This window comes from Morchella importuna (genome assembly GCF_003444635.1).
Source record: "Morchella importuna strain M04M26 chromosome Unknown Morimp01GS049, whole genome shotgun sequence".
In the NCBI taxonomy this organism is placed as follows: domain Eukaryota; kingdom Fungi; phylum Ascomycota; class Pezizomycetes; order Pezizales; family Morchellaceae; genus Morchella; species Morchella importuna.
Genome location: NW_025763446.1, coordinates 1,562 through 283,204, shown reverse-complemented (window position 1 = coordinate 283,204; position 281,643 = coordinate 1,562). Strand labels below are relative to the sequence as shown.

The following is a 281,643-nucleotide window of genomic DNA, read 5'->3' as shown; positions in this document are numbered from 1 at the left end:
CTCCAGAGTAATCCTGGAACTAGTCTCGTACCCAGCCCGTTACTTGCAGCAAGCTCCTGGAAGCATGGAAGTAGAGTAGACGGGTTTGGGACGAGCCTATCCTGGAACCCCTTCCGGAAGCTTCTGTTCCCGCCTGGATATAGATCCGAATAGGGTTATTATTACCCGAGACATGCAGAAGGAAGCCCAGGCCAGATGACTTGGTGTGAGTTGAAGAAATTGGGATAACGGTGATCTGATCTGATGACTGCGCCTGTACTGGTATGTGGAGGGTTGTAAACTTTCTCATAGACGCGTCAGCAAGTCATGAACTCTGCTGTTTGGCTCTGGAAGGGGTACGGTGCCTTTCGGAGGTGCGTGCAGTTAGGTGTTCTGTGCATGGCTGGTTCTGGGGTAATGTTTGGACTGGAGAGCCACTTATTGTGTGGCGCTCTACTCTCTCGGTTATAATTAAGAAAAAATGATTATAAACAACCCGATAGAAGTCTAGGAGGGTTAAATAGGTATTTCTGTTGAGGTTGAGACATCGTTGTCTGGTTTTAGGTCATGATAGTCTGGCTCAGAACGTTGGGATATATTGTGCTTGAGCCTCACACCGCATAATAAATAGCCCTAACCCACGAACAGGGTCAATGATTGAACCTGTTGTGTTAATGTCGCTCAGCGCAGACACCCATGGGGACAGTATTATCTAATACTCGGGGGGTAGACCTGGGGAACGTCGTATCAGTAATGCTGCCCTAAACAAAGTTAATGCGAAAAAAGACATGTGAACACGTCGTGTGGGGAGAATCTGCACCTTAGTTTTTGTAACGATGTAGTTCCATCTGCCTTCCCCTTCTGGATTGTACCCTTAAACAACCATACACTCCCCCCGTCATACCCACCATGCAGTTCACCTCCACCGCAAAAACCCACACCCCCCCCAAAAAAGCCAAACGCCGCCCCCCGTCATGCCGCCTCCCCGCCCCCACCAACGACCCCCCAGTACGTACAACATCGCCCCACCACCACCTTCCTACTACCTCCTCCACACCTTCCCAGCACGCCGCTTAACCCCACCCCCATCATAGAGACCCCACTAAGTCACTTCTGGCCCATCATGCTGGTGAGGTGGACGGGTCTTACGGACATTCTGCCACCGAGCTGGTTCCGCCCGTCGCATAAGGCGCATGCGGAGCTCGTTGAGCAGTTTGGCCTTCTAAGGGGGTGCCTTTTTGCTAGTTGGGGCATGTTGCGGGTGCTGAGTGATGGGAGAGTGAGGGGTGAGATCGGGGCGGTAGTGGTTGCGGCGGTGGGGAGTGTTGAGCTGGGGTTAGGTTAGTTCCCTCGGTATGAGCTCGTAGTAGAGCAGCGGGGAATGAAAGAGTGAAGTACACTAACGGTGATATGATTGGCCAGATTGTGGGATTCCAGGAGGAGTGCGGGATTGCAGACGAAGACCTACTGGGCACGATGATGAAAAAGAGCTTTCTGTAGAGGTAGGATGTGCAGGTGATGATTGAGCGCGTTGTTCCGGTGGAGGAGAGAGAGCGGGGTGCGGTGGATCATACTTGCTTTGTGGCTATGATTAGGCTGCTGAGGCGTATGGTGGATTGTGCGGGGTATGATAGGGCTGGAAAGGTGCGAGCACTAGGTGCTTGAGGTGGAGATTGGTTGTTGGAGGGATTGGTTGGTTAATGAGAGTTATTTGACGGCCACGGCGGTCACGGCGGTCATGACGGGCGCCATGGCTGCGATTTGTGTTTGAGTTATGGTTTCTGGTTGAGAATGATTTGAGTATCGAGAGTCCGGTTAAATGTCTCTCCAAGAAGACAGGAACCGCTGATGATAGTATAACATAAAAAAATTGGAGTTGAGCTTCCAACTCAGAACTGCATTTTAATGAAGCCGAGCAGGCCCAGTGAAATATTCTTCTTTCGGCGGGGAATAACAGAGATTGCATGAATATGGTGTGTAAAGACGGGCATGGGTGGCCACTGTACTCGTCGTTGAATAGGTTCTCCGTCTTCTGACTGAAATTGATTCTGCACGCTTCATATTGTTAATAAGATTTCTGGACGCTTGCTTGTTATGCTGAATAGACCTACATAAATCTGGAAAAATGATCGAGTACTTGAGCGTTGGCTTTACCGTCAAGAGTTAAATTTAGCTTTATCATAGTAGTGATAAACCTTAGATCCAGAAGACACATCTCCACATCCGATGTTCATTCTGCTTTTATGGCGGGTGAACTTTCGTGATGTCAAAGTCACTAGATGATCGATTTATTTCTTGGTTACGGAGGTGTGTAAAATGTGTTAGTGGAACGTGGCTGAAGCCTTGAATAACCGAATCAATATCGTCGATTCCATGTACTAGAGTATTTCGTAGCTAGAAGAAATCATCGAAAAAGAAAACTCGAACCATAAAGCTGCCAATATGACATGACATAATCTGGCCAAATATCATTTGGCTGTATGTGAAATAGTTCTCTGGAATCAAATGTGGTACCAAGCGCGATTTCTCAAGGTGGCTTCTCTTGAAATAGGACGCTCGGCACGTTTCATAGTTCTGGAAGATTCTCATCATTTCATAATAGTATTTGTCATCGGCGTATGACTCACTTTCCTATTAGTCATTCTATTACTCACACGTCTATGACTCATTGTATTTCTTTTGTACTACCTTTCATTAGTATAAAAGCGGGGCATTCCCCCTTAGCTAGAACAATAACACGATCAATTACTTTACTTCTCCTACATACTTTCTCTAGGTTATGAGCCCGGAGACCACTCACGCTTATACACTCTTCACCATTTTTACCACAAAGTACACTTTCTCGTTTCACTTTCAATCATGTCTGAGAGGAGCATCAAAATTCCCGCACTCCCATGCAAGCTGGATGGTCAAGGGCATTACACTGTATGAAGGGACCTTGCTACCCGCATGTTGAAAGTTCACGATCTGTGGAACTTGGTCAATGGTTCGAGCAAGCGTCCCGTGTTGACAACCACCACTACTGTACCTACCACGGCACCACAAGCATCAGGAAGCACTGCTGAGGCTGAAGAAGACGAAGAAGAAACCTCCGACAATGCCGAAGAAATCAGCGATTGGGACAAAAAGGATAACCTTGCGGTCGTATTCCTCCAATCTAACATCGAATTTGAAGTTATTCTCACGCTGACACCGGCCGACACTGCTCATCACCTCTGGACTCAACTTGAGGACAGATTCGATCGGAAAACCGTCGCCTCCCTCCACTCGCTCCTCGCAAATGTCGTCACACTACAATACACACCCGACAAGGGCATCAAGGAACATCTAACCCAGTTCAACACTCTTTGGTCATCTCTCCTCACTAGGACTAGTAACTCTACGGACAAGACCAAGGATCCACTCGGTTACCACCTTCACCAACTCGCATCTGTCTCAGAAGCGAAGGCATCCTTCCTACTCCTCTCACTCCGGCACGAATCCCTCGAATCAGTCGTTGACAACCTGCAAACCAAGCCCAACGTCACCTTCGATGACGTCTACGAAAAGCTGTTGGATCTGGACTCACGGCGCAGCAACGATGGACAGGCGGCTGGAGAAGCCTACACAATCAGGCGAGGAAACCCAGGACACGGAAACAACAACAGAGTCAGGAGGCCACGTAACAACGAAACAGGAAATCGGGACGTCACATGCACCTGGTGCACCAAGAATGGAGAATATGCAAAAGGCCACACGCACAAAAATTGCCGGAAACTCAAAGCTTTCAGAGACAAGGAGAAGTCCGCTGCATCTGGCAACCTCAACGTCGCATCTGGTACTGCATTTCACACAAAACTCGAGCTCTCTTGGATCCCCGATCTTTCTGGCCTTCCCGCACTCGAAGAAACCGATGTATTCACAATGCCGGTTGACTTCGACCTCACCAACTTCTCAGATGACACCTCGGATATTACCATGGAAGACTACTTTGGCTTCATTGCAGGACCTTCCACCACCGACAACAAGGCATGGATCTTCGACCCTGTTGCAACCAACCACATGACCGGAACGCTGGTTACCGACTGTTACGAACTCCTACCGCAACACGAAGGAAGCCTGAGTCATCGGAAAGTGCCGGAAGTTTCTGCGAAGGATTAGTAATCGGGTTGTTTCCTTTTCTTATATATAGGGGGCTTGCCCCCTCACTGTCTACTTCTTTCCTTACGCAACATCTTGTATTTTACTTTGAGTTATTACTTTGGGGGATTTACTTCGCTTCAATACACTTCTTTACTCTCAGTCCCCGTTACGTCTGCTGCCCATCATGCTCTTCGCATCCGCCGTTATGTTCCTCATCGTCGCCCTCGTGGCCCTCTGCTCGCCTACCCCGCTGTTCCCCTCGGCCCCCTCGCCGACCGCTGTCTCCTCCGTCCTAGTACGGACCATTGTCCCTGCCCTCGGGCACATCGCTGACTCCACCCTCGTCATCGTGCGAGCCTACTTTCTCCTTCCCAGGAGCCCCCTAGTGTCCTTCGACCCCATTACCAAGCCTTCGCACACGGTCTCTTACACCGACCCAACTCCCCACACTGGAACAGTTACTGTTGGAGGAGGTCGCAAACTCCAGATAACCGGAATTGGCAACGTCACCATCAACGGATCACATGGCCTGATCACTCTGCAGAACGTATTCTTGATCCCCGAACTAGGCAATACCAACCTGATGTCTTGGTCTTGCATCGCTAAAAAGGGATTTACAACAACTGGGACGGAAGACGGCTTTACCATCTACAAACCGAATAGCAAGGAAATCATCGGGATCGCTAACGCAAATAGTACTGGTCTTTACATCTTTGAAACCAAGGAACCCTGCGCACACCTCTCTGCCGCCACCAGCTTCTATGACTGGCACCAACGGCTCGGACATCTCCCCGCTTCCTCGCTCTCACGGCTTCGCACCATGGTCGCCGACCCCAAGTCTCTCCCCACATCTGGTCACATGGAAACCTGCAACACATGTGAACTCGCTAAATCAACCAAGTCTCACCTCGCTCCTCTCACCGAACCACAATCCAAACAACCACTGGAATTGATACACTCAGATCTGAGCGGCAAATTCTCGACTCCTTCTCTGGGCGGCTTCAGTTACTACATCACTTTCATCGACGATTACTCCAGGTACGCTTACCTCTACTTCCTCAAAAAGAAGTCAGATGCAGCAGCTGCCACAGAACGATACATCGCATACATGGAAAATCAATTGGACAAAACGGTTAAACGGTTTCGAAGCGACAACGGTGGCGAGTACATCTCCAATGACCTTCAACAATTTTTCACCTCTAAAGGCATAAAGCATGAATTCACTGTACCTTACTCCCATGAGTCAAATGGAACAGCAGAACGCTTTAATAGAACTATATCAACAATGGCACGATCCGCCTTGCTCGACCACAATCTCCCAAAAAATCTATGGGCAGAAGCGATCAACACCATGGTACACGTCAAAAATCGCCTCCCGCACAAATCACTCCCGAATATGACACCATACGAAGCACTTACCGGAAAGAAACCCTTTATTGGGCACCTCTGATCCTTCGGTGAAACAATGTTCATACACATACCCGTCGAAGCACGACCAGCTGGAACAAAACTGGATGCAAGGGCTATAACGGGACAATTCTGCGGATATGGAGACTCTGAAAAAATCTGTCGCGTTTACATACCATCACAAAGAAAAGTAGTTCTCTCTCGTCATTTTAGGTTTAAAGGTACATCCGTAGGGGAAGAAATCGAAGTCAAAACAAAAACCGATACACCCCCTAAACCAAAACAAATCGAGATCAAACAAGAACCACCCTCACGTCCTTCAACACCAAAAAAATACAGGACATACGACGACGACCCAAGTGACGACGACATGATCAACCAACAGATAATGCGTGAAACCATGGAACATTTCTCCGACACCGATTCGGAGGACCACGCAAGTATAGTGGGGGCCGGCTATACGAGGCCCGCCACTGAACGTACCCCGCATGATGATAATGAAACAGATACTGATCAACCGAGACGTAACCCAGTACGGGAACGGAAACCTCCGGTCAGATACGGACACAACATTCAGCATGACACTACCCTAACAGAACCAACAAACTACCACCAAGCGATCAACAGTCCTGACTCCGAAAAATGGCAGAATGCTATGAAAGTTGAACTCGACTCACTCGCAAGGAATAACACATGGAATCTGGTCAACACACCGGATCACCGTAAACTGGTCGACTGCAAATGGGTATACAAAATCAAACTCGGGCCCGATGGCAACCCCATACGGTACAAAACCCGACTAGTCGCAAAAGGCTTCTCACAGGTCCCTGGTCAAGATTTCGATCAAACCTATGCCCCTATCACCCGATACGAATCCATCAGACTACTCCTCGCTCGCTGCCTTCAAACCGGCGGCCAATGCGATCCGATGGACGTCACAAGTGCATTTCTATACGGCGAACTCAAGGAAGAAATCTACATGAAACCTCCTCCAGGATATCCTACTCCCGGCAAAGCATGCAAACTAATCAAATGCATCTACGGCCTCAAACAATCATCAAGGGAATGGTATGCCCGCCTCTCAAAAGCGCTAATCAAAATAGGATTCAGAAAAGCAGACTTCGACCCTTGTGTCTTCATACACAAAACAGGGGAAGTTGTCATCGCAATATACGTAGACGATATCCTCATCTTCTACTGGTCCGTTGAACGCAAAAACCGCGTCAGCCTCCTCCTCCACTCTGAATTCGAAATGACTGAAACTGGCACAGCCAACTGGGCACTCGGAATCCACTTGATCCACACTAAGACAGGCATCATCCTATCACAGGAAGCCTATCTCAAGCGTGTACTTATCAAATACGGCTTCGACGAATCAAGACCTGTGGCAACACCTATCAACAACAACGTCCACCTCCAAAAAGGAACGGAAGCTGAGAAAATCGACGATCCAACAATTTACCAGTCAATGATCGGTTCACTCATGTACGCAGTAATCGGCACTAGACCCGACCTCGCCTACACCGTCACCATGCTCTCGCAATTTTCCTCCTGTCCTACTAAGGCCCATCTAGCTGCAGTCCATCGCGTCCTCCGCTACCTCAAAGGTACCCTCGATTGGTCACTCTTTTACGCCAAAACGCGACCAACTGCACTCATCGGCTACAGCGACGCAAGCTATGCCTCCGACATCGACGATCGCCGCTCATTCACTGGCCACTGCTTCATGCTAGGGGAAGCTCTCATCTCCTGGCGCTCTTATAAGCAACGATCTGTCGCCACTTCTACAACTGAAGCGGAATACATGGCCCTTTCGGACACCAGTCGACAACTGATCTGGTTAAGGAATGCAATCCACGAGCTGGAACGAAAACCGAATCTCTCTTTCATTCTTCGAGGCGACAACAACGGCTCTCTCTCTTTGGTTAAAAATCCTGTCTTTCATAAAAGGTCTAAACATATTGACGTACATTTTCATTTTGTTCGGGAACGGTTTGAGGATGAATTATTTGAACTGGAATATATTTCTACGAACGAGAACGTGGCGGATTTACTTACAAAGGGATTGGATAAAGGCAAACATGTTTTATTTTCTTCTACTATTCACTGTGGCTCACGAGGGGAAGTCTTGAAATAGGACGCTCGGCACGTTTCATAGTTCTGGAAGATTCTCATCATTTCATAATAGTATTTGTCATCGGCGTATGACTCACTTTCCTATTAGTCATTCTATTACTCACACGTCTATGACTCATTGTATTTCTTTTGTACTACCTTTCATTAGTATAAAAGCGGGGCATTCCCCCTTAGCTAGAACAATAACACGATCAATTACTTTACTTCTCCTACATACTTTCTCTAGCTTCTTTCCGGCCATTGTTGATGACCTGGAAGCTGGCAAGGGTGCACTACAAAGGCACTAAACATGTCCTTTCCACCAATTCAACTCGTTCACAACAACCTTACAACCGCTCTCGATGCGAGAACCAGGGCTTTTTGAGAAGCCTAAGTCTCTCTTGTAGGGCGAGTGTACTGCGATAGGTGATGAAATGATACTTCTCTTGATCACCCATATTCGACATCCTGCACAACGTACTTCTCATAGGGTGCTTGTACTGTTCGAGCTGTATCAAGCATCCTCTGTGTCTGTTTGGCTTCTTTACTCGGTTTGATACTTCTTCGATTGTTAGTTGTTGATTCTTGCCTGCTAATATATATTTCTTCTTGGGGAATTAATGCAAGCGACATGTTATGGCCAGCTCTAAAGATGGGGATACCACTGTGGGGCTGCCGGTTCTGGCCCCTGACTGGCGAGGATAACGCCAATATATCTCAATCACAAATAAACATATCGCGATTATGTCCTAATTACATAATATAACGATGAAAAGAAACGATAAACTCTAAAATACCCTTTCTTTTTAGCTGACTCACCCCAGTCGGTAGCTTAGGGGAAGAAATCCTTCAAAATCAACTTGAACTCGGTATATCTATATCCTAATTAGATGTTTATTTGCGGGGTGTCTTATCTGGTATGTTGATATCATCCATATTCTTCTCAATCGGGCATTTATAGCTAACTAACCCACTTACAGAGGTGCCCAAAGAGAGCTCGCATCATCATGCGCCTCGATCGCCCTCCTTCGACTCGCGGTGGGTATTAGGCAGGGGAAACCCATGGGATACACATTCCTATGTATATCATCCCCACTATGGTCATAGTCTATACACATATGTGGTTTGGGAGGTCTAACCTCCGGAGGGGTGACTTGCGGCTCTAGATCAATCTAACCAAATGAGCAATGTCCGTTGTAGCAATTTTGTAAGTTTGGGTTCTGCCTTCGATCCACAAGTTGCAATTCCGTTTCATTAATACGGAGTACAGATTCATAGGATTGCGTCCCCTCCTTCTTTGATGCCCAAAGAGGTCTCGAGAGGATCCGGAACAACCCTGAAAACACAATTGGTAGACATTCGAAACATCAACGTCAGAACCGGCTTGCGGGTTCTGGGTGCCACTTTATTGTATAAATCGCAAAGGGTGTTGATGAATGACGTTTGTCAGACCAATTGAGCAAATAAAGTCAATATTAGGCTTGTAATTGAAAATAGGACTTTTTTTCTGTGCCGTTTTATGTTTCCTCTCTTTCTGTTTATCATGCGCCGCCTCCATCTTGTAAGCATAAATATTCCTTGAGTAACTCCCTGGCAACAGACAAGCATCATCTTACTCTTTCTCTACGTAGCTACGTGAACACAAGCCCACGATGCCAAAAACAACCGGGCACAATAACAACAAATAATAATTAGCTTGACAACAAAAGGTGAATCAAACTGGTTTTCCAACTCTCTGTATCTGAGCTACGGCAAAGATTAAGATTACAAGACACTCCTCACTTTAAGTCTTGCTTTCAGCTCTGGTTTAGTGTAAACTACATGTAGTGTTATTAATCTTCACCAATCCACCCAATCGAAGTCATCCCATTATGTAACTTATTGATATATTACCCACTGATAAGTCTATAACAGTTGAAGTACTTATCCCGACTGATTAATTTATACAGCCACTCTGCAAAAGTGTTCGTGATTCCGATATCGGAGTGAGACATTTCTCCATATGTAACCGCGGTGGGTCATCAAGAACCCCCAAGAGAAGACCTTCCCAGTGACCAATGGCGCCCAAGTTAATGAAGAACAAGACCAACGACCTACCCTCTTTTTATATATAGTCACGAACTATATTATATATTTCTCGTTGTTTTGAATCTCAACTTTAATAACATCAGTATTACGAGCGCGCCACACTGCCCACCGACATTAAAACTATATCACGAACACTTTTGCTGAGTGGCTGTATATAAACTTGAAAAGAAATAAGCTAACTGGGGCTAAACCTGTTCGTTGAATACATAGTAGCTACCAAATCAGAACTACAAGTAGCTAAGTCGTAGCAGACGAGCATGTATGCTTACACCTCGGCCTCGTCGATCGAGGCGCATACATCCCCGAAGGATCAACCCAAGCTATTATAACTCTGTAGCTGATATCACGACCCAAGTATATCGGCTCGGGTATCTCGATTTCGGTGACCTACTCGCGGTTTTCGTATATTTACGTATAACAACCAGTGATGATGGTTCGTGGCTATTACGAGAACGTAGAGCACAAATAGCGTTTATACCTGTGCCCCTATTCGTATCATATCAGGCAGCGTAAAGCGCTTTCGTATTAAATGATAGTATGTAAAGGCCATCACCTCACCAAAGATTACAGATTTTCTTCAAAAAGTGATGACAGTCGAGTAATGGCAAGTGATTGATGATTGATTCTTTTCGTGTACACGACACTCTAGCTACCAAATCCATCTCAAAGATTACCACTTATTATCGCTTCGCACAGATAAGCATTAAGGTAGCAAAGTTAGCCATAGTATTTGGAAAACTATCAACAATTATATCCTTGTCCACATGCATTCCATCGATGACGTGACCTTTGTAGACATTTTTTCTCCCCAACGCATTTCTAACTAAACGCATTTTAGTCATGAAATTTCCTCCTGTTAACACTACCTTAGTAGCGTCTATATCATTCAAAGCAAAAGAAGAAAGAGAAAAGAAAAAAATAACGGTGAGAGGGGGGGGGGGGGGGGAAGAAGGAAGAAAGAAGGGCCATGTCAAGCTATCTAAATTGAGGTATACTCAATTATGTCCTCCATTTCTTATATCATCCATAGCTCGCCATTTTACTCATCTCCGCCAATATTCAACTTTTTATTCTCACCGTTGGCCGAGCTAGCGCGCTTATTATCCTCGCCTTGAAGAGTGTTTACCTCATTGGTACGCTGATCATGTTCTCCAACTGAAGTAGTTTCAACGGTAGAACTGTTGTCACTTGGAGTGGCTTCCAATGCGCTCTGCAAGTTCATCATATTGAACCTCTCCAACCTCTGTCTCATTTCTTGACGTGAGATGCCCCTGTAATATCTGATCGGGGTGAGTGAAAGCTATCGATATTTTCTATTAGAATCGTTTTTCAAAGGTTTCACAGATCTGAATACATACGTTAGGAACGAACTCTTGGAAGTGGTACTCCACGTTCGGGTCCCTTGATCTGTCTGTCAAATGACGAACAAAGCCATCGAGGTGTTCAACAAACGCCTCAATGCGGCGTACTTCCTCCTCTAAAGCTTGCAGGGCTGCTTCATCGAGAAGAATAGGGGGTCCATGAAGAATAGGAGGACCATTGACAATGGGATCCTCCGAGCTTTCGGAAGTGGTACTACCCTGAGAAGTACTCTGAGAAGTGTTGTGAGAGGTAGCCTGAGAAGAAACCTGAGAGGTAACCTCAGAAGTACCCGGTGAGGAAGGCTGAGAGATACCCTGATGTGTACCCTGAGAATCATGCATGGGTGGAATATCATCGTCAAAGAGATGAGTGGTGCTCATTTGGCTATTGCCACTAGCAGAAGGTAGGTTTTCGACACTGCCAACGGAATCATTCTCATTAAGAGGGTAGCGGATACCGCCAACGTATAATTCGTCATCGCGAGCCCCTTCGGGGTGAGCGTTTTCGGGAAATTCATCCCAGGCAGGGCCGGCAATAACGGGGCCCTGCTCCTAATTATATTTTAGTAAAGAACTAAGATGAAAGAAGGGATAACCTACCTCACGCATTTCAAGACGGGCATGCATGGCGGACAAGTCTGAGATGGAGTCTCTGGGAGCTCTACCAGGTTGGATAGATTGATGCATTATGTTTTTGATCGAGAAAGTCTTTAGATTATAAGGAATTGATTCGTGATGAAGAAATCAAGGAATAGCAGTGGGTTTTAGGTAGAAGAGATGATGAAGATGAGAGGTCAAGGTTCTTCACTGAGATACGAGCAGTGAGGACTGAAGAGGGAGATGATGAGGGTGATAGAGATGGAGAAGGAGACGAGAGGAGGAGAAGGAGAAGAAGAAGAAGAGGGGGAGAGAGAGGCTAGTTATACTCAAACACGACAGGGTCCAGGCGACCTGTCAAGTAAGAGCTTAAACTGCTCCTCCTGGCGTATACGCTCGATTGAGGCCAGAAATGCAGAGTCTATTATTCTCCCCCATTTAGCTGCATACATATATATGCTAAAAATTGATCAAATATCTCAAAACTCACTCGTCCCATCACAAGAACACTATAACTCAATGATAAAAGGATAATTTCATGTATATCCTTTCTCCCCCCTCGACATGTTCAAACTTATCAACGAAAATCTATGGAGTATCGAACGCCGATAGGGCCCGAGTGATATATCATGAAGGGCTGTACTGCGCAACCACAGGAGGTGTGCGAATGTCCGGGACGCTAGTGAATACTTGGTACAACCTATATCGGTTAATCCCTCTAACTGACTTCGAGTAAGTTGATTACGTACTTACGTACTTAGCACCCTGACATTTACAGTATTTTCTATCATTGACTGACCTTTGATTGCAATAGTATGTAAGTACAAGCGGAGTGCGGCCTTCGGCCACCCAAATGTACTGAGGAAATGAGGTGTGAGCGGTACTACGATAGTAATTTCTTAGATTATTGCTGTCATTCTGGATTGTTGGGTCATCCAAACGTACAGGCATGCACTAAACCTCATCTCCATCTCTCCTTATATGTAATCTATGATATATTAGCTCTAGTATGCACTCTAAGCCATTCAATGAGTAGCGTTAGTATGTACATGTAGTTCATGATAAAATGGTATCAGGGAAATTCGACCTTCATATATAAAAATATAGCTGTATTTATGTCAGTGTTTGTTCTTTTATATCCATCAATTGCAATAGCTACATACCTTTTAATGCCAGTTTCCTTCCGTCTCGGGAGTAGTTCTTTGTCGAGTCATGATATGCAATCAATATTAGAAATACATGTAGTGCGCTGTAACCAATAGGAGACGTTCCTGATGACGATGGGGAAGACTATATAGTTTAGATACGTCTTGCAAATCGAAACCACATATGCACAAAAGAGCCACGTATATTTAGATTAGACCACGTACATATGTTTATGCTACAATGTGATGTTTGCGCGTCTGGGAAATTCTCGTCTTATCATCAGACTCCGACACATGCCCCGTTCGGAGAATTCCCAGGCCATGGTGTGCTGAGAGTTAGTACATAAGTGTGTACATTTATGCACTCTACACTCTCTATCAAAACATCGGAAATCCCATGAACAAGTGTCCGAGAAACCTTAGTTTTCACTTCGCCCGAGATACCAAAAAAAGAGAAGAAGACTCGGCGAGTACATAACAGCATGTTACTAAGCAAAGCCAAGGATTGTCGGGTGAGAGCTACGCTCATTCGTGAAACCGTTTACAGTTTTCGCCGAAAGCCACCAGGGCAACAGATCATACTAGATCGCTAGGCGCGTCGTCCCGACTCTTTTAGGTGACTTCCAAGTTCCAACCTCAGTGTGGCCTGGCAAAAGGAATAGAGCGGCCTCCAGCAAAAAGAATGCGACAAACCCGGATTGAACGGGTGACCTCCAGATGGCACCCCGGATAAGAGACTTCAGTCTGGCGCTCTCCCAACTGAGCTATTATCGCAGTACAGATGAAGGTGGTCAAGCGTGGCCCCACACAAATCGTACTAGAGTTCTAATGTAGGCATGGGTGTATGGGTGTGAGGTGCGATCAGGAAAAGCGTGTGGTCCCGAGGCAGTGAATAAAGGTTGAGAATCTGGCAGATGTCAATTCTTGCTCCTCACTTGTGCCTTCGCCGTATTTTACGATTTCAAAACCGTGAGTGAGTGCAGCAACGGCGGTAAAAGCGCTGGTCCAAACCCAGCCCTCATCAGAAACGCTATACGTCAGGGTTTTCCACACGGAACTCAGGGCTTCGGCTGTAACGGTCTTGCTGCGGATGCTAAAAAGTCTGCGTCTTGGCAGAGGTCTTGAAAATTTGGTTGTTACATACAAAAATCTTGGCATAGAACCATCTCTCACCCCACCACAAGTTCCGACTCCTTCAACATCGCCGGCCATCTTACCACCATCATACAAGTAATAGGTTGACCTCTGCATTTCCATCCATGGCTATTAAACTCGTATCTATTAAAAACATTTTAACGTCCTTGGCCTCCCCCAATTGAAACCGCGACCAAAATGTAGCCAGCAGCAGCAAGCGTTCTCACGTCTTCCAAGTAAGGAAGATTTCAATGGAACCTCGGTTCTCCGTGGCGCAATTGGCTAGCGCGTTCGACTGTTATATTACTATGGCATCGAGAGGTTGACAGTTAAAGCCTGTCCGGGGAAGTAAATCATATACTTTTGCCTATTAAACAACAGCGCAGTTTTTCGAAATCACAAACCTTATGCAATCTTTTCTGATTCCTTATTTTTGCTCTAAGAGAAGAAAATCTCACAGCTATCTTGATGTAATCACAAGAAACTGAAATTAGATTTATTAACACCTAAAGAACAAGGAAAACAATGTGCTAGAGAAGCGCGTGCCCACTTGTCCAGAGTGAAACTATATGTACCTCTTATGCACTCTTCATGCCGATATTTCTTCGTTAAAAGTTCTTCCCGTTCGACGGCATCACCTATAAACTCCAGGGTTAGGGTAGAATGCAGTTTTCCATAGCAAAAGGCAAATGAACTTCACCAACAAAAAGAGGTTAAAAGTAATCGTATTAACGACCCCGACGGGACTCGAACCCACAATCTTTGCCAATCACAGCTGTTAACCGGAAAGCAATGCGTTAGCCATTACGCTACGGAGCCATGAAAGAAAATTTACTATTTGCTCTATATATTCATTTTGTACCTTGATTTGTTAACCATTCGGACTTTATTTTAGGAAATCTGGGATTATTTGAGTGCATGTCAACCTTTAGACTGGCAATTATTTGAAACGGGTATTGTGCGCGCAGTCACCCTTCGTTCAGGTGTTGACCATGAGGCAAGAATGCCAAGCCTACCGAAAACGAGTGATCGCCCATGATGGCAACCGGACTCAGACTGAGGCTGTTTTGACGTCAAGCGTGCTTCAAACTTAATTGAGTTAACCCACCTTATCCGTCCAAAGCCCCTATCATCATCATTGTCGACTCCCTCTGACTTCGGTGGTTCTTCCGATCGATTTTCTTTGTCCACTTGAAACTCTAGGTACAATATTCGCTCTTGCATGCAGACTACGAATTCTGTATTCCAGGCTGACGGACTATTCAGCACAAATGACACGGTGTTGACACACGAATTTTAGACGGACCAGATGAATTCGATAGACCTTGGGAGTACACGGTGCAACAGGACATTCAGCCTTCAGTAGCACTACTTCATCAAGTTACGATCCGAAATTACGCACAACCTACGCATCCATCACCGAGTCATTAAAGAGTTCGGCACGATCCCAAGATGTACAGTCAAAGCATAGGAGCATTCAAGAAGCCCAAAAGCTCTCGAGGACAGTTTAGGCAAAACACATTATTCAATTCCTTCATCTTGACTGTAGTTCAACAGGTACAAGGAGAAACTAAAAAGGTCACAATGATGTAATGCACTCCGACTCTTTATACTTAAGGCTCGTATGTCAACTCCTCCAGTAGCCATAGAGACGGCCTGATAGCTTTGCTCCAATACTTTCGCTCCCGTGCTTTCAAAACGTTCGCTTTCTTCCCCGTATCTTGACCATGGGGCGGTTTCTCCTTGAGATGCTTGTCAATGCGACTATCCCCCGCGATTATTTTCTCTTTTGGTTTGTTTACGCGTTCCCTGTCAGATAACAGAGTCATATTGAAATGCTCTATGCGTATGAGTTCTTCATACCCCAGTTCTTCACGGGCAACTCGGACAGCTTTCCACAACACCAACTCCTCAACACACCATCTAATTCTTCTTATCATGGCTTCGGTCAGAAATGTGTAATCTGGATCAACTAGAGATGCTCTAATTCCGAAGTTTTGGTTTCTGAGGCGCCAGTGATGCTGGGCAAACATTCCCGGATGAAGATGAGCAATGAAGTCATCAGAAGGAGTCACTAGTGGGGTTGTGACAGGTGGATGAGAGGACACCCTACTGAGATGGGTTTTGGATAATGGAAGTCGCCCCCCTGTAAGCTCCGATATATCGTAGGGGTAACTAGCAAGAACCTGTCTAGGTATTGGCGGGTGCATCGGGAGAGCAGGAACTGTGTTTAAAAGTGCCGGTAAAGTTGAAACCCTGGACGGTAGGATCAAGAGTACAATTGAATGCTTAAGCGGTGTGCTAATTACCGCGGTTGTCAAGCCAAATTGCTTAAGCAAGTACTTTTGTGTCTATAAAGAGTTAGGAGGAGGAGGAAATCAGAATCGGGTTCCTAAGAAAAATGAACACAAGATGTGGAATCACGTACCTCTCTACCGCTAACCTCAGCCATCACCTTCTCTCGACATCTCATAACATCCATTGTTTCCTCGTATCGTTCACCGCAGACACAGATACGCCTCCATCCCGGGAGACTGGAGTGGGCTTGGCGGCCCTCGGAAGGCGCGCTTTGATCCATTGCGTCGACCAAAGTCCTCGGTACATCTTCTTCATGCGCACTCAATATAACCTCTGTTTCAATCAGATTTAGTATCTCCATTGGAACAGAGGAAATTCCTTTCCTGTTAGAGTCAAAATCTTTCCCAGACTTGACAGTAGGAGACACCGCCGTGAAGGCTAGATCTTCAACCACTGTCTTGGGGTCTTCTATAATAAGAGGGGTAGACCCTCCTGATGCCTTATCTCGAGTTATAGTCTCGCCATGAGACAGGACACCGCAACCAGCAGCAGCATCTGGCACTGAGGAAGTAGCGAGCTCACAAGACGATAAATGGGTAGGGGAAATGACACGAGGAGGATTAGGGGCGAAGCAATGGCATCCACGCAATGCTCTCATGATGGGGAGGAGTCGTTGATGGGTTTTTATTGCTCGCAGCAGGTGTGTCGGATGTACAGGAATTCCCCAGACAAGTGAAGTTGAAGATCTTGCACAACGAGGCATGGTAAACGCAAAGTCAATTTAGAATCAATAATTAGAAGATAATTTCCTGGACAAAGAGTAGCCACAATTAGCTAAGCCGAGTGTGATTGGAGAGTCTTGGAGTCTATGGAGGAATTGTGGAAGAGAAAGGCGGTTGGATTCGTGTATTTAAGGTGTCGCGACGTAAAAGAAACACGTTGCCAATCATGAAGGGTCACTCGTGTGATGTAGACATCTTCACCAGATTTTTTTTTGACACCATCCCTTAGTATATGTGTCCCATTATTTGAGAAGTGTTCCGAAATGATATGTTTTGAGGATTTTATATGGTAGAATTAATAATAACGTTTTTGACCTGGTACCGTGTCAGACTAGGCATCTAGTCGTGTTAATTGCCGAGCCTTTTCGTCTTCAAAATTTGTCATATTGCCTATGAAACGATTCTAGGTCTGGCACTGTACTCTGTCAAGAACGTGACAAAGAGAAGTATTATTTAGCTAGAAGCGAATTTTAAATGTAGAGAATTGTGATGTTCTACTGCCCGATTGTCCTATAAAATCCGGCCTTGGACTTAGGTTGCCGGGACGGTTGTACAAGAAGGCTTGGCAAGACTGAACCTCTAAAAGATCGGCTTGAAAGCCGCACCAATCAAAAGCTGTTAATCACCACAAGATAGAGAGGAAAAAGAAGAACTCTCTGGCGGGGAATTGAACCCCGGTCACTCGCGGACAATGTTAATGACAAGCGAGTATACTAACCACTATACTACCAAAGATTGCTTCCTACACAAAACATAAAAGACAAAAACCAGTATTTCTTGGCATTGACAACTGTAGTTTACTGATCGCCGAACTTCACTCGGGGTGTACTATCTGCTGGGAGGCTCAAGGCTGCTGTGAGTTTTGATGGGCAGACTGATTTCGTAGCGAAGGCCAACTCGATGCATGGCACGAGCGTCAACCGGCCCGGTAGTGGGCAGCTAAATTCTGCTAATGAATTAAGCATATCTTAAGGATTAACTACCTGTAAGGATGAAACAAGAATCGAAGGAAGATTTATGTGGTAAGGAAGCTTGTAATGTTGTGGTCCTAAAGGGTTAGGTGATCATGAAGCTACATGTAAGTACATGTACCTAATCCGTTGTGCCTGCATCGGCAGTGGTCCTACTAGCCCCAGCTTCCATGCAACCACCGTCCACAATGAATTATGAAGTATCGTAGTAGAAGGGCATAGATTCATGTCCCTACTACACGAACACAGCGTACGTTCTTGGATTGCTTAAGCCTGCATGTTACCCGAGTAGGCTGTTTCGCGATTAGGATTTAACAATTGATACATGCAAGTTGGCGCTAGTGTGGCCTTCCATGGGGACTACTACATGTACCGCCACTCAGCAAAGTGTTCGTGATATAGTTTTAATGTCAGTGCGCAGTGTGGCGTGCCCGTAATACTTATGTTATTAAAGTTGAGATTCAAAACAACGAAAAAATATATAATATAGTTTGTGACTATATATAAAAAGAAGATAGGTCATTGATCTTATTCTTCATTAATTTAGGCGCCATTGGTCACTGGGAAAGTCTTCTCTTGGGGGGTTCTTGGTGGTCCGCCACGGTTACATATAGAGAAATGTCTCACTCCGAAATCGGAATCACGAACACTTTTGCAGAGTGGCTGTACATACATATATTTGTGGCATAGAAACAGCGCTCAACTACAAATATATGTGGCCACCAGAGCACCCACTTCTGTACATCTCGCCTAACCGCCTAAAGAATACGTATACACTTGTTGACCCGGCCCAGGTATAAATAGAAGCCCTTCTGAGCCATCCCTCCACCCCACATTCCTTCACCCACTATCTCGCTACCTTAAAATTCAAATATCCTACTAGTACTTCCACTTAATAACAACGACATCGTATCTCATCAAAGAATTTGACTAATACCCCCAAGTACAAAGTTCCATCCTGGAATCAATGAGTCAGGGGTAGAACTAATTAATAGAGGAATATAGAATATTCGATGACTAGTACCGGAGGCCCTAGTACTAGCACCAGTGGGTTGAAATCTGGGACAGGCTCCGGATCTACCTCTGCGAGGAGCGGAAATGCTGAAAACATGGACATCGATACCCCCTCCAGGAGAGATCTTCTTGCTCCCTTGGCCCCTCTCTACGAAACTGCAAGGAAATATCGAGCGGCCACCATGCCCACACTTGGTGGCAAACGGACCGTTGCTGCTGAAATGAAGGGTCTTCAGGAGGACCTTGAATATACTACCAAGTTCAATCAGAAGTACCTTGAAATGATCGTGAAGTTAAGGAGAGAAAATATCGAACTGGAAGTCGACCTCGCACTCTGTAAGGAGGACTTGGATGCTTGCAGGAAGGAAATTAGAACCCTCAAGGCTCAGACTGATTGGATGGAGGGCTTGTTCAAGAAGCCGTGAATCAAGAGACCCTAATTTATGTTTGCGGCTCACTATCCTTCCTCTGTCAGTATAATGTTATCCAAACAAAAACAAATCTGGTGTGGCTTTACTAACAGATCGCGTATATACTCTTACACAACAACAGATCTCCCATACGACTTCAATTACAGGGTGGCAGAATTGATAGACGAAGGAATAGCATTGATATCTCAAAAGATTACATCAAGAAGAGCCTTTGACGGAGAATGTATCCTGGGGCTTTTTTTCGTCTAGCATGAAATTTTTTCATACAGATTTGGCACTTTAAATAGCTTTTTCGGTAATAAAATGCTATTGGCAGTACTTGGTTCTCTACTCTAAGGCACCTCTTATTAGATATGTGACCATAGGAATGCATGCATTAAAGCCTAGTGTTTGATTATTATTGCGTGATTAATGAAAACATAAATATTATATAAAACTCATTTAGCTTAATCATACATACATTTATGTAACTTCTATCTGTCAAGTTAGGTGAGTTTCAGATCGAAGTAGGAATTTCAGTATCGATTGGCTGGAATATGACTACGTATATGCTTAAAATCATGATACGTACTTTATACACCATATACTCTCATCATATATGCATTTATGGGAGTTTTATTATATCCGTTCTATCATTAGTAGTAGTGACGTTATTATGTACATTTTCTGGTACATCCACCCCACAACCTTGATTGAACTAATTAATAGTGTAACTCCCCGACTTTGCGAGAATCTTTCTCTCATCGCTTTCTTACTACATCCCCCCTAGCTTCAAATGGGCCAATAAACTATAATATCAATTTCGTGTGAAATATGCACTACATAAACTACATCTATTAATGAGATTTACCCGATCCTGCAACATGAAATAAATGTGAGCCTGCGCACCATACAATATGATTATGAAGAGCTAGAGCTTTAGTTCGTCCCTTCGTATCATGCCTGCCGGAACTTGCACAACCTGATTGCATATAGACCTAACACTACGTGAGGCCAAGTAGTACAAGACATATATTCCGGTGCACCTCTTTGATAGCCGATCCCACAGCTTTACACAGGAGCCATGAGAGATTTTCAAGCATGAGAAGGCTTTCAGAATGTAACTTCTTCCTGCCTATTATAATGCCTTCCCAAGATCACCAGCAGCACAATATTCGTTCCACTCGAGCTCATTATATTAGGATTGCCGAATTTCGAGAGATGTCAGACACCAAATTCTGGTTTGATTCTTCGAGAGGATATTTCCTCGGCCCGGAATAGTAGTCTCTGAATTTATATGGAGTGCAAATGTATCCTTAATGGGATATTGAAGTAATTAAGACGTATATGGAAATGCGTCGAGGATTGGATTGGCTTCTGTATCGTGGGAAGTCCATAGAACTCTCGTTCCGTTCGTAGGGTCGATATGCTTTGGCTCTAACTGCGCAGCTGATCAGCTTCAATCCTCTTCAGTAGTGAGTCCGATGGCATACTGACACCCTCCGCATCGTCCACTGCGAGCGGCCCCGCCCAGGGCTTCGGACTGGGCTGTGATTCTGTTATGTGCAGGTTTCCTGGTGGTTTTATCGCCATCGACATCGTACTCCCAGTAGCTAGGCTGCTACAGTAAATTATAAAAGGTAAAGCCATGTTGTGTGCATCTTTTCGGGAGCTAGGTTTTTGCACTGGTTCAGCCTTAAGCTTATTGAATCCTCCTTTGATCCTGATGGTGCGAGTTGTTGCGCATGTCATCTGTTCAGTGCTCTGCATAGTACTTTAATGGATTCTCCGAGAACTAAATGTATTGAAAATGTACCTACGTGTGTAATAGTTGATGACAGGGATTAGACATCCTTCATGAAATATCTCTCGATGTTTATAATCGACAAAGTAATCATTACCAACGGTTCCCGGAATGAACCTTCGGAACTATGCAAATTCTATTTAGAGGCATCTGAGATAGAGTGACAGAATAGATTTGGTTTGTGTAAGGCTGGAGCTACTACTACTATGTAAGTGTATACTATGGGGTAGTAATGGCCGCGGACGAGATGAGTCTGGTGATTTCCCATCTCGTCCTACTGCTTGTAGGCGATGTGAAGTCCAGGGATCAAGTACTCGGGAATTTCAGATTTTAGACTTGAGATATATCTCGTCCTATGGAATCGAACCTCGGTCTCGCCAAGTCCCAGGATTCCGTACTCTTGGGGCTCCCGAGACGTCTCCTTTCGCGCCCCTCACTAATCAGAGATGCCTCTACCAGCTCTTTTTTACTCCGGCCAATACGTTTGACGGAATTCTTGTTTGCAACTTTCCCTGGCAGGTTCCCCACCCCGCGATCGATATCACCCCACAATATCACTCTGATCGACCGTTAATGTATATCTATCCTAGGCAAAACATATGACATATATTCTGGACCTGAATTATGTTTGATTTGATTGGGGGTGATGTATCCTCCCCTCTTCATCCTTCTTTAGAGCCCAGCTAAAACGCCCTCTCCAGCTCTCCTGATGATGTTCGTCCCGATTCCTCTACGTACATCACGTACATGGGCACCCGACAGAATAATCTGTGGCATAATCTCATACGAAATGAAACGCCTGGTAAAGGCTGTCATCGCAAAACAGCAAAAGAGCGCGCTCTCAAATTAATTCGACATATCCGGAATCGTGTGACTCCCGAGTATATATACAACAATCTCAATCTTCCACGCATTTGATACGATATCGTTATTCTGTCCGGCCGTTATTGCCGCTAGTCTCAAGAAGCTTCACCAGCATTGCGAAAGAACTTGATGAAATCTCGGCGGTGTCATATTACGAGTAGTTCGTATCGTCTTTAAAACAATATTATGCAGAACGTTTGTCACCACTCCAAGAATGGGATTTATGAGTGATACTATGATATCAATGCTAACTTTACTTATAATTCGTAGAATGGGTCCTTACGAAGAGCTGGGGACACCGAATTCAAATCACTTCCATTGCCATTCAGGGCACGTTAGGATTGGCACCTGGGCTATTGTGATTGTTAAAAGTTGGATTATTCACTGGCCGACTCGTTAGGGCAGGACTCATCTCAGATACAGCACAGCACCGACTTTCCGGCCGGGACAGACGGACAAGAATGGTTGGGATGAAAGATATCAAAACACGAGCTTGAAATCGATCTCGGGGCAGAGGGCCCTATATATCCAACTCTTTTCCCACCGGTGACATGAACTTTTATCGTTCACCTGGTTTGGCATTTATTTTCAAAAATACCAAAGTGCCATTTCTCACTGAATATAACGCAACAGCCAGAAGCCCCGGGGACCCACCTTACTGGGGCGCGGTATTCTATGGTATTGATACATTTACTTCCACTCTGCACTATGAGTACTGAACCTGGAGTCACTACTGGTCAGACGGAGAACTGGAGCAAACACGGACTACAATATGTCATGTAGACTAATTAAGAGCACCTTCAATTTTAGAAGAATAGTTAAGAACATATTGAAGACTGCTGAATAAAACTAGAAACTCACCTATGCATATTTATACAAGGCCACCTGAATTATAGAGGCATTTAATCCTCAAGTGACTAATAGAAATCAAAACCCGAGGAAGGCATTCACAAAGTTTACAAAGAGAAAGAACCGTAAGTTCATTTGCCTTTATTCTTACAAGGCTCACAGGTAACGAGATCGCAATACTTGCATTGCCAGATGACATAATGCGGTCCGGAGTAGCACAAGTGACACCTCCACAGCATTAGAGTGTTGGTACTCTTTTTCACCTCGAAATCGTGATCGCATGTAACGGCCTTCATGGCGTAGAGCGTTAATACAATAGGGAGGTTGTGAAGTGATTTTGGTGATTGTCAGCGATGGTACAGGTTATGGATTAGAGAGTTAGGGAATACTGCGTTGATCTGTGCGCCGGGGTTTATAAGGACATGGGCTAGGGACTTTCCATACATGGAAGGCGGAAGGGCGTTCAAGTGAATAATTTAGGTAGGCGATAGAGCGTTGTTTGATTGCCGATCGGTAATACTAAAATCCTCTTAATTCTATATCGATAGAAATGGGTAGCTTCCCGTGGGATTAATCACAAGTACTAAAATTCCATCACAATGTATGTATTCATCAGTGTACGCACTACTCTACCACGGCAGGAAATGCATCAATTGATGCATTTCCCATACGAAAGCGGCTTGCAAATGCATCAGTTGATGCATAAGCTTGTCGAGGCCTCAATAAATGCATCAGGCTACACATTTGCTGACGATTTTACCTACACCTTTCCCTACTAAGTACATACTATCGACGATTTTACCAGCACCTTTCCCTACTAAGTGTATACTGTCGACGATTTTACCTACACCTTTCCCTACTGTCGACGATTTTACCATCACCTTTCCTGGCCTATTGTCGACGATTTTACCTACACTTTACCTACGACTTTCCTGGTGAACATTGTCAATCAGTAGGGAAAGTTGTAGGTACTAGGTAATGGTGCAGGGAAAATCGTCGACAGTAGGGAAAGGTGTAGGTAAAATCGTCGACAGTATGCACTTAGTAGGGAAAGGTGCTGGTAAAATCGTCGATAGTATGTACTTAGTAGGGAAAGGTGTAGGTAAAATCGTCGACAGTAGGGAAAGGTGTAGGTAAAATCGTCGACGGTATGTACTTAGTAGGGAAAGGTGTAGGTAAAATCGTCGACAGTAGGGAAAAGTGTAGGTAAAATCGTCGGCAGTAGGTAAAAGTGTAGTAGGGAAAATCGTCGGTCCGCGAATACTACTGTTCTTGGTATTTCTTGTGTCTACTGATTATTGACTTAGATATTTTTGGATCTCCACTTCGGCTACATATACCTATTGAGTCAGCTTATACGTATTGGTTGTACTAGTAAGTGCTATATATTGAAAAGATATGATGGTACAGGTGGTAAGCTCCGAGTCTAACTTGAACCTAGATCATAATCGGAATGATTCAGGTTCAATCCCTCCACATTCATTTGTTTTGCATCGGGGCACTGTCAGGAGTGTTCTTCAGTATGATGCATTTACCAATCTCTTTACCGATGCCTTTACCGATGCCTTTACTGATGCCTTTACTGATGCATTTCAGCCCGTGATTCAGAAATCCGGCACTGTTTGCATTTCTATTTTCCTAATATAAGTATTTCCCAAACTCTTGGCAAAACGAGACTGTGATGCATTAATGATGCATTAGTTGATGCATTAATTGATGCATTATCCATACGTTTTAGGAAAAAGGCTTGATAAATTGACTGACGACTTTCACTGATGCATTTATGATGCATTTACTGATGCATTTTGTACCATGGTAGAGTGTGTATTGCATGCAATATACATGTATATGGACCCGTACCATGACTGGCCAGTCCAAGCCATGTAATACACCGAATGGAAATGAACATATGTAATTGAAGATATCGGGGATAGAATCACGTATACGTAAGCCCTAGACTCTAGTTCACCTAGCTCAAGGCCATAGAGAGTCCTCATAGCCACGGGTATATAGGCGCTGTTGCCAGAATCTACGGCATCGCATTGGGGTGACTACATATAGCCTGAGAGGAGCGGCGAAACACCCACCCATGCCTAGGTTAAGCCCAACCCATTATTGTCGTAAATATTACCTTATGAACCGATCGGTTAGTCCATCCTCGATCGTTCATAACTTAGTGATTTCTCTGTATCTTCCTGGGGTGCTTCTTTCCTACTTCTCATGTACACAGGTGCCTGTATACTAGTTCTTACACCTCCGCTCTTCGGGGACGTAACCTTACTTCCTCCCCTTCCCTCTTTTGGAGTGCAAACTGGAGTTATTTCCTTCTCCCCTCTATGGGAGGAGAGTCGTGGTCCTTTGGTCTCTTCCTTTTATTAGAAAGGGTGTGTGCTTTTGTTGCGCCCTATGAAGGGGCCAGGGGTTACCATTTTTTTCTGCGCTCAATCCTTCTGGATCCTCCCTTCGTTTGTAGGGGAGAATGGGTGGCCTTTTTGTGTTAATTCCCTAGGTCTGTGTCCCCACTTCTGCTATCCTCTCATCTTCATATGAAGCGGAGAGGGTTTATTCTCGAGTTAATTCGTCGTGATATTTCTCTTGTAGACTAGAGGAAAGATTTTATTTTATTGGAGAAACTCGTAGACTACTGGAAGTCATCCCACGGACACCTTTGAAGGTTTGTAGGCGTTTGAATGTGGTCTGCAGATCCCCCATGGGTGTCTACAGAGTTGTTGTGAGCTGTTTCTACGCAAGATCTGTAGTTTATCTTCAAGGCTTCAAGTTTGAACACCTTCAGAATATCTACGGGATGACTCCCACCTAAGCTTCAAATATACGATTTGGAAAGGGTTGAATAAACCTCTGTAAGATGGTTCTACACTTTGGCGGTGAGCTGTATGTGGGACTTTATGTGAAATCGTACATATAAAGTGAAATCAATGCCCTTCATTCGATATTCAGTAATATTTAATCGCGCATGTATAGATAATCGACTTCTATCATGTGACCTTTCAATTATGGAGACTCAATTGAATTGAATAATGTTTAGTAGGCCGCAAATCATGACCTGATAGATCTAATCTCAATCATCTAGCTAGTGGTGAGTAAATACTGGAAAGTGGCATTGAGAGGGGAATACATGTACATATTGAATGTTCACGTCTACGTCCCCAATACATGTAACCATATGGAGCGGCACAAAAATTAGATATTGTCCAATCCCCTCACTCCCTCAATCGCTACCCAGCCAAGTTCTCCTTACATCCCATCTTTTCACATGTGTTTCCACGACTCTTCCATACTCTCCACCACACCGGCTTCTTCTCTATCCTAGGTTCACTGTCAACCATATAATCTGCCTGGTTATGTTCCTCCACCTCCTCTTCATCGTCCGTCGTGATTTCCTCCTCCCAGTGACACCCCACATAGCAATGGGGGAACATATCCTCGGCGCTTTCCATCCAATCATCGTTGTCTATATTATCCCACCGTTGACCACAACACTGCCATTCGCTCACGTCTTCATCAATCGGCTTGCACTCACGAATGAAGTGCTCAACGACACAGTTCCCTAGAGGATTATCAGATGCATGGAATGTTTTATGACAATACACGCAATGGCGTAGTTCTGAAGTAGCCTGGTTGTAATGGACAATCAGTTTCGACAACCTCTGTTTAGTATCAAAGCCTATCTAAGTTAGCCGGTAGCTGCAATTGGCATACCTCAGGAAATGCGCCCGAAAGTATCAGCGCCTCCAGAGCAGAGCGGGATAGAGATTTTATGTGCTCCTCCAATTTCTCAACAGTGGGGTACCTTGCCGAGAGGTCGTCAATCACGGGATTCCGTGGCTTTGAAGGGCCTGGGCTTGTAGCTGGGGTTGAGTTAGTTGTTGCTCTCTTCTTGGCCAATGGGGCATCAGAATCCGATTCAGTTGATGCGTGCTTTTCAGCTGGAGCCATTGTTGAAAGCTAGAGAGAGTGTATTAACGATTGAGACGATGGATCGTGAACAGGAGGAGATAGGAGTATTTGTTACCCCATGGCCGTGCACACTGACCTCTTGCGTGTCAACCTGATGACGCCAGCCAAGAGTGTCCTTACGGTATTTTCCGGGTCAATGAGAAGCCTTGATAGTTGATGATATAAACAGCCTTGGCGTTATAAGGTTGAGCCCACTGGAGTCTCAGCCTGCTGTTCTTTCATTTGTTCAACTTGAAAAGCTCAAGCTTTCTAGTTGTTATTTTTCTACAAATTACCTTGAAACCGTACTAGTAGAAAGGTCGATAATATGCTTCAGTCATTTGGTTTAAAAAATCTTGGATATCAAACCCTAACCCTAACCAAGTCTAATTGCGGATAGACCAGTTTGCCGTTGGCCCTAGGGTGGATTCATAATGTTTTCAGTCCCATATAGCTCAAATTGTACTCGCCCTAATCAATACGAGTTTTTACGGTCTTTCACTATCTCTTGACGAATACCATATACTTGACGAACAGAGGTTTGGAACAGTTAATTCAGCAACAGCTAGTCACGCTACGATCTCCAGCTCTTTAATTTTATTAGAGAGGTTTTGTGCTCTCCGACTAGATAAATAGAGAGCTGGCTCTCAATGCTACATGCATGATTGGTTGATGGAGGATCAGCGCCAATCAGGTGACCGGAATTTGGAGTTGGACTGTTTTGCGCAAGTGTGAATTCAACAAAAACCTCGATTTTATCCGCCAGCAACTGATTGGGCTATGTATTATACAGAGTATTACATGCACAGTACCCCCCCTCTCTTTAAGAGCCTCCAAACCCGAAACACTATCACACCTTTGGCAAAATAAAATTTTATAACCTCAATATAGTTAGAAATGGAAGGTTTAGGTGCGGCGGCGAGCGTTATTGCGGTTCTCCAGATTACCACGCAGGTGGCATCGTTAGCATACGTATACGGGTACACCACGGGTGTCAAACGGGCCCCAACAAATCTCCAAGGGCTCATTGACGAGTTGAAATCTCTAGTCAAAATCCTCAGCTCTTTACAAAGCACCGCACAACATTCAAGTTCAGCTGTTCTGGGTCAATTATTCACCCCACTCCTAAACTACAGCATGGAGATGAAGAGTTTGAATGACAAGTTGGAGGCAAAACAGAAGAAACTGCAATCGAGTTGGTGGGGTGCCTCGTTCGTAAGACTTCAGTGGCCGCTCACAGAGTCAGAAACCGTTGCTCTCATTCTCGAGACCGAGAGATTTAAGCAGAGTTTGAATCTTGCCCTTAATATCGACTAGACGTAGGTGCCTCAGAGGTCAAAGACTAGTAGTGATAAAGAGCATTCCTAGTTGTAAGAGCTAACGAAAACTAAGTTCTTTCTTGAGAATAATTGAGGATACCACGCGAGAGACAAATGTAACTATGAAAGCGTAGGACATGGAGCGATCTGGTAGGATTTATCGATAGGCCATTTATCTACTTTATGAGCTAAGGGGTGGAAATATTTGAGCAGTTCAAAAACGAAACGCTATTCTCAATTGGATATCACCACAACCCTATGATGAGAGACATTTTGAGATCAGTAGTCGGAGAAAGCCAAACACAGGCCATTGGATTCTTAAGTCTCCGAAGGTACAAGAGTGGCGAAGAGGTTCTGGTTTACTTTGGGGCTATGGCATTCGTAAGTTCAACATTCTCAACTGAGGTTTCTCTCTGGCAGAATTCTGATTATACTTTGAGCTCACAGATGGTGCTGGAAAGACATTTTTGAGGTATTTGCCCCTAACATTATGTGCTATCTGCAAGCCTAACATAACCAATCAGTTCTCTTTTGATTGATAGTCTAAGAGCTGAGGCAAAGAGAAAAGGATACAGCGTAGCGCATATCTACTTCAATTATAAGGAGCAATAACAGACACCAGCAAGGCCCTTGCTAGCCTAGTCAAACAACTGGCCTGCCAAGCTTGCTACGTTCCCGACGCTCTTGAGCAGCATCATGATGAGCGCCAAGGGGGGCCACTTACAATTTAAGAGCTATATACATCACTCCTCGATATCTCAGAAAGATTTACGAAAACATTCCTCATATTCGACGCATTGGACGAGTGTGACCAAGTCAATCAGCGGAGAGAACTCCTACCGTTGTTTCATCGGATTTATGCTCATGGGCCTAAGATACACATGTTTATAACAGGACATGCGTATTCGGAGGATATTCAATCTTCCTTTGAGAAATCGTCAAAAATAAAACTCTGGGCAAAAGATTATGATATCGAAAGCTATGTGGACCAAACGATATCGGAGCATCCTAGAGCACAGCGCCTTATAAAGCAAGGACCCGTGGTTTATAGAAGCAAGATAATTCCTGATCTGATTGACTGCGCGAAGGGAATCTAAGTTTTACATCCCTGTAAACAAATAAACATAAAGGTTTATCATTAATCATAGGTTTCTTCTTGTTCACTTCCACGTCGAACATTTGTGCCAACAAACAACTATTCGCGAGATCTTGGAAGAGCTTGAAAGGTTTAAACGCTCAGTATTAAATGCAAGATGCCCACTCCGCCTAACATACGATAGAGCTATGAATATTATCAACTCTCAATCACCAAACTGCATTGAGCTAGCGATCAGGATTCTCTCATGGCTTGTCAGGGCTAGGAAGGTACTTACGGTCCATGCCCTTCAATTAGCCGTGGCGGTTGATCGTGACGGTGTTTGGGGAAATAGCCAGTGCTAAGCGATAATTCTGTAGCGTTTAAACTGATGATATTGTAAACCGGATTCCCTTGACTTGATGGTTGATGATACCCTCAAGTCTTCGCAGAATCAAGCCCTATTTATACATGTTGGAACCTATGCCGAGGCCCGCTTTCTAATACTAACTGATACAATGATAATAGAATGAGATAATGCTCCCGAAGATAACCCAGATAGAAAAGCGCCCCCGCATAGTTCCGTCCTCCCTTCTAATTCCGACACGTAACCATGAACCTTGCAATTGCCAGTCATCAGGCTGTACCATACTATTATCCTAGACCTACTTCCCTAAGTAGAACAGCCTACAGCCGTAAGCCCCGCTTCCTATTCTATTCCGGGTGAGACACCCAATAGTAAGCGTGCCGTCATAATAGTATAACACTAGTGTGGTAACACCGCGTGCCCCCACACTACCCGATACCTTTCTATGCTTGTCCTTGTTACCCGACCGTCCTCGCATCACAACCCGTCACTCGTATTCCTTATTGTCCTAAGCCTCTAGGACAGTATTCCGTAGTTCCTGTAACAGACGGTATTGGATTTGACGAGCTGGATCTGCATGACCTGACAACAATGCTGGATGTGTGCGCAAGCTTGGTTACCTACGATGAGAATATCTCCTCAATTACCCTACGATACGCCAGCATTCAGACCTAAAGGTCACAATTTCTTGCATACGATTTCTCTCAGATAAAAGATTTATGAAGCATTGGAAATATGATGTGTTACAAGAGAAATATCCTTTTTGGCACTATGCCCGCGATAATCTAATGTTCCATATTAGTCAGTGTGAGGAAAGCCTGACGATGGATCCAGTATTGGAATTTCTTAACAAACGAGGCTGTGTTGGCCTATACCTATACTACTCCGATGCGACTGGCGTTGGTTCGAGCCCATTAGCTGTAGCGTGTATGCTCAACCATAGTTTAGCCGCCTGGTCACTAATCGAAAAGGGTGAACACCTCCAATACCGTGGTGGGTATCGGCGCACTTTATTGCATTTTACGTTTTCGAATAAATTAGACAGATCCAAAGATTTTATCAAATATTACCGTGTGGAACGTAAGGCCGAGATCGTGTCTTTACTTTTCAACGCTGGTCTCGATATCTCTACACCTGATGAGGATGGCAAACAGTATTTCACCTTGCAGCCTGCACTGCGGGGTGCCGGTTTATATTAGGGTCTCTCGTTGAAAAAGGCGCAAGTATCTCAGTAGCGGACAACGATTGGAAGACAGCAATACACTACGCATCAGAAATTGGAGACTACGACTCCGTAATATACTTGATCGAGCAAGGTGCCGAAATCAACATTGGCTGTTCTTCCGGCTGGACACCCCTCCATCATGCAGCAGATCGTGGCCATTATGACATAGTTAGAGTCTTGGTGGAGAAGGGCGCTGGTATCAACAAGGCCGAGAAGTCCGACCGGACAGCCCCTTCTTATGCGGCCGCCAAAGCCTATCATGACGCAATTATATTTTTATTGGAGAACGGGGTCGATATACAGATTGCCGATTATAATGGGCATACACCACTTTTTCAAGCGGTACGCAACGACAACAATGACCTAGTTAGAACTTTAATATAGAACGACGCCGGTATAAATACCACTGATCGTCTTGGTCGGACAGCACTCCATTATGGAGTATGCAATGATAACCACGGGTCGGTAAAAATCTTAGTGGAGAACGGCGCCGATATAAACCTTACGGATCATCGTGGTTGGGCAGCAGTTCATCTTGCTGTATACGTAGTTGGAAGGGACTGTCATGATTCAGCTGGATTTTCAATGGAAAATGGTGCCGATATCAGCATCAATCCAGCAGCGTGCTGTGACAATTATGACAGAGTTAAATCCTTAGTGTGGATCTACGACTACATCAAACGTATCGACTATACAAGCCAAACAGCACTTCATTGTGCTGTGAATTCTATACGGGAAAATGAACATGCTCTTGCATACTTGCTTAGACAAGGAACCGATTTCTCGACCGGGGACCAGTCTGGTCAGACAGCCCTCCATATCGCAGCATACACTGCGCATTATCCCTCTCTTCACTCCTTACTGAGCAATGGTCCCAGTCCCTCTTCAGTGGATATCGAAGGCTGCAACGCACTTCATTATGCGATTAAAGGCCTTAGATGCTCGGAATACATCGCCTACTAATGTATTATGGCACGAGCCCCTATGTACCAAATAAAGAAGGGAAAACCCCACTTGATTACATTTATGAACTAGAAATGACTAAAACGCGCTCAAACTATGACATTAAGGCTTTAACCAAAGAGCCCGATAAGAAAATATCGATCCATCTCCTCGAGGTTTCTTAACAAGACAAACAGTATTCTGAACGGGGAAACATGTACGTGTATATTACTCCTCTGATCTTTACGAGCCGGAACCTGACATAATTGTCCAAAAGCTCTAGTAGTTTGAGTTATACGATCGAATGGCAGCCAGGTGTTAGGAGAAGGATAGCGGTTTCCTTTTAAGTTTTCTTCTGTTATATATATATATATCGTCAATCAATGTGGCTGTTGGGTAATATTGCCGTAGGCGGGTGTGGGGTTAACTACCTCACGGGCGGATCTCAACTCAGTGTAAGGCAATATCTAGACAAATACTGGTTAGACAGAAGGGGTATTTGCTGAAGATAAATTGAACCGCAAGAAGCAACATAACCATATTTTTTTTTTTTTGTTTAATTCATTAATTGCATGCAACTTTACAGTTATGGCAATACCCCTGAACTGCCCCTTCTCCTCCGCCTCCTCTCACATATTCTTGACATAGGAAAACAATGCCCACGAAGCCCTTTTCTTATTCTATTCCTCATTCCCTGCATCTTTCAGCATCCCCCACCCATATCCTAGTTCTCTTCTCTCCTCTTCTTCGTTCTCTTCTTGTCCGTTTCTCTCACATCTCCACTTAACAAATTGTTTCCAAATTTTTGTAGCCGCTTCGATACCACTTGCCTTCCAGAGGAGTTTGACAACCGTATTATGCTCTTTAAAGGTTTTACGGGTTTCGGCCGTCGCATCGCATTCGGTGAGTATATGGGTCACACTTTGCTCTCCTTTGCCGCATTCGCATTCAGCACTTTCGATCTTTCCTATTCTTTTGAGGTATCTGTTGATGGCTATATGACCTGTTCTGAACCGGCTGATGATAACTCTATCCATTCGGTCCGTATCGTCGAATTTGATAGTGTTTCGCTGCGATGGTTTGAACAGCGCCTTTTCCTTGTTCGCTCTTGTCTCCCACTCTGCCTCCCATTCTCTTATTGTTTTCTCTCGAGATTCTCTTTCTAGGAATGCAAAAGAAAGCAACATAACCATATCATTACCATGCATAATATTATAAACACAAGGACTTACTAACAAACCCACCGCCGCACCACCACGATTAATAGCCTTCCAGTTTTATACACATCCATGGCCACCAACGGTATACAAGAGGAAACGTCTGGTAATGTACCCCTGAGGTTAATATACGACCTTTTACATAGTTTAGTCCAGCTACTATCGCAAATTATCGATATATTATATAGAAGCTGCGGCAGATCTCAGACTGAAGCAAATTTTTCTAGCCTTTAATCATCAGAAAGCTTCAGATGATTGCCCCAAATATTTGGTATTGAGGCACAGCGTTTGTAATGGTGTTCAAATATAGCCAGCGGTTGCGGATATCGTTTTTAGATTTGGGTTCTGTTATTCTTGAAGCTTCTGTAGCAAGGCATGCTCTAGACAAGTACTTTATATCGAATCTAGGTTGGTTAGCATAAAATATACAATCAGCATCGCTCGCTCAAGAAAAATAGGACGGCTTCAGGTATTATTTCAGCGAGGTAGGTTAAGGATTATAGGTGGGGAGCTCGGTGTCACTGGCGAATGATCCGTTCCGGCATTTGAAACACCCCCCCGTTTTTGATCCTATAGGTTTCGGAACTAATCGAAGGCCCGATCGAGCCAGCTAGTACATGTAGCGTATGTCAGCGCTACATGTTGTTGGGGCTAGCTTCCATCATGACAAAGGTGAACACGTTACTACATGTATGTTATCAACCTCCCTATGTCCACTTTTCAGTGATTGATTCCCGCAGTACACAGGCAAGAACGATCAATCGTCCATATATTGCTTCTTCCAAATTTCTAAACCCAAAGATCCTGCGTGCAATTCTACCGGCAGTACATGAGTATTTCGCAGTCATACCTGAAAAATGCTTAACATGGCCCACTACTGGCGGCTTCTAGGGATTTTACTAGCCTCTCTTCCTATGGGATCCGTCCACATCAATGCCGTCCCCTTGGACTATTCCGGTGAAGAGAGGGACCATGACTCATTGGATAGCCCAGTTGCCCAAACCTCTCTACTTCACGATACAATCAGTATCAGTCTGAAGGATCAGAAGTTGTACTTTTCGGTACGACAGAAAGATTGGCAGAAGGTGGAAAATATGGATTGGCAAAAGGTGGAGAATTTCGACTGGCCTAGGGAGGAGTACATTGATCGACTAGAGGTGGATAAGATGGATCTCAAGTACCACCCAAGCACCACAACAACGACAAGGGTGAGGGTGGTAACCGTAGTAGTTCCCCCACCGGAGGATCACTCGGTTCTACCAACAACACAACCCGAAATCACAAGCGAAGTACCTAGTGTTGATGGTATAAAAATAGTTGAGAACACTTGGGTACCTACAAAAACACCGACAGTTGGCAGCACAATTGTAGATGACAAATTATTCGTACCGTGGGGCACAAAAAAGCAAACCTCCACTTCAACTTTGGTGACTCGAACTTCTATCCTCTATGTTATATGCTTCATCATGGCTGTTTCTGTTCTCTACGTCATCGGCTATGGCCTCTACACTGCCTTTACAAGGTGCAAATCCTGGTTTACGTCTTGTTTTAGGGCGAATCTTGATGAACTTTCCCCCGTACGGCTGGAAGAGAGTGCCGGCGTTAGTTGGACCGATGGGAGTAATCTAAGTTCCCCCCAACCGGGTGTCCAAGAACTGGAGGAGCGGGGAGAGTCTTGGGCAGAAACTAGGGTCGATACGAATAGGTTAGGTATTGTAGAGGCTTCCGGCACTGCGGCGATGTTGGCATCGGCTACGGGAACAATTAGGAGACATAATATAAGGAGTACTAGTCGAGGGGACGAGGTCCTCCATGAGAAGGAATAATCAACTCGAGGAGCACCACGTTGAAGGCTTTGTGTATTGGTGATAAACCAATGTCAACAACTCCCCCGAAAGACATCATTCCACCTACCGAACGCACTGGCTTTCATACATAAAAATAAGTGTCTATGATCAAACTCTTCACCGGACTTCAGTACATCAGTGTTACATGGACTTCTATTCTGCCGTTCATTCAACTGTAATTAAACTTATCATTTTTTGGAGAGAGTCCCGCTCACAACTACATGTACTACTTCATCAAGATTAATACTACGCTTGAGAATTCACTTCCCATGGCGCTTATCTATTCAACGTTGTATCATGTTTTGCAATGCAACCGAAACATGTGGGATCGAAAATCAGTTTTAGGAGCGAACAACCAAAACCATGGTTTGATTCGACATCGTGACGCACGCCACCTGATAGATTGGATGACTAATCAGACCGACCGCAAATTTCAATGGAGGGACATAGTCGAAAGGTAGGCGGAATTACGTAGCCGGAAGAGCTGGTTTATAGCGTAGCTTCCCGCTTCATATAGTAGTTGCAAGTGTTATCACAATCACGCACACAGGTTTATTCCTCCAATTATTTACTTTTGCATCAGCTCATCCAAAGTGAATGAGGATAAAGCGCAGCAAACAGTGTCTAAAGTCAAACGAAATTGAACTATAACATAAGTCTTTTCGACTAAATTTGTGGTCAAAGCACGCGGCGCACACTCAGCGGAACAAGTTCAATTGATCAAAACTCGGTGTTATATGGGGGCCAAGAGGGGTGCCTGGATAGGTACTGTTAAACGGCACTGTTGAACGGCACTGCACAACGGTATGTATGTACCCATGATGATCATGCATGTCATGCATGAATTACCTGTATTTACACGCCGAGACTCTAATGGACATCGCAGTAGTTTCTAAATATCACACAGATACTGGGGATCGGTGCCAACCCCCGCGCGCCCGTCTAGTGTGGTGTGGTACCAAGTGCATGCGAGAAGCTGAAACGTTCACTGGTCAAGTAGAGTCTTACTGGTAACCGCTGCACACGCAATATGGGGTTCTCGCACAATACATCACTCGTCGGGTTCGTAAGACTATGCCCGATGGAGATAGCATACTTGGCATTCACGAGACATCACTCGGCCACCTGTATCTCCGAGCGCATAAAAGCGCGCCTGCCATACCCATTTGATATCATTCTAGTTTACAGAAGTAAGGTTGGGAGTATTACAGTCATTTTAAGGCCACAACCCTTCCATACGGGCCACTTTGTGGACGAGTGATCGTTTATGAAGCTAAAATGCGGCCATGATTTCGTGGGGGTGCTTGTTAGATGTGGGTGTGCTGTCAAATATTCTGGCCTTTTGTTGTACCTACTTTAGTTGACAGGGACCGATATTCCTCAAATCTCTCCGCACGTGGTCCTACTTGTTGATATGGATCTATGGTATTCAGTCAGCTTATCTCTTGGACACGTTGGCATATATTACCGGCGCTCAGAGAAGTTCACGGGATTGCTAAATCTGTTCATATTTACGTACACGCCCCAGCCTGTCCTCGTGCGCCCAGGCCCCTAAATTAATTAACTTTGTAACTCGTATCGTGTTATTATCCATCTAAGTCAAGTGTCAGTCTCGTGTTCATCCCCTACTGACAGCTCAAGAACGAGCCTAGTTAGTATAAAAAACTGCTAGGTGCAGTGTAGTGCCAGAGGGTGGAGATATCGTTATGAGCACTGAGACACATTCTGACTCTAACTAGTCCTGATTATGGGCTAAAGTTACGATCATGGCCATCCCTAATATTAAGTCAACGTCCCGCATTTATAATTTATGAGGAGAGTTAAATAGAGATTGGACCACGTATAAAGCCAACTTATTCCTTTGCGTTTGAATTCGAATCTGAATATCACAATATTGAGCTCCAGCGAACATTTTCGCACCTAGAAACTTCTACCGGTACTGTTAGACTGAGGTGTTGATCACTGTAGTCTGAATTCTGTCGTGCTTTCCCAAACTGCGCTGCGTAGATACAATTTCTACTGATTGATTGGTCCATCTAGGCCGTACAGCAAGCATACAGAGAGCGTGGCAAGGCCGGAATCTGTTTCTTTTATGTGATTTATTTAAAACGTCACGCCAGTTGCAACTCAGTGAACGAAACACGGCGTCGGCCGGGATTCCAAAAGTATCTAAGGAATCGAAGAACGGCACCGGGAAGTAAACAATACGCGATAATAGGCCTCGGGCAAGCGCGAGTGGAAGAAAATGATTGGTCTAGACCCATTCGAAGTCATATGTACATGGAATCTACGTGTACCTAATCTCTTTGTTTCAAGGGTAAGGAAATGTGCATGACTGGGCTACAGGCTGTGATTGGCTAGGACCCCACGACCAACTTTTATCTCCAAGGTTCGGGATATTTTCTAATTGGCTTTGCTGTCATAACAAGCTTTGCATATATGACGTCGGGGGAATATATAGGAGCCCTGATCGCCCGCCGCAATGGCCACAGCGGCGAAATGGCTGCAATCGGCCGAAGTAAACACCCTATCTTAAATCTACATAAATACCTACCATGTTCACCGTCATTTCCAGACAATATCTTCTCGGCCGCTACCCTCGCAATAGGGTGTGATTATCTGGGGGCAGCCGAAGGACTTCCTGTGTTCTTGTGCTTTGCTTCCATCGCTAATTCATAGTCTTTATCATCTGGCTTCCGTATCGCTTGTCACTCTGCGATCAACGACCGAGTGGTCAATTCGAACGGAGAAAATTAGCCGCATTCCGTCAAATCATCACCTAGATTATTTCTTCAATATACCATTGATATTTCTCGTTCACTGCTGGTATCGGATAGGTGCAGAGGTTATGTTGAGAATTTGTGGGCCCAGGGGGGCAAGTGGCCGCAGTCATGCATTGCGCACTAGACTGCGCACACATTCCATGCATACATGTGTCAAGCGGTATCCCAACACCTTAAAAAATTGATAGGTACGGATTCGTTTGATTGATGGGGCCCCTCCAGATATAGAGTCTATTTCAAGAAAGGTGCTAATATTGGTTTGGGAAAGAAAACAACCAACGTACTAAAAGCCTTACAGTACCAGCTAGGCACTCCCGCAAAAACGTGGTAGAATACGTGTAACGAATGAATTCATATTGCAGATCTCAACCCTGTATGTAACCGAAACATTCTCTGAATAACAGGGGCTCACCGTTTTCATACCATAGGATGCAGTTTTCTATCGACTTAGACATGCATACTCTGGTGTTACAGAAGATTCCTCTTGTACGAGTGAGATTCCAGGAGAAAAAACCCATTCTAGGCCAAATAGTCCTCCATCTCGATGTATTGGTCACACTATCTCCAGATATTACGAGGTTAAATAGTAGATTTGATTCTCAGGTATTAACCTGGTAAAGCACGTCGTCCACCTGAGTGTGCTGGAAAAGATAGAGTACGTGTTCAAGTTCCATTTACTGCCTTGATTAACTCTAAAATATTAGGTCCTTTGTCTGGAGGGGGAATCTGCGCGCACATATATACACGATTGCAGAGCTCATGATCTAATGGTTCATGCGTCCAATCTACTCATAGATCTCATCTTGAAAGCAGGGAGACTATGTGCGCTCAGAGCACCAAAACAACATGATTAGTACGTCTCATGGGTGATTACTTTTTTTCCCCTCGAACTTGGGGAGATCAAGATCGTAATCTCGGCATAAAAAATGAGCGCCGGGGATATTGCTTCTCCTACACCATGCGCTAAAGCTTATGTTAGGCACAATCTAGCTGTGCAAGGCGGATCTTTAGCTACTAGCACCTACACATTTCATATCGCAAAACCTTTGAAACTTTCACGATCCAATTCAGAGACCGGTCAAGTCGAGTGACCAGTCAAATCGATCCATTTCAATTGATGATGCAATATTGGCTACCTAACGACATAAAGAAGAAGCCACGAAGCCTACATAGTGTGGAGGAGAAGCAGAGCTTCTTTCTCTCCGAGTTCAGCCTAGGATCAGATAGGTGTCTAATACATGACTTCTCACTGCTACGTGTAGTTAAGAATCTAAATCGGAGCTAGATTTTCAAGGGAATATTGATTTCGTGGGGGTTATCAGGGCGAACATGTGAGTCTTGTGCGCCCCCCGTGAGATGTCGGCCACGTTTTCAGAACTTTGGGATACATCAAAACCCCCGCCGACAAATGAGATATGATATGATCACTCTTTGAATTCAACTCAGGTGTCTATTGGATTATTATACATCTTCAATGTTGAACGGACATTATCGGGCGATTTGTGCTCCTATTCGAGGAATCTTCACTCAGTTCTACAGCTTCCATGGGCCAATTAATGTTCGGGTGTGAGCAATATCATGTAACGTATTCTACCGTGGAAATGATCAACACCGGGAAAGTGACTAAGCAGGACCCGATGTTATTATACTATGATTGCGCCTATAATTGCTACTTATGTGCTCTCAGCTTCCTCCCAGACCTCGTACTAATACTACTTTCTATACTAGGGACTTCTAAACTTCTTCTACTTGTAGTTCTATCTATATATGCAGGTGAGACCTCAAATTCTTGACCACCCTCGCTAGCTGCACCCTCATCAGTAGAGAAACCGTCCCCCTCCTCAAAATGCACAATAGGAGTTCGCTGAGATGCCTGTTTGGCCGGGTTTTTCTTCTTTTGAATTCGGGGTTTGTTCTCTTCCTGTTCCTCCTTTTCTTTTTTCTTGAGAGCGGCCCTGACCTTTTTCTCATTTGCGGCCCTATCCTTCTCTTCCTGTTGTGCGCGCAACTTGAGAACACAATCTACAGTTACTACTAGTGCTTTTGAGAGTACTTTACGGCTTTTAACCTTTGTCATATCTGTTTGTCCCCGCTCCCGTAACCTCTTGAGCTCCTCCCGCAAAATGACATTTTCAGCACTTGATTGCGCTGCCGCATTGGCCAGTTTTTCAACCATAATTTGACGGTATGCAGATTGAGGTGTCACGCTATGAAAGAGTGACATTGTTCGCCTAATATGAGTGTGTACGCTCTTTCCATGTTGAGGAGTACGGGGTGCTGTAGTTGGGTTGTTGCCATTTAAATTATTGGTTTTGATTTTAGTGTATGCGGGTGAGTTAGATTTCGCAACGAGTACTTCGGAAATGATATTCAATGGACGTCTATGATTGAGTGGGTAGATGCCAGTAGCTTCAAAAGCACTTTTAATATTCTTTTGTGTGTAAGTAAGTTCCCGTGCTTTCATCAAAAGACTGTCCGTATGTTAATATTTTTCTTCCCTATAGGGTCGGAAATGGGGAGACTCAACGGGAAGAAAGTTCCTTTATGTATGCCACAGTTCTCACGTTCTATAAAATCATCTAGCAATCTTGAATAGTTGCCTTGTAAAGGACCAAACAATCCAACATCCAATGGTTGTAAGAGGTGTGTCGAGTGTGCCGGCAAGCAGAGAGGAATAATATCATGCTCCAAACAGAAATCGAAAAACTCCCAAGCGACGTGTGAGGTATGCCCATCAATTATCAGTAACCGTTTGTTTCCTCCTGCTCTATATAATTTAATTAGGAAATACTTTAAAAGCACTTCAGTAGTAATTTGATAGTACTTACCTGTCTCTTGTATTCGGTTCAAAATTGTTGTGAAGATATGATAATCCTATCTCCCGATTGGACCAACCAGTAGTCGAAAAGCTGAAATAGGCTTTGTCACCTGCTTTCACCAAAGCATGCCATCCTTCATATTGTGCTACTCCTTTATATACAATCGTTGGTGGTAGGTAATCACCAACTGCCGATACCGTCTCCAGGACAGTTATGAGACTACGGTCGCCATCATGAACTTTGAAATTTCGCTTCTTTCCTTTCTGACAGATAACTCTGGTAGCTCTCCCCTGTCCCATTAAAAACCCTTTTTCGTCCATATTATATGTGTTTTCTGGTAAAATATGGTGCTTTCGGATCAGTTCATGGAGCTGCAGTAACGTTGTTAGTCGCTTATAGGCTAAATTTCTGATTACACCACCGGTTAAAGCTTTACCTTTTTGAAAAAGTCCTTAATCACTTTGGGATTATTAGCGAAGCCCCTTTGCTTGTCTAGCCGAATTGCGAATTTTGACTCCAATTCTGGGTGGCGAGTAAGGAATCTAGTGGTCCAATTAACCCCTAAATTCGGATTTTTGACACCATGGCTGCGGACATAATTGGTGGCCAAGTCTTTAACATATTTCATACGGGGTGGGAATCCCCATATATCTAGTTGAACAATCCAAGCCACTATCGCCTTCTCTTCTGCAGGAGTGAGAGCTTGCTGATCTATATGCGAATGAGTTTTAGACTGGACACCGGCAAGGCGGTTCCGGAGTTTCCCATAGGTGATATCGTGAGCCATAGCTGCATCTCTGATATTTTTGAACTTTCCGCTTCTATAGGCTTTGACCGCGGCCAGAACCCGCTCTTCATCATCAAGTTTCTTTTTGGTGCCTTTCCGGGCCATTTTTGGTTACTGTAGGTTGCGATACTGAGATTTTCTTCCCCGCATTCACATATTTTAAGGTGGGGTTTGCTTAGTCACTTTCACGGTGTTGATCATTTCCCCAGTGGAATACGTTATAGGTTGCCTTGTTTGATCTTCTCAGAGGAGAATTCCCCCCGCCTGGTGCAGTTGGATTTGAGTAATTGGTGGATGTTGCTAAATACGTGACTCTTATGGAAAAATCAATTTTGCGGCTCATGAGGCTATTTGTGGACAACAAGATGCATCAATGACTGCAAATACAAACAGATCTGTGTCAGGTTCGTATGATTTGGGAGTTTATTGGGTTCGTGATTTGAGGCATGAATGCATTGCATCCGCAATCAGAAAAGGGAGGTATATCCGGAGATGCTGCTGGGGACTCTTATATATAAACAGAGTGGTGTCCGCCGTCCTTAAACAGGAAAATCTATATCTATCAATCAATACTTACTCCAAGGAAATATTTCGTATTCTCTCCAGTAAGAGCTACCACCATATCTATGTCTAGCGATTCCCTCTTCCAGAGTTTCGACAGCTACTACAGCCTTGTCCGGGGTTCCCCCCATAGCAGTATTCACAGCAACGATACGGCGATGAGCGATGACCACAACATTCCAGACTACAGCTTAAATCAACCTCTCGCACCTGCTAACTTCGATTCCCCCCCACTTTACTTATACGACACCCCTACCGGTGTAGCTTCGTCCCCAGTTGTGGATTTGTTAGACTGTCAGCCAGGCAATCAACAATTCGTCGGCCAGGCGGCAATGTTTCCCGAACTTCACATAGGTCAACAGTCAATCTACAACCACAACAACTATTATCGGCTTTCGAATGTCGTTAGCCCCAGCTTATGGCCTCCGGGAGAAGCACAATCGATTGCACCTGTGCCCACCTTACAAGCCATGAGTTTGGCCACCACGACACCAAGGAGGAATAATAGATGTGGAGACGATTGCGTCGAGGGATGGTTCGAGTAAGTATATCTAGGCGTCTATTCTTATTGCAGAATCTGACTAGATATCACAGAGGACAACATAAATGCACTATGGATGAGAAAATGAAACTCTCCATTCAATGTCGCGCAAATGGCTGCGAATCATCTCTCACCACCCGAGGCCGCTTTAATAGACATTGGAACACCAAACATCGGAATGGGGGAATTTATGCAAGGCAGAAGATTTCTTGCCCGTTCATCGGCTGCGCGAGAACTGGTGATAATGGTTTTGCACGCCAGGATAATCTTCGCCAGCATCGTCGGAATGTTCATAGTGAAAATATTCCGAAAGAACGCCGTAGATGCACCGGAATCGTTACTATTCGTTGATATTCCTTTTACTAACCGTTGAAGTTTGGAGTATTTAAGGGAGGTTTATTTTGTCTGTAACTAGGTATCTAGGTTAGAACTTTAGCGCAAGAAAATTGGACTTGGTTTAATGCTGGTCAAATGAAGTTCAGGAATCCTTGATTGATTGATGAAGTTCGAAGTTGATCCCACTGTGTCAAATTAGCATTGTATAATTGATTAGCTAACTGTAGGTGTGATATCCTCGACCAGAACTCACCTCGACCCCACTTGAATGAATTGAGTTCTCTATCAGATTTGTCATTACCTCCGCTCTCACTCGGCATACCCGAAATTTTGTGAGGAGCACCGCCACACAGCTAATAAAAAACCGGAGCTCATTATTCTACGAGAATACAGCGAGAGGGAAAATTATTGTAGAAACAGGGGTCTAAAAACAGGGTTTCTATGGCTGGGCAAGCCAATAGGACTCTTCCCATACTTCTACAATAATTTTATCTCACGCTGTATAGACTCGAGGGAGAGAAAAAACTGAAACCTAGACACCCTCGCAGTGTAGAATTGCCTCGTGATAGGTCAGCCTTGGTTTCAAAAACCTTTGTTTGCATATATTATCCAGCGCCACACAACTGCCGGTATGTAGTTGTGTTCAGAATCGGCCTAGCATTTAATGAAACAACACAACGTCAGTAAAAAGACGTCAGATGCAGGCACAACGTCGCTAATCAACCTGGCGCTCATTAAATAAAAATTCTGCGCAGCTCGAATCTGCCTCAAGACAGCAAACTCTCTGTGTGAGCGCCGTTCCTGGTAGACATGACGTATTCCGGGGCCATGGTCGGGGTACATATCTTCCAACCTAGGAAAAGAAGGCGCTGAAGATGTAATACTACCCGCGAATATTGGTAAGATCAGACAGCTACCCCGGCCGGCCGCTACGTGCTCTAGATGGCCGTGGAGGGTGTGTGTGGGAGGAATAAGAAAATCAGCCGTAGGTGGGACTGGTCTCCAATCTATATTGTGTAGGGCGTATACTCGCATATCAAGTATGTATTTGCGCAACCAGCAAAACACACACAGAATCCAGAGAGCTTTCCCATCTCCCCTGAAATTATGTGTCTTCTATCTAGACACCTGAAAGACTCTACAGGCCACCTTTAGGCCATATCTACAAAGAACAAGCCCTGAAGGTGAAATGTATCTAAAAGGGTCCTTTTATGGCACCTTTACCAGTATCTCAATGGGACCAAGAATTTGAAGCATGGACCGCCTTTATCAAAATTATACTATACTTGGTCATTGATATTTTGGTTTAGGTGTGGGACTTTTTATGAGTTGTTGAAAACCTCGATTTTTGGTGTGTTTTGCTAGTTGGGCAAATACATAATTGACGTGCGAGTAGATGTAGATACACTTGATCTGCCTCCATATAAGCAGTGATAGGCTGATAGCTTTAAGCCTCACAGAGCCTCAACCTTATTTTCACGTCATCGGTTCGTCTTAATTCTGCGTTGCTGGGTCGAGAAAGAATTAGCGGAGGAAGCCTGGCTGCAGCATTGTATAGGTAGATCTATTGGCAAAGATCAGTCCCAATTTCTTAGAAAGGGGAAAAATCCTTATACTCGCGCTCGCCCTCCTATGTCTTGATATAGTATGAGTCTTCCTTCATATATAGAAGCTCTGTTATTAGAAACCTAACCCTGATCACAAGAGATAATTCCGTAAGATCGTCTAATCTTTTCTATCTCGAATATCCGTCAGTGACTTCGTATTCTTCTAGGGTTTGTCGATTAAAAGAGGCATATACGGACGAATCGCCTGGTCGATATACCCAGGAGTCAGTTCACCGTCTTCTAGGGCGTCGAGTGATAGCAGATGATTTGAATATCCGAATTACTATTATGAGCGTCAGGTGTTCCTAATCCCGGGCCAGAAACGCTTGGATTATGTATGTATTGATCTTATTCGAACTCGCTGTGAGGCATCGAAAGACCTCGAAACACGAACGGGAGATGATCATATGCACATAGTGCGAGATTTTGTATGACAATTCTAGCCTAGAAAATAAGCTAGTCAGAACGGCTAGTTAATTCAGAGAGCGCCGTAGCGAGACATAAACTAACCTCGAATACAACCTATCTCTGCGTATAATAAATGAATCATCTCTGTTCTTTTCTGATCTATAACACAATCCAGGGGGTCTTGATCGGTTCCGGTATTTTCGGTCGAGCGGATTCTGTCACCAGCGCGGGATAGACTACTCATATTGAAAACAATTAACCATAACTTTTTAAATATTAAGACATATTCTCATATATATGATCAGAGTGTTAAAATACACACCTTCGGTCATTAGTAGACCTCTAACTTATACGGGTGCCTGAAATTTACCAAGAGAATGACTCGATTCAAATGACAGGCGCCAAACGAGTAAGAACATGTAGTGCCCGATGAACTATCTGTTCGTATAAGATATCCAGTCAGGGAGCCAAGATAAAGTAGAAGTTCACAAATTTGTGGTGAAGGTAGGATGAAATGGAGTTGGGGAAAGGTGTGAGGGTGCTTTGTGTGTACTGATTACAATTAAGCCAGATTGATAACGTAAGGATGTGTACTAGCTTCATGCATATATGTACATGCGTGTCTTCTAGAATTCTTGTTCTTGCCTTGTCACCGCCTCCCGTCCCCACAACTCGCCAAGTAATTAAGCTCACCCCGCCATTCCCGGCTTCTTCTTCGCCTAATTGACCAGCCTTCTCGACTGCAAGCTCACTTCTTCTTGGGATACATAGCTTTCGGTGATTGCGCCTATACTCTGCATGAATCGATACTTACAACAGTGGCTTTGATATCACCTGCCGATATGTCTCATCCTATATGAGTAGGAGATTATACAGGTTACCATAAGTCATCTCTACTTACAGCAAATCAACTCTAGTGGAGCGTATCACCGTCAGGAATTTTCTCACCAAGGGGCAGATATGTTCCCTAGCGACTATATGTGCAGAAGTAGTAGGGCTCAAATGGCTTGAGGATCGAGGGAGTTCCAGGCGAGCTCGGCGATATATGATGGTGAGTGAAACCCCCCCTCCACGCTAGCATACCTCAATGCTAGGAGACCTTAAAAAAACTCAGAAGATGTTCACAAAGTCTAAATTACCAGATTGCTAGCCCACATGATCTATCAGATTGTTGCACGCTGGGAGGACCCCGACCAGTTAGGAAGCTAGTGCCTTACACCACTCGATATCGCAAACAAAACACCAGCGACACAAACAGCCTGCCCATCACCCAGGCAGCAGTGCACGCTACTAAATTTCCTTAGACACAAGTATCTCACCTCTCTACTCCCCTTTTGACCGCTCTAATTCTTGACCCGCGTACTAATAAACAGCCTCAGAGTCGATATACTCAGTAGGATTTGGTTTAGTCACCGTACTGACCTACCAAGCCTCAATCTTCAGTATTGTTATACAAGGGAAATCGAACTGGGCTGGAGTTCTACAAAAGTTAAGATCTGGACTAGTTTGATTGGCCAATCCCAGGGAAATACTGCCCGGCCCAGTTGCTTGGTATTGGGATTTTGCGGCACCTACAATTATATATGCGTCCAAGCACGGCTAGCCGATAGTGATCAGATCAGCATACCGTGCTTTCGGTTCGTAAAGTGCACTTTCTAATTAACCCGGCCGGCCGGACAGCTGCCTATGAAAAAGCCTGACTCTCCTCCTCCGGCATAGGATGGGATACTTCGCCGTAGTGGCGGAGCAAGTGAGAAAAAAAGTACTTAGGTCGAAGCAGACACTGTCGGCATTACTTCGGTGTTATCTATCTGCACAAATTCCGATCGAGAAGAACACAAGTCAAGTGTCGATTTTACCGTCTTGCGGTGTAACCACTCTATTCTGAAATTGTATTGTGAGAGGATGAATTTCTACCTTCGGAAATCTAACACGGTCGCATAAGAATGTCTGCTCGTATTTGTTGGGAAAATGGTTCTTGTAAAATATAAGCGAGTTTGATGTCAAGTCGGTGTAGTATAGTGGTTAGTACTTCTCGTTGTGGTCACACATCTCCGAGAGGACCCATGTTCGATTCATGGCACCGACAATACCCAATTTCATTTTTCTTTTTATCTCTTCCACCTCTCACTCTTAACTGGTTTTACAGAAATAATATAACATAATTTTGCCGTCTTCATTTTTGCCCATGAAGCTGTTCTATCAACACTCCTCGCGACCGAAGTAGTAAGCGCCAGAAATCACCCATAAATTAACAATCAAACGAGAAAAGCCGACAAAAAAGGTTCTAATAAGAGAGTATAAGTCCATCGAGCTAAACCACCAAACGTTCCATCGCATTGCACCAGGAGATGGAAGGGGGTATAGGCGATACAATCAGCGCCACACGCTGCACCGCTACAACCACAATAATCATTGACCCTTCACACAACAGTGCTCTGATGGCTAGATGGAGGTTACTCTTCGCCGTTAGTTTATAATTGGTTTTTTAACTAGTCCACCTTCTTTCCCCCGTTCTTGTACTGGGGCAGACTGGGGATGGAGTAACTGGCTGGCTGCGCAGGGTGGGGGATATTGTGGGAAACCAGATTGGCTTGAAATTTGTGGGGTGTTGGTCTGTTCTCCTAGAAATAGAGGTTGTGATTGGATGTAATATAATAGCTATTTTAGAAATCATGTGTATTAGGTGGTATGTGGATGGGTACGTAGTTGCTCACCATGGAGCCAACCCTAACCCTTGGTATATGCGCATGGTCCAATTAAACTCCTCTTGTTCCCCAAATGCTCATTGGTGGGCTCCGATGATGCATGCAGAATAATGACGAGCTATTATGGTGCCCTTAGCTTGGTGTCTTACCATGTATTAATAGCATCACATATTATCATTCTTGTGGACTGTGGCTTGAATCTTAAGGTATCATGATTATTTCAACATGAAGTGCGTGTCCGCACAACCTAAAGATAACGATGAAAACATACTGCATTTCCGCATCAATTTTTTGCTCAGAACAGTAACTGCAAGTAACAAAAATAATGAACAAGGATGCGATAGCACAATACAAGTGCTTGGCCAATAATCTCAGCTGCCCCCGCACCAATATTTGTAACAGCTCTACTACCCGCTCATATTACCCCAATCTCTTCGTCCACGACACCCCTCATCGCAACTTTCTTCCTTTTAATTGTATCTCCGCCTTCATCCACTGGTTGACTCCCTGTACTTGCCATGGATAGCCGCCTGATCTCCATCAAAGCTGCACTTATCGGGGCACTCGCTCCGCTCCCAATGTGATAAACATTATCACTAGAAATGTATGCCGGCGCTGGGTGGTTTGGGCTTTGATCCAGATTGGTTTCTTCCACTGCTGAGCCCCTGCTCTTTGAACCATATTGCCTATCTTTCCATTCTTTGAGAGCATCAAAGGCATCTTGCAGAGTGAGGAAGAGATTGCTTGCGACTAGAAACATGATTAATGCGAAGAGAATGAGTAAAGTAAAAAACCCAATATAAGCAAGAGTGTCTCCCATCTTGCCGAAGGCTGGACGTGTGCTAGGCAGTGCTAGTGGTGCAGCGTGGGGTGGGGTATTAGGTGTAGTCAACGATGATGCTACTCGAAGTGTATCGGTAGCAAAGGGTGTATTTTGGCTCAAAACTGATAGTGAAGGCGTCTCAAGGTCCGTAGGGGTTGCTAAGATACCGCTAAGTGGTGGTGTGATCACACCCCTTCTTACGAGGGGATCTTTGTAACCTCCAGTTGAATCTTGCCCAACATCTCCAACATATTCAGGGTGAGGTGTAAGTGGACATGCCATGTAATACTTTGCACCGTGCCGACCAAATTTACAATTTTTCCATAACCTCGGTGGACCTGCAGAAAAGTGTGCTGGGGATTCCTGCCCGACTTGAAACTTATCATCAGTTTGACGGCTTTTCAGAATCTTGTTGTGCCTTTTAGCACGGAGTCTCTCCACATTTTCCTGGCCATGGTGGTACCAATCAGGAATCTCACATAACACTTTCGAGCCTAAGCCGTCGAAGCAACGGAACCAGTGGTCGATAACAATACCAGATTGAGGATCTGCAATATCCTCATATTTACTTTCCATATGCGAAGTATCCCTTTTCTGGCTGCTCCAGATAAGTTGCCGTCGAACATGCTCCTCATTCTTCTTATCGTAACTAAAAAATCCAATGTGGCCATCTGTAGTTTCGGTAGAGATACCCTGGAAGTCTTGATCGTCTGGAAATGAGAAATTCCCCGAGTAAAGCTCGAGGTAGTGTCCGAGTAACATTTCGAAAAGTACTATTGAGCTCATGTTCTCCGATCCATTCTTTTTTTTTGCTGCCTCGCGCAAATTAGACATTACGCCTTTTACGACGGGTTTCCAGTCGAAACTGGAAATGTCAAAACCCGTATCCCCAATGAGTTCCGATAACCTGACGACCATCAACCTTGCAGCACCCTTTGGTACTTGGAGCCATGCTTCTTCTGACCCCTCTTCCGAATTATAAAGTGCAATCAGTGGAGGAATTGTCAACGAATAAAGATATTTGACAAGCTGGTCTTGATAAGAGTCCTGCTGCGCGCGAGCTGAAGAGGTTTCAGGATCATCATCGTTATCATTATCATCATCATCATCATCATCATCATCAGAGACAGCGATAAGGGCTTCAGCCTCAACTTCAATTCCACAGTTAAGCTCAACTTCCGTATAATACTTATTCTCGTGATACCAGCAATATAATACTCCTTTAATATCCAAGGCGAGTAGCCCATCCATCCGCTTCTGGACGGAGTTTTGAACTTCAGAAGCGGGGTGCATATTTTGATTCTGCTCCCTAGATTTGAGCAAGAAGTGTGATGAGAGAATGGATCGGGGAGAAATTGGTTGGGTCCCAGTTTCAGGTTCTGGCTCCGGTTGTGTTGACGTAGATAATAGACGGAGATCATAATTGTTGTCGACAGGATACATTTGAACAAAATAATCAACAGTATCGAGTCCAGGATTTGGAGTCATGTTGGGGCCCACAGATATTGGTAGGCCATTTAGTAACTCTGAAATGAGCAATTCGTAGGTTGAATCATCTAAAACTTTTCTAGACGCTCGATTCGCCCTTCCACATCTGAGCCTTCTAGCCCCAGATGTATTTCTTATTCTGCATGGATATAGAGTCGCAGCTGGGCTCTCTGTATCAAGGGGCTCGTCGACATTGGTATGATGCAAATGAGAATCCCGGCCAAGTAAGATAGCCGATCTCCGGCGAACCGGTGTATCATGACTGACGAGGGTGCAGCCCAGGTCTGTGACGCCATTAGCGGTAGCTGGTTCACAGCTTATCCACGTTGTTTCAACATCAGGTTGGTATGGTGTGAAAGGGGAATGGCCCTCCCGATTTGAGATTGATTTATGTAAGCCATGAGATTGCGGCAGTGCGCGAGCGGAGGTATCTAAAACCGAATATACAAGGATAGGAAGCAAGATCTTTCGCCAACCAACAAAGAGGTCCATCTGTTGATGAAAAAAAAACCAGGTGCGTTTAGCGACATGAGACAAGTAGGAGATATATCAGCTAACTAGGATTATACGCACTTTCACGCGGAAAACGTTGTCCAACGAGACACAGGTAGCAACCGGACGGTGATGGAAATTATAGCAATTCAGCGGGTAGTGTTCAGAGCTTTGCATAAAAAGGATAGATGATTAGATGAAGAAACAAGTATCGTGCGAGGACGTCGAGAAAAGTCCTCGTAGGACTTGACACGTTGCATGCGAGAAAGAAGCCAGGACCACATTTTGAACCTGGCCTTATATAATTATACCGGACGTCAAATTCTAAGTTTATCTAAACGTCACCGCGAAGGTAAAAGGCCGCGTGCGTGCACACACCCACACGTACTTACCGAGGATCTCGATCTCTTCATCAGATACCCTCTCAGATAGCGGTAAATACATGTACTTATAATATGCACCTTAAGCTTTATAAAGGTGATCCGAGGATGCCTATTGATAATGATGAGTACAACAAGTACTCTCGTTAATATTTCAAGTTACTATATGTACGTGACTTGTCGGCGGAAGTCATTAAAAGCGGCCAGGATAGTGATATTTGGGCGCTGTTCGTGTCGCTAATAATACTTTGAAGTATTTGATTTCTAGTTATGTCATGATAGATCACCCGGGAAAGAGCTTTTTATGAGTCCGGTGCTAATACTTAGATTTGGACGAAAAGTCCCGGCACCCGGACATGTCCGATACAGAAAAACAAACTACATTTTTATAACGGATGGCTAATATACTAGACCAAGAATAAAGAAGAGATACCTCTATATACGAAATACAAAGTATATTTTGATTTCCATGATTTATGAGCATTTACGCTCCGTTTTACACGAGTATGTCACCCCTGTGAGTCTTTTCTATTATGACAAGGTTGATTAGAAAAGTGCTAAAATCCACCACAAACTCCTGACGGGTGTGCCCGACCGTATACAAGGCTCGAAAATCGAGACTATAAAATCAACAAAAAACGCCGGCGGGAGTGAAAAAAGTGAAAGAATGATCTACTACATGTAGTTAAGCTTCCCTATATACTCTGCCACATGCGGGAAAGGGAGTGAGATATCTGTCTGTCAGGAACAAACATTGCATGTGCCGTAGTACCAAGAGCTAGATTCTGTGCGAAGATAAAAAGAATAAAACCGAAGAGACCCCGTGGATGATAACGGGGAATTGGGCCCGCATATGCACGAGCGCGCGCCTGGTAAACTCACAATGACTATGTACTGTACTACATATTCGATTTCGTACCATAAGTGGAAGGTTAGACGCACAAATGAACTCTAATTGATACAACACCGTGAACCAATAGGGCTAGGGCCCCTGTAACCAACCGATCACCCTTTTTTTTCGAGACATTCCTCGCCGTAGGTGGGAGTTACTCTCAAGCGCTCATGTGTAATTAGATGTATTATGAGATGAAAAGAACAATTAATTGTGATACCGGGATCATGAAGCAATTTCTCTTATGTAATAAAAACTGGTCTGTCGAGTGATATTTGATGACGCCGACCTACGAAACTCTGTCGAGTGATATTACATGATTTGAGACCCAATGGACAATGATCAATTCGATAGATATAGTGTTGTCGGTACTGGGGGAATACAACTGTGGTCAGGCTAGTCAAAAGCTCTGCATTAATTTTAGAAAAAATACGTATTGTTAGATAAGCTACAGGATATTTGGGCAAGATAAAATCTTCCTCTAGGTTTACATATTAGCAAAGGTTTAGTGCTAGTGGGATATTCAGGAATATCAACTGAAGAAAGAAGTGGATAATCAATGATACGAATCAAAATGTATAACCCTCCTACTTGATGATCAGGTACTCTGAGTGATAGTTTGTGATTTATCATATAAACAACTCAACGGACCACAATTACTTCAGGAAATCAAAGTTTCATAGTTAGTTGATGATTTACTCATCTCTAGTATCTGGCGGTCAACCCTGTATATCGGTGCGTTGAGAAGCCCGGTAGACTAAGTAAAATTGAGCCCGAAGAGGGGGGGGGGGGGGGGGAACCTAATTGATAATGCTGGTGTATTGAAACTCACAGGCTCATGACGGTCACTGGTTTAAAGGTACGACAGCTGTGTGTACTCGAGGTCCTTCCGGGTCGCTTTCTGGTTGACTACATCTAGACGGAGCCACCCCTCAACATACGTGCATGTGAAAGTATCTACCAATGTCCCACGGCCCTCTTCCTTTGCTCGAGAAAGGGTATAGACGGGAAGATCCCGAACTATATATCCTGAGCAGAGGCCAATCTTCCTCCTTCTCCTTCCCCGTCTTCTCTTCCTCTCCCCTATGCTTTCCCTCCTTCTCCTCCCTCTCCATCAAAATCATTGTTGAAGATGCCTTTTTAGTATTTATACATACATCTATTTACTAAAAGCCCATCACTCTCTTTTAATTTTCATCCCCTTTCTTTATTCTTATCGCATGACCCATCACTGGGCTGCGTCAATCCAAACCACTTTGAGAAGGTGCAGCGCCGCTTGGCCACTCGTCCGCTGATGGCTTTCCCATTATGAATTGGCCTCCAGCCTTTCCATCGAAGAGGAGGAGGCGAACTTGTTCCTCACTATGGGAGTGCGGAGTGGGAGGTGATTAAACAAAAGTCGGTATGTATATCGATCCATGACTTTTTCTTCTCTGAGCTTAACAGATCTGTTAATATAAATTAGTAGCATTTAGGTGGGTTACTCTGCTGGGGGTGTGGAGCAAGAGACGAATTGAATCTAGTATTTATATTCATTAACTTCTTTTCTCCCGTTGGGCTCAATGGCTAACGAAAATAATAAGAGATCAATGGAATCATCATCCTGAAGGTATGGGGGAGGACCTGAATAATAGGTATTGATATCCATTGACCACTTTCTTCTCTGGCATCAACAGATCTATCTACTCACGCAAATGATCAGAAATTGAACCGCAAACATTCCCCTTTTAAACTAGTAGTGCGCCGGGGTTGGGGGTGTACCAAAGGTATGAAACCTAGGATCCTCTTAATCTCGGGTGTCAGCTAAGTATTTTTGTCCATCTAGAGAATAAGGAGCGGGGAGCAGAAATGCACCTATTACCTCTGGGTTGGGTGGCAGAGGTAACCGATTACCCCCAGCTTTATCATTTCCGGTTTCAACAGATATACTAATCCATACTATCAGCGACTACTATTTGAGGGGGGTGTCGGTGTTACACTTTGTGTGTAGCGCGGATCGCGGACGTAGAGAAGAAATCTACGGTATTTATCTCCATTATTTTTTTCTTTCTCTCTACGCTCAACTGGCTAATTAAAAGAGCTTATCAAGACAATCAAGGGTCGAGGAACAGGCTTGTGGATCACCTCGATCGGACCGCGGAGGAGTATTGTAAAATCGGGAACCACTCGCCAGGTATTTATCTCCGACAACTACTAACCCTCTAAAATTTACTAATTTAGCCAAAGTTGCAGGTATTACCCAGTGTAGGTGGGGCCGGTTCCAGGTGTCAAGGGGCTACTGGGAAGGTCCAAGGGAAATCTGTGTGCGATTGTCCAGAATGGAAGTTGGAAGGGTGCCAAAGGTAATTATCTCCTGCAGTATAGGCTCCTACTTTCCTCGCGCAACGAGCTTGTAGAATCTAAGAGTCAAATGAGCTAATGAATATATCTAGCTTTAACACCAAAGCTCCATAAGAGCGGCTGTTTTCTGCTTGTTAAACAAGCAAACCGAATCGGCCTCTGGTGGGACAAGGACGATATCTGGTCAGTAATGGGATCCACCTCCGTGAAAAGATGAAAATTGGCTAATGATTTAACAGGGTAAGAGAGATATCGTACCTTCACATCGTGCCTAGGTAATGTGGGCCGGGAAAATATCAATCTCCCGAGGTTAGTAATGTAATGGATTAATGTCGAGGAAGAAAGTTAAGCTAAAAATCCGTTTGACAGGTCTCTGTACCTCACAACAGACATATATGTCCAGGAAAGGACCGAGAGTACATTAGTACGTGTAGGTTAGTAAATAAAAATTGAATCGAGTATATTAATGCGAAGGAAGGGCCGTTCTCAAGCTAATCATCCAATAGGGAATGATTTTCTACCCAGCGTTGAATTTGGGCTGGGGCCAATAGCACTTCCGATGGAGCTATGTGGCGAATATGTTGACATGTTCATTCCCATAGCTGAGGAACACTATTGGCCAGTCGCGCCCATATCCTTTGTGAGAGAGACCTGGTTGTCTATACACCGGTAGGACTTCCAGAGAAGGTGGGCGGGGAATATACCGGGATGCATGATCCCTGAAAATGGTGGGGCGGGCACGCATCATGACAGAGCCCCTCTCTCCCGGAGGGAGGGCTTAGCTGAGTTGTGGGTGCTGTAAGAGAGAACCGATTGTCTATGGCCATAGCCGATAAGGGCGGTCCCTGGACCGACTGTGGTCTTGTGGGCTTCGTTTTGAGTTGTTCCCGGGCGGCGTCCTTTTCAGGGCCGGTCTCCGGGAAGTCTCACTCGACCCAATTACATCTGGTCGACCGAAAATATCACGGGCATCGATATATTTTTAGAAAGAAAAAGATCTCTTCATGTGAGTTCATGTCTTCCAATCCACATTTTGATATAAGTCTAACATTTTAAGCTGCTGGTTGGGGCAAAAATAGCGCAATTATCGTCGGTGATGCTCAATTGGAGGTCTTATTACCATCTCGGCGTACCTTCTATTTTCGTGGCTTGGGGATAAGGTCGAAGACCTATGGATGGGGGTTGGCGGTCTCGGGGGCCAGTGGAAGATTTGGTGGCCTGTGTGGGAGCAATGATCCTTGTATTTTTACATAGCATTGGGGGGTGCTAGTAATGTGGATGATTTTGGGGTGTTTTGAAACTCACTTGGTGACCTTTGATAGGAATAGATGATTTCGAATATTGGTGACTGGTAAATTGGTAAATATATTGTGAAGACCCGGATTTAAGAAACCTAGACAGGTGTAACCTCCTTAACCACTTGAGCTAGTGGACAGCACTCGAGTTCCGATGGGAAGCTATTAATAATCGTAGTTTTAATATCATCTCATAGTAAAATCTGCTGCGTATAAAGAAATCGATAATCGCTTTATTCTCACTCGTCCTAATTCACGCATGATGGATATTTGACATGCCAAAAAATGTGCCACCAAGCCAATGTGCACACAGACATCGCACAACGTATGCCCATGTGCGCCCACCCCATGGTCCACGCACTGTTTAACCACCAGAAACAATACCGTCACCCTTATCCACAATGTTCAAATATCAAAGCATTCAAACTACACCAACTTGTGTTCCAACCAGCCACAGAGTCGCATCACCGCGGCTCCATTTATCTCCCGGGATGTGTTCCGGAATCGGGGGCTCTGCTTGCAGGAAATAATACAGCTGAGTGCGTAGACTCACCGGAAAGAACAGTTATGGGGAACATAGCTATAGTCGATTGCGAAATATATCTAGACGGAGTAGCACCATTGCTAAACTTAATTACTAATCTACACTATTCCGACTCTTTCTCCTAAGGAGGAAGATGGCAACCTACAATCATCAATCAACTTGAGACGGAACCATAGGCACGTGCATATGGCTCTATGATCTTAGTTTAACTACTTCTCCGGTGGGTATGGACCTTCATGATGGAAATTTATCTCTGTGCAATAGGATACGGAAGCTGGTGCGAGAATCGATTCCATTCCACCGGTATAAGCCGTTATCAAGGTCGTACCGCCGAAGGGCTTGATTGAGCCAGAACTGAAGATATTTCATCAAAAACACCAACATCTCCATGGGGCCGGGAATTTTGACATGGAAGGTTCAGCTCCCGGTGTCGGTGCCGGAATACGCTCGTTACTTAGCGATATCAGGTAGCCAGAGTATAAGGTTTATGGGGAACAAAGCGTCCCTGATGGTGGTGTTGACATACGCCAACAAAGAGGGACATCAGGAACAAAGAAATGTCCTCCAATACCCTGTTCTGAAAAACAAAGGGCCCATTATTCGACCTGTAGCTTTATATCAAATCACCAACACTAGTATTATCACTACCAGTCTCGCCATATGGAAAAAAATACTAAGGGAAAAAAATAAACACCAACTATTAACATCCACATACACTTGGAATTCTTCTACACCCTAGATATCCTGCTCACGATAATACATTATGCCCCCAGCACCACCGCCAGCACCAGCACTAGCACCAGCACCAGCACCAGCACCGGCACCGGCACCGGCAGGCTTCCAAGAACTCAGATTCAACTCCGACATCGCGCAAATCAACCTCCGCCGCACCCCCGCCAACGCACTCTTCCACAAAGACCCCGGCTTCTACGCGCGCTCGCAAGCCACCATCGCCCTGATCGAGCGCGCCCTCACCACCCTGAGCGCGTCCCACTCCGCCAATGAGTTCCTCCTCAATGAGTACTACCGCTACACCTACGACATGCAGACGTCACCGCACCACGCGGCCTGGCGCGCCTGGATCGACCCCCCGTGGACCGCCGGAACACGCGCTTTCCTCAACATGCAGAGGGATATGGCGCTGCCGGTGGCGGTGGGGGTGGTGAATGCGGCGAATATCGAGGTGAGGGGGTGGCTGGCGATGGTGTTGGCGTATCCGCCGGGGGATGTGGAGTATTTGCAAGCATGGAGGATGGCGACGTTGGCGGCGGGGTTGAAGGATAGGGAGTTGGTGTTTGAGGCTCAGGTGCTGGCGGAGTTGCAAAAGGAGGAAACGGTACTGTGGAGTAATAACTATGATATTAGGATGGGGGATGAGTGAAAGCTTTGTAGAGGTGGTGGTGGCGGACTTGGAGTGGGGGCTTAGGGGTTTGGATATGCAAGCACATAATATATTGGGTTTTGGAACCCGCTTTTGATGTTTGTGTTCGATTCTTGAAGTAGAGATTTTCTATTTATGCTCCAGGATTCATCCTAAAAACACCTAATATACCAAAAACCTACACCTCCACTCCCCGAGAGGTAGGGCTATTTGATCAAGTTCCTATCTTTCTCCATGTGACCTTTGAGCCAAAACCTTTGAGTAAATATTCACTCTATAAAGTCATATTGTGGGCCCGGCAGAAATCCACCATGACTTCGAATCTCATCTAAACAGTTCCTCCTCCGCCGGCAATACCTGTGCTACGCGTAAGCTAGAGGTGATCTAATTGTCAAATAGAGCGCTGCGTATGGCACATCAGCTATGGTTTATATTTTGCCATGTGCGAAGTATGAGAAGGTACTTTACTGCTCTAGGTTGGTCTGGTTGAACTCCTATCGAACACCAGTAAACATTTGAGTTACAGCGCTCTAACCCCCAGGCCCCTAGTATGGGTAAAGACTGGTTCTGAAGATACATCAGGTTTGCTGCACCGACGAGCAGTAGATTCCAGGCACTGACCTACGGCGGAGTAGGTGTTGTGTAGTGTATTCCGAGTTCCGAATGATAGTGTCGCTATCTGCCATGTGAGAGGAGCAATAGCATTTCGTGAAAGAAGGCCCCCTTCGCATGTGAGCTAGGGCTGGTGTTGTCTTTTCTCTGCGGTTGTCTTGTGTCTGCGGTTGTCTTTGCATGCGCGGTTACTCGCGCGTTAATTAAATGGTCGGATATCGTTGCAACCAAATGCTTACTAAAATTTCCGACCTTTTAATTAACGACTGGGTATGCATGTCAACGTCGATCGTACCTGGGAGATAGAAACTGCAGGCAACCGCACTGGTTACTTGCTTGGGGCTACTGGAAGTGTGGCCCCGAGATTCAGAGAAATAATAGGATATGAAAGTGATTTGTTGGTCTCTGAATTTGTACAAGCGAACGGGGCCGCGCGTTCCTGGGTCGGCATCATGAGATATCACTCGGGCTCGACCGCTTGGCGGCTGTTGGTATGCCCCACATCTCCCATCTCTGAATCAACCACGGCCACACACCGAAGTTTTGACCCATGCCCCCCAACCAGTGCCGTCTGCTTTCTTCTTTTTAGGTTGCGGTGCGAGAGATGGATTGGATGAGTATGTAGGTGGCCGCTAAGGTTCCAAACTTGCTTAACACTAACGTACATGTACAGTGCACTGCACGTCAAACACCCTAGATATCCACCGAACGGATCCACGATCAAGACACATCTGTGAACTACGAGATAGCGATTCAAACATTCCCGCTGGATCACCGAAGTTACACCAGGTCAAAGCCCGCCTACGGGGAAAATACACCACCTACAACATCCAAAGGCTCAAAAATGCCCCGAACCTCGTTTTAAACCACGGTTTCAGTAAGGCAGCCTCAGTGGGTGGCCTACACACGCAACAAATGTCAGGAGTGGCCCCAGGTACCTGCCTGTGCGCTGCCATATCCCTCTGATGGCGGGCTAGGCGGGATATTAATCTATCCTCTCGGACACCACCATTTCACTTCAGACGGTTTATGCTTCCGCTCAACCCTCCTCACCGACGGAAGCAACACCGCGCTCGCGGACACACACCAGCATGCCGCGGTGTAGCATATGCCGCACAGGACTCCTTTGTCCCTGCGTACATTTGGAGCTTCGGAGCTCGTGAGATCCTTCTCCGGCATTTCCTACACACCAAGTCACCGGCTTTGTTCGTGCCCTAGCCCCACCGCCCCTTGGATCAGCTTGTCAGTTGCCGCCACCTCAGTAAAAAAAGCTAGCCAGTGAAGGAACATGGGTGAAGTGCATCTGGAAACCCTAGTTGCTAGAGCCGGAGAGGATATATGGGCAAACAAGTCCCGACCCATCCAAGAGCGCCAACCAGGCGCAGTCTCACTACATAAGAAAAAGTCACAATGATAAAGATACGGACTTGAGCGGTATACTAACCAAGTGGCTATAGGTGCAGGCTGAGGGCGTTAAGAATGAGAGTGTCGTGCTCTCTGTGCTGACAAGCCTCACGTGCTTTGAGCTTGGTGGGGTGGAGTTTGGTTTGTTTGGGGAGGTCATATCTGTAGGGACTCGACTGGGGCATTACGTATGATGGCCGTAATGGAGCCAGTGGCTGGAAAAGAAATCTGGGAGTGGAGCGCTATATGTCCATATGTAGGAGGGAGAGTATTGTTATGGAAGCTGAGAAAAATACAAGGACTGTGTGTTGTAACAAGTAAGTACGGTCCCTTGTCATGGCTACCTGCATTCGTAATGTCACTCACATGTTGTCTCCTCTTGTAGGTTTAATGTTGGAGATGTTCAGGCTCAACCACCAACTGAGTGCAGTCCTAATGTCACGACAGCGAACTCGTTCACCCACAAAGACACATTCATCGCAGAAGTGCTTGAGGTTTGTGGGAAGCGGATAACCTTTGCCTTGCATCTGGTAATCGCTCAGGTTACAGGATTGATGCTCTTCTCTCGAGTCATCTTTCTTCAGCAGGCGTGGGATTTGGGTCTTAGTTCACAGAGTAATATTCTCACAAGATTACTGCCCTAGAAGTGTGGGGCTGTGACTATTTTCTCAACACCCGGAATATGTTTAGGTGAGTAGGTACAAGATCCACTTCGCACGAGGATAATTTACTCACAAGGTAATAAGGCGCAGAGATAGGGCGAATTTTGCTACTTTCGAGGTGGGTCAGAACCATCACTGGCATAAGAAGTCAACAAGCGGCGGGTCTAGGGGGTGATTCGTGGAGTGTGGAAACTACGAGACGGTCTCACTCTCGGGGCTGAGGTCACTGGTGTGATGCTGACAAAAATGCTTCAAGAGGGTGCTATAGCCAGACAAAAGGATAGAAACGGTGAGAACATGCTGTCCCAATAGGAAGGGGATGGTTTGAGAAGATTAAAGAGGTGCATCTCAGGTAAGAGGGTATCACAGGAATCTCATGAGGTGGAATAAACCCCCAATGGCCCAGGGGATAGGGGCCAGGTTCAGAGATATGAATTGACGCTGAGTGGAATTTGGTTCCACGTAGAACGATCAAACTTGGCCTGGGTGGAGGGTGGAGAGGGTTACTGGCTGGAGATCTGTAGGCTCATGTCTCTGTCACTATGTTACTCTATTACTCTGCTGCTCTGCTATTATGTGCCATGTCTACCTGTCATAGTCCCGTCGAGCGTTCATAAGCCTTTAGTTGCCCGCAACAAAATGTGGGCGAAGAGCTATAAAAAGCTTACTTCATCTACACCGCTCTATGGAGCCTCTTCGGCACCAGGTCAGCCATGTAAATAAAGACGTGGAGTTGAATCTGGGAGAAAACTGGTACCAGAAGTAAATAGTTCGTATATAGCTTGCTAATCGACTTTGTACCGCTCTGATCATGTAAGGAGCATTGCATGAGACCTTTCAAAACGAACCTTCACTCCATAACTGTGGTATGAACAGAATGATTTCCGCCGTTGCTGGAAGATGCTGCGTGCCATGGTCCAACAATGTTCAGTAAACCTGCCTCCCTATGTATTTCATCGAAGAAGCAGACACAAAACATGGAAATGCAGAGAAATTTAGGAAATTATTGAAGCCTATCTTTGTAGGGAAGAAGTCAGAGACAGACCCCCATTGCCGCTGATTAGCTAATATCGAGTACAGATTTCCTACGGCCCAGAGGGAGAGATTTATGTGTGAACTGCTCGTTGCTAGCTGGTTGCTAGCTGGTTGCTGTGCCAACAACCTTTGTTGTTTTTCTGGTTGTTCGTTGCTAACTGCAAAATGCCAAGACCTGACGATATTTTTTTAGTATTTAAGCACAGAATCCCCCCGTCCCTTCTTCTCCCCTCATTGTGCTTATACGATCCAAAATCTGCCACAATGAGATCCTCATACATTCAAAAGATTTACTCTACTTTCTCCACCATGGTTGCCCCTTATGTCAACCTTGGTAAAGATAGGCTCAGCGCTCGTATTAGCCCTTGGGTTAATGCGGGCAAAAACATGATTGCCAATACTGTCATGACAGTTCCAGCAGTCACTGATACTTGCACTTCGTGCAATGTCCCTCTCGTCTCCTACTGCTGTGCTGCAGAAGGAACGAAGAGGGAAAACATTAATACTGACCGTGCACAGGAAACTGCTTTCTTTGATTTCGTCAACATCCCACAGCTTAACATTCTTGCTAACTATGCACATGTATTCTGTGCCATCGACATCGACTCTTTCCGGTAAGTCTTCTAATCCGTTGCACTAGACAGAATGTATATGTGAGATAGGACTCACTTTGAACGCAATATTAACATTTCTCTCTAGCCTTGCCATGACCCAAAGGATCGTTACTCCTTGCCCCCACAGAGAGAGGGACCCTGAGGTTACTGTGTGGAAAAGAATGGCACCACCAAAGCACCGGCCCAGTGAACTTTCCAAAGGAGACCAGGACACCAAGGTTAGGATTTCTGGCATGGGTATCGGCCAGTGGTTCCATGCACCGGATAAATGGCCAGGTGGGTACCGTGGAAACGATGATCCCAAACCGTATAAACCTCGCACGACACGATTCGAGGGGCATGGTAGGGACGGTAGGTTTATAAGATGGATCTATGGTAAGGAGACCCAAGTCGCGGTTTTGAAGAGACTGCACGACAGGAAGAGCTTCGACCCGAGGTACAAGTATCTCTCAAAGCAGATCAACTACAACTATGCAATGAGACCAGGAACACCACATATTCCATACCCTGAAGATGAAGGCCAACTCCAACGCGTCCAAAAGCCAAAGTGGTACCGTCAGATGAGACTCCCCTTCATGAACTGGGCGTGCTGGAGCGAAGGCATCAGGATCCGCCCTCAGCGCAACGGAAAGGTCGACAGAGTAACCGGAAACATGGAGTACAACGATGCGTTCCTCATGGAGGGCTCAGACACCGCGTACCCCCGCTCTCTCAACTTCCGCAAGGACCACCCACTTGCGCCCACCGACAAGGAGGTTCTATGGGCGAAACCTGCCGACCCAAGAACACCACTTTGCCACCCAAGTGTGAAGCCAAGAAACTGCCATCATAGGGCCTTTTAAATAGACAAGTGTCCTCGTGTGGCACTTGGTCTTTCATTCATGTTTAACATTTCCAAAACCTTTTGTATAGCTGAGCTTTTGTAAATGTTGCAATTGCATGTAGGGAGGGTGCAGCCAAACTACATGCAATTGCATAACTACTGACGTGAAAATTCTAGGCTTTTTTTTGACTGTTGCAATTGCATGTAGGGAGGGTGCAGCCAAACTATATGCAATTGAACAACAACTAACGTGAACATTCTAGGCATTTTTTTTTTGACTGTTGCTCTTGCATGTAGAGAGGGTGCAGCCAAACCACATGCAAGAGCACAAATACTAACCTGCCACCTCGTTCTCAAACATTTTCTAACCGTTTGTCTTTAGGACCCTGAGCAATGGACAGTACCTTGACGTGGTGCTTGGGCTTTCAAACCAAACCTGTCCTTTCCCAATCATTCCTCCTGTTTTCAGAATCCTTCGCCTCTTTCTAGTCTAGAAAGGTGGTAGATAACAGCGTAAGCCCACCTTCCCCATCATATCAAGCACACATGTATGTCACTTTAGTAGACAAGTCACGATAGATAGAATTTACATAAAAGATCTTTTTCTCTACCCCTCATTCTTCTCTACTTTTTCGTAATTATATCCGTGAGTCCACCATTAAACCTCCGCTCGTCTCCCTTCCAAGAGCAGCGGACCGAGAATGTTGTGCAGGTTCATGCGTATGGGCCTTCTGAACAGTGACCATATTCGTGGAGAGATGTACCTCTCTCTTTCCACCAGTCTATGTCAGAAATCACACAGCGATCGCTAGCTCATCTCATTGAAACAAACATCCACAGTGGCCATCATACGAGAAAGAAGAAGAGAATACCAAGGCAATCGAGTAGTTGATCGCTCACAAGCTCGAACTCCAAGAGGAGGTAACATGGGAGCAACAATTTCTATCCTGTCCTAATCCTTTTCCAGCTACATCTACGCTCTTCTGACGGCATTGACACACAGTCTCCCTGTTTCACGCAGAAATCGAGTTTGGTCTCTTGGACGCTGAGCGCTTCCTAGCTAATAAGGAGTCTCATCACAATCTCATGCACCATACCCTTCCTTCCAAACATCATCTCCCCACCGAATATAGCAGAGAGAGAACCCCAACGACACACCTACCCTCTCCTCGCTCCCAACCTCCCAATCACCCCCTTCCCCATCGCCACCCACGTCCCCCTCCTTGTCAGCGGCTTCACCCCCTCCCCCTCTTCCTCAACAACAAGCTGCAACGGCGCAACACTCATCACCGGCCACTTCGCCCAGTACCTCAGTATCTCCCACATCCACTTCTCGTCCGCCACCGTACGCCCATTCGGGTGCGGCCACGGTCTCGACAGGGCAATGTTCGCCCGAGCGGAATCAAGAGGATGCACCAGTCCCGGCACCACTGGCAGATCAACGAGCGTGAGGAGCACCTCACGGTACGCACGCTCCTTCTCGAGCCGGACGCTGCGCTCAGCTGTGTGTTCAGGCGTGGCGGAAGGCGTGCGCGTAGGCGGTTGGGAGGTCCCGTGTGCGGCGAGAGAGACGGAGCGCATTTCCAGGTCGAAGAGGGAGATGTCGCCGGCGGAGGCCGCGTCATGAAGGCGGGTGCGTTGGGCGTGCTCGAAGGCTTGCGCGGAGGAGTGGGTGAGCATGAGGGAGGTGTTGGAGATGTTTGACCGGATGGACATTGTTCTGCTTAGGCTTCTTTGGTGGGTGTGAGCTGTGCTGTTCGCTTCTTGAGTTACAATTCTGGACAATTTGGATGTGGGGGGTGTTGAAGGTGTCGGGGTGGAAGGTGGAGGGTGATTCTTTTATGTTCTGGGAGGTTGGAGGGTTTCATCTGTGGACTGCGGATCTTGAAACTGGTGAGTTGATTCAAGAAAGATCTTTCTGTGGACGCTCAAGGCTAACTTGTAAGTCGTTGAATGCAGACATAGGAATATCAAAGTCCATCCTTGAGCCATGCCGGCGCTTTCGGCCTCCACGGCAGCGCTGGCAGGAACATAGCCATGTGAACGGATCTCACTATCTGTGCGCTCAGTGGTCTGACATAGTCTTGCTGCATATGTCGTTCTCCTCCAGTTCTATAGCGGAACCAATTTTCGGAAACAGCCTCTAGACCAGACACCTTGACAATTTCAACTGGTTATTTGGGCAGACAGTACCTCTGCGCAACTATCTCACAGAGTCTTTGGAATGAGCACTTCTTTGATGTATTCGGAAAGATCGTTCGGAAGAGGTCTCTATGAGATGCCCTTTGTCGTCCAGTATATGTTCAGGTTCATTGAAATTTCAAGTGCACTTTGGATGAAGGAGAACTAATGACTTTAACAGATTTTCGAGTTGCACTGAACTGTAGCATGCAGCCAGGATAGGAACTGGTGGGGTGGTGGAATGAAGAATGTTAGGAACTAGAAACGGCGCTCCACATGGCGATACGTTGCCAACAAAAAAAATTTCCCTGGCCAAATATACCTGATTGGCGGGTACTGCAGTTGGATTATTTCAGAGTCAATGGCTAGATGTGCCCAGATATTGAGATGTTTGCTTCTACAAGAGGACATTTTTCGCAAAGCTTGGGTAAAATACAGACCCTAACACATTCTTCCTTCTCCATAGGACTAGGCTTCCCAGCGACGGGTTTAGATGGTTTTATGCCTGTGGTTCTCTTCCAGCCTGCGTGCCACCCGGAGCTTCGAGAAACACCAGACAGAGGCCATACCCACGACGGGTAGGTTTTAAACCAGAACCCTGGCTATTCTTGAGTATAAAACCTTCTTTCATTTGCAAGTGGGTGTTTTACGGGTAGGTGATGTGGAACATAATCAATTCAGCAATAGCTCGCGCTGACGTCACGCAAAGGTGATTTAATTCGATAATTCTTTCATTTTAAGGCTCAAACCAAGGTCCAACGCAACCTATCCTCCTAAAGCGACCCAACGGTAATCAACGCAATCTATCTTTAAATATCGCTTCACCGATATCAACCCTCCCTATCGACGTTTTGCAAACCCCTCATGCTCTGGCACTAATCCACTCCCCACAGCTTCCCCCACGCGAACACTCCTTACAAACCTTTTTATGTGCAAAGTACATCTTCCTCCGCCAACCACGGCACCTTTCACATGTAGGAAATCCACAAATCCTTTTGTGCGCCTCAAACTCTCTCGCCTGTTCTTCCCTCTCCCACTCTTGCTGCTTCTTCCCCTGCTTTCGCTGCTCCCGGAACTCCCTATAGGCAGTTCTAAGCATAATCAAAACCTTCTCCATCGTTCTTGGTATATTCGAAGCTCTGAGCATCCTCGCCTCCTTCCTAACCACCGATTTGTTCTTCGGTAAACTCGACATTACACACCAGTCCTCGTACCACGACATAACCTCCAGCCGCCACCACATGTCCATCTGCGAGGTCGCCTCAATATGCGGCCATGGGCGCGACAACGCCATCCTGCACCTCTCAAGATCGAACGGATGCGGGAGGTCAGCATTTTCATGCTCACTGTTTATCATAACGTCAGAAAGGTGTCTGCGCCGGCTGTCTTGGTTCTTGATGCGCGTTACTACGTCTTCCGGTATTGAGCAGTCAGAGGTACTAGGCGGCTTGCCGTAGCGCCGCAGGGAGAGGGCTGACATCAAGGTGTCGAATTCGAGGTAGTAGGTGGGGTCCTCGGGAGGGCCCGCGAATGCGGTGGCGGTCTGTCGGAGCTCTAACAGAAGGTTGTAGGAAAGTTCGTTCCAGGGCTTGTTCCCGAGTTCAGGGTAGATGGGTTCTGCCATGGGGGGTTTTTTTTTGAGGGGTTTCTGGGTGGATTTTGGGATTCGTCTTTCGGTTGTGGAAAGGTGATAGTATGTCTTTCATAGGTAGGTAGCTTCTGAATTGATGATGAGCATAGAAGAGAGTTGAGATATCCGTTATATACGGAAGGCAATATTCAAGAGGCGATATAATGTCATCATGATTCCGACGGATGCACGTTGTGCGGTTGGTTATTGACCTGTGTATGGCGAATTCATGATCCTAGATGTGTTCTTGAAACCTTGGTTGTTGCCCGAGAAAAGGACAATGTTTATCGTCCAGAAGGGCCCCGGGTGGTGTTGTATCTCGCCTATGCCAAGCCGCGGTTCTTCATCCTTGTATTGGTGTTGTGGGCATGGAATATCACTCAGCCATGACTCATCACTCGACTACTACCCGGGTGTCGGATGGCTTTTTGGCTGCTTGATTAGTCATTTTTGTACGGCAGAGATAGGTTGGAAGGTATTATAACACACGTATGAACTATAACAGCCGCGCTGCCGGTACAATGGCCAGTTATAGACATGAAATCCTTCTGGAAAACTTACCACTATCCTTTGCGCCAGGCAACGGAACATTAAGTAAAAAAATTGAGGGCAAAGAGCTGCTATATACATAGATGCAAGGTGCTGGATGGATGAAAGGGTGGGTGCGAATGACGAGTAGATGGGAAATAGTATTGCCTGTTAGGATCAAACCTGTTTAGGCTGGCGGGTTCGGGGCGGCTGTGTAATCGGTACTTCATTTACTCCTGGTTGTGAATGTGTATGATGTTAGATTCATTGGGTGGTGAGGGGTAGGGTAGAGTATTGCTTTGTATTTCAGTAATTTGTCTGTTGTGGCTGATGGAGAGTGAATTTTAGAATTGGGGGGTGGAAAGAATTCAATATACATCGAAGAGGCGACCACATTGGCGCCCGAATTAAGACCTTTGACTGCCAGTGCCATACCCCGCGGGACTAGAGAGAATAGTTAACATCTTCGAGAAACCTAAGGACATATTATATTCCAAATGAAACAATGCTTGGTTAACGTCAGGGTCCTTAGTCTTAGTTTACACAAGGGCGGTATTAGAGGACAATAATATGTAGCAATGAGCCAATAGAATCAAAGACGCATTTTATTTCTATGATGGTTCTACAAACGGTGGCGCTGTTATAAATTTCGGAGACATTCACGCGCTCACCGATCATTCAACAAATCTCACACCCAATGCCGCCCACCCAAAAACACAAAGCCGCAAAACAGACCAAATGGGCAAAGAACCGGTCAAGAAAAGCAATGAGCTTGCTTCAAATGATTGATAAGCTTGAACAATACTTGACTTATAAGCCTTGTGAGTTGGGTATGCCTGATGACGCGACATGGCCGTCGGTATGTACCACGTGGAACTCCAACTGTAAGATACAATTTCTGCCTACGATGGACCAAGATTTCTACCCGGTAATGAAGGTCCGACGGCACCGGGTTGTTCGTAAAATCCCGTGCTTCACAGGCCGACACATTTACGGTATTCTGCGTAACGAGAGTAAGCTTTATGCCACTCTGCACCGCTTATGTCCTGCAAAATCTGCCGCCATCGAGTCAAACAGAAATACGGCTCAGAAACTCATCGCTGACTGTTTATTTTTCCTTGCGGAAGGATGTTTGTACTCTGCTTACGAGAATGCTTGTTGTGAATCACTAGGCTTTATCTGGCAAGGCCAGTACAACGGGAGCCAACATCGTAATCAGTGTAACAAGCCGATGTGGGAGACAGAAGAGCAGAGCCAGGAATCATAGTGTAGTGAGCACGGTTCATATACGGGTGATAGGTATCCCTCTAATATCACCACCGTAGTGGCGGGAGTGTGGAGAATGTACTTCACACGTAATCATTCAGCATATAAATCATCCAGCCCCTTGGCTTGACGATAAAGAAATCAAATCATCACGGTTAGTAGATTACCGTTTGGTATCCAGGAGTTGGGAAGAGTTTGGGATTGATATTTAAATATATATTGGTATTTAAATTTTATTAGAGTGACAAATGAATAGATATGGCGCGCCCGCTCTTAAATGTAACCGAAAATGAGGCAAAGTCGATTGGCTAAAAGCCTTTCAACAAAAAAAGTTAAAAAAAATCGGGTCATATAGATTTAGTACTAGTGATAAACTTTAACTTGTATGACCAGATTCTTGATATCTATTCTAGTTGTGAAGCCTTAGGAGTTTGAAATTCTGCATTTTTGTGATGTAAAATGCGCTAAGCAAGCGCCGAGTGAAACAGTATTATACCCATTTATACCCCTCAAAAGTGAATTGCGGCAGGAATGCAGCAAAGTGGCCCTCTCATTGGCCTTGGGGTTCACCTTGCAGCCACGATTGTTCCACTGCCAGATACCGCCGTCACCTTTAGTCACCTTCAAGAGTGTGCGCACCATATGTATCGGAATACAGCAAGCTTAAAATAATTCCCTTTTCAAATTATCCCTGCATACTACGGAAACAAGGAATGAACAACTTGGTAATATGCATAGATACCTGTTGAATTGTATCTGGAAGGAACGCTTTGGAATTACATTGAACAACAAATCCAATAGAATAGGACGTTGTTAACACGATATCTATATAAGTGGCGTAGTCTAATCGTTTACATTTACTTTACCTGATATTACTTGCGGTTTTCCATTCACTCGAGCATCAAATTTTTTTTTTAACTATACTACTATCCCCCTATATATTTTACACTGAAATTCTATAACGCAACCGTCCCGATTATAATTATCACCTATCAAAAAATCACCCTAGCTCAGTTCCTGTTCTTGGGAGAAATAAAAGATGATACGTATACAGCCACTGTTATATATCGATAAGGAAGCATTCTACGCATACGGGAGTGACATTCCTCTCAAGGTTTATGGCACCAATCGTTTATTGCATTCGCTAAATCTTTTAAAGATCCTGGAGGATTTGGAACTGTATTTGACATTTACAGATCGCGATTTGGGCTTAATAGGATGTGATTACCACCGTCCTTTCGATTCATATCACCACTCCCACAAGGCACCCGTACAATCCCGCAGCAATCAAGACTTTTCAAAGATTCTCCTTCCCGGTCGACATGACATAATCGCTGGGAAACAATGTTTCTCAATCGATTATGCAGATAGGATTGTAGAAACCGAGGTATCCGTGTTAACAAATTCTCATCATCCATTTGATACTATTTCATATCGGAGAAATAAAAAGAGGAAGACTTGTATTTCAATCATGAAGAAGGTCAAAGAGGTCTTCTACCAACGTTTTAATGATATATACGAGATGGGATTTTTTTTGAACTACAAATATGAACGCTGGCCAGTAAGTACCATAATCGGACCAGATAACCGGCCTTGTTGGGATTCAGAGGACGAAAAGCTTGAGTTGTTGTTCTCAAGCGATGGAACAATTGGAAGTGGGATATTGACAGCAAACATATCAACCGTAGTTTTGAAGGTTTGGAGAATGTATTTTACGCTCCTCGAGCATATGAATCATCCTTCATGTCAACTTACAGATGCTAGCACAAATTTTGAGAAGGAAGAGAAAGGGTTACCGTTGCGATCTCATTATATCCCGGTAGCGAAAGACTGGGCGCGACTTGGCATAAATATTTAATTGTAGTCAAGTACATGTAACAAGCCTTTGATTTGTATCTTCATTAACAAGCTTTCCCGCTTCGTTCAAAATATTTACTCTTATTCTGCTGAGAACCCTGACACTCTCCAAGTGAGGTGCCTCACAAGATGCAATTAGCGCAGCACGCTTTTTTTCTTTATTTACCCTTCGCCGTATGAGACTATTCAAACGTTTTGTGAGGGGCCACCCGAAAGAAAAATACGCGCGAGTCAGTCCATGAACCTCACCTTTTATACACCCCACGCATAGAAAACCTTGCCGGAACCATAACTGGAGTACAGTCTTTTACCGTCTCTTGCCGAATACTGCCACTTGACGAACAGGGATTCCAAGTATGGAAAGAAACAGTCAAGCAACAGCCAAGCTACGAGATCTCCGGTCCTTTTAATTTCTATCGGCCCAAAGTCCCCTGTTCGTCAACTGGCAGTATTCGTCAAGAGACGGTAAAAGTCTGTAGTTCACAAGGTGATTCGCGGCATTCCGCTTAGTGCACTCAAGGGCGACTGGCGACGAGGCCGGGGAAGCCACTCGCATTAAGTCCATGACGTCATTCGCTGCCAAGCATGAGGTATTCGGAGCAAGTATGAAATGCGTAGCATACAGAGAACTTACGAATGAATATGGAGACACATACAAGTACCCATGGCGATACGCCCGTCCATGTTTGTTCGCCCTATATCGTTTCTGAGCCACGAATCCTAAAGTCTGAGGCCTAGAAATGTTCGTGTAAGAAACATGGGAAAGGTTCCAATGGTATTCGCGGATTGGTTGTGGTATGAGGGAAAATCGCACCGACCACTAAATTGACAAGATCAAACAGTATCAACTGTACTAACTATTTTCTTGGGATTTTGAACCTGCCCGACCGCCCAAACTTATCTCGAACCAGACTTCGGGTCACGTGCATGAATAATGTTGGAGTTGCGAATGTACCCAGCGCCAAGCCGATGGGTTTGGTGCGAGACAACTACTAAACTGTGGTCATATGTCTTGGCATATAGATCATGATAATATTGTGTTCATGGTTTTCTCGAACAGGGTCTCGAGCTTGGAAATCAGGTATTCGATCTCATGAACAGGACTTATATAACCATTCAAACCAGGCATCTAAGAAGGTACTGCACCAACTGTTAACTTAAACGGTTCTGTTGAACCAGATACGTATCCCGGGCGCGGTTTAAAGGATTCCTTAGAAGCGTATCGACTTCTCCTCGGCGGACCGCAGTACCACAACGACAATGACACCATCAAATATCGGGCTACCAGCTAGTCGGGTGAGCGGAAGTAATCGTGATCCCCCTTTCTTAGCTAATTAGCCCTTATCGCCGTAGGGCTCCGACACGTCTGGAAATTCGAACTCTACACGCCCCTCCCCTTCGTTAGGAGTAGAACGTGCGCTATTAATCTCTAGCGGCTAGTTGCGGTGGATAGGGGTGCGTCTCGCCAGTTGCCTTGGCACTCCCTACCAGCAATATTGCGGCTCATGCGCGGTAGGTGGTTGGCTAATGCCGATCGACCGCAGGTACATGATGGGGATTGAATTGGGTCGGTGATCGCTTTTGATCTTAGTTGTGGTACGCCGGGTGCTCGGGCCAGTTGCTCTTCAGTGGGGGCCGGCTAGCCGTTTAATCCAGGTTGTGCTACTAGTGCCTGAGCATACACAAATTAGCTTGGCGAGGGAACACGCGCAGCCTTGTGCTCTACTCACCCCCTAGAGTGCAGGACGTTCAGAGAATTCCTGGACTCGCCGACTTCAAATTCAAGATTAATCCGTTCTGTCACACGATTGTATGTGTTTACGAACACAGCAACCTCGATGTCTCTTACTACTGTTTCTACCTGCGCAGCGAACGGCAGCTCTCGTTAAATATCCCAGCTTACGAGGAGGATCCCTCTTTAGCCATCCTCCTCAAGACTTGGTGTATATCTATATCCTATAATATTCATTAACTGTTGTCGAGATAGGCTTCTGTGGTTTTTCTTCCTTACCTATTTCATTGTTTTGCGGTCCCTCTCCCCACTCAACTACCAAATATTCTTTCTTAGAAACATTCTGTGTTTTAGTACCGAGTTGATGTGACGCTAAACTCCCCGCTCTAGGTAGGGTATTCGACGTGAATAGGTGTAGGTTTTGTTTGAAAGATGGATGCGGATACCAAGGCTAATTCCGAACTTTAATGTATGGAGATGAACGATCCTCGGTAGTGCACTGTGCATTCCCAAGTTGGTGGAATGTGAACACCTCTAGGTTAATAAAGAATAGAGCTCGTATTTTCAGGGGTTGGAATTTGATTCATAGTGCAGATTTGACATCGCTGTGCTGCTTGAGCAGTGTTTTGAAGTCACGTTCGGTGGAAGGGCGATGTGCTCGTTCTTGGCTACGCTCAGGTTGGGTTCATGTACTGATTAAGCAAGATAAGGTTTGTAGTATTTAATATAGGGTGTAAAAACACGTGGTGTGCTCTGCCAAATCTGCACGCCACATTGCCTGAACCTTTAAGGATTCCAAGTTAACCGTAATCGGACACAAACTCAAGAACTCCTTTTCCCCCAAACCCCTGCTAAACCGGTCTTTCACCGCTTTGATGACACATATCTCAACCCCGAAAGTCCCAATTCCTACGTATATGTACTGCCCCTGAGTACGGTTACTATATGACCAATGAGTTACACATCTTTCTTGATCAATGATATCACCGCATTGGTGGCCCGGACAGACGCCTGCCTTCCATCTTCATAAGCCAAGATACTCACGAGAATTCCTTTTCTCACTCAGTCTCACAGGTAGTAGCAATGACAAGGGGGTAGTAGCAACGACAATGCTGACCCATGATCGATCCTTAACGAGTCACAGCGTCCTGCCTCACTATTTCGCACCAATTACAGTAGCCAATCCATGGTACATAAATCTGTAAACTCACAATAAACACTCGATCACGATCATGCTAACAACCGGGATACCTTCCTAAAAGTAGACTTATTTATTCATCCACAAACTTTAATCACACGGTCTCACTCGAATCAAGCCGTCCAACACGGGTTATGACCACATCCGATTCGCACAAATGTGCGCTTGAGCACAACACGCTCTTCAAGCACATATTCTCAAGTGCCTGCGCATGCGCCTTTGCAGCAACCATCCCTCCATGACCCACAACACTACACAATATATTCTGTCCATCTCACCCTCGACTCTCCTAAGATGAAGCCCCTCCCAACCCGCTCCGGCCCCAAGGAAATGAATAACAACCCGACTGACGCCAACCGCTCCCTGGCCATGGCTCTCGAGGAGGCTATCACCTTGACGACCCAGATATCCGCACGCGAACCGGTCTCCCTTTCCCGCATCACCAAGCTCACCTTCCGCAACGCCGCACCCTCTGAACCAGGACCCCCGGAGGCTCCGCCGTCCCCACAATTACCCATCAACAGGAAGCCATTCCATACCATGCCGCACAACGTCTACACGCAGCTCGACCAGCTTATCATCCAGGTCTGCTTCACACGCAACGGCATCATGGACGCAAGCGCGGCGGCCACCATGAAGCTCACAAAGTTCTATCTTGCCGCCAAGACGGCGGCTCAGGATAATAGAGATATAGTGTGGGCGAAGGAACTGCAGTCGGAGGTTGCGGTGATGAACGGAATGGTGAATGAGGATAGCATGGCACTGGATAGACTAGAGAGGATGAGGGAGAGGCTGCTACAGAGGTGGAAGGCGGTGACGGAGAAGGAATGTGCGGCGGAGCCGGACGTGTGGGCGCAAGATTTGAATGAGGGTGCGCTGAGGGAACCATTTGGGATGGAGTAAAGCGCTGGGAGCGTGCTCAAGTAGTTATGTGCACTATCATCTGAAGGTCTTGGCGGGAGGGGAGGTTTAATGAAGGTTCCATCATGCAAAGCTTTTTTCTTTTTTCTTTTTCTATCTTTTCTTTTTTTGGGAGGCCTTTGTTTTCTTTTTGGCTTCTCGTTTTGGACAGCCTACACCCCTGCCATACGCCGTTGCTTCTTGTATTATTGGTTGGGGCGGAAAATAGGAGAATAAGGCGACGAAGGGGTGGTAATGATAATTAATAGAGTGTCCATATCAGCGCCCGGAGCAGACTGAGCCGCGCGTGAATATAGAAAGAGGCAAACCAGACAAACGCATGATACTTGCCTCCACAAAGGGTAGAGAATGGGTCTTGAGATGTTTTTGTATTCTGGAAAGGTAGCTAGCTATTTGTATTTGATCAACACCTAGGAGAAACACAGTCTCATAAGGACTTGGATCGTGGGTAAAAGTGAGCGACTTTGATCCATAGTAAGGCCTCCGCAGGAAGGAAGCTGAGGATGTTTAATGAGATGCTGTTCTTATATTGCTATCTCCGAATATTATCGAGGAATGTTCGATGAGGGAAGACGCTTTGTATTACCTGGTTCTGAAGCGAGGAGGGAGTTGATGAGAGGCTAAGTGATTAAACGGCCGTACGGGGGGTACCAGTGTACCTCTTTTATAATCTACACCTATAGCTAACACTCTCTTTCCGGAACATATTCATTGACGTGACTGTAACGCGTATAATTATAAAGAGCCCCAGTAGGCGGGCATAAATGGCAGCTGCAGGTGAATACAATCGCGGTTCCCATGTGCATTCTCGAAAGGTAGATCAGAGTCCTTTTACAAAAGCGAGCTAGAGAATGCGTTGCTAGGAATATATAGAAGTGGTGTTTGCAGCGTAGATAAACCTTGTATTGTTCAAGCCCACCGGTATCGATAGGGCTCAAATTGTCTATGGAGTAGTGGAGTAGGTAGGCTGGAGTAGTTAAGTATATAGCTAGAGAGCTAGTTAGAGCTTGTATTTTGTGGGCGGTTTGTAGCACGGAAGGTATTCTTATAAATTCACATACGTATATATTATGGAGAGAGAGCAGCATAATACTTGATGAGTTACTACATATAATAAGAGGGTTCAATTCTCAGTATGAGCATCCTAGACTAACGCTATAGTAAAAAACAACCATCTTACTCAGTACGCACGTCCATGATCTAAGGTTTCTTAATAGTAAAATCCAAATTCCTCCCAGTATACGTATTCACTTCTCAATCGATAAGGGCGCGGAAAGGGACACTTTTGAAATTCAAAATCACTAAGTGTCGACACCGGATGGTTCATATGATTAAGGAGAGCGAAATAGGATTTCTACATCTTCAATAGAGTTGTAGTCATGCTGTACGGTACTTTGGTCTTTGCAGGTGAGAAATCGTTCGAGCGGAATAGCTCAGGTTGTTCCTTTAAGCCTTCCTAGGGAGGTCGATTGAGCTCGCAATAGTCTACAAAAATGATCTCTGATTAGCTGCAGATCCCAGCCTCCGAGTATGTCGACTGAAATGCCTCGCGCTCAAGTTGAATGCAGTTTCGAATAAGTTCGACAACAATCTTCCTGGTATCCTATGCAGCCAGCGAGGTTGTTGGATATGCTTCGAAGTAGTGTTTCAAAATCCGCAATTCATATTGAATCAAGATACTAGTCCTGAAGGTGGTTAAGATCGCTGTTTCGGGCTTGTTCCAACAGATGGGGATTAATAATCTTCTCAAACATTCCCCATTTGGAAAAGATATTTTGTCATCAGATATATCTGAATCTCGAAGCTTGATAGGGTTTCCAGCACCATCGGTGATTTTTAAATCCAAATCTTCATCGGTATAGTCGAGATAGGTTTCAAGGCTTTCAACCAACTCGAGTAGACGCTTAAGTCGTAATGGCCGGTTTTCCGCCAAGCGAGGCAGTCCTGTTCTGTATAAAACCGAACCATTGCCATACTCAACCCGGTTTCGGATTTTTTAATATGTTTATCAATCGATTGATATACTAAGAATATATTTCACTTGGAAATAAGTTTCGACGAGTTTGTCAGGAATGAGTTGAGAGACAATAATATTCCGACTGCAGAATAGAATCGAGGCTATTATTACTTACCTCTGAAATTAAAGAGAAGAGAAAACAGAAAGCAGTCAAAGATATCTTTTTCCACAAGTTGTATTTGAGGTTTAGAACGTACATGCAATACCGTACCTACATAGCCAGCCTTGGGTATGTATACTTTAATCCTGTTATCTCACGATGACTGTTTCAAATTTGATGGTTTGTTCGTTGAAAATACTTATATGGTGGGGAGAGCATATAATACTATTGGACTTAAATTTTAACTGTATTCATCGACAAATAGTTTTGGTTTTCAATTACACGGTAACCTATATATATATAGGATGTAAATAAGTTGATCAGAGGTGGGCAACGTTTTTCCATTAAGATCACCAAAAAATGAGGTCTTGCGGCACCCGGGATCCCCGGGCTTCTGGTCACATGTACCCAAAGGATCTCAGAGGTTTTCTTAACTGTGGTAAGGCGCTCGGGGGTCAACGAAATCAACTCGTTTCTTGGCACAAAGACTCCGATTTGCGATGTATCTTGAGCATAGTTAATGAGTTTTGTCATTATTTTTGGTAGGAGATTGAAATCGTTGACCATTGATTATGGCGGGGTTTCGGAGCCTATCTGACCACGACTTGGCCCTCATTACTGGGCCAATTGGTGGTGAGTTGGTGCTGATTTACGACGATTTGGCCCAAGAATCTGTCAATTTGGTGTGGTAATCTAGTGATTTAGTAAAACGCCTGAGAAGTCGGGGTAGATTTGGGCATGGTATAAACGCGGCATTGCTTTGCTGTAATTAATTACCTGCGATGCGGTGCCAACTTAAAATCGATTTATGCATAGTGTTGGGCACGAGCATGTTCGAGACGAGCTTGAGTTAGAGCTCGAGTTGGCTCGGATTGTGCAAACGAATGCTTGGGATGTTCGAGCTTGTGAGTATGGCTCGAGCTTAGGCTCGAGCTCCAATTAAAGAGCTAAAAATGGTCATCTCGATATAAGTTTCACTTTTAAAGACGGACTCAAGGGGTTTATCTTCGTTATATTTTCCAATTTTGCCATTACTGATAGTCCAAAAAGCTCGAGCCTAAGCTCGAATCTTTCTAATACTAGTTCGAGCTGGCTTGCGCTCGTAAGAAGGAGAGCTTGAGGTGTCCGAGCCCAAAGCTCGAGTCCAAAGCTCGAGCCAGCTCGGCTCGTGCCCAACACTATTTGTGCATCGATTTGACGCTGATCCGGGAATCTATTTAGTACTGATTCGATGTTCATTTAGTGGCGATCTCTTGCTGATGAGGACCTTGCATCAGTGTCACGTCAGTACATGTGTCAAAACACAGAACTAGCTAAATACATACCCAGGTATTGAGGTAAGTGGGAGATAGTTAGATAGACAGCAGGGTACGTGTAGGTGGTAAATAGAATCATTTCTTTTTTGAAACATGACATGAATATAAAGGACGTGCATATATGTACATATAGTCACGCGCATGTGCGTTGAACTGAGATCAATCATCAAATCCGTCGCTCCAATTCACGAGCCCGTCCCTGACAGCCGGCATGCGCGCATCGCAGGCACGCACCCCGGGCAGTGGTCCTGTCTGTCGACGCCCGTGGATGGCATATTTAGCTGCATGTAGGCGTGATATATCTATTCCGTTAACCAACTAGCTGACGTTTCGCGAATTCTGCTTAATTTCGTTTTATGAACAAAAAGGGTCGATCCCGAGAGCTACGAGCAATTAAGCCGGCGGGAAACACCCACGATCACTCAGTCTACTCGAATTCAACCTTTATCTTGGAAGGTTCAATCAGGTCACCATGCACCCGATGCGATACGCCAATTGCACTTAGTTACAGCCTAGTTCATCAGAGAGAACCAAATCCAGTTATCTATCACCACCAAACCCGTCATAGATCCAAGAGAGACTTGTTGCATTAGAGACATCTTCACCCTTCTTCACCATATTGCACTTCAAAGACCAAGGTATCCAGCGCAGCGCCATCCAGCAAGCGATTCAAAGGCCATCAAGTTCCTCATCATGACCGCCCGCGGCCACTAACGAAAAAAGGACAAAAATAGAAATACACACTACTCAACACTCACAACTCACGACTAAAGCTCCAATACCATCGTCACCACCACCTCACAACCGGAGATGTCATCGCCGCACCGGTACCGGCGCGCAGAGCGTAGAAGGTGACGAGAACATCAAAATCGACCGCGCCACAATGGGTATATATTCTATTCTCCCCCTCCCCTCACTCCTGGGCCCGTATCCAAGTCTTACGGATAGTCCCCCCCCCTCTCTTCTTCTAGTTACACTCTTTTCACCTCACCTCTCCCGCGGTGTTCGAATACACAATCATTTCCTCCTGGTCAGCATACTCATTTGCGCCTGCTCAGCACGATCATTCCCTCCCCCACCACAAATACACCGGATACTACCCTAAAGCGCCATATACAACCCTTCCTCTCTCCTCCGAAACCCGAATAATGTGCGAAGTAACACGTATCCACTACGTGGACTGCCGTAACCCCCCCCCCCCTTCTCTCCCGCATCACAAACCCGAAAACTAACAACCCCACCACAGCCCACACCTCCAAGAAATGGCACAAACTCTGCACCCCTTACCTCATCGGCCCGCAGGATCGCTCTTGCCCAAACCGCAGGTACATCGATACCAAGACACGCTCTGGCAGCTGTAAGCACACCCCTGCCCAGCTTCACAACCTTATATTGCGTGTGTAGGAAAGTAGGAAGGTTGGCTGATGTTTAAATTTGTTGGGCGATACGCATAGGCAAGGTTTGTAAACCGAGGCCAGTGAAGACGATGTGGGTTGAGCCGGGCACGTTTGTGGCGGATGACAGGTACCCGGTTATTCGGTCGATGAGGGAGCTGAGGACTGCGATCAGGAGGAAGCCGGCTTCGGGTGCGGAAGGGGCGGGAGGGGCGGGAGGGGCGGCGAAGTGATGGTGGGATTAATGTTAGAGGTCGTTGTGTTAGATCAACTGCTCGGTGTGTTCACTCTTTTGCAAGCTGCGCGCACCGAAACTACCTTCGTGAACGACTGTCTTTCGGTATATTGTTGACCACAATAGAAGTGAGCGCTGCTTCTCCCATAATTAAAACAGACTGAATCCACTCGTTTCAGCTTAATTCTGGTTGAACCACACGATATCTAACCTTCAAAGGATAAAAAAAAACGAGAGGTTCATACTCAACGGCAAACGGCAAGTAGGCTGGTCTGGTCCCTCGCCCTAATTGGGCGTACCAAACTTGGTCGTGCGCATCCTTACACAAAGGTCCTTCCAGTAGGTGATTGATGCCCTCGAATTCGGGCCAGCTTGTTAGGGGGCACTTTTAAACCCTTACCTTCAGATACCTACTTAGGAAATATGAATTATCTGTCTGGTAAAAGCTTAAAGAATAGCCGAAATTCCTCCGACCTTCCAACACCCCACCCCACATACTCCACCCCAAATCCCTCTGCCTCTTGGGGTAAATATCAGCATACTTCTCCCCGTGTTTTCCTTCTTCTCCCAATCCTCTGAAAACTCTTCTTTCTCTTTGCTCTGCAATTAATGTCTGGCAAAGACCACGCCTGTGTCTATTGTAAACTCAGTACAGTATAATTATAAGTATATATGAAGCTCAAGATGTATTTCATTCGTTCTATCATACAGTATTTTATGGTTCTAATCGACAGGCACGTATGGCTCTGGTATTGCTTTCTTAATAACCTACGTTGTCTCATTTGAGAGCGTACTGCTCTCTCCATTTGCGCAGCAGTGCCCACCATTGGCTGCTACCTTTCTCTTATGCTGGTGCTGGTGATTATCTGTTACATTACATTACCGGAACACTCATTCCTTGGATGATAAACATCCCTCCCACCCACTCTACACAAAATGCCATTCGCACTCATGGAAAAGGGAGAGAGGAAAGGAACGCAGCAAGCTATGACCAGATGACAGAAACTATAATAAGACCATGTTTTCTATCTTTCGTACCTCAATGTCAGGAGTTCCACCTAGTCCCACATGGAGCCCTCAAGTACATCTTGGACGGTTCTGCCTGTTTTCTGTAGTCCTCTAGAGTCTAGTCCGGAACTATCAGAAACGACGATCTATCAAAACTAATATACACTGAAGTAGAGACAGAACATGTACTGATAGTAGTCTATGAGGTACAGAAACATTAATATAAGTGATCTTTTCCCTTACGTCTCCGGCCAAATCGTGCTTATTTGACTAATGCTCAGCCTCATTCAACGCCATGTTGTGTGGCGTTCTGTTCTCTCAGGTCACACTAAAGACTCAAACTGTGGACGAAGAGAGGATGGAGGTCTAGTATAGTTATATAGTCTAGATGTAATACGAAAATCCGTAAAGGATAAAACAGAGTATTACGTGAAGAAAATTAAACGACAAAAAGTGATTTTAAAGCATAATCAGTGCCAAGACTGATTATGTCACTGGACACTGTTGGCCGGTTTGCTGTGATCAGTCTCTTTTCGACGACGATACGAATTTAAAGACAAATCAAAACTTTTCGACTAAAACCTGCAGGAGCAGGTATATTGATGATGATGTAGACTAAGAGAGAGAGCGAGAACAAGATCAAGGAAACTAGCTAGAGGTTGCCACCTAAACCAAATAGCGCCAGCGCTAGAACTACGTTTCCTCCTCAGGGCGCCTATCCAGGCTAACCCGCGCGTATTTGTATTACAAATGTCTGACAAATAATCTGCCCAACAACACGCATACTTTGGATGACACTAGATCTGACTTAAGTCAGGATAACAGGTTGAGTTGAACCATTAGCCTAACCCAGACTGTCATCTAGCAGTAACCACAAGATCCTGCATCCCCAGGAAGGGACTTCACAACTTTGTCCCAAAAGCTAGAGTGAGTAGCCCTCAGGTATGGGCTAGAGTATTGTTGAGCTTTGGAATATAACTATCGTCAGAGGTCAGAAGATATGAAATTGTTTTAGACAGAGAGCAATCGGCTACTCCACCAATTACCCACCGTCATGTGGACACCTACCTGAGTGTAAATATTTATTACAATTATAGAGGCCTTGATTTCCGTGTTCCGGGAGAAGCGAGACTTATGCAGGGCTCAGTCTCACTCTTCGCTTGCTGTATACGAGTAGGAGGAGCACCGCTGGGGTCCTCTCTGCTCCACAGTAACACCAAGCACCAGCCCCTAGGCAAGGTGAGGATAGAGAAGCACAATTATTATCTAGAAATGGTCTTCCTTCGTCGGCCAGAGCGATGAAGTCTCGGAATACCACATAGAAAAAACCTACCACTATTGACAACATTCAAGATCAACCATAGCTCAAGCTTCCTGCTTGCAAGACAAGGTGCAAAGAGATCCGTCCAGAGCACGCCGCAGTAACACCAAGCACCAGCCTCTATCCAAGGGGATGATAGCAAAGCATAAGTATTATCTAAAATAGTCTTCCTTCGTCAGCCAGAGCGATGAAGTTCGGAATACCGCATAGAAAAAAACCTACCACTATTGACAACATTCCAGATCCATCATACCTCAAGCTTCCTGCTTACAAGACAAGACGCAAAGAGATCCGCCCACAGCAGGCCGCAGCAATCAGTATCTCCTGTCTCCGAACCCTCCGGTATTAGTTGTATCCCCAACAGGTGCCTGAACCGGATCAGTGCTAGGCCCCCGAAGTCTCCGAGCGTTTTCAGACTGTTCGGGTTCGTGGTCTTTGCTCGATAGGTTGTACTCGAGTACTAGATGGATGAGATGATGATTTTTCGATTAGCTACGGAGACAAAGCCTGGTTTTATGCAGGTCACAGTACTACGAGACAGGTATGCTGGACCCGGCTTAGCTACGTAACTTCTGAACCCCTGACACGATTACGCCAAGCACGACAACGCCCCAACTCAGGGCCGCTTAAGGATTTCGAAATGCTTTGAGTTGATGCGGCCAGCTGGTTGAGTGAAAACGGGCTGATGGGGACATGTAAGACAAAGGGAAATTTCTTGAGTAGATCATAGACTTGGCCTAAGCATTGCTTGAAGGAGGATTGATAGTCAGGCTGATGAGTGTATTAAGGATGTGCGGGAAGTGCCTAGTTTTATAGTCATTTGAGGGGTCGAGAAAGGTTTCGTTGTCCGGATACGTTGTCTTTACACCCTTCTGCAACGCTGTGGGGTACCGACGCAGGCTTCTATGTCGTATACAAATCTGAATGTGATAATATACCAGTCCGACAGTAGTATCCGCCATGCGAGTGATAGTTTGTGATTAAGTCGGGTTGTTGCAAGGTGGTTTCGCCCGCCGCTCTAACATACATATATGAAGGTTCAGGCAGCTACAGGGCTAGGGTTCATTGCTGAATGCTCTGGAGGAGGCCCAAAAAGGCCCGCACCAGAAACTACTCCGCCATTTACCATCCTTCAAGAGCACTACGTCAGCAGCTCTGGGATCTATCTCATCACCTACAGCCCACCCAACCGACCCTGACTGCATCCCTCCAGCACTGTCTCTGGTTGCGTTCCCGAACCCAGAAAAAAAACGCTCCAAATTCACACAAGTACTGCGGGCCTTAGACCCCGAGAGGAAATACAGCCACTAGATGAACAGTGTGTAACGAGATAGGAAGAGCGCCATACATTTCATTTCATCAGCAAGTTTATCCTCAGCGTGACGCAGGTAAGCCGTCAGTCACTTGAAGAGCGCTCTAAATTTTCATCGCTTGTTTAGACTGTTTCGGCGATCGACTACTTCGGTGGTACGTTGTATGCTGAGCACACATCACTGATACTAGTCTGGAGGTGGTTATTCTGCTCGAAGTATGTTGCGTTACAAAGTCGGGAGTGACACTCCCCGACTGGTGTCATGCCGACTTAGGTGCATACATCGTAGATGGGCGTAGTGGACACGGCACGAGTCCATTATTCGAGCACAGTTGTTGTATACGTGTATTCATGGTGACTCTGTGGTCAATCTGGCTAAACTGCTGTGTTGTTAAAACCACCAACGATCTCTTCTCAAACCTTCTACGATTACTCACCTCCAGATACAAACTCTAACGCATATATCGGCACCATTCTATCCACCGTTCTCGGGCTCTACGCTCTCCGCTATGATTTCATCGTCAGCTGTAAAACCTCTCAGCCAGTGCAGCCCCGGGGTCCCGAGCCATACCCACTCTGCCACCATGACAGGTCCGATTCACACGTTTGATCACTAACGGCACTACTCATATATTTATTGTGTATGCAGGCAAAAACAAGCTTCTTGTAAGTTCTTTGTGACAGAATACCTTTGTTCCCAGAATGTTTAGTGGTGTGGTGCTGATAGTCGACGATTTTGGAAGGTGCCGACGAAGGCTCATCACGCCGCGAATCTACCTTGAACGTACTCTGTCTTCACTGCCTAATGAAATCTATATCATCAAGCACTTTCCAACCGGCCCCCGGCTTTAATGCCACAAGCTTTTAATTAAGCTACACCTTACATTGCAAGTGGTATCAACACCAATTATCGCAGCATGCAATTTATAGACCTCTCACTTTACAACTCGAACCAACAGCTGTGAGCTGGATAAACTATTTACGCCAAAGAATTTTCTGGCTTTATCAAGCTTGAAGATACCACGACTGCCATCAGTGGATACGAACTTAAGAATGTTCGAATGAGTTATTGACTCGGGTGCCTGAAATATAAGTCCACTTTGATCAGTGTAGTGTGCGTATAACCTTCTATCGCAATACCTTTTACCCCCAAAATAATAATTACCATGATCTGCAAGATCGATTTGTTGCAAGGCATTATGATCATATTCGGAGTCGACCCCAGGAAACTTTTAGATATATTATAAACAGTCGTTGATCAAACCCCCTCTCCCTCACAGTCATTCATTGAACCATTCAAAAATTATACAGAGCATTGTGTCCTTTGTTCTCGAAAATCGTCCAAACAGTTCTTTGTTTCCAAACCTCTCATAACCCACCACTGCGCCATCAACGAGCTACGCCTCATCAATCCCCCCATCAAGATTTTATCGATGACACGCATTGTACAATCGAAATTCAACAATTGCAATCGGGCAGAAAGAACAGAAATAATGGCTTGCAACCCCGTACGAATGCGCAGGAAACAGCACCGCCGAACGATACATGTATCCACCAAAACAAAACCTACCTTCTATCCATTGACACTCTCCCTCCGCGGCGGTGGCCCCGCCCCCGCCCCCGCCCCAGGAGTTCCTCCAGGCCCTCCCCCAGCCCCCGCTCTCGTCCCTCCCCCACTCTCATCCCTGCCCCTGTCCGCTACCTGGACCAACTCGTCGTCCCCGCCATCGCCCCCCACCGCATGCTCAACAGCACCCGCTACATTCTCAACCGCCAAATGCGCAGCACCGTCGAAGACCTCGTCACGCTGCACCGATCCCTCTACTTCCTCCAATTCATGCTACGCAGCCTCTACCGCCGCGTCGCGCGCACCATGACTACCAACATCGCAGCCCCCAACCGTGTCCGGCTCGCAAAGCGCGCAGTCTCGCAACGCGATACCCACACCTCACTCCGCGCACACTTCTCCCTACACGAAGCACGCGGCCTCATCATGCTCGACTTTGCCGCCAACGCCATACGCTCATGGAACCAGATGCCCGGCGTGACGGTGGACGGCGCGGGGGTGCGGTCGTTTCCGCGGGTTTTTGGGCGCAGCGAGAGGCGGATGTATATTCTTGTGCAGAGGCTGATGGATCAGCATGAAGCTATGTATAGCAGCGTTGGCCTGATGCTGAGGGACTTTTATGCGTTTACTAGTCCGTTTTATTGTGGGATGCAGTAGTGTTTTGCCGTTGTTGCTACTGTTGTTGATGATATTGTGAGGTTGGAGATAGATCTGCTATGGATTTATTCTCTTTTTATATTGGTTGGGGATTAATTGGGGGTTGTAGTTTGTTATATGTCGCTGTAGCGGGTTTTTAATACATGGACAGAATCTATTACTTCTCCTTTTACTCGGGGCTTTTGCTATTTAAAATTGCAGGTGCGATTATGATATCCATTTAAAAGACACACACACAGGAGCTCTTGCTCAGAAAAGAACGAGCAATATTTCCATTTAAATCCGCAGCTCTACTTTTATCGGCACATATATCATTGCCAGGGTTAGGGTTCCAACTACATAACGACACCACGACCAGAACCAACTCGACCCAACCCATCGTACATCTCCAACTCTACTTCAACATCACAGACAAACAGAAAAAAGCACAAAATCTATTGTTCCCTCCCAAAAACACACCACCAATCCCCCACGTGACCCCCTTTGTCTCCTCCACCACACGCTGACCACATCCTTTGTTCCCCTCCCCCCAGCACCTACAAACCTAAACCTCCAACGCCCTCAGCACCTCCGCCGGAAACACCTGCACACTAAAATACCCCCTCACGGCGGCCCTCATATCACCCACCTGCGCCACCACCTCCTTGAGGCGCTTCTCCAGCGCACCCGGATTCGCCACCGCGCGCTGGACCTCCGCCATCTCTTTCGCAAGGGCAGCTTCGCGGGTGAAGATGGACTTTCTGGAGTAGTTTGCGAGGCCGACGCGGATGTGGAGCTTCTTCTCTGCGAAGAGGTCGTCGCGTGCTGCGTGGCGCTCGTAGCGGGCCACCGTCTCGGTGTTGTAGGTTGTGAGGTCGTCTAGGTCGCGGAGGAGGCGGGCGGTGCGGGTGGAGAGGGAGGTGAGTGTTGCGGGGAGGATGGAGGGGTGGTGGTGGGTGGGCATGATGGGTTTGTTTGTGGTTTTTATTATTTATTCACGATTTGTTTGAATGAATTAGGTACTGGGGCAGCTTGGTATGTATGTTGTGCGAGAGTGCAGTGGTGGTTAAAGTCGGTGTTGAATTTTTGAGATAAAGGGTGTGCGTGTGGGTCTCACTTATATACACACAACCACAGCATTCATAGCAATAATGCACCCCCCACCCACTTGAAACCCATGAACCACAACCTCCCTCCCACTCCCCAGGTAACTCCCATCGCGATCGCCGCCCCACCTCCCCTTCAAACCTCCCCCTCACATCCCCCCTACACGATACAAACATTCCCCCTCCCTCCCCTCCCCCCCGCCCTCCCACCTCCCCTCCCCGCCCACCTCAACGTCGCCAACAAGCACCCCACCACCTCCCTCGTCGCCTCCAGCAGCTTCATCAGCCTATCCTCCTTATCCTCGACCTGCGCCACCAGCGGCATAAACTCTGCCACGGTGCCAAACCACTCGCGCAGCACCCCATGCGTCAGTTCCATCGCGCCGCCGAGGCCCGTGTCGTCGCCGTGGGCAAGGTACGACTTGAGCGTGCTCTGCAGCTGGTTGAGCTGGTTGTCGCAGTCCTGGAGCGTGCGGCGCGTGCGGATTATGGTGGTGTGCAGGTCGTCGATTATCTCGGTGGGGACGGTGGGCGGGGGAGGGGGGCTGTGCTTGGGTGGGAGGTTAGTAAACCGAGCTAATACGTATAAAGAGATGGGGTAGAGGATCTTACGGAATGCCCCATTGCTGCTGAAAATCGTAATCCATATCCATTTTGTCGAACGTGCTTTGTAATAGCAAGTTTACAGGCTTAGGTGAAGAGCGAAGTGGAGGGAAGAAACCGCGGGTATATATACCACCAGAACTCAACATATACGTGGCATCGCAATATTATATATATCTGGACTTGCCTCTGGTTTACTTAAATGTCATTACTTTACAGAAGACACCACCGCAAACCGGCACTAGTAAACATGGCATACCCACAATCACACAATATCACTCGCCTCATTAATCCTCCGTCAACATCCCCCATTCCAATTATCTGGACCGCCATATAAGGCAGACACACCCCATAAACAATAACTCCCCACTCCGACTACCTCTACAATAATCTCGGGATGCAAGTATTCAAGAGGAAGTAACTACCATAATCTTCATTAGTAGAGACATATAAAACAACTTCCCTAATCACCTTCATCCAACCCTATATATCCAAGTTACGTGTACTCATTCCAGAGCGTGTTCCTGCGTCACGCCCTACAGTACCTAAGCTTTCGCTACACCTACGTATCGCCAAACCCTCCCACACATCGATTTCCGAGTGACCACCAATGACCAACACCCCACTCCACGTCAAACCGACAGAACTCTCCAATTCTCCTCTTCACGACGCACCATCTCATTAACACATAGCCACCTCACACAACGGACGATACTTCACTCATTATTTAAAGGTCCCCTAACCTACATATATATCCCCCCCCCACAACACTGCCAAAATCTACACCACACCACACATCACCACCGCCACAAAAAAAATAAGAACACGCACAAAAAAAACATTTCAGCATTCCTCTTCCCCCTCCCCGTATATCATCCTCATTACATACAACCCCCCACCAAATCAAACCATCAAACCCATCAAACATCCATGATATTACGTACGCAAAACTCTAACCATAAACAACACAACAATGCACAAATGCAATCCAACAATCACGCTCACAAGCTAACAAAACAAAAAAATACAAAAAATTCATACATCAAGATTTAATATCCATACGGCGTACTCCCATACGGCGAACTACCCCCCGCGCCCGTATTCCTCATCTTCGCCCTCTCTAACGGCGTCATCCCCACCTTCCCCTGCCCCTGCCCCTGCCCTTGCCCCACCACCGGCGACCCAACTCTCCCCCCCGCAACAGCCGGCGACCCAACTCTCCCCCCCGCAACAGCCGGCGACCCAACTCTCCCCCCCGCAACCGCCGGCGACCCAACTCTCCCCCCCGCAACCGCCGGCGACCCCACCCTCCCCGCCGGCGTCGCAATCCTTCCAATCGCCACACCACCCCCCACACTCACACTCCCACTCGCACCCCCACTCGCCCCCTCCATCTCCGCCTGCTCCTCCAGCTTCCCATACGCCTCCTTCACCGCCCTATCCACAATCTCAAAGTCGCCCTCCACCACCGCAATCCTCTCCGCCAACTCCTTATCCGTCTCCGCATCCGCCGTCGCCTTCTCGCCCGCAGCAGCCTCAACAACCTCCTTCGGCGAGCCGGCAAGATGCGCCTCTGCGAGATTGACTTGATTCAACGACTCGTTGATAAGCAGGGAGGCGGCGTGGAAGACCTTCATGAACTTGATTGACGTCTCCTTGAGGTCCTTGAGCGTGTCGTATGCGCAGGCGATCTCGCGCTTGATAAGGGCGGCGTCGCTGCCGGGGGAGGGGAGGGTGTTGACGAGTGCGGTGACGGCGGCGGTGATCTCTTCGGTGTAGTTTAGTTCTGCGTCGAGGCCGCGCTCGATGCTTTCCTCGATGGTGTTCATGAGCTGTTGTGTGCGCTCGTGTTTTGCCTGTGCCGCCTCCAGAACACTAGATATCACATCCAGGAATCAGCATCGACCACTTACACTACCGACCAACCCAAGGCCGAAAGGGAATACATACGCCTTCTTCTCACTCTCCTCGAAATGCTTCTCCATACTCTTCATCTTACCGATATTCCCACTCACATACAACGGCTGAATCACCGTCTTCTTAAACTTCTTATCCCTCTCCAGAATCGCCACCTGGACCTTCCCATGCCTCGTCTCAATAAACTTACTCAACTCCAACAAGCCCTCCATCAGCTCCGTCAGCTCCGCACTCTCCGACGCCACCCACCTATCCTTACCCGCGACCGTCACCGGGACCCTCGCCTGGATCTCATAATACTTCTCCATAAGACCCGTGATCCCCTCCTGGATCTTATCATACACCTTCGAGAAGACCTCCGTGCAGTAGATCTCATACTCGTCCTCCTCCTCCTTCGCCTCCTTCCTCGCCTCCTTCGCCTTAAACTCGCCCTCCATCTCCTTGATATCGCCATAACCAATCTGCTGATCCGCAAACAGCTCGTCCGTGTACTGCTCATGCTGCTCCTGTCTCGCGCGCCGCTCCTCATCGAGCTTTCTGCGCCGCTTCTTCGCAGACTCGGCGTAGGCGCGGTTGATGTCCTCGATGAAGCTAAAGTCCTCACCGATGCTATCGATAGTCTTCCTCACATCATCCATGACCTTCGTCTCCTTGCTCCTCGGCGCACGGCTCGCCGGTAACACCGCCGAAAGCGTATCCAACGCAGGATTTGGTGCGGGCGCAGTAGGGAAATAGCTCTGTTTCTTCTTATCCAGCGCCTCGTCTCCACCGCCGGGAGTCGAAAAGATAGTCGAGCTCCCACCAGAGCTAGGTGGATACGCATCCTGAGAGTACGGCTGGTATCCATCGACATAGGTCTTCGCACCCTTCAACGGACCGAATGGATGAGAGCCCCCTTGGCTAGTAGGACTATCCACCATCGTCTCAGACCTCGACAAAGGATACCCAGGACCCAGAGAATTGCGCTTCGACTGCTGCTGTCCCGGACCCCCGGCCATGAAAGTCGACGCCCTCTTCGGATCATACGCGACAAACTCGCCTCCTCCCGGAGCCGGCGACGCGTTCCTGCCACCCTGCGTAACCGGATTATACGGCTTATAAGCCCCCGTCGACTCCTGCGCCGCAGTTTCAGTGCCGTTGAAAGGAGCATACTGGCTCTCGCCCGCCCCAGCCGAGAACCTAGTCGGCGAAGTCGGCGACGCAGGATTCAACGCCTTGTACTCACCCTTCTGCGCCGACGGCGGCGAAACCGGCTCTTCATTAAACGCAGCATGTCCCTTATTCAGACTCTGCGCCACCACCGACTCGGGCCGCTTCCGAATAACCAGCGGCTCCGGCGATAGCGGCGGATCCTCCAAGCTTACCGGCTTATGCGCCGGTTTCGGGGACGGCGGCTTTGTTTCCACGTATGACACAGGTGTCTTTGGCTTTTCCGGCGCCCACTGGGTATGTGGTGGTGCGGCCACCTCGATATGCTCCGACGGGACAGGAAGTATAACCTCCGCCGGCGGCACAGCAGCGGAATTGCTTCTCGACCTCTCCTTCGGCCCAAGCGCGCCTTCTGGCAACAATCCAAGTTTCTCCTTCGAGTCCTTTTCCTCCTCTCGTCCGCCATACTGTGGTAACCTTCCATACACGCTACTCTGCCGACTGGGCGGCTCGCCAAGGGCGAGAGGATACCGCTGACCACGGACATAGTACTCGTGTTCCATGAAGTCTGTAAAGACCTTCAGCTTCTCCTCGTCCGTCGTTGCGGCCGCCTCTGCCCGGATCATGACAATGTAGCGCTGAACCGAGTCCTGATAGAACGGATCCAAATTCCGAACCGGGTCGGAGTCTTGCTGTTCGTGGCTAGGCGGTGGCTGAGTCATTGTCACCGAAGTCGCGGGGGTGAGGACCGTAGCCTCCGACAGTGCTGGTGTCCCCCCTCCCACCGTTCGAGGTGGACCTGAGGCCTCGGAGTGCTCCTGGGACTGGAGTGGTAGTTGTGGCTGGTGCTGTTCCTCTGTTAGCTGCGGCCAGCCTCCAGGAACATTCGCTTCCTCTTCGCCGGGAGTATACGACTGAGGCCACCCCCCCGGGACATTAATACTAACTTTAGGATCATCAATTTTCAAATGCTGAGGCTTGTGGCCCTGCGAGACAGTAGTAGTAGTAGCAGTAGCAGGAGTGTGGTTTTGTGCCGCCGCCCATTGTTGATTATCACCCTGCTTTTGTTGCGCCTGATTATCTTGAGGCCAGTGCTGCCCATTTCCTCCATTCTGCGCGTGCTGATACTGCTCTTGAGGCGGCTGCTGCTCTTGAGTCCATTTCTGGGTATCTTGATGCTGTACCTGCTGCTGCTGCTGCTGTTGTTGCGACCACGCCTGAGTATCATGCGACTGCTGTTGCGGCCAACTCTGCTTCTGCTCCAACTCTTTCAACTTCTCAAACGCCGGCAGCGGCGCCCCGCCCGCCGGAGACTCCGACCAGCCCGCCTTCGAGTCCTTATACGCATACTCCGCCGTCTGTGTCGGGGGCGGCACAACACTCGCCTTATGCGCACTAGGTGTCCCAGTACCCTTCCTCCCCCCCGCCCCACTCGACGGCCTCTGGAACCCACCATGTCCCTGAAAGCCACTGCCCGGCCTACTCCCAGGCCTGCTACCAAACAGCTGTGCATGCTGAAACGCGTTTCCAGGACCCTGCGGATGCTTCGCGTCAGAGCCCATAGTATACGATTTCGCCGGCGGCGGTGGTGGTGGCGGCGTAGAACTATACGCCCCCTCGGCATGGTTCCATCTACCGCCGCCCGTCGCCATCTCCACCGGACTGTGCGGCTTCACCGGCTTCGGGTGGTGCACATCGACAGGCGAGATCGGCCTGCTGACCACAATGTTTGCATCTTCAGTGTTGCTGTTACCACCGTAATGCTCCCAGCTGCCCGACGCGCCCGCGAATGTCTTCGTCTTCCCCGGCGGCTTGGGCTTCGTAAACAGCGGCTCCGGCTGGATGCCGTGGAAGGTGTCTTTCCTCTTCGCCGACGCCGGCGAGCCCGCGACGGGTGCCGCTTGATTCTGTTGTTGCTGCTGCTGGTTTAGATGCTCCAGATACGCAGATGCGCCAGGCTGTGCCGGGGCAGCAGCGGGCGGTGGTGTGGTGTTTGAGAGCGGCTGGTTATACTGTGATCCGCTGGTCCAGCTAGACCCCGATTGTGTGTTCTGAAATTGCTGAGACTGTTGCTGGGGTTGCTGGTATTCGCCTTGGTTTTGGGGCCAGTAGTTTCCTTGGTCGTTTTGGGTCGAGGCTTGCGCTGGTCGTTGCGTGTTATGGTCTTGTTGGTACTGCTGCTGGTGATCGTTGGAATTGTACTGCTGCGTATCTTGGTACCCGTACTGGTGTTGTTGCTGCGGCTGCTGCTGCTGCTGCTGCTGCGTATCTGTATACTGGCCAGTGGTAGGGACTGCATAATCTGGATGGAGAACCGGGGGTGTATAAGTGAACGGCTTCTTCTGCTCCGGTTCCTGTGTCGCACCCCATGCCGGAATCGTAGTCGAAGCAGGATAGGCGCCAGCCGTAGGGTTTATATTTCCCGCCTGGTAACTACTCGACGTGTTCGCCGGTGCAACATAACTACCACCCAACTTCCAGTCAGCCCTTGCTTAACACGACACACAACATACAAAACCCCAAATACTAACCCTGAATGATCACCCGCCGGGCTCGACGTATCACCCTGCCCATAACCACCGGGTGTGACCCCGCCATCGTAGTATCCATGATGGCCCTGATTCTGCGGCTGCGAATACTGCTGCTGAGGCGTAGAACCCCAGCTATGACCTTGGCTCTGATGAACCTGCCCCGTCGCCGACGACGGATACGTGCTCTCACCCTGATACTGCTGCTGCCCGTACGCCGTATCCACCGGTGGCGGCGGCGGCGGCGGTGGTGGTGGTGGTGGCGGAGGCGGCGGCGGGGGAGCCTGTTGCGGAGTTGACGATTGCCCGTATGGAGTGGGACTATAGGACGATCCGGGGTTGCTGTTGTAGTTGTTATTCATGGGATTATAGACCACGCTCGACGGTCTCGGCGGGACCGGGGGGCCCTGCGGCTGCCATTGCTGCTGGGGCTGCTGTCCCCAGCTTTGTGGGGGTGGGGGGGGCGGCGGTGGGGGCTGGTGGTGCTGCTGCTGGTATGGCGAGTGCTGCTGGGTGTAGGGTTGTTGCGGGGGGTACTGCTGGTACTGAGAGTTGTGGTAGGGGGTCTGTTGCGGGGGGTATCCACCTAAACAAGACAAGCCAAGCTTCTGTCAGAGAATCCAAGCCAACCAAAACCCGGCTCACAGCACCAGTGTGAAGATTTCGCGGTCGTCTGGGGGGAAGTGTACTCCTGTGTCACTCGAGAGCAACAAAAACAGCCAGCACAAACAATCCCTCATTGCTTCTCACCGCGCACCAGAATGGGATGGGATGAGCAGATGAGATAAGACTTACTACCATAGCTCTGCTGCACCCCGGTTGCCGTTCCCGGCTGAATCCCGCCCATCTGGCCCTGGCCCTGCCCCAGGTACTGCTGGTGCTGCTGCTGCTGCTGGCCGTACATATTATGCTGTGGTTGCTGCTGCTGCTGGGTTGTGGTGTCAACTCTGTGTCCAGGCCACGGCGGTGGTACTTTGTAGATATGGTTGTTCGAAGTCATGGGAGAGCACACGGAATATTTTAGCACCAGCTCGCTCTCTCTCTCACTCCTTACTGTGGTGTGGTTGTGTTTGTTGATGCGGTGGGTGGGTGGGTGGGTGGTGGGTTGGTTGGTTGGCTTGGCTTGGCTTGGCTTGGCTTGGCTTGGGTCGGGTTCAGCCGCAGCCTTGGCCGTAACTGATACGGAGAGGGGTTAGCCTGCAGGACGACAACGCGACGTAGCTAGCTCTGGGTGAGTCTTCAACGCAAAGACCGGCTGCGAGAAGAGCTTCCTTCCTTCGATCGATGAGAAGACGATGGATGCCCCGCCCGACTTTTTTTTCTTCCCCGCTGACAGGAAGGAAGGATAATAATCAGGGTCCAGGTTCTGTCTGGTCCACGTGGTTTGGGGTCGGAGAAGAAGAAGGTAGGTCAGGTCAGGCAGCAGGTAAAGCACCTACTCTACCTAAGGATATAAGGATAAGGCAGGCCAGGTAGGTAGGGGTGTCGTTAGAATAAGGTAAGGAAGGACGCTTCCAAGGAACGGACAACTTGCAAGGGTCGTTCGATTCGTGTTGACGTGTGGCGGGTATGGAGTGGCTGGGGGTGGTTAAAGCCACTCTTTATGGCGAACTAGGGTGCCTGGTGTTACCACGGCGGGGTTACTGTTACTGTGTAAGATTGAGAAATCGATCATTGGCATAAATACTTGGCCGTGAATAAATTTGGCTCGACGGCCAAAGTCTGACATCGCTGGAGGAGACGTGTACCGCACTGGTCCATTGCAAGTATATAAACAAATCTCAGAAGGACTGCTTCCTCAGCTCAGCTCAGCCAACCCAACCACCGAGTTACACAACACGCAGGATCCTTTCATCCCTTTCATCCATCCCCGCCTAAGCAAGCTTAATTAACACCCAGAGCTCGAGAACCACGATACATATAGGAATCAGAAAACTGTAGAAACTACATCATTTTTAAAAGGAAGAAAATTTAACGGATTCAAAGCAAGGCATCGATGGATCCAGATTCAGGATGTCATCCCGCAAGGCCACAGCTTCAAAGTCCAGTGCGCATACCGATAATAAAAAAATCCAATAAATCACAACCATTGGCATTATTATTCTCCCCCACACGATATATATACACATCCCCTTCCACAGGACCGTCCCCTAGTTGATACGGGGCGAGTTCAACGGCGACGCCACACATCTATATCCGCTCCCAAAACCCACCACGCCCCGTCCCCTCAACCCCACCACAACCCTCAATCCTCCTCCCCCTCCTCTCCCGGGCCCGCCAGGAACGCCTGCCCCATCTCCCACACCCTATCAACCCCCGCCTCCTCCATAACCTTCCAAGCCTCCCATTCACCCCTCCCCCACTCATCCAACCTCCTCTCTCCGCCGCGTCCCCCCACATCAAACACCCTCACAACCTTCCCTCCCTCCTCATCATACGCCCCCCACGGCGCCTCGCCATACACATACCTACACCACGCCGCCGCCACCTCCCCCTCCAACTCACGGTACCCCCCCGTCTCCGGTAGCTCATCATGCTGGTTCAAGAACGAGAAGACGACATCCACGCCATGGTGCGCGCGGCCCCTATTCGGCCCCTCCAGCGGCGTCGGCACCGCAAACTGCGCGAAATATGCCTCCTTCTGCGGGTGCCCGGTCCAGTACCGGGTGAACATGTATGCCGGGAGGCGAAAGCCGTAGTCGGCGATGAGGACGTAGAGCTTCTCGATCGTTGTGTCGCGCGGGTCGCTGGGCGAGAGGCGGAAGTGGGAGAGGAGCGACGAGGTCTGCTCGGGGGTGAGCTGGCGGGAGATGCGGCGCTTGAAGGTGCGGAGGGGGTTGGAGTAGTCCTTGATGGCCCCGCCTTGCTGCATCACGCCCCACTATCTTGTGTTAGCTCTGCCTAGCTACCTGGAGAAACGGAGAGAGGGCGGATGGGGGTGTGAGACTTCGTCTTTGCAGGAGCCAATCACGAGGCTGTCACACCAGTCCGGGAGAGGCTTGAAGTTCTCGTGGCGGATCCAGTCCTTGGTGGGGATAAACTCGCCGTCACTAGTCGGGCATATCTCGACCTCGAACGCGATCTTTGCGAGCTCGACAGCTGGGATGGTGAGCATACGCTCCGCCCGCTGCAGCGGCGGGAGATTGGCAAAGTCGAGCTTCTCGCAGGTCTTGAGGTATATCAGCTCCTGTGCGTCCAGCGGCCGCGGCGGAAGCAGTCCAGCGAGACCTGAGAGCAGGATGGCCCGCTTGAACAGCGGCACTTTGGAGTATAGGTGCAGTGACCCAGCGACTAGCTGGGGGTATCAGTGCTGCTCCTGCGAGGATTATAAGTAGTTGCAGACGGAAAACTTACTCCCGCCGGCGCTCTCGCCCATGAAGGTGATATTATCGGGGTCACCGCCAAACTGCTGGATATGTTCCTTAACCTACACACCATCAGCAGACCGCTCATCTCCCCCCCCCCCCCCCCACCACCAAACCAAACAACGCACCCATCTCAACCCCACCACCTGATCCTTCAACCCATAATTCCCCCCCGCCCCCACCTCCCCACACGCCAAATACCCCAACGTGCCCAGTCTATAATTCAGACTCACCACCACCACCGGCCTCCCCACCACATCGATACTGTGCTTCACAAACCGCCTCATATCATACCCCACAAAGTTCGCACTCCCAATGCGGTTCGCCCCGCCATGCACCCACACAATCGTCGGCAACAGCACCGTCGTCGGCGACAGGTTATCCTTCTCCCGCTCCTCCGCGTGCACGGACGTGTATGGCGTTACAACCACCAGGTTCGCGCATTCAAGCTCAGACATGGTCTTCCGCTCTGCCGGCATTGGCGTGAGTTTGTGGTTCAGCACGCGTGCGTCGACTTCTTCTGCGTCGGGCTGCTGCACCGCCATCGGCCTATCGCCCACCCAGCGACATTAGCAATCGCATCGCAGAGACGGGCTGTGGAACAAACGTACCCCCATTTCGTCGCGTCGAAATCGCCAAGATGCGTCACGGGCCCCACGGGGTCCTTGAAGCGCCCGGGGATGCGCGCGTATGGGATGCCGCGGTATTGGACGACGTTGTCGAGGACGGCGCCGGTGATGCGGCCGAGCTTTGTGGTGAGGATGCGGGTTTTCTCCATTTTTTTTTTTTTTTTTGGGGGGGGGCGAGTTTGGGATTTCTGCGGTTGGGAGAGGAAGGGGGGGGGGGGGGGGGAGGAGGAGTTTGGTTGTTGCGGTGGCGGCGGCGGGTTAGTAACTATAGAGAGGGTGATGTATGACGTCTTCGGAGATGTGGTGGTGGTGAGGACGTTAACGGTATATGCCGTCATAGCTAAGGAATTAGATGGTTCTCCCCACAATCGAGTGGTCTTGGGGCGTTAGATATGGGGCTTGATGGATGGATGGGGGGGATAGCTATAGCTAGAGAACCTGGTGGGGGTGGTGAGAATCACCAGATATCACTCGACTAGAGCGGCGGTGAGGTTTGGGTACCGGTACTTCTTATGGACTCCTGGGGCAGCAGATGAGTTGAATAATTCCTCCTCCCTTGTGGTCTTTTGTTGATGCATGAAGATAATAACTATCTCTAGCTCAATTGATTACTAGGGTAGCATCTCCTCGTGTAAGCTTGAATGCTTCACCCGCCCTATATAACCTTAACCCGCGCGCGGAGAGGACCATGAATCTCCATATCCGCCCCCCCCCCCCCCCCCACATCCCCATTCCCGCCGGGGAAGCTCTCTGTTTTGCGGCAAACCACTCTGTTGGATTTGACATATATTCGTCTGAACCTGATTCACATTCTACGTTCCCCGGGCTACTGCAGCGGCCGGTGGTGGCACACTAAAACCCATCTCACATCAGCGCCGTTTGCTTGGTGGAGATGCATCTTTTGGATTAATTGTGAGCTGACGTTAATTAAACCGATGATGTTTGCATCTGCTCCCGGTCTCACAAGACGGGGAATTGTCATACGCAGCTTTGTAAAGTGCCGGGTTGTGGAAACATAAAGGAAGCTACCGGGAACTACATGTAGTGGATATCCGCAAATACATACTGTAGCTATATTAGCTGTGAACGACTTATCCAAGAAACAAACCTTTTAATTGCATGTATATAAGCAGGTGGAACTATACCAGCAGCGAGCGGGGCGGGTCCATACATGTAGTTGTAGCCGCATATATAGCGAGGCCATATGATCCGGGGAACGTTCCTGGGACAAATAGCATGATCAAACACTGCATAAACAAACATTCAAATGAGTCTAAGCGGGAAGGGAAGAGAAGGGCGGTTGTACGCTGTGGGGATGTGTATAAAAGAGAGGAAATAATCTCACTGGAGTTCTCTTTTAAATTTACCATACGCACTATTACTTCATGAATGAATCATGTCAATCAATCAATCAGTCAATGAATAAATCAATGAGTCAATCGATGAATCAATCAACCAACCACCAACCAACCAACTAACCAAAAACACCCACCACGATCATGACCACTCACTCACAACCACTATCCCCCAACCAGAAAACTCCCCCCTCCAGCCAACCCATCAACGACTAATAGCCGTAACTACACCACCTCTAACCGCACACCGCATCTACCCACAGTGAGGAGGCAGAATCCGAAGCCGCCTAAACTCTAGTATAAACTCAGTTCGATCCACCGGCGCACACCACAACCCCATCCATGCCAGATATGCTTGCAGAAATCTAAACCCCCGAGAGCCCGCCCGTCTTCCCAACCCCCACCAGGACCCAACCCTACTACACCTCCGGCACCTATTCTACCCACACCCCGCCAGCTGGCCCTAAGGCAATAGCTCTGTAAACCGCATTCATAATGCGATCCAATAACCCTAGCCGTTACTCTATCCCGTACCTCCATGTACATGTACACGCCTTCTGTACAAGGCGTACCAAACGAACGTTATTTCACCTTCTTTTCCTTCTTCTGCTTCTTTGCCCCCCCCCCCCCCCCCCCCACGCGCTCAGCATTACCACACTGCATCCTGCTGCCAGTATATCTCGAACCCAAAGGTTCCTGGTTGTGATGGCGGAGGACAGTGTGGAATTGATAATGTTGCCGCACCAGGATTTATGAGGGAATAGTCCCCGGCCTGGCCGAGGACACAGACCATCACCACCATGGATCAGTCGGTCAATCAACCAATTCAGTGGCGAAGAGTGTGTACAGGAAGGGGAAGGGATGAACAACAACAACAGCCAATTAATCAATCAATCAATCAATCAATCAACGCATCAAAGCAAGGCACAGAGCTAATCAGCTATCACTCAAGACGAAGATTGTCATAACCTTCATTCTTCAAATATTTAATCGGCCAATCAATAAAACAAGCTGAGGACAAAGACGAGTGATATCTCATGGCGGAATATTATAACGCCACGGCGGTCCTGATGACAATGCTGTCAATCCGGATTCCGATTGACCAGGAGCTTTGTTCGTTTCTCTAGTAGTTAGAGCGATTTGCCCCCGGCGGAAGGGTTAGGAATATCACGGGGAGCGGTCCCCGCGTCACCCTATGTGGTGATAAAGCTTCAAATACCTAAAATGACTCGGAAACTGTCAGTAGGCCGGTTTGTGGAGATTTTCTATGTATATAGCACGACAGCCGTGTCCGTAGAAGAGAGCCATAGGTTGGAGGGGACGGAATTTGGCGTGGGGTTGGCCCTTCTCCGAGCTCTCATTGAATGCTCTCAGCTGCTTTAAAGAATAAAAGTGGAGGTCTCCGATCGTTCTAAGCTTCCCACGCCATATTCAGGCAGGAAAACACCATACCATTGAATACATATACCCAAGCTTACCGCAACCCAAAAACACACAATGAGCATCACCGAAACCCGCCTCCCCGCCTTCCCGCACCCCCACCGCCCCCACCACCCCACCAAAGAACTTCTCAACGAAATCGTCGCCCCCTCCACCACCGACTTCCTCGCAAATCAGCCTTGCCCCTCAATCTACTCCTGCCGCCTGCGCACGCTCGAAAAGACGTGGCGTCAGGCCACCGCCGCGATGCGCGAGATCACGCGCAACCACCGCCAGGTTTTCGAGCCTGGCTACAACCCTAGCTCCTTCGGCGTCCGCCAGAACCTCCTCTGCTTTGGAAACGTCATAATGAGCACCAAGCATTTCCTGCGGCAGGTTGAGAGCGACGTGACGTCTATCCAGAATGAATCGCCCGGGTGCTATGGCCTCCCCGGGATGGTGGTTGAACGTCGTAGTATTAGCCTTCTAGAGATTGATGTGTTATACCATATGTACCTATGCATGGAGAAGGCGTGGTATAGGTTGCTGCGAGTGATGGAGAGATATTATCATGCAAATATGATCCAGGATCTGCTTGGAGGGGCGACGAGGAGGAGGGAGGGTAATTGGGAAAGTGATGAGGCCTATCAGACGTGGATGTATGATACCTTATCCCGGTACCATGTAGGGGTTGTGGTGGGAATGTAAGGTATTGAGAGAGTGTTGTGATTGGTGGTGTCTAACTATGGCCATCTAAGTATAGGAAATAGAAGGCAGATCTTTTATTCTTTCGTTTATTGTTTCGTTGGCTTTTTGCGATGAATTTCTATCGTTTTCCTCACTTGTACCTTATACATACATGTAATAACATCTTCTCTCGGGGGGTCGTCATATACCGATGCTCATAATATAATAAAAATAGACCTAAAACACACAATCACATTCTCAGCGTAGTGTCCCGTGCGCAATTAACAAATCGGGCAATATGTACCCATCAATCCATCACCTACCTAAGAGTATCAAATGCGACATTTCGTAGTCCAAGAATTGACCGAAGCCAATATCTGGGTGGTATATATAGGCCTACATTGGCCCAGTTTTTCTTTAGGCAAGGTTATGTACAGCCACTCAGCAAAAGTGTTTGTGATATAGTTTTAATGTCAGTGCGCAGTGTGGCGCACCCGTAATACTGATGTTATTAAAGTTGAGATTCAAAATAACGAAAAATATACAATATAGTTTGTGACTATATATAAAAAGAAGATAGGCCATTGGTCTTATTCTTCATTAATTTGGGGCCATTGGTCACTGGGAAAGTCTTCTCTTTGGGGGTTCTTAATGGTCCGCCGCGGTTACATATGGAGAAATGTCTCACTCCGAAATCGGAATCACGAACACTTTTGCAGAGTGGCTGTATATAGAGCTACTACATATCACACTCCGGTGATTTCCTCTGAAATAAACTGTCAGATATATATACTCTGGTGGGGAAAGAAAAAGCTTATGGATTTCAAGTATTTGATATCTAGCGTAGCTGATTTGAATTTAATTACCCACCATGCTACATTACTCCGGGGAAGACATATAGCTTGCAATATTGACTTTGAGTCTCGATCAGGTCTGCAGGCCTAAAATGAAGCGTTAACGATGTCATTCGATACTCCATGTATATATTTGCAGATTGGTTGTCACTTCTTCTTCTTCAATGTATCCAGGGTGTTGGAAAGTGATGTATATTTTTTGGTTTGACGCCATTTTGGGACAACACAACACGACCCCTACATTCAAGTAACGAGTGCAGAAGGTCTGTGTAACGCTAGGTAGGGATTCTGACGCTATTCAAATATGAAATAACCATTCATCAGGAAAGAAGTCGCCGGTAGGTAGCCAAAATCTGTGGTGAATAACCCAGAAGGTTATTGATGACATGTACCCTGTTTTTTTTTCATTACGAATTGAATTTCCACAACCAGATTAAATATATACTTGTGTGAAGACCTGTCCCTTTATCATTGAGATATAGTTAACCTAATGTGTACATTTCCCGACAACCTAGCCTAGTCACACCAGGTCCAGGACGTATAGCCAGTCTTCAGCTTATGTCCATATGCAAGTACTTCGACGAGTAAAGTTGGGAAATAATTAGTTCCAGGGTACGCTCCGAGATTACTAGCCAGGCTGATTGATTGATTGTTGTATCAACCATGAATTATGGGGAGCTCTATTCTAATTCTTTGATATGAAAATAGAGTAAATAAGTTAATTTTTTGATTGGTTGGTTTATGAAGCGGCTTGACGTCGGGCATTAAAGACAGGTTGTTGTACAACGTCAACTGTGATCCAAGCTAATTATATATACAGTAATGCCATGTGTTTTAACGGGACATCTGCATGTTGTACAATTGTGAGAGGCGATGCATGCCGATGTTCGGTGGTGGAGGATCGAAGCCATTCTTGGTTCACCAAGTAATCCCAGGGGGAACAGGAAAACCCCCGAAACGAATCGAGGTGGTACTGCGGTTCCAATATTTGTGATAGATAAACGCATAATACAGTACGTTCTCCTCGAAAATACCGTCTTTCTGCGGTTTTAAGTCCTACTATGCACATAATGGAGACATGGTTTGTTAGTAGACTTCCTAATTAGATATATCTATAGAGAACTGCGCATACTTTCTATAAAAATACCCACCAATGGAAGAAATGCAAATCCCGTATATTGAACTTGAACTCCCCAGATATATAATTTCTGACCAGGTCATAGAAATTCCGTTTCGCCTCTGTGATTTTATGCGCATCCCTAGATCGCCCAATGCCATATCTAATATTTCTCTTTACTGCATGCAAGTTGGCGAGGCGTGTATCTAAGATTTAATTAGCATCGGCGGTCGACACATCCATCCCCAAATTCCATTGAGACTATGTACCTTCGTTCTCTGTAGTCTTAATTAGTCTCCTCGATATGTCTCTTCTCTTGCATGCCGCCTGGACAATGACAATCTTTGGTCTCACATGACATCCGGAAAATTTATAAAGCTCTGGTTCTTTCGGATAAGCCCACCTAGCTTCGAGACTGGTGTTAGCTAGACGTACGTACCTCTTTTCAACCTCCCAGGTCCCCGGCGTGTTAGTTGATGGTATAGACAATCCAGTCGAAGGGTACTCGAGTTCGTGAGCTGCTCTGCAATCGTTGTCTGTTTTGTTCGGCAAGTATATTGAGAGATAATCAAGGAGGACAGATGCATATGTACACTACATGTAGTAGTCCGGAAAGCGGGTAACTGCGTACCCATGGGATATATAGGACTACCTAGCTTTCCCGCTGACGTGACGTCTTAACTTGTATCGTAACCAGCTTTTACTGAACCAGCTGCAGACGTGATACCGAACTCCGCCAGAGAAAGGACAGTTCTCAAGTTTCCCTAACATTATGAATTCATTACATGATAATTTGTCTTTGTAAGTGTGCTGGCCAGTAAGTCAGCAATCATTCGTCGGACTACTTTCGATTCTCAAATGAAAATCTGCTGGCGATTTTTGCTACCCACATTACTATCGTGCACAGATACGTACATAGGCCCACAAATCCATATCTACATATAGCCGCTCAAGCCGGGTCGCGGAGATGAGCAAGATCAATCCAACGAAGCCATGCCTTATCAATTTGGATACTCGACGGAGGAGTCAAAGGACTAGGCAGGATGTTTAAGTCAAAACAGTGTATCTCTGTTGGTATCTAGGCATGTTCTGGCAAACCCTCCAGTGGTCCATTTATGCGAGCGTTAACTCACACTTCATCTTATGAAGATGGGATATTTAAACATTGAAATATTCTATCTGGCTTTATCGAGCACGCCCTAGCTAGGTGGGGATCCTAATGAAGCTTTTAATTCCTCGACATGTCTTTCCCCCCACTATGAGGTAACAACTAACTAACATAGTTTCCAGTTGAGCAACTTACGTGGGTAGGGTGGGGGTGGGCGTTTGGGTTCGGTTGGGGCTCGAAAGCTAGTGTCTTTCCCGCTTTTGGGGCATTGGTGACTACTCAATGCTCTAGTACGGCCTCCCATTTGGATTGCTATCTATCTTTATCCGGAAAAAACCCGCAAGAACAGAATTTTAAATTATAAAACAGGTACGGCCTGCGAAAAGATATTACAATACGCTACTAGGTAGCTACACATACACAGTCGATCACAAGGAGATATAACTGACACCTGATTAGGAGAAGAAATCCTAATCCCGTTGAGAGGACTGGGCTCGGCAGTACACACAACTAGATCATATACATATTACGCGTTTAGCGGCTCTTGCATACAATTAATGAAGTGGTCAATCAGTGCGTCTAGCAGCTCGAATTACTTCCGAGTGAGATCCCATGATCACCACTAGTGACACGGCACATGGATACATGTAGTCTTACTATCGCATATTATAAGCGCACAGTGAATTAAATCCATGCACATAGACAGCTTAATCGATCAGGACGTCCTCAGACCAGTTTTTTTGAATATCAACGCTGTCGCGGGCCTAACATCTCTCCGATCCCTTCGTTCGTTTTCAAGATAGTGGAAATTAACCTGTTCGGGCAATTCCCGTTGTAATTCACCTAACCCTCCCTCCGCGAACCTCTTTAGGCTTCAAGTCACCGTTTGTGACCTCTTTTTCAACAGATCTTTCTCCTCCTGGAGGGTATCCACTACCTGTTACAGCTACGGTTTTGGGTATCACCACGCCGTCTCTCGGTTCACTAATGTGAAAGCCGGGCACGAACGTAGGAATTTTGCTCTGACGAACGAAGGATAGGGGGGACTTACGCTATGAGACGAGCTAAATCAATTCAGAGATGCGTTTACCTCCAATGTTATTAATGCCATTAATCTGCCTACAAGTTGCTACTTGATACGTTTATTGGCAACTTTAACTCTACAAGACTCGTAGGTAAATGTCGTATTGTGTGGGGTAAAGTCGTCGACAAAACCACCCCCGGGAATGTGACTAGAAGAAATAGAAATTTACGACATCTATAACCTCCCTGCAAAACGACACTAAATCATCTAGACAGCGGCCTTCTATATATTTATGATCTCGTTACTCATAGTGGATATTTTATTTCTCGGTCAGTTAACGCTTTGTACAGATGATTAGTACATGTATGTATATTACAAATTACGGAAAAGGTCTAAAATGACAGTTTTCGGTAGACGTGCTCTAAAATAACACGTGAATGCAAGATGACATAGTTCGGTATAATCTAAACGAATACATCATTTAGTATATGTAGTGGCTGAGCAATGATAATATCGAAGGATCGGGTTCAAGTTCGATCTTCATCTTGGCACACTGCCAAGCTAGCTCAAGTATCACTTCGGGCACAGCATCCACTATGGGCGGGTGGTCTAGTGGATAGACTGCTCGTCAACACCGAGTGTACCCAGGATACAACCACACACACATAAGGTCCTGGGTTCAAACCAGGGGTGGGGGTAGCAGTCGCAAATGTCTTAATAAGTCGCTGCAGTACCTTTTGTAGTTTTATAGAACGCTTTGTTCTTTTTTCTTGTAGTGATAGCGAACTGTCTTTTTGCATCATGTGTTATTTTGGAGCACGTATACCGAACATTGTGTCATTTTAGGCCTTTTCCGTACAAATTAACGCCCAACACCGAATTTCTCCAAACCCATGAACTATGACTTTACTGCTACATTTCCATACAGAGGTGCGTATACTATGTATACGAAGCGCCCTACAAACAAATTTTCTTCATTTCTTGCGCACACCATGGCTGCCTACTCGCCGTCCTTTGTACCCCCAAACAGCGAGCGAGTGATAGCCTATGATTATGCCGCCATTCAGTAATTGCTGACTGATTAATTGAGACATTGGCGGACCGGCACAAAATCACCCTACACACTACATTTCCTACAGCTCAGTCCACCAATGCAGCGGCATATACTCCACCATGGCCCCGCAGACCCCCCCACCGCCGCCGCCGCCGGCCCCACTACCTCCAAAACCGGCTCCTCCTGCAGTACCCTCAACCTCAGAAACTCGTCCTTTTCATCGTCGCTGACCTCTCCATCAATCTCCACCACGATAAGGCTAGACCAGCGCAAGCTTCTCCCTACGAACCTCTCGACATCGGTAAAGACATCGACATCTGCATCCGCGTCCTCCTCCCCCGGAGTCACGCGCCACGGCCACCCATCGCCGGCGTCCATTTCCTCTGTCAAGGCAATCTGGCACGGCGCCTGCATCTGCCGCTTCTCGACCTCCTGGATCCGCCCCCCCAGGCGCCGCCGCAGCGATAGTCTCGGGAATGTCAGGAGGTCCCCGTAGTCGCTCCAGGGGTCCCTCTCGGTGTCCCCGACCCGGAACGGCCAGGTCGTCTTGTCGAAGATGCGGTAGTCCCAGTAGCACAGCTGACGGTCGTGGGTGGGCAGGAACTTGATCTGTAGCTTCTGGACGCACCAGATCTCCATGGATGCGCATTGGAGCAGGCGCAGGAAGCCGTCGCTGCTGATGCCGGTGAGGTAGATCTCTCGAAGGAAGGTGTTGTCGATAGAGTAGCTGGGCCGTTGTTGGCACCATTTGTCGGTGAAGGGCGAGTCTTGCGCCTTCAGCAGGTGGAAGCCCATAACAAGTGGTCGCGCATGACGGCAGAGCTGCCCAAAGATCCAGGGTATGTCAACGATGGTGGCATCGTCGGTCCAGTGGTTGATGGTCAAGTCCACTCTGCCCATTGCGATGGGGATTTTCAGGGAGGGGACGAACTCACTTGATGATGTGAGAGTGATCCGGCCGTCCCAGACGATGATACTAATATCGTTGTCTGGGTCGACTCTCCTCCGAGAGGCAAGGTATTCTAGGTGTAAGCTTTCGATGAGGGTTATGTAGGGGGTCTTGAAATGTTGGAATATTCCCCGGATATCAACGGTTCGGCCATCAGTGATGACAATGTTTAGTTTCTTTGGGGTTGCCAGTGGATTTAAAATGGTCATGGTGTCAGGTGGGGTGGGATCATCTATCTGCCTGCAGACAATCGTGAGCGTCTGGTAGCTCAAGAGCACCGGGAGCTCGAGCCGGTCTACTTGATCGGGGGCCAACATATATTTGCACGAACAGTCTTCAGAAAGTAGCCTGAAGAACTGCTGGTCGCTAAGTTGGACCTCGTGGAATGGCCGCGCCGGGACCATCCCGGCGTCGACAGCATTCTTCCATAAACGGCAAACGCGGCCAAGGTTTCTTGAGCCAGATGCATGATCGATGGAAAGGTAGCTTTCCCCGTCGCTGGAGCTAAACTTTTCTCGCACAACATCATGAGTTTGGTGGCAGTGGGAGAGGATGATATACAGAAGCTCTCGAGGCAAAATACTGATAGGTGATGCAATTGATAGCTTCACATAGCTGCTGGTGACAGATTCCATTAATTCCGCCATAAGGCTATATGTTTGTTCTAGGTTAGAAGAAGGGCGGGTTCGTAGTGTACTCAACTCATCTACTACTTTTATGGAGAAAATTATTACCGCCACCCCAAAATGACGTGGCGGAAAAAAGATCCTAAGTTTAAGCACCAAGGAACTTTAGTCATTAGTGGGGTGATTAGTTCGCCTTTCGCGTGGCTCCTTTCAGCACCGGCCAGAAGATGTTTTCCTCGGGACCTTTGGTGGTTAGAGATTTCTTAGGTAAGCGGGGGAAATGATCATGGTGCAACATTTTGGATTGGGGGGGTAAGCCCTGCATAAACTGACAGCTGTGCTATGAAGATTACCACGCGATGCCCGGGTTTAGACGAACACACCAAGACTCGCACCGCCTTGGATAGCTGAAGCGACGGCGGCGCCCACCCAGCTGGGACTCCTCCGCCTTTATGTTTTTCTCCATTAGTTTTCATTAGGTAAGAAAAGAAAGATCGGCGAAAAAAACGATCACCCTCTACTAGCCGGAGGTAGTAGGTATGATATTATGAACGCTGCTCACAGAGGCTACAGGTATGGTATCAGGGCTATCTAGGCTTATCGCTTGTCGAAGGGACCTCCCCGTTGTGTTGTTGCGAGTGCGTGAAGATCCCATACGAAAGAAGATAGCGTGATTCAAGAATGGGGGTTAGAGTCTTCTTATCTCGTCAACAAGCACTACTCTTGTATTCATCTCGAACTCCAGCAAAATTATGGGGTGTGGAGGACATTACAACTTCATAGATGGTGAGCACTTGCGTCGATTGCGGCGTCGCGGGCTCTTTGGAGGCCGCCAGTTTTGTGGAATAGAGGGTTCGCGGACTAGCATAGTTGGTTTGGAATATGGCCGGTCGGACGGGGATCACAATTTAGAATGGTAGCGAAACACTACAATACTGCTCAACGGAGCTGGCGATTTAATTTATGGCTTGTGACTAGCTTGTGACCCGTGCCCTATTGCCTGTGTCCCGTGTGACCGTGTCCTCTTCCCATGCGCCACAGTAACTGCCACCTATTGCATGAAGTGATGAATTCTAAGCGAGCTTTCTAGTAGAGCTTTGTGGAGCCGTGCACATGTAGGAATCTCGAAAGAAACGGCGAGCTAGGTGTCTCAGGCCCAGTGGGTTGAGCTATGATATATTCCCCATGTTTAGCGGTAGCTACTTCAAACGAGTGATATTGTATGATTCCAATCACACAATACACATAAAATATATGAGTTGACATAGACCTTCATGTGGGCCGTGTCTCCCCGTCCGATCTACCAATGCTGCCTGCCTACAATGGAGGGTCGTAGTTTGGTGAAAAATCAGTTGATCGATAAGATAAAGAGATCTGTGAGCAAAGGTCACTCGTACTCCCTTGGCACCAACCCTTAAGTGCGACGGGATCGATAGTGTCCACATGCTGGTTTATGCTTATTATGTTAGTCTGAAACCTCAGGGCCCGGCGCTGTAAGCCATGGCCATGGCCAAGAAAAGCTTATTTGTCACCCCGCCCAGAGTCGACACATATGACATCGCCCCAGGGATATGTCTCACATTAACCGTTTCTTAGGGCTATCTGGCTTAAGGTTTACCATATTTCAACCCGGGTCTCTCTCCTCTTCCCTTTCCATCTCCTCGTTAATTACAAATATCATCATGATCATCGTCGTCACCGCTGTCTTTAATGTCAGCGCATACATATGCAGATCAACCAAGCAAGATACATCCGTAGGTCCGCCAAACCGAGCGGAAACTTTTAAAAAGGGCTCAACAGAAAAACAATCAATAGCCCTTGTTTATGACTCACTCACTACCTAGGAGACTCGCCTATTGTCCATAGAGCTGAGCGAATTAGAAGAATCGTTTCCAAGTACACAGTCATTACGAGTGATATACGATGACGCCCACACTCACATCTGCAAGTAAATTATATCCTCCTATAGTAGTTCATATGACCTTCGACCCTTCATTTATCTAATGTTTAAGCCCACATCCCCGGGCGGATAGCTAAACCGAAACAATCATCTCAATCATGCTCATGGGCCACATACACGAAACAATTCGACCTTCCCGAACCCACGTCCGGCCAAGGGGGCAATCCGCCGGTTCGGAGGCCCTTCGTACCCACGGCCTCGAATCCCGACTCACACCCTAAAAACAGGGCAATTAAAGACGCCGATCACGTGTACCACCTCCCCTTTTCACCCAACCCTGGGGAAAGGCGAAAATAATTCTCCGCAAGCCCGCCGATCACCATTTTCCAGTTGTCAGGGATAAAACTCTCCAGTAGTGCACTGGTGGTGGGGTAACTAGGGCGTTCGGGTGGCTTATCCCGAGCAAGCGAAGAAGGACTACCAGTAGCTCTTGGTACCTGGTACGGGATGGTCGGGGTATCAGTCCGAGCATGGATTGGCCCAAGCTTTGATGGGGAGGGTATTTTATCCGGGATTAGGGTATATGCCGACTCTACTTTAAACGCTGTGGGGACCCCACCAATGTGTGAGTATTTTCTAGGGCATAGCGCGCGGGTGCTAATATCAGTGAAAAAGTACGCAAGTGCAGAGTTACAATTTTTTCCGAGCCGGCCGACATTCCCCGGGTGCGGGGTGGAACTGGTGATGGTTATGCGGCGAGTGTGGGGACAAATACTGCTTCCAGTTTCCCACAGTAGCGCACGCAGCTGAGGAAAATTATAAGAACTGACAAAGCTGTTCAATACATGGAAAAATTGACAGAAAGGGCTAGGTATCCGGTGGTACGTAGGCTACGAGAGTCTAGCTAGCTGCCCGAGGTATCAAGGTGAAGGGACAATATGTATGTCTGGCGTCGACAACATGTTTAGCCTTTCATTTTCTCTATGAAAACCGGGGAGAACTCCGCATTATGGTTTCGGCCATTTAGGTTCACCCTTCATGGCAGGTGAGGGTGGGGTATTTTAGTATTTTTAAGCCACAAAATAATTGACCCGGCTTGGTTCAAGGGCTGGGGAAATAGTAGATTACTGATCGTTACCTCCTGGTGTATGTGGATATCGGTCCGTTACCAATTTAAAACCTAGAATTGCTGTACCAATTGTTGTCCCTACATCCTTGCACAACGGTATTGCATATGGGCATGGGGTTATTGCGCTATGGTGCTGGTAAGTATGGACACACGTTATTCGTTTTTTGGAATACAATTAATTACATAGATACTTACAAGCGCATGTTTGGCAGAGTTTCCGCTGAAAGTTCTATAGGTTTAGCTCAGCCAGGGGGAGAAAATGTCACTGCCACAAAACACAACTCCATGGATCCAGTCATTCCCGAATGAAATTACCTCCCCAAGTAGTACTTTGGAGAGCTAGATTGAAAATTCTCTGGAACAAAACCGGTCAATAAGATATCGATCAGATCTTCCCCATCGTTGGAATTACTGCTGATCATATTTCTCTGCAAAATTGAGATTTTACCCTCAACAGGCCCCCCGCTCCTAAAGAACGATGACGCAAACTTTATTCACAATATAAACTACCTTTCGCACATCATTTTACCGGGAAGCGGCGTGACCTGTTTTTTTACTTATATCATTAACTTTCGGCAATGCCGCCGTCGCCGCGTGCGCTGGGGTACAACCTCAGGTACTAGAGTACATACGTTTCCACCCATGGTTTAAATTCTTCGCCAATATTATGGGGATGACTTCCTGGTCGTGCATAAGGCTGTATCACCTAAACCACGAGATTATCTGGTGCATGAATATTGGTATCCAAGCTTGAACCGCCGGTTTTATTATAAGCGGGAACTGAAGATTAGTTTCCCCGAATATACCCTATCAATGTACCACTAAAGAGACTCATCCCACGCGAGAGGAAGGGGGCAGAGTTGATACTTTCGATAGAAAGTTGGAGCGCCCCAGATCTGCAGACCATTGCAGAACCAGCAGCTGGGATCGAGGCTATTATGAAAATTGATGTTATGTATGTACTCTACCTACATAATGTCTAATCATGAATTCGCTTATAATTATTAACTGACTGACTTGAAAAAGTAGAAAAGTCGATCTGTGGAGTTGATAACTGAGTAAGACAATCTCAGTCAGTACTTTGCATGCACCTGTCTACTCTGGAGCACTCATAATCACACTGCATACTCGTACTCTACATAGAGCATTTCATATTTCCCGTTAGACCGAAATAAAGATGGGTATTTTCTACCTCATGATCAGTTGTGGGTGTGTTTAGATTGGGAGAATATTAAAAGACTTACCTCAATTCAAGTATCTCTGTGCTCTATGTATGTACCCTGTCCGTAAATAGGTACTATTCTTCTGGGCTGTCTTGTGAGGCTGACGATATTCTATCAAATAAGCAAGTACAAGCACAATGTATGTAAATACCTTACCAACCAGCCGCAGTGGGATAAGTCACTAGTTGTACCAGACATGTACCTATATACTGATCATTGTCTATAATGTGATGGTATCGCCAACGCACTCGCCCCATTATGAACCTGAGGCCCTGAAACATTGAGACGAGAAGGCTATTTTTATCGCTTTGGTTTCTTTTCATTGGATGCCCCAGGCCGTAGACGCTTCAGAGAATGCGGGGTTAGGGTTCGGGAATTTAAGCTTTGGGAAACGCTGACGAGAAGGGAGATTTTAGTGTCGATCACATAATCTCATGTTCAGCCGCAAATGTGGCACACTCTAGCTCCCGCAGTCTGAGACAGATGCAAGTTAGCTTACCGATAGTACTTACACCACCTGGTCAAATTATTTGCGCATGCTCTTTACAGCATCAGGTAAAGTACAAACATCGACCCTTACTCTAAACCCTCTTCCCCGTTAACAAATTACTTCCCTGGGTGCAGACAGACAGTGCTAGTACTGATCCCGGGCCTACTGTTTCTGCGGGGAGAAATGTACTGTCGGGTAAAGAGCCAGAACCAGGCCCTATAGTCCGTTGATAGCTGGTAACTTCCGGTGGCTAAAATAGGTAGGTATTCTTTCTCCCAAACGGCCTGCACGGTCCGTACCCCTGTTTGCTACTCTAGAGCAGAAGAAAGAAGTCGCGTTGACGTTGACGTTGGGCGACCCCGCCTATTATCGGCTAGGCAGGGTACATAGGCTTCACAATTGATAGAGATAGTAAACTACAATACCTACTGCTCCAGGTCTATTCACTTCCATCCCTCCACCATGGTTCCCTCAAAAGCTGAAACCGCAGGGCAGAGACAGCACTTCCTGGCCTATAGCATGGCCGTAGTATGCAAGCCATTCAGGACACCTCAGCGCTACAAACGTGGCGGTTATCTGCTATTGGTTCTTACGTTTTTGGCCTTTTGCTACCACACCTCCTGTCTCATTCAAAAACACCAAAGCTCTGGAGGAATGAACTATTTTGAAGATGGTGGGTGGGTCCCTGCAGGTACCGGTATACTGAACGTGTTTAAGGACACCAGCCCCTTCCTTATGTTACTTATAAATACCGTTTCCCTTCTATTCGTCCCTCAGCCATCAGATTTAAATACATAAAGCCTCACTCCCCAGTATCCTGTGTACATTTACATCAACTACAACTAACAACACTCACAACAGTATCAATCATGAAATACTCAACTCCCGCCGCAATCTCTCAAGCCATGTGCGCTCTACTCTTTGGCTCATCGGTGATGGGCAAAACACTCTACGTCGGTACCGGTGTAGCTGAGATCCTCTCCTACTCCTTCGATGGCACCTCGTTCGCACCCATCTCTTCCACAAACGACTCCTTCCCTTCGCCCACATGGCAGACATTCGACGGTGATATCATGTACTCCGTTTCTGAGTCTGGCGGAACCACCCCAGGAGCTATCACCTCATATCATGTCGAAAATGGGACATTCACAAAGATCAGTCAATCCGCTGGACTGCCGGGCCCAGTACACATTGCATTGACAAAGAACAAGAAGGGTCTCATTACTGCCGCATAGTATGTTACCTTCCCCTTTCCCCATTCCGTCCATACTAACGTCTCTCCAGCGGCGGCCAAGGAACCAACTCCTTCGTAACCAACAACGGGTATCTCCAGAAGAACCAGCAATTCACCTACGACGTGAGCTCCATCGTCGAGGGCCGCCAGGGCGAGTCACACCCTCACGGAGTGTTTATCGACCCCACTGGCGCCTTCGCCGTGATCCCTGATCTCGGCGGCGATGTCCTCCATGTCTACTTCATCGCCGGCTCTAGCTACACGAACAACATGACTCCACTCCCCGACGTCGCAGCCACCGTAGGAAGCGGTCCCCGCCACGGCGCCTTCTGGCCCAACAAGGAGGGCCAGAAGGCCACCCACTTCTTTGTGGTTGCGGAGCTCAACAATGAGATCACGGCGTACTCGCTCACCTATGGAACCGGCACATTGACCATGACACCGATCACCACGTACAGCACCTTCGGCTCTAAGGACAAGGTCCCCGTCGTCACTGGCGGACCTGCCGCTGGCGAAATCGCTATCTCTGTAAGCACCTTCCCAACCCCCCCCCCCCCCCCATATTAACCCCACACGTAGACTAACAACCCGCGCACAGTCTGACAACAAATTCCTCTACGTCTCCAACCGCATCGATCGTTCCTTCCCCAACGTCGGCTCCTCCGGCAATGGTAGCGACTCGCTTGCGCAGTGGAACATCAAAACCGATGGCACCCTCGAATTCGTCGGCCTTACTCCCGCGGGTGGGCTCAACCCGAGACATTTCTCGTTTGTGACGCTGGGCGGAAAGGACTATGTTACGGTCGCGAACCCCGCGAGTGGCGATGTTCAGTTGATTGAGAGGGATCCGGTGACCGGGAAGCTGGCGGAGGTGTCCACGGCGTTCATTTCAATCCCCGGCGCGAGCGCTGCTACGTGGAATTAGGCGGCAGTGGTGGGTGTTTTTTGGTGGTTTTTTATTTTTTTGGCGTTCTTTTTTAGGGAGTCATTTTTGGGTTTATTTTTTTGTTTATTTCTGTTCTCTGACTGGTTTACCACGAATCTTTACGATTGCATTTTGTTTGTTTGTCGCTGTCTGTTTTGGAACGTTTGGGGCGCGTGTTAGAATCGATACATACTTGTCCAAACGCGCTTTTTACGAGGCTGCTTGATCTATCGCTTCTTGATGTTTCTCTTCTCTTTACATCTCAGGAAACAAAAGTAAATGATTTTTTGTTATCTTGTCCGTCGCTCTTTTTTTACCATTCAATTCAATGTAGATAAATAAAGTACATGAGGTTTAAGCTTTCAGGGTTTTACTTCGCCGCATTCCTGCCTTCCACGCCTTACTTCATCTCTACTGTGGACTAAGCGAATCTCGTTCCACCCCGCTGCAAGATTGCGGCGGGATTACTACAGAGTTTGGTGATTTTAGCTTTCTGTGGGGTGATTGTACAATATAGAGTTAGACTAGAGAGCATGTACTCCACATGAAAGTACATTCCTGGCCGGTGTTGTACGTACTAACACACGATCCCAGGTTAGTGTGGCAGTAAGCTTTGGGATCCGGAGGCTTAGGACGAGTGATACATTGTGCACACCGTACTCGAGCCTATAATATTATGCTAGCAATTAATATATTATCGTCTGATTGAATTGCTCATCTACCTGAGGCTGGCCGTTATTGTTTTTAGGGTAAGCGCGCGCGATTCTTATTTCCACCCACCTGCTCACCTACCTACCTGCTCAGACTCCCTCCAGGCACAACACAGAAATAAATAATTGTGTATTTCCGACAAGGCTTCATATCGAAATGTCAACACCGTACTGTGAAGGATTCTCCACCCAGGATCGACAGGGGCATGAGCAATGAATATCGAAATTTCGAGGCCCAATAGGTAAGCATGGTATATCCCCGTTCATTCGATCGCCTTCAGCGCTGCTGGATTCAGCGCGAACCTGAAACGGCTGGGAGCCAAGCCAAGGCGGATACTATGGACTGAATGTGCTTCCAGAAGGATTGGCGATCGTGTCTTGTTGAGATGTGATATCTTTGCCAGGCTGAAGATATCCCGAGTTCTTGGTACTTGGTAGATTCTCGCTCGGTTGCTGAGACTTTGAACGTTGCAAGGGATCGCGTGACATCGCGTGATGTCAACTGTTTCATGGATGGGAATCTCTATTGACCACAGTATTTCCGGAGAGAGTCCTGGTGCGGCTGCGGCGAAGTGCTGTTTTGTGTCTTTGGCAACATCCGAGCCTTATGATACAAGGCGTGCAATTCCTAACTATTACATGATATTCGACGTCTCGGTGGTGATAGAAATAAAGGTGTCATATTGTCCGGCCGCAGGCTCCACAGTAATCAACCTAAATTGAAACTCAAGCGGGCTGGGTGTCCTGGAGCTAAGCACCCTGATAAGTGCACATTTGAACACGCCTAGAATATGCGTACCTGCATATTTCTTACATGTGGTTGACATGTAAGTTACCTCTCTCTTCCAGTCAGGTGCTGCAGCACACCGCATGCCCACAAATAGAAGCACTGCCCTGAATTTGCGACACTTGCACTTTTATCTACCCCAGGTGTGACACTGGAATGATAAACCATTCGGTCTGCCAGGCTGCGATAAACGTATTTGGTGTGAAATGTGGAGCATGGGGTCGAGCAGCGCTGACTTTTTCCCATATACGTTTGAAGATTCCTCGAGCGAATGACCGATCGCACCCTGGAATGCTGTAAAAATACCCGGTGAATATGTGTCTATGTTTAATATCCGAATTTGCTGTCGTTGACACCTTCCAGAAATGTTTCTTCACCCCCACATGATGTCAGTTACGGGAAGACGCTGAGGTAGGAACATGATCATTATATTCAGGGGGGTGATAGCCAATTTATCATGAGAGAATATAAGATAACTTGAGGTCTTTGTACATGATGCAATCATGGCCTATCACTCGGGTAGTCAACCGTACCCAAACAACATTCGAATATGTATAGAATAAGAGTCCGTTACCCATGCAAATATTTCTTGAAGAACAACTCCAATCCAAGCTGAGTGCTCTCCGAGATTCCGGGAATGCCGCCCGGACATGAATCAGTCAAGTGATGTAGCAGGTTCGAGATCTTTGTTTGTGCCTCTGTACTTCAATCCTTGTCTTTATAATTCAAATAATCTGCACCCACACTTTCACCAAATTTATGTCAGCTGAGAAATTAGTTATAAAAGTCATCTTGCACAAAAGCAAATGGAAGGGAGGCCTGACGTCTTCCGTGTTAGGAGAGAGCAATTCTCCCGCCGATCGCGAAGCACTAGCAGGTACTTCTATCCTGGAAGGAACGATCTCCGTCTTGGGAATAATAATTCAGCCCTGATCTTAAGTCTCGTGTCAGGAGCGTACATCTCAGGGTGTTAATTTTCCGGGATTCAACCCACGCTTCCGAGATGGGCAGAACTAGATGGAGTTGAGAACATTAGGAATTAGCAATGAACATAGCAAGAAGGACATATGTCGGGAGCAGCAAGCGGGAACGACGTGTAGGAAGAGTGTGGGTGGAGAGAGAATAGTGTGAGAAGATAAAGGTGCTTTAGGTGATGGCCTTGGTGGTGGCAAGGGGGGTTTGGTTACTGGAGCTGGGGGTGTCGAGACAAAGTATACATATACTAGTCGATAATTAGCGCCAATTGGCCGATCGCGCAACATAAACGTTGGGCAGAAGTTTGCCACGTCATTGTAAACCTGTAATGAATTGATTGATGGATTCATCAAGTTACATGAATGAATATGTGTACGCTTATGCTGTCTTCACATTCCCAAACTTTCATGCACAACGTCTACACACAGCATCCTGTCTCTGGCCAACCCTCGTATATTTCTGGTATTCTAGGATTAATGCAAGTTGAACCATATCCAGTACTCGACATATTCACGAGATAAGATGCCATAACTTAGTGGAAATCTTCTTTGGTTAACTAGTATGGCTCTGATTTCGACCTTACATGCCATTGGCCTTAAGATATCTCCCAAGTACAAACTATCTAGAGACATCTCTGGCCGTATAGAGATAAGAGTGTCTAAGCTCAAATAATTCGCCCGGGGGTGATCTAGAGGCTATAACTTACTAAAGAGACAGCCAGGATCGTAACCCAGGGCCCCTTTCGCTACACATGCATCTACACTGGTTCATAGATGACCCGAATACCCACATTGTATGTAACGGATACCGATATGTAGGTTCCGTATAACTGAGAACGAATTCGAAAACCCCCCCCTGATTCACTCCCGGGACCTAGGGGAAATACAACCGACTACTTCGAGGGCTCGAGATATCTTTTATCAACGCGGCGAATCCAATTGACCAGTACCACGGATTACAGGTAAGCTGTTCATGGTGCAATAGTAGTTTACATACTCTAACAGTATTCTACGTTTTGGTAAAGATCTTCATAGGATATCACTCGTAATCCGTGAATCAGCCAAACTAAGATACCCTCTCAAGGGTCCAATTTGCACTCACCTCACTATCTGAGAGCGTGGGGAGAACGATTAGAATTATGGTAAATACCATGATTTCGGTAAATCCTGGCTACTCATCTGGGTATCCCTTGATGAATCTAGACACGTTGGTACGTAGAGTGGAGATGAAGGAAAAACAGTATAGTTCGACCTACATATGTTTCCAAAGTTAATTTAACAGTAACTAACATAATAAATAAACCCTTGAACACCGGGAAAGATAAAATCTTGCTAGTTACCAAGTAATCACAAACAAATGACAAATTAAGGAGAAGTAACTGAATCAGCCAACATAGAAAGTTTTGCTGTTCATAATCTCTGAGACGGTACAAATCGAGATACAGCAAAAGATTTAATAATTAAACTCTTACAGAAAGAACTAGATTCATGCAAATGCCAGGTAAGTGACACTAGCTGAGTGCATTGAATTAGAAGAAGCACTTATACACCACGATAATCCCTTCTCTGTTACATCTGAAACAACCGTCTCAACCTCTAGTCCGGAATTGTTCGGCGCATCGATATCCAGCGAGTCAAACCCCATAAAAATGCGAGGTGGAGAAGTGAATCCGTAGTCATGGAATTCCTGATACCACGTTCGGATGAAAACATTTTCTGACCGACTTTTGTGGTACTAAAGGTACCCTTAAAGACATCCTTTCTAGTTGCGGGATAAGCAAGCCACGTAATAATGGGTTCCAAGAAGTATTCGGTTTTGGGTTCCAGAACATTAATCACAAAACCTGTCGTAGTGACGTTGGTCGCACGCGCATGGACTTTTACTTCAAACCGCTCGCCATTATTTTCCTCGTGGGTGAAGTCAGAGAACCACACCGCGACGTGCGGTATTGCGGGATACGGGGACTTGAAGGTGACGTGAATTTCCTTAGTAGATCGTGTTTCATTCCAGGGGTAGCAATTGTAACATCTGGTATCGACTCTCCCGTGCTGAAAACCTTGTTCGCTGCCGATTTCTATCCAGTTGATCGCTACCTTTAGCGACCCCGAGCCCGAGGAGTACGATTCTGTTTGAACAGGAACGTGTATGTGATGGTCGCTGCTTGAGAAGCTGTGCTTGCGTGATACGGGAGTATTGAGCTTCAGTTTTGTGAATGTCACCGGTAAAGTTATATTATGTATTGCAGACGAATACCCGCCGGATTCCAACGGTATTTTAAAGCCCTTGAACTGGTAGAACCCGCCGTCGCAATATACACCTTTTAAAGTGGCGCTATACTTCCCAACAAACGGGTCTTTACGCAGTGCTGGCTTTGCGGCAGAATCAGCGTCGGATTTAACTCCCGTACCTATAGCCACTGAGTCTAGATATAAACTGACGATTAGACAGTGATCCAGTAGACGCTTTCCCTAGCCACCAAAACACCTGCGTCACTCGAAGTCTCGGTACAATCGGTGGCAGGTATATAGTCAATAGACCAAAAATGGCTTCTTTCTTCATTTTCGTGGACTACCCTCTCGGGTGAGGGGGTGGATATGGAGGAGTTTTGACGGGACCTGTCGGGGGAGAGGGGGGGAGAACCTTTAACGTCCGAATCATTCACCTCTTTCACTCCCTCCTCCCCGCTCTCATTCAACGCATCCTTCAACTACCCCCTCACCACCCCGTCTCAGCATTAACTATGCTGGGAGCAATTAACAAAAAATAGACTACATACGCTTGCAACCAGACGCTCAAACACCATCTCAGGCGCGGTAGACACATATTTCAAGCTCTTTACGAACTCTTGCGGCAAGCTGTCAGTAAGCGCAATAGCATTCGACTGCACTGGTAATTTGGGGGTTTAACCTTGATACTCCACCGCCAGCTGCTGCGGCGTCAAGAAGGAGCCTGTGGAGAGATGTTTCGGGGGTGTGTATGGCGTAGTGGATATCGAGCTTTTTTTTAGTATGGAGTGGTTGGGGGAGGCCATGCCGAAGATTGGTAGATGCGGTGGGGGGGGTGGGTCGGATGTTGGAGATGTTTAGATGGCCGGTGCGGAGAGCTAGAGAGGTATGTGTTGTTTATTGTTTTTACGAGTGGGCGGGCGCAAGGCCAAAGATATTTATTTCCCCCAAAACCGGCGCTTAGTCTTGCGCGGGAAGAGGTGGGTTGGATGCCTGACTGACGTAGGTAGAGTGTTTATGTTTAGTATGCATGTGAAGATATGATATTTGACGTTAGGCGCGCACTCTTGATTGGGTTGCCTGCATTGCTTTGGTGGGGTGATCATATATACATGTTCCGCTCGATTGTTCTACTCACTAGGAGTGCCATACAAAATTTGAACAGGTCGAACTAGCGTTTGTCAAGGCAGGTGTTAGGTAGGAACGTGTCAAGACGACTTTTTTGATATTTTGTGGTTTTTCTACATTGCTTCTCTTAATTCTATAGCTGTGAAAACATTTCATCAGACTACTAGAGAAGAATCTAGAAACCGAAATATAACCAGCCATTCTCAAAAAAACAAGGAAAATCTACCTTGCATGAAGTGACCGAAATAAAGGAACGAAAAAGAACAAGGAAAAATCAAATGAAATAAAGAAATGGTCCCGGATTTCCGGAAGGGAATAAGCAATTTCCCGAAATGAAGAAAAGAAAATAACGGAAAATCAGACTGGTGGGTCAGGTTTATTCCGTCGGGAACCCTGTCCCAGCAGTGTCCAGCAAATTAACAGAGCTGTCCTATTCAGAATATTAATTTACATAAATAACATCCGTACGTACTCAATTACTCTTTTGTCCATCAAGGTGAATTCGTCCGTGCCTTTGACCTCACATTGATTACCGTTAAACCTCGAATAATCCACTATCCCCGTATTTATATGTGGTAAGGCGAATTGGCGTATCAAACTTCACGGAATCGTGCAGATACACACTTTTTCTCACCCGGGGTTAGGGTTTGGCCCATTGATGTCAGATACCATTTAATGACCCCATCGAAATATTCTATTTGGGGACTCAACTATCTCGAGATATAGAGGAGAGGCGTCAATGGGAAAACATTGATTTTCCGGCGGAAAACAGGAAACCCCGGAAACAGTCAGTAAAGTCGTATTTTATCGCCTTTAACATGCCTTTAACATGCCTTTAACTGGGAATGTCGTCAGTAAAGTCGCATCTTATTGCCTCTAACATGCCTTTAACAGCTAAATGCATCAGTAAATGTGTCGGCAAACCTTTAACATAAAGTAATGCGGTTATTGCATCAAATAATGTGTATCTCGCAACTTTTTGTATGGGAAACGTCAAAATTGATACATTTCCACGGCTACTAGAGGGTCAGCCATTAATATGAGATAATCAATCAAATCAATCAATAAGATCAGCTATTAAAATTATGGCACAGTTAGTTCATGGATTATCACTCGCTATCGGTGTGAAATCACTTCATGATCAAACCATTTTTGTTTGTTCCGGTACTTTACTTTTATTTTGGTGATGGCTGCTGTCGCTGCAAAGATGGTATTCTCTAGTAAGTTGTAACTAACCCGTTGATGTCAAGTCACACTGTCTGCAAAAAAATAAAACCATCTGTTCTTTGCGAAACCATACAAGACAGGTCTGCACTACATAGTAGACATCAACTGTATTTGTCAATTCGACTGAAACCAGTTACCGTCACTTGAAGAATACTACCAGCCGACGAACAAGAGACTCTGGGCTAATATAATAGGAATGAAAAGAACCGGTGTCGGTGATCTCGCTGCTTGGCTGTTGCTTGCCCTGCTTACTTGGAATCATCTCTGTTCGTCAAGTGGTAGTATACATGCGTCAAGAGACGGTGAACAACTGTATAAGTCTCACGAGCTGGATGCCCGGGTGTTCGGTCATATCTGGTTTCTGACTTATTTAGCATCCATCATGCATATATGAATATCTCAATAATGATAAGGGGCAGGCGCGGGGGATTAAATTATATGAGCTTTCCGCGAATTACTTCTACTACCTCCATTCACAAAAAAAGAGAGACGGGATCCGACCCTGAGCATAAACACCGTGAGCCACAAGTGCAATCTGTATACAGTGTAGTGCAGTCTAATGTAGTGGCTTAGGTAAATACAAACTCCGCTCTGGCAAGATAGCAGCAGTACAAGCACCCCCCCCCCCCCCACCCACAACGAACGCCCTTAATTGATACACAGATACTCGAAAGAAAAAAGCTATTCCCAGAATCCTCTGAGGTGGCCACCCATGGGAATACCGCCCGCCACGAAGCCAGGATAGCCGCGCCGCCCAGTCACAGCGGCGGCTACCATATTAGCCAGTGCGGGAACGGTGGGAATGGCGGGAACATATGCGGATGACCGCCCATCCCCAATGGGTTGTCTGTGGTAAATACTTGGACGTGGTCCGCCTCAAACACGAGGTTCATCTTAGGCGTGTGGTCTGTCTTGGGCGTTTCATCTATCTTGGGCATGTCGTCTATTGGGGGGGTTGGCGGCGGCGGCGGTGGGGGAGGGTGTGGCGGGCACTGAACGGGTTCGCAAACGCAACGACCTACAGCGTTGGTGGTTGTGTGAGTGTTTTTCTTTCTCTCAGTAGTTCGGGGGGGGGGGGGGGGGGGGCGAGGGAGGGAGGGAAGGAGGGGCTAGGTTGGTTTGGATTGGGTTGGCTAATAGCCATGGCACAACGCACGAGTGGATCCGACTGGCCGCCCGCCGCTGTTCATGCTCGCTGCCCTAGAAGCGCCTCTTACATTCTCGGTTTGTGAACGCCAGGTTCCTGTACCCAGCAGTAAACCTCGTCGCCCCCTCGCCCACTGCCTCCGCCACTCCCGTCCCCGCCATCCCCACCGTCCCAGCACCCAACGTCCCCGTCCACAGCTGCACAATGCCAACCATGGCCGCCAGCAGTAGCAGCACGTCGGTGGCGCGCCCTCCGGCGCGCACGGCCACTGTTGCGGCGGCGCCAAAGACGGTGAAGAAGAGGGTGGTGTAGACGGTGGTATGGAGGAGAGGCGTGTTGGTGATGCGGGACTGGATGATAGTGAAGAGGACGAGGCCGAGGGTCCACCAGAGGAGGAGGCAGGGAGTGTTGGGGGTGGTGGAGGTTGTGGTTGGGGTTTGCGGTGTCTTGGAGGGGGTGGGCTTGGCTGTTGGTTTGGGTATTGTGGTTGGCTTTGGAGTCGGAGGTGCCATGGTGGGAGTTAGGGGTGCTGGTGTTGGTGCAGGTGCGGGTGCGGGTGCGGATGGCTCTGGGGGTGCCGTGGGGGGACGCAGCTGCGGGTTTGGGGTTGGATTTGGGGTGACTTGGCGCATGGCTGATCACTCGGTTGCTGCAAGGGAGTGGATTTGTAGTTGGAGACAGCAGTTGGAATCTTGACTGGTGGGTGAGATGGGGAGAGCTATAGCTGAATATATACTGCGAAGTATGTGGCAAGGACGGTACGTTTGTACTGCGTCATTCAAACAACTGGCCTCGGGAGATGGCCCTAGCTGGTAGATATAAATAAAAGTGTATCCTAGGAAATAACCCTTGGGAGTGTTCAGTCGAAGCCTATCCGTTAATAATCTTGGGAGAAACACTTTCCCCCAGACTTGGAGACCAGAAATAAGTAACTTGATATATTTGCAACCCATATTCTGACTGTTAATGGCGGAATATTCTGTCTTTCCGGCTTCTCTACTAATATGTAGCTTGTCCACCAGAGAGCACTGTAATTAAGGCAGTGCGTGTTCTGATGGCTGTAGAAAGCAAGCCATTAGATGAGAGAAGAGATGATGATGATGATGAGTGTAATGGGAATAGGACTACCAGCTTAGTTTCTAACTTATGTGGTGTAGTTGAGGACAGGTTGTCAGGCCACCAATTCCCCAGAAGTCCACAGTTGTGGAATGAGAGTGTGGAAGTCATGCATCCTTTATCTGGCCGGACAAGAAGAATAGAACTGCTTGACTGGCAGTATCTTCGTTGAAGAATCTTCCTCCCTGGTCTGTGTCTGTCGAGGTATCGGTGTACATGATGTTGGGCGTTGTGGGGTGTCGAAACACGTTGCGGAGGTTACGTGGTTGCGAGCAGTTAGGGATAGCTGTTAGGTTTGTGACCTATAAATATATGTAATGGGGGACTTCCCGTAAGCAATAGAGCACGTTCTATCGCAATAGCAGGTGGTTCTTAGATAGATCCAGTTCCCATATGTTTCTATTCGCCGGACTTGTTCCATTCATTTACTAAGGCAGATAGGGTATAGTAGCAGTGGACGTTTCCTAGTGAGTTCTGTATCCTAACAGAAAAAGGAAGGTGAAAGTACACAAAGTTCTATTCAAGCGGATAGAAAATGTTCTATCCAATAGAACTCCCCTCGAAGATGGTGCTCTATCCAGTTTCTTAGACACCAGTGTTCTATTCGACAGAAAGACAAAACAAGGTCTATTGCGCGATAGAACGTGCTCTATTGCTTATGGGAAGTCCTCCAATAAGCTAGCTGCGGCAACCGAAAAAACAACCATCACCATCATCACCGAAACCGTTTCATCCTTCCATCAACCTTCCCCATCATCATGATATCTTCCCCCCAGAGCAAATGGAGCAGGGAATGACCCCATGAATCAGAGCACAAAGTTTACCCGGTCGTTTGATACAGCGCTGTCTTTATCTCTTAATTCAAGACTGCCTTGAGCTTTGCTTTCTCGCCCTCCCGCCTGGTTATACGGTTCAATATCGGCGAGGTTCCCGGAAGAGAGCTGTACTGATGCTGAGGATGACCTGGAATTTCGGGCCTTTACAGCTGGCAGGCCGACCTCAAGTCCGGACGACAATCTATTCTGGAATATTATAAAGGAAATTAATTGAATTTAGGAGAATCTATAGAGTATTACGCCATCTATCCCATTAAAGCCATCCACTCCACTCTAGATCTATCCCCCCCCCCCCCCCCCCCCTACACTAAACGAACCCGCCCACCCCCATTCCCACCGCACCATACGTGGTCTCGACACTCCCGAAAGCTCCCCTCCCCATCCCAATTAACACTCCGGGGTTATACACTATCGGCACTGGCTCACTAATCCACTTTCCATACTCCACCGCAGGCCTCATCATGATATCCTGCAGGTCGAAGCTCAGCAGCATGCAGTACCGGTCCAGATCCAGGTTGTTCGGACCAGTTCCCCACGGATTCTCAATCTCGAGGCCAACCTCGCTCAGAGCCATCAACACATACGCCGTCACCATCGTCACCGGCACTGTCAGCCACCCGAGCGTGCGGAAGAGCTGGCTGGGCAGCACAAGGATGAACATCCACACGGCCCTCGAGATGGCAATGTTGTAGCCAAGGGGAATGGGCGTGCGCAGGAGACGCTCACACGAGGAGATGCAGGAGGTGAGCGAGTCCATGTACAGAAGCAGATGTGTAAAGACCTGGGTGTCTACGGGGCGGGTCTGCCGGAGGTGCTCGAGGTATGCTGAGATGTGGAGCGTGATCTGGATTGGGTGGTTTGCGGTATCATGGTGGAGATGGAGTTGGTGGTAAGCTGGAAGCCCCTTCAGTAGCTCCTTCAGCTCCCCAAGCTGTTCCCAGTCGCGCTCACCGCGAAGATGGTACTTGAGCGCGACAGCAAATGCGTGCAAGAGCTCAATGGCCTCTTTTTTTACCTCAAGATCGGATTTTGCCGACGGGTCGTGGTCCGCGGGGGTCTTGAGCGTTGGGATGTGCAGCCATATTGTACGCGCGATGTTGCGGGTGAGAGCCGAGATCTTGTCCCATTCCGTGCGACCCTCCCACCAGCGGGAGTAGGCGGACGTCATGCGGAAGCTGATTGACAGCGCGACGATGAACCTGTCGCTTTGTTAATATGGAGAAGATTGGGGCGAGCGAAATGGCAAGGGAAACATACCCCCATACGGGAAGAGAATTGGCGTGTGTAGAGAATATTTCTCGTTGACATCCGACGAGAGGTAGCAGATGAGCGCTGCAAAGAGGCCTGCTCCAAGAATCTATCCCTCGCACAAGATATTAGCAACTCTCCGTTATCAATCCCCCGGTCGGCGCATGCCCGGGTAGTTGCCGATGTACAACATACCTGGGGAAGATGGATTCCGCCGCCATGGACCCGTAACGAGTAGGGTACCCAGGTGGTCTTGTTCTTGCGGTCCTGCTGCAGCTTCATGCCGCGCCAGTTTGCGTCATGGAACGATCTGCGGGGTGGTGGTGGTGGGACCGCATGGCTTCAATGCTTTATTTATATGAAAAACCTTTTTTTATGATTTTACTTTGGCGTGACAAGTTGGTGTAGCTGGATTGGGATCGGATGGAACGAGCAGATAAAATGAAAAACAGACGATATCCGCATATGCCGAAACTCCTTCTTCTCTGATCGTACGGTACTGTGGACCATAACAAGCAGCAGAAAAGGAATGGAAGGATTACTACAGCCAGCATTGTGGGTGGGCTGGGTGGGTGGACGGGTTGCAGGCAAGTTATAGGCATCCATGGGCTCCCTATTCCAGCCGAAAAAATCGGGTGATTTTTTGTGTTTTTTATTTTTTCGACCTGTAACTATTCCGGGTCGTTGATATTTGAGGGGGACAGACCCCTACTCTAGGGATTCCTCGGGCCGGCATTGGAATTGTGAGGGGCGCAGTTGGGCGCTCTGGCTAGCTTTTGAGGGAATTTTTTGTACTGGACACTGGCACTTTATGGTATGGCTGGTAATATAGCTGGCTGTACTGGGCGGTTTTGTGGGGGATCAGTGATCTGAGATTTTTGAGGGTTTTTGTGTGTAGGTACACACATAGGGTACTCTACAGGGGGGGGGGGGGGGGGTTGCTTACCTAGTTTGAAGGAGGTTTGAAGGAGAAAGGAGAGAGTCGAGCGTGGGTGCGTGGGTTTGCGGGTACATACGTGGGGTTTGGGGGGGGGGGGGGCTGTTATGTATGGTACTATAGGGCGAAGTATTAAAGGCAAGGTGATGTCACATTTCGTCTTGGGCTCTGTTGGAGAATGGAGAGATATGAATGGTGCGGTTATGAGAAGCAGTCAGCTGGTGAAGGAAGAGCTTTCTGTAACTCCCTCAATCCTTCAACTCCTTCACTAGCGGCTCTCGAAATAAGTACGGACGTAACCCCAATGCAGAGAGACATGGCCAATCCTCGCGTGTTTGCTCGATATTCCCCAGCACAGATCCTCGAAACAGCGGGGGGCCGAGAAACAAAATCTCCTCCTTTCCTTCCTTGCTTCCTTCCTGCTTGCAATCAATAAGGATATTCCGAATTACATATAATCCCAAATTAATTAATCCGCAGTGGCCATCCCTCCAACCCATCCTTCCTTCCTTACTCAACCCTACAGGCTACCACAGTAAAAATTCCACCCTAGCCAGTAACAGTCAGCTGGCATGTGACAGCCCCAAACCCCTGCACCTCGCGGCTGAAAAATAACACCCTAACCCGGTTCGGCACTAGCGTACCGGTCGTGCATTATCTCCCGACGCGGCTGCTTCGCTACGTTCTGCATACAGAACCTGGTTGACTGGGCTACTCGTAACGACATACAGATTCTGCATCGTGGGGAGGTGTTCAGGCGGTACACTACATAGAGTAGAGGAGAGGAGAGGAGTGCTGGAGGGGGATATGCGTGCCGGCGCGGATTGAGGCCAGGGCTTCACGATGCTCTAGCTCTGCTGTGCTGAGGCTGCTGAGGCTGCTGAGACTGCCAATTGGTAGAGTATGGTAGGTGGAAGAGGACTGCGGTATGGGATGGGCTGGCGTTGAGGTGCTGTTGTTGTACTCTAGGTAGGAAAAGGTCAGCGAGCTCGGGCGCCACCGTGCACCGGATAATTGCATATAAGCATTTGCACTTGTAACTGTCACGCGCGAGAGAAGTTGGACCGCTCTAGCTCTCGAATTATATAGAGTAGAGGATGGGGGGACACATGTAGGATACATGTAGCTAGGACAGGTTGGAAAGCGATAGATCGAGATAGAGCACAAATGGTAGGGAAGCGAGCGTAGCTCATCCAATCGGGTTCTCTCCAGCTAGATAGGGAACCTTCTATCAGCATCATGTACAATAGAGTATGGACCCGGATTGAGGGATTGTGCTTCACAAAGTTGGTAGAGTAGAGCTGGATGGAGTTGCTAGTTGTGAGGTTGTGACTCGTAGAGTACAGCGTGAGGTAAAATTATTGTAGAAGTATGAGAAGAGTCCTATTGGCCTGTTTCTACAATAATTTTCCCTCTCGCTGTAGAGTTCTGGGAATCAAGCGCCACCGGACGGATAAGCAGTGCAGTTGCATTTATATTATTTACACTGTCACGAGATCGAGAGCAGCATTGAACAACTTCATCCCACTGTGACCTTTATCGATCCAGATTGTTAGTAAAAGGCCGTGAGAATACTGACTGTATTCCGAACTAACTGTCCCGGCATAAGATAACCGCCCCTGAGACTTCTATCAAAGAACTCGCAGATGTCTTTTATACAGGACAGCAGGATGGAACACATATTGGAGGACACATAACTAGGACACATATATGCGCCCTGTTAGGATACGTTGTGACCTATATGTAGCTGTTACCAAAAGGAAGTGTGGCTCAACTCGCGATACAAATAGAGCTCGAGAGGAAAGAGCATTTGTCCCCCCCTCTCAATAAACTTGTTTCATCCAACCAGGTTCTCTCCAAGTAAGAAAGCTTCACTTCCAGTTCCCCGGGAAATTCTTCAGGTCCTAGGATGGTGGATTGAGGCATTAGGAGTTCACGATACGTAACGTCGCTGGTAGATACTAGATCTAGAGTGAAGATATGAGCCGGAGTTGTTGCTAAGAACGCCACGCGGGGAGCAACCCAAGCCAACAACAACTTACTCTAACAACCTAACAACCTAACAAGCTTTCTTCCAACTGCCTTCTCTCTCTCCCTCCTTCCCCCCTTCCCCTTCCCCTTCCCCTTCCCCTTCCCCTTCCCCCCTCCCCTTCCCCCCTCATCCCTCCTAGTCCCTCCCTTTCCCCCGCGCACCACTGCCGTCCAACGGGTGTTAGACTGTTATGTAGTTGTGGAGCGGCTCTCGATCTCTCTTATACCGCCTTCAATTCCTACTGGCTTTTTCTTCTTTCCTTTTTGGCTCGATCACCTTGTTGGCTAGCTTGGTAGTATATTTTTCTTTTTCTTCTTCTCTCTTTCTACTGACGCTATGACCTTCTCGTAGGTTCTGCGCAGGAAGGGATCCGGAAGAGGAGGGAGGAATGGAGGGAGGGAGGGAGGGAGGATAATAGGGAGGCGCTTCAGGGCTGTCTTTCTCTTCTTCTTTCCTTTTCTCTTCTCTTCTCTTCACCATCACCATCACCATCTCTGTGCTCGGTCGGGGCTCCTTAATTGAAGCAGGTGAGTGAAGACCGTAAGTATCATATATCGTGTATCGCGATTGTGCTTGTGTACCCGTCCGAACATCACATCACATCACATCCATCCTCACATCCCTTACTTGCACGCATCCCACGTTACTTCCCGCGCCCTGCGTCTCATCTCCGGGTTTTTCTGCCCTCTCCCCCCTCCACCAACAGGATCTGCACCGCGCGGAGCAAAGGAAGTGAGGAAGTGAAACAAAAACGTCTTTTTCGACAAGACAATGGAGGATGTTGGACATATGCACGATGAGACAACGCGGCTGCTGGACGTTAATACCCCATGGCGGACGGGGTATTTTGCAATTGGAGAAGAGAGAATGGAAACAGGAATTGCAGACATGACAAGATCAGTAGCAGCAGAGGGAGAGGAAGAGAGGTTTCCGACAGCACAGCTGTGTGTTCTCGGTATGTTATTCCACTATCTCCCTATATATATCCTCTCAATCGTCCATCACTATAAAAATCAACAGCTAACAACCCCCCAGCATTCGTCCGAATCATCGAACCTATAACCTTCACCTCCGTACTCCCCTACATCTACAGCCAAACTCGCTATCTTCTCACCACCCCCTCTGACCCCCATCCCACGGGCTCGATAGCGCTCTACTCCGCGCTCCTCATCTCCTCCTTTGCCTTCAGCGAGACGCTCACCTCCCATCTCTGGGGCACTCTCTCCGACAAATATGGCCGCAAACCCATCATCCTTATCGGTCTTGCCGGCTCCCTACTCTCCCTCCTCCTCTATGGTCTCGCCCCCAACATCGCCCTCGCCATGACCGCCCGCATCCTCGGTGGCCTCCTCAACGGCAATGTCGGCGTCCTGCAGACAGCCGTTATGGAGCTGACTGGGGCGCGCGAGGACTGGCGCGCGAAGGGGCAGCTAGTGCTGCCGTTTGTTTGGTGTCTGGGGAGTATCATAGGCCCTGCGATTGGTGGGGGGTTGGGCCCTAGCGGGCGTGAAGGTGAAACCGGCAGCGGAGACAGCGTGGAGATGGGGGTGTATCAGCTCAGTGCGGGGGTCCCATTGATAATGAGGTTCCCGTACTTATTACCCAACATTGTGTGTGCGCTCGTGGCGCTGATGGGGATTGTGGTCGGGTGGCTGTGGATGGAAGAGACGAATAAGGCGGCCACTAAGGACGATACGGGTCTTGCTGTCGGCCGCTACATTCTCGAGGGCCCTAAAGCGCTGTTGGCACAGCTGCTGAAGCGTGCTGATACCACACCGCCGCCCGCAGACGTCGGGGATGAGAGCAATGGTACGAAGGAGGGAGACGACGACGAGGCGGACAGAGTAAGTGTATATGAGTCCAGCGCACTCACTACCGCGAACCCGTCGTCGTCCACATCGCTATACGCCTCTCTCTCCGCCCTCGACTCCACTACAAGCACCCTAACCGGCTCCACCTCCACTCTCCATACCTCAGCAGACAAACCCGCAGCAGCAGCAGCAGGGAAGAAATCAATCTACACTCCCCGCTTTTACTTACTCATGGCCGGCTTCTTTATCCTCTACTACCATACGACGGCGGCCGAGCACCTCCTCGCCATCTTCCTCCAGTCCTCCCCGCTGCCGCCTCTCTTCCCCGGCACCGACATCGGCCTGCTACCCGAGGGCTTCGGCTTCAACACTCACTCCATGGGCGTTCTATTCCTCATCCAAGGCGTCTTCCAGATGACTCTGCAGTTCACCGCCTTCCCCTTCCTCGCGCGGAGGTGGAGCAACATGACGATCTACATCGCAACACTGTGTCTGTATCCTCTTTTCTACGCCTTGATGCCACTGCTGGTACTGTTGACGCCGGGGTCAACAGTGTTTTATAGCTGCCTGGCGGGGCTGCTGGCAATGAAGGTGGTGCTGGAGATTACATGTTATCCGGCGCTGTTCCTGGTGCTGTATGAGACCGCCGTTACGGGGCCAGGGGGTGCGGCCGCGATGGGCAGCGTGTATGGGTTGAGTGCTGCTGTGGCGGGGGCGGCGAAGGGGGTTGGACCAGTAGTGACGGGGTGTGTGTGGAAGTTGGGGGTTGGCGGAGGCGGGGTGGGGTGTGCGTGGTGGGCGTTGGCGGGGATGGGGGGGTTGGGATTGGTAGGTGCTGTGGGGCTGGTTGTTGGTGGTGAGGGGAAGGGGGGAAGGGCGTGGAGGAGGAGGTGGGGGTGGAGGTCTAGAGGGTGTTTTTGTAGATAGGGTGTTTTTTTTATGGTGTTAGCGTGGTGTATTGGTAGTTTGTTTCTTTCTTTATTAGGTTTATGTAGTTTAGGTTGGGTTAGGACATGTATTTTCAGGCACGGTATTAGGTAGTTCGTAGTAATATACAGATTCGCGCGTGCTACTGATAATTGTCCTTTACTCCAAACACTTATCTGATGCTTGTTACTATTTGACCACCATTTGGGCGCTTGTTACTATTCTTCTACTATTCTTCTACTAATTTGTGGAAGGGCTAGGGTTGGACTACTAATCGCCATGTGGCACTGGTTTATTACTGCTTTTTCGACAGACATGGGGTGTCACTCGTCCAGTTCATCTACCCATCCTTTTCATCCCATCCCATCCCATCCAATGGTCCCCCCGTACGACTCATTTCTGTGGTGTCAGGTACAGCGCATTGGTCTAATCCTCTCATCCGTACATCTAGTCTATCTAATCTATCTCATCTATCTAATCCGTCCATTCATCAATCCATCGAACCCATCATCCATCCATCCATCTATCCAATCCATCCATCTATCCAATCCATCCATCTATCCAATCCATCCGTCCATCTATCAATCCGACTAATCCATCGTGCCATTCATCTCATCCTGTCAAACTCCACGTTCCATCTCCATACAGACTACATGTAAGGCTACACACACAGCCACAAGTTCTACCGACACAGCCATCCATCTCATTCATCCATCAACCACCACTCATCCCACGTAACACCACTCGAGCCTGTACCATCTCTACCCAAAATATCCCCGCCGTATGCCTCATCAGCGGCGACAAACTGAAAATATCGAATCCACGCGCATTTCCCCACCGCCGCAAAAAAAAAAAAAAAAAAAACGAGCACGCACAAACCACTACCATTTCGAGGAGACAAGCTATGAGTAGCAAAAGAAAAAAGAAGGAATTGCTCCAGTAGAGATTTGAACTCCAGATCTTCGCATTACAAGTGCGACGCCTTACCCCTTGGCCACAAGAGCGGTGACAACCGGATCGTCAGCGGCGGTTGTAACAAGCAACAAGCTTCCTGCAGCAGCAGAGGCCGGGATTAACCCGAGAACGGAATAGCCGGTTTTGGGGGGGAAATGTGTTCAAGCAGAACATCTTGAAAAAACCTCACAGGAATTCGAGATGCCCGCGATGGGAAAGATGAATATTTGCAGTAAATAAGGGTGGTATAAAATAGCGCCGTTGGAGGTGCGGAGGTTTCTTTTCGGAAAATTAGTAACCACTCACAGCTTATCACCCGCCTGCAAACTAACCGCTCACAGTTTATCACTCACCATCACAGCGTTAGTAGGTACTTTAGAGTATCAATCATCACCACCACCCGCACCCGCTAAACAACCAATATGCCATCCAAACCCCAAACACTCTGCAAATGCACCCTCACCGCCACCACCACACCCACCTACACCGCGACCTTCTCTCCCGGCTGCACACACTGCGCAGCCTGCATCTGCGTGCCGTACACAGCACCACCCGGAACAGAAGACCCGTGGCTGGAGTACCATGCGCTGAATGCGAAATGTAGGTTTTGTTATCCTGTGGATGCGGCGGGGAGGAAGAGGGATCGGGTGAGGAGTTTGTTGGCGAGGTTGGGGATTGGGGGGAGGGAGAAGGGGGTGAAGGAGTTTATTTATGATTTTTGAGAGGTGGGGGGGGGGGGGGTTTGTGTGTGTCTGCGGGTGCGTGGGAAGATGGAGGATGGAGATAGTTGGAGTAGACTTAAGTCGAATTGAATCTAATTAAACTTCATCGAGTTGATTAAACTCCTTGAACTACGACGTAATTAAAATACGTACGCTTCTCTAACCTGAAGCTCGCAGCCAGCCCTCCTGTAAACCTCCAATAGAGGACAGGTACTAGTACAAGTATAGGGCCAACACTTTCCCCCTATTTAATTCCAGGAAGAAGCACGTACAAGTGGCTTTTTATTCATTCCCCGTGGCGCAATGGTTAGCGCGTTCGACTGTTATCGTTTCATCTTCTAATTCTTGGTTTCAACCATCGAAGTCTTTGAAGGAAATGCAATCGAGAGGTTGACAGTTCAACCCTGTCCGGGGAAATTTGAGTCTTTTTTGTTTTGTACCATACTCTGGAGGGTGAAAGAACTTGTTCTGTGTGGGTTTGTGGTGTCGGATTGTCTTTCTTTACTCTTTGTTTAGGGCGGCGAGGAGTATTATTGAGTGCTTAAGACTTCATGCACGTACTCCAGAAATCAATCAATCAATTAGCTTACACTGGGTTTGGTTAGCGGACGAGTTATTTAGTGTGACTACTCCGCAAAGTTTCTCCGATATTGCGAGCTATAATTCCTCCTTAGTGTGGTCCACGAGGACGCTCGAGGCGCGCGAGGTTTGGGGGTGTTCTCGAGGTGCCTCGTCCTCGTTGACCTCTGTCCTTGTCTGTCCTCGAGGTCCGGGACTGTGCTCCTCGAGGTGCCTCGAGGTACCTCGAGGACGATAAAGCGATGACCCGGTAAACCAAAAAGGTGATATTTCTCAAAATGAAGGTAGACTTTATTCATGACCTCATCTGATTAGGGCATAGTAAGTGTGTATTATAGCCAGGAATTGTCCTTGAAAGTTCTCGAGGCGAGGTCAGATATTGTCCTCGAGGTTCCTTGTCCTTTTGGACCACTGTCCTTGTGTGTCATCGAGGACCTGTCCTCGTGAACCACACTGTTCCTCCTGATAGAGGCAACTTTTCCACTTATTCTAAGTCTTGAATACCTATAAACTGAGTGCGGGATGCATCTACAGAGGCCCTCGAGAAGGTTTCGTCAAAATACATAGAGATACAAACCTGACCCAGAGGTTGTACAGCCTGTATCCGGAAGAGGGTGTTATATAGATTATCTCGGCATACAAGTATCTACTCTAATAATCTGGCTGCAGGTATATTTTAATGGTTAAAATATTAACAGTGTTTTCGTTCTACTAATTAAGTATCATCTCTTCCAGATGGGATTCATGGGATTTTTGTTTTCGTTTAATTCATTAATTGCATGCAACCTTACAGTTATGGCAATATCCCCAGAACTACCCTACTGCATCCACCACCACTTACAAAGAAATAAATGGGAATCATGGGATCTGTATGTGTTTTTCCTCTCATGACCTTGAAAAAGGCAGAACATGTAGCTAGACTAAGATCATTTTATTTAATAACGTCACGGTGTGAATATTGAATATATGGATACTTCGACTTCTCTTTTCGACTCTGGTATGAGCAAACCGGTTGGTGCCTTCGAGTGTTGTGTTTCCCGTGAGTTTCAACAGGGGAACTTCCATGGCTCTGATGAAACAAGTAGGACAGTTGCACGGATTACACTTCAATCACACCCTAGGGTGTTATTTTAATATGTACTCATTTTCAGGTGAGGCTTCGAGCGGCCGAGTGATTTGGCGTGATTAGGCCGATTTCCCCCCGCCCGAAAAGCGATATTCTTTGTGTAAGGTATCATCTGGTCTGTGAGTTATCACTACTCCTTCCAATCACAAATGTAACACAGTTGTAATCATTGTTCTCAAAGTAGGGCTGGAGTAAAGTGGAGGGTAGTAGGCCGAGGTTTAGGTGGCCGACTCGACGATCAAATTTAAAAATATAATTCTTCTCCAAACACTTTTGGATATGAATATCCGAATAAAAAAGATAATTGGGGCCTGACAGTCCTGAACTGATACATGGCCAACCAACGATTTAAGTCGAACTGAGAATATGATATACAGGGATACCGACATTATTAGTTTAGGCTGCTTATACAGTCGACCCATACATAAATAATATATTGGCAGAACCGTCCAGCAAATCCTCTTTGCGATCAATTCTCTATCAATGTCTAGGTCACGAAAATCCCACCAGCTCACAGTGGCATCCGACTCTAACCAGGCCTCAATCGCATGTCTCGAGTGTAGAAGCCGTGCAGAAAATCAATACCTTCCTGTTTAAACTTGTCTAATATGACTTGGTATGATAAATGACACATACTATAGCTACCGTAAGTTAGAAGTAGGGGTTCCTTGCGTATATCTAAACAAGGCGGAACATCCACCGGGAAGTGCGACACCTATCCTAGAGCAGCAAGTAGAGAGGACAGTACCGCTATAACTCGAGAAATTGGCTGTGCATATGAGATCAGGGTTACTATAAGCGGACCTGATCTACACCCTTCAACCAATCGTTAAGGGGATAATCCCTGGCCGGAGATAGCCAATCCACCGAGTTTTTGCGGTACTCCCACAGACATTTGACCTTAACTTTGGTACTATACTTGTATCTTCCCGCAGATGGCAAGAACATTCATATTAATATCCCTATAGCAGGTGCAATCAGTACATGCTGTCCACTCGGCTCGGAGATCCCAAAGTGATTCTATCATGATCTACACAGCCTAATTAAACTCTTTTCTCACCAGTGCCAGCTAATACTTGTATATATAATGTTCCAATTAACTTTGGATTGCTTGGCCGCGCACAAACCGCCTTGACTAATATGTTCTGTATCAGGCTAAAGCCCGAATTTCAATCTGGACTGGCTATCAGGGAATAATAAACGCCGAGAGTCGCTTCCTGAGGCTACTTTCACAGGTGGCGTGGCCGAGTGGTCTAAGGCGCTACGTTTAGGACATTCGTGTCAAAACCGTAGTTCGAAAGAGCGCGAGTTCGAATCTCGCCGCCATCAATCAATTAGATAGGGGATCAACCCTCTTCAACTTTTTATTATTTAGTACAGGGAATGGTGGGGGATTTTTTCCCGCTATTTTACTCACAAGGTATCACTCGATTGACCGCGAGGCGGTCTAGCAAGTGGTCCATCTGCGAACCCCCAGGAATGTTTAACTTACCGGAAAAAAGAATTCTTAGAATCTTGAACAGACACGACGGAACACCGTCGGAGATGTCGGCTGTATTTTCCTATAAGCATCTAGGTTCGTACGGTCTCTCTCTGCGCAGCAGTCGTATCCAGATTTTATTAAAATCCCATGATATATTTCCAATTCCCTCATCAAGTATCTGCGTTCATGCCATCTCAAATACACCTCGCAACCACAAAGCATAAAATAACCTCGAATTAATGGTAAAAAGAAAAGAGGAAAGTTATCTAACATAACCGGTTGCTACTTACTTTTGCTTGTGGCCGGTTGAGGTGTCGTTCTCGCCTGGAGCTACTGGACTGGTTGGTCTGTCCGTCTACTTGTAAAGGCACATATATGTAAACCGCGCACAGATCACGGATGGAAGCATTGGAGTTAAAGAAAGAATCGGGCTCGGGACCTATAAGATACATATAACATGCCTATTCGGAGCTGAACGGGACCTCCCGTCCCACATTCATTCCAAAGTTCGAGTGATATTCCATGACCACAACAACAGCTCCTAGAACTCACATCTCATATTCTTGTATTAACAGAATTTGGAATACGAGCTGCGCAGTAAGCCACAAAAGTGGGCTTTTTGACTTGATATGAAAAACTCGCGCACCGAGTCTTGTTAAAAAGGCCTCCACTATAGACCGTAAAGGTACTCATGTCTTAGGCGCCATTCGCCGGTAACCTATATAGAAAAAATATTAGCAGTGTATAAAAGAAGTTAGACATATCGGCAGGAGCGCCTGCAACACCCGGAACCAACCACCCATATCCCACGCCGGTCAAACCAATAAGCACTAGCCAGCCCAACTAGCGCACTTGCGCACATCCAGTACCAACCCACCCGCGTGCGCACGCCATAGCCGGGGCAGTAATGACTCGTGCTCTAACTTCCTTCTATCCGAAAGACACCAATAATCTCAGCCCCTGGCCCGGCCCCGGGCCTAAATTCTGATTCTGACCGCCGATAAGCGCTGGAGCGGCTATCAGACACATTTCGCCATCTGGGGGTCCAGCGACCGCGATGTTGGTTGGTGTTTGAGCACAAATTGGGGGCTAGCTAGGTGCTGACATGATGTGCGTTAGCCGTGTGTCACGTAATCATGAATGGCGGTTGGTTGCGGCGTGTTCATGGGGTATCACTCGTTGGTGTTTGGGAGGGATATGGATAACCCTTATCCATGCTGACGTTGTGGGTTGAATGTAGAAAGTACAGAAGAGCATCAAGATGAGAGGTTTTCTGCAAGTACTTTATCAAGTATACTCACTTGTGTGATGAAAATGGGGTGCTCTGTAGCGGTTCTTGAAAATATTTGTGCCTGATAAAAGCGGTGCGGGCTGCTCCACTGTTAGTCTTCACCATCGATTGATTAAGCCTTATTAAACACACAGTATTTATACCAAAGACTAAACTGCTGACTAGAAAAATATCAATTAACAAGAAAGACTCTAAATACTTACAACTAACCACCATGACTAGGCCCCGCTCCCCCACACAGTCCGAGATCGAACACATCCTCCATGCGAACGATATTGAATTCACCAACTTCATCGACTACCACTTCTCCGTCTATCCCACCTCCGAAGATGAAGCCGAAATCAAAGCCGCATACAACATCACCACCGCCGGCAATGACAACACCACATCAACTCCAGCGCCACCTTCCGGTGCCTCAGCCACTTCCACGGACACTTGGGTCGACCGCACAATTTACATGTACTTCCACCCCGTGGGTCAAATCTGGCTGCCATATCCTCCAGAGGGGGTACCGCTGGCAGAAGATCTGTATGCCGTTGAGAAATATAGAGAAGGTAGGGACGGGGTTCAGAGCTCGAAGAATCTTTTTGATAGACTGGTAGACCTGGGGATTCGGGCCCTGGTAAGTGCTAAGAGGCGGAGGTTTGAGACGAGGGGTGAAAGTGCGGGAGAGCCGAAGAGGGTAGGGAGGAAGTTGACAAAGAGGAGGCCAGAAGGTGGAGACGGGAGGACGATGTGAGGTGGTGCAAGATAAGTTAGTGGTGTGTTTTGAGGTGAGATGATAGGAACGATCAAGTATTTGGAGAATGGAGAGATTATTCGTTTAGATGATATCGTGATGGACCTACTCTAGTATGTCTGTTACACCGAAATTTTAACCAGAAACCTTAAAACCAACCGTTAAACCGTGTATCGTGGATATCCTCCACACAATGGCGCAGGCCACATAAAATAACACGAACCCGAAAAACTAAAATATCAGAGCTCAATATGATATACTATAAGTCCATTAGCAAACAAAGCTTATATCCCGCATTGCGATAATACATCCCCGGCGGGGACAGATGAAGGACTCTTAAGATCCAGATATACTCCCCGGTTTTGCATCGAGCGGCCTTGAAGAGGTGATCCTCATTTTAGGTTGTTCGACGTTATTTTTATGTCGCAGATGGTACCCCAGTTTTAAACGGGGTATCCCATTATTCCCAGCTGTTGCTCCTTTCGGTGTTGCCGCCAAGTTTTCGCACCACGTTCCTGCATAATTATGTCCCGGTACTACGTATGTAGCCTTATCGCCGCTACCTTGGTGGACAAGGCATAACAACCAGGAATTGCTCGGCTGACAGACAACATGCTGTGACCGCGAGTCTGTATAACGCTATCCGTCTCGAAAAGAACCATTCCAAACAACCACTGAAGTACGAAACATTCCCAGTCCATGCGGACTTCCGTGGGGCTCATCATCATGGGGAAAGAGCTACTTCGCATGCGCGATTGTAGTTATTGGCAATGATCATATAACCTACTTAATTCAAAACATTACCAACCCTCGCCAGCAAATGATGAGGCTCCAGCTGAAAGAATCCCTGGCGACATGTATGCACTGCGCCTTCCCGGTGTCTTCTTTAAAGTTCTTATATTTAGCCGACCCAGCCGCATAGAAGAATTCGCGATCTTTAAGCCCACGTTGCCTTGTATATGGAGATGCAGGACCATGCGCGATCAACAGATCGACCCTGACATAGCCCTACAATGGACACCAGCTATGCAACTACGCAAGGTACTGGCAGGTATAAATACTTATCGTCCCCCCGCGCTCGCGCTCGCGCTCGCGCCCACAAAGTAACCATTCCCCAGAAAACCTCACCAACCCCCTCCCCCTAAAATGCCAAAACTCGTCCGGCTCCTCCCACTCTCCCTACTAATAGGCGTAACCATCGCAAAATCCCTCTCACTCACCTACTGGGAATATGGCCCAGCATATCAGATCGGGCTCCAACTCTCGCTCGGCACCCCCAGCCAGATTGTATATCTCATACCCTCCGTGAACGACAACGAGATCTTCCTTGTCGGTCCCGATGCCTGCGCCCCCGGCTGCGAAACTCAGTTAGGCGGTCAATTCAGCACCTCCAATAGCAGCACATGGCGTCCAACCACAAACGTAACGATCGGCAATGCTGGCGCTCTCGACTGGTGGAATGGAAGCCAGGTGGAATATACGCTAGGGTATGAGCGGGGCCAGTTTGATTACTTGCCGGAAACAAGTTTCTCAAATCTAGGCCTCGAGATCGCGGTGCTGAACAACCGTTCGCAGGATGACTGGATTCCGCTTCAGAATACACTGGGGCTTGGAAGCAACTCGACTTTTCTGAACAGCCTAATGAGGAACGGTGTTATTGAGTCGCGATCATTTGGATTGCACGAGATGAATGTCGACCTCGGCAGCTTTGACGAGTCGCGTATCGTAGGGCAGCGATACTCGTCGCCCATCCTCCAGAATACGGGCTACCTCGGCGGCCTCCAGGTCACAGTGACAGATATGTCAATAAACGGGAGGTCCCTCATGAATCGGACAAGTGGGCCTTTTAACGCGACCCTGGGATTGTCGACAACGAGGCGGAGTTATGTTCCACAGGTTGTGGCGGAGGATTTTTATAATATAACTGCCGCAGATGCTCCCACGAACTGGAGTAAATTCGATGAGCCTGTGTGGAACCAGGCTAGGTCCTCGTCGACGGAGCCGTTTATGCTGGTAGTGAAACTATCAAATGGGGCGACTTTGAATGTAGACAGTTCCTCATTAAAGCGCGCGATTTTTGAGGAGAAGGATACGGAAATGTATGGTTATGTAAATGAGTATTATACGTATGGGGGTAGTAGAACTCAGTATACGAAGAGCAATATGGTAGGGATTGATTTGCTGGATGCGGAGGTAAAGGCAGATAATCCGGGTATTGAAGCGCTCTTTGGGATGGATTTCGTGTCATACCAAACTTATCTTTATGTGGATTGGGATAAGCAGGAGTTTGAGTTGGCAGCGACGAAGGATCTTAATGGTTCTGCAGGTGTAGTTCAGATCAGTTGGCGTACAACCTGGGCGGTAGTATTTCTTTCAGTGGCAATGGTCATAATGTTTTAGGCCTAATCCTCTGCCGGCGCTTTCGGCAAATGGGCTTCATGTGTGACGAAACATCGAACATTTAGCGGAGTTTTTATTTTGAATCCCTATAGAATTATTAATTTTGAGTGATATCACCGAGAACCATAACAAAATAAACAATAGTGAGAAAGATCAAAAAAGGGTACGAGCTTTCGGGGTACCGTGGCGTTGAAGCATCTCTTTCTGTTTGCCAATTTTATCATCCTATGCTGACTTTCAGCTTTTGTCAAAAAGAGATGCTATTGAGGATAGGCCTAGTCGCATTGTGAGCTCGGCCCCGACACCAGGAAGGGGGGAAGGTGTAGAATGAAGTAGTTGCTCACTGATTCTGAGCTGGGGCCTTGGGATAAGTGTATTGTGGTCTGCATTTGCAACAAGATGAGCATGTCTTCCCCAAGGACTACACTCCAAAAGAATGAGCTCATAAGTTCTACTCTCTGTCGCAGATAAAACTAGGTAATGATCATCCTCTGAAGCCAAGTGTTGGAAAATTGATCACAAAACCTCACCCGACCCCGATTCCCGACCCAACTCCCTCCACCGTATCCACCCCACCCCGTTCCCCCCGTTCCACACCCGGACAGCTCTTACTCCTCCAACAATCTAGAACATCTCCGGCTCTGTCACCTACCAATAAACATTGATTTGTTTCCACTAGCCCGCTCTCGCCTACTACGGGGATGTTCGGAAGCCAGTATTGAAGCCTTATTCGGGCTTGGTGATCTACTACAAATTATATCAAGTTAGATCAATAGTTGCACAGCTGCGGTAATTAACCCCCCTTGACGTCGATCATAGGGGGCAACCGGCCGCTCAATACGTACAATACCTAGGGGGTGTGACAACAACGACCAGGTACCAAACCGAGCTGAGAGTTGTTGTTTCCTTCGCAATTAATATCACGATGCGATACGTATCAACCACCGGAGCATACTCTCGCTGTGGAAACCCTAGATGTCTCAACAGATTCAAACCCACAGACCGCTTCCTTCGTCTAGACATGGCTCAATTCGTGCAGGACTGTTCCGACAGATTGGGTATATATCTGGATCTGAACCCAGGATGTTAACGACAGGCTATAACAGGTGGATAGAACTTCCGGAGAACAGAGCTTCGTGCTCTGGTAAGACCATGCAAAGTAGATGAACCCTGGAAGGTCTGTGTTCGATGAATTTTTCTTTCCCCTAGCTCTGCAGCAGAGTCTCTCACGGGCGGTTTTAGAAGGATTCCCGTGTTCGGAAGATAAGGAAACGCTTCTACAGGCGGAGAAGGATGGAGATCGATCGGGCGTTGCTGAGAAATGAATAATCGATCTGGCCCTTGGCGATTAGTGATGGATGTGCGTGAGTAAAATTCTTTAAACAGAGCAGGTACACATCTAATAAGTATATAATTATAACCTGCATATGCAATGTGCTTTTATAGTCTTCTGATTGGTTCATTGAGAGATGTTTTTGTTTCACTTGAAACATGTTGTGTTGGATATTAACATAGGGTATTGTGCTGAGTGGTGTTAGAGTGTTAATATAGTTTCTACTGGTTCTGGGAATCGATAGTGGTTCGATTTTAGCGGTTTGGTAGCTGTTAAAGGGATATACCTGTAGCCCTAACCGGAGAAATTGTCTGACTTATCCGTTGATATATGGGGATAATATATCAGAAGAGTCACATATTGACCAGATCAGATCTAGATATAGTGATGGACTTTGCCTGCCAGGAGGGGTCGAGCCCCGACTGACAGGCAAATAGACAAATAAGCCTGTATATTGGACTAATTGATATACATATAGTACCGGCCGAAGGCTGGAAACTACTTGTAGTGTGTAACATGATGTACTCTAGACTAGGGCGCTTAGACTAACCGACTTTGAGATATAATGTAGGTCTTTAAAAACGGTAGAACTTTAGAATTAGGAATTACGCTTCAAGAAGAGAAGATACCCCACAAACCTCGTGAGAACACGTACATGTTAGTTATGCACCACCTCGTATAATTGTAATCATTTTACTTGGTGCATCGAATCAAAATCAGATGGCTGCGACTTCAATATCAGTATCACCATCCTTCTTCGGTTCATAATCCTGGCATAAAGTGTCTAGCTCGAACGATACCGAACAATACGAACCTGCAGTAATGGTCAGAGCCAATCGAAAGCAACAGACGCTCGGGATCTTCAAAATACGATTGACAGCTTAACCGTTCCTTACCGTCCCTATCCATGTTTATAATCAAAGCTAGTAAGCCCGGGGCACCAGTGTTTGGCTTTATCCCGTTGTGCCTGTTTGCTGATGGTGTTCATCCCATCAAAGCCGTGAATTAATCAGAACAAAGTGCTACACACAAGTCAGAATCAACGGTACACAAATCCATCACACCGGCACGGAGGAGCAGTCATGAATTAAGCCAGGGGGCCCGGGAATGCCCAGGGCCCAACACCGTGGTCGGCCTGCATGCCCGTCCGTGGTTTGAAACCTTTGAAGTTTGTATGCGAGTGGACACTTTTTGTTTTGTTTATCGATCCAGGGTCCTGGGACAGGTGACAATGTTGTTGAGTTGATAGATCATAAATGGGGCTGCTAATTGGCATACACTTGGCGTTGGTAGATCCTTTGAAACCCAGGTTCATCTCTGGGGTGAGTGGTATGTACTCTAGAGCATCGTGGGGTACCCCAGCCAGAGCAGATTTGGGATTGCATCTTACCGAGCACGAAATTCGAGGTTACGCACATAAGAAAAGCGCTCATCATCTTTCAGCCTCACTTCGTCAGCTGATACCCTTCCTACATACATGTAGAGTGGCTACTCTAGAGTACATGCAACTCCACACGCACCCTCTGTTCTAGGTATTTTACCTACCCTAGCTTGCTGTACTCTATGTACCTGAGGTAAAGCATCGTCTTGGTACTCGTTTACCACGAAAAGAACCAGTTGCTCAGGGCAAGGATTATTTGTATGTGGTGGCGGTGATCTCTCATACAAATCATTACTGTTTCCGTCACTTGCAATTTTTGGCTCTTACCCTGGTATATGGTGGGCGTTGTTGGGCACATTAGGTGTCACGGATTAGGCAGCGTTCACGTGACGACACAGACAATGCTTTTGTAAGGTGTCCACAGCAGGACTACCTCATAGTTAGATTTGTAACTTACTCTTCTCCTCTCATCCATCATCATTCATTTTGTCGTCGTCGATAGCGCAAAATGAAATTCTCCCTCTGTCTATAGAACTAAGAAATTATTTATTTCATCGTTCGGATCGTCGTGAATCTAAACACAAAAGAGAGTGAACACAATAGCCGGCCAACAACGTGGTGACCCCTTCGTTCTCTGCACTCCTCAAAAAAAAAAAAGAAAAGAAGGGTGGTTGGCGTTTTGTCGTTTGCAGTCTCATCACAGTACCTGCATACAACCCCTCATCGCCCGCATCCCCGAAGCAAACGGAATCGGCCTCACCGCTCACCGCATCATCAAAAGCAAACGAAACCTCCGGATCTCGCTCAAAATTACCAAAAGTGTCATCAACCAAACGAATCCCCGCACCTACGTCGTCAAGGGCGAACCGACGGAGGCATCATACCCGAACAACTATACGTAATATCAGGCAGATGGTCCATCCACAGACGGACTCTATTGAAGCCACTGCCTTACCAAGCACGAACAGCACCCCCTCCCGAAGAGCTCATAAGCCAGGGAATTCCCTCTTAGACAGACCTTTCTTTACTACAAACCAAGCACCCTCCTCCTCTAGTTCTGAAAACGAAATGGCCTCTATCTTCGTCGAATCAGTGCCCGCCAGGACCTTCAGTGGGCGCCCTGGAGAAAGAGTCGAAGCCTTCATCGAATCCGTGATCCTCAATTTTGAGCCCAAAGAAAAGCTCTATGCCGCCGGAAGAAGAGACGCCGCCAGGGTGGCAATCCTCAGTGCGAATCTCCGCGGAAAGGCGGCCAGATGGCTGGAAAGACAAAACGAAGAGGTAGCCTCCTCGTGGAGCGAACTCACCGAAGCCCTCAAGAAGAGATTCAACAACAAGAGCAAGAGGGATGAAAGGCAAAGACGTGCCGAGAACGCAGTCACCAATCTCAAGCAAGGGAAGCTCACGCTAAAACAATACATACGCAAGGCGGAGAGGGTTAACATGGACCTCCCGATGGCGTCTGACCTCCACAAGTCCGCCGGTAGAAGGTTCTACGTGGGCCTGGCCCGCGAGCAGACCCGGTGTAACTTCCTCAGCCTTGGGAAGTTCGACATCAACGACGACTACACCCTATCACAAGCCATTGAGGCGGCGAAGAAGGTGCTCGCCACCGGCACCAGGGAGCTAAGCGGGCGTCGCAGTGGCAGCGAGAGTAGTGATGACGACACGAGCGACAGCGAAGAGGGCTCAGACTCGGAGGAATTCAGTGAAGTGGGGAAGGAGAGCAAGAGGAGGGTAGGAGGCAGCAAGATTAGGGAGGCATTAGAGAAGGAGAGGAAGGCAAATAAGGCCCTCGTGGAAGAGAAGAAGGCGCAAGAGATGGCGGAGAAAGAGCGTAAGGAGAAAGAAGATGCACTCACCGGCGAGGTTGCCAACCTGCGAAGATTAGTAGAGAGACTCTCTACCCAGCAGCAATACAATAACCCCTACGATATCCCACCCGCAACCCGAGAGACGGAGGTCTTTGCGGTAAACCGCGGATATTACGGTCACCCGAGGCAGCCGAACAACCAAGCGCCAGGTATGGGCAGCACCCAGTACCCGGGCGGCTATGGGAATTCGATGGCCGCGTTTAATCAAGCGCAACTCCCGAACCCACATGCAATGGGACCCCCGCACTATGCGGCGACGGGACAGCAAAGCTACCCGCCCACGGGGTACATGCCGAGGAGGCACACGATTCAGAACGACGCCAGACCAGTCGTCACGTGCTTCCGGTGTGGGCAGACAGGACACTACAGCCCCGAATGCGTAAACCCGCCCCTATCAATCATGGAACAGCAGGAGGTTAGACGCCGAGTAGGCGAGGACCAAATCGAGAAGATACGCGCACAGTTGGGGCTTCAGTCGGGCCCCCAGGGGCTACCCCCAAATCAAACCGCCGGTGGGCAATACACAGTAGCGCAGGGCGCAAACCTGGTACCGCTTGGGATCAGGCCCAGAGGCGCCCCAGGCGGAGATGTGCGCGCAGCGCAACAGGGAAACGCGGCATCGGCGGGTGCAAATGCGGTAGAGGTGTGTGCGGGAGACAGAGAGGTTGGCGGCATCAGGGTGCCTGAGGCGAGCTTGGTTGAGTGGTTTGACGCTGATGCGGCGGAGAAGAGGGATAGTGAGGAAGCGTTTGGGAGGTGGAGCAGTAGAGCGGAAGGACCCGCGAGCAAGAGGAAGGTGAGGGTCGAAGAGGAAGATGAGGAGATGGGTGATGCTGCTGCCGCTCCTGACAAGGGCAAAGGCAAAGCTAAGGCGTACCAAGCCCCCGGCACGAGCTCTAGGCAGGCACCAAAACCAGCCGAGTCTAAGCGGCCCATTCGGATGATGAAAGGGGTGATCCCCGAAGACGTGGTCCAGAGGTTGAGAGATACTAAAATCGAAGGGCTCACGTGGGGTGCGCTATTCGACCTTGCCCCGGCTGCCCGCAGAGACGTGGCAAAAGGCCTAGTACTAGAACGTGTTGCTAGAGCCCCGAAGGAGAAGACTACACAGCCGGACGAAACCCACGCAGTCGAAGCAGTAAACAGAGCACGTGAGGACGAGGGCCCGGTCGTAAACTTCTACACCGACGGGAAGGTTAGAGTACCGGGGATGCCCGCCGGCTTCTTCACGGTAAAGAAAATACTCGTCGACGCCGGCTCCGTCGTGAATCTCATGCCCGAGAGCATCGCGGACGAGATGAGGCTACGCAAAGAGCGCGGGCCGGGATTCAATATCAAGACCGCCGACGGGGGACTAGCTCCAATTTCGTCCATGGTGTCCTTCGACCTCAATGTGGCGGGGGTGACTGCACGAATTACCTGCCACCTAGTACCAGGGCCGAGAACGCCATCTTACTCGATTCTGCTAAGTAGGCGATGGCTCCGTCAGTGCCAAGCGCGGGGAGACTACCGCTCGGACACGTATGTCATCAAAGATAAGGAAGGCAACGAATTCCTGGTGCCCGCAGTCAGAGGCGGGCATGAGGAGTCCCCGAGGATCTTCATCAGCGCTGAGTCCACGAGGATCGAGATCGACGACGAGATGGCGGAAGATATCGAAGAGGGAGACGACACCATGTCTGCCATCGTCGAGAGGATATCAAGAGAAAGTGATGAACAAGAAAGGTGGGAGTTGGAGCTCGAGAGGAGAGAGTTTGAGGAGAAGGGTGCGAAGCGGGGAGAGAACGAGGAAGAGCTGTGGGCGGCCAAATGGAATGAAGGGTTTCGGGACTCCTGGAGAAGCTCACTGCAATTAGGTGAGGCTTTAAAAGGGCCCCACTGCTAGTCGCCCGGGGGCCTAGCAGTGACGTGGAAAACGAACCCGGAGGAGAAGAAGAAGGAGAATGTTGGGGCGGAGGCGGGTGCGGGGAAGGATGTGAAGCAATGTGGGCTGAGCGTGAGGAGAGAGAGGCACAAGACGAGACGATGCGGCTAGCGCAGGTTCACGATCGCCGCCAGGTCAAGAATCACCAGGGCGAAATGTACGACCTGATCAATGAGGACGACCGCGTATACGGCATAAATACGATAGGGTACCCGACGAAAGAGAGGCCCGCGAGCTACCACAGGGAGGTAGACTCACACACGACCGATGCGGAGATAGAAGCGTGGTTTGAAGAATGCCGCACTACAATAGGCAATGCCGCGGAAACCGAGGTCGAAAGAACAAGCGCTAAGAGGTTAATCTACACCTGGCGTGACATCTTCGGGGACGACTTGGGCAGTGTACCGGAATGCCGAATAGCTGTGCACTACATCCCGACATACCCTGGTTCAATACCACACAAGGCGACTAACCCGCTCTACACGGCGGAGGAAATGGCCTGGATGCGGGAAAACCTGCCGAAGATGTGCGATTCGGGCATACTGACGGTATCGAATTCGCAATGGTCGAGCAAGCCCAAGTTTGTACGCCGGAAGAATGGTAGTCTGAGGATGGTCCATGTCTTCTGTAGGCTGAACAAGGCGACTATTAAGTTCAACACCCCGATGAAAAGAATTGAACCAATATTGCACAATCTCATGCAAAGTCGATTCAAATGCTACTGGCAGGCCGACGCGTCAGTAGGGTACTGGGGCGTACCCCTCGCAAGGGAGCACGCCTACAAAACTGCGTTTAACACCCCGCTGGGTCAGTTTTGTTATCTGCGCATGGGCATGGGACTATCGGGTGCAGCGCATACATACGCAAGAATGAAAGACATCCTAACGGGGCCGATACCATCCCCGCTCGCTGAGGCGGCGATCTCGGGCTCGGGGGATGACTCCGCATTCGAATACTTCATGGACGACGACTACGGTGCCCATACGTCATTCGATAGTCAGTACCGTTTTCTCCATGAGAAATACTTCCCCCGCATCGCCTGGTCGGGGTTGAAGCTCAACCCTGCGAAGAGCCACTTCTGGTCGAGGAACCTTAAACTATTGGGGTTTGCGGGCAGCGGAGAAGGCGGACTCCGCCCGTCGATCGATAAGGTGGCGGCAATAAGGGACTATCCAGTCCCAAGCGATGTGGCTGCGCTTGAGCGCTTCTTGCACATCAGCACGTACCTGAGGCAGTGGGTACCGGGAAGATCTGATCACGCAAAGATTCTAAAGACGGCAATACTGTGCAATATCAATAGCATAGGCGCGCGCAGAGATTTAGTGCTGCATTGGAAGCCGGAGCACGAGGCGTCATTCAAACACATCAAGGAGTGCATCGTCAACAACGTCGTTTGGGGAGGCGACCCCACCATGCAGTACCACCTTTCCACAGACGCATCAAACCTAGGCATAGGCGCGGTGCTGTTTCAGCTGGAAGGCGCACCTCCAGGCACCATCGCGGGTCCTCGGCACAGGGAAAGCGAGCGAATCGTCCTCTTCATTTCCAAAGCATTCGCGCCTGCGGAAACGCGCTACCACACCACGGAGCGTGAAGCGCTTGCGGTAGTGAGGGCGCTAAGCGAGGTACGCTGGTTGGTTTTGGGGTCGCCATACCCTATAAAGGTGTACACGGACCACCAAGCGCTTCTGTCGGTTCTGAAAGGTGACGAGGCAAAAGGACGCATAGCGCGGTGGCAAATGCAGCTGGCAGAATATGATATGGAGATCTATCACGTGCCGGGATCGCAAAATGTGATAGCGGACGGGATGTCGAGGCTTAGCACGAGGCGGGGAGACGGAGAGGTAGGGGTAGAGGTGGCGGTGGTGGATATAGAAGGGTGGAAGGACTGGTTGGAAGATGATTGGTATGGCGTGATGGTAGAGTACAAGCTGACGGGGATGTTGCCGGCGGGTAAGATCGCGGGTAAGGCGGGGAAGGAAGGAAACGAGCTGTCAGAAACGGATAAAGCGAGGTGGTTGCGAAGGCTGAAACACCAATCGGCGCGTTTTGTGATAGTCGATCCCGAATCGCCGGGCCGACCGCACGGACTCCTATACCGAGAGAAGAACGGAGAATTGGCAATCTGCATCAGAAAAAGGAACATCAAGGAAATCCTATGCTGGGCGCATGACGTACATGGACACTTTGCGGAATCAATCACGCTGAAGAAGCTAATCGGCAAATATTACTGGCCGACACGCCACCGCGATACCTCATACTACTGCCGATCTTGCGATTCATGTCAGCGGGTAGGCCCGTTGAAACCTTCGCAAGCGCTGCTACCCATATTCCAGTTGCAGCCAATGGACTTGTGGGGCATGGACTTCATCGGGCCGATCGCTCCGATATCAAGATCGGGTAACAGATACATCTTGATCGTCGTCGATTACTTTACCCGCTACCTCTTCACAAGCGCGGTAGCGAGAGCGGATAGCGCGGCAGTCGTAGCGCTAATCTCGGAAATCGGAAAGTACATCGGATGGCCGCGCGCCATATACAACGACAATGGCTCGCACTTCATAAACGCGAGCGTCAAACAACTACTAGATGGACGAGGGGTCAAACAATTCCCGGCGCCTAAGTCGCACCCCCAATCAGTGGGCCTGGCTGAGCGCTATGTACAGCTGGTAGTAGTGGGGCTACGCACTCTAATGGCGACCTCAATCGCCAATCGATACGTCTGGGACGAGATGTTACCCGGGGTAACCCATGCCATAAACACGCGCGTGATACGCGCACATGGATATACCCCTAGCCAACTTCTCTTTGGGTTTAACCTCCGGAGGAGCCGCCTAGACGCCACGCCGAGGGATCAACTAGCCTCTGCGGTAATATCGGAAGCGATAGTCGAGATAGTCGAGCGGTACACTGACAGCGTGGGTGAAGATGCTGCACCTGCTAGTGCTAGCGTTGAAGAACCAACGGAGCTATGGGCATACCACCAAAGACTATCAAAGTTGGAGGAGATACGGGAGGCCGTAAGAACCAAAACCCTGGAGAAGTGCTCGCAAAAGCAAAGAAAAGCGAGATGGAAGGCGCCTCAGGTGGGAGACCTCGTTTTGCTCCGCAGGTTCGAGATCGACAGGCAGCACGGCCGCAAGTTTGAAGCCAAATGGGAAGGCCCGTACAAGCTCGACAAAATATCGTGGCATGGAAGGACCGGAAGGGTATTCGACCTAATCACCGGCGAGGAAGCAAGGGTCAAGAAGACGGGGCTTCACGAGAGGGTGCACCTCGACGACTTGAAGATATTCGTCCCTCGAGAAGATCAATGGCTGGGATTCGAGGAGGATAGGCAAGAGCGGGGGAACTTGAGGTTCGTGGGACTGTGTGAGGCATTGGGGAAGGACGAAGAGGAAGGAGTTAGAGAATGGGGCAGTAGGACGGTGATATTCCCTGGCGGGGAGGATAGGGTGGCAGAGGAGGAGTAGAGCGCCGAGAAACGTTTAAATCATACGCCGAGAAGCGTTTCGTTTCGTTTCGGGTCCTGCGGGCTTCACGGTATCATTCATTTCTTATCCGCGATGGAGGGGAAACAAGCGCCGGGAGGGCATATCAATTGAGAAAAAGGGGGGGTGGCTGAAAGCGGGTTTCTTTCTTATCTCTTATTTTTTTTGCTTACTGCGTATTGATTACTGCGTCTATCGTGCTTATGATTTGCTTACTATGCTTGCGCGCCTGTGCACAAGACATCTCCCTGATGCGGATTGCTGCTTATTTCCTTTGTTTCATTTGATTTTGCTGCGTGCGGTAGTAGGGATAAATGACGGTGTACTGAGGCAGGTGGGAAGAGAAGGCTGGGGAAGAAAGAGGGGTTTTCGTTGTTGGGCACATTAGGTGTCACGGATTAGGCAGCGTTCACGTGACGACACAGACAATGCTTTTGTAAGGTGTCCACAGCAGGACTACCTCATAGTTAGATTTGTAACTTACTCTTCTCCTCTCATCCATCATCATTCATTTTGTCGTCGTCGATAGCGCAAAATGAAATTCTCCCTCTGTCTATAGAACTAAGAAATTATTTATTTCATCGTTCGGATCGTCGTGAATCTAAACACAAAAGAGAGTGAACACAATAGCCGGCCAACAGCGTCACGATATCGGGGTCGGTCTTGGCACATGTAAAAATCTCCATCAGGTAAATCATCACCTATTTAGGTGTTTTTGAGCTCACAGATGGCAGATCAACGCCCTTTTGGTAATAAACCGAGTGCTTTATCCCTTGGACGGATGAAACTCTCAAATTCGCGACATCCCTCTTTCAGCTATCACTAGCCTTATGTGGTAACTGTAGCTGATTTTTCATTGGCTCAATTATTGTTATCACCTGCAAAAAGAAGGACAACTGCCTTACTAAGTGCGTGCACGGTCCATGTCGCGAATTTGAGAGTTTCATCCGTCCAAGGGATAGTGATGGACAGGGGTATTTTTAGTGGATTTTGATCTGGCCTTAACAATTTGTATGGGTAAAAATTGACATGTCTCCCTACCAAACTCACCCAACTTCAAAGTCTATCTTCTCAACCACAACACAAGATAATTAAAATTAAAGGCGGTAGAATGATTATTTTCTTGATTCTCTGTCATTCTACAGCCTCTAATCAAAAATATATTGTGTTGTAGTTGAGGAGATAGGTTTGGCGTTCATGTACTTTTACCGGCCCCGATATCGTGACGCCCATCATACGAGTAAATTGTCGTGATGTGTAACACAGCAGGTGCGCGCATGGATAGCACTCCAAGATACCGGAACACCACCCAGCGGACTGGGTGGGATGGGATAGAGTTGGAAAGATCATAAAAAAGAAAAGGGACCCTTTACCAGAAATGGAGGGAGTGCCAAGTGTGCTGTCAGTGCGGGGTCGGGACCTCGGGAGATGCCGCTGGATTGGATTCTAGAGAGTACTAGGGCCTCACAGGGTTTGGTGGCCATAAAGGATTGAGAGGGCGACTACATGTACCCTAGAATAGATATACCTAGATACATGTATGCATAAGGTCTTGGATACGGCTGTATTTGGATGTAGGTAATAATATTATATACTGCCCACGGACTACAGATAGAAACTCAGGCAGAAAAGGCATCTGGATATATGGATATTAGAAGAGCAGAGCTGCACTGCTTGGTTGGTTTGTATTGTCTAGCCCGCATACCTAGACTCTTTACCTGAGCTAGATCGTGAACTGAAAGATAGGGTATTTATTTGGTTGAGGTGTGCACTCTCTTTTCCCTATCGGCTATCGCGCTGACCTGAATTAAATCCTGGTCTATCAATCCCTGTCTCCCTAGCTGGACCGCTGATAGTTTATTGTCTTTGGTTAGAAAAATCTGGCGAGCCATACAAACTAACGCTATAGCGGCAACACCACCCTGAAGAAAACACCCGCCAGCCAGCTTGATTTGATTTGATCTGCTCCCCCTCACCTACGTACATTTCTTCTTTTGTCTCTTCCTCTTCTTCTTATTCTCTACCTTATTCATTCTCGAGCTTGGCCTGTAACCGGAACTAAGTCATCTCAGTACTGACCCAATTCCTACGGAGGACTAAAAGAAGCGACAAGAAAAGTCTAAAAAGAAAGAAGAAAAAAGGCACTTCTTGCCTTATATCTTGGAGTTGGTCGGCTCATCCACCACACATCAACCAACCAACCCCAGGAACCAAAAATTAACTTTAAAGTTGCACCAAAGGACAACGGAGGAGAAAATGGCAAGGCACCACCACTCACTCCACTCCCCCGCCTAATCACTAGTTGCCTCACTGGGAGTATTAATGCTGACGAAGATTTTTGTTTCAATTAACAGTCTGGAGACTCGGGAATCTCTGGAGTTTTCCCTAGAGATAACGCGAATGAAAGGTGTGTTTATTACCACCTCATGGGGGAGGGATTCTGGCTGACATTTACAGATACATCGCAACCGATGACGAAACCTTTTCGATAACCTCGTCTATATTTAATTACCAGTATGAAAATGGAAGACGCTATCACGCGTTCAGAGAGGGTGCGTTGGAATCCTTCCTAGCTCTTGTATCTAAATACTAACTCTGTGCACTGCAGGTGCTTATTATGCACCAAATGACGATGTCTGTGAATATTTACCCAGCTAGCTAGCTATGTAACTAGCTTAGACTCCCGCTTGATCAAACTAGAAGCTTGAACTCACTTACTGACACCAAATCAAATAGTATCAAAATAATCAATTAGACATATTGTATGGAACCTCAACACCTCCTCTCCCATCCCTTCCGCGCGATTCTAACGTAAGAAAAACCAATGTAGCCATCACATCTTCCTCCTTATGCTCGGCGGGGATCTTTACACTGCACCACTGGAATCACCAAAGGTATTCTACCCTCTGCCCTCCACTAATTCTTAGTTGCCCTGCTAAATGCGATTAGAGAATTCTCGATGTCGGTACCGGGACAGGCATGTAAGTAGTAGAGGCGGCCCCCCTAACCAAAGAAATGGGACGGAACGCAAACTAATGGCAAGAAAAGATGGGCAATGGACATCGCCGACAAGTTCCCCAACGCTGAGGTTCGTCGCATCCCCTCTCCATTCAATCCCACCCTCGCTCTGCAGCATCGATTAAACGTCCGTCAATAAAATAGGTTATTGGAACCGATCTCTCTCCCATACAACCTGAATGGTACTACTCCTTATCTTTATCACACCCACACAACAAACAAAGAAACTAACACACCCCTGACAGGGTTCCACCGAACGTCCACTTTGAAATCGACGACGCAGAGAGCGAGTGGACATATGGAGAAAACTATTTCGACTATATTCACATCCGCTGTCTTTTCGGCGCCATTTCCGACTGGCCCACGCTGATTGAACAAGCCTACAAGTCGGCCTACCCCTCCGTCACATCCTCCCTACGTACACCAGACATCACTAACAGTTCCCCCCCCCCCCCCAGACACCTTGCACCAGGAGGCTGGATCGAAGTCTCAGAGGCCAAACTACCCTACGACTGCGACGATGGAACGTTACCGGAGAATAGTTATCTGAATCGGTGGGCGCAGTTGGCGATTGAGGCCGGGGAAGAGATGGGAAGGTCGTTCGACATCACGGACAAGATTGGACGCTGGCTGGAGGAGAGTGGGTTTGAGAATATCACGGAGAAGTACTATAAGACGCCAATTGGGCCCTGGGAGAGAGACCCCCACTTGAGGGAGATTGGAAAATACAACCTGTTAAATTTGTTGGAGGGGATGGTATGGTTTTCACCCGTTTAGATCGCTGTGGGCATAGGGCTTATGAAACCTCATTTGGATTGTAGGATGGATTTACGACGGCATTGTTTACAAGATACCTTGGAGTGAGTTCATCCCTGTTAGGCCGGCGTTATATCTGTTTTTGTTTTTATTTTGTCGAGGGTCTAGAGGCTGACACCGTTGTAGTGGAATCGAACCGAAGTTCAGGCGTATTATGGAAATCTCCGCCAGGAGATCACAAATCCAGAAATCCACTCCTACTTCAAAACGTACACTTCCCTGCTCCGGCCCCCACTTCGCACCCGTTCTAACATTTCGATTTCTTACAGATTCTACTGGATTGGACAAAAGCCAACCACTAATCACCACGGAAGGACATAATCGTTACTGCGCTAATTGGACGTACGGATGGAAAAGAAAGAAAGTTATTATAACAACTTCTGGATCGCCTCCACCCCCCGCCTTATAATTTATATTTTTGAGAGGGCTTCTGGAATATATATATATATGGATATACTTATATATATGCCGAGGAAATGTATATATCAAGCTTTGTGTACAGCTGTCTGTTTTGTCTATCTTTTTTTTCTCCTTTTCCGCCGTGGTTTCCTTTTCTCTATAATATTTCGTACTTTTCAGCCCTTTCTTGATGAATGAGATGACTAGGAGGCCTGCTACTGCATGCCAAGATCTTGATACATACATCTGGCCCCCACAGCATGTACCGAGATAACTATAGTCGCAACTCGCTATGCCGGATGGTCAAGATTCTGAGGGATTCGTCCGGGATAGCAAGTGATCCGGGACAGCAAAAAAGGGAAAAAGTAAATATAGGGGAGCGTATATTTATGGTACTATAGCTACAGTATGCTATGACCATGTATCGTGAACTCTTGCCGGCTTTCTATCATCCAAATCCAAAATACCTCCTATCCAGCGCAGACAGCACATTGCCGGTTTTACTCCACTAGAGAAATGCAAATTGTGTAAATCGAGAGAGCGATTTCCAAACTTAAAATTATCCTTATTTGCACTTTTGGAAGAGTGCCCAAGACGCCTAGATGGGCGGCCCCTTGCAACATCTAGTCTCTCGGATCATTTGAAGGAATGGGAAAAGAGGGCAAAAGAAGACCCATCAAGCGGTATGAGAAAACCCAATCTATATGTTTTTAGCTTATCTAACAAAATATTAGGTCCAGATTCAAAGAAGAAAAAATCCAGGACCGCCCAATATCCATTTTTGAGCATTTTCTTGCACTTTGTATAGATGCGGCAGAATCAGAGCGGATCGCAGTTACAGATAACATAATCTGTTCGCAGTCAAAGACAATTCAGAAAGAGCTTCTAAATGCAGGCGTTCTTAAAAACTATGACTCTTTTGAGTTGACAGGGCAAACTTTAATGCGAGATACAATATCGGCCATTTAAAACGACATGGAGAAGCTGGTCAAATCAACGAAGCCATGTTACCTGTACACAGAGAGCGACTAGCAGAGCAATTAGCACCGTTTGCCCCGTCTGACAGATATAATTGCGATGAAAGTGGTTTAGTCTACAATAAACAACCACAGAGCTCAAACATTAGAACGGACAGAGGGAAACAGATCAGCGGTTTGAAGGATTCAAAAACGCGTATTTCAACATTTCACGTTGTTAATTCTACAGGAACTGATAAAGAAAGCTATGGGTGATCTCGAGAGCAAAAGAGCCACACGCTTTCAAGAAAAACCGCGTTAACATTGCCAATTTGCCTGTTGTTTATCGATATAATAAAAAAGCTTGGATGTTGACTGGGTTGTGGTATGAATTCGTACAGACATTCAACCATCAAATGCGGATTGAAAATCATAGCATAGCTTAGGCTCTTGTTACTTATTATTGTCCGACCCATCCGCACCCGCTTCACCCTCCCCAAAACTACAATGGCCCAACTCCACCTGTTCTAACGAACATAACCATAATTTACCTTCCACTAAACATTACATCAAGACTGCAACCACTAGATCAAGGAATCATAAAAGCGTTCAAATCTGCTTACTAGTATCGGCGTCAATATGCAGATAATATGGTTCAGTACTTCAACAACCATGGGGTTGCTCCTGAGAAAATCAATATATTACAAGCGGTGCATCTAATATCAAGCGCGTGGGATGCGGTAACCCCACAAACGATAGTCAACTGCTGGCGGAAAGCGGACATTTGTGGTGGAAGCGCAATTCAAAATGCCGACTCCAACTCCAACTCTTCACCTGAACAGCGACCCGAAGACCAAGTGCAACATTTTGTTGCTTCCCAACGTACACGTTGTCAGATTGCTACTATGCGCCGCATTTTTGACCCTCTATCAGATTTCCAAGTATCCGACCCTACATGGGGAGAAAGATTTGAGGAGTTTTTTTCCTTCGACGAAGATACTGTTCAAGAGAGTACAAATTCAGAAAGTGGAGAGAATGCACTACCAAGCGCATCGCAACTTCTAAAAGCAGGAATTGCATCAGGCATTCTCCTGCAACTTGAAGACCCGTCCCAGCTTGACCAATATGATAGAATAGATAATGAAGAATCCGAAACCATGAGCATACAGACAGAAAGCGACAACATCCCAGCTCCTTTAGCAATTGTTACAACTGAAGGTGCAATCTATTATGCATCAGAGCTTTTCCACTACCTCCAGTCTCTTAAAACGACAGAGCTGTATAGTAACGGGGGTTAAGACTCTCGGTGTTGATGATTTGGTCAAGCATCTGAGCTGAAAGTTGCTCTTGTCCGGTAAGTGTCCACTACATTTTGGACTAGAATTAATAGCTAATGTTGAGGATAGTCACAAGCATACCGCGTAGGCCCATCAAACCAAAATTAGTAGGTATTTTACGGGCGCGCCCCGCGAACACAGGGAGAATCCAGCAGCGGGACCGTCTGTTGTTATAAGAGAACGGGCATTGGTAGGGGACGATATACCATTAAGATACTCCATGTCTTCCAGTGATATGGAGGAGGACGAGCACCTTTACTCACCTTCTCTGGTTGTCTGGAGTGGGCGTGGTATTGATGCAGCGTACGAAAGGCTTGCAAATTGAAAATTGCATATAGCTTAACAACCAGCCATCGTGGGCTCAAGCCAATAGCACCATTAGATTCGCCGTGAAAACTGATCTATACACATTATTAGCCTGTATTCATCTTTAATATGCATGTCATAATATCCAATTTTGAAAATTCTCGATCTCAAATTACTTTCCATACCGAATTTTGATATAGCTCAACAACCAGAGATCGCACGCCTAAGGCAATAGAACGGTTAGAATCTTCGCTAAATTCTATCCTATACAAAGTATTAGCATATATCCATTCCTAATACACAAATTGTAATGTCCAATTATGGAAATAATCGATATTGTTGAACTTTATCAGCAAGAATTTGAATATATCTCCACAACAAAGGGCCGCGGGAAGAAACCGATAGCATGGCTAGCTTCGTCGCAAAATTCTACCTTAGAAGCACTATTAGTATGTCTTTATCCCATATGTTGGAAAGGATTTGAAGAAAAAAATGAATCTCCTCGAGTATCACCACTCTGTGATCTTCCTCGCAACCTAACTTTAACCTATATGCTAAGCCTAACTATCCGGGATAGCAGATCTTGTTTCTGTAGGAACAGGGGTTCACTCTCCTGTGAATTCCCATCCGGTCCGAACAGGCCAATATCCGGGATAGCAAATGCATTTTGATGATAAAAAGTAGTGTCCACCAACCTCATATCCGGGACAGCAAGGGATCCGGCACGGCGGGTTCCGGCATATCGAGTTGCGACTGTACTTAACCTCGTATCAACAACCCACAGGGTCTTTTACCGTATTGGTCCCTTTTACCAGCGGGCACATCCCCCCAATCCCCCGGTTTTTTCTTTTGGATATTATGTGTATGTAGGGTGTTCGACTTCATGATTTCAATGCACCCCAACGGTTAAAATCAATTCCTAATCCTAGTATATTTTCGTCTCATTCCGTAATAGCGGTAGGTGCACTTCCTGAACACACATCCGAGGATTGTTGATTTCCACTATTGGGAGTCCACTAGACTACCATTACCATTATCCTCCCCTTCACCATCGCCGCCGACACGTCAGTTTTGGTCTCTGTGTGTCCTACCATGAACGAGGCGTTTCGTTAGAAGTTTCTTTCGCCACTTGTCTAGGATGTTCCCTGACGCCCCGTCCTGCGGGTGTTTCTGTCTGTGCTCCAATACATACCGACTTGTGTACTCTAGGTACTCTATGTACCTCTAGGGTACTTTATCTACGTGTCAGTGTACCTCCCACTATGTGTGCGCCTGTACCTTCCTTGAAGCAGGCATTGAGCTGTTCTAGACTTGGGATGGCTTTGTCAGTACTTTACAGTTGAAACCACAGTGTCGGGATCGCTTAGAGCACGAAGGAGGCGACCCCCACAGCTAGATAGCAATTACTTCTTTTTTTCTTCCCCCCGCTTTCAGACCAGCGGTGACTCCGTGAGTAGGGTACCGGTGGGCTGGGTCGGTAGGTGGGTGGTGTGAGTGATTTCTGGTGATTTGGGAGATGGGTAGGTACATACATCTCGGTTTGGAGGTTGGGCTGGGTAGCAGTATATACAGATACTCCCGGGATGATGGGGGAATTGGGAGAGCGGTGAGGAAAGAGGAAACAGCCAATATCTGGTAGTTTGGTTGGCCTAAACCTACCTTTTCGTCCGTTCCATGTTCGTCGTTGTCCCTGAGGTGACTGTATGCCAGTAAAGGTAAACGGCGGTCGTAGATATAAGCTACAGGCAGGGCTTTCGATGCGGATAGAGATCTCATCCCAACCCCCCGTTTCATGCTATGGATAGTTTATGTTACTGATTATAAGATCGAGTGAGCTGTGGTCCGAGAGGGGAAGATCTATTGAATTCCGGGGATTCATACATGTTCGATCCTGGGAGTCGGAGCTCTAATCCCGTATAATGCCTGCATGAGCGGTTGAATAGTAATCGCTGAGAGTGTGGAGATAAGTAAGTCAAGAACAAAATAAAGATCCCCATCTGTTTGACCCGTTAATATAACCTTCGTACCGCCATCCGCCGTTCTGTCGATTACCTTGCCGTTGATGTGTTCTTGGAACCCCGCGGAGCTACAGTGAATCGCTAGCTTCCATCACAATTCTCACTAACCCCAATGATCTTCGAGTACTTTACTATCTTTACATCCCTCCGGATGTACCCCCACGAGTCGACGATGTATGGTTGGGGACACCTTGAGCCGGAGTGTCAAAGTTGCCGAACTTCGAGTCCTAATGGCCAACCACCACAACACATTAAAATTAAAATAGCTCTGTAGGGTGGTAGAGAAGGAGATAGATAACACTGTAACAGAGCCCAATTAATTTTATCTGTTGTGGTTGTTGAGCTATTGAATTTTTAAAAGTTGGGTTTTTGGTGAGAGGCTGACCGAATGTCGCACTTCCACACCAATAATTACCTGATTAGGAAGTACTTTAGTACATAATTACCCGATTGGGAACATATCACTGGTGGCAGGCCAATAGCTTGGCATAAATCTTCTGTCTTGGCATTTTGGAGCGATTTCGTGCTACGTAATTACTAGATTAGGAAGGTGATCTTCACTGGGGACCAATGTCGCACCCTTCCGTCTCTAGGTGTCCCCAACCATAGCATTCACAAAACCTCGACGACTCCGCGATTAATTCGCCAAAAGCATACCTTTCCAAGCAGATATCCAGATCCAGACGCGTAGGCAATTCCTAGTCTCCAGATCCCAGGAGGAAAAATACTTGCCTCACGATCCTTGATCCGCGCAAGGATCTCGGTCTTACCAGTGCTTTTATCGACGCCACGTCTACCCCTACATTCCCAACAACACCGGAGGGTGGAGAGAGGTTCAATCTCGGTTACCCATACTTTTGTGCAAGCAGTAAGAGTGACGTTTTTAATCTTATTGACCGTGCGTGTAGACACTTGTGCACGGGTGCGCTGTAGTGTTTCTCGGCCTTAGTTAAAAAGAGTGTTGGAGGAGGTGTAGTTGAATAATATAATCTAAGAGGCCCCTCTTCCTGCTTGCTGCACAGGTTATTGATATCCAGAAGAGACTTGAGTTACCTCTATTGCCTGATAGAGGCCCAAGCTGATGCGTGTTTTCTCGTTAATACACGGTCATTTGATTTTTGGTTGGAGTGATAGGCGGATCTACTTTAGTTGATTTGTTGTAACCATGTCGGATTTCCGAAGGTGATTTGGGGACGATACTGATATCTGACGCCTAGCTCTTTCGTTCATGCCGTATCACTCGTCCTTGGATGAGTATAGGTTGTTGTTGTTCCTGTTAACTCATTAATCATGAATATAGGTTGCCTAGGCCGAGATGAGGTGAAGTTAATTCATGTCTTGGGAAGAAAAAGAGAAGATCTGATACTTGATATATTTGGAAGGCGTGTCACCCTAACAGGGAAGAGAACCATGCTAACATGCATGCATACTTCGATTGAAATAGGAACGGTCTTTGCGCTAATAAGTGTGGTTTTTAACGTTCAAACCCCACTAATTAAAGTGGCGTCTAGAGATTTTGGAGACTTTAGAACGAGCTGGCCAATAAGAGGCCTCAACTGATTCGCACCTCCGGCGACCGTGATTTGATCGCTCGAATCAAGCTCTAAATGGCTGGATCCACCTGACTCTGAGCGCACCGAAATCATGTGCGTTCACTTAGTACTCGGGGCAGGTAAGAAGAACCTGAAAATGACTTTTAATGGTAACAACCTCTGATTCGCGGCTGGCGAAAAGCTACACCAAATTGAGCACCTGCTTGCAGCTTGCATTTTCAGGTTCTTATTGCCTGCCCCGAGTATCGAGCACTGTGCATGCGGCTGGGGGTGTCGTTCTCAGGGACAGATCGAAAATATTTATGTACACTCCCGAGGTAAGTTGGCCCGAGAGTTCCAGGGCACAATCCGTTCTTTCGGGAGCAACGTGATTCAGCTCATATCCGCCACATAGGAGTTGAGAGCGAGGGTAGGATGCCCATGCCTTTGGGATGACCTTGTCATGATATCAACCTTAGTATCTTCTAACCCGGTTCGTGTCTTCTAAAACGCCGAGATAGCCTTTGATATATCAGCCCACGACCTATTAATTAGTTGTTTCATCCATACCAAGGAGCAGATTTATGAAGCAGTGATTGTGGCAAATGCGGAAAGAGATCTTTGGTCTCGCGCTGGGCCAAGGGAATGGGTATTGAGTGTGTAATGAGAGATCAAGAAGATAGAAACGAAGAAGAGGGGAAACATGTCAAAGCGGGGTATTATGTAAAGTTTAATGTCTGATATAGGTATTTACATATAGGTATGTAATCGCTACGTATACGCAACTGGCTGCGTGTGCGTGGGCATAATGTAGAATCAAGTACTCGTACTTTCCTAACGTTTGTAAAAGGGACCACTATTGCATACCATACTAAAATTTGGACTTGGCACGTATTTGTATGGTATGCAATAGCGGTTCCTTTTACAAACGTCAGGAAAATACGAGTACTCGGGGCAGGCAAAAAGTACCGGACAATGCAAGCAGTAGTTCACGCCTAGCACGCGTGCCCATTGGTGAACCAAAAATCTGCATTGTCCGGTACTTTTTACCTGCCCCGAGTATGTGTATGTGGCCTGTTCTCCCATAGACACAGTTCCATTGAGGCCGCATATTAGAAAAAGATGATAAAGTCCATGTTCGTGCGTGTATGGTGAAAGTGAAACTGGCGCCCCTCTGTGCCGCACAGTGGAGATCTGTGTTTGGAGAGCATGGAGATCGAAAACCATCAAGGTCTGATTAGGCTTGGTCACGTGAAACCCAGTTTTTGGACATGCCCAAATTAGATAGAACTAGAAATTTGGTTGTCTTAGAAGGTCTCAATATTCACATCGCAAGAATTGCTGTCGTGTCTACTTAAATGCTAAAACAGACACCACCGCTGTGGGTACAGATACTATGCATCACGTTTCAATAACAGCACACGTATCAAATGTCACTTCCACAACACGAAGAGAACCCCTGTTTCTGCTGGTACTGGGTTAATAATTAACCTAAATCGAATTGCTCTAGGTCTAAGGAACGGGGATCTGAGTATGTTTTCCATCTATTACTGCCTGGGGATGGGCTATTTCCCGGTATTATATAATTATGCGACAAGCCGAGATTAGTGATATCGAACAGGGTAAACCGCTGCCTGTTTCTGATACAGACCAGCAGGTCGATATTGTAGGAGTTAAATTTGATTAGGGCCATGCAAAGTTCGATCACATACATGTATGCATCCTCCTGACCTGGGCGAGCCATGGCGCCGCCAGACCCTATTAATTGCATAAGTGGCCATAATTCTCCAATTTAACTAAACCTTAACGTCCCTAGAATCATCATCTAGATCTCTGCCATTAACATTCACGTTCATGATGAGCTCCCGTCTTTTTTTTTTTTTTTAATTCATGTAGTTTTATTTGATTCTAGGTACAAAACTCTGCATGCAGTCTTAGACTATGGCATAAAAGTACCTCTCCCCAGCGTGAAATACAGAAGCACAACCCTAGAAGAACAAATGAGATACTAAGGAAAAGTACTGCGCTAATATAATAAAATAGTTACAAGGAAAGTTAACACTCTTTGGTGGCCCATATCCGGCATAAGGTGTCGACCTCCATGGTTTTGAGTTTTAATAACCTGTTGTCTATAGGGAACTTGTGGGTGTGTGGATTCGCGAATGACTCGGAAGAAGGTCTTGCATTGGCTAGGTGAAGGAAGGGGGGGAGCTGAGTGAGCTTGATGACTCAGACCCTGACAGGAGTGGGGAGATTTGGTTTTTCTTTGGGAAGTTCATCCTGATGGAAGTGATGATGTAGTACGCCACTAGGGCTTATAACGGGGCTATTATCAGGCTGTTATAATAATACCTGTTCTACCAGTCAAAGCCATACGACCCTAGGGTAACCGCAGCTTGTTCTTCATCGACGGGTGAAGACAAGGACAGGTGAGCCCCTACCTCTATTGGTATGGAGGGTAGGGATCTTAGCGAGCAATGAGCCACATGAGTCAAGCCAGGCGATTGGGTAAAAAATTAGAACAGAAGGACAAGCATGCCAAACAGGAAGGGTAACCTCTAACATAAGTTACCCTACCTTGGTGGTCGACCTCTGAGGTGCAATAACTTTGCAACCGATGACCGAAAAATATGCTTTAGCGCGTTAGAAAGGATCCTGGCGGCGCTCCGGTTAATCTGGGCTAATCTAATGAACGCGTTGCGGAGTTGAGGAAACGCTGCAAAATAAACACGTTTTAGACCCCAAAAATAACCCCCGGAGCGTCGAACCGCGGGAACCCTCCTGTTTCAGCCCGGTGCATCTTTGGGGAGTAATAGTACAACCCAAGCTACTAAAAGCAAACCTCGCTTTACAAAACACCAAATCTATTTTAAAAGCAAATTGAATAAGTAATTGCTATCTGGTCGGTTGTTTCCGCTAGTTCTTAGGATCCCGACCAGCTCTTGGCAGAGATTGCGTGATTTGACTCGGGCGGAAGTTCGTCCGAGATGTGGTAGCTACTCCTCTCGCCCCTCATAGGAAATAGTCGATGTGCCCCCCGACTATTGACAGGCAGTTTGCCATCAGAAACAAAGAACCTGAACAAGGGCATCGAACTTCTATGAAGAACTCGGTAATGCCCCAGGTTGGCCTCTCATAATCATCGGATCTTTACTAGCGAGAAGACCCCTTAAAGTTATTAAGTTCTAAGACTACAAATAACGATCAAACAAAACAAACTCTATCCTTCTGTCGAACGAGCCCATCGTAACTCGTTCGCTTCCTTTATCATTCCTACCTGATCGAAGTCACGGTCGTGCCCCATCATAGCACCCCCGTTACAGGGCTAGTGTGTTGGTTGCCAGTGGGTTGTGCCAGATTTCGTCAAGCATGTTGATACCAGGTAAATATTGAGAATGTTAGTCTACCTTTACTTAGCATATAAGGATGGCATGTTCTGTGGTTTCTGAGCACAAGCTGCACCTGTTATACGTATCGGGGAGGTGGAGGTTGAGCCAGGATTTGTGGCCTTTGAGGTAGCTTTTTTGGGCTATCATTTGGTGGATTCGAGTAGCCGTGAGTTTGTGTAGGTCCATGAAGGGCTCAAGGGTTGTGGTGAGAAGGAGAGAGTAGTATGAGGGGGTTGGGAAGTTGTGTGCCTAATTATTTAGCATCTGTTCTTTTGCTAGTTTTGGAAGGAGCTTGTAGTTAGTTCCTCTCGCGATCGGGTTGTGCAGGAGGGAACAAATGTATTCGATTGAGAGATATGCTACTCCGTTTATCACTGTTGAGTTCCATTTCTTAGGTGGGTTTGATCTGCCGTGCAGGAGTCGTGTGTGGGAGGGGACCCTATCAGGGATGATGTGTAACGGAGCCATTCTAACTGTCTGGTGTATGAGTACACACAGAGCCCGGTTACATACTGAAAATTGTTGATTGAAGCCAGTTGCACAGTGACATGCAATTACCGGTAGTGTGGTTAGCTACCAGCTGTCAGAGTAACTACATTCTGAGCGCTAGGAAAGGGAATTTATTCATGAGGGTAATAACTGACGGGTCTATGCCTTGCCAATGATTAGAAGGCCAGCCAGAGTGAAGCTTTGAGTGCTCAGCGATCCTCTAAATCCTCTGAGCATGATAAGTCTGCCGGTAGTGGCAGGGACCTTGCCTGGGAAGTCTACAATAGGCGAAGAGCTCTACAGCAACGATTAAGCTTACACCTAAGCGGTAGCTCATTCATGCAGGTTCCAGTTGCGCGACAACCAAGACTGCAGGTGTTACAAAGGCTTTCACTAAGGGTGGTTGCATTCGGAACCAGAAGCACCCACTAACGCTTAGAGAAAAGTGGGGTAGCGGTGGTATTGCTTCCCTTCCGTTAAAAGGCATCACCGGAACTTAGTTAGGAAGTAGGAGCAGGGGAACAGAACCCTTTGGAGTATAAGTACTCAGGATCCTCCCCGCCCAACTATGCAGATTTGTAAGGGACCGTGCGCGATGGCTTGGCAATGGGGTCGAAGGACACTAGGGGGCTCCTGGGAAGGAGGAAGTAGGCTCGCACGATGACGAGGATGGAGTCAGCGGTGTGCCCGAGGGCAGGGACGATGGTCCGTACTAAGACGGAGGAGACAGCGGTCGGCGAGGGGGCCGAGGGGAGCAGCGGGGTAAGCGAGCAGAGGGCCACGAGGGCGACGACGAGGAACATAACGGCGGATGCGAAGAGCATGATGGGCAGCAGACGTAACGGGGACTGAGAGTAAAGAAGTGTATTGAAGCGAAGTAAATCCCCCAAAGTAGTAACTCCAAGTAAAATACAAGATGTTGCGTAAGGAAAAGAAGTAGACAGTGAGGGGGCGAGCACCCCTATATATATAAGAAAGAGAAACAACCCGATTACTAATCCTTCGCAGAACTTCCGGCACCTTCCGATGACTCATGCTTCCTCCGTGTTGCGGTAGTGGTTCGTAACAGTTTAGCCCCTCCTCTCGAAGAGCGAGCTCCTGCGAGCAGGTAGGCGGTAGGCGAGGTAAGGTAAGTACGTAGTAAGTTAGCAAATGGTTGTAGGCGAAACACCAGGGAACGTAACATAGAGCGGTTTCATTTGCGAAAGAAACCGTAACAAACTATACTTTCCTACGCAAGGTCCTCTTAAGGTTTGCCGCGGGCTTGTTGGGTATAAGGAGCGGAAGCGTTGCAGTGCCCCTAATTCCGCATCGAGGTTCCGAGCCGGTTCCCAGGTGGGCTGTTCGTAGCCGGTCCATTTGACTAGGTATTGTAACTGCCGATGCCGTATTCGGGAGTCCAGTACTTCCTGTACTTCAAACTCTTCCTCCCCTTCAACGATTACCGGGGGCGGTGGTGGTTGTATGTGGCCTGGCAAAGGTTGGGTCCGAGCAGGTTCTAGCAATGAAACGTGGAATACTGGGTGGGACTTCATCGAGGCGGGGAGTTCCAAGCGGTAGGCATGTGATCCGATGCGTTCGAGTATTTTGAACTTCCCTAGCCGTTTGTGATCTAGTTTGTCCGATGGCCTAGTGGTGCGTATGTGTTTTCTCGATAGCCATACCATATCTCCCACTTCGAATCGGGGCTCTGGAAGTCGGGCGGCGTTTGCATTCTCGGCGGCGGCGGCTTGTGCGTACAGGATCTCTGATCGCAGGGCAACCTGTAAAGTGGAGATTGCGTTTGCAAATTCCAGTACCTCCTTCGGTGTGACTTTGCGCGTTTCTTCAGCAGGGAGGACGTCTAGTTGGGGATTATACCCATAGTTGGCAAAGAACGGGCTGACTCCCAACGGTTCCGTAGAAGCATTGTTGTGCGCGAATTCTGCCAGGGGAAGGAACTCTGCCCAGTTGTCCTGTTGGTAGTTGACGTAGCCCCGTAAGTATTGCTCCATAATGGCGTTTACCCTTTCGGTCTGTCCGTCTGTTTGTGGGTGGAAGGCTGTGCTGAATCGGGGCTTGATGTCCAGTTGGCCGCAGAGTGACTTCCAAAACTGCGAGGTAAAGGTTGTGCCCCTGTCTGATACTATGTCTTTCGGCAGCCCGTGTGCTTTCCAGATGTGTTGTAGGAATAGTCGGGCCAGTTCCGGGGCGTCGGCGGTGTCTCTCGTGGGGATGTAGTGGGCCATTTTGGTGAGCCGGTCGACCACTACTAAGATGGCGTTAGATCCTTGGGACTCGGGTAGGCCTGTAACATGGTCCATGGATAACGAAGACCAAGGTTTGACTGGGGGAGCCAGTGGTTTGAGGAGACCATACGGGGCGTGTCGGGCCGGCTTAATTCGGGAGCAGGTATCGCAGTGGTCCACATAACGGGCAACGTACTTCCGCATTTGGGGCCAGTAGAAGTTCCGGGACAGTAGTTCCAGCGTGCGTGCCCGTCCTGGGTGTCCGGCCGAAGGTGCGTCATGGTGGGTGCGGAGGATCTCCAACTTGATAGCGGCGTCGTCAGGGATGTATAGTAGGCCCTGATAGTACAGTAATCCTTCTTTAACTGTGCATTCGCCTATGGGTAAGAAGCGGGAGTGTTTCTTCTTGGCCGCGATATCCTTCATGAGTTGTTTGGATAGAGGGTCTTTGGCCAGTGCGGTCTCTAGTTCCCTTTGGCGGGATGGTGCCACTTTGGAGGGTGTGGGGATCTGTAGTGCGGCCGCCAGACGAAGGTTCTTTGGTTTTAGTACAACCTGGTGCTGCTGGGTCAATCTTTCATCCCCTTCCTTAGGGAGATCTCCAGATCGACGTGTGAGGGCATCAGGTTTCCCATTCTTTGTACCCGGGCGGTAGGTGACTACGAAGTTGAAGGAGGACAGCGTTAAGGACCACCGGGCTTGACGACGGTTAAGGATCTTTGTGGACATGAAGTGCTCCAGGTTCTTATGATCGCAGTACACCGTGGTTTCTTGGTTGTTGGGTTCCAGGTACTTTCGCCATTCTTCAAACGCGCGTACGATCGCTAGCAACTCTTTGTCATAAATGTCGTAGTTGCACTCGGCTGGCGTCATCTTGTGGGAGTAGAACGCCACGGGGTGGAGGATTCCCTGGTCGTCCTTCTGGGAGAGTACAGCTGCCGCTACAAAGTCAGAGGCATCGGTTTCCACTATGCACGCTCGTTCGGGGTCATAGTGCCTTAGTACCGGGGCGGTGGTGAAAGCTTCTTTCAGTTAGGCCAAAGCGTGTTCCGCCGCGGTTGTCCATATGAACGGGGCGTCCTTCTTCAACAGATTCGTCATGGGGGATACTACCTTGGAGTAATCGCGGATGAACCTTCGGTAGAAGTTGGCGAACCCTAAAAAGACCTGTACGTCGTGGACCGAGGTGGGTGTCTTCCACTCCTGGATCGCCTTTGTTTTGTCGGTTGCCATGGTGACCCCTTCACCGGATATGATGTACCCCAGGTACTCGGTACGATCCACGTGGAACTCACATTTCTCTGGCTTGCAGTGGAGGCCCGCGGCTTGTAGTTTGTCCAGGACAATGCGGACATGCTGCTGGTGTTCTTCGGGTGTGTTGGAGTAGATCAGGATATCATCGAGGTACGCCGTGCAGAAGTCGTCCAAGTGGGTTCGGAGGGTGTCGTTCATGAAGGCCTGGAAGGTGGCGGGGCGTTGGTGAGTCCGAACGGCATGACCAGGTATTCGAACAGCCTGTACCGGGTTCGGAAGGCTGTTTTCCATTCTTCCCCTTCCTTGATTCGGATTTGGTTGTAGCCCTGGCGGAGGTCCAACTTGGTGTATATCTTGGCGTCTTTTAATCGGTCCAAGGTGTCGTTGATCAACGGCAGTGGGTAGCGGTTCTTGATGGTGACTGCGTTGAGGGCGCGGTAATCCACACATAGCCTTAGGGATCCGTCCTTCTTTTTGATGAACAGGACGGGGGCTCCTGCAGGGGACGAAGATGAACGGATGTACCCTCGGGCTAGCTGGTCATCCAGGTATTCCCGCAGGGTTTTTAATTCCTCCGAGGACATGCCGTACAGGGGGCCAAAGGGTGGTTGCTTGCCTTCCATCAACGGGATTTCGTGATCGATATACCGGTGGTTGGGGAGCACTTGGGCCTCGGATTCCTGGAACAGGTGGAGGTATTGGTGGTAAGCGGCAGGGACCAGTTCATCGGTTGATTGGGACGGCGATGAGTTTGGTTTTGGGGCTCGGGCTGCGAGGAGGAAAAGCTGGTTGTCCGGTTGTTGTGCTTCTCTGCGGAATCGGGCGGCGGACAAAGTAATCGTGCGGCGAGGGGTGGCTGGCCTTGGGGGTATCGGCGGCGGGCGCGAGGGGATGGCGGTGCTTGGTCTCGGGGGTATTGGCGGGGGTGGCAGGGTGGCGGCGGAGGCGATCAATGGGTGACAGGTGAGGGTGGAGGTCCAGAGAGTTGCAGTGTGCTGTTGGCAGCGTTCGGCGTGGAAGGAGATGGATCGGTCGGCGAACCGTATTTCGGCAGCGTGGTGTTGTAGCCAGGGGAGTCCGAGGACCACTTTCGCGTCACCGAGCTTGGTGACGTATAAGGAGGCCCCTTCCACATGATCATTCATCTCGAGGCGGAGTTTGCAACAGTGGGTGATGGCTCCGGAGGCGATGGCTCGTCCATCGATCACTTGCAAATGTCTTGGGGTCGCGAGTTCTTCGAGGGGATATCCGCGGGCCTTGGCGAAGGAAGCGTCGATGAATCCGTATCCGGTGGCCCCGGTGTCCACCAGCGCCCGGAGCGCGTCCTTGTTCCGAGATAGTCGTATTGGTACTTCGAAGGGTTCGCAGTCGCCGGGGTGGTGTAGTTGTCCGATCTTGAGTTTGGCTCCTACCCTTCTCGTCCGTAATAGTCGTGTGGCCGTGTGGACGCCGGGGGCGTTGGTGACGTGGGCTGTGCCCCCATGACGGGTGACCAGGGCAGGGAGTAGTGGTGCTCCTAACCGATGAAGGGTATTCAAGACCTTGACAGGCGATGGGTATGGTCCGATCCCGATGAGGTAGGGGTGGAAGTCCCTGGAGGTTAGTGTTAGGAAACACCAACCCGGGTCGTTTCCTGTAGGGTTTCCAAAATGGGCGGCACGTTGGAGGAGGAGGCGTTGTAGTCGTCGAGTGCGTCGGGGTGTCAATAGTGGGGGGGTTTGGTCGGCGAGTGGTTCCTCCCTAGCTCGGGGGAGAAGTTTACCGAGTAGGTAGGCTGTTGTCCAGGCTAGGAGGAAGAGGGCGGCGTAAGCGAATGGTAGCAGTGTGTTGGTGTTCTCCGGAGAGAGGGTGTCGGTCGACCATAAGACACGCAACATAGTGTAAGGGACCGTGCGCGATGGCTTGGCAATGGGGTCGAAGGACACTAGGGGGCTCCTGGGAAGGAGGAAGTAGGCTCGCACGATGACGAGGATGGAGTCAGCGGTGTGCCCGAGGGCAGGGACGATGGTCCGTACTAAGACGGAGGAGACAGCGGTCGGCGAGGGGGCCGAGGGGAGCAGCGGGGTAAGCGAGCAGAGGGCCACGAGGGCGACGACGAGGAACATAACGGCGGATGCGAAGAGCATGATGGGCAGCAGACGTAACGGGGACTGAGAGTAAAGAAGTGTATTGAAGCGAAGTAAATCCCCCAAAGTAGTAACTCCAAGTAAAATACAAGATGTTGCGTAAGGAAAAGAAGTAGACAGTGAGGGGGCGAGCACCCCTATATATATAAGAAAGAGAAACAACCCGATTACTAATCCTTCGCAGAACTTCCGGCACCTTCCGATGACTCATGCTTCCTCCGTGTTGCGGTAGTGGTTCGTAACAAGATTTCTCCAGTCTTCATGAGAGCTATTAAGTATTTTCTACTCGGTAGCAGGGCCCTTAAAGATTATTGAGTTTTTAGCGAAAGAATCTTTGAATAATCTAAACCTGATTTCTATCTTGCACGGCCACATCTTTCTATCGGATTCTAGCGATACGTGGAAGGACTGTCCCAATTACATGATGAGTTCCCGTCACTTGGCAGTTATGTATATGGTGAGGTCTGCCTCTCCGATGCCCTTGCGCCCCTTATAATAACATGAACTGTTATGATGAGTAATTACGTAATAATTCAAGATCTCGCCCCCTTTGGCCGTATTAGGGTACTGAAAGGGGTGATTCTACGGACAGCGCAATCTGTGTAATCTTCGAGTATCACTCGTTGATTTGTTGAGGGTTTGATTGATTGGTTAGGCCAACAATGGGTTAGGGGTGTATAAATGATACGTGAGGGTTTAGAGAGGAAATTGCTGAGTATTAGGCGGTAAAGTAAGGTATTTTGAAGCGTATATTATATATTAACATTCCTCGGCTTGCCAAATCTACATGTAGTGTATTGAAAACAGCAAGTGCCCAGCTAGATCGATCTAGGAACCAAGAACCTCCCCTCTATATATATTAAGATCACTCCTTTCCATAACTGATCTCTTTACGCCATAGTTTATACTGCATGCGAACATTCTGTACCTAGAAACTAGAAATGAAATGACTTCACACACACACACACACTTTCCATAACTGATCAGATCGGCGAGGTTTCCGCAGCTAACCGACTCGGGGGAGGTTCGGTCCCATTGAACTGTGGCGAACCGAAACCAGGTGTGGGTTAGGTTTGATTCACAGGTTATCACTCGAATTTACTTCAAAGGATATATGTTGGGGTGATTATTCTTCATTTCGAGGCAGCCTCTCGAGATTATTTGTGTCCATAAATGCTTTATTATTTGACGACGCCATGGCATCTCCTATCTTGATGGTGCAGTATTACAGAGCTAGAGATGGCGGTGCGTGCTGGGGGTCCTTAGTATAGAGAGTGGTTGATTCAGCATGCACCACAGCGAAATTTGTTACTTTACATTATCATATGTGATTAAGCTTTAAATTGGGCGCCTGGGTAAGGCCTTAGGGCTTTAAAAATCCGCGCGCGGAGGGTTTATACCTACTAAATCTGGGGTGGTTCGGTATTTTGTGCTGCGTGATCCTGGGTGGGTGCTCAAAGGGAAGATTGCTATAGAGAGATAGTGCTAAATAGAGCGATTTGGCCAATCCCTGTGTTTCAAATTTTGAGCTCAAATTTTGAGGTCTTGGCGGGATTTTCACACCAAAAACTGTCGCCAAGAACTAGATGTTTAGGTTCAGAAGTGGTTGGCCAAATCGCTCTAATGTGAGCGATAGCTATAGTTTAGTTAAATGGGGGATACATATTGCATAGCTTCCTGAGATCGAAACGGTCAAAACGATGATTCTGGAATAGAAACCTACGTCAAACCTGAAACAGAGCCAAACCACAGGTTCTACTATCAACCCATGAACTTCATACCAATGTCTCTTTGATACACTGTATGTATCACGTCGATAGTATCCCTCTCTCGCTCTTAGTGGTGGATCGATTACTAAAACGCATAGGTTTAAATCTGGCGTTTGGGGCGTGCATTATCACTCGATACTACAAATATTGCGCCCTAAGATAAACAAGTATATCTGTCTCTCTCATAATTGCTTTGCAGCTGGTTATCACCATTAAAACGTGTTCCTGTATTCATTACAACGACTTAACGTTAGTGTATCTCGAACTTCGCTTCTACGCTTTACACCAGTGACGCATGCTCCAATAAAATCTGGTTCAACCCCTCCCTCTGCACCACCCTCTCAAACGCAAAGCTTTTTGCCATATCCCCTAGCTCCTCCATTCCCATACCCTCAAAATATCTCGCAAACTCTGCAGACAGCGTCTCGCTCAGAAAACATTCCTTTAAAAGCCTCGACACATGGCGTTTTACGTCCCAGTGATCGGGATACTTCTGCGCTGCCTCTGGCGCGTTTTTCGAGATCCATTCTATGAGGGGCTGTTCTTTATCAGCATTGACAGCGCACAAAAGGAATAGAGTTAAAAGGGACTAACGCCAAAGATTCCGTCAACCTCGTCCGAAGGCCAATACCCCCACGCATCTGCCTGAACCTTCTTCTTCTTCTCGATAAAGGGCTGGAGTGTTTTCATCCATTTCCCCTTCGGATCTGCGTACACCATCCCCTGCATACCGATATCCTTGTATGTCCAGATGCTCCAGCCGATGTTGTACTTCTCGTAGATGCGCAGCTGTGCCCCGAGAAGGTTGTAGCGCTGCGTGTTTACTGTATCTGCATCGGGAGAGGAGGGCGGAGCATAGACTGGTCCGAACTCGCCGTTCCAGATGGGGACCTTGTGCTTCCGCATAAACTCGGTCTTTCGGAGGAGTTGGGATTCGAGTTTTTGGTCCTGGGAGGGGGTGGACGTATATGGGGAACCAGTAGGGAAACCCATCAGCTGAACGACAGTTAGCAGGGACGGAAAAAGCGGAGAGCGCTAACTCTATGAAGTAGGGACTGGGACAGACTTACGGAGTAATCATGGATGGCGTAGACAGTGTTGGGTAGCACACTGTCGAACGCCTTGAAGTCCATTGCAAATGTGTTTCCATCGAGCCAAAGAATATGGTTCGCATCAACCTTTCGAATCGCCTTCTCGATGCGGTCATAGAACTTCGGGAGTCGTACATGTTCTGCTCGCTACATTAGAAAACCATGTCCTCACATGAAGGGCATACATAGAAGAACATACTAGGGTCTGCAGGCTCATTCAAAGGGTTATACCCCGCGATACACTTGCGGTCCTTGTAATGCTCTGCCAACTCCTCCCACAGCCATACCACCCTGTCCTGAAAATCTTTATACTCCCAAAATAATGCCGCATTCGTCGGATTATCCGAGTGCCTATAGTCATCTCTATATTAGCTTCGCACTCCGCAGCTGTAGCCCCCAACACCCAGCACAACACCTACCAATCCGGATTTTGTCCCCCGGGCACCGCATGCAAGTCCAACACTGTCCAGATTCCATGTTTCTCGCAGAGATCCACTACACGGTCGAGGTGCTTGAACCCGGAGGTCTTGAGCACGCGTGGGTTCATGTCATCCTCGAAGTGGTGGTAGTTGAAAGGGATGCGGAGGCAGTTGAGTCCCAGTGAGGCGAAGAACGCGGCGTCGGCATCATTGAAGAAATGTGTGAGGAATTGGTCGAAAAAGTATTCATATTTTTCTTGTCCGAGAACTGCAAGCATTGCTTCGCGGTGTTGGTGCTCGTGGCCGGGGTAGCCTGTGATGAAGTTTTCCATACTGAGATGGGGGGTGTTGGTTAGCTCTAGTGAGCTCTGGCTAGGAGCCGGAGTGGGTGGGATATGAACGGAGGATCAATCGGGAAATACAGTGTACTGAATCATAGGAAGGCTTTTAAGCTGTGGAAAGGAAGGAAACATACTTCATCCACCCTCCCAAACCCGCACCTTTCAAGATCACATTGTTGCCATTCTCATCAACAATCTTCTCGCCGTCAACCTTCAGGAATGAGAACTTTGTTTCTGTCATTTTCGAGAATCGCATTGTAATTGCAGTATATTTCGTACTCCATCTCAACTGCTGTCACTAGCGCTATATATACCCATTCACCCCTCCTCCCCAGCTCATTATAACCACCCCACATTTTAATATCCAAGCTCGACCCCAAACTCATCGAAGCTCATCGCGTCTCACCCCGACGCTCCCCGACCAGCACCTTGCGGGGAAGCTTGATGTGCACTTCAACTTCAGGCTGAATTCCCCCACATTTCTCGGCTATTAACCGAATGTGCAGAACCTGGGTCTATCCTGCGGGGAATTATTATGGTTACAGCACGGAACGCAGAAAAATACTTTTGGCGTGCTTTCGGCCCATTGCGCCCTGTTTATGAGATATTTTCTTCACAGCACTCCTCACTCTTGGTAGGCAACATGGCCTTAGGCACTTGGCTCCGATTACTGATTATGGCATGGGGTATTGCTACGTAGGGCACTGTTGTGTTTTGGATTAGAAATCTACGGAGGAGATCTTTGATTTCGGGGAGTGTAGGCAAGTGAAGTTATCGATTCTAACTAGTGCACATAGATTTTGGTGCTAATTTCGTCATTACATATCACTCGGCGAACGGGTTAGGGTTTATTATTAACTTTAGGCTGATTATATTACCACTGAGAGGAAGAGAATGAATGTTGGCTCTCGGTCAGGGGAGACGGTTCATTCTACGCCTTTCACCAAGTAGTACTGTGATAAGGACGGCGCACCCTCAGGGAACAAAGGATACTTGCTGTTACTTTCATTTTTATTAGTTGTATTTCAGCTTCTATCAGCAATCTAATCAAATCAATAAATGAATCACCCTAAATTGTTTACTAATTGAAGCTCATAGTATATGAATCTTTTTCTATGCGAAATGAATCATTAAATGAATCCTTAGTGGCATTTGACACTTTTTGATAGACATTAAATTATGTTTTTTCTAGGTATACTTATATATAAGATGAAAAGCAAAAAGTTGGACTATTAGGTAAATTGAACCTGGGTATATCTAAAGACGAAGAAGAAAGGGAAGCAAAGCGAGGATGGGGCGGACTCAGAGAAGAAGAAGGGGAAGAATAGAATGAATGTATGCGTTTGTCGTGTGGTGTTAATTCAATGTTCGCAGGCGTCCGGGGCCCCCGCCGGGCGCCCGGTAGGGCTCTGAAAAGAGGTGGGGACTGGACGGATGGCGCTCTATAGTCCGTCCGGGGGTGGAATCCGAGGGACCGCAAAGGACCCTCGGGCCCGTAGGGCCCTGCAGGCCTCTTTAACTTTCGGGTAACGGCCGTCCCCCGCCGTCCCCCGCAGGCATATGAAGTCATATGCAGTCATATGCAGTCATTGGCAGGTAATAGCCGTCTGCCGCCGTTGACGGTAAGTAATTTCCTTCACTAGAATCATGAGAAGTCATTCGTAATTACAGCTTCCTTTATACTGTTGAGAATCAAAAGCTCACATATTTTACATTAGGTCACTTAATGCCAAGCCCCCGGCGGGCACAACGGCCGTCTTCAGTCCTCTAACTTCGCGGCTTTGTCGGTCCCGGGCTACCTTCAAGGACGGACGACTCTTGCGCTCCGTTTCGGTTCGAGGCTGAAAGCGGATGGGCTGCCCCGTTGAGAACACTGCAGGCTGAGTAGCCATCAGGGATCACTCGGTCCCATTTGATCATAATAGGCGTTATGGCACCGACCATATTTTTAATTTGGGTTCGACTTTGGAGCTCTTAGTGGGCTACTCACAATAAAATATTGTTGCAAAGAACTGGAATATTTGGACCCAAGTCGGTTACTAAAACGCTCTAATAGATCGATCGCCAACATGGGTAGAATACATAAAAACGAAAGGGGGAAAAGGGGGGGGGGGGGGGGACTCGCTCTAGCATGGGCAAGCCGGTCTATTTAAAAGCGGTTACCGAAACTGCCAACTCTGGCGGCGATGGATATAGAATACGCCTGGGGATTTCACATCCTGTCCGCGTATTTCACAGAAAGCTTGAGTCTGTGTAATATCTGCAATCATACCTTCCTCGTGGGGTTAATAGGCAACTGAGGAGGACTGTCAATTTTGCCTCCCGAAATCGTCATTTTTGAAGTGTAAACCCCCGCATTTGACACTTGGTAAATACTCTTTATTATTCCATTGGAAGAGACCACTCGCTTCGTGGCGTAAGCCTCGAGTGATCTCCCACGATTAACTGTGCGGGGTTATGGGATGGATTGTAGTCCCCGCATACTGGTCTTTGGGTAATGACTGGAGTAAAACAGTGAGGTACGGTCTTCATTTTGCGGAGAGTCAGGTCTACCCAACCCTAACCCTAACTAATCCGAAAGGCCCTTCCCTTTTTTTTTTTCTGTTTAACTCATTAAGAAAGGCCCTTCCCTTGTCCTAGAGAATCGATCAAGTATCTACATTTGTAGGGTTACAAAAATAACCAATCACCTACCTAATGGCACTTCATATCAGAATAACTCAAGAGCCGGGAGAACAATTGAATAATTTTAAGTGTCCTAAACGGAGTTAGATGCTTGGAAAGGATTGACTTATCCTTCTGACCTAGAAGGTCTCGATGTAAGGTTTCTTCGCTGGACAGTTTTGGTTGCTATGAGTCTCAGGAAGGTGCAAGTGATCGGTTGTTCTTGTAACCCTACAATATCTATCTACAAGTCACTTCAACCGCCCCATGCGCTGGCGACATATCTTCCGATTCAGGCTCCGAGTCCTCCACCAGCTCCCTCTCTGGCGCTGGCCCTTCTCCCTCCGCAGGGCTAACTGAGCCTCTCCATGCCTCGACCAGCTCCGTTTTCAAGACCTGCGACACCCCGATCAGCTTGCGCTGTAGGCTCTCCAGCGCCCCTCCTTCCACTGGGTCGTGGTCCTCGAGGTGATGGCACACGGTTACTCCGTCGCTCTCATCGCTCGCTGTCACTGTCAGCGGGTACCCCGCGCTGGCCCGCAGGAAAATGATGCGTGAGCAGATGCTGTGGAGCTGCAGGAGCAGTGGGTGCGGGAATGGTAGCTTCGCCGGGTTGGGCGTCGTGAGCGTGACGAGGTGTCCATCGGTGATGTTGCCGTTGTGCTGTGTGCCAGCGGAAGCCTGGATTAGCTGCTGAGGCTAATAAGTCTCTTGCCGAGGAGGCCCACGCGGGCTTTGTACTGGGATTGTCAGCGGCGTTGTGAGGGGTACGGATAATTGAGTGGAAAAGTGGGAAATTGGGGATTACCTCTGAGCAGGTGTTGGAGTTATACGGAAGCATCTCCAACACCGGGACAAGCTCCCATTTATGTGTGTCAAAGGCTTGGTGTTCTGTGGAACTCAATAACATTACATTCCTCAAATGATCGGTGGTCCCTTGCGGCCCCAGGACAAGACCCTTCAACGCTGTCACCCCATCCTTTTTTAAGAACATCTCGATGAAGGGCCAGAACATATCCGCCTTCTCTCCGCTGGCCGAGTACGGAATGATGTGTGCGACCTGTAACCCCTCCTCCTCCATAAACTGACTCAGCACGGACCTATTCCCATCACGGTTACGGCAGTCCTTCTTCACGTTAGCGGAACGCCCGTGAGGCTTCGTGCGGCCCACCAAAACAGAGGACGAAGATGCGGATGCGGATGTCGTCGAGGGTGTTCTGCCCCCGCCGGCCGAGAAAACGTGTAGGCCACCATGCACCTGGTCATACAGCTCGAGGATGCGCGTTGCGGTCGTGTCTGCGTTCCCAAGCTCCTCAAGTAGCGGGCAGACCGTCGTGGTGTCGGTCTGGTGGGTCTGCAGGACCTTGACCGCGTAGTCTAGGGTCTTGAACTGCATGTCGTCGATGGTCCCGACGCGAGCACTCCATCTTTGGAGAAGCTCCTTAGTCGTGGGAGGGAGCACTTCCAAGAGGGCTTCGAGGTGGACGGCGAGGGGCGCTGTGTCGTGAGTGATGGTGTAGAAGCCGCTGGTGGGGAGAGGGGTTGGAGGGGGTAGCATGAGGGTGGTGGTGTTGAGAGTCCGGTGGTGGCGTTTGTTGCTGGAGGTATTGCTTGTGGGCTATTGTGGCTGGGGGGTAGTGGCTTGTACGTCGTTGCTGTCGGGGCACATCGGGTTAGGATTGCCGAAAGAAGGATCAGGATCGGTTATTGGAATTCCTTATTTTGGTCTTCGTGCGTATATGGGATTACCGCCATAACTCGATCAAAATTACTTGTATGGGAAACTTCTGATGCAGATCGATGCCATTCAACCAATCACTCGGGTGATAATCCCTGGCCAGAGATAGCCAATTTTTTGAGTTTTGGCGGTACTATAACTTTGGGTCATCCTCACAAGTTTAAGGAAGCATATTCGTAATATAGTCCAGATAATACTGGGGCGAGTCCAGAGCACCGGGGGCGGGTGCAGGAAATATCACTCGGTTTGTAGGAAAAAACTGCATCGGCTTCCGCCAACTGTTTATTCTTTTCGCGACCCCACTTATGTGTAGTGTGGGGTTGGGCTAATTTGGATAAACAGCTGGAGTCTTACGCCCTACCTCCAGAGGAATAAAGTCATGGCACAGTAATCGGTCAACCCTCTTCCTCTGTGGCAAGGCGTTTATCCATTCTGTGTGGACAATATGCATTCTGTGTGGACAATATGACGTACCTTTGAGGCCCTCAATTGTGTATCGTGTGCCGCTGACCCGTTACAGGTCGGAGTTGAACCCCAGACACCCCGACATATGTCAGATGTTTACACTACTACACTAGGTAGCTGTAGCTGTCTTTATATCCCGGAAGTTGATGGTAAAGGTTGGACTAAACCTTAATTATACCATGCAAACCATAATTCTAATTACGAGTGATACCTTGGGAAGCGTTCTCCCGAACCTATTCCCTAAACGACCTTAGTCTCTTCAACGAGCTTAGTCCCTACTTTACTTTAGGGTCAAAACGGGTATTTCTATAAGACTGATTTACAGAAGGTAATCCTTATTTAAGCCTTATGTCTCAAACAAGCCCAAATTTGGCCTGTTTTGGGCATAATCGTGACCGTTGCTCGGTATTATCGTCGAATAAAGCTCTTTTAAGACTTTCACTAGGACTGTCCTGGCTTCCGAATACCTAAGGATTAGGGAAATCTGTAAGGTAGATTGTAATAGACTAAGCTTGGGTCGTAGAAACTTTTTGCCTTGGTCTCTTCTCCCACTTCTTTCGGAGACATATTACTCTTTCGCTGGCCTGATACCGATATGATTCAAGAGCGCCATTATATATACGGAAGATGAGGAATCGAGTGAGGATAAACAATATCGTGTAATTACGGTTGATAATGAGAATTCCCATAGTATTTACTAAGCCACAACTAGACTGCAAACAGAGTGGTGGAGGTTCTTATTTTTCTTCTCATTCTGTGGCTCATCATCTCCTTTCTAGTACATTCGCGGGAGACCTCCGAGCACTGTCGCTTACGTGCAGTGAGAACTGTCGAAAGCCTTACTCACATTAGGGGAACGTATGAAAATGTATACAGGTCGGTGCTCCCAGTTTCACTTTGCCTCGAAAAAGCTTTTCTAAATACATATTCCGGTCTAAGCAGCGGGTATAATGCTACACGTATGTCAATGCTCAGAAACAGAAACAAAAACAAAGAAAGTACGAAAAAATCTCGTTCAAAGAGAAGGAAATCCATATTGAGTGGTCAAGAGGCTTAGGTCAAAAAGTGCCGTGTAAACACAAACCAGTCTTCCGCGCTAAGACGCCACTTGCCGCCTGCTGTTTGTTGCTTGCTGAGATTGAGATTAGATTAGATACGATTGTAGGCTAAAACAATTGCATGTAAGTGTCCATTGGAGTCGACACCTGCATGTAACGTCCCTCCCCAGGTTCAGTTTCGTCTCTCAACTTGTATCCGTCAACTGTCCTTTCGCTCCCCGCTGTTTAATTCTATCTATCCATCGATCAGCGCTCCCATTCCCTTACTCCCTCGATCTCCGCTTTATAATCTACATGCAGTTTCTATTCCCTTCACAGCTGCCCCTAATGTCGTTTCCTTCCCTCTTCCCCGGCCGAAAGTTCTTTGTATCATCATCATCTACCTCAGATTCTATCCATCCAATCTCATCTTCTCCTCCGTCTCCCCCTTTTATCTATCAATCATCATCATAATCATCAACTAATTCGATGGAGCCACAGACAAATGTGACAAGCATATTGCTTGATTTACAGAAGAAAGGACAACATAACCATGGATACCACAAGATTAGAACGCAGAGTTGCAACGCTGCAGTTGACTCTAAATAAACAATTTAACATCTATTTTTCTTCTTCTGCAGATATGGGGAACAATCCACAAAGCTCAACTCTAGGGCATCATTTAAAAGGCGAAGCACCGGATATAAGCAACCCTGAAAGGAAAAAGAAAATTCGTCCCGCCGCCCTTTCTCCGACTATTACGACCTTGACATAAGTGAAAATATATCTGGTCGAGAAATAATGCGATCTGGGCGGCCGGTCTTCTAATTCTACACAAACTACTTTCCTTATGGAATATCATAATATAATACTAATACCTGGTTCTCCGGATGATATCAAGAGTTATACATCACTGCCAACATCCAGATCAATCACTGACCGATATATATAGATAAATAGTGAAAATTAAAGCTAGATAACCCTAACCCTGGGAAGTTAGCGATGGGCTCTGGTTTTATTAGATTCTTTGCCCAATTGCATATTGGGTGGCGATCGACTCAGAGCTATCAGCATTTGTCTAACTATATACAGCATAACGAAACAAAAAATAAAGTAATAGAATAAATAGATCACCACATGTACTACGCCTGTGACGGTAAGTCTGTAGACAGGTGGCGGTGCATTGGGGGACGATCTCTGAACATTTGCTTGTGTGTCACCGCCACCTGTCTACAGACTTACCCCGGCACCCGTAGTACAACTAAGCCTTACGATTTTATTTCGTTAAGAAGCACTTAAGCCCTGCATGATACCAAGGATCTATAGAGACGAGAATTCTAGGCAAATAGAAGCTTTAGGCCAACGATCAATTTTGAAAAATGCTATTCGCCATCCAGCAAGATAATCCCTACAACCATCAATTTTGACCAAAATTGATGCTGGAGCTACGACTGAATCTCGCAGAAACGGAACAACAGGTTATTGACCAAAATGGACTAAAGAAAAAGGCGCCCCATCTACTAGCTCTGAGAGTACATGAATTGTAGCAATTGACTAAGGGTGTCGCTGGACAGTGAGGTAATCAAAAAATAAGCGCAACGTTCCTTGTTTTTTGCACACCTCAATTATAAAGTACTGGCTGGGACTGATCGTCGGCTTTGCCATCATTGATCACTGGTTGATCGCTGACATGAGATCCATTATTTCACTATCCGGCCTTTGATTCGGAGGTCTTGCAATATCGGCTTTTGGGAGAAAATGGGGACGGATAAGGTGGGTGGGGTGGCGGGTGGGCGTACGGTGTGTGGTGCTGGGTAGGGGACTACCCCTAAAAGCAACCGGATTCGGTGAGGTTTTGGATGGACATTACTAGAAATGTTGGACCCGCGCATCTATGCTCATCAATTTCTGAATAGTTCGACTCCTCCGCGACGGTCGATATCCGTTGAATGTCGCGGGAGCCTATATAGGAGGTGACTTGCTTTCGACTGAGCCCCAGGGTGGAAAGTAACGTTCAAACAGTTACTCATACCGGTACATCCGTTTCTTGGTGGGTGTTCATATTCGTATAGGTTTTGATTTTCCACGTGGCTTCTATTACTAGGCTCTAAAAGGTTGGAGATACCTGCGCCGATACTTGTATGGTAATTAGTAGCACTAAGCTGTCTCCCTAGGGTATGGGTGATACCGGACCTGAGTGGAGTATCTGATCGATGACTGTCCAAGGACATATGTACGGATAGATAAAGGTGACTACATGAATGGTTTCAGAAAGTGACCGAGAAAGGTCCGATTGGAGTCTTTCTGGCTATGAATAACGGCGACGATAAACAAGGATAAGAATTAATGTGAAATTCAAGAAAAGCCCTATATATATGAGTAGTTTACTCACCCTGCTTACATGTGGGGTGACTACAGTTTCCGGTAGAATTATTGCGGAAACCAGGGTTAGCGAGCAGGGGTGTAAGACAGGGTGGCGAATATCAAAAAATCAATTATCAGAAGCCATCGAGTACGAGTTCTACCAGCGGGTATGACCACCAGCCACTTTTATTACATCTTGTATCCGCTCTGGCATATTATCTACATGTTTTAAGATCTCTTCCTCTGTAATTTTCTCCCATTACTGTAGTACAGCAACCTTGACCTCTGCCTTACCCTTTGGCCTCGGCTGCCTCTGACTAAGTCTATTTTTGAGATTATTCCATATATTCTCAATAGGATTCGGATCTGGAGATGATTGTAACGGCAATATTGTATTTCGGCTAAGGTGATAGATTGGATTGTGAAGAGGAGGTATTGCGCGGTTGAACTATGATTTGTAATGGGTCTTCTGTTATGTTCTTTCGGTTTCCGTTACGCGGGGTATTAGTCATCAACGGACTAGGAGTTGGATATATAAGGGGGTGTTGTCTCATGCCTTTTGATGTTTCCCTTCCTTTCCTCTTCTCTTTACGGAACTTTTGTATCTACTCCACGAATATTACTTTTGTTCTACGCCTCGATATAGGGTTCAACTAGTTTGTCATACTAGGTAGAGCCACTCCATAGCCCATAGTCTTGAATACCTATTGCCACGTCCTCGCCTCAGTTGTATTTCTTAGTACCATAGTCCCTACGCCCATAGACCCCCGTTACAATGATGGTGGTCAGGGGAGTGATGATATTCTATAATAATTCAGGTACTCCTAAATAGTTTTAGTATAATTCAAGTTGTATCGGCTTTGGAGTGAATAGGAGATATTTACCTTTGTCAAAGTAGCCGTATGGGCTGATACGTCATCCTCCATAACCCAAAGTGGATAACCATTACCTTGCTATTGACTTTCCCAATACCACATAGGCCAAATTATGGGACACAAAATGTGATTTACATATCTCTCTGCTGTGATGGTACCGCAAGTTTTCCGTTCCCAAACTACGATTGATTTTTTACCCCCTAACCCCAAAATACCTCCCCCAAATGATTACAGAGTTTTCTTTTTTAAATTTCGATACAAGACATTCATCAAACCGCTTCTGCCCTTCTGCTCTCGGAAATTAGATTTTTCTATGAACACCTTCAAGCTAGATATAGCATTCGCCGGTTCAAATCATGCATCTCCAATCATGCTTAGTCCAATGCTGATGTGCAAGCGCGAACCATAGTCTTTTCTCTTTTTTGATTTCATTCAGAAATGGTTTTTTCCGAGCAGTCCTATGGTAGTAGCCCTCTTTTGCAAAAGCTTACCTCAAAGTTTTTTCTGATAAATCAATTCCGAGGTCACATAGCTGTGCAATTTCTGACATAATTTTCTGGAGGTTCTTGGCATTCAGGATTGCGGTAAATACTAGTCGACGGCGGGTAGGAGTATCAATTTTCACTTTGCGACTGCATTTATTCTTTCTCTGTGGAGTAGCAAGAGTTGTACAAATTTGGGCCACAGTTGAGCGGGGCATTAATTGATCTTTTACAATTTTCTCATAGGTCCATCCGGTCTTTCGCAGGTCTTGTATGTAGCAGCGCTTCCCATAGCTAACATCGGCTGTTCTGACTGTCATCATTGTGTGCGCAACTAAAGTCTTTTGTCCATGTGAACTATCTATTGATCCCTACTTTCTCATTTGAATCTCTACCTTCTACTCTCAACTCTCAACTCACCCAAACTATTCTGGAAGTTTCGTGTGCTTTCAGTCACGGTGTAGTGAATATCAACCAATCGGAGCACCCACTTCGCTGTCGCCACCAGTGCGCTCGCTTCCCACTGTTTCCGCAATAATAGAGACTTTATGCTGGATGCATCAAGCTTCCCTATAGCTTGGCATTATATGGATTTTCGTTGATCTGGGGTGGTCAAAAATGGAGCCAGATGTTGGTTGCCACTGATTGGCGTTACCCACTTTTTGGTGAGAGAGAAAATTCAACCTCAAAGTAAATAATTCTTTTCTACAACTAATACTTTAGCTAAATTGTTGAGGATTTAATAGAAGGTGTAGTTGCATCTGAATTTTATCATAAAAGAATCCTCATAAGAAAAGGCCACCATTTAGTCATTCTACAAAGGATAGAAGGAGTGGAGGTCTAATTTCGCGATCAGCCCTCTCTCTGGGAGTCAAATGCAAGGCTGGATCTATAATTCCTTGGCTAATTAATGCCAAGTCTGTCAAAAAAGACTCCGGATCCCTCAGCGCAAAGTCTCAAATTCTACCGGAAACTGTATGGCTGGTGGCGGTTCCGAAGATTTTTCCTGACGAACAAAGCTTAAGCATGTACTTTGTCCAATCCACGAGGTGCGTTCAAGTGAGTCTTGAGAGTTTAATATAATTACCTGTCTGGATGACGTATGGCCTATCAACCTACATAATACCCTGTTGCAGAGCGGAGATATCAGGTTATCCCTAACGATCTCATATTGGCCATGCATGGGACGTAGGAGAAAGGCTTGGTTGGAAAGCGACTAAAACGTATCAAGGCTTCCATTGCTTATGTCATTTGGAAATATTACCCCGACCAAAGCGGAAGAGGCGTGGTTGACCACCAATCACAGTTAGCCAAGAGATATGAGCAAGACTAGTAGCTCATCCAAAGGGATTCGACACGATCGTGCAACTTCACAAAATAGTTCGGTGTTGGGCTGGTTAGCGGGGTCCTCCTTGGGGTTCCCAGGCTACACCGATAGATCCGAGATGTTCAACAAAGGACAGAAATGCACTACCAAAAAGAAATAGTTTTATTTATATTTCAACAACTGTCAAGGCTCTATAATACCCAAACGCTTTCACCATCCTTGCTCACCCATCTCTCCCCCAACTCATCATCCTCCTCTTCTTCATCACTCCCATCATCCGACAGGTCATCCCCTTCTAACCCGCCTAAGCTCGCCTCTACGATATCACTACTATTAGAGTCATTCCTATCCGCTGATCCCCGTCCAGCATACACCCTCCACTGATTCTCCTTCAGCGTCGCCTTCTCAATCTTCTTACTACTAAACCACCTAAACACAACCTTCCGATACTGTAACGCATACACCTGCTCCCCCGGCGCCTCAAAGGTCCTCGCAAACCCGCGACACAACTTATGAGTCGTGTCCAACCCCGCCGTCATATCCATCCCCTGCACACCCGGCAACCCCGTCGCATCGATCGGCATACTAACCTGCTGGCGATCCATGCTCGTGCTGCTCACCCCCGTGCCGAACCGCGCATCAACAACCGTGTGGTACCCCGTCACCAAATACACGCTGTCGCCGTCCTCAATCGCGCCCTGCAGCCACTGCCGGATAGAGTGGTGCGCGCACGCGGCCTCGAACCATGTGCGGCTGTTGCACAGTGCGTAGGTGTATGCGATCTTTGCGGAGAGGTCGATCTGGTGCTTCGACTCGTGCTCGTAGGAGGCGCTGAGGAGCTGTGTGAGCCGCCCGCGCAGCTTGAAGGCGTTGGAGGAGGTGCGGAGCTCGGTGAAGTTGTGTTGCGGGTTTTTGGTGATTTCTGGGGGGCTGGGGGTGGGGGGATCGACGTATTCTTCGTGCGGGGCTTTGATGTTGACGATTAGGCGGCCGAGTTGGACAGCACTGAGGGGGAGGAGGGAGGCTTGGAAGACGGAGGTTGTGGATGCGGACATTATGGGGGGTTTGAGAGATTTGGTGTTTTTTTTTGATGTGAGTTCTTTGTGGGGGTTGTAGATATTATGGGTTTTTAGAGCTTTAGGGCGGAGCTTGTGAGTTTTGGTTTATGAGGAATGGTGGGCCGCTTTAGGTGCGGGTGCGGCATATATACGACGTGGGAGGATTCATCATCGGTACCCATACCTGGTGCATGCACGCATATGTCATATCACCTTCTGGCCACTACTCGTATTTCTCTGACGCGACTGATATTGCATGCCATACAAAAATACCATGATTTTGGGTGAGAAATACAGCTATCGGTAGAATTATTGCGTTGGAAAATCGCCCTGCTCTCGGCGTGATCGTCGGTCCCTGTTTTCGCAATAATTCTATCGATAGCTGTAGATACGAGTAGCTTGGCTGTCGCTCCAGAAATAACATGGGTGGTGGCTCGGGTGGGGCTGTGCCGCTGGTCGTGGCTGGAGTGTTTATCCGCTACATACTCTTGCTATGATGGATCAGAGGGAAAAGAGACTAGAATGATGTACCTAAACCCGTACTCGCAAGACGTGATTCTGTTGCTGCTATTCATATCTACAATATCTAACTCTGCCACAGACGGAAACGAGTCTCTGCAGAACTGTTCACAGGCTGTAAAAGTATGTACTCGGTTATACATTAATGCTCTAGGTAGACGACCTTTCAGCTGGCCATGGTACTCTCTACATCTGCCTCTGCCTCTAACCCTTACCGTAATAAATTACTAACCAAATATAACTACAATCTATCTCCTTCAAGTGGTACATACTCTGGAACACCGTGTTAGGTACATGTATTCAAGCTGACCTAGGCTGCAACGCAACCAGAGATTGCTAGCTTGTACCACCTGCTTACTCCCCGCATTCAATGGCAAACCACACGTTTTCCATCTCCGCCGATATGGTATTCTCTTCATGCACTATCTATGTAGTTCCTGGATCATCGATCTACCACACCGCCCCACGCTCACCGGAGGTCCATCGACTAGTGCATCCCTGCATGAAGCTGCGATATTGGGGTGGTTACTAATAGGGCCGAAATGGCATGGTGATGGGTGACTAACGGCTGGTTAGTAGGGCAGATGGGGTGGCGGCGGCTTTGTCCCGCAAATACCTACATGTGTGTGCACCCGCGGGAAGAAAGTGAGGAAACAGCGGGTGCAACCCGTCCGAACCCCAATGCAAAATTGGGGATAAAAATGAAAAGAAGTAATATAACTAAACAATAAAATACAGAATAGATACTATGGCCTCTAAACTATATTCACCACCCCCTATGATCCCCCTAGTCCTTTACTACTGCTGCAATTCTCTTTGGCATGGTGTCAATGATTTTTATATACATTTCTCCCAATCCGGCCTTTCCTACTCTTCCCTAGCTTGGGCTTCAATAACTTTTATGTCTTCATTCGGAGTAGACTCTATCCACTTTCCAGGCTTGTCAAAAGGCATGGCCACGGAATACTCGTGGGTTGTATTGCGGGTGTGGGGATGTCAAGTTGGAGGCACCTGTTGTCACGCTACTCGCTGTTTCCTCACTTTTTTCCTGCGGGTGTATATACCTGACCCTGGATCCTCGCCGGGCGGAAGATAGATTGGAATTTCGCTATTGGACCGGGCATGTATGGGTATGGATATGGGGAGAAATAACTCACGATAGGTATTTGGAATTGTTTTTATGATATTACTCTTCCTCTTGCTCTTCGGAGGTCACTGTGTGTGTGTGTGTGCCGTGGGGGCTGAATAACAGGTAGGTAGCCATCTACATGTATCTATCTAGCTCCTTTACCTGTGGGACGATAAGGCGGCGGGACGGGACGAACTTTGTGCACTCATGCATATGTTCTGGAAGACAGTAGTTGTCTCGCGCTTCGTGGAGCGATCCAGATCAGATGTATGTTCTAGATCTGCTACCTTACGAGATAAGTATAACACTCGCAGTAGTTTGGTTTCGGAACCAGTGTGCTGACTGTGTTGATGATCGACATTAAGTATGTATTAGTTCAGCCTCATGCTCAGATCTCAAGCCTATGAAGCAAGAACAGTATAAACGTTTTCAACGCGCTGTTTCTAATTGGCCGTCGGAGGTGTTCGGAGGAGCAGTCTACTCTAGTGATCAGCCCGACCTTCTCTATATAGCGCTGGCACGGAATTAGAGTAGCTAGCTACGCACTTCGCACAACGGACGGCGTTGCACTTCCCCGCGTGCCCGCTGTCACTTCGCTTCGGCGGACGGACCAATCGTATGACATACCGAGAGTTGTGGAGTACCGCAAAAACTCACGAACTTTGCTAGCGGATCTGACCAAAAACTAACTTGTAGAGGAAATATCTGAAGCTGATCTCTGCCTTTCAGCCAATCATCAATGAAGAAATCCCTGCACGGAGATAATCAAGTTGGCGAGTTTCTGCGGTACTCTGGACTGGGCTGAACCCTCCCTAGAGCATAAAGAACCAAGTGACGAAACAGGGATTATTTATATAGAGTGGCGCTGATCTACCATATAAAATACGCATTTGCATTTTCTGGTTCTTTCCCCTACACGCGAGTACTCTACTCTGCAGCGCTGACCAGCTAGCAGATCAGCGTGGGCTAGCGCTGATATATGTGCATGTGTCGATCGTTACCACCCCGGCGGCTATCGATAGCGGCCCGGCGAGCATGAACATGAGTTCTAGCTCACGACACCTGGCCAGTTCGGTGGCCTACTAATCTGCTATTTGGAAAGCCCTACAAAGGCATGGACACAGGAAGAATATCATCGCAAAAGGACACGCAGAGGGAACGAGAATGGAGAGGGAATTAACAGGTACATATCGTGGTTGAAATCGTTGGATGGCTGCCGTTTCCGACCGACATTTTCCGGGGTTTGGAATATATATCGCTGCACGACTCTGTCATTTATATCTGGCCAATCGATAGTGTTCAGTCCACCTCCTGCCCCCTACATATGTATGTATGTACTCTACATACCCCATTATCCTAGTCCGTGAGGTGACAGGGCGGTGATGGGAAGCGCTGCACAGCCACAATATATAGCCAGAGCCTCACAACTACTACGGTTTACAATATCTACATATCTACATGTATATTTATAGGTTAGGAAATGAGAGGCAGTGCGGTTGCGGAGAGGCATTGATGTAAAAGGAGCCAGTTTCCCATGCTTCTTCTCTTTTGGCCTTTCTTGCTTTGCTTGTATCTGATTCCTGTTTTCAGAGTTTGCGAATACATCTGGCTATCGGCATAAAAAGGCTACTTAATACTTATTCAACGGACCGACTGAACAAACCTCTACTCGGAATACCTATAAACCAAAATCACCAGTCAATCAATCACTGACACCAACCATGGTAACCCCCGACGACTCACCCACGGGCGAACGACCGGGCGTCTCTCCCTCCACACCCACCACCTCTTCCTCAGCACCACCAATGTCTCGCTCCTCCTCCTCCTCCTCCTCCTCCAGCATCTCCGGGGAAGTGGTGCGCGGCACCCTCACAGCCCGGCGCCTCCCGCCGCACACGGACGATGACCCCTCGCGCTACATACCGCCGATGGAGCATCTCGAGGCGCCCGACAACGAGTTGGCCAAAATGATGCGCACCAAGGACATGGCTGAGCGGGGAAGGGCGGAGGTGTTGCTTTCGCTAATGATGGAGAGCGCGAATATCAGGCAGGCAACGGCCCTGCAGGACCTTCCTGAGCTGCAGAACGCGACGATTGCGTATAGGATGCCGACGAGTTTGGCGCTTCGGCGGAGAGGGGGGAGGGGGAGGTGGTTGGGGAGGAGGAGGAGGAGGAGGAAGAAAAGAGGGTGCAGAAGTGGAAGAAGAAGAAGTTTGAGTTGAAAGTGGTATGTTGCAATATGGATCTAGTCTTGATGGCCCCCTTTTTTTTCCCTTGAATCGTGTGTAATGCCAGCTCCATTTCCCAGCACCCTGCTCAGCCACCGATTGCGGGGCTGGATAATGGAGCTCGCTCTAGGTCAGACTCGAGGCCGCTATAATGCCCTTGGAATTTCCAAAGGTATTCGTATAATAAATTGAATCCTACTAATACACCCACTCTTACCATAGCAAGAAGAAACAATGACCCCCGAAGCTGCACAGGCAGCTGCCGACAAAGCTATCGCTGAGCTTGGTAATCTTGACTTTGGTGCTGAGATTTCAAAGTTACCAGAAGAAATAGAAGGCACAGGTAAATGGAAAGGAAAGGGTAAAGAAGTGGCCACAGACAGCGGGGACGCGGGCGCGGTAGGTTTGGATATGGATATGGACGTAGATGCAGGTGCAGATGCAGATGCAGAAGATGAGGTGGTGGAAATGGACCTAAGTAGAGGCGTGGAAGAGTCACGGAAAAGGGCGAGGGATGCGAACGCCGGTGAGTCTTCGGGCTCTAGCAAAACTGCTGCAAAATCATTGGTCCAGGGGGAAGAGGAGGAGGAAGAGATACCCACACATGAGCTCGGTCCTGGCCCCGACCTCTGGCCGGCGCCCATCTCTGAAGAAGAAGCTCACGCCCTCGACGAGGAGGACATGACTGGCGGCGTTTACACCTTCGAATCCATGTCACTTACCCCCGCTATCGCCCTCGGAGTGCTGGAATCCGTGCCTACCGAATCTCCACAGCGCCCCGTGGCCCACCACATCCTCTCGAATGCCTACCAACAGGAGTTTCGCACCACTGGACACACTCCCACCCTCAACTCGGCCCTCCACCACGCGCAAATCGCCGTCTCCTTACTCGCCCCCCCGCGGCGCATGCGCGCCATCGCAGTTATGAACCTCTGTGAGATCTTTAACCTCCGTTATATCCATACGAACGATGTCAGCAATCTTTCTGCTGCTATCAAGATGCTATCACGGACAGTAGAAGCCGGGTATGACGGCCCCTTACGTCCCCTCGTCTTCCGTTTCCTCTCCCGCCTTCACGGCTACCGCTACGACGCCCTCCACGGCACCGACGACCTCGACCGGTGCATCGCGGTCGCCGGGGAACTTATATCCGTCATGGAACGCTCGAACCGCAGAGTGCCCGGTTTAAACATCGCACAGCTTCACTTTGATCTGGGCGAGCGCCTCCGCGATCATGGTGACCTCGACAAGGCAATCGAGCGATTCGAGCTTGCGGCAGCCCTCAGCGAGGACAACATCAACCTGCGCGCGGAGGCGCTGGGCGCCCGGGTGGACACCATGTTTTTGCGCGACAAGAATGATACGGTGGCTGTTATCGCTGCGCTGCAGAGCGGGGTTGAGGCGCTGCCAGCGTCGCACCCTCAGGCGGCCAACATGAGAAAAAACCTAGAGAGCCTTCTCAGCGTCAGAAAGGGTGATGATATCTCTGATCTGCAGGCTCAGGTTGAGGAGGGCGGCGGCGATATAGAGACACTATGCAAGTTGTCCCGGAGCCTGCTGACGCGGTATTATCGTCTCAGGGATATCAAGGATTTGAATAATGCGGTGGAGCCTGCGGAGATTGCGATGGCGGCGACAGAGCGCGAGGATAAGGAGTATGCAAACCGTGTGGGCTTGTTCGCGCATGTACTACACACACGGTATGAAAGGCTAGGGGAAAGGGCCGATTTAGATAGATCGATCGAGCTGTGGGAGCTGGCCGTGGAGGCGACAGAGGGGGAGGATCAGCGCACGGCGAGGACCAATATGAGCCAGTCGCTGTATCTAAGACATAAGCATGAATCCGGGGGCGTAGTTGACTTGGAACGGGCATTGCTTCTTGCACAGCAGGCGTTTGAAGGGATGGAGAAGGGGGAGCAAGAGTATGCCGGGCGGCTACTGAACCTGGCGAATTGCTATACGGGTAGATTCAGGCTGCACGGAACAAAGGGGGACATTGATACGGGAATCTCCAGGATGAGGCAGGCACTGGAGGCGTCGGCAGAGGAAGGGAGCAGTGCCAACAGGCCGGGCATAATGGGGAATCTGAGTGCGCAGCTGCTCCTACGGTGGCAAACATTTCGTGAGTCCAAGGACATTACTGAGTGCATAGAATACGCGGAGAGATCGTTGAAGGAAACCTCAGACCGTTCACCACATTTTGCAGAGCGGCTTCTGAACCTCGCGGCGATGCTGGATAATCGGGGCCGTCCTGAAGATCTCGAACGCGCCGTTCGCCTCGCCCGAGTTGCTCTGAACGGTATTCCACAAGGGCATAGGATCGAGGCGGGGACAAGGGCAGTGCTGGCCCGGTATGTCCAGAAGCTCTACAGCGGTGCGGAGGGACTCAACGCGGCGGTCGAAGCGGGCGAGAAGGCGGTGGCGGCGGCCGAGGCCGGGCATCCGGACCGTGCACCTATATTCGGGAACCTCGCGGCCACATACCGTGAGCGATACGAGCGTCTGGGAAACGTGCTGGACCTGCATCGCGCGGTCGAGACTGGATATGTAGCGGCGGCGCACTGCAAGGAGTCGACGGCAATGAAGGGTAGGTTTCTCAGCGAGTTGAGCGAGTCGCTGAGCACCCGGTTTAGGCGCATCGGGGGCAAGGACGATATGGCCATGGCGGTCAAGACGGCGAGGGAGGCGCTCGACTGCACGCCCGTCAATCATCAAGAGCGGGCGGAGCGGTTGATTGAGCTCTGCCAGCGGTTTGTTGAGCGCTTCAAGGCCGAGGGCGTGGAGGAGGATCTCCTCAATGCCATCACGCTGGGGAATCTCTGCCTCGATAAGACCCCCAAAGAGGATCCTGACCACTCTCGCCGCCTCCTCGTCGTCGCCGATGCCCTCCATCTCCGCCACACCACATACGGGATCTTCTGGAACGACCTCGACCGGGCATTGATCATGACCCAAAATGCGTTGATTCTGTACCGCGGCGGGCGCATAACGCCGCCAGAGATCAGGCACCGCATGGGCAAACTCCTGCGCAGCCTCTACCGCCGCAGCCGTGAGATTTCCGACATCAGCAAAGCAATCGGCTGGCTGGAGGCCGCAGCAACGGAGATTGACGATGAGCTGCCTGTGCGCGCCGACATCCTCGATGACCTCGCCCGCTGCTACCTTATCCGCTACCAGGCCCTGAATAACAAGGGCCCTGATGGCGAGTACTCATTTGTCACCTTCCGCGACCTGTGGGAGATGACCCTCGCGCCACCGCTCGCACGGATCCGCGCAGGAAGGCGCCTCTGCGATGTCCTCGAAAAGTCGGGCAAGTGGAGCGAGGCTGCAGACATATTCGAGAAGTGTGTGGAGCTCATGCCGCGGGTCTCACCGCCGTCACTGGCGCGGGAGGATCAACAGGCGCAGCTCAAGCTACTCTTTGGAATCCCGACGCGTGCTGCAAACGCGGTGCTTACGGCTGGTTATGGCGCGGAGAGAGCGCTGAGAGTGCTGGAGATGGGCCGCGGCATCATGATGGCGTTTATCATCAACTGCCGCAGCGAAACGACTGATCTGCAGGCTGCACACCCGGAACTGTACGCAGAGTTCAATTCATTGAGACGCGAGCTCGACAGCACGGCAGGACTCTCGGCAAAGAGGACAAACCTGGCAGATGGGCTCGAGCTCGAGGAGCTTGGGGCAGGGAGTGTGTCGGCGAGGCGGAAGCGTGCAGCGGAGCAGCTCGACGAGGCACTGGCAAAGATCCGCAGCCTGGAAGGGTTTGACAACTTCTTGCTACTGCCAACAGGGGCGGAGATGAGGAAGATGGCGGAGAAGGGGCCGATAGTGGTGTATGCAAGTGGGATCCGCCGGTGCGACGCCATCATTGTCACGACGGACGAGATCAAGAGTGTCAATCTCCCAAAGTGGGAGATCAAGGAGGCAGTTGAGAAGACGGTGGGCTTGGGCGAGGACGTTGTGCGCGGGACAGTGAACACCTATGCGCAGAGGAACAAGAAGATGAACAATGCTCTGAAGTGGCTCTGGGATGTCGCCGTGGAGCCCGTGCTGGCGGCGTTGGGGATTGATGGCACCGAGACCGTCATGCCGCACGTGTGGTGGGTGGGCAGCGGGCCTCTCAGTTTCTCCGCTTTCCACGCCGCCGGCACACACACCGCGGGCTCAACACAGAACACAATCAGCAGGGTCATCTCCTCATACACCCCGACCATCAAGGCACTCACCTATGCCCGCGGCATGCGGCCCCCGACTCTTCCCCATGGCTCACCAAACGTCCTCCTCGTCACGATGCCGACAACACCCGACGAGAGCGACCTATATGGCGTCGAGCAGGAGGCCTCCTGCATCACCGAAATTGCGGGTGCAGACTCTACCACAAGGCTCACGCACCCCACCGCCAATGAGGTCCTGGACCAGCTCGCGTCCCACTCCGTTATCCACTTTGCCTGCCATGGCATCAGCAGCCCTTCCAACCCCTCCGCCAGCGCGCTGCTTCTCCGCGCGAAGGACGGCACGCAGGACAAACTGACTGTGCAGACTATCTCCGACGCCAACACGACCAACGCCCAGGTTGCGTATCTTAGTGCCTGCAGCACGGCTGAGAACTCGGCGGTGCAGCTGGCCGACGAGAACATCCATCTGGCGGCGGCGTTTATTCTCGCGGGCTTCAGGAACGTGCTGGGCACACTGTGGGAGAGCAATGATGAGGCGTGTGTGGATGTTGCGGGACGGTTCTATTCTGGGCTGTTTGTGGAGGGGGTGGACTCGGGGGTTGCGATGCATAGAGCGGTGGTGGAGCTGAGGAAGCGGAAGCCGCAGAAGGTGTTGATGTGGGCGCCGTTTATACATACGGGGGCTTAAGAAGTACGGTCTTGGTGCAGGTGTTTTTTTTTTTTTTTGGTTCTGTTTTGGGCGGAGAATGGTTTGTTTTTGTGGTGGGGTGTTTGGTCGTGGGTGCTGGTTTTTGGGTTGACGAACTTCTTGGGCCTTTTTTTTTCTTTCTTTTCTTTTCTTTTGCCCTTAGGTAGATTCTCTTTTTGTATGTTCTGTATATGTAGGATTATCATCATCATGTTACTCTCCGTTTTAAATCACGATAGCCGGTGGTGCAATATTATGTGGAACAGCGCAGCCTGGGACTTGGGTCTTTGGATGGTGGCCGCCCTTTCAGCAGTGTCGATAGTAGTATCCCTCTACTACATTGAGCATAGTCACGGAAGTGAATAGCTCTGGTGCCTACATGTATCTCCTCATTCCAAGGACATTCTTGATATTGCAGGGTTAGGGTTCATACGAAGAACCAGTATTAAGAATATTTTACGAATCTACGTGCAGCTCGCCATTTCTACATTTCTACTTCGCCTCGTAATCTATCGCTGTGTATTATGAGATCACTTCTAACGGGCCGAGGGCAACTTGGGCTGTAATTGGCCGGAACAGGATCCGCGTCATGGATTCTCACTCGGTATTCTATACCAGGCGATTTCGATCCTATTTTTGGTTTAATTCATTAATTTTCGATCGTACCAGCTTATAACGTACCCAGTGCCTACCGCTGAAATTATTAATAAGAGAATTGAAGATCATGACCCATCTGTTAGACGTTGTAGTTTTTACAGCCTTATCCTGTCCACAAGATTCTATCCTGCAGGATCGTTAGCCAAGCTGCAGGGTCAAAACAGAAGTATAGAAATATCATAAAGTGCTCGTTGTATTTATTATGTATATAATATGATACACTCAATCTATTTCTATATAATTACATGCTCTGATCGGATTTAGACTCGTGATATACAGAGCAAACACAAAACACGAATACATGTATAGAGCTTAGGAGTGAATTCGTATTTAAACGCAAACTCAAGCTCCCCCCTAGCGGGAAAAGCTTTCTAGAGGCAAAAAAGTCTTTGTACAAAGCTAAGTAATAAACGTCTATCGTCGCGGCGAAAATATGGAAACAGTTCGCGAGATGGAGACATGAGAGAGGCGGACAAGACGGAAGCGCGGAAGAAGAGGGGAGAGAACTAGGGTACGGATGGGGAACGCTGAAAGACAATGGAGACGAAGAATAGGACAAAAGATGATTTGCCAGTGTTTTATATTTCCTATGTCAGATATACGTGAGGAGGTGGAAGAGAGCGGGCAGTTCAGGGGTTATTGCCATAACTGTAAGGTTGCATGCAATTAATGAATTAAACAAACAAAAAAAAAAAAAACGTCTATCGTCTATTTAATCTGTAAGCGTTGGACCATATCGCGCGACATGAGGATAAGTTCCTGCGCCGCTGGCTCCCTCCTTCCATCTTCCCACGCCGTGATCTTAGAAATATGATCCACTCTGTCTATGAGCGTCTTTCTAAGGGGAGGAGGTGAACTTCGATGAAGTGATTTTGGTAGGACGCATGGGCGCCGGCTAGTCGTGGATAATCGAGCACCAGGCGGGAGAAATCTTGTAGTTCATGTTGGGCCACGATGATCTTTTCCGAAACACATAGAGGCGCGGTTAGTTTTGGACCTACGGTTACCAGACGGAGCATGATATCCTCGAAACGGTGGTAGCCCCTGTAGTCGTTGCTTGTCGTGCTCCGGATCTGTGATAGTACGCCTTCGTTTGTTTGTTGCTGTACTGGACTGCCGCTCCTTGGGCCTGCTGCGTCCAAGAGATGTCCATGTAGCCTGACGAGCTGCTCACTTGCGGGGAATACAACCTGCTCTAATATCTGCATATCTTGTGTTGACTGCCTTTCCGCGCTCAACGGTATACCCCCATACAGGCCGAGGATCTGCTCACAGGCCAGCAGGTGATGGTTCAACCTGTGCAGCCTCTGCGAAAAGCGGAGCATCCCGGTTTCTTCCTCGAGTCTCGCCCAGATCTTGAAAACGTCATTGAGCCCAAGTTTCACCCTTTTCCGCTCCGTCATCCCTTCGAAAATGGCCTTGGAGGCGCGGGCGATGGTGGCCCATAAAGCGTCGGCTTCTCGGAGTTTCGGTTCGTCGTGTTGGGTGTCTTCGGGGGGGTTGAGGCCGGGTATGTATTTGTCGTGGAGTGCGCTGAGCTCGCCGGAGGGGTGAGGGCGCTTTGGAGGTTTTTGAAGACGGCTTCGTCGAAGGGGTGGGGGCTCTGGGTCATGCATGCTTTTAGGATGTTGAATGCTGTGCCTTGGAGATAGAGTTCTTGCATGGTTGGGGTGTGTTGTGTGTGGTTTGCTGTGTATGGTTCTTTGTGTAGTGGTGGCTTTCTTGGAGGGGATATGTTCGGCCTAGTGGCACCGAATTTATAACACGCTTGTCAGTATTCTGTAATATAATGAACGAACAACACCTGGAATAACACCTTTCTGTACGTTTTATTGCAGAATAATAACTGATATAAAGTGGCATATTTCTACGGCAGAAAATGTCACATATAGTACGAAGCTCCAGCGGAAGAGTACGTGAGGATATGGATTAGCGCCAGCCATTCTACTGAACCATAGATTAATAAAATAATGCCAGTTTCCGACCCGGAATCATGAGTTCAGAGAGATTCTTCTTGAGCGTCGCATTTTAGAGATCGAGCCCAGTCCTAGAGCTAAATGGACATTAGCGCCAGCTTTAATCCCACAATGGAAATCGAAATAGATACCGAGGATTATTTGCAGTACCAGGTCTTGAAGTTTGAAATGTGGGAGAAAATGACTTGAATGTGGTTTGAACACGTGACCTTGAGGGAGGATGTGTTTGTAGTGCGAAGAAGATACTATTGCGCCGCTGAAGTTCCAGCGATAATGTGGGTGTTTGAGCGCTCTATATATACAGATATTCTAATACCACGTGATCCCCTGATTACATAATCCCTGACACTAAGCCTTGTCTGAATCCCTGTTCCTTCTATGAGTCATCCCTTATACATGAGTAATTCCATACATAACCGATGTCGCAATGCCCTATTTCTACACTTCCCCTCACTTGCCACATCGTATCAATTCTGACAATTTTTGGTGAGCTGGTTTCGGTAGTCCTTTGGTCATTATGTCTGCAACATTGTCTTCGGTTGGGACATAGAGGAGTTTGAAGGTTTCGGCTTCGAGTTGTTCACGTGTGTAGTGATAGTGAACGTCGATGTGTTTGGACCGGTCGTGGATACGTGGGTTCCGACAGAGTTCGATGGACCCTGTGTTGTCGGCGTGGATGTTGTATTGGTATTGTTGTTGGAGTTCGCATAAGGCGTTGCGAATCCATACCAGTTGTCGAGCTGTTAGGGACAGAGCCATATATTCGGCTTCTGTTGTTGAGACTGCGACTGATTTCTGCTTCCGGCTTCTCCAGCTTATGGCTGATTTTCCTAGTCTGAACACGTATCCTGAGAACGATTTTCTGTCATCTAAGTCTGAAGCGTAGGAACTGTCTGAGAAACCATCGAGTGTTCTAGTGTTTCCTTTCGGGTAGAACAGGTTCCAGTCTTTGGTTCCGTTGAGGTATCGGAGAGTTCGTTTGGCTGCTCGTAGGTGGTCCTCAGTTGGGCATGAGGAGTACTGAAAGAGGGCAGTAACGGTATGGGTGATATCAGGTCTGGTTGCTATGCTGGCGTACATGAGTGATCCAATTATGGATTGATACTCAGTTGGTTTCTCGATTTGATCTTCTGGTTCTCCTTTACGAAGACTCAGATTTGGTTCGAGTGGTGTCCCAACTGGTTTGCAGTTATTCATTCCAAATTTGTCTAGGATTTTGTTGATGTATGCTAGTTGTGACAACGTGATACCGTTCTTTGTTACCGTTATTTCTATTCCCAGTAGGAATTTCGCATTACCGAGATCCGTACATTCGAAATCTGCCTTAAGTAGTTGTCTGATTTCGTTTCTGAATGGGGAGTCGGGTCCGAATATCATGATGTCGTCAACATACACCGATATGTATAGTTGGTGTTTCTTATGTATGAAGACACATGGGTCGAATTTGGCTGGGACAAATCCTTTCCGTTGAAGGGAGTCTGCTAGGCAAGCGTACCATTCACGGGGTGATTGTTTTAGTCCATATATGCATTTTCGAAGTTTACAAACCTTGTGGTCCTGCCTGTAGCCTTCAGGTAGTTCCATGTAGATTTCCTCCTTAAGTATACCATATAGGAAGGCTGACTTGACGTCCATTTGTTGTGGTATCCAACCGTTGTGTGCGGCTAGTGCAAATAGGAGTCTTAGGGAATCGTATCGGGCAACGGGGGCGAAGGTTTCATCATAGTCTTGATACTGTACTTGGGTGAAGCCCTTGGCGACGTATCTAGCTTTGTATCTTTCGATTGTTCCGTCCGCGTTGTGTTTTACCTTAAATACCCATTTTCCTCTGACTACTGCTCGGTTGGTTGGTCTGTCGACAATGTCCCAGGTGTGGGCCTTGTCGAGGGCGTCTTTCTCTGTCTGTATTGCCTTCTTCCATAGGTGTTGATCATCGCTTTTCATTGCTTGATTGAAGGTGGTAGGTTCAGTTACTAGGTGTACCCGATGTATGGTGGAATCCAGGTTGTCGTACTGGCTTTGGAGCTTTGCTTTGTCCTTTTTGTGGTCTAGACTGACTGCTTCCATTGCTAGTTGCTTGGTTTGTTCGTCCATATCTTCATCGGCTAGTATCTCTGATACCTCCTTGTCATAGGTGGTTCCTAATTCCGATATTTTCAGTCGGATTTCCTTCCTTTTCCCTTCGATATCAAGTGCTGCTTGTTTCTCCGTTCTTTCACGGATGCGATTCGATCTTCTTGTTGTGACAGGATGCGGGACTTCAGATTCTTTCTCCTTTTCGGTTGTTGGTTTCCAAGGTTTCGATTTCCTTGGTGGTTCCGGGGGAGGTGTTTCTGTATTTTCCTGATTAGCTTCCTGTTTATTACTTAGTTCGAGGTGACGTCCAGGAGTGGGCCTCGTAAGCCCGGCCCCCAGTCTACTTGCGTCTGTTTCAAGGTCTTCTTCGAGTGCTGACGATTCGGGTTCTTGATCAGGCCTGTCTTCTGATTCATATCCGTCGTCTGTCGGTGCAGGTGCCGCTTCTGGTTTCAGGATAGGGGTGTAGTCGAGTTCCACGGAGACTTCCCCTGATTCAGGAGGGGGGAATGTGACATCTCGACTTACAACTAACCTATTTTGTGATCCTATCCAGGTGCGGTAATGTTTGGTACTGTCTGAGTATCCGACGATGATTCCTTCGTGTGCTCGGGGTGCTAGTTTGCTTCCTGCTGGCCTAGAGTTTTCTGGGATGTGGACATAGCATTTCTTTCCGAATGGTTGAAGGTGTTGGATACTCGGCTTTGAACCTTTCAGGGCTTCGAAGGGGGTCTTTCCCTTTAGCGTACTGTGGGGTAGCCTATTTTTGAGGTAGACAGCTGTTGAGTATGCTTCACCCCATAACGATTTAGGATGGTCCATGATCATGCACCTGACCATTGTTGTTATCGTCCTGTTGAATCGTTCTGCAACTCCATTTGATTCAGGAGTGTATGGGGGAGTCTGTTCGTGGACTATTCCTTGTAGGTTGAAGTAATCCATTGTGTCTTTGCTGACGTATTCACCACCACCGTCCGTTCTAAATCTCAGTATTGTTGTATTGTACTGTTTCTCGATTTTCGTGACGTAGTCTTTGATGGCTTGTATCGCATCGTCTTTCTGTTTTAGCAGATATATCCAGGCGAAGCGGGTATAGTCGTCAATGAAGGACATATAGTACAGGGCTTTTCCTTGCGATTGTGTGCCGAATTTTCCAGATAGGTCAGAGTGGATTAGTTCGAATGCTCGCTGGGATCTTGTACTAATTGGTGCAGGTTTCTTGTGCACACTTTTTGATAGTGCGCATTGACTGCAATGGAATGTTTCTGGTTTGGGGGGTAGCTTATGGATGTCTTCGTACAAGTTTTCTAGTGTCGCAGGGTGGCCTAGTGCTTGATGCCATTCAGAGTAAGTGGTCAAGCGAACTGTATTGCTAACTACTTGTACATTCCAAAGTCCCTTATCCAATTTCGCCCAAATTATTCCTTTCTTTTCTTTCGTGACCAATTTGTTTCCTCCTCCTGACTCTGTTCTAAACCCCTTTTCGTCGAGTATTGTTTCTGAGACCAATCCCACATTTCCCATGGTTGGGACCAGCAGCACGTCGGTGAGGACAACGGTGGATCTATCTCCATTGGGAAGGTAGCATTCGAAACTAGCGCTTCCCAATCCGGTGACAGCGTGGATGGTGCCGTCGGCTGTTCGGACTGTGCTGGTGTGAGAACGGATGTTGAAGAGTTGATCTTTGAAAGGTGTTACGTGAGAAGTAGCTCCAGAATCAAGGATCCAGGTAAGGGGCAGAGAGGGTGAAGTATCGGTGCGTACCATGCATACTGTTGTGGATGATTCGTTGATAACTACAGACGCTGAGTTATCTCTGCCTGGTCTCCTTCTGTTTGAATCCCTTGTCTTGTTCTGTTCTTTGAGCTTTCTACACTCCTTGTACTCGTGGCCCTGGTACGGGTTATTCCGTTTCTTGCACCAGGTGCATTCCTTGCCGTTTGGTGTTGGGGTACTCCTGGTATGAAGTACCCTGTTGTTGCCAGTGAGAGGGGTTTCCTCTTGTAGGTTTTGTAGCCATTGGCGTACATCTTCGTATGTAACATCCTGTTTAGTCTGGATGTTATCGACGACGTTGCTCATCGACTTCGGCAGTGAGGCAAGTAGGAATGCTGCCATTGCTTCGTTGGATTTGGTGAGGGGTAGCAGGGCCTGAGCGAGTTTGTGGTCGCCGCTCTGACACCTGGTTTTGAGAGTGTTCCAGTTCGTGTTGAAGGTCTCGAGATGCTCGGTTAAGTTACCGTTGTCTTGCATCTTCGTGTCTAGAACACGGCTGAGGAGGGTGATCGTCGTGTTTGGTGATACGCGATCGTAGAGGTCTTTGAGCGCCTTCCATGCGTGGTATGCATTTTCGGCGGAGACGACTGTTGGTTGTATGTCTTCGGCTACAGCTCCGATGAGAAGGCTGTGCATTTGTTTTCGGGCCTTTTTGATTTCGGCCTTGGTGAGGTCTGTGTCATCTTCTGAGGGGTTTTCGATGCTCAATGCTTCCCACCAGTCTGCTGCATCGAATGTAATCCTCCAGGCAGACGCCCAAGTTTGGTAGTTGGATTGTCCCTTTAATTTTGGGAGTCCATCAAACTTGATGCGAATGTTACTGGGACTCGTGTTGTCTGAGGACTTAACCTCCACGGCCTTGGATGATTCACCAGCGTCAGACATGATGTTGTATGAAGTGTAATTGAGTTAACCGAATGTGGCGAGTGTTGTGCGGATTTTATTTGGCAAAACCCGGGCTCATAACCTGAAGTTTGAAATGTGGGAGAAAATGACTTGAATGTGGTTTGAACACGTGACCTTGAGGGAGGATGTGTTTGTAGTGCGAAGAAGATACTATTGCGCCGCTGAAGTTCCAGCGATAATGTGGATGTTTGAGCGCTCTATATATACAGATATTCTAATACCACGTGATCCCCTGATTACATAATCCCTGACACTAAGCCTTGTCTGAATCCCTGTTCCTTCTATGAGTCATCCCTTATACATGAGTAATTCCATACATAACCGATGTCGCAATGCCCTATTTCTACAGGTCTAGAATGTGGCGTTGTTATACGTATATACCGAGAGGTATGTTCTCATAATCCTTCCCAAACTGACCATCAATTGGGGTGTAGTCCTGCACGTCGATACAATATATAGAAATACGAACTATCGGTTATTCTATCAAAAATCCGTCATACAATGGGCCTGGGACAAGAGGTGCTGAATAGACTCAATGAGCTAGCTCGGCGTGCAATATAAATACTATATTAGAATTCAAGAATATGGCTGTTTACAACGCAGCGCTTGCACACTCAGAAGACCACACAAACTCCATAAGCGCGCCTGTCGGTTATTGCTACACAAACTAGGCAAGTCACAGTGTCTCACTCGCCTCATGGAAAGTCGAGTGATGAGTCATGACGCCAATTCCCGACCGAACATTAATGCGTCCCTTACCGCAGAATATCTATATGCGCTATTGTGGTTTCCATATCCCTTCCTACTCTCGTTTTCATATCACTTCGTTTGTCTTTCCTGTAGCATAAAATACTATTACGGATCATTCACATTCACCCGCTCGAGTCCTTCAACGGCACACCCTAGGTAGGCGAGGTCCCTGGTACAACATTGAATAACCTCTACCTATAATTATAAAGTATCGAGAATCTAAACATTTTATGGGAAAAGGAAATATTGCATTTAAGCTAATAAAAGTTCGTTAATTAGCTCCGATAATGTCGTTTCATATTGCCCCGATCCCTCAAGGAGCTTCTCAGCCTGACTAATGCTTTTTATCGTCGACATGACAAGTTGACTTCGCTGCGGGTGGTCTGGTGGTACTGCGCGCAGCGCAGCGTGGAATGCTCCAATAGAGCGGTCGATATCGCTTGAGTCGGAAGTGACTTCAAATTTATTACGTCTGTACTCACCAATCCTTATCAAATTGGATATCAATGATGGTACTCTGCGATCCTCTTTCTCGATTAGGTCGATGGCCGAATCGATATCTGCCAATGTGTTGCTCACAAGAAACTTCCGGAAGTAGTCATCAGCGGTGGTTTGCGCACTCCTAATCCTCAAAAAATTCTGTTCTCCGGTATGCATGATGTCAGGTTGGAAAGGGTCGGCCATGATGGTTAAGAAGAGTAACTGTTCATCTGGACTCAAGTCTCGACAGCCCAGCCAGCCTCTAGCGGGCCTATGGGCTGGTTGGCTTGGTGGAGATGGCTTTACTGTGGCCTCATGGTGATCATTCTCCATCCCGGCTGAACTAGTAGAAGCTATCATTAGTATCTATTCTCAGATATGATCAATACCTTGCAGTTTGACGGATTGAGGCGACTCCAAACCTTATGGAACCTTTCAAAACCTGAGGGTGGAACAAATGTCTTGTTGATTATTCTTTTCGACTTGGGATCTCGCAATTAATGGGTTGTTCGGCTATCTGCTGATGCCGTTGCGAGTTTAGCGGTGGTGTCCTATAATGACCTATTGTTTTGAATTTACCCCGTGTAAAGCCTTGTTTTTTACTTTTCTTTTTTGATGGCGACCGCTAGGTATTATAGCAACCTTAGACCTTACCATGCACTTGAGAAGTCCCAGAGGTGACTTGGCGATTGAGAATAACCCATCCAATTATCACATGTTTCTGCCTCGAACAAGGCGCTTACCTGCTTCCACCTGTTTTGTCGAAAACAAGAGCGTATATGGGTCCAAGAGAAACCATGATATTGCCTAGCTACAGTCCAGAGCAGGCGGCGCGGCTGGGCCCCCGAGCTAGCCGGAGATGTGAATCCAGGTTTTTATTCCCAAATACGAGATAGAAGGCTATGACCTGTCACAAGTGTTATCATACTCTAGGCAGACTCAGACGAGTCGATTGTGGTGTTTATCTGGAAGCACAATGTTATAATAAAGGAGCTCTAGCTTGAGATAGGCTGGCTTGAGCATAGATATCCCTTGACCCCACCAGACCGGAATTTGGCAAGATGCTCTGCACATCTTGGAGTCATAGGCAACATGCGTGAGTTTGGTGAGAGGCAGTTTAGGGACGACGAAACATACAAACTATCCTTGCCCTGAGCGACCGGATTTTCTGGTTCTTTCACTGGTAAGCAAGTATATCGCTTCGATTCAGCGAAGGATATTCTATTGGTCTCAGGTATCTTGATAGAGCAGGGCCGGACATGCTCCAAGGCAGATGGGGTACTGCTGTAGTGGTGCATGTGTGAAGGTTTGATGGATCTATGTAGAATAGGTACTCTAGAGTGTGGAGAGGGCGGGGTGCGGGTAAGGCAATGCGTAGAGTATGTCTGGGACCAATGATGTGGCCAGGTTATGCTTTAAACCGACATATATATGATTTAATTGTTGATAGTTGTCCAGCTAGGACTTAAGTCGTTGACACATCCTAGCAACAGGGAAATTTACTGCTCTAACGTTCGACTATTCGACAAATCGGAGGCACACATACATGCATGTATATGCAAGGTTACACGTACATACTTAAGTAATGATCATCCATCAAACGCCTTGTGCTTTTACGCCTCGTTCAAAGGCTTAAGGTTGACGTTTGGAACTGGACCACTGCCGCATCTTAGAGTACCGGGCGCGCACGTTAAATACCGAGACGCCTTGAAGGATTGGTTGATTTTGTATGGAAACCGCCCATGGCAACCAAAAGTCCCCAATGAATTTTAGTCTTGGCCCTGAAATTTTTGTGGAGGAAAAAAATACCGAGACGTTTTATCTACCCTCACTTAAAAATCGAAATTTTTCCTAAAAATACAAAACAATAACCACTGAATAGCCCTCTCCCACAGCTACATCTGAGTATTAATTCGAAGTTATCAAAAAGAGTTTTGGTGAAGTTCGAAAGGAACAGGAGTAGAAAAGAGGTTGAGGAGGTTGCTTTGCGAAAGCTGCGGGACACACTACCCAAATATATACCTGCTTGGCTGCCAACTGTCAAAAATATTTATATCAGCCCAATCAGAGCCCTCACTTTTAAAAATTACCCAAAACAGGGTTCTCAGTACTTACCCTTAACCCCCGTACATGTGGTGCGGAACAGGGTCCCGTGAAATATTCACGAGTAAGATACTGGGAGTAAGAAACCTAGTTATAAACCGGTTATAAACTCAGCTCCGGTTGAGAGGGAGTAACATACTGGTGCAAGGTTAGGGTTATTTAAGCAGAAACAATCCAACGAGTGACCGTAAAGAGTGAGGAAGAAAGTACTAGAAGAGGCAGATACTAGCCTGACAGTTGAAGAGGCATTCCGTGTTTTTTTTTGGCTTACATTATCGGAGTATCATGCAGTTATAAACATCAGTTTCCAACAGCTCGAGTATTTTGACCTGTTTTAAACACGGTCTCGAGTATCTCACGGGACCCTGGTGCGGAAACACGCCTAGTCTGCCCCAATGCATACGGTGTGCGATATCAGCCGTTCCTTTTAAAATCCCCACAAAACTGAATGCATAATTTGTTTCATCTAAGTGCTATCACATCCTACTTGCACGCCTTGAGAATTGATAATCTTTAGCACGGTTGCCTAAACTTTAAGCCTCTATCGACTCAAGCAGAGTACGTGGATTGTGGATAATAGACATGATTATGAATCAATATGGCAGCCTCGGGCTCAAAAGGTCATAATCCGGATCAAAGTCCTCACCTATAACTCCCCGGCGTGTGTCCCATCAAGATCACCCAGCCAAGGTTTTCAACTAGGACCATATCTCCACCGCTCCCGCAGCCAGCTCTTCCACCACAATACCCACCCCCGCACGCAATGCCCGCCCGCCCCCGCCCCGCCACGCCGCCCCCACTCTCTGACGTCGCCCCCGCCACCGCCATCCCCGTCGGCATCCTCATCACCAACCCCCACAACCCCTCGAATCCACAATACCTTCCCCCACCCGCACCGCCACCACCGCCCTCCCAACACCCATCAGCAAGCCCTTTGGCATCTACCACACCACCGCCACCACCACTTCCGAAAGTACGCTCGACGCCCCCGACAGCGAGAAGCGCACCCTCAAGAACCACGCTACGTGGTTCTCTGCACAGTGCCGCAGCGATGACACCCGCCGCTGGATCCAGGAGCAGTTGGACGAGAGCAACGAGATCTACCTCGTTGTCGGGCTCCTGCTCCTTAATGACGCGAAGCTGGTTGTGCGCAGTGGCGTGACGGCGCAGGGGGTGAGGCAGGGAGTGTGGCAATCCCGGCGGGGTTTGCGGTGTTGGCGGGGGTGGGGTTGGGGATGGGGGCGATGGGGGAGAGAAGCGTGACGAGGGGGGGGGGGATGGGGTGTTTGTGGCGCCCGGGTGGAGCGTTTTTGGGATATGGGATCGGAAGGTTAGGGTGAGGTGGGTGTGGAGGAGGGAGGTGGACGGGAGTAGGTTGGCGGCGGGGACGGCGTGGAGGCCGTTCTGGACGTGGAGGGGGACGGAGAAGATGGATGATCTTTCTTTAGAGGATGGGGAGGAGGAGGAGGATAAAGAAGAAGTAGAAGAGGAGGGGGAGGAGGAAGAAGAGGAGGGGGAGGAGGGGGACGGCCGCATGAAGGAGAAAGGGGATATGATCGATGTGGAGCTTGAGGAAGATAGCGGATGGTAGGATCTTTGATATACACAGTTCATTATCTAGACAAAGAAAACAATCGCCAGACATTTTGCGGATATTTATTTCACTCTCATACTCCTCCATTAGAGTGATAGTACGGGGTTATCCTGGTTTCCAGAGGTTTGGACTGTCCTCTGTTCATTCACTCGTGAATTACAGAGAGGGAGGTCTCAGAATTACCAGTAAGTAAGCCATCTATTTTGCAAAGCCTCGAGACTTCGGGTGAATTACCAAAGTATGTGAAACCGGAATGGGAAGTTACGGGAACTTCCAATTTGCCAGTACATACATGTAGGTTGGCTAGGGTTAGGTTTATGTTCTGATTTTTTTTAAATTCTCTTATCTGTTAGTTGCGTGGCGCAGCCTTGCAGCTGTAGCAGTGTGTTGTGGTCCTTCAGATCATAGACGGACTATTAACGCGGAAAAGAATGAATGTTAACTGGTTTCTGTCCATACAAGTACCTCTTCTCCACCAATCATCATTGACTGACCGAGTGAGAGTTTCCACCAGCTTTAGAAATGAATCAACCCACCAAAGCAGCTTTGGGAAATGAGGTTAATTGGAAGCCAAAATATGATTTATTTCCACGCCCGTTAACGTTTTATGAATTTCGACCCCGACACGTTTCCGAATGTCTTTCCTACTATCTTTACACGTACACGCACTGCACTGCTCTTGACACTTCTCATGAGATATCTTTCCCGATGCCTTTCCAGGTTCCCTCGCTAGGAGCGAGACATTATTTATCGGTAAAGGATGCAGTGTCGGAGAAGGAGTGACATACGTGACACCTTTCTCAAATCGCTACAGGTATATTCAAGACAATAATTAGTCATCGGCAATAAACTGATATTCCACGTCGTGTCCTGATCACTTTTATCCTTAGCCATCCACGAGACGTACTATACTCTCAGTGATTACACTTAGTAGATCCATATGTAGTATATATATAATGATATCCAACAATTGATAGGAAATAACTAGAGACTTAGCTGGCAATCACCTTGATGTATCTACATATCCATGTATATATTTTATCGTCTAGTTGGTTCTAAGTATCTAGTGTAAGTACCTAAGTATCTAGTGTAAGTACCTAAGTACTTAGTTTCTGAATAGTCTAGATCACGCTCCTTCCCAGCGCAATTCGTAAAGACCTCCGACATTCCTCCTCGTCAGTTATAACTCCGGCCTCATCCAAGATTCTCTTGCACTCCACCCTCCCGGCCATCCTACCTCGATCCTTCCTCGCCCTTACTGGAGTCCGGCACATGATATGCATCTTCGGCCTCGCCCGCACGAGCAGCATCCTCACCAACTCCACGTTCCCTCGACACATTACCATCTGTAGCGGGGTTTGTCCATACGCCATTCTCACGCTCACATCTGCACCCGCCTCCAGCAGCATAGCCGTGATTGCATGCCGTTTACAGCTCTCTTGGGGTGTCGTGTCGCGGAACTTGCCTTTCTCGTCGACGTTCACCCCGTACTCCAGCATCAGCCGTACAGGTTCCACTAGTCCCAACTTCACCGCGGATTGCAAAAGGGTCTTTGTTGTCTCGTTTCCGAGCCCATTATGTAGTCCATTCTCCAGGAACTGAAGTAGCGATAGTGGTTTAGTGGACACAAGTGCCTTCAAACTCCCGTTGTTGAGAGCTATCTGTAGTGGCCTCTTCGTCAAGCAGTATCTACAAATCTTGACTGAGTTCTCGGCACCGTGGGCGATGAGGTACTCTGCAATTTCTACGTGGTCGTACTTGGCTGCGAGCTCCAGTGGAGTAAGACCACGATATTCACCAACTTGGATGACCATAGGACGAAAGCGGAGCGCTCTGATGAGGAACATGACGATGGCGGTGTTGGCGGCGCTGGGGCCATGTGGAGGTGTCTCATACTGCAGCAGAAGCTGGCGCCGGCGGCATGGGTGCGCCGCAGGCAGATGATGCTGTTATGCATGCAGGACCAGTCTAACAATTCTTGCTTAAGGGACAGGAAGGAGCTGTCTAGGAGGGAGATAAGGAGGTTGTAGAGGCTGCGACTGGTCAGGCATAGAGAGTAAATGCCGCTGAGGGGGAGTAATGAGATTATCGAGTTGAAAATCTCGGGCGGAAGTGAGAAGAGATCTAAGATACTGCAAGTGGGCTCTGCCATCATATCGATCCTTGCTTTCGTTTTTCAACTTGAGGGTGTTGGTGATGATCATGCGACAGAAATGATCAATGAACTATATATATGGTGGTGACGAGCTGTGAAGCGCCGATAGATAAGCTCTACAATAAATATTCCGACAGTATTTTGATTTCATTCTAATCCTGTCAGTTCGGTCCTCATGTTGGTGCCGCTTTCTTGGCAGAAGACGTTCAATAATGTATAATCTCTATTCCTTCGTCTGACAAAATCAACAGGTCTCTCATGCAAAGCTAAATCTTATCTTCTGGGTATGCAGTGTTTCTAGATGAAGGGATAGTACCGGAAACCTCTCTAGATCAGTGTAAAATCATTACCGATCCAGCATATGAAATGGTTGTTGATCAACCGTAACGACACTCCCCCCAGCCCACCAACACAACGTCCAGCCAACAGGTTACCCATAGGAGGTATACAGAGTTATGTATTCACAAAACCACGACCCATAAGTGGAACGTTCACTGCATAGGCACGTCCGTTGTATGGGTCATAATATTGACGGATTTTGCGCCCCCTAGCTTTTCGGCGCCTAGATATTTTGCTATCTCTTCATCACCCCTCTGCAGATACCTTAAAATCAATCATGGCTTCGATCCCCCGTACTTCTTAGTTTTATTATCCCATGATTAAAGGGGCTCCGAAAACTAATTAGACACGGGTGTGTATAATAGAACGATTATTGATTTACAGCCAAGGCTCTGAATTAAGCACTCTACCAAAGATGTAAAACTCTTTCCAATCATTCATCTTCCCATCCGCTGTCTGTCTCAAGTTCTACACGGACGAGGTCTTTCTTTCCACCATAACCGTCAAGTTCGTCACCATCACCATCCCCATCATCATCATCATCATCATCATCATCCGCTTCGTCATCATCATCTTCGTCATAATCCTCTTCGTCATCATCCTCTTCGTCATCATCATCATAATCAGAATCCCCTCTATCATATTCACCCCGCTTCTCTGTACCCCTCCATTCCCATAATGGTTTCCACGTGGTACTGGCTGCTAACCGACTACTATCAATTGCAAGGTCTCTACTCCGTAGCCATCCAACCCGAATCTTTCGATACCACACTCCAAAAACTGATTTCCCCGGCGCCTCAAACTGAGAATCGATCCTGGTACTAGTACGTTTTGCTAATGATGCACCACCAATTGTGCCAGCTCCTGTCCAGGCCATCGCGAACCCAGCCGGTAATGACATCCTTGCCTGCCGCGCTCGATCCACGCTTACGCCACTCTCAACCACCAATTTGGCATTGTTCAAGATTAGGAGCCCGACAATCAGGTAGATATCGTGTCTCTGTTGCCACTTTTTGAGAATCCATTGTCTTGTCTCTTCGCTTCTGCACTGGGCCTCGAACCATGTAGAATGGCTCAATATAGTGTGACGCTCGCCCTCCGAGGCAGAGAGCTCACTAGCAGAGGTGTCGGTAGAGTGACGGGTATGAGCTAGTAAGTCAACTAGAGTAGAACGTAGCTTCGAGGTTTTATTCATCGTCGAGCTGGTCTTGTAGATGCCAAAAGGCTTGATGACGATAGATGTTGGAAGGTCCGTACGGGTGGGGAAGGAGTCATGAAGATCCTCGTAGAGGTCCTGGGGATTAACGAATAGGGCACCGATCGGAACGGTATCGGGGGTAGCAATGTTGGAGAGAGGCGGAGGGAGTGCTGACATTGCAATATTGGGTGATAGAGGAGGAGGGTAAGATGCTACGACAAGTGCGGCGAAAGAGAGAACTAATGAAAGTTGCAAGGCCTGTCAAGATTTGAAGAAGAACGCTTTATTTGAGGGGTGCATGCAGTGAGAAATGATCATAGACATGCCTAGACTAAAAAACAAGTCTCACATTGATGGATCATTCCAGCGGCCCTACTGGCATACACCCACCACACCGCCTCAAGTCGCCAGACTGGATAAAGAATGTCATATTTTATCTGTATGCCCCGAGGTCTATTAATGTTAATGGCTCGTTTCGCAATAATTGGTCGGCCTCGGTTCTGGTTGGCTGAAATTGAAAAGGGCATTTTGCTCTCAAAATGTATGTATAACTCCATGTCAAAAATCCTGGGACAAGCCCCCGTAGCAACTCGCGGTTGCGTTGTCCCATGATTATTGAACGAGAACTATACCTACGGGGCTCTGCCACTGAGTGAGAGGGCCCTGCCCACCTGAAGATAGGCGAGTACTCTACTCGTCTATTCATAGCGTTTGTGAACACCACCGCTATTGCATGCCATACAAAAAGGTTGTCTTGGCTATTTTTTGTGTGTATGTAATGCCGGTTGTGTTCACAAACGCTGTGAAAACACGAGTAGAGTATTGATAATTTTCCCTCGGCCCCTATTTCCGGCGAGTGTGACGTGCTCGCCCCCATGAAAAAGTAAAAAGATGAAGGTCTGATATTGTGAATATTTTACAGCTGGGGAACCTTATATCCGGTGCACTTTTTGACCTTAGTTCTAGCGCCAACTCCTCGACCACCACAACCCCTAAATTATTTCTCTTCCTATGGAATAGTTCTTCTGCTTGTTCTCTACAGTTCTATAGAGAGATAATTAATTTAGGTGTTGTGGTTGAGGTGTAGTGCGTCATTAAAGTTGGTATACTTTTAATGGGGAGCCCACTCAATGTCGCCTCAATTTATTGCCTAATTGGATAATTCTCTCTCCCAGAAGCGTGTACTATTACATGATTAGGATTAGTAAAGCTATTATAGAGCCAATCAAAGATATCTTGGCATTGGCTTTCTTATTTTAATTCCTAAAAGCAGTAATTAATTGTATTAGTAATTACCAAACTGAATGTCGCGGACACCCCGGGTATAGGCTTCCCCAGCTATATATTAAACCAGCTGGATGCACGTGCATGATATATACTCTCGTAATGAAAGTAACGGGAAAAGTGAAAGCTTAGTACTAAAAAAAGGTGCGATACTAGAGTGATAGGAAGAAGAACAAATTCCTAATACTAAACAAAATGTCCAATAGTGTAGGTACCAGACTCAAGACCTTGTATGATCATGGTCTGTGCCATTATGAAGGGGTGGGCCGTGCTTCGCTTTGCGCTTTGCAATCAAGCGTAACCCCGCATTTCCTGTATTTTGTACGCCCGCAATTCGCCTCTGTCCACTACATGATTAACTGAGGAGAATTACACATGGACATCTAAACAAAGTGCGGCAAAAAAGATCGTTCTGAGAATAAGACTAGTGAGCAGTAATGTAGTTTTCGCCTCTAGCTCTCGCCACCCAAGAAGAATTCTCTCGCCTTTTTTTGGTCGTCTGAGTTAAAAATTCATAGTCACACGGGTTTAACCACGATGACACAGGGCCGCAAACAGAGAATAAAAATAAAGGTATGTACTCATACTCCATTCTTACTGCGGGGCGATTGAGGCCAGTGCGCGGCAGCAACTACTCGCGGCCAGCAACAAGAACCCGAATATGCAGCTGCAAGTCCTTGGTGTATTTTTGACTTCTACTCCAATGGAAATTGCAGATTAGGACGTGCATTTTCGGGTTCTTGTTGCTGGTCGCGAGTACAGAGTCTGGTAGAATTATTGCGAAAGTCAGAACTAAAAGAGTGGGCTTCTTGGTCTGTGCACTGCAGAAATTCCTTCAAGGGCCAATATGACTATCGGGTCACGGAAAACCCACTTTCGCGATAATTCTACCAGAGTCTGTAGAGGCACAACGCGCATCCCACATGCACAAGCCTGAAAGTGGTGTTAGAGCGATCTGGTCGGTGCAGCCGATCTCACCTTCCCCAAATCAGATAACCATAATAGAGAGCCAGCTCTATTTGCGCAGAGTCTCTATTATGCCATTAAACGTTTTTCGGGGCCATATAATCTATCAATGGATAAATGTCACCCTACCTGCAAAAGATGTCTTGTGAATGACCCGCCTTACCCGCCCAGAGGTCAAGGTCAATGACCCTTATCTCAGTGATGAATTCTACTGCCGCTCAAGTAAAGGTGCTGTATATTCCTATACACACCGATAGGCCGCCTTTCTAGGGTATGTATGTGCGCTTTGACAAGGGGGGAGGAGGGGTACATCTTTTAGAGAAAACACGCCACTGATTATATAAGATACTCTGGTATTCTCTTGAGCCCATGGCGGCAACGACTGTTTATAAAATCGTCAACGTACCACCGAGTCTAAACACAAGGAATTATCCACTCTAAAGTTGATCACACACCTAAACGGATCAGGTTTGAAGATATTCTCATGAAGCACACTTCTTTAAGCGGGACTAACACGCCTCTCCAGAAAGATGGATAGCGAATATCCTGTAGTCTTCTATTATATGCAGGATATCGACAGCTTGATCGATACCCTATATTTATCTCTTATTGAGCGCAACGAAGCACGATTCTATCTCACGCACAAGGCGATGCAGAATCACACGAAACAATACGGTTACCCTTCCACTACGCGGCCCACTGGCAGCTTTGAGAAGTTCAAAGAGCAAGTCCTGCATGGAAACAAAAAGGATATTCGGTGGACCCAGAGAGCGCAGTGGACAGCTGATGTGCTTTACCATAGGCACATGAGCATGACACAACCAGAAGATCTCCAAAAAGCCATAGAAATTATTGAACAAGAGGATCAACAAGTTCCACTGTTGATGTCGAATCTAGTCCGACTTGGGGCATATCTGATTGAGAGGTTCGAATGGAGTCATGACGAAGTCGATGTTGAGCGGTCCATTGACGCTCTAAAAGTTGCGCTTGATTTGGTACCATCGAGCCACCCATGTCGTGGTATTGTCGTTACACTCATGATGCGCAGTATCTCCGGTAGATGTCACACACTTGGTCAGCTGGGTTGGCAAGATGTCACTAAAATGATGACGCTATGCAATGAACTGAAATCATTATCACCAACAACCGAACAGTCTGTGTTGGTTCTGGGGGCAAGCGCGATGCTAGACGCACACGAAATGAGTGACCAAGGCATTAGTCTACTTCAGGACGTTATTAGGACTTTGTCACGAGATGATTACAAAAAAGGCCTTTCCCAATTGGGGTTGGCATTCATAAAGCGATTCAAGCGTTCTAGAGTACTTTCGGATATAAATACCGCAGTTGATTTGCTGTATGAGGTGGTTAAAGATCCAGAGGGAGGGGGAGACCAGTCAGTCTATCTGGCACATCTGGGTCTGGCATTCCTTACAAGGTTTGAGGTCCTAGGTGATGTCGCAGACCTCGAGAAATGTATACTACAATATGAAGAGTCAGTGAAGTTGGGGATATCAGATGATAGGACGCGATCAGGGATGTTGGCCGAGTTGTCAGACGCAATTCACTTGCGATATCTGCGATTGGGGGAAGTATCCGACCTTGAGAGATCCGTCGATTTATCAAGAAGGGCGTTACGCGCTATGCCTCAGCCTGGTGACCATGATTTGAGTACGCACAACCGGTTGCGTCGACTAGAATACATCGTGGCCATCAAATCCAATATGCTCTATCAGACCAGACCCGGACGTTATCACCAAGAGGCGCCAAATGCACAAAGTTGTATAGACCATGCACTTCACATCTCTCGTGAGTCGCTGAGAAGGGCTTCGTACGCAGCACCCGAGAGGTTTGATTTGCTATCTAGCTATCATAAACTGCTTAGGGATCGCGTCAAATCTCATGAGCAAGCGGCGGATACTTTACTAGAGAAAATTCAAATAGAAGAAGAGAGATTTGTACTCATCCCACTAGATGATGATTCTGAGCGCTTGGAGAGCTCCGCGGAGATCGCCGCCGACTGGTTCGCGTATCATATTGTCTGGCGCCGGGATCAACCACTGGGTGTTCTAAAGGCAAAGGAGATTTACAAACTTTGCAAAATGGTTTTGAGGTCCAAGCTTGCGACACCAAAAAGCCGGATAATGTGTTCATTTCTTGCTATGAGTGTTCTTATTGCTTGCCCTGAGCTTATTGGAGGTCAGAAGAGATGGGAGAAAGCATTCACAATATGTGCGGAAGGAATTGCAGTTCTCCCCACAAGAGTGCCTCAATATTGTCAACGCAATCACCGACACCGCGCGCAAATCGATGGCCAAACTCTCGGATCAATAGCGGTGTCCGTAGGCCTAAACGCAGGAAAACCAGCATCCCATTGCTTGGCAGTCCTTGAACAGAGTCGAGGGATTATCCTAGGATTCACAATCGACTGCAGGAGTACTACAGGGAACCTTCAGGAGCTCCAGAAAATAAATCCTGACCTTTTTGACAAATTCAATACCCTACGTAGCCGTGTCGACTCCCCAAGCGAAAATCGTGAAGAGCTATTATCTAGGTTTCCGATTAGCCCCAGTACTTTAGAGCGGAGAGCCACGGAAGAAAATCTAAAGCGACAGAGAATGATTAACGTCGATGAGCTTTCAAAAACATTGCAAGAAATTAGGGGGCATCCGGGATTCGAACGGTTCCAGTTACCGCCTTCTTATGAAGAGCTTATTGAAGTTGCCAAAGACGGCCCAGTGGTGATTGAAGTGTGTACGAGCACTCGAAGTGATGCGATAATTGTCACAAGATCGTGTATCAAGTCTATACCACTTCCCAATCTCACCCACTCCGTTGCGTGCCGTCGAATCAAAGAGCTCAACACCAAGATAATTCCCGGAGGAAAATCTTCGTACCAATTAAGATCCGCGAAGATGGAAAGGTTTCTGATTTGGCTATGGGATACAGCGGTTGAGCCTGTGATCGAGGAGCTGAAGACGCAAGGCATCGTTTCTTCAGGCGATGTGCTTCCTCGGATATGGTGGATTGGTGCAGATATCATGGGTTTAGCTCCGTTTCACGCCGCTGGGGACCATTCCCCTGGATCAACCAGAAATACTCTAGCCTACGCAATCAGCTCCTACATCCCAACACTTAAAGCCCTCTCTTACGCTCGGGAGAGACCTTTGGCATTCCCACATGGTGACTCGAGTCTGCTCATTGTTGCTACGCCTAAAGTGCGCGGTCAATCGCGACTGAACCATGTTAATAGTGAGGTTGAGTCAATCGTGAATCTGTCACCGGAATGGATTAAGACCGAGATCCTCAATAGTCCCAGTTCCGCTGAGGTACTCAAACAACTTCCCTCATTCGGTGCGGTTCACTTTGCATGTCATGGATTCTCCAATATTAATGACCCTTTCAACAGTCATTTGTTGCTCCGGGACGTTGAGAATTGCACCACCGGTGTTGATAGATTAAGCGCTGAGGCAATATCAGATTTTGTATTGGACAAACCGGAGACTGCATATTTATTGCCACCAGGGTTTAAGTCCGAGAGCCTCCAGGGTCTAAGCGCCGATGAAACACATGAAAGACTCGTCTCATTAGGCGCATTTCCCTATGCATGTCCAATATATTCTGATGAGAATAACCCTTTCAAGAGCCTTTCGCTACCCCGTGGGGGTAAGGATTGCACCTACGGTATCGATATATTAACAGCGGGGGCAATATCAGATATCAACATGGAACGGGCACAAATTGCATATTTGTCAGCCTGTTCTACCGCCAGAATTTCATCCAGGAAGCTTGCAGATGAGTCAGTTCATATAGCTAGTGCCTTTCAACTTGCCGGATTTAGTCATGTACTTGCAAATATGTGGCCTTCGGACGATGATGCTTGCCTAAATGTTACTACCGAGTTTTATCGTAAACTATTCGAGAGTAGCATTTCCGAGAGCGATTGTGGGCATCGAAAGGTCGGCGCTGCGTTCCACTACGCAGTCAAGAAGTTAAGGGACAGCTCATGGAAAGAACCTCTGCTGTGGACACCATTTATTCATACAGGCGCATGAGTTTAGTTTTGAACTCTTTACTTTAGCCTAGTTCGAGGGGTAGTTATAAATTATGAGGTTTTCTTGCTCAATATATTTCGATCTTTTTTTCACTTTCATATTTTTGTTCCTACTCTCTTTAGTACACCCAACCAGCTTCCCTTCTTTTGGCGCCTGTGTCAACACGGTCCGGTACACCTGGCGAATAGCAGCATTGTCTTCCATGATGGGGAAATATCTTTCATTTTTCATAGTGCACATTAGAAAAGCATCCCACTAGTAACAAACGACACAATGAGTAAAAACTTAAAATTGGCAGCAATAATTCTACACTGCGGGTAGCCCCAACAAGTTCTTTAACTGAGAAACCCAGTATTTGCTGTCTCCGGCACTTGAATTGTCGGTTTGCTCAAAGCTAATTAAACACAAAGATTTGTGTGCTTGCTCAGCACATAATGGATTTCTAAACTATATAGTCTTCCTCATCGTCATCAGGAGCGTCTCCTATTAGTTACAGCGCAATACGTTAATACATGTATTTATAATATTGATTGCATATCATTCAACAAAGAAATACTCCCGAGATGGAAGGGAACTAGCAACAAAAGGCGTGTAGCTATTGCAATTGATGGATATAAAAGAACAAACATTGGCAGAACCACAGCTATATTTTTATATATGAAGGTCGGATTTCCTTGATACCATTGTATCTGCATGAACTACATGTACATACTAACGCTACTCATAGAATAACTTAGAGTTGCATACTAGAGCTAATATATCACAGATTACATAAAAGGAGAGATGGATGATAGCCTCCTTCGGCATTACTCACTCTCCTCCGGCTTACGCACGCATCTTACTTCCTTCCTTCTTTCCCCTCTCCTTCGCTTGCTCGCTCCCTCGTTTACCCTCATTCGCCTCACCCCTAGAAGTAGTAACTGGCCCAGCATTCCACAATGTTAACTCTCCACCTACATTTACATTCCATGAGAGCCTTGTATCTTGTGTATCACTAGAGTTAACATGCTTGATAAGGCACCCACCGAGAAAACCATGCTTTCGCGTAGAGCAAGTGCTGATTATTAGTTGGTCTGTTCCCCGCTATATATACAGGCTAGCTTGTAAGGAGGTGTCAAACAGGTGTCAAATAGTAAAGGTCCCGCTGTCAAAGAGGAATAGTGTCCTGCCCGGGCTCCTATAAGATAGCATGTATTAGCCGTATACCTCGACATCAATTGAATAATACTCGTACTCGTCCTACTCTTCAACAGATCCGACTGAAGATATTATGTCAAAGAACCTCTTAGCTCCGGTAGGATGCCGTGATTTGGCGCCTCGATTGCGAGTGATGGCCCATGATTTACGATACGCATATTTTTTGTTTTTTTTGTTTAATTCATTAATTGCTACGATACGCATAGCTTAAGATGCTGATGGGAGCGGTTCCCTTCCATCAAAAATCTCTTACATCATTTAGGCACCAGTCATATATAGTGACGTTCCAGATAGATCCGGGGAGCCCGCCGGCTCTGCCCTGCCCGCATATGCCACTCCAGACACTCCACCACAGGTAAGGGTAAGTAGTATACCTCCCTGCCACCCGAAAAACATATAAAGTTTTGTGGGGGTTAAGACGGATAAGACCGTGATTCTCGTAAGGGTGGCCGTGGAGGATGGCCGAAGCGCGACAGTCCATGTCTTCATCGTCTCTGACTTTTTAAGCATAAGACCGATAGCAGGGTTCTCAGGATTTGGGGGCCCTTGGCTACAAGAGTTAGAGTAGAACTCGAGCTGTATCTGTCAGAGGGGGTGCTACCCGAACAGAGATGAGCCTGGATTGATTATCTGGCGCCCCCCCCCCCCCCCCCCCCCGCGGTACCCTGAATAAAATATGACGGATCTTGTTATGATGTTATTACATAGGTTACGTCTGCGCCGCTGTGTGGCCTCCACCCCCATTGCGCTTGTTCCGCCATTTGTTTTTGGCGTCGGGGATCAACCATTTCGTTCCCGACTTGAATCCAGACACGATTTAAAGCAATTACGACTCCTGGGTATATAGATATATATATGTATTTCAATCCTCAATCTATCTACGAATTCACGTACCTCAACCATCTATGGTATCTGTAGATATACATCAACAGCCGGTGTTACCTACCATTCTGTGAAAGCGGATGGTGCTGCGTAGTGTGGTCCACGAGGAATTGCCGCTCGAGGCCTCGCCTCGAGGTCACTGCCTCGAGGCAGCTCAAGGCACGGAGTCTACGAGGTATGCATGCTCGAGGCAGATCCTCCTGCCCGCCTCGAGCTGATCGAGGTTTAGGTAATCATACTATTAATAGTATTTGCCCAACAGGACCACCACCACACCACACCACATCTATATCCTAACGGTCGCGATGAAAGCTCCGCCTATTGTAAGCGATTTCCTTTGCCCGCAGCGACACTATTACACCAGGATCATAATTTGACTGGAAACACGTCCCCTTAGCCGCCGATGACAGTTGTTCTGCCAAGGCGAACATCATAGATACTCACTCGTCGTGTTCGGGAGGCGAGTGATGCATAATGACTGACGCACCGAGCGAAAAAAATGTTTTTATCGTTCCCACGCCTGGATCGTCCGCGGCTCGAGGAGAAAGAAAGCACACCCCCGTCTACACGCGCGGAACAGCACCGAGAGTACAGATATCCACCACAACCTCAATTCCGGCGGTCATGCCAAGCACCACTACTAGGTACAAGCACCCACCGCACCCGGCCCGCTGTGCAACTTCTGTATGCGGGCGGATATATGTATATCCACATGCAACTGTTTCTATTCGGTAAGCGCTTTGGACCTCAATCACTGCAGCTGTCGCCTCGGAGGCCGGGCCCCGGCCAAGCCATCGCATCGGTGTTCCACCTGTTGCATAGCCAGCTACTAGCTAGCGTCGGCTTCTACGCCGCCTCGGCGAAACAACGGCTGGCATCTAGGCCGCTTCGCGTCGGGAGCGCCGCGCCTGCTCAGTGTTCTGTGCGCGCGCCGAGACTCGCCGCCTTTGGTCCTGCCGTGCAATTGCACAGCCAAGATACATGTATGTATATACCTACTTGACAAGACATCGGAACCGGGTGTAGATTGCGCCCCGGCGGCAGTGCCAGTGTTTGGGAAAAGTCTTGTCACGGTGCCTGGATCTACCAACTCTAGACAAGTAGTGGACCCGGCTCTCTGGCCCATGTGTTGTGTGCGCGCGTTGATTCGGTGTGTCGGCGTCCGGACGTTGGCGTGGTGGGGCTGGGGTGGTTACGTCAGCGGTTCTTGGGTCGGATCATTGACATTTGCAATTGGGGGTGAGGGATGGATGCGGTTAGCGTGGTAGGGCTGGAGATGGGAGATTGGAGGATTAGAGATTGATCGAGAGAGACGTTACTGTACAGCGGTGGTGGTAGCGGTTGTGGCATATGAAGACATGACACCCAGCAATAGTAACAAGCAGGGATCCTCTCTCCCCTGCCCACCCAAATCCAAATCGGGCCCATACCAAGCATTGGGACGCGCAATTAACAATTCTGCAAATCGAGTACGGGGCAGATCTCTCGTATTCAGCGCTCGGGCAGAGGGGAGGAGTATCGCTATCGCTACTCTACGTCAATATACTATACTGCACACAGGACTGACTGTGTCCACGCTCTGGCTATCGATAAGCCCGACCTGCAATCTCTCAGCGGTGGGATAGGGTTGGTTCTAATATTCTCCTCACATTCTCGAAAGCAGGTATGTATACGGCCCCCTGATCACCGCTTGACAGCCGTTAGACACATCCCTCTCCATCTATCCATCCATCCAGCACTGCCCACGTCCATCTCTGTTCTCCCTCCTGGATAAATCACAGCAGTGAGTACAATCCCTGTCCATGGCCACCCTACACTACGAAGCCAAGCTTTCACCACCTCCCTCGCTGCCATCCATGGATTACAAAACACAGCCTCACGGAACGGTTGCGTGCCATCCGAGCTTGCCCACCACACTGCACAGCGCCGTCCAATGGGCGGGCTGGCAGGGTGGGCTGGCTGGGTGGGTGGGATGATCCGGGTGCCCGGCGATATATAGAACCGTGTGGGCATGCTGGATGGGTGGGTGAAGAGCTTTTTTTTTTTTTTGTGGTGGGTGATGGGTTGATATATGCACACCCTCCTCCGCTGCTTTTCATACTTTCACTTAGACTTTCGCTTCAGTTTCGAGTACTACTGCGTCGTCAATCGTTAAATTATAAAGCTACATACATACGCAATTGCCTACCTCTACCTCGAGTCCACACCGATACACCATAAACAAATAGCCTTCCCATCCTACCTAACCAACTATATTCTAAAAAGTACCTCCCTCCATCTCCTCCTTCCCTCCCCCATCACCCATCCACTAAACTCTCAACCTCTCCACAGATGGGTATCTCCATCTCCGCCCTCATCCCCCTCATCCTCGTGTGCTGCCTCGTGATCGGCGGCGTCATCGCCTTCGGAAAGATCATAACCACCCCCGAGCCTCAGCAGTACTCGGCCTACTACATGTACAGCAACAACTACGAGACCGTGCCTGACCGGAGTATGAGCGTGGTCACGACGCCGGAGAGGGTGTATGTTCCGCCGGGGGATGTTGAGAGGGGGTTGGGGATGAGTGGGGGAGGGGCGATGGATACGGGGGTGGGGGGAATGGGATATGCCGGCGGGCAGGAAAGTCGTATGAGTGGGGGAGGGAGAGTCGCATGAGCGCGGGGATGGAAAGTCGGATGAGTGGCCAGGGCGGAATGGGATATATGGCTCCCGGCGGAGGGAGGGAAATGGGTGGATCCGGAGGGATGGGGTATATGCCTCCCGGCGGCGGACGGGAAATGGGTGGAGGGATGGGGTATATGCCTCCCAGCGACGGCGGGAGGGAAATGGAGATGGGAGGAGAAGGTGCTGGGCAGAAACAACAGATGGCGCAGACGTAACAAGGTCTGAAGCATAAAGACACACACGACGGAGCGGGGGGCGGAGGGGGGTAATGAGCGTTTTGCTGGGTGAAACGGATGTATATTGATTTCTTTAGGTTTTGGGGGTAATGAGGGGGTGCTGCATGTGTATAGCTAGCTACTTTCTCTCTAGATGCGACGATGAAATGTTAATTCTTTAATTCCTCTTTTTATGTTTTTTCTTCTGGATACGCAATTCGTCTGTTTGTGTCTGGTTCCTCATTTTTGGTGTTTGGTGGTGACATCACGACGGTATGCATACCCATTGGCTATTGGGTAGGAGCCGGCGAATTGAATTGGATTGCTGGGTCTTGAGCGAACACGCCATGTGAAAAATTCGCAAACACGTGAGTCGGTGGGTGGTCAGCACTTTGTGCAGTGGGTTGGGGATTAATCATATGACTGAGTCAGGACGGTAAGTTCCGGGGCATGGGGCGTCACTCGGTCGGTGGGTGCTTCGTGCGCCTCATCTCCGCATGTAGGGCCGTACGTTGTATTTCCACCAAGGGAGCAGTTACCGCGCTGCTAGCCAGAAGGAGGCGTGGTAACGATTTGATCCACCGCAGCTAGTTGAGAGTGGAGTAGGTTGTGGGTTGCTTCTGTGTTGAGATAGCACTTCTTATCGGCTAGCCGAGTGATTTCTCATGTTTGGGTATCGATTGCAGTATCAGTTGGTCCGTGCATGGGCATGCGGGATAGCGATAAGGATAAGGAAGCATGCGCCAGCCTCATCTCATGCAGGTACTAGATATATCTCTGGCGGTTGGTGCTCGTATTTTCGTGACGTTTGTAAAAGGAACCGCTACTGCGGACCATACTAAATTGTGGACTTGGCGCGTATTTGTGTGGTATGCGGTGGTGGTTACCTTTTACAAACGTCACGAAAACAGGAGTAGATATCAGACTGGAAGTTACGCACATATAGTGGTTCATCGACTGCCATCTGCTCAGCCTGAGACACAGAAGTATCACAATGATGCTCTTGGAAACCTACCGGGTGTAACGGGGGTAGGGGCACTGTGGTGCTTTTATCCTCAGTTCTGATACAAGGGAGAGAATGAGCAGTTTCCCAGTCGGAGGTTTTTCTTACTTGTGCATGCTTCTGTCGGAATCAACACCCCAAGAGATGCCCTATTGAAAACTACCACACGCTGAGATGCTATAGGAAAGTTAATGTTTGGGATCAGATCACTTGGTAGAGTTAACCCGTAGACGATACTCGTTGTAGGCAAATTCTATCGAGAAGGTTCGTAGGTATAGGTTCACTTAAGTTCACTTATCGGAATCCTTCCGTCAAGGTACCGGGTACTTACCTTTGGAACGCCTCGCTACGAGTAAATTTCAGGGAGGATTCGTGTCAGAGATATATAACTCTTGATCGCTTCCTTAATTACACTAATCAGTAGAAGCCAATAATTATGTATCGCTCGGGCGCATATTGACTTTTGTTAAATTCGCGACCAGTTTCCCTCTTTCAGCCATCACCAGCCTTCTATGGTAATTGTTGTAAATTCGTGATTGGCTCTGTTGTTCTTAGCAACTGGAAAAAGCAAGATAATTCCCTTACTAAGGGGTGCATATGAGCTATAGCCGCCTGCATATAATTTCTATCACAATATGCGGCCAGTATCTGAGTCATAAGAGCAACCAGATCAAGTTCACTCTTGCTTGAATCAATCCTCACCTTCGATCACGAGCATGTATCTACGCACAATTTCAAGGTGACTCTCTTCATCGCAGTGGCACATTAGTAAATCAGATGGCTTCAAACATTCTACGACTGGTCGGCTCTGCGCCGGATCAACATTTTCAACTCCTAGCCCTCCCCAACGAACTGATCATAGAGATTGCCCATTCAATCGATGCGAAAGACCTTTATCACCTTATGCAAACTTGCCACCGCCTCAACACTGTCCTAGCCTTGCGTCTCCACTCTTGTTTCATCCAGCATAAGGATAAGATTCTGTTAGATGCTTGCACACACAACACAACCACCCTTATACGACGAGCCATTGCAGTCGGCGCACGACCGGAGGTGAGGTTTCTCTTGAATGCATGCGGGCGGAACGACATCGAGGCCGTCATCATACTCCTCGATGAGGGTAAACTCGATGTCAACAGCTGCGACTGGCGGCAAAATGTTGTCGATTGCTGCAGTTGGCGCTATGAAGATATATACCCACTCCAGGTAGCCGTCCGCTGCGGTCATCCTATAATCGTGCAAGCTTTACTTTCCCGCGGCATCCGGATGAACGATCCTGATGCTTTACGTGGCAGCGGCGTCCGGATCAACAGGCGTGGAGGTTACAATTACCTCATGGGTGCAGTTGACAGCGGCGATCTAACGGTTCTACGGTTGTTACTGAAATACGGTGCGACCGTACTGGCACCGAACGGGTGGGCATACGATGATGCTCTCCGGCACGCAATATATAACCGACGAGATATGTTGCTGCCTTTTATCGAGCTTGGATATCATCTAGAACATGCCATATTCCAGCCCCGGACGGCGCTCTCGATCGCGGCGCGACTCGACTGTGTCGGCACAGTTAAATTGCTCCTGAAGAGCGGGTGTGACGCCAATTACGTCCAATGCCCCTGGCTTCGCACCCCACTTTCCGAGTGTTGTGCCGTGCGTGGAAGTATCGAGACAATGACTGCTTTACTCGAGGCAGGAGCGAATCCCGATGAACTGGATATGAACAGTCTAAGTTCTCTTCAGATAGCGATGTCTAGAGGGCACGTGGAGGCGGTACGGCTACTGATTAATTGGACTCAGCATTCGACACACCCTATTTGCTGGTTCCCAAAGCGGATTAGAAACCCGTGGTACCTAGAGGGAAGAGAAGAGTGCAAGAGAATCCTAGATGAAGCCGGCTTTAACACGGACGAACCCTGTCTTAGGGTGAGATGGAGGGAGTACAAGCAAATGCTATCGGACGAGAAGGAGGACCTGCAGAATGCGGAGGCAGTAGAGGAGTTACAGGAGGTGCAGGAGGTGCAGGAGGTTAGTGTAGTGGAGGAGATGGGAGTCAATGTCGAAGAATGATACATCATATTTGTCTTACTAGGGGATAGCTGTAATCGATCAGATAGTTCGGATTTATATGATATTTACACTCGCAAGAATTAGAACGTGAGATTGACTCCCGCTACCTATGTATCTCGACTAAGATCCGTGAACGTGGTTCTCTTGTGAATAGTTAACTACATATGCTGGTAACACACAAACCCACACGATACATACATGTATCTTCTCCATCCCCAGATCAAAGTTCGATCATCATTACAACTCTCTTTACTTCCCAGCCCACCAATACCGCACCGTCCCTCCTACACTCCACACGTAATCTTACCCTACTTACCCAAAGCCATCTTCCCATAGTCCAAATAAGTTCAAAAAAGCTTAAGGTTACTTGCATTGTGCACTTGTCTTAACTAACGAGCTTACTGTTCACTCCTATTTAGGTGACAGAGGGTTAACAATTTTCGTACACGGAATCAATCCGATTGGCTGAGAGCATCTGTCATCCGATTAGGAGGCACCCCACCAAAGGTTGGAACCAAACTCTTGCTGGGCAACGGAAGCTCTAATATTTATTTAATTCAAAAAGGTCTATATGTGTGTGTTATTGTAATATAATTTATTTGTCTTTATTTGTATTGTCTAATGGTATACGAATTTAATTGAACTATCCAAGAAGGGGGAGCGGAAGGAAGAATTGGAGGGTAGTATAGGTAGCTGGAGAGCTAGAGCTGAACGGAGCCGGGGGGGGGGGGGGGCGCGGTGAGAGGTGGTGGAGGTAGAAGGTGTTTTTTTTTGGGGCGGGGGGAGCGGTGGAGGGCGGGGGGAGGGGCGGGCTGAAAGAGTTCTCTCTATCAAATGCTCTTTAATATTAATATTCACCTAATATTCATAATCCAACATAATAACTCGCGGTCGCGAGCTGGCACACCCCTAGTTTGTATGTATGTGGATTCGGGTTCAATTTGGGAAGTGCCTGTTTGGCGGCGAAGAATAAAATTGGTAGCGAATAGATAGACGCTAGCTACATACGTAGTAATCACTCGGTCAACACTGCCCCAATTACAATATATAAGAAAGACAGCTTGTCATTACTTGATACCGAAAACCTCAAACCCGGCAGGAGTAGATCTGATTGAATAGTGTTTGATTGAGTATCCTTACCACTTCAATACGCCCAACGGCCAACACACCTCTAGCTGCAGGCGATAGAAACATAATTTTCCTACATATACATATATCTTCGGCTGGAATAGTAATACTTGCTAGATTAGATGAGTAAGGAGCTATTTGTCTATCTACAGTCAGGGTACAGAAGTTTTGGTAAATTTTGGTTGCCGGTGTAGCACGAAATTTGTATGGGAACACCATACAAAATCAGAAACACTCAAACCATGACTTTAAAAATTAGATCGCACACACCTGAAGAATGGACTTAAAATTCTAGAATTCTCTGTGCTCCATCTTGAGATAGTTCCCAACTGTCCTTGAAACTTTGGAATTTTTTGGATGAGGTTGGGTGGTTGCTTCGGGTAGCTAAACATGGCTACTTTGGCTGTAAAAAGGGTATATTACCAAAACCTCTGTCCTAGTACTATATCTATTGCCAGCTCGTATTCGTATAAATATACAGGGGTGTCTGCATCCCTGTAAATCGTTTGTAGGGGTAGTGGTACTTCCTGATGTAGTTATACCTACATGATATTCGGTGGTGTCGTTAACTCTTACTTTGGGGGGCGCTTTTCGGGAGTGTGGCCTTAATTGGGGTTCCTAAGGTAGAAATTTTTTTTTTTCTTTCTTTCTTTCTCTATTATGTGAAGAACGAGTGCGAGGCGGAAATTCGAGCTGTAATTTAGCAGTGGGTTAAAGTGCTTTAGCTTCGCAACTATTACTGCTTTGTTGATTCTTTTTGATTTTTTGTTTGCCCTTTTGTAGTTGGCTTTCTTGAAAGGTTATGGTCTATCTCAAGGGCTTGGCCTAGGGGGTGACTTCACACTACGGTTTATATGTAGGTACCTACAAGGTAATCTACAATACTCTACACATTTAACCGCTGTCACCCAGCCCAAGAAAACCCAGCAAACTAAACAGCTAACCAGCTAGGCTAGAACCACCCCTGACCTCGTAGACGCAGGTACGAACCCACCCGCGCCCCTCTCCCACAGCCTCCCCCAATGTAGCTATGCCAAGAATTAGGGTCAATGATACCGACTGCGACAAGGGTGGCTGACGTAAACATCCAGCTAACTAGCGGGTGGGTGGGTCAATGATCGACAGGGGTATGGTGGTTTCGGGCCACTTGCCGAACAGGTCGAGATTTTTCGGGAAGGGAGGGAGGCTTGGGTGGGATCGTGAGGTACCGATTGAGGTGGGGTTACATAGATGTAGGAAATGAGTGATGGGAGATGGGAGGGGTAGGATTACACGCAGCGGGGGTGCCTGGTTTTGGGTTTTGGTTTTAGGAGTGTACTTTGTGAGAGTGATGATCGGTCCTGGTCTGCCTTAATCCCCATTTAAAATTTGATTAACCGTGTAAGCAGGTATAATTTCGTAGCTTTATTTTTATTTTTATACAAGTAGAGGCCGCCAGGATCATCGGCGAAGGCGAACTACAGCTACATAACACATGTGCACGCTCTTCGTTTCACCTTCGCCGCTCTCTTCTGTCTTCAAACTAAGCGCGCCTAGGCTATAATGGTAAGATTTTGATCGACCAGAGACGGGCTTACAAGTATATATTCCCGAGATGTCTAGTACCAACAATTGACCCTAACCCAGTAATTGTTGGAACCCTAACCCTGTGTATTCGAACCTGGGTATTGTCGATCTCAGGCAAAACATACTTGTTCTAAATACAGAAGAAAGACATTTGAGTACTCTCGTATGGACTTGTGTGTTTGGGAAGAAAAGGGGAGGGGGGAGGGTGACGGCTCAGAGATGTTCAGTTGGCCTTATATAACCTTGACCCTCAACCTGGAATCGCCATATTGATGCATCGGGTGTTTGTGGCTTTGGGGGAATATTATTGATGGTTTTTCCTGATAGCCGGGTATTTCTAGGTAGGTATATTTAGTTATAGTTGATCGTCGATAGTTATATAGCAAAGCATTAGTATTAGTGGCTCCGTTTCTATTTTGGGATTGTTGTGTGGTAAGTACGCAGTGAGTGGATCGAACGTATCTAAATCTCCGAAAGTTTATAGATTGATCAAGCATAAAGATCGATCTCGAATTTCGCAGCCTTGGGGGTCGAAGATATCCGCACTACTAGCCCCGCTCACTCAGTCCAACCATTTTATCCCCACCGCCGCCCCCCAGGCCGCAGTACTCTCTCTTCAAACAACCCAACCGCTACGCACCTCCCCGAGCCCGACTACACACCCTAGAATTACCCGAAACAGCACCACAGTTATCTCCTCCGCCATAACAGAACACACACCTATATCTAAGCCTCCTCGTCAGGGTAGATGGCGGTCGTACAAAGACCCAATCTCTTTAACCAACCCAAAAAGACAGAACCTGCAGAATAACCGCCAAGACGGACCCCGTACCGAACGTGTGTGTACCTGCGTCTCGCGAACCCTGGAGAATTCAGGAACCGTATTAACAGCGCCTCAATGCCCCACCGGCTAAATGCGACAGACCACAATTACGATACGAGTATCTACCAGCTAGATGAGACCTTTGAGTTTATTTACCAGCTGAAAAGCTTGAGCTGTAGCTGTCTGTATATTATGTAAGGCACCAACTGCATCACGTTGCGGGGATTGCTTCGGATCGGATGCGTGGCCGGGGTATCCCTGTGTGCAGAGTAGAGTAGGTGCGGCGCTGTGTCCGTGCTGTTGAGGATGCGATACGAGCTGAGGGGCTATTGATAGAAGAGGCCACGACGCGGAGGAGGGGGGTGAGGAGGTGAGTCTTTTCAAGCGCCGATCTTGGAAGTGTAGCCGGCCACGGTGACATGTATAGGGTAGGCGTCGGGATGCATGCGATTCTCGCTCGGTGCTTGGAGAGACGGCGGTTTCGGAGGCTTTCTAAGTTCGGGAAGTGCACGACTAGGGGTGCGGGTATCCCGAAACTAGGCCTCCCTCCGGTCCTCCTCTAGTCAGCTCCGAGTACTCGCCGGTGAATGCGAACATCTCAGTGCGCAGCGAGGTACAATATCAATACAGATATGTACCTCTGCGGCGGCGGTGTTATATATATACACATGGTGTTTTCCAGCCACTGGTTATCTTGTACTCTCAACCCCGAGATATATAAAGAAGAAATAGTGACTTCCGAGTTTAGTATTTGGAACGGGTTTGGGGAGCGGGAGCGGACTTGACCGATGGGGAATGGTGTACGTAGTGTTCTTCTGGGTACTGGGTGGGGATGTTGGGATCGTGGGTTTAGTTGAGGTACTAATTGGAGCCCGCTATATCATAGCTCCCGGCTGCGGAGGTTATCGGTAACTGTCGATGATCTGCTAGTTGCATCTGTTCGCCGTCGTTTGTGATAACTCCAGCTTCCTCCAACATCCGCCTCCACTCTACGCTCTCGCGATTGCCCTGGCCGGACCCCGACATGAACCTTTATAGTTTCCAATACTTCTTCTCGCTCCCCTTTTAGAGCCTCAGTTCCTTTAATATTATTTGTAATGGAGAATATAGGAATATTTAACCCTAACCCTGAGTATTCGTCGTGGCTTTTTTTTTTTTTGTTTAATTCATTAATTGCATGCAACTTTACAGTTATGGCAATACCCCTGAACTATCCCTTCTCCTCCACCTCCTCTCACATATTTCTGACATAGGAAAACTCTCCCGAACTCTTTTTTTATTCTATTCCTCGTTTCCCGCATCTTTCAGCATCCCCCACCCGTACCCTAGTTCCCTTCTCTCCTCTTCTCCATTCTCATCTTGTCCGTTCCTTTCATATCTCCATTTGACAAATTGCTTCCAGATATTTGTAGCTGCTTCAATACCGCTTGCCTTCCAAAGGAGTTTAACAACCGTATTGTGCTCTTTGAAGGATTTACGGGTTTCGGCCGTTGCATCGCATTCGGTGAGTATGTGGGTTACACTTTGCTCCCCTTTGCCGCATTCGCATTCGGCACTTTCGATCTTTCCTATTCTTTTTAGGTATCTGTTGATGGCTATATGGCCTGTCTATTCGTCGTGGCATAGAACAAGACAATTTTGGGAGATATTACCTACGGCTACTAGAGGTCTTGAGAGAGTGCTCCGAGTCTTTACAAATCTGCTCTAGGTGTGGAGGTGTGGACGTGAGGTAGGCCGGTATTTCTTGCGGCGGAAAAAAATGAATTTTGAATGACCCTATCGTACATAAAAACGCGTGCTGGGATGTGGTACCAGAAGCCGCGGTAATCGGCTGTTCGGGTTTGTAGAAGGAAAGTTCTTTGGGAAGTTGTTTTTAAGATCGTTTTTCACTATGTGTATTCCATGTGAAAGTATGAATAAAGGTGTACACCGGGAAGTTGGGGAGGATATTAATCAAAGTATTGGAACCCTAACCCTGAAGGCGGTTTATCTTTTTTCTCTCTCTTTTTTTTGTTTAATTCACTAACCCTGACGGCGGGTATTAAGTAAGGATGTGATATTCAACATGAGGTATGGAGGAACTGGTGATATATCCACGCAGGGAAGTTCTGAATCTCATTAGCCACGGGGTGCATCTGAATACTTTCAATATTATGCGTGCGGCCGGCACATCCGCCTTGCTCTAATGAGACTTCTGCTGCTTAGCGCTTGTTCTTCGATCGAGGCTCTTCGTATCGTGTCCTAGATATTCAGAGCTATTGTATCCTGTCTTGGAGCTTGTGTCGGTCGGCTTTTGACATTGCTTAATCCCAATAGATCACCCGTCTATACGGCCGACATAAACAAAATAGGGACTATTATTTCATTCTACGGAGCAACAAGATGGTGCAATTTCTAAAACAAATCGATAAGTGGACACAGTACACACTCGTATGTCTCATCAATTTGATCACGAGAGGTTTACCCGAAGAGTTATATACGTAAATATCATTCTGTGCACAATGCCTCTACTTAATGCACAAGCTAGCCCATATACGTCCATAACTGATCGATACGCTGCTGAGTTCTAGAGCTCTTTTATTGCATCAAACCCTGGGCCGAGGGTCGAGGTTAAGAGTTATTAGCAGCATGATGGGTAACGCAAGCCGAGTGATAATACATGATGGAAAATAATCAGATGAAAACAGAGATGGGTAGGAATAAAGGAAGAAAAGGGGGGGAGGATTTCAAGTCAAATAACTATCAAGCTCAATCTTTAGTGACAGCAGTGCTTGCGCAATTTTACGGATATATCGGGGTTGATGATAGTTGGTAGTGCTTTCCGCTGAAAGTTTTGACTAGCCAGTAACCCGCCGTAATAGCGAAGCTTGTGGGTCAATGATCAGCAGGGATGGCTCCGGAACATCTGCCAAACACGTATGCGTACGGAACTAACCCTAACACCAGCAGCCTTACCGCCTCTACATCTCCCCTACACATCGCCAGCTGAAGCGGGGTCAGATCATACCAATTATACAAATCGACGTCTGCTCCCGCCTCCAGCAACACCGTCATCATCTCAATATTCCCACACCGCTTGCAGCACTCGTGAAGCGGAGTCATCCCGTTGCATCGCTGTCTCTGATTGACGTCCGACCCATGCTTAAGCAGCAGTTTCACCGTCGAAATACAACCGAATCGCACTGCAAACCCCAGAGCAGTCCGGGGCATAAACCTACTACCTTCGAGATGGAATCCACGCTCGACAAAAGGCACCAACAACTCCCGTGCGTGAAACATTGCGAAAACGACGGGGTCAAAAAGGAACGATCTGAAATAAGTGGCCTCTCGGAGGTACGGCTTTGCACCGCGGGCAAGTAGCACTTCTATAGTTTCTATGCGAAAGGCGCGGGTTGCCTTATCAAGGGGCGTCATTGGTCCGTAGTTATAGGGGGTTATATTGGGGTCGATGGGAGCGCCGTTTGTGGAGACTGCGTGCTCGTCGATGAGCGCAATGACGACGGCGGTGGCCTTCCAGCCACATGCGCTCATTAGGTGTTCTGTTTTTGGCCTTGCACCGGCTGCGACGGAGACCCGTAGTTTGGTGGTGTTGTTTTGAGAACAAGCGTCGACCAGGATCACGTCCTTGCGCTCAATGAGAAAGAATGGAGAGGGGAGGCGAGGATGTTGCAGAGAGAACGACTTGTTCTCATAAAGTGAGAGAGATCTTGCAGAGCGAGAGGGTGGGCGATGTCGAGGATCAGCTCGGTAGGAAGGGCGAGCATAGGGCAAGAACTGACTGGTGGAAGGCCACCTGCTGGGAGTGACAAGGTCAGTGGGGCGATGTTAGTTTCAGTCAGTATTCCCCGATTCTAGTTAATGAAAGGTTTTTGGAAGCCTGAGTACTGGAGAAGGAGTGGCTTTGGGTTCGGTCATCTCGCGGGGAAAGAATAGATGGTTGTGAGTCACACCAGATAGTTAGCACACAATGGTCATTATCATGCAGAGCGCCTGACCTGCAGATGCGATCTGGACCAATGAGACTTAGACCATAAATATTCAGGAATCAACCCACCTCCTTTTGTCGAGACGATACAGAGAGTAATCAAATAACCAAACTGGATAAAACCTCCCCCAGTCCGCCCTTTCGCGGCGCGGCGCTATACCTCGGTATGTTTGTCCGTTCTTCCTTTATTCCAATATTCATGTGTTTAGTGGACGTCCTATTTATTCATGGACTATTCCTAGAGCTCTCAGGTTCCAGTACTTGACCCTGCAATTAGGCCGTTCATTCCAATTCAAGACAATCATTTGCACTGCTGGAGGCACTGGCTCTGGCATGGTGGGAGGGAAATGAACTCTAGGTCTGAAACTTCCTGCGGAATAGAACTGATCAGGTCTTTAGTTACAATTCTCTGTTGCAAGACGAAGGCGGACTTGAAAGGAAAAATAAAAAAGGGCAAGATTCATGTACACATTTTTCTCAGAGGAGAGATATGACAACGGGAAAGTGAAGGCTATATGAGAATAGGAAAGTAATTCCAGAACACTGCCATAAGTAGGAAATAAGAGAATCAGCATGTCAGGCACCCGTATGAATGAGAGGAGCCCAGACAAGTGAGGACATCGGCATTTCCTCCCTCAGCCTTGCTACCGCTCCGTGCAGTGCCAAGCTAACCTTCTCATGCGCTACATCACCCTCCTCCATCTCGCTATTCAACAATGCACTATAGAAATCTGCAGCGACCTGCATACATGCATCATCCTTCGACTGCCAGAGATTCGCCACCACATGCGTGAATCCGGCAAGCTGAAACGCACTTACAAGGTGTACAGTTTCATCATCGAGGTTAGTTGCTGTATTGTCTGCAGTGCTGCAAGCGGAAAGGTATGCTAGCTGTGCGCGTTCGATATGCGCGTCCGATATCGCCTGAATGGTCAAGTAATTGGCGACCGGGTTGTCTGAATCGCTGGAGTCAATGAGTATCAAACTGCTCTTTGGTCGGTTCTTCCTGTCTGACATTCCGTGGCAGGTGAAGTGGACCACGTCGTAGTCTGGGAGAGTCTCTAGGACCTCGGACGCCTTGGGTTGACTCAGAATGGTTAACTCCAATTTCTGGCCTACTATCTTGTGAACTGAGGAGGCCTCGAGCTCAACGCTGGGAAGAGGAGCATGATTTGGGGTGGTTCGCATTGTGGCCAAGAGTATCTTATGCTTGGGTGTTCCTGCTGCATCCTTTGACCTTAGGGTGAATTTACTCTGACGAGCATATGCCAAAGCTTTGATAGTCGGGATGTATGAAGAGCAAACTCGACTCAGGGTATTTCTCGTGCACCCTGGCTTATATATACCCGTGGCATGAAATGAAGCTATGCTCATTTCTCCTGTCCCAATCCACCAGATTCGAGGAGGGGAGGTAGTGTTTTTCCGCTTGGACCTAGCGGGTAACACCTTCAGTCGAAGACTCTTGAGGACCTCCTCAACGGCAACGTTCCACAACCAGCGTAATATCTCACACAATGTTTTATTCCTACTGGCAAATGTCCTCACAAGTCTCTTGAGCAGCCCGGGTAGTTGGCTCATCTGTGACTTCATCTCTTTGTGGATCAGTTTTGGGAGTGGGATAGAAGTGATAGCTGATCTGGTGACTATGATCGCATCGCTCCTGATCTCAGTACAATTGACAACCACAATAGTGCCGCCCTCTGCAGTCTTACACATACTCTCTGCTATTGAGGGCAACAGAAATCCTCTATATTGGTGGATGGCATGGATATCGGCCAAGATGCGGTTAAACTGCCCCATTGCATCCTTCCGTCTGGCGAAAGCAATTTCTGTATCGGAGGTTTTCTCTAATGGGGCATTGATTTCCATCTGAAGGATAAGAAAATCTTCCAATAGTTTCGGATGCGTAAGCTTCAACTCCATTACATCACTTCTCGTGTCGCTGATATGACCCGAGAGAATCCCTCTTCCTAGTTCTAGGAGACTAAGGGCGTGTACCGTACCCTTCCCCGCCTCGAGTGCAGCGGCCACGGCTAGCGTTGAGAGTCCGTATAGATCTCCCAGAACCTTTTGTTGGTCATCTCGTTCAAGGGACCTGGCCAGACTCATCTTCGTCATTAGTTGAACCGCATCTTCAAGCATCGAGCTTGCTTTGTCCCACGAGTTCAGGGATGGAAACAACTGTACTGCACGCCGGGCAGCGTTTATACGCTTAAGTGGTGGGGCCTGAAGACAATTCCAGGCACCAAGATACATAGAGTGTGCTCGTCTCCCGTTACTAAGGGAGTTGGAGAGATTGTAGCGAAGAACGAAGGTGTCTGCTAGATTGATCAACAAGTCTGCAAGATCTGGATGATCAAGTGGTATATGAACCAGAGCATTCTCCCCATGATCGATGGCGACTTCTAGATCTATTACCTGTTCCTTCTGCACAAATCTCCGCTCGAAGAGTGTACTACTTGAATCTCTGGGGCAGATAGGGATCGTCATCCGATGTCAACCTGGCCGCCTCCTGGGCATAGCCGATTGCTTCATCCAGGAGGTCATTTATCTGTTCATCGTGTGCTGATGCTGTACTGGACAAGCACCCGAAAAGCAAAATGGCGCTCAGGTTACTGAGAATGGTTCCCCGCGTACGACTGTTATCAGTGGTAGTCACCAAAGCTGCCTTCGCAGTACGAATGGCTGCTTCGAGATCTACCTGCTCCCCGAGGCGCTGGTATCGACCATAATAGTGGGTGCTTAGATTATTTAAGCGTTCTTCGAGAGTAGGACTGGTCTCAGGAGTAGCCTTTAAAATCTCTTCAGAGTATCCAATCGCTGCTTCAAGATCCTTCAGTGCGCCCAAACGGTGGTACCGAGAGTCCGCAAAGACACTAAGAACACTCAAACAAATACCCGACGACGTAGATTATTATGAGGAGTAGACGCGAGTGCGGTTTCCGCTTGGTGGATAGCAGCCTCAAGATCATCAACCTTTCCGAAGCGCTCGTACCTAAAATGGAACCCCTCACTTAGAGCAATCGGTCTTTCGACCTTACGTGGGTGGTCCGGGGGTGTTTCCACCTGAGCGTTGTGTGCATAGGATATGGCCAGATTGAGGTCCTCGATGTCCCCGATGCGATCAAAACGTGCCCGATGGCGGTTACTCAACACCATCAGTCTAGACGCGAGGAGTCGATGGTTGGCAGGGGTCGCTTCGACCAACGCCTTTGCATATGTTAGGTACTTTTCAAGATCTGTGACGTTCCCTAGAGCAAGGTAACGGATATGGTAGCGATTGGTTAAACCATTGATTCTTCCAAGGCGGTTTGGGTAGCCTTTTGGCATGGCTGTAAGGACACGTTCAGAGTGCCTGATGGCAGTTTCGAGGTCATCAAGTCCTCCGAGTAGTTTGAAACGATCTTCGAGGTAGGTGCTGAGATTATTTAACGAGCTTATATACTGAGCATCATTGTTAAGGTCTCGACCTTCGGACACTATACAGGCCTGTAGCAAGCCAATTCCTTTATTTATATTCGATCTCGCCGCTTCGAGATAATTTTGGTCCAATGTGCGAGTGTAGCGAGCATACAGGCAGCTGCTCAGATGGTCAAGGGCAATAGGAGTGTACCCTTGATCACTATCCTCCAGTGTCGATGCTTCCACTGCAGCCTGCCCATACTCAATTGCTCGATTCAGGTGACCCATGTCATCCAGTCGCTGGTATCGTGCATCATAGGGATTACTCAAGTTCCCCAGTCGTCCAGCAAGACAATGGTCACTGGGGACGGTGACCCTTACAGCTTCCTTGCCGTACTCAAGTGCAAGGTCAAGATCGGCAAGCCTTCCATGGTGATCATACCGGCGCCCAAGGTAGCAGCTCAGGTTGCTTTCCATTGTAGGGAGGTTGGGGTAGGTAGATGAGAGGCTGGTGTCAGATAATACAATGTTCAGCACTGCCTCAGCGTTGATTATCGCTGTTTCGAGGTCGTCCATCCCCCTGATATTTGGTAACGGTCATAGGATGTAGTGCTAATGTTATTCAATCTGGTGATTTTATCCATTGGGGACTCGGAGCTTGGAAGCACTACCGAGTTTGCTGAGCTTAGTTTGCAACGATGAGACAACGAGGTGATATGAAGTAGGGTGACCTACTATTCCTTTGTTCATTATTTTCAGGGGTTACCGCTGGTATCTCTTGTGCCCTTTTGTGGTTGTCGTGTGCATGGGTGCCCCTAGGCTCGGTAGCAACTTCAGGTATCTTGGGGATTGCATAATTCCCAGCAGTATTGTTAACGCTGGGATCTGGAGCAGGGGCTTACACTCCCACTGGACCGCTCTGACGTTTTCGCCTCCTTCCTTTCCGAACTGCGGCGAAGAGTCTATCGAAGGAATGGAAGATGGGATCGAGGCAACACATTGGGCTTCCATATAGATGCGAAGAATAGAGTGGGTGGGACTATCTGGCGCTGTGTCAGTATTTTATTCGTATCTGACTGCACATAAGCGCTCTTCCCCAACGCTGCATCCCGAGGGAAGAGAGTGAAAAGAGGGGGGGGGGGGGGGGTTGTATACACGCTCTTCTTCAGTTCGGTACATAAACGGAACGGTTGAGGTTGTAGATATTTTTCTCCGAAATAAGGTGTGATTTGATGATATGGAGGAGGATTATTACTAGCTAGCTGTTGGGGCTTAAGGTTTGTTCACGGAAGCGCTTCGCATCGAATGATCATTGGGCCACGTGGTTCATCCATCTAAAAATTCGCGTATCTCAGATACGTTAGAAAGGTTTAGGATGAGATAGTGTTAGTGATATATACATTCCCTGTGAATAGATTGATCAACCAACGGCTTATCGTAACATCGATCCCGACAGGAGCGACAAATGAAAACTCGACGCATCCCGGGATAGTTGCTCTGGGGGTGAGGGCATGCTTAATCAGGGACAGAGAATCCGAAAATTCTACGCACCGGGTATACTCTATTGCAAGTCCATCCTTTTAATTCTATCCATAGGAGCAGTTCTATTAGCCACCGCTATCCCAGGTGAAGCCTTCAGAAGTGTGAAGGATATTCAGAGTCACCACAGCATGATGTCGACCCCCATACATATAGTAAGACTGATAGAGAACAGCATAGTCAATCAAATCCGTTATAGTATGTTACAGAGAAATGAGCAAATAGGCGGGAGTGCTCTATATAATTAGATCCATTACGGCTATAAATATGGTATGACCTCCTTCGGTTGCAGTTGAAGAGGCTTCACTATCCATAGAAAAGGTGACATGAGTTCGATGCACACAATAGACTATAAACAACCACTCTAGATTGTTAGAATTGTGTTCCGAGCCTAGCAGCTATGTTCTAATACTCATACGAGTGTCAGTATATATGTCAATATGTAGTCATATAAAGACTGTTCTAGGCACAATATTCTTGTATGAATAAGGGCTTTATATGCCCTCTCTATTATAGTTAAGCAAACAAAAATTGAGAAAGTCACAGTGTTCGGCATTTATTATTATTTATTATTCTTCACGACCATTTATTTCCAGCTTAGAATGCAATTACTGAATCATGCAAAAAGAAAAGATTTTCCAACATAGATGTCGTCAGATGGACCGAGTGACAGGCCATGAACCAGAAATAGATCGCAAAATGTGGTATAAACGTATCCGCCGTATTAACAAACCCTCTTCCTTCATGCCTCAGTGAATAAATCATAAAATGATCGGCATATGACTCCCAATCTAATTGACGACTTCCTGATATTGACTTTTCAGCGACAATATAATTACGAATATGTATGACAAATGAATCAGTAAATGTATGAGTAACATTATCGGTGAAGGAGTCAGTAAACACCTTAGTAACATTATCGGTAAAGGAATCAGTAAACTCGTACATTGATGTTGTATGAAGAAAAAAATAATCATCTATGAGAATTAAACCTATAATTTTTGGTTGAGTAACAGCATATATTACCAGGTAGGTAATCAATTGATATAATTGTTTTATGATGTTAAGGCCCGTTCGGAAATCAAGTGGTTATCTGGAATGTCTAAATATTATAGTCTTCCGCATCGTCACTAGGAACGTCTCCTATTGGTTACAGCGCATTACATGTATTTCGGATATTAATTGCATATCATGATTCGATAAAAACTACGCCCGAGATGGAAGTTAACTGGTATTTAAAGGAGTGTAGCTGTTGCAATTGCTGGATATGAAAGAATAAACACTGACAAAACTGCAGCCATAGTTTTATACAAGTGGTTTTGTTATAGGAACTATGGAACACTGTTCTAGAGGCTTAGGACAGTGAGGAATACGAGTGACAGGCTGTGATGCGAGGATGGTCGGGTAACGGAAGGACAAGCATAGAAAGGTATTGGGTAGTGTGGGGGCATGCGGTGTTACCACACTAGTCCCATACTATTATCACGGCACGCTTACTATGGGGTGTCTCACCCGAAATAGAATAGGAAGCGGGGTTTACGGCTGTAGGCTGTTCTACTTAGGGAAGTAGGTCTAGGATAATAGTATGGTACAACCCGATGACTGGCAATTGCAAGGTTCATGGCTACGTGTCGGAATTAGAATGGAGGACGGAACTATGCGGGGCCGCTTTCTATCTGGGTTATCTTCGGGAGCATTATCTTATTCTATTATCGTTGTGTCAGTTAGTATTAGAAAGCGGGCCTTGGAATAGGTCCCAAACATGTATAAATAGGGCTTGATTCTCCGAAGACTTGAGGGTATCATCAACCACCAAGTCAAGGGAATCCGGTTTACAATATCATCAGTTTAAACGCTACAGAATTATCGCTTAGCACTGGCTATTTCTTCAAACACTATATTGTACCTTATCCCTAACTTTTACTCTTTATCTATCGCGTACACTACCGAAGTCTCGATAAGACAACTAGTCGCTTAAACCAATACTCTGAGTATTTTGCTTAGTGGCGGATAGTGACCGTGCTCTCAGTAGAAGAATAAGCGCTTAGTCTATTAGAAAGACCAAGGTACTATATGCACCCCCGAGTGGCAACAGCAGCCATCAACAACTACCTTTGCGCTACATCCTTCATCTTACGAAGAGGAAGCGCCGAACATCTATACTGCGGATACCTCCACTACACAGGTTTCTTCGCAGAAGCAGGAACTACCGTCGCCTTCGAGGAACACGACCCCGAAATCCTCAACTACCCAGAACTTTTACCAATCGAGATTACTCTCTCCCAACAGTCTTTTGGACTTGCTCACCCAGTCCCCTGGTGCACCGCTCAACCCTGGTGTAGAAGGCAACCACAGCTCAAACTCGAGCAACTTAGCAATGTCAAGGGCTCATCAGCAACGATCGGAGGAAGACTACAACATGGAGAGCTCAATCGCCTTCAGAGATCGAGGTATATTGGAAACCCAGGCGAAGAGACGCCACAGGAAAGAGAGAGATGTGCCGATAGGCTCCCTCTTCGCATCGACGAGGCAGGAAGAATCATATGGGCAGGCGAGGAGGCGGCAGGCAGACCCCGGGGAGTACTCCCCATACGTCACCCCCATCAGAGAGAGATCCTCTACTCAGAGGCCCTCGGTGCCTCGGGTAATGGACGAGGACGAGGATACCAACATGGACGTGGAAGAGCGACGAGTGGAGAACCCTTTTGACGACCTCATTGGGCAAGGAGTACAGCAACAAGGGGCCCCCGTGGTGCAGCAGCTCAGCCGCGGGATCGAGGAATTCAGCATGCACATACGGGATATTCCCATCCTCAGGGAACTCACTCGTCAGCAGCAAGAGTATACAAACAAGATCGTCGAGGACCTCCACGCCAAGTTCGCTGGGGACAGAGCCGAACGCGACAATCAGCTCAACCGGGTCATGGCTCAGCTACGAGGGGCATCCACCGCCGCTACTAGCAACCTCGGTCAAGTCCTTGGCAGATCGTCGAAGCAACTAGGGCACATCAGGAAAGGCAGGAGCGACAGGATCAGCACATAAACGCGCTGACCAACTTCGTCCAGCAACTCCCAAAAGATGGCCTGGTACAGCTACCCTCGGAGGTTACGGCTGCCCTCGAGAGGATGGAGCGGGACAGACAAGCTGCGATGGAAGACCAGTTTGCAGGTACGAAGAAGAACCTGGAGGAGATTATCCAGCAAATGTGGGTAGCAGCCAATAAAACGGCAGCAGCCCCCGAATGCTCAGGAGGCGGCGGCGTAGTACCCCCCCCAACCTCCACAGAACCCCCCCAGTAATTCCGGAGAGAGACCGAAAGGATCAGGGAGCCAACCCCCCGTACCCCCCCACTCTGAGGCAAGAAGCCAGCGAAGCGAGCAAGGAGGCAGCTGAGGAAATGGCAATAATGGCAATGGCGGGAATCGCGGAAGGCCTCGAGACCCATCCCCCTCCGACTCATCCAGCTCCTCAGATTCAGAGGGCGATCGCTGGGCACGCGAACGAAGGCAAAGGAGACGGGAGGAGCGAAGGCGCCGTAACAGGCAGCAAGAGGTAGACCTCATGCACCCTCCTCGCGCCACCCTGGGTGATACGCCAAAACAGGCAAAAATCTCCTTCTCCCGAAAAGCCGACGAAGATGTGCGGCACTGGATCGACCAAATGGAAGTCTTAATTGAACTTCAGAGGAAGGTCCGGTGGGACGACCAGACCAAAATCCTGTGGGTATCCCTGGAACTAACCGGGAGTGCGGCAAAATTTTGGCGAAACTTCGTGGAACGATTATCGGTTGATCCCAGCATCGGGACGTGTGAGAATTTCAAAAACGAATTACGGATCCAATATGACCATCGAACAAGTCAAGAACAAGCCAAACAGAAGATGGATAAGCTCCGTCAAACTGGCATGATCGATGACTATATCAATGAGATGCAGAATCTGGAATGGGACGCGAAGGTCGGACCCATCGTAATGAAATCCATGATCCTAACAGGATTAAACTCCTCACTGGAACAACGCCTCTCAAACGCGATCGAAGAACCAGAAGAATCCGCGGAATGGCTAGCCAGGGTTAGGAAGGTCGGACGTAAGGATCACGAGGTGAAGGCCCGAAAAGAAATCTTACGTGGCAAGGATGCTGTGAAACCTCGTGAGGAAAAATCGGAACGGCGAAAATCGCGCAACGCCGCACCTCGGAAAACTTTCCCCGCGCCAACACACAACTCCAAGCCCTCGGAGGACTTAGGTGTCAACAAGGACGAGAAGGAGAAGTGGCAAAAGGAAGGAAAATGTTTCCGCTGTGGTAGAGATAACCACTTCGCGAAAGATTGCGTGGCGATGAGTAAGGTCAGGTTAACCGACCTGAAGAGGAAACGGTATCCTTCCGGAGGAAAGGACCAAGGAAGGGAGGGTGAAAAGAAGCGAAAATTGGGCCCCCAGAATGAGGCTTTTAGGGCAAGGATTAGAAATTTGGAGGATCAAAATTGATCGCGTATTTCTATTTTTCGGTATCTCATGTTGCGTTATGGTTTCCTTCTATTTTTTTTTGGTTACGGAAACAAAAAGCTTTTATGTATTACGGTTATTCTTATCGGTTGGCTACGGAATTTCCTATATTTGTTTTGTTACACGCGCGGAAATTCAATTCTCTTTATACACACACTGAGGATGGGGTTACACCCCGAAACGCCCGGTGCGTAAGTGTTGTACCATGATCTTCATCAAACACTCGAACTCTCTATATAAACCCCCTCACCCCGCGCTCAACAAGAAAAATCATCGAACCAACCTATATCCAAGACCAATACCAAAAACCTTCTATCAAACCAACTCGAACATGTCTTTCAACACACAAGAAACTCGCCTCAAGATCGAGATCTCTTGGGACCACCCCGCAACTAGTACCAAGCTAGTCGCAACAGTCAATGCACTCTTAGACAGTGGCACTGAGGACTGGATTATGTCCTGGGACTGTATCCACCGTGCGAAAATACCCACTCAACCTCGACCAAAGCCTCTCATCATCAGACAAGCCGATGGTACCCCTATGCCTAACTCCGGCACCCACACCACACAACCTCTTACCCTCCGCATCGGCAACCATCTAGACAGGGCTATCACCTGTGAGGTTGGCTCGTTTGCAGGGGAGGACCTCGTCATACCACATCGATGACTCAAGGAGCATCAACCAACCATTCATTGGGGACGCAACAGTGTTAGCTTCCATAGTAACAACTGTATAGTCAAGAGATGTTTCGTATCAGTCGAGGACATATACGATCAAGACCCAGAAGAGCTGGTCATCAGGCTGTTGAGGGCGTCACCCAAGAAGCAGATGACGATCGAGCGACACCCCTTTTGGGCAAGGGCAGCGGTAAACGAGGCTCTCGTTAGTGCTATACCGGTGGAGTTTCAGGAATATGCCGACGTGTTCTCCAAGGAAGGAGCCGCTCGACTACCTGATCACTCTGAATGGGATCATACCATTCCTTTTATGGAAGGAAAGCAGCCGCCGTGGGGACCTATCTATTCGCTCTCCCCACCGGAAGATAAGGCACCCCGGGAATATTTGGATGAAAACTTGCCCTCCGGCAAAGTAGTCCCCTCCACTAGCTTAGCAGCGGCACCCGTCCTGTTCGTTCCGAAAGCTAATGGCAAGCTTCGATTATGTGTCGACTTTCGTGGCCTGAATGGAATCACAATCAAGAACCGTTATCCACTGCCGCTCATGAATGAGTTGGTCGACGCAATGAAAGGAGCACTCTACTTCACGAAGATAGACATGAAAAATGGCTATAATCTGATTAGAATTGCTAAGGGCGGGGAATGGAAAACAGCTTTCCGAACGAAATACGGCCTCTTCGAATATAGGGTAATACCTTTCGGCTTGACGAACGCTCCTGCGTCGTTTCAGGTCATGGTCAATACCATATTCAAGGATCTTCTAGATCAAGGCATAGTAGTCTACTTGGATGACATCTTAATGTATTCAAAGACTAGAGAAGAGCATACGACTCTTGTACGAGAAGTCTTGGAGCGACTGCGACGACACCACCTATACGGAAACCTCGAGAAAACGGAATTGTATCAACAGGGGGTAGAATTCCTGGGATTTATACTATCAGGAAAAGGGAACCGAGTATCATCAAAGAAAGTCCAGGCGATCGAAGGTTGGTTAGCCCCAACCAAGGTCAAGGAACTTCAGTGTTTCCTCGGGTTCGCCAATTTCTTAAAACGGTTTATCCACCGAAACTCTGAGGTTTGCAGACCTATTACCGATCTCCTGAAGAAAGGTTCCGTATGGAAATGGGGCAGGGAACAGCAAGACGCGTTCGATGAGCTCAAGAGGAGATTCACGTCTGCTCCAATACTCCGACACTATGACGAACACCGCGAAACAATCATCGAAACTGACGCGAGTGACTGGGTCGAGGCCGCAGTACTCTCTCAGGTGTTCGAGGACGGTATTCTACATCCGGTAGCTTACCACTCTCGCAAATTCAACGAGGCAGAAGTCAACTATGAGATCTACGAGAAGGAGATGCTCTCAATAGTGTCTGCTCTCTTGACTTGGAGACACTGGCTGGAAGGAACGGACATCCCTATCCAGATACATTCAGATCACCAAAACCTGCAGTATTTCACAACGACCAAGAAGTTGTCGAGAAGACAAGCCAGATGGGCCGAGAAGAGAGCACCTTTTCGCTTCAAGATTCATTACCGACCAGGCGAAAAGAACGGCAAGCCAGATGCACTTACAAGGCGTCCGGAGTTCGCAATGGAAGGGGGAGTAATGCGTGAGCAGCCAGTAAAACAGCTACTCAGCGCAGAACAGTTTGTCAGGAAATCACGGACCAGCGTAGAAACTGGGTCCGAAGTGATTGGCAACCCCGAAGGGGAATGGAATCAGTTGGATCAGTGGTACGACTTACCGAGCGTAGAGCTGCCTCAGCCACTACAGGGTTGGTATGAACAGGAAAGATGCTGGGTTCGGAGGACGGTTCCGGATGAACATCTCCCTGACTCAAACCTGGAGATCTTTGGACCACCAGAGGCTGCTATCGTAAAGGTAGAGTCTGCCGCTGAATGGAGTCCCGATTCGAATAACCCCACCAAAGATGGTCGATGGGTAGTACCAGGCTACGCGGTCAAGCAGGTCATTGAGGAACATCATGATCGACCCGTAGCGGGGCATCTAGGAGGAGATAAAACCCTTGAGTTGATCGATAGGAACTACTGGTGGCCAGGAATGTCCACAGATGTAGCCAACTTCGTCAAGACTTGCGATGTATGCCAGAGAGCCAACCAACGTCGGAGACACTTGTCACTCCCTCAGCCCCTACAGTTAGCCACCACACTCTGGACTGATATCTCGATGGATTTCGTAGTAGAAATGCCTAAAGAGAAATCAGGATTCCGTAACGTATTGGTAGTAGTGGACCGTTTTACGAAAATGGCTCATTTCATTCCAATGACGGGAATCAATGCGGAACAGACCGCTAACGCATTTGTTAAGGACATCTGGCGTTTCCACGGACTTCCCAGAAGCATTGTCTCAGACAGAGGAACGCAGTTCGTGTCAGCATTCTGGACGGCAATCACGGAGAGATTGGGGATTCGTAGGAGACCCTTCACCTCATTCCATCCGCAGACCGATGGCCATACAGAACGGACCAACCAGCATATGGAAGGTTATATTCGGGCCTACACGGCAGGGACAGGCAAGAAGTGGAAAGACCTATTACCTATCTGTGAATACGCCTACAATAATGCGAAACACACGTCAACGGGGCATCGCCGTTCTACTGCAACTATGGCTTTCACCCCTGAACAGACTGGCCTACGGATGCAGAGATCGAACGATGGGATACCAGTGGAAACAACTACTTGGACGAGATCATTACGCCTCATGAGTTAGCGAGAGATACGCTACAGAAGACTTTCGTCAGGATGGCGTCAAAGCCAGGACCAGCAGCACAGCGGTTCACTGTCGGTCAAAAGGTCTTGCTGGATACTCGGAACCTGGGAGGATACTCCAAGTGGTCAGACAAATTTACAGGACCATTTGCAGTCTCAGCAGTAGTGGGCAATCGGGCCTACCGCCTCGAACTTCCGGTAGAATGGAAGGTTCACGACGTCTTTCACGAGATGCTGCTGCGACCCTATCGCGAGGACCCGGATCCCACTAGGCAGCAAAACACACGGAAACGACTGGCAACACCCGAGCCACAGGAGGCATTGGTGGACGAGAACTTCCAGCCAACCTTGAACCTACGACCCCATACACGAAGTCAGGGCCCAGCAATCGATGACAAATGGGCTCGCAAACGACAACGGAACAGGTGGGACTAAGCTCGATACCTTTCCCTACTCTATGACTTTTCCCACAGGGTTTTTATCATAAAAGAGTTTTAACGGTCGAGGGCGACGTCTAGGAAGGGGGAGTAGTGTTACAGGAACTACGGAACACTGTCCTAGAGTCTTAGGACGTTGAGGAATACGAGTGATGGGTTATGATGCGCGGACGGTCGGGTAACGAAAGGACAAGCATAGAAAGGTATCGGGTAGTGTGGGGGCACGCGGTGTCACCACACTAGTATCATACTATTATGACGGCAAGCTTACTATTGGGTGTCTCACCCGGAATAGAATAGGAAGCGGGGTCTACGGCTGTAGGCTGTTCTACTTAGGGAAGTAGGTCTAGGATAATAGTATGGTACAACCCGATGACTGGCAATTGCAAGGTTCATGGCTACGTGTCGGAATTAGAATGGAGGACGGAACTATGCGGGGCCGATTTCTATCTGGGTTATCTTCGGGAGCATTATCTTATTCTATTATCGTGGTGTCAGTTAGTATTAGAAAGCAGGCCTTGGCATAGGTTCCAAACATGTATAAATAGGGCTTGATTCTCCGAAGACTTGAGGGTATCATCAACCACCAAGTCAAGGGAATCTGGTTTACAATATCATCAATTTAAACGCTACAGGATTATCGCTTAGCACTGGCTATTTCCCCAAACATAGAAACCTACCTCTACGCCTGACTACTCCCTCATTATTTGCCTTTTTTCTTAAAATCCACCTCAACACCTACCTCTTGCCTACATTAACCAATCCATACTTATTATCCAGTTATGTGTTTTGACACCTATTCTAAAACTAAATTCATGTTCCAATTTGAAGCAGCACCAAAGTGGTGCTTTAATTAGTACTAAGTCAAGGTCTGATTAACACTAAGATATGAGAAAAGTAGCATCATATTGATGCTCAAATTGACATCAAATCGTTGTGTAAATTGATAACAAATCTAAACCTGAATTGACAACAAATCAATTCTCAAATTGAAATCGGATGTCTGACTAAATTTAAACATCTAAGAAATTAATTAGGAGCCAGGTACACAGGCACATCGGGTTCACACCTAGGTAGCCTTTGCCCGGTTTACGGCTGTCGCTAACACATTTCGCTGGCAGAATGTGGTCACTCGGCAATCAGTATATAGACTAGGATGGTAATTCCGCGCAAATGTCACGTATATTGATTCAGCTTATTCATGAGTAAACAAAATGCGTAGATTGATGATGATCTCGACGATTCGCCTGAAATACCGTTATGCTTATCTACCGTGTATCATGAGAGAGTGAATGCTCAAATGACGGCACACTTGACCACCGTAATGTTATACAAGGGTAAACGCCTATTTAATACTGATTTAGACGATTAGGCTTAGATAGTTATATGCCTATGTGCGGTATATGGCACATCATGAGTAAATGCTCTATGTAAAAGCGGTACAGTTCAGCATCGTATTCGAACATGTTGGTCTCAGGTCGATGATGTATTCGTCAGCAGGCTTGGCATATGTCAAATTGTACCTCCACCTCCTACTCGCTAGAATGGCCGGTACATGGAGTAAGGGGGTAGGCAAGCTCACGTGCTTCCAGCATTGCAACTAGTATCAATCACAACGGCATATTTGAACCATAAGAGGAACCTGACAACTAATTAGGAAATGCCAGTGTACAGCTACCAAATACATCAACTACGCCTACTGCAGGAAATAGGCCACGCCTTGGATGACTCTATCAGGCCTATCTAGGGCTGTAGCGTCATCCTGCCCTACTACTCTTCTACAATGACTAGTTCCAGCGTGTAATCATTACTTTTTATGCCTAATGAGACAAAGAATTTAGGCACCTCACCCAATTATGTCAGCCCCAAGGTTTTGGGACGGCTATACTGCAGGGACATATATCACCCATACTTCGTACCAGAGAAAGGAGTGTAATCTACAGACCCCCTGCGTCGACCCCCAACTTCTTTATATTCTGCCGATATTACGTGCCAATTTGGGCGCACATGCCCAGCATCGGAAAAAACAATGAACCGCCAAGACAAACTTGTAGAAATAGGGCATTGCGACATCGGTTATGTATGGAATTACTCATGTATAAGGGATGACTCATAGAAGGAACAGGGATTCAGACAAGGCTTAGTGTCAGGGATTATGTAATCAGGGGATCACGTGGTATTAGAATATCTGTATATATAGAGCGCTCAATCACCCACATTGTCGCTGGAACTTCAGCGGCGCAATAGTATCTTCTTCGCACTACAAACACATCCTCCCTCAAGGTCACGTGTTCAAACCACATTCAAGTCATTTTCTCCCACACTCCAAACTTCAAAACTGTACATCGAGACGTACTGATTCATCTTTTGCGGCGAGAACCTCATCTTTTGCACCCAAATACTCACCTTTTGATCGTCCTGCGCATCCCGGAGCTCTAAAATGTGATCTGTAATCTTTTGTAGCCTAGTATGCGTCCCAAATGTGACACCTCGTCTTTTGACATCGCGCGGATATGATATTCTGCCTATGTACTGTCGCCAATACTAATACGGCTAGCTAATGACGTCAGATTTGACGCTTCTCAACACCTCGAGGATTCACCCAAATCTCTACACCTACCTACCTCGCCTCCTACCTCGCCTCCTGCCTCAACTCCCACCTCGCCTCCTACCACACCTCCTACCTCAACTCCTACTTCACCTCCTACCTCGTCTCCTACCTCAACTCCTAGATACGTATTTACCTTCCTCTGGATTTTGGCGCCCTTAGTGACACCACTCCAGGAAGCAAATCGAGTCCTACCAGTCAAGGAATACTGGAGGATTTCGACTCCTATCAGGCACCAAATACTGGACGATTTCGACTCCAAATACTCCACGATTTCGACTCATACCAGTCACCAAATACTGGATGAATTCGACACCTCCCAGGCTCCAAATCCTGCAGTATATTGACGCCGCTGCTGAAGATGCTGGAGGTAAGAATATCACAGTATATCGATCCCGCTGCGTTCAGCTCGGTGGGCAACTCTATGGGGAGCCCGGTGGGTGGGCAGATCAGCGGCGAGCTCAGCGTGCAGCTCAATGGTCAGGAAGGGGGGGGGGGGCAGGAGTAAATGGAGGTAGGTGGGTCGCGTAGAAATGTACATAGAATTACGTGAACATATGTATCAATAAACGTTACATGTGTGCGGAACTATTGTCCTAGTCTAGTCCTTAAGCGGACAAAATCTATGCAGGTCTGGACCCAGTGTTCGTTTTGGGGTCAAAAGACAAAGTCTTTGGTCAAAAGAAGAGTTCGCGAAGAAAACGGGAGAGATGTTCATATTTTCTCATCGAGACAATGTCATTTTGCGCCGTGGCGTATCGATGCAGGTAAGAAGACTTCTGGTGCACCTGGTACGCCCGATAACGCCTGCTTTGTCTGGGTTCGTCGAACCGAACTCAATGCTTTGCTGATAAGGCAGGTAGCGTGTTAGCGGAGGTTGACAACGATAAGCTCTTTTAGTGGTTTCAGAGAGAAGAACGCTCTATTATTAGCTCAACGGGGTACTTATACTGAAATTCAGGGAAAACAGCAATATTGCATGCTACTAATTGCTACAGATCCGATTATATTGTGTATTCTCAAATGCTGTTGATTGGCAGGTAGAGCTATTAGAGCTATCGGTCCTATCTAAAAATCAAGATTGAATAAGCGAAATTCGGTGTAAACTTTGTTCCTGGAATTGGCTTATTTCATGTTTATTTATGCCAGATTCCTGTATCAGGCTTTCCAAAAATTAATACCTAAAAATTCATTACTTCGGGATTTGACTCATTGATATTAGTAATCAATATCCAGGGCTCGGTTGAACTCTGTTACTGACTCCTGCGTGGCAACCAATTCACCCTACCAAATTCTTCGCCAGTCAATGCCCAGTTCAATACAAAATGTAGGAGTATTAGATTATATGTTAATAAAAAATCTACTATCTACTATCTTCTACTATCTTCTAGTATCCACTGAAATACACTTTCCGCTGATTGGTGCAGCCTAATTGGTTGACAGCGACAGAGGTGCTTTTGGCGGTTTTCCTGCCTTCTTTCCTGCTGGCATGACCCCCAGAATCCTAACCCTGGCGAACTCCCAAAAATAGCCTACACAACGGAACACTTTATAATTACATAATAAATATAATTATTAAAATAGTCAACTATGAGCAGTGGAAGGTGGAGGAGGGGCGGGACGAGCAGTGGAGGGACAAGAGGGGGGGGGTGTGGAGCGGTGGAGGTGGAGAAAAGGTGAAGAGGAGGCGGGGGAGTGTTATAGGGGGAGGCGAAGGAGCGGTAGAGGTCATTGGGTAGAAATAGTACTGGAGTGGTAAAGTTAACTGGCCCGGGTGCTGGCACTAATCTGAGCTTGAATTAGAGAATGTATATATCCGAGTTGGAACTGGCACTGGAGCTGGCACTGGAGATTGGAAAATGTATAAATTGCAGCGAACATTAGAGCTGGCACTAGAGCTGGCACTAGAGCTGGTATATATTGGAGCCATCACCGGAGTTAGTTTGGATCTGGCATTGGAGCCTTAACTGGCACTGTAGCTGGCATATATCGAACCTGCCACCGGAGTAGGAATTGGCACTGGCATATATTGGAGATGGAGTATACTATTGGAGCTGGCACCGGGGCAGGCATTGGGCTCGGAGCTGGCGTCAGAGTTGGCATTAATTCTAGCCCGCATTGTAGCTGAAATTGGAGCTAGCATATATCGGAGCTAGCATCCGGCATTGAAGCGGGCATATGAGTGGGCACCGTGGTTGCATTAGAGCTGGCACCGGAGCTGGCATATATTGGATCTGGCACTGGACCTGGCATTGGCGCTGGCACTGTACCTGGCATTGGGGCTGGCAGAGACGAGATGTCTGATAATCAACGGATTAAAGAAATGGCTCGCTATAGAAGTATTTGGACACAGTGGGTGCGCGTGAGAACTGGCCATGAGAAGGCCAATTCAAAACTAATCAACTGTTGGAGATGCCTCAATATTACTATAAGGAAATGGGAGAGAATGTGACCTCGCGGTTGCGGGGTGGAAGAATGCTAGTATTACATGTACGAAGACAGATTCAATGGAATAATCTTTCTTATGACGTGTGCAGTTATTACAAAAGGGAAACCAATGTTTTCTTTGCTTAACGCATCTTTCTGGCTGTGATATTAGGTACAATCGATTCCACTACTTCTTGTATTCAAGGCTGATACTATCATAAATCTTTATGTTTCTAGAGGCTGCCTTGTCTTTTGGCCTAGTCAGCCTCTGTCTCCTTGTGACAGCTGTTTACTCCTCGTAATTGATCTCCTGTACATCACCACCAGGCTCTAGGGCAGGGTTTACAGCTGGTTTTTTTCCACGCTTGGCTACGGTCTTTATTTCTGTGGTCTGTATTTCCGCTTTGCCTGTTCGTGGTCTACCCTGCGCCTTTTTAAGGACTGGGCCTTCAATCTCGAATTCAAGGACGTAGATTTTGACCTGCTTGTCCATGTCAAGCTTTCCCTTCTTCGAACCATTCTCGACGAATGGGCAGGTTGCGGGAAATACCTTGTTACCACGCTTGGCCAAAGCATCGACAATACTTTTAGTTCCGGCTTCAACGCCAGGGCTCGAGTTTTTTTCGTTCTTTCGGAGGAGCTCAAGTAGCTTTAGCCAGGGTCCGATGCTTGCCTGCAGATCTTTTCGATGAACCAGTTCCATTTCGAACATATTAAGAATTAGACCAAGCGTTCTCTGAAGGTCTTCGATATCACCCCCATTATCCACCTCGAGGTTGAGGCAGTGCCAAACGGTTCTCAGGCGATCCGCGACGGTGAAGATATACCCTGCTAGAATACCTCCTTTGATAGTTAGAAAACCGTGGAACCAGCCGGCAGGGACGTAGAGTATTGTTAAGGAAAATGGCTAGTGCTAAGCGATAATTCTGTAGCGTTTTAAACTGATGATATTGTAAACCGGATTCCCTTGACTTGGTGGTTGATGATACCCTCAAGTCTTCGGAGAATCAAGCCCTATTTATACATGTTTGGGACCTATGCCAAGGCCCGCTTTCTAACACTAACTGATACAACGATAATAGAATAAAATAACGCTCCTGAAGATAACCCAGATAGAAAAGCGCCCCCGCATAGTCCCGTCCTCCATTCTAATTCCGACACGTAACCAGGAACCTTGCAATTGCCAGTCATCGGGCTGTACCATACTATTATCCTAGACCTACTTCTCTAAGTAGAACAGCCTACAGCCGTAAGCCCCGCTTCCTATTCTATTCCGGGTGAGACACCCAATAGTAAGCGTGCCGTCATAATAGTATAACACTAGTGTGGTAACACCGCGTGCTCCCACACTACCCGATACCTTTCTATGCTTGTCCTTTCGTTACCCGACCGTTCTCGCATCACAACCCGTCACTCGTATTCGTCCCTGTCCTAAACCTTTTAGAACAGTGTTCCGTAGTTCCTGTAACACTACTCCCCCTTCCTAGACGTCGCCCTCGACCGTTAAAACCCTTCTATGATAAAAACCCTGTGGGAAAAGTCATAGAGTAGGGAAAGGTATCGAGCTTAGTCTCGCCTGTTCCGTTGTCGTTTATGAGCCCGGTCATTATCGATCACTGGGCCTTGACTTCGCGTATGGGGTCGTATGTTCGAGGTTGGCTGGAAGTTCTCGTCTGCCAATGCCTCCTGTGGCTCGGGTGTTGCCAGTCGCTTTCGTGTATTCTGTTTTCTGGTGGGGTCTGGGTCCTCACGATAGGGTCGCAGCAACATCTCGTGAAAGACGTCATGAACCTTCCATTCTACCGGAAGCTCCAGGCGGTAAGCCCGATTGCCCACCACTGCCGACACTGTGAATGGTCCCGTGAACTTATCTGACCACTTGGAGTACCCTCCAAGGTTCCGAGTATCCAGCAAGACTTTCTGACCGATAGTGAACCGCTGTGCTGCGGGTCCTGGCTTTAACGCCATCCTGTCGAAAGTCTTCTGTAGCGTATCTCTCGCTAACTCGTGAGCCGTGATGATCTCGTACAAGTAGTTGTTTCCGTTGGCATCTAATCGTTCGATCTCTGCATCCGTAGGCCAGTCCATTCGGGGGTGGAAGCCATAGTTGCAGTAGAACGGTGATTGCCCAGTCGACGTATGCTTCGCATTGTTGTAGGCGTATTCGCAGATAGGTAACAGGTCCTTCCATTTCTTGCCTGTCCCTGCCGTATATGCCCGAATATAACCTTCCATGTGTTGGTTGGTTCGTTCTGTCTGGCCGTCGGTTTGCGGGTGGAATGAAGTAGAGAGTCTCCTACGAACCCCCAATCTTTCCGTGATTGCCGTCCAGAATGCTGACACGAACTGTGTTCCTCTATCAGAGACGATGGTCCTAGGAAGTCCGTGGAAACGCCAGATGTCTTTGACAAATGCGTTGGCGGTCTGCTCCGCGTTGATCCCCGTCATTGGGATGAAGTGAGCCATCTTCGTAAAACGGTCCACGACTACCAATACGTTACGGAATCCTGATTTCTCCTAAGGCATTTCTACTACGAAATCCATCGAGATATCAGTCCAAGGTGTGGTGGCTAACTCTAGGGGTTGAGGGAGTGACAAGTGTCTCCGATGTTGCTTGGCTCTCTGGCACACATCGCAAGTCTTGACGAAGTTGGCTACATCCGTGGACATTCCTGGCCACCAGTAGTTCCTATCGATCAACTCAAGGGTTTTATCCCTTCCTAGGTGCCCCGCTACGGGTCGATCATGATGTTCCTCAATGACCTGCTTGACCGCGTAGCCCGGTACTACCCATCGACCATCGTGGGTGGGGTCATTCGAATCGGGACTCCATTCAGCGGCAGGCTCTACCTTTACGATAGCAGCCTCCGGTGGTCCAAAGATCTCAAGGTTTGAATCAGGGAGGTGTTCATCCGGAACCATCCTCCGAACCCATCGTCTTTCCTGTTCATACCAACCCTGTAGTGGCTGAGGCAGCTCTACGCTTGGTATATCGTACCACTGATCCAACTGATTCCATTCTTCTTCGGGGTTGCCAATCACTTTGGGCCCAGTTTCTACGCTGGTCCGTGATTTTCTGACAAACTGTTCTGCGCTGAGTAGCTGTTTTACGGGCTGCTCACGCATTACTCCCCCTTCCATTGCGAACTCCGGACGCCTTGTAAGTGCATCTGGCTTGCCGTTTTTTTCGCCTGGGCGGTAATGGATCTTGAAGCGAAAAGGTGCTATCTTCTCGGCCCATCTGGCTTGTCTTCTTGACAACTTCTTGGTCGTTGTGAAATACTGCGGGTTTTGGTGATCCGAATGTATCTGGATAGGGATGTCCGTTCCTTCCAGCCAATGTCTCCAAGTCAAGAGAGCAGAAACTATTGCAAGCATCTCCGGATGTAGAATACCGTCCTCGAACACCTGAGAGAGTACTGCGGCCTCGGCCCAGTCACTCGCATCAGTCTCCACGATTGCTTCGCGGTGTTCGTCATAGTGTCGGAGTATTGGAGCAGACGTAAATCTCCTCTTGAGCTCGTCGAACGCATCTTCCTGTTCCCTGCCCCATTTCCATACGGAACCTTTCTTCAGGAGATCGGTCATAGGTCTGCAAACCTCAGAGTATCGGTGGATGAACCATCTTAGGAAATTGGCGAAACCAAGGAAGCATTGAAGTTCCTTGACCTTGGTTGGGGCTAACCAACCTTCGATCGCCTGCACCTTCTTTGGTGATACTCGGTTCCCTTTTCCTGATAGTATAAATCCCAGGAATTCTACATCCTGTTGATACCATTCCGTTTTCTCGAGGTTTCCGTATAGATGGTGTCGTCGCAGTCGCTCCAAAACTTCTCGTACAAGAGTCGTATGCTCTTCTCTAGTCTTTGAATACATTAAGATGTCATCCAGGTAGACTACTACGCCTTGATCTAGAAGATCCTTGAATATGGTATTGACCATGACCTGAAACGACGCAGGAGCATTGGTCAAGCCAAAAGGCATTACCCTATATTCGAAAAGGCCGTATTTCGCTCGGAAAGCGGTTTTCCATTCTTCGCCCTTAGCAATCCTAATCAGATTATAGCCATTTTTCAGGTCTATCTTCGTGAAGTAGAGTGCTCCTTTCGTTGCGTCGGCCAGCTCATTCATGAGTGGCAGTGGATAACGGTTCTTGATTGTGATTCCATTCAAACCACGAAAATTGACACATAACCGAAGCTTACCATTAGCTTTCGGAACGAACAGGACGGGTGCCGCTGCTGGGCTAGTGGAGGGGACTACTTTGCCGGAGGGCAAGTTCTCGTCCAAATATTCCCGGAGTGCCTTATCTTCAGGTGGGGAGAGCGAATAGATCGGTCCCCACGGCGGCTGCTTTCCTTCCATAAGAGGAATGGTATGATCCCATTCAGAGTGATCAGGTAGTCGAGCGGCTCCTTCCTTGGAGAACACGTCGGCATATTCCTGAAACTCCACCGGTATAGCACTAACGAGAGCCTCGTTTACCGATGCTCTTGCCCAAAAGAGGTGTTGCTCGATCGTCATCTGCTTCTTGGGTGACGCCCTCAACAGCCTGATGACCAGCTCTTCTGGGTCTTGATCGTATATGTCTTCGACTGATACGAAGCATCCATGGACTATACAGTTGTTGCTATGGAAGCTGACACTGTTGCGTCCCCAATGGATGGTTGGTTGATGCTTCTTGAGCCATCGATGTGGTATGACGAGGTCTTCTCCTGCAAACGAGCCAACCTCACAGGTAATAGCCCTATCTAGGTGGTTGCCGATGCGGAGGGTAAGAGGTTGAGTGATGTGGGGTTCGATGGGTTTTTGTTGAGCGCAGGATGAGGGGGTTTATATAGAGAATTCGAGTGTTTTGATGAAGATCATGATACAACACTTACGCACCAGGCTTTTCGGGGTGTAACCCCATCCCCAGAGTGTGTAAAGAGAATTGAATTTCCGTGCGTGTAACAAATATAGAAAATCTCGTAGCTAACCGATAAGGATAACCATAAGACATAAAAACCTTGTTTCCGTAACCCAAAATAGAAAGAACTCGTAACGCAACATGAGATACCGAAAAATAGAAATACCCAATCAATTTTGATCCTCCAAAGTTGTAATCCTTGCCCTAAATGCCTCATTCTGGGGGCCCAATTTCCGCTTCTTTTCACCCTCCCTTCCGTGGTCCTTTCCTCCGGAAGGATACCGTTTCCTTTTCAGGTCGGTTAACCTGACTTTACTCGTCGCCACGCAATCTTTCGCGAAGTGGTTATCTCTACCACAACTGAAACACTTTCCTTCCTTTTGCCACTTCTCCTTCTCGTCCTTGTTGACACCTAAGTCCTCCGAGGGCTTGGAGTTGTGTGTTGGCGCGGGGAAAGTTTTCCGAGGTGCGGCGTTGCGCGATTTTCGCCGTTCCGATTTTTCCTCACGAGGTTTCACAGCATCCTTGCCACGTAAGATTTCTTTCCGGGCCTTCACCTCGTGATCCTTACGTCCGACCTTCCTAACCCAGGCTAGCCATTCCGCGAAATCTTCTGATTCCTCGATCGCGTTCGAGAGGCGTTGTTCCAGCGAGGAGTTTATTCCTGTTAGGATCATGGATTTCATTACGATGGGTCCGACCTTCGCGTCCCATTCCAGATTCTGCATCTCGTTGATGTAGTCATCGATCATGCCAGTTTGACGGAGCTTATCCATCTTCTGCTTGGCCTGTTCCTGATTGGTCCGATTGCCGTATTGAATCCGTAATTCGTTTTTGAAATTCTCCCATGTCCCGATGCTGCGGTCAACTGATAGTCGTTCCACGAAGTTTCGCCAGAATTTTGCCCCACTCCCGGTAAGTTCCAGGGATGCCCACAGGATCTTGGTCTGGTCGTCCCACCGGACTTTCCTCTGAAGTTCAATTAAGACTTCCATTTGGTCGATCCAGTGCCGTACGTCTTCGTCGGCTTTTCCGGAGAAGGGGATTTTTGCCTGTTTTGGCGTATCTCCCAGGGTGGCGCGAGGGGGGTGCATGAGGTCTACCTCTTGCTGCCTGTTACGACGTCTTCGCTCCTCCCGTCTTTTCTGTCTTCGTTCGCTTGCTCGACGATCGTTCTCTGAATCGGAGGAGCTGGATGAGTCTGAGGGGGATGGGTCCCGTGGTCTTGCGCGGTTTCCGCCGTTGCCGTTATTGCCATTGCCTCCTCTGCCTCCCTGTTCACTCCGTTGGCTTTCTCTTGCCTCAGAGCGAGGGGGTATGGGGGGCTGGCTCCCTGATCCTTCCGGTCTCTCTCCGGAATTGCTAGGGGGGTTCGGTGGAGGTGGCGGGGGTACTATGCCTTCGCCTCCTGAGCCTTTGGGGGCTGCTGCCGTTCTATTGGCTGCTACCCGCATCTGGTCAATAATCTCCTCCAGGTTCTTCTTTGTACCTGCGAACTGGTCTTCCATCGCAGCTTGTCTGTCCCGTTCCATCCTTTCGAGGGCAGCCATAACCTCCGCGGGTATCTGCACCGGGCCATCTTTCGGGAGTTGCTGAACGAAGTTGGTCAGCGCATTTATGTGCTGATCCTGTCGCTCCTGCCTTTCCTGATGCGCCCTAGTTGCTTCGACGATCTGCCCAAGGACTTGGCCGAGGTTGCTGGTAGCGGCGGTGGATTCCGCTCGTAGCTGAGCCATGACCTGGTTGAGCTGATTGTCCCGCTCGGCTCTGTCCCCAGCGAACTTGGTGTGGAGGTCCTCGACGATCTTGTTGGTATACTCCTGCTGCTGCCGGGTGAGTTCCCTGAGTATGGGGATATCCCGCACGTGCATGCTGAGTTCCTCGATCCCGCGGCTGAGCTGTTGTACCACGGGGGCCCCTTGTCGCTGGACCTCTTGCCCAATAAGGTCGCCAAAGGGGTTCTCCACTCGCCGATCCTCTACGTCCATGTTGGTATCCTCGTCGTCGTCCATTACCCGAGGCACCGAGGGCCTCTGAGTAGAGGATCTCTCTCTGATTGGGGTGACGTATGGGGAGAACTCTCGGTGGTCTACCTGCCGCCTCCTCGCCTGCCCATAGGATTCTTCCTGCCTCGTCGATGTGAAGAGGGAGCCTATCGGCACATCTCTCTCTTTCCTGTGGCGCCTCTTCGCCTGGGTTTCCAATATACCTCGATCTCTCAAGGCGATTGAACTCTCCATGTTGTAGTCTTCCTCCGACCGTTGCTGATGAGCCCTTGACATTGCTAAGTTGCTCGAGTTTGAGCTGTGGATGCCTTCTGCACCAGGGTTGAGCAATGAACCAGGGGGCTGGGTGAGCAAGTCCGAAAGACCGTTGCGAAAGAGTGATCTTGATTGGGAAGAGTTCCGGGTAGTTGAGGATTTCGGGATCGTTTTCCTCGAAGGTAGCGGTGGTTCCTGCTTCTGCGAAGAAACCTGTGTAGTGGAGGTATCCGCAGTATAGATGTTCGGCGCGTCCTCTTCGAACGATGAAGGATGTAGCGCAAAGGTAATCGTTGATGGCTGCTGTTGCCACTCGGGGGTGCATATAGTACCTTGGTCTTTTCTAATAGACTAAGCGCTTATTCTTCTACTGAAAGTACGGTGACTATCCGCCACTAAGCAAAATACCCAGAGTATTGGTTTAAGCGAGTAGTTGTCTTATTGAGACTTCTGGTAGTGTATGCGATAGGTAAAAAGTAAAAGTTAGGGATAAGGTACAATATAGTGTTAAGGAAAATGGCTAGTGCTAAGCGATAATTCTGTAGCGTTTTAAACTGATGATATTGTAAACCGGATTCCCTTGACTTGGTGGTTGATGATACCCTCAAGTCTTCGGAGAATCAAGCCCTATTTATACATGTTGGAACCTATGCCAAGGCCCGCTTTCTAACACTAACTGATACAACGATAATAGAATAAAATAACGCTCCCGAAGATAACCCAGATAGAAAAGCGCCCCCGCATAGTCCCGTCCTCCATTCTAATTCCGACACGTAACCAGGAACCTTGCAATTGCCAGTCATCGGGCTGTACCATACTATTATCCTAGACCTACTTCTCTAAGTAGAACAGCCTACAGCCGTAAGCCCCGCTTCCTATTCTATTCCGGGTGAGACACCCAATAGTAAGCGTGCCGTCATAATAGTATAACACTAGTGTGGTAACACCGCGTGCTCCCACACTACCCGATACCTTTCTATGCTTGTCCTTTCATTACCCGACCGTTCTCGCATCACAACCCGTCACTCGTATTCGTCCCTGTCCTAAACCTTTTAGAACAGTGTTCCGTAGTTCCTGTAACAAGTATATAGTCGGCCCCAGTTCTCGCTATCCTCCAAAGCTCTAGATTAGGAGCAATCGAGGCAAGCCTCGATGTTAGCGACGGCCTTACATGTGAGCCGCCGATGAGGTTTGCCTCCAGATAAGCATTCGGGTAAAACTCCCACTCGTTCTTGGGAGTTGGGGGCCAAAGAATGCAAAGCTCCTCTGCTTCTCTAATGCAAGCAAAGATATTATCCTGTGCATGGTCAACCTGTATGTCAATCCAATAATGATGAATTGTGAGATTGTAGCCCTCGTACCCGACCATATTGCCTCTCCTGTCAAGGGACACAGAGACAGAGAGTGGGTATTGCGCGTATTGCGCCTCTGGGAAGACGCCCAGAATGTTTTGAACATCGCTAGGTGAATGGTTCCTCTAGTGCAGTTGGTGTATGATGTTGAAGTAGTCACCTCCCTCGGGAATAGCAGTGCTGAGAACCTAAGCATAGTTAGCGGTTGAATCCTCTGTAAACTGTGAATTGGACATACCCTTGGCCTCGAGATGAAGCAGATAAGCTCCTCGTCTTGCTGTGACGCCACCCCCTGCTCCCAAACATCTGGAGAATGAAGCAACAAAGGTTCGTCAACGTGACATGCAGACTTATCATGAACCTCCACAACTTTAAATCGAGATGCAGTTGACACCATAGCACCCCATACATCGGGCCTAGAATCAGGATATATCTGTTGATATTCTATAAGGTCTTTCCAGAAGCTTTGCACTCTAGCATTTGTCCGGTACTTGCAGATCTCTTCATGTTTTGGTTTCACCCTGGACCATAATTTGCGCACCCTTGCCCAGCCACCGGAACTTTGGACCTGCAGCTATACATCTTCCAAGGGCAATCATCCGATGTAACCATATCGGTATCTGATGATATATCAATGGCTTCGACAGGTACAGTAGGCGCTACTGTCGATGCAGCTCTATCAGCGGATTCAGCCGCCGCCAGAGAAACCTGTGTGGATACCTGTGTCAGAGTCCGAGTAGCGGATGTAACTGCTGGTGTGGCTACTAGTGTGACGGATAGTGAGGCTGATGCGAGAGCTTGGGTGGGAGTCAATGCCCGCAATGATGATGCCACTACTGTTGTCGACCCTTCTGCTAGAGCGTCTAGCGCTGTATATACGGCCAAAAGTGCAGCTGCCACAACTGCCTTCTCTTTTCTTTGCTGTCTCTTTTGATTTATATTAGCTTGACGTTCCATTTGCTTCGCCTTTGTGAGGCCAATAGGCTGCGCTCATTGGCGTCCAGCATAGTTGTTATTGAGTATCCTATAGGTAGTAGGAGGTACAGCGAGGTGTGACTTGTAAGATTCGACAGGTTGTGATTGTGAAAGCTCAGGTGGATGATGAATGAATGACGGAATGGCTTGTTGGTTGAAATGAGCTTGTGAACTAACAAAGAGCATAGATACACCAGGAGGAGCAGATGCCACCAGAAAACCATGAGCAGTTCCAAATGTGGTAATTCAATTTTGAGTGAAGGACGATACTGCATTGCTTTGAGGAGGAGCAATTCCCATAGGGGAGAGTGAATTGAGAAGGATTGAGGGGCGGACACGGCTGCAGGAGGAAAGCTGATCTGGCTGGGCGGACGGGAAATCATTTTTGAGGCAGGAGGAACACGCTGGGGAGCGGGGGCGGTAGTAAATTTTGTAGAGGGAAGAGAGGTGCAAATTGGAATCGAGGGGAGCGGGAAACGAGGTGCAGAAGCAGTGGTAGCAGCAACTCGTGTGTCGATTGAGATTGCAACAGGAGAGCAGAGAGGAGCTTCAACTATCCTCAATGGGAGTTCAAGGCTCTTGTGAGGAAGAGGGAGTCCAATGAGAATAGGTGGAGGCGAAACCGATACTGGGGCCGTGGAACGGAGTGGGGCCCCAGCTGCAACTTAACTTGTTGTGGCAGCAAGGGCAGCTACCGGGAGAGTGGTGACAGTCACTGGCTTTGTAGGGTGAGAGATGGCGACAGGAATCGGCGGAAGCGGGAAGCATTGACTAGGAGGGGCAGAAGGGGCAGAAGGAGCAGCAGAGGCAGCAGGGGCAAGTATAGCAGCAACAGGCGCAGGGAAGATTGGGTCTGCACAAGGAGGAGGTACAACAATGCTGGCCGATGGGAGTGGCGGTACTGTCGGAAGATAGGTGGAAGCAGCGGGAGGAGATGAAGGGTCAACGGGAAGTGACAGAGGGGTAGCCAGGGGAGAAGGAGGCGCACTAGCGGCTGCAGTGAACTTGACGGGCGCAATACCAGGGGCAGAGGTGGATGGTGAGTGGAATGCCGGGGAAGAAGGAGGATGGATAATCTCTCCCGGCCTTGTGATGATAGTCACTGCACTGACTACCGGGCAAATGAGACCACCACTGGAAGGATCAGTTAAGGGGATAGATAGGCCGACAGCCAGGGGAGAGAGAGGAGCTGCAGGAGATGAGGTCACAACAGATGATTCCTCTATTGATGGAGCGGAGATGGTTTCGGGCTGCATAGAGAAAATGAATGTATCCGGAAGAGAACAGCTAAAAGTAGATGATCCAGGTACGGTGAGCGGTTCAGGCAGTCGAAAATGCTGCATTATAGCAGAAGGCGGCACACAAGTCGGCGGAGGGATAAGGTTGAATCGAATATCAGGGTACCTAAGAAATGAAATTGTAGCGCATCGAGGAGGCAAAGCATGGACTCTAAAATTGGCTCAGAATGGGTAACAACATCAGGTATACCTAGCAGGCTAATCACCATTGCACATGGATACCATGGATCGAGGAGGATTGGCAACGGCAGGAGGAGGAGCAGCGGCAGGAGGAGGAGCAGCGGGGGGTAAACTAGAGCGAAGACTCCGAAGGAGAATGGAGCGATCCGAACCTCCACTATTCCTCGCCGGAGGGGTTTCCCTGTTCAAAAGCTGAGCGAGAGTAGGTTTAGTGGAGAGACGTAGGCGAGACGTCACTTGAACGCTAGTCGGTTGGGGTTTCATACTGAAAGCAGCACTGATGAAGGGGAAGCCTTTCCCACCTACAGCCGCTATCTCTGGAGGTACTAGTGCTAGAGATGGTGGAGTTCACTCGTGTTCAGCAGCAGAGCCTAATGAAGTCGATGAAACTAGGGTTGATGGAAGAGATAGATCTCAGGCCGTTGTTGAGCTGCTCGATCATCCACTCTGATTAGTATTTATCCTGTGATGGGAGGATGATAGAACCAACCTAATTCTCTCCCTGCGTCACCCATAAGTGTGCCGGGGATGAATTAAGTAACATTCCCAAAACCCGGACTGGGTGGAAAGGCGTGACAAGCCATTGATGAATGCGATTAATTTAGTTGCTTCAATGATGGAATTGATGAGACCAAGAGGGTGCGCGATGGAGAGCTCGATGGCGTGCCTGAGTGGTGGTGTGGGATGGAGAGCGTAGGATATGAGATGAAGAGTGCGAGGTTCCCATGGGTACGGTGATGATGGAAAGTTGATGGTGATGATGATGATGATGATGATGATGATGATGATGATGACGATGATGATGATGAGATGGAAAGATGGAGAGATTTGGTGGGGAGGAGGGGGAGGGGGTGTTGGTGGCCACATCTTACATACATTTACCTATATATACTCGGAACAGGTAAGATTCTGCGCATAGTCTGGTGGAATAGGTTTTTCCTTTTCTATTGGCGACTTGTTTTTTCATGGGGATATTACCGTCAGGCGACTCTCGGGGGGCTCTTAGGGAGTATTTCGTGGTTTTAAATTTTTCCAAATGCCGAGATTCCCCCCCGAGGTTACTCAGATATTTCTTGGAGAAAGTTTGTAACAATTTCGACTACCGGAAAATGACTTTTGATGGTAGGCCCTTTGCGCATAAGTGCTCTAGCCCTAAATTCGGGTAACTTAATTAATGCTGTCCTCCCATCAACCAAACATACAACTGGAGTTTAGAGGTAGAGACTGCTCTTTCTGCACAAAGAGTCTACTACCTCCGATTCGTGTCTTGCGAAAAGCTACACCAAATTTAGCCTCTGCTTGCAGCTTGCATACTCTGTATTTCTGGTATATGCTGCACAGACATTTCGCCATACAATTTCATATGCAGGTACGGGTGAGAGGCACAGGGGTGGTAAGGATGGCATGGGGGTACGGTTTAGGGTACCCCTGTAAAGTCGTCTATCCCTTGGACGAATGAGACATTGGAAAATTTTTCTCATTCATTAGTGTGTTCTATAAAAGAAGTGATTGATTGAACTGAAGGTAGCATGCTGCGAAATATATGGCATACCAGCGTAATATCAAGACTGACAAATTCAGCAAATCGTTCAACCAATGTGTTCTCAACAAAATATAGAGATCACATGATATATATGCATGAGAGAGATTTTTCAAATGTCTCATTACAATGGATAACTAATACCGAAGTGGAACCATTGCAGTTGCAATAGTGCCGTTGCACCACAGATCAGTCAAGTTTGCCGGCGGTCTGTTTCGTGGGAGCCAAAGACGCCACAGTAAATGCTGAAACACTAGTCACTCCTTGAGGAAGAGATAATACGGTTCCATCTGCTATCTACTATGTACTAGAATACACTTTTTCTTAATTCATTGCAGTCTGATTGGTCGATACCGATATCGGTGTTTAGTAAGTATGACATATCAGAGTGCTGAATACTCGAGAGGAGGAGGATGGGGGCCGAAGGCCTCTCATGATTCTAGAGGGAGAATTAAACAGGGGAGGTAGAATGGGGGGGCCGACGGCCCCCATCGAGGGCCTTCCATAATTATTTGATACCCATAATACTATAACTGACAGTCGCGAGTTGGCACACCCCTAGTTTTATATACAAAAATACCAAAATCCAGACACTACAATTCTGAATGATGGAAATAAACTTCACGACTAGTACTAGATATCCACAAGCATAATTACGCTTTTCTTTACAATTTGTCGCCACAAGGTCATTAGACGTTGGCCTTTAAGCGTGGGTGCACCATAGCTTCGTCTGAGCCTGAGATTCGCAATAGCGATCAGCAAGAATGTAGCAAAGAAGAGGAGTTGGTACTGCCGTAAAAGGGAAGAGCGGGCTCACAGGATGTTGCTTACCTGCAGAAATGGTTGACGGAGTGAGGGTCAGGTTCAGTAGGAGTAAAAAACACGTGAATAGGCAAAGTCTACTATCATCAATACAGACGAAGGTACAGTAGGATGCCAGTCGTGAGGGTCAGGCGCGGCGTCGCAACGCTGCGCGCACAACCAGACCCCCACAATCTTCTCACGGCGGGTTGATACAGAAGATATTAAATGTCAAATTATTGTTATTTATCTACTATTTAACAACTATACCAAAATTCAGCTCTAAAAAGGATCAATTGTGGTTGCTGTTCTGGTACCCGTGATGGTTCTGGGGCGTTGCGACGCCGCGCCTGACCCTCACAACTGGCATCGTACTGTACATCTAGTTGGGTTTTTCAATAACGAAAATCCCTATGGTGCTAAACTATAGGGAATCTGGCAACCCATATATACGCAAAGTATATCGCGAGCCCTTCGGTATATTGCGCGGACCTTCAAAACCCCGTACACGATTTCTTTCATTTCAGACCAATTCCGATGCCAATGTATGGTGGTTGTGGTTGATATATCATCATTTCCCGGATCCATCATCACAGATCATCATCATCCTTGATCGTTACGTTAAGTTGTCATCCCTCTATTCTATGCCGATGGCTATCGACTGGTACTACCACGGGTGTATCGTGAACACCTACACCTACAGCTGTCTTCTTTGGATAGGTTCCAGGGAGACACACAACGTAGTATCTTCGGTTAAGTCTATATAGAGGCACCTCCTTCCCGTCCCCATCAAGATCCGCTGGGCTTTCTCGTGATATAACCCCAGCCCCGCCCCCCCCCACCCCACCCCGTCCTCCATCGCTGGGCTTCTTTAAGCTGTAACTCCAGTACCTTGTCCCATCCTGCCGGTATCGTGTATCACTTATCAATCCGGGATATCCCTCTTCCCTCGTTGGATTTATTCATTGTGTATAACTCCAGATCCAGTACCCCCGTCCTATCCAGTGTCCAGCTGTTATTGTGTATCACGTATCAATCCGGCATCTCCCTCTTCTCCCCTTGGATTTATTCATTGTGTATGATACCCCTCAAGGTGTCAATTGCTGACCCCCTATAATAGAGGAATTAAGTTTATATGTGAGATCAATTATTTGATAAGGGAAATAACAAGATCTGTGAGTAAAGCCACACTAAATTTGCTTTTTCTTGTGGGTCAGCATTTTCGCGACAGCTTAAGTGATAACTCCAGAATCCCCTTTTGCTCCCGATGTCTGCCACAAACTATAAGTTCAACTTTCTTTACTCCTCCCACTCTTCTTACCTATGTTAATCGATGTTACCCTCCGAATTTTTCGGTTGGCTGCCTCGTGCTATAACTCTAGTACCTCTTCTCTCACACTAGGCTCTTTTGATGTATCTTATAAATCGTCGATGCTGACACCCCTCATGCGGGACAAAAGGCTTTAGCAGAATTGGGTAATGGATCGACAAAAACCACAACACCCATTGGCCATAGCCACCACTTGGCATTTACGAAGGGGTGTCAACATTACCTCTAAGGTTCATGGGATGACTCTAGTGTTTCATCTTTTCTTCATGCTGTGCCTTTTCGGATAAAATATAACTTTTCCACTACAGTCACTCACGGGGTGTAGACGGATCCTGCCTGATGGCTTGCAGGGATTTGAGGCCAATGGTAGTTAGGGTTGGGATGCCGAGAGTAAATTACTACGGGCACAACAATCAGACAGGATCTGCCATAACTAGGTGAGCCACTGTACTCACTCTCTTGGTCCCGTTTATCACGTATCAACCCAGCCCTCTCTTTCTATATCTTGGGCAGTGTCATGATGTAACCCCAGCTCCACATCCTCTCCCGCTGGGCTTCTTTTTGATTTAATTCAGCACATCCTGTCCTAGCTGGTTGTGTGAAGCTGTTAACCGAGTGCCATTCCATTATTTACTACTATAGTCATAACTCGATATGCCGTATTACCAAGATCCAAAGGATCTCGTACGGGACAGCAAATATTCACAGGAAATCCGGGATAGCAAACTGATTTCGCAAGAGGAAAATCAAAATCCCTCAGGATTTCGTACGGAACAGCAAGGGATCCAGCGTATTGACACCCAGCATACCGAGTTGCAACTGTAGTCCTATGCATCCCGTATCAAGCTAGTATATCACTTCTTCTTTTACGCTAGGCTCACTTTATGTGTATCGCTCCAGCAGGATTTATCTCCTTCTTGTTATCCCTGGCCTTGTTCTCCACATGTCAGTCCAGTAGTACCCTTACTCCTCTCCTCTTTTTTTTCTTTCTCACCCGGCCTCTTTCACGACATGTGAGTCCGGGTAGACCACTTAATGTTTTTTTTTATTATTAGTATGTTTATTACTGCTTATCACTAATTGTGTTTATTAGATGAAATATTTCAAGTAATGGCGCACTTCACGAACGCGCGCGACTTGTTAACTTCGAATTATGCGATCAAATACCATAAATATTAATATTGAAAAGCATTTGTCTTTCCAACTTCATCGGCCGGGCCATTAAATCACCAACTTCTTATTCCTTCATACTTTCTTGTTTAAGTTTTTCTTCTGACGATACGATAGTTCTCACTACTCAGAAACTTTCTCATTGTCCCTATGTAGGTAACTCTATTTTATTAATGCTTCACAGTCAGCCTTGTAACAGTGACAAGACTGATAGAAGGACAGGTAGGTGGAGCTTACGCTGTTGGCGATTGCTAACCAGATGCATCCACTTTCCTCCATAGAAGAACGGTAGTCCCTCTATCCAATTGACCCAATATACCTGCTGACGTGAGATTCCAGTATTCAATGCTAGGTCCGGGTTTTAATCTTCAAATACCACTCGGTGACTGTCTCTGGCATTGACGCCCCCCCTTCCCCCCCTTTTTTTTTTAACTCATTAATTACATGCAGACCGTAGTATATGGTAATATCGTACTGCCCCAGAACTGTCCGTTCACCTCCGCCACCCCTCACAATATCCGTGACATAAACAGAAAATAACATGAAAGAACTGAAATTGATCAAACTGCCTCTTCTTCCTCTCTGTTCTTAAGTTCACTCCATCCTTTCACTGCCTCCCTTTCTTCTTCTTCATTTCCTTCATCTCTCTCCCCGTGGCACCGACGTCCCCGATGGATATTTCATTAATCATAATCATCTATCAGCTGTCTGTACCCAAATACCGTCGTTATATTAAATGTTGTTTCCCATTTAGACTAAGTATTATTCCTTCCCGCGTTGCTAGAAGACGTCTCATTCTAATCTTTATATCTATAGCTCCACTAATTACATGCAACATTTCCGTTTTGGTAATATCGTACTCCCCAAAACATCCCGTTTTCCGCCGCCTCGAACAATGTCAAAACAAACAAAACAAACAACGGACTGATGGAACGTAACAGCGTAGCCTGCAGTCCAATCCCATCCATGTTCCAATTCCTCTTCCTTGTCTAGTCTTCCATATCCTCTTTCTGCTCTTCATTACCCCTCCTCGTTGTCTTCGCCATGCTGTAAACTGCTTCCATATATTTTCAGTGCCGGTTCTAATCCTTCCTTGGTCTACAGTAGGCTTTCGTTATAGTGTTATCTTGGTGCGTACTTCCCGCTTCTCTACCTCCATGCCCGTTAATCAACGGTGTGTTATAAATACCAACCTGAGTTAACTTTACATTAACGTTATAGATTGAGCGATATAAAAGGTCCATCAATATAATCTCATTCCTAAACCACCGCATCTAGGCCTCTACCACCGTGGGAAATACATTAATGGATGCATTGCCCACGTACACGCGTCAAGTAAATGGATAAATTGACGCATAAGTTGTCGTGAGTTGTGTAAACTCGTACGGTCGATGCATTATTGACTTTTCCCAATATGCAATTTTTATACTTTAATTCGTTATGTCTCAATTTACTATCGAACTATATATATCCACTGATGGCTTATACTGGAAAAATGGGGGATCCTCACGCTTAATGCTCCAGAGCTTAATACTCCAGGTTCGATCTCGACAATGTATTTCTTTTTGAAATTCTATCTCTCACTCTCAAGCAATGTCAGCAGGAAAATGGTAAAGTGGGACTGGGGATTCATTCGCCGATGCTCTCACCGATGCGTTATATGGATGCATGATGAGGATCCATTATCACTACACATTTCCCAATGTAGCAGAGGGCATTTTCTATTATCATATCACCCTGAAACATCATATAACCTTCTTAATCTACTCATTTTCTCCCGTAAGTTTTATCATCTCCCTCCTCCAATCTATAATAGCAATAGACCATTCTATCTCACGTTTAATTAGCTCTACCATATCAACTCTGTTTTCACACATCGGCCAATATTCCGTGTGGTTGATGTATACCCCTTTGAGGTCATTCACATCCACCTGATCGCTCAAACACTGACCTTTACTTAGAACTACGTACAGCCACCATGACTCATCAAAAGTGTTCGTTATTCGGATCTAATGTGACAACTCAAACCCAAGTCAGGAACTAAAGTGCCCATTGAAATCTTCAAAATCTCAACATAGCAACATTCAATAGTGGTCAAAGTGAATATTAAACATCCATGAAATTTTATTCTCTATCACTCACTGGATACAATTTTATAAATACATATGGTAAGCCGAATCATGCACTGACCAACTCTGATGTGAATCATAAACACTTTTCATGAGTGACTGTAGATGCTTTACTCTTAATATCGTTCTTCTAGTCATATCAGTATTATGTGGCAAGTGTTTACTTGTTTCTTTTTTTTTTAAATCATGTTAATTCTGTTTCTAGGTACAAAATGGTCGCATAAAGCTAATACTATGGCATAAAGAAACGTATCTGGCAAGTGTTTACTAGCCTTCACTAATGCTCTATTTCAAACAACAGAACCTAGAGCATTTCCAACAACTTGAATTTCAAAATATCCTGTCAGACAAGAAATATCATCTGCCACCGCTTGTGTTTGTTTTTTAGAATCCAAGTTGCTCCTTTCTCTATACGTTTCTGACATAGGCGACTAATAACTGTGGTATTTAGTTTATCGCAACAGACTCTCCATTCTGTTTCTACAGACCGAATATCTCCTTTAGGAAACATATCTAATAAGTATATAGATATACCGATATGCAATGTGTTATTTAAAGGTTTTGATTGGCCAGGTATTAGATTGCTTTTTCTTGGTAATTTGATTAGTAATATTTCGATAATATTATTTTTTCTTGATACAAGTAACACATAGGGGACTTACTTTTTCCTTCTATTGAATTCGGATAGTGACATTGCTTTTTCCCTCTATTGCTGTTAGTGGCGAATCGGGGAGTTTACTGTCTCCTTCTCTTGAATCCGGGCAGGGACATTGTTTTTTCCCTCTATTGATGTTAGTGGCGAACCGGGAAAGTTACTTTTTCCTTCTATTGAAATAGGGTACATTCTTTTTTCCCTCTAATGATGTTATTGCTAATGATGTTATTGCTAATGATGTTATTGCCAATAGGGAAATTCTACGTTATCTTTCTATTATTGTTAGTATTAGTCAAAGTTTTGATTCTTAGAGTTATAGTTTAAAGTTACTCTCGATCGCACATTATTTTTTAGTTAAAAAATCAATTTCAAAACTCTCTGCCTACAATATCTTTTGATACGATGCCTCAAATATTCAACGAGAATGCTTCTACCGATATTCACTGCATGCTGGAATTCACCAACAAGACAGACAAAACTGGCTATCTCAAAATCTATAATTCTACTTTATTTTGCTGTAGCGATGAAATACCAAATTCAGTAATCGATTTGGAAGATATACCATGCCGAATCGTTTGTTTTGTCTGCGATTCTTTTACAGAATCAACCGAAAACCCAGTTGAAATATATTCAGGCAGAGTCTGTGATATGGTTAAAGACAAACCAGTTGTTATTACTTTAATGAATAAGAGCGAGTAAGTAATGTGATTTACTGTTTAATATATTTGAACTAATAATTTTTCACTTAGATTTGCTGGTGACCTGACACATCCACGATTTGACGAAATAGCCCCCGCACCCTCCTGTGCCACTATATACTCAGTCGGAAAGGTTGTAGGACAACCTAAGGGTACTACCAAGTCTCTCCCTATAGGCTGGAAATCTTTTGATTTACGATCCTCCTACTACGATTTGGAGGCTGCCTCCAAATCAGCTTCCCGAAGGTATTTTGTTATTAGGTGGTATATACCAGCAGGAAAGAGGTGGGAGAGCACAAAATTACCCCAAATCGATAGTGTACTACAAATTACTGGGAAATTAGTTGGTAGAGTCATTGTTGACAATGCATCATCACATTCTTTTCTTGGTTGTATAGTGTCATCGTTAAGCTATATTTCAGTAATGCAATCGGGATTAGGGGGTGGGTCTGTTCGACAATCCTCAGGTATATCAGAGTCCAAAAATGTTGGAAGATTTTAGGGAGCTCGGGCTCAAAAAAGATCTACGATGGGTGATTCAAGTTTGTATTCAAGTTCTCCACCCCCTTCGAAAATCACTGTTAGGTCATCTTCTATTTCAAAACCTACTACACCAGCCAAAAAGAAAGCTTCCAGTGTATTTAATGACTGTTCTGCCGATGACGAGTTTGAGGATATTGAGGATGATATTATTGAGGATGTTATTTCTGAGTAAATTAGGTTTGGTATACGATATATGCGTTTCTGAGTTATCGTTAGCTATTGTATTTTTAGTTGGGAGAATGTATTATTACCAATGACATATATAACTATCGGGTATCTCTCTTTAGGAATTGAGCTACCAGATTTCTATATTAAATACAATTTTCAATACAAAAATACCAAGAACCAATTCCAGACAATCAATCGATGATTCCAGGATATCGAATCGGATCCGAACAAGAAGAAATAGAAACTCTCAAGCCTCCAGCTCCCAATTAGACCGAATTGAGATGCGATTAAATTCCCGAGCTGAACATCAAATTATAAATCGCCGACAAACTACCCAAAACCAAAGCAATATAGAGTCAAATTCATCGTCTAGCAATTGGTGGGATATTTTGTCTACAAAAACAAATCATCTCCTACCACATATTATTAGTTGGTCAAAACAATGTACCTATTGTGGTGCAGCTTTATTAACTAGTGAGAATAATGGTTGGTGTTGTAGTAATCGGAAATATCGATTACCCTCCCTACCAGTATATCCCCCCGATACTAAAACTGAATTTGAGCAACATGGCACTCAGTTGAGTCGTATCAGCCGAAAACTCAACAACATTTTTTCATTTTCAATTTGAGGAGTTACAGGTGGATTTCGGCAGTTACCGAGATCTTCAAATGTTGCTATAATAGGACGAGTATATCATCGGTTATTGGATTCAAACCAAGGCCAACATTCAATTCGGTGGCTCCTTCACGATGAGGACTCAAGGGACTTACTAGCTCTTGAGCTTGGTGTACCCTCCTCCCTAGTTAACAGCTTTCGAAAACTACTCGAAGATAACAATCCTTTTGTTTACCATCTCCGAGCAGCATTTACCACTGCAATAGATACTCCACTTCCACTGGAGTTATATACACCAACAAGTAGTGGAGAAATTGCTGTGATTATATATGCCAACAATATACAAAAAGTCTACCCTCGAAGTGTATTAGTTTACAACAATATTCTCGATTTTCCAAAAGCTATCAGTATATTAAGTCCCCTTTACGAGCCATTACAATATCCTGTTTTCTTTCCTAATGGTACACCTGGTTGGGACTGCAAATCCGATATCAGTCAAATTCGATGGTATAGAGACAGGCTCACAACAGAGAACCGATTTCTGAGGTTTGGTAGATTGTGTGGAGCATATTTGGTGGATATGTACTCGAGAGTGGAAGATGAAAGATTGGACTATATACGAAAATGATGAGAGAGACAATACAACCAGCAATCTGAAATTGCAGAGGCAGAATGTGATTTACCCATCGAGAAAGGCACAACACTACCGAACTCTTTCCTAAGTTCCCGAGCATGGGCATCGAATCAGGGTGCCGACTCTCTTGCTATCTGTCTGTCAAGAGGCAAACCCTCATTTTTTATCACGATTACAACAAATCCTAACTGGCCAGAAATTAAAGAACGATTAAATCCAGGACAGAATGCCTCAGATATACCAATTATTGTTTGTCGGGTATTTAAAGCAAAGCTAGAGAATGCCATTGCCAAAATTTGGAGTCATTTATGAACAACAGTTTACATTGTTCGGGTTATTGAATTTCAAAAGAGGGGGTTACCACATGCACATGTTGTTATTAAAGTAAGATAATCTAAACCCCAATTTAGGTTAATGCTAAAATTTGTAGGTGAATCCCGAGTTACCTTTCTCAGCTATTGATTCCATTGTCTCCATCGAAGTACCGACAGAAGAGGAAGATGCTGTCCTACGAGAATTGGTTCTACGATTCAATCTACACCCCCAAACACATTTAAATTCTCCTAACAGTCGGTGCAACAAAAATGTATCCTGTATTTGGGGATACCCACAAGCGATTCGGGAAACTACAGAGCTTAATCGATATGGTCGAGTACAGTATAGAAGAAGAAAAGAAGATGATCGATAGCTAGCATCGTATATGCCATTTCTTACGAAACTACTAGAATGTCATGTTAATCTCGATATATGTTTTACAGTTAATATTTTCATGTATCTATATAAATATTGATTTAAACGACCAGATCGAACATTATTTTCTTTCAGTTTTGAAGGACACCAGGAGGTTGATAAGGTCAATGACTATATCAATACGAGATATCTGTCTGCTTCGGAGGCAGGATGAAGGATCCTGCAATAGCATATAACAGATCGATCGCCTGCAGCCAAATCGCTTACAGTTCATCTACCTGTAAGAAACATGCCTCAAATGTATCGAAAGGATTATGGAGAATCTACAGCATCTACTTTGCTTAGATATTTCTCTAGGCCCCGAAATACATTTTCCAAAATTTGACTTATATTCAATATGACGAGAAGTGGATTCTGTACTCGAAGTCGTCAACCACTTTCAAAAATACCGATTTCCTTGAAGAAATATGTAATAGTTATCCAAAGTTTATTGTAAGAGCTAGGAGAAGGAATGAAGCAATAACCCGAATCGATACAGTCCCTCCTAAAACTGGAGAATTATTCTACTTGCGAGCGCTCCTACTGCATCGATCAGCTTATTGTTTCGAGGACCTAAAAATTGTCAATCAAATTACATACTCAACATTTCAAGAGGCAGCAGCAGCATTAGGTCTCTTCGAAAATCAGTTGGAGTGGAAAGAAATTATGGCAGAAGCTGTCCAAAGCTTTTGCAGTCCTAAACAGCCACGATTCCTGTTTGCACATTTCCTGATGAATATTCCAGTGACAGCCATTGAATTGTTCAAGGAATATCAGGAGGCACTCTCGGCAGATTATCTTGACCAATACGATTCCCCGATAATGGTTATGAATGAATGTTTGGAGGGGATTGCAAGACATTTGGCTGCTCAAGTTAGTATGTTGACTCATTTTGGGTTACCCCAACCTCAAAACCTCACAGATGAAATATCTATGGAGACTCTTGCATTTGATAATCGTAGTATCGAACTTACTGAGATGGCAATATTATCTCGGGAACTGTTATTTAGTTAGGGTTAGTTAGGGTTAGTTAGGGTTAGTTAAATGGGGAACAAAGATCTCGAGAAGAGCTGCAAGATGGTGCCGACAGTAAAGGTATTGGGGTACTCAGTTACTGTTTCGCTGTATGATGAAGCTCTTCAGGGCAGCAGCGATGGTGCGCTTATATACATAAGATCGCGCCAAGACGCGGGATAGTATTGTCCCGACTCCGGGTCGGAGTCGGACATTCTATTAGCCCGCTTGCAAGGGTGGGGGTACACCTCATTACAAATACAATGTATTACTAAACTGCCCGTAAATAGAATAGTGTGGGTACACTTACTCAATTAGGGTTAGCCTAGGGTTAGGGTTAGGGTTAGGGTTTCGAGCCTGGTGCTACTATTAAAGTAACCCCCCGAAGGGGACGGTGTTTCGAACACCGTGGTCCAGGTCATCTAGTTGCCTTCCTTTCCGTAGCTCAAGGCTATTGGATTGGATTTGGTCAACATCCGATTCTAACATAACGTTAAAACTGAGTGACTAATCATGTCCTAGAGATATCCACCGTCCCACTAACGGGGGTCACGGGTCTCTCCTACGCAGTGCTAATTTGTTGTTGCCCGGTCAGGGGCTTCAACGGTTAAGCTCCGCATCTCATCGCTCAATAGAACAGCCATAGCCTGTTCGTTGCTGCGAATCTGTTCACGGTCATGACGTTTACTCAGCTCCGCTGTCGTTCGCCTCGCGAAAGGGTACTAGAGGTTGGTACATTATATCGTCTTCATCAGTTGAACTATCGTCCTCCCGTCTTTGAGCGGCGAATAGATCTGCGAGGTCGTTTGCACCCCGGTCAACAATCTCTCTGAAGTCATCAATGTGCATTCGAGAAAGTTTGGCGTTAAGAATAGACACGTCGTCTTGGAGATTACGTGTTCTCTTGTACGATATTACAAACCTTTGATCACGGATGGCTTCTGCGAATGTGCGATCGGTGGTATCCGTCGCTATCAGCTCATTCCATGTCTCCAGTATCGTAGCCTTGACACTGTTAATGTCAACTCCATTCCATACGTCATTGTACTCTGTCTTGAAAATTATCGGGGCGAGCCTTTGTGGTTCAGATTCTTTTTTATCTTTGGCGAGGCCCCATCTCTTTTCGACTTCGTTTTGTGTCCAAGAATGTAACACTTGACGAGGATAGCCACGTGCGGTGAGTAGTTCCACGTACTCTGCTACTGCCGTTTTGTAGAATTCCTTCCGAGACGAGCAGGTGGCTATCCGGGTTAGTTCTCCTTGAAATCCGGCACGTTTTACGGTGATCGGATGTGAACTTTCCCATGGTATGCGCATGAAGTGATTGAAGGGTTTCCTGAAGAGTTTATAGTCCACGCGGGTCTCTCCAGTTAAGATATCGATATCTAAGTCGAGGAATGGACTAGGTCCCTCGCCTTCGCGCATTATGGCCCATTCGACTTGGAGTGTCGGGCCTAGGTTGTGCTTATTCAATATAGCTCTGCATTGCTCCATCGAGTCTGCTTGAATAATAGAAAGGATGTCATCGATATAACGGCAATAGAATAAGACTCCGTTGCCGTTGACATCTTTCTCCAGAAGTTTACTCTGGTTATCGAATTCATATTTCGCTGCATAGAGGTTTGCGACGTCTGGGGAGCAAGCAGCTCCCATGGCTAAACCTTTCTTCTGCGCGTAGAATTTGCCATTAAATTCCATTACGGAAAATTTATTGACTATCGATATTGCACGGTGGATTAAATCACGTCGATTGACTAGATGTTCTGCGAGATAATCCGGGAACTCTTGAAGTAGCGTGTAGACAATGTCTGCAGCGTTACTAGGTATATTGGGGTACATCGCTACGACGTCCCCTGTACATACGTAAATGTTACGTACAGTTCCTCTTGCAGGGAGGTTGACTAACCCCAACAAATCTACGACATCCCGGGTGCTTTGGGCTACCCAAGGGATTGCTTTAGTCGTGTCTTTGAGTTGTACCTGCACCCACTTTGCGAGTGGGGATGTTACCCATGAATGTCCAGGACAAATGGGTCGTATTTTCCAGGGTTCTTTATGGATCTTGGGGATTCCATGGAACCTGGGTACGTCCGCATCATGTTTCCACCTTTTAAGGTATTCATGTTCTTGAGCGGGTAACACCGATTGTGCGGCTTCAATGAAATAATTCATTTCAAGTCCGACTTCGTGGATGGTATTAGCCAACCATTGGAATGATCCAGCAGTAGTAGGGACGTGACGCCGAAGCACCTCGCCATTTACCGCATCCGCATAAGTAATCCAGTCACGAGGACCTTCGTACTCACCGACTCTTACTGGATCTAGTTCATAATAGTTGGCTTTGTCTTGGAGTAATTTTTCAACTTCCGTGACATACCAGTCGCGTCCAAAAATGACCGGGCCTAGGTTTTTATCGCTTCCTTTGATCATCAACTTGTGACTTTCTAGGAATTCAGAGAGCTGCTTCCACCGAGGACGACGATCTCGGTTTATTCTGGTATTGAAGGGTTTGCCGCACATTGAAATCAATGTTTGCCTGCCGCGATTAATACCCCTCTCTAGCTGTTAGCTCATTTTGGGTGGATCTTTTCGTTCCCTAGGGATCTTAAAGTCCGGGTTCCACGTTTCATCATCTTTTTTGTCACTTTTAAAGAAATAATATTTCCAACGCAATCGGTAGGTAAAATCATTATAAGCTTCCGTGAGGAGGTCTTTATTAAAAGTAACTGGATACAAATATTTCATATTGACTCCCAATTCATAGGTTACCCAATCGGGTACCGTGATTCCTTCCTGCACATGTGGACCTGGCCAAAACCGACGAAGATTACTAAATCGATTAGAATTAGCTTTCGCTGCCAGCACTGTGTTTTGTAGGTAAGGGGGGAGCCGAAGTATTTCATCCGGGTAAGAAGAAGGGTTTTCGAAGCTAAATGGGAGAGCTACTAACCTCATCGCTTCGCTTTCTTCTCGGCACCTTTTCCGTCTGTTGAAGGCTTCCTCTTGTGGCTCTTCGTGGACGACGCTGGATGTGGAGTAGATTGGGCTTTCGCCTTCTCTTTTCCTTTTCCTTTCGATTTTTTGATCCCCTGAGGTTTGTTTCCCTTGGGGGCAGCCGGTTTCTTGACCTAAAATTGTAAGCGGCGCAAAGTCAACAAGGGGGTCACCCTCTCTTACATTTTTGGTCTTATGGGCTTGTTTTTTATCCTTCAAGAGGATTCCCTTAATGAGTCGAGAAAGTCTAGCTTCCTCGGACTCAGGGGTTTCCTGTGCCACTCGAAGGATCGTACGCTCCTTGAGAGAAACTTTCTTCTCAAGGAGGTAGTCTTTGTTTGCCTGCCTCGTACGTGCCATCTCAAGGACACGTACTGCCAATAAAGGGGCAAGCGCTAGGGCTGCATCCCTTTCTACCAACAAAAACTGGGGAATCTCCATTTCTCCAGCGATATCCCGTTGGTCTCTCGACTCAGTTGGGGTATCGCCTAGATCCATGTTGACATCCTCCTGTCCCGGGCGCGACCCGTGTTGGAGCTTGGCACTTAGGAAATCTTTTTTAACTGCCGCACGCAGCAGTTCGTCCAGATTTCCCAAGGAGTTTAGGACTTGGAGATATTCGAGCTCTGCCTCTTTCTGCTCGATGATGGTTTGATGCAGTCTGAGGGCGCACTCTTGTTGGATAGCGGCCATATCCCGAGCCGCTTTCTCCCTGAGTTCCGTGGGATATAGGGAGGTGAACTGAGTGCCAACCTTCGACCGTACGATGGGGTTGACTGCAGTCGGGAGTTTCTTCTCGAACAACTGCTTCTTCAGTGCTTTGATGGCGGATTGAACCCCCACGATCTTCGTAGCTGTCTCAAACGCAGACAGCAATACGTCGAAGCATCGCATACGGAAGGAGGGGTGTAGAAGACGTTTGATGTCCTCCATCTTTTCCGCCGGTGCGATGGAGGACAGGAGGTTCGCTAACGGGGAGACGTAGTGATCCTCTGCTTGGTGCCCGTCTTCATCGATTGAGGCGAGCATAGCGGCATGAACCTGCGCCTGCCATTATACTCATTTCTGATGGGGTGAACTTAGGGTTAAGGTTAGCCCCCCCCATCCCCAAAAACACGGAGACCCCTATAGTATGCAGTTCTACGTGCTGTACAGTCCCCTTCACCCACTTCTCCTTTGTTATATAGGGGACGTACGGTTGACTTGCTTTTGCCTCCTAGAACAAGCGTCGTGAAGCGATTGTTTTACCTGTATGGATGCATTGCGTCCTGACCGAAAGCAAGTTTGCACCTGCAATACATACAGGTTTGCAAGGTTTCACTACTTTCTCATGTATAACTCTCACCTCCACAGCCTACACCTTCATAGCCTGGGCTTGCACCACCACCTCTCCGCCAACAAATCCAGATCAGTAAAAAACAATGGAGTCATATATAATTAGCTGTCAACGGTGCACTAATCCCACTAATCTGGGCTCTCCATGCTCCCTGTGGTTTTCACCTACCATGGTTAACCAATCTCTGAAATGACCAATCATGCTTTGCTTATTTGGGTGATCTGAAATACAATATATGCCGTAACCTAGTTCTGATTCCTTGGTCAGTGGCGAATGATATCAAATTTTACAGAATATACTGTGAGGATTCCCCATTCATACCTCAGCTGTTGGTACCTTACCTGCTACTTTGATTACCACCTTCTGCTTGCATCTACTATTAGATTTAGATAACTTTACGAAAACCGATGTAGGAACCAAAGCAATGGCTAGATCGAGTCCCAAATAGCTGTACAACGGAGATTTAATTGACATCTACTTGGTGCCAGATTGTGTACTAAATTACCCTGTATCAATAGCAAGTAGGCACCATATTGTACACTAACTCAAGTAACAAGCCGGAAACGTAAATTTTTACAAAACTGCAACAAAACAAAGCTAAATTGAGGGGAGGGAGACATCAATGCCAGCACAATAGAAAGACCACTTTAGGAGCAGTTAAACAAAAGTGGTCAGCCACCTAGGGTTAGTCAGGGTTAGTCAGGGTTAGTTAGGGTTCTAGTAGGAGAATGTCGGACAGGATTTTGAGGTTGCCCGGGAACCGTCGCCACACAATTCCCAATTCCGTGCTTACGGATTAAATAGGCCGCCCCGAGTCCATCGCCATCGTCAAATATGTAGGTACCGGGGGTGGTGGTCGTGATGGCAGGGGCGTAGGTGGTGGTTGGGGACTGTTGGGTAGGGTAACTCCCTGTGAGTCTTGGCAGCCTGTCCTGCAGCAATTCCGGCGCCGTCACTCATCGGTCAGGTACCACGATCGATGCCTGCATGGTACCGAACGCACCGTCTCAACCTCACGATCATGACGGCGCTCGAAATTTAACGATGCCGAGTTTCCCCATCCTCCGCTTCGATGGAATACATGAATTTCGGATTCTGACCTCCGGGTTACCGCATTGGGCGAATCCCACTCCCTGACTCCGGTGCGTTTTGTTGCACCGAGTCGGATTCCGATCTCCAGCTTACCGCCCGGGTGTGTTTTCTAACAGTAATTCGGATTTCAATCTCGGATCATGATATTCGCAATACTTGAAACCCAATATGTGAGTGACGATCCATGACCGACATTCCATATTGTGTATTGTTGCAGTCTGGTAGGAGAATGTCGGAGAGGATTTTGAGGTTGCCCGGGAACCGTCGCCCCACAATTCCCGATTCCGTGCCTACGGATTAAACAGGCCGCCCAGAGTCCATCGCCATCGTCAAATATGTAGGTACCGGGCGTGGTGGTCGTGATGGCAGGGGGTAGGTGGTGGTTGGGGGCTGTTGGGTAGGGTAACTCCCTGTGAGTCTTGGCGGGCTGTTCTGGAGCACTTCCGGCGCCGTCACTTACCGGTTGGGTACCATGATCGATGCCAGCATGGTACCGAAAGCACCGGCTCAAGCCCACGATCATGACAGCGCCCCAAATTGAACTCAATTTCAACCTCCAACAAATACACATTTCTGTATTACCATTCCAGAGAGATGCTCGTAACCCTAACTACCCACAGCCCAGCTTCAATCTCCACCAAATACACATTTCTGAATTTCAATTCCAGATTACCACTCATAACCCTAACCACCCAAATACAAATGTCAACCCCCATCAAATACAGATTTCTGTATTACCATTCGAGAGGGATGCTCGTAACCCTAACTACCCACAGCCCAGCTTCAATCTCCACCAAATACACATTTCTGAATTTCAATTCCAGATTACCACTCATAACCCTAACCACCCAAATACAAATGTCAACCCCCATCAAATACAGATTTCTGTATTACCATTCGAGAGGGATGCTCGTAACCCTAACTACCCACAGCCCAGCTTCAATCTCCACCAAATACACATTTCTGAATTTCAATTCCAGATTACTACTGATAACCCTAACTACCCAAATACTAGTGTCAACCCCTATCAAATACAGATTTCTGTATTACCATTCGAGAGGGATGCTCGTAACCCTAACTACTCACAGCCCAGCTTCAATCTCCACCAAATACACATTTCTGAATTTCAATTCCAGATTACTACTGATAACCCTAACCACCCAAATACTAGTGTCAACCCCTATCAAATACAGATTTCTGTATTACCATTCGAGAGGTACGCTCATAACCCTAACTACCGAAATACCAGTTTCAACCTCCACCTAATTCAGATTTCTGTACTACAATTCGAAAGGGATGCTCGTAACCCTAACCACCCACAACCCAGCTACAATCTCCAACAAATACACATTTCTGAATTTCAATTCCAGATTACTACTCATAACCCTAACCACCCAAATACAAATGTCAACCCCCATCAAATACAGATTTGTGTATTGTTGCAGTCTCTGGCAGGGCAATCTCGGACCGGATTTCGAGGTTGGCCAAGAACCGTCGCCCTACAATTCCCGATTCCGTGGCTATGGGTCGAACAGGACGCCCCGAGTCCACCCCCATCGTCAGGTATGTGGGTACAGGGGGTCGTGGTCGTGATGGCAGGGGTGGAGGTGGTGGTTGGGAGCTGTTGGGTAGGGTAACTCCCTGTGAGTCTTGGCGACCTGTCCTGGTTCACTCCCGGCACCGCCATTCACCCGGCGGGTACCACGATCGATGCCTGCATGGTACCGAATGCACCGTCTCGAACCCACGATCATGACGGCGCTCGAAATTTAACGATGCCGCGTTTCCCCATCCTCCGCTTCGATGGAATACATGAATTTCGGATTCTGACCTCCGGGTTACCGCATCGGGCGAATGACACTCCTTGACCCTGGTGTGTTTTATTGCACCGACTCGGATTCTGATCTTCAGCTTACCGCCCGGGTGTGTTTTCTAACAGTAATTCGGATTTCAATCTCGGATCATGATATTCGCAATACTTGAAACCCAATATGTGAGTGACGATCCATGACCGACATTCCATATTGTGTATTGTTGCAGTCTGGCAGGGCAATCTCGGACCGGATTTCGAGGTTGGCCAAGAACCGTCGCCCTACAATTCCCGATTCCGTGGCTATGGGTCGAACAGGACGCCCCGAGTCCACCCCCATCGTCAGGTATGTGGGTACAGGGGGTCGTGGTCGTGATGGCAGGGGTGGAGGTGGTGGTTGGGAGCTGTTGGGTAGGGTAACTCCCTGTGAGTCTTGGCGACCTGTCCTGGTTCACTCCCGGCACCGCCATTCACCCAGCGGGTACCACGATCGATGCCTGCATGGTACCGAATGCACCGTCTCGAACCCACGATCATGACGGCGCTCGAAATTTAACGATGCCGCGTTTCCCCATCCTCCGCTTCGATGGAATACATGAATTTCGGATTCTGACCTCCGGGTTACCGCATCGGGCGAATGACACTCCTTGACCCTGGTGTGTTTTATTGCACCGACTCGGATTCTGATCTTCAGCTTACCGCCCGGGTGTGTTTTCTAACAGTAATTCGGATTTCAATCTCGGATCATGATATTCGCAATACTTGAAACCCAATATGTGAGTGACGATCCATGACCGACATTCCATATTGTGTATTGTTGCAGTCTGGTAGGGCAATCTCGGACCGGATTTCGAGGTTGGCCAAGAACCGTCGCCCCACAATTCCCGATTCCGTGCCTACCGATTGAATAGGCCGCCCCGAGTCCATCGCCATCGTCAAGTATGTACGTACCGGGGTCTTGGTTGTGATGGCAGGGGCGTAGGGGGTGGTTGGGAGCTGTTGGGTAGGGTAACTCCTTGTGAGTCTTGGCGACCGAATCGGGCGAATCCCACTCCTCATCTCTTGTGGGTTTTCTTAAACTCATTCGGATTCTGACCTATAGGTTACCTTGTTGAAACACTCTTGATTCTTACCTCCTGTGTACATCATTAGCCGAATCCTACTCCATGCCACAGATGTCTTTTCTCAAACTAATTCGGATTTCAATCCCAAACCACACTATTTAGAATAATTCCAGACACTAGGAGTTTACTTTGCATCTAGATATATTACGACGATATCCCTTAATAAAATGACACAAAGCTCTCATTGCGGGGCATCCAAGTCTCCGTAGGTGGGTTAAGAAATCTCTTTGTATCGTCTGGTGTATCTCGGACCCTAACTACCCACAACTCAACTTCAACCTCCAAGAAATACACATTTCAGCATTACACTTCGAGAGGGACGCTCGTAACCCTAACTACCTACAATCCAGCTTCAACCTCCAACAAATACACATTTCTGAATTACAATTCCAGATGGCCACTCGTAACCCTAACTAGCTACATACCAGTGTCAACCTCCACCAAATACAGATTTCTGTATTACACTTCGAGAGGAACGCTCGTAACCCTAACTACCCACATCCCAGTGTCAACCTCCACCAAATACAGATTTCTGTATTACACTTTGAGAGGGACGGTTGTAACTCTAAGTACCCACAATCCAGCTTCAATCTCCGACAGATACACATTTCTGAATTACAATTCCAGATGGCCACTCGTAA

The 281,643-nt window shown here is 47.5% G+C and overlaps 59 protein-coding genes across 59 annotated transcripts; 25 read left to right on the top strand and 34 right to left on the bottom strand.

Annotated features, from left to right (window-relative positions):
• Window positions 1-1,102: 1,102 nt before the first annotated feature.
• On the top strand, window positions 1,103-1,505 carry LAJ45_10739 (uncharacterized protein; the record flags this gene model as incomplete). The annotated part of the gene is made up of 2 exons (XM_046120256.1): window positions 1,103-1,319; window positions 1,402-1,505. The coding sequence occupies 2 exons, from the start codon at window positions 1,103-1,105 to the stop codon at window positions 1,503-1,505; spliced, it is 321 nt and encodes a 106-aa protein (XP_045966606.1).
• Window positions 1,506-8,513: 7,008 nt separating this feature from the next.
• Window positions 8,514-9,082, top strand: LAJ45_10738 (uncharacterized protein; the record flags this gene model as incomplete). Its single annotated transcript, XM_046120255.1, has 5 exons — window positions 8,514-8,540; window positions 8,604-8,605; window positions 8,673-8,704; window positions 8,790-8,830; window positions 8,894-9,082. 5 exons carry the CDS (start codon window positions 8,514-8,516, stop codon window positions 9,080-9,082), a joined length of 291 nt encoding a protein of 96 aa, XP_045966605.1.
• Window positions 9,083-10,750: 1,668 nt separating this feature from the next.
• LAJ45_10737 (uncharacterized protein) lies at window positions 10,751-11,699 on the bottom strand (the record flags this gene model as incomplete). Its single annotated transcript, XM_046120254.1, has 3 exons — window positions 10,751-11,011; window positions 11,070-11,624; window positions 11,673-11,699. 3 exons carry the CDS (start codon window positions 11,697-11,699, stop codon window positions 10,751-10,753), a joined length of 843 nt encoding a protein of 280 aa, XP_045966604.1.
• Window positions 11,700-11,988: 289 nt separating this feature from the next.
• LAJ45_10736 (uncharacterized protein) lies at window positions 11,989-12,640 on the bottom strand (the record flags this gene model as incomplete). Its single annotated transcript, XM_046120253.1, has 5 exons — window positions 11,989-12,090; window positions 12,160-12,178; window positions 12,313-12,369; window positions 12,469-12,552; window positions 12,615-12,640. 5 exons carry the CDS (start codon window positions 12,638-12,640, stop codon window positions 11,989-11,991), a joined length of 288 nt encoding a protein of 95 aa, XP_045966603.1.
• Window positions 12,641-15,561: 2,921 nt separating this feature from the next.
• On the bottom strand, window positions 15,562-16,904 carry LAJ45_10735 (uncharacterized protein; the record flags this gene model as incomplete). Its single annotated transcript, XM_046120252.1, has 2 exons — window positions 15,562-16,299; window positions 16,377-16,904. The coding sequence occupies 2 exons, from the start codon at window positions 16,902-16,904 to the stop codon at window positions 15,562-15,564; spliced, it is 1,266 nt and encodes a 421-aa protein (XP_045966602.1).
• A 2,108-nt stretch (window positions 16,905-19,012) lies between these two features.
• On the top strand, window positions 19,013-19,438 carry LAJ45_10734 (uncharacterized protein; the record flags this gene model as incomplete). The annotated part of the gene is made up of 1 exon (XM_046120251.1): window positions 19,013-19,438. One exon carries the CDS (start codon window positions 19,013-19,015, stop codon window positions 19,436-19,438), a length of 426 nt encoding a protein of 141 aa, XP_045966601.1.
• A 6,738-nt stretch (window positions 19,439-26,176) lies between these two features.
• On the bottom strand, window positions 26,177-26,897 carry LAJ45_10733 (uncharacterized protein; the record flags this gene model as incomplete). Its single annotated transcript, XM_046120250.1, has 2 exons — window positions 26,177-26,575; window positions 26,661-26,897. The coding sequence occupies 2 exons, from the start codon at window positions 26,895-26,897 to the stop codon at window positions 26,177-26,179; spliced, it is 636 nt and encodes a 211-aa protein (XP_045966600.1).
• Window positions 26,898-27,794: 897 nt separating this feature from the next.
• LAJ45_10732 (uncharacterized protein) lies at window positions 27,795-28,828 on the top strand (the record flags this gene model as incomplete). The annotated part of the gene is made up of 6 exons (XM_046120249.1): window positions 27,795-28,112; window positions 28,215-28,216; window positions 28,290-28,346; window positions 28,503-28,597; window positions 28,664-28,688; window positions 28,741-28,828. The coding sequence occupies 6 exons, from the start codon at window positions 27,795-27,797 to the stop codon at window positions 28,826-28,828; spliced, it is 585 nt and encodes a 194-aa protein (XP_045966599.1).
• A 1,654-nt stretch (window positions 28,829-30,482) lies between these two features.
• On the top strand, window positions 30,483-31,267 carry LAJ45_10731 (uncharacterized protein; the record flags this gene model as incomplete). Its single annotated transcript, XM_046120248.1, has 2 exons — window positions 30,483-30,846; window positions 30,915-31,267. 2 exons carry the CDS (start codon window positions 30,483-30,485, stop codon window positions 31,265-31,267), a joined length of 717 nt encoding a protein of 238 aa, XP_045966598.1.
• A 2,641-nt stretch (window positions 31,268-33,908) lies between these two features.
• LAJ45_10730 (uncharacterized protein) lies at window positions 33,909-34,868 on the top strand (the record flags this gene model as incomplete). Its single annotated transcript, XM_046120247.1, has 1 exon — window positions 33,909-34,868. The coding sequence occupies one exon, from the start codon at window positions 33,909-33,911 to the stop codon at window positions 34,866-34,868; it is 960 nt and encodes a 319-aa protein (XP_045966597.1).
• A 4,473-nt stretch (window positions 34,869-39,341) lies between these two features.
• LAJ45_10729 (uncharacterized protein) lies at window positions 39,342-39,896 on the bottom strand (the record flags this gene model as incomplete). Its single annotated transcript, XM_046120246.1, has 1 exon — window positions 39,342-39,896. One exon carries the CDS (start codon window positions 39,894-39,896, stop codon window positions 39,342-39,344), a length of 555 nt encoding a protein of 184 aa, XP_045966596.1.
• Window positions 39,897-40,915: 1,019 nt separating this feature from the next.
• Window positions 40,916-41,383, bottom strand: LAJ45_10728 (uncharacterized protein; the record flags this gene model as incomplete). Its single annotated transcript, XM_046120245.1, has 1 exon — window positions 40,916-41,383. One exon carries the CDS (start codon window positions 41,381-41,383, stop codon window positions 40,916-40,918), a length of 468 nt encoding a protein of 155 aa, XP_045966595.1.
• A 6,471-nt stretch (window positions 41,384-47,854) lies between these two features.
• LAJ45_10727 (uncharacterized protein) lies at window positions 47,855-49,750 on the bottom strand (the record flags this gene model as incomplete). Its single annotated transcript, XM_046120244.1, has 1 exon — window positions 47,855-49,750. One exon carries the CDS (start codon window positions 49,748-49,750, stop codon window positions 47,855-47,857), a length of 1,896 nt encoding a protein of 631 aa, XP_045966594.1.
• Window positions 49,751-56,456: 6,706 nt separating this feature from the next.
• On the top strand, window positions 56,457-57,074 carry LAJ45_10726 (uncharacterized protein; the record flags this gene model as incomplete). Its single annotated transcript, XM_046120243.1, has 1 exon — window positions 56,457-57,074. One exon carries the CDS (start codon window positions 56,457-56,459, stop codon window positions 57,072-57,074), a length of 618 nt encoding a protein of 205 aa, XP_045966593.1.
• Window positions 57,075-61,096: 4,022 nt separating this feature from the next.
• On the top strand, window positions 61,097-62,243 carry LAJ45_10725 (uncharacterized protein; the record flags this gene model as incomplete). Its single annotated transcript, XM_046120242.1, has 2 exons — window positions 61,097-61,401; window positions 61,487-62,243. The coding sequence occupies 2 exons, from the start codon at window positions 61,097-61,099 to the stop codon at window positions 62,241-62,243; spliced, it is 1,062 nt and encodes a 353-aa protein (XP_045966592.1).
• Window positions 62,244-63,382: 1,139 nt separating this feature from the next.
• LAJ45_10724 (uncharacterized protein) lies at window positions 63,383-63,940 on the bottom strand (the record flags this gene model as incomplete). Its single annotated transcript, XM_046120241.1, has 1 exon — window positions 63,383-63,940. One exon carries the CDS (start codon window positions 63,938-63,940, stop codon window positions 63,383-63,385), a length of 558 nt encoding a protein of 185 aa, XP_045966591.1.
• Window positions 63,941-65,267: 1,327 nt separating this feature from the next.
• Window positions 65,268-66,029, bottom strand: LAJ45_10723 (uncharacterized protein; the record flags this gene model as incomplete). Its single annotated transcript, XM_046120240.1, has 1 exon — window positions 65,268-66,029. The coding sequence occupies one exon, from the start codon at window positions 66,027-66,029 to the stop codon at window positions 65,268-65,270; it is 762 nt and encodes a 253-aa protein (XP_045966590.1).
• Window positions 66,030-72,910: 6,881 nt separating this feature from the next.
• On the top strand, window positions 72,911-73,519 carry LAJ45_10722 (uncharacterized protein; the record flags this gene model as incomplete). The annotated part of the gene is made up of 1 exon (XM_046120239.1): window positions 72,911-73,519. One exon carries the CDS (start codon window positions 72,911-72,913, stop codon window positions 73,517-73,519), a length of 609 nt encoding a protein of 202 aa, XP_045966589.1.
• A 4,599-nt stretch (window positions 73,520-78,118) lies between these two features.
• On the top strand, window positions 78,119-78,597 carry LAJ45_10721 (uncharacterized protein; the record flags this gene model as incomplete). Its single annotated transcript, XM_046120238.1, has 3 exons — window positions 78,119-78,155; window positions 78,217-78,327; window positions 78,425-78,597. The coding sequence occupies 3 exons, from the start codon at window positions 78,119-78,121 to the stop codon at window positions 78,595-78,597; spliced, it is 321 nt and encodes a 106-aa protein (XP_045966588.1).
• Window positions 78,598-83,981: 5,384 nt separating this feature from the next.
• On the top strand, window positions 83,982-84,464 carry LAJ45_10720 (uncharacterized protein; the record flags this gene model as incomplete). The annotated part of the gene is made up of 1 exon (XM_046120237.1): window positions 83,982-84,464. One exon carries the CDS (start codon window positions 83,982-83,984, stop codon window positions 84,462-84,464), a length of 483 nt encoding a protein of 160 aa, XP_045966587.1.
• Window positions 84,465-85,008: 544 nt separating this feature from the next.
• LAJ45_10719 (uncharacterized protein) lies at window positions 85,009-85,407 on the bottom strand (the record flags this gene model as incomplete). Its single annotated transcript, XM_046120236.1, has 1 exon — window positions 85,009-85,407. The coding sequence occupies one exon, from the start codon at window positions 85,405-85,407 to the stop codon at window positions 85,009-85,011; it is 399 nt and encodes a 132-aa protein (XP_045966586.1).
• A 302-nt stretch (window positions 85,408-85,709) lies between these two features.
• On the bottom strand, window positions 85,710-86,202 carry LAJ45_10718 (uncharacterized protein; the record flags this gene model as incomplete). The annotated part of the gene is made up of 2 exons (XM_046120235.1): window positions 85,710-86,094; window positions 86,162-86,202. 2 exons carry the CDS (start codon window positions 86,200-86,202, stop codon window positions 85,710-85,712), a joined length of 426 nt encoding a protein of 141 aa, XP_045966585.1.
• Window positions 86,203-87,201: 999 nt separating this feature from the next.
• On the bottom strand, window positions 87,202-92,746 carry LAJ45_10717 (uncharacterized protein; the record flags this gene model as incomplete). Its single annotated transcript, XM_046120234.1, has 5 exons — window positions 87,202-88,027; window positions 88,103-90,066; window positions 90,166-91,681; window positions 91,750-92,332; window positions 92,542-92,746. 5 exons carry the CDS (start codon window positions 92,744-92,746, stop codon window positions 87,202-87,204), a joined length of 5,094 nt encoding a protein of 1,697 aa, XP_045966584.1.
• Window positions 92,747-93,991: 1,245 nt separating this feature from the next.
• LAJ45_10716 (uncharacterized protein) lies at window positions 93,992-95,889 on the bottom strand (the record flags this gene model as incomplete). Its single annotated transcript, XM_046120233.1, has 5 exons — window positions 93,992-94,627; window positions 94,694-95,037; window positions 95,101-95,173; window positions 95,240-95,660; window positions 95,723-95,889. The coding sequence occupies 5 exons, from the start codon at window positions 95,887-95,889 to the stop codon at window positions 93,992-93,994; spliced, it is 1,641 nt and encodes a 546-aa protein (XP_045966583.1).
• Window positions 95,890-98,592: 2,703 nt separating this feature from the next.
• Window positions 98,593-99,222, top strand: LAJ45_10715 (uncharacterized protein; the record flags this gene model as incomplete). The annotated part of the gene is made up of 1 exon (XM_046120232.1): window positions 98,593-99,222. One exon carries the CDS (start codon window positions 98,593-98,595, stop codon window positions 99,220-99,222), a length of 630 nt encoding a protein of 209 aa, XP_045966582.1.
• A 5,199-nt stretch (window positions 99,223-104,421) lies between these two features.
• LAJ45_10714 (uncharacterized protein) lies at window positions 104,422-105,942 on the bottom strand (the record flags this gene model as incomplete). Its single annotated transcript, XM_046120231.1, has 1 exon — window positions 104,422-105,942. The coding sequence occupies one exon, from the start codon at window positions 105,940-105,942 to the stop codon at window positions 104,422-104,424; it is 1,521 nt and encodes a 506-aa protein (XP_045966581.1).
• A 5,195-nt stretch (window positions 105,943-111,137) lies between these two features.
• LAJ45_10713 (uncharacterized protein) lies at window positions 111,138-112,834 on the top strand (the record flags this gene model as incomplete). Its single annotated transcript, XM_046120230.1, has 4 exons — window positions 111,138-111,366; window positions 111,537-111,909; window positions 111,960-112,437; window positions 112,508-112,834. The coding sequence occupies 4 exons, from the start codon at window positions 111,138-111,140 to the stop codon at window positions 112,832-112,834; spliced, it is 1,407 nt and encodes a 468-aa protein (XP_045966580.1).
• Window positions 112,835-116,476: 3,642 nt separating this feature from the next.
• LAJ45_10712 (uncharacterized protein) lies at window positions 116,477-118,337 on the bottom strand (the record flags this gene model as incomplete). Its single annotated transcript, XM_046120229.1, has 6 exons — window positions 116,477-116,557; window positions 116,778-116,785; window positions 116,946-117,728; window positions 117,947-118,013; window positions 118,083-118,150; window positions 118,214-118,337. The coding sequence occupies 6 exons, from the start codon at window positions 118,335-118,337 to the stop codon at window positions 116,477-116,479; spliced, it is 1,131 nt and encodes a 376-aa protein (XP_045966579.1).
• Window positions 118,338-121,086: 2,749 nt separating this feature from the next.
• Window positions 121,087-121,665, bottom strand: LAJ45_10711 (uncharacterized protein; the record flags this gene model as incomplete). Its single annotated transcript, XM_046120228.1, has 1 exon — window positions 121,087-121,665. One exon carries the CDS (start codon window positions 121,663-121,665, stop codon window positions 121,087-121,089), a length of 579 nt encoding a protein of 192 aa, XP_045966578.1.
• A 1,290-nt stretch (window positions 121,666-122,955) lies between these two features.
• On the bottom strand, window positions 122,956-124,515 carry LAJ45_10710 (uncharacterized protein; the record flags this gene model as incomplete). The annotated part of the gene is made up of 5 exons (XM_046120227.1): window positions 122,956-123,166; window positions 123,226-123,230; window positions 123,311-124,184; window positions 124,251-124,342; window positions 124,429-124,515. 5 exons carry the CDS (start codon window positions 124,513-124,515, stop codon window positions 122,956-122,958), a joined length of 1,269 nt encoding a protein of 422 aa, XP_045966577.1.
• A 3,458-nt stretch (window positions 124,516-127,973) lies between these two features.
• On the top strand, window positions 127,974-129,940 carry LAJ45_10709 (uncharacterized protein; the record flags this gene model as incomplete). The annotated part of the gene is made up of 2 exons (XM_046120226.1): window positions 127,974-128,157; window positions 128,238-129,940. The coding sequence occupies 2 exons, from the start codon at window positions 127,974-127,976 to the stop codon at window positions 129,938-129,940; spliced, it is 1,887 nt and encodes a 628-aa protein (XP_045966576.1).
• Window positions 129,941-136,309: 6,369 nt separating this feature from the next.
• On the top strand, window positions 136,310-136,834 carry LAJ45_10708 (uncharacterized protein; the record flags this gene model as incomplete). Its single annotated transcript, XM_046120225.1, has 1 exon — window positions 136,310-136,834. One exon carries the CDS (start codon window positions 136,310-136,312, stop codon window positions 136,832-136,834), a length of 525 nt encoding a protein of 174 aa, XP_045966575.1.
• A 1,146-nt stretch (window positions 136,835-137,980) lies between these two features.
• LAJ45_10707 (uncharacterized protein) lies at window positions 137,981-139,234 on the top strand (the record flags this gene model as incomplete). The annotated part of the gene is made up of 1 exon (XM_046120224.1): window positions 137,981-139,234. The coding sequence occupies one exon, from the start codon at window positions 137,981-137,983 to the stop codon at window positions 139,232-139,234; it is 1,254 nt and encodes a 417-aa protein (XP_045966574.1).
• A 3,782-nt stretch (window positions 139,235-143,016) lies between these two features.
• On the top strand, window positions 143,017-145,707 carry LAJ45_10706 (uncharacterized protein; the record flags this gene model as incomplete). Its single annotated transcript, XM_046120223.1, has 1 exon — window positions 143,017-145,707. One exon carries the CDS (start codon window positions 143,017-143,019, stop codon window positions 145,705-145,707), a length of 2,691 nt encoding a protein of 896 aa, XP_045966573.1.
• Window positions 145,708-145,805: 98 nt separating this feature from the next.
• Window positions 145,806-149,219, top strand: LAJ45_10705 (uncharacterized protein; the record flags this gene model as incomplete). Its single annotated transcript, XM_046120222.1, has 1 exon — window positions 145,806-149,219. The coding sequence occupies one exon, from the start codon at window positions 145,806-145,808 to the stop codon at window positions 149,217-149,219; it is 3,414 nt and encodes a 1,137-aa protein (XP_045966572.1).
• A 2,274-nt stretch (window positions 149,220-151,493) lies between these two features.
• Window positions 151,494-153,392, top strand: LAJ45_10704 (uncharacterized protein; the record flags this gene model as incomplete). Its single annotated transcript, XM_046120221.1, has 14 exons — window positions 151,494-151,496; window positions 151,592-151,644; window positions 151,695-151,789; window positions 151,846-151,871; window positions 151,974-151,999; window positions 152,068-152,131; window positions 152,187-152,218; window positions 152,286-152,325; window positions 152,400-152,437; window positions 152,501-152,641; window positions 152,714-153,011; window positions 153,077-153,115; window positions 153,198-153,280; window positions 153,341-153,392. 14 exons carry the CDS (start codon window positions 151,494-151,496, stop codon window positions 153,390-153,392), a joined length of 990 nt encoding a protein of 329 aa, XP_045966571.1.
• Window positions 153,393-155,076: 1,684 nt separating this feature from the next.
• On the top strand, window positions 155,077-155,724 carry LAJ45_10703 (uncharacterized protein; the record flags this gene model as incomplete). Its single annotated transcript, XM_046120220.1, has 1 exon — window positions 155,077-155,724. The coding sequence occupies one exon, from the start codon at window positions 155,077-155,079 to the stop codon at window positions 155,722-155,724; it is 648 nt and encodes a 215-aa protein (XP_045966570.1).
• An 8,918-nt stretch (window positions 155,725-164,642) lies between these two features.
• LAJ45_10702 (uncharacterized protein) lies at window positions 164,643-166,151 on the bottom strand (the record flags this gene model as incomplete). The annotated part of the gene is made up of 1 exon (XM_046120219.1): window positions 164,643-166,151. The coding sequence occupies one exon, from the start codon at window positions 166,149-166,151 to the stop codon at window positions 164,643-164,645; it is 1,509 nt and encodes a 502-aa protein (XP_045966569.1).
• Window positions 166,152-167,702: 1,551 nt separating this feature from the next.
• On the bottom strand, window positions 167,703-168,856 carry LAJ45_10701 (uncharacterized protein; the record flags this gene model as incomplete). Its single annotated transcript, XM_046120218.1, has 2 exons — window positions 167,703-167,748; window positions 167,811-168,856. 2 exons carry the CDS (start codon window positions 168,854-168,856, stop codon window positions 167,703-167,705), a joined length of 1,092 nt encoding a protein of 363 aa, XP_045966568.1.
• A 2,298-nt stretch (window positions 168,857-171,154) lies between these two features.
• On the bottom strand, window positions 171,155-172,981 carry LAJ45_10700 (uncharacterized protein; the record flags this gene model as incomplete). Its single annotated transcript, XM_046120217.1, has 6 exons — window positions 171,155-171,412; window positions 171,469-171,870; window positions 171,945-172,105; window positions 172,165-172,316; window positions 172,385-172,717; window positions 172,860-172,981. The coding sequence occupies 6 exons, from the start codon at window positions 172,979-172,981 to the stop codon at window positions 171,155-171,157; spliced, it is 1,428 nt and encodes a 475-aa protein (XP_045966567.1).
• Window positions 172,982-175,629: 2,648 nt separating this feature from the next.
• Window positions 175,630-176,947, bottom strand: LAJ45_10699 (uncharacterized protein; the record flags this gene model as incomplete). Its single annotated transcript, XM_046120216.1, has 3 exons — window positions 175,630-176,052; window positions 176,118-176,129; window positions 176,198-176,947. 3 exons carry the CDS (start codon window positions 176,945-176,947, stop codon window positions 175,630-175,632), a joined length of 1,185 nt encoding a protein of 394 aa, XP_045966566.1.
• Window positions 176,948-183,868: 6,921 nt separating this feature from the next.
• LAJ45_10698 (uncharacterized protein) lies at window positions 183,869-184,732 on the bottom strand (the record flags this gene model as incomplete). The annotated part of the gene is made up of 1 exon (XM_046120215.1): window positions 183,869-184,732. One exon carries the CDS (start codon window positions 184,730-184,732, stop codon window positions 183,869-183,871), a length of 864 nt encoding a protein of 287 aa, XP_045966565.1.
• A 3,372-nt stretch (window positions 184,733-188,104) lies between these two features.
• LAJ45_10697 (uncharacterized protein) lies at window positions 188,105-193,474 on the top strand (the record flags this gene model as incomplete). The annotated part of the gene is made up of 3 exons (XM_046120214.1): window positions 188,105-188,392; window positions 188,488-188,610; window positions 188,834-193,474. 3 exons carry the CDS (start codon window positions 188,105-188,107, stop codon window positions 193,472-193,474), a joined length of 5,052 nt encoding a protein of 1,683 aa, XP_045966564.1.
• Window positions 193,475-194,955: 1,481 nt separating this feature from the next.
• On the bottom strand, window positions 194,956-195,747 carry LAJ45_10696 (uncharacterized protein; the record flags this gene model as incomplete). Its single annotated transcript, XM_046120213.1, has 1 exon — window positions 194,956-195,747. One exon carries the CDS (start codon window positions 195,745-195,747, stop codon window positions 194,956-194,958), a length of 792 nt encoding a protein of 263 aa, XP_045966563.1.
• Window positions 195,748-201,867: 6,120 nt separating this feature from the next.
• On the bottom strand, window positions 201,868-202,299 carry LAJ45_10695 (uncharacterized protein; the record flags this gene model as incomplete). The annotated part of the gene is made up of 1 exon (XM_046120212.1): window positions 201,868-202,299. One exon carries the CDS (start codon window positions 202,297-202,299, stop codon window positions 201,868-201,870), a length of 432 nt encoding a protein of 143 aa, XP_045966562.1.
• A 2,662-nt stretch (window positions 202,300-204,961) lies between these two features.
• Window positions 204,962-205,789, top strand: LAJ45_10694 (uncharacterized protein; the record flags this gene model as incomplete). The annotated part of the gene is made up of 3 exons (XM_046120211.1): window positions 204,962-205,171; window positions 205,240-205,371; window positions 205,529-205,789. The coding sequence occupies 3 exons, from the start codon at window positions 204,962-204,964 to the stop codon at window positions 205,787-205,789; spliced, it is 603 nt and encodes a 200-aa protein (XP_045966561.1).
• A 1,124-nt stretch (window positions 205,790-206,913) lies between these two features.
• On the bottom strand, window positions 206,914-207,639 carry LAJ45_10693 (uncharacterized protein; the record flags this gene model as incomplete). The annotated part of the gene is made up of 1 exon (XM_046120210.1): window positions 206,914-207,639. One exon carries the CDS (start codon window positions 207,637-207,639, stop codon window positions 206,914-206,916), a length of 726 nt encoding a protein of 241 aa, XP_045966560.1.
• Window positions 207,640-208,719: 1,080 nt separating this feature from the next.
• Window positions 208,720-209,661, bottom strand: LAJ45_10692 (uncharacterized protein; the record flags this gene model as incomplete). Its single annotated transcript, XM_046120209.1, has 1 exon — window positions 208,720-209,661. The coding sequence occupies one exon, from the start codon at window positions 209,659-209,661 to the stop codon at window positions 208,720-208,722; it is 942 nt and encodes a 313-aa protein (XP_045966559.1).
• A 2,222-nt stretch (window positions 209,662-211,883) lies between these two features.
• Window positions 211,884-215,786, top strand: LAJ45_10691 (uncharacterized protein; the record flags this gene model as incomplete). The annotated part of the gene is made up of 3 exons (XM_046120208.1): window positions 211,884-211,956; window positions 212,178-212,202; window positions 212,261-215,786. 3 exons carry the CDS (start codon window positions 211,884-211,886, stop codon window positions 215,784-215,786), a joined length of 3,624 nt encoding a protein of 1,207 aa, XP_045966558.1.
• A 3,881-nt stretch (window positions 215,787-219,667) lies between these two features.
• LAJ45_10690 (uncharacterized protein) lies at window positions 219,668-220,251 on the top strand (the record flags this gene model as incomplete). The annotated part of the gene is made up of 3 exons (XM_046120207.1): window positions 219,668-219,828; window positions 220,094-220,129; window positions 220,197-220,251. The coding sequence occupies 3 exons, from the start codon at window positions 219,668-219,670 to the stop codon at window positions 220,249-220,251; spliced, it is 252 nt and encodes an 83-aa protein (XP_045966557.1).
• Window positions 220,252-222,524: 2,273 nt separating this feature from the next.
• Window positions 222,525-223,814, top strand: LAJ45_10689 (uncharacterized protein; the record flags this gene model as incomplete). The annotated part of the gene is made up of 1 exon (XM_046120206.1): window positions 222,525-223,814. One exon carries the CDS (start codon window positions 222,525-222,527, stop codon window positions 223,812-223,814), a length of 1,290 nt encoding a protein of 429 aa, XP_045966556.1.
• Window positions 223,815-230,112: 6,298 nt separating this feature from the next.
• LAJ45_10688 (uncharacterized protein) lies at window positions 230,113-230,862 on the bottom strand (the record flags this gene model as incomplete). The annotated part of the gene is made up of 2 exons (XM_046120205.1): window positions 230,113-230,197; window positions 230,267-230,862. The coding sequence occupies 2 exons, from the start codon at window positions 230,860-230,862 to the stop codon at window positions 230,113-230,115; spliced, it is 681 nt and encodes a 226-aa protein (XP_045966555.1).
• Window positions 230,863-231,892: 1,030 nt separating this feature from the next.
• Window positions 231,893-233,572, bottom strand: LAJ45_10687 (uncharacterized protein; the record flags this gene model as incomplete). The annotated part of the gene is made up of 1 exon (XM_046120204.1): window positions 231,893-233,572. One exon carries the CDS (start codon window positions 233,570-233,572, stop codon window positions 231,893-231,895), a length of 1,680 nt encoding a protein of 559 aa, XP_045966554.1.
• Window positions 233,573-233,771: 199 nt separating this feature from the next.
• Window positions 233,772-235,294, bottom strand: LAJ45_10686 (uncharacterized protein; the record flags this gene model as incomplete). Its single annotated transcript, XM_046120203.1, has 2 exons — window positions 233,772-234,149; window positions 234,215-235,294. 2 exons carry the CDS (start codon window positions 235,292-235,294, stop codon window positions 233,772-233,774), a joined length of 1,458 nt encoding a protein of 485 aa, XP_045966553.1.
• Window positions 235,295-249,933: 14,639 nt separating this feature from the next.
• On the bottom strand, window positions 249,934-250,347 carry LAJ45_10685 (uncharacterized protein; the record flags this gene model as incomplete). The annotated part of the gene is made up of 1 exon (XM_046120202.1): window positions 249,934-250,347. One exon carries the CDS (start codon window positions 250,345-250,347, stop codon window positions 249,934-249,936), a length of 414 nt encoding a protein of 137 aa, XP_045966552.1.
• A 2,353-nt stretch (window positions 250,348-252,700) lies between these two features.
• LAJ45_10684 (uncharacterized protein) lies at window positions 252,701-254,334 on the bottom strand (the record flags this gene model as incomplete). The annotated part of the gene is made up of 3 exons (XM_046120201.1): window positions 252,701-252,705; window positions 253,040-254,239; window positions 254,289-254,334. The coding sequence occupies 3 exons, from the start codon at window positions 254,332-254,334 to the stop codon at window positions 252,701-252,703; spliced, it is 1,251 nt and encodes a 416-aa protein (XP_045966551.1).
• A 5,472-nt stretch (window positions 254,335-259,806) lies between these two features.
• Window positions 259,807-260,397, bottom strand: LAJ45_10683 (uncharacterized protein; the record flags this gene model as incomplete). The annotated part of the gene is made up of 1 exon (XM_046120200.1): window positions 259,807-260,397. The coding sequence occupies one exon, from the start codon at window positions 260,395-260,397 to the stop codon at window positions 259,807-259,809; it is 591 nt and encodes a 196-aa protein (XP_045966550.1).
• A 12,933-nt stretch (window positions 260,398-273,330) lies between these two features.
• Window positions 273,331-275,166, bottom strand: LAJ45_10682 (uncharacterized protein; the record flags this gene model as incomplete). The annotated part of the gene is made up of 1 exon (XM_046120199.1): window positions 273,331-275,166. The coding sequence occupies one exon, from the start codon at window positions 275,164-275,166 to the stop codon at window positions 273,331-273,333; it is 1,836 nt and encodes a 611-aa protein (XP_045966549.1).
• A 431-nt stretch (window positions 275,167-275,597) lies between these two features.
• LAJ45_10681 (uncharacterized protein) lies at window positions 275,598-276,669 on the bottom strand (the record flags this gene model as incomplete). Its single annotated transcript, XM_046120198.1, has 2 exons — window positions 275,598-275,774; window positions 275,824-276,669. 2 exons carry the CDS (start codon window positions 276,667-276,669, stop codon window positions 275,598-275,600), a joined length of 1,023 nt encoding a protein of 340 aa, XP_045966548.1.
• Between the last annotated feature and the right edge of the window lie 4,974 nt (window positions 276,670-281,643).